This window comes from Bubalus kerabau, chromosome 1 (assembly GCF_029407905.1).
Source record: "Bubalus kerabau isolate K-KA32 ecotype Philippines breed swamp buffalo chromosome 1, PCC_UOA_SB_1v2, whole genome shotgun sequence".
Lineage (NCBI taxonomy): Eukaryota > Metazoa > Chordata > Mammalia > Artiodactyla > Bovidae > Bubalus > Bubalus kerabau.
Window position 1 is genome coordinate 37796132 of NC_073624.1, and position 259211 is coordinate 38055342.

The window sequence follows — 259211 nt, forward strand, 5'->3', positions numbered from 1 at the left end:
GTTTGCAGGACTAGATAAGATCATTAAGCCTCTCTGCCCTCCTAAAAAGTTTAATCTGAGTCCTCTACATAGCTATCTAAAAATTTTAGTTGAGAAAACATTTCCATAAAAGAAAAAGTTCTGCGGTGACACAATTGAAAGTGTACTTGAAGGCAGAGCAAGGATGCAGGCAGAAAGAAGGGTTGGGGAAGCCGTTGTTGTCCTGTTATTTATTTTTTTAATTTTTTATTATTATTATTATTTTATTTTACAATATTGTATTGGTTTTGCCATACATCAACACGCATCCACCACAGGTGTACACGTGTACCCCATCCTGAAGCCCCCTCCCACCTCCCTCCCCATACCATCCCTCTGGGTCATCCCAGTGCACCAGCCCCAAGCTTCCTGTATCCTGCATCGAACCTGGACTGGCGATTCTCTTAATTGAGACACAAGATGCCAATTGTTTTGAATTTCTCCTTAGAATTTAAGTATACATGAATAAAACATTTTGGCTTTCTTCTCTCATGGACTGGATAAAAATTGTCTGTTATTTTCACCTGAGGTTATTTGAGATTAAGATCTAAATATAAGCACATTTCTAGAGATACCTTCTATCAACTCTTCCCTGGAAGTACGTGCCATAAAGGAATTCAATAGTCAATCAGAACCCTAGTGAGTTGGCTTCTGAAATGGATGAAAGCAGCTGATAGAAGAAAGAGCTTAAACAGTAATCCTATTAAAATGTAAGTTAAATCAACTCACCCTCACTTAAGATCTTTCAGTGTCTTTCTATCTTACTCTGAGTAAAAGTAAGTCTTTATGATGACCCACAGGTCCTACAAGAGCAGGTTCCCTACTCTCTGACCTCAGTTCTTCAAGTCCTCTTACCTCCCTCATGTTGGGGCAGTGCTGCTGGCCTCGTCACTGTTCCTAGGTCTTCAGACGCGCTAGCAAATTGAGCACTTGCTTCTCTTGTTTTTCAGTTATCCTCCTGGCTTGCTCCCTCAACTCCTTCAGGTCTTTTCCTTTCCTTACCATTTTATTTAACAATAAGATACCCCTCCTGTTCACTAAGCTAATATCACTAAACACTGTTCAATTTACATTTATGATAACACTCAACACAATCTAATACTTTTATTTTACTTATCACTTAATGTCTATCTTCCACTTAGCCACAACTAGAAAGTTGGTTCCTTGTGGGCAAGGATTTTTAATGTTTTCCTATCTCTCCAGTGCTTAGAACAGTACCAGGTACATGGTATAAACTGAATGAATAAACTGCTGCTCCGGCATGACTGTCAACCATAGTGTTCTGAAGACCTAAAAGATGGACCAGCAAAATCATTACCATGGAAAGAACCCTGCAGTTACTGTTTTTTCCATCAGGAAGTCACTAGCAAAGTCAGATACAGTCTGAACCGTTTCCATCAACACAGAAGTTGGTATAAGGCACTATAATTAGGACTTCGATCACAACATTAATAATTAATTTACAGGCTGATTCAAATTGTTGTACAGTAGAAACCAACATAATATTGCAAAGCAATTATCCTTCAATTAAAAACAAAATTTTAAAAATAATTATATACAGTTTCCACTTGACATTAAATGACTATGAAACTGTGTTAAATTCTTTAATATAAAATTTGTACTTATTCATGATTGTACCTTTCTATTCTATCTGATAACAACAAAACACTCATTACTCATTACTACTGAGAAAGGGTTTTTGTTGCAAATCATTTCATTGCCTTCAGCCTTGTATTTAGACATCTTAGGGTCTTCAGTTCAGCTCAGTTCAATCGCTCAGTCGTGTCTGACTCTTTGCAACCGCATGGACCGCACCACAACAGGCCTCCCAGTCCATCACAAACTCCTGGAGTTTACTCAAAATTATGTCCATGGAGTTGGTGATGCCATCAAACTATCTCATCCTCTGTCATCCTTCTCCTACCTTCAACCTTTCCCAGCATCAGGGTCTTTTCAAATGAGTCGGCTCTTCGCATCAGGTGGTCAAAGTATTGGAGTTTCAGCTTCAACATCAGTCCTTCCAATGAATACTCAGGACTGATTTCCTTTAGGATGGACTGGTTGGATCTCCCTGCAGTCCAAGGGACTCTCAAGAGTCTTCTCCAACACCACACTTCAAAAGCATCAGTTCTTTGGCACTCAGCTTTCTTTACAGTCAAATTCTCATATCCATACATGACTACTGGAAAAACCATAGCCTTGACTAGACAGACCTTTGTTGGCAAGGTAGTGTCTCTGATTTTTAATATGCTGTCTAGGTTACTCATAACTTTTCTTCCAAGGAGTAAGCATCTTTTAATTTCATGGCTGCAGTCACCATCTGCAGTGATTTTGGAGACCCCCCCCACAAAAATGTCTGTCACTGTTTCCACTGTTTCACCATCTATTTTCCATGAAGTGATGGGACCAGAAGCCATGATCTTTGTTTTCTGAATGCTGAGCTTTAAGCCAACTTTGTTACTTTCCACTTTCACTTTCATTAAGAGGCTCTTCAGTTCTTCTTCACTTTCTGCCATAAGGGTGGTGTCATCTGCATATCTGAGGTTATTGATATTTCTCCCAGCAATCTTGATTCCAGCTTGTGCTTCATCCAGCCCAGTGTTTCTCATGATATACTCTGCATAGAAGTTAAATAAACAGGGTGACAATATACAGCCTTAATGTACTCCTTTCTTGATTTGGAACCAGTCTGTTGTTCCATGCCCAATTCTAACTGTTGCTTCCTGACCTGCAAACAGATCTCTCAAGAGGCAGGTCAGGTGGTCTGGTATTCCCATCTCTTTCAGAATTTTCCAGTTTATTGTGATCCACACAGTCAAAGGCTTTGGCATAGTCAATGAAGCAGAAATAGATGTTTTTCAAAATGTGGTCCACTGGAGAAGGGAATGGCAAACCACTTCAGTATTCCTGCCTTGAGAACCCCATGAACAGTATGAAAAGTGTCTTCACTTGGAGGTGACCAAATCAGCTGAAGAAATCATCACAATTAACAAAACTAAATTATTGGACTGGACTAAATTGAGACCATTCTTTAATGATCTTAATTTTTGGAAGGTTTATATTGCTCTTTCATTTTGTAATCATAAATGACTGTCATTGAAAAAAAAAATATATATATATACATGTAGATAAGAGTTTAAAAGAATAAGTTTATCTTTACCCTTCTCTTGAATTCCACAGCCCGCCCCAGAAGTTAATACATATAGCAGTCTAGTGTGTATTTTTCTATGCTTCTTTCTATGCATTTATACAAATATTCACATCCACAGTTTTAGTTTTAAAAGATTCAAAAAAAATATATATATATATATATATTTAATTCTCTCTCTCTCTTTCCTCCCTTCCTCCCTCTCTTCTTTTTCTTTCTCTCTCTCTTTCTTTCTTTCAAATGCTTTCTTTACCCTAACAATGTGTTTTGGGCATTTTTCCACATCAGTGCATACTGAGTTCAGCAATCACATGTCTAGGTTTATCCCACTGTCCTGGATTAACTATTAATAGTGCCCTTTTTCACTGTCAAAAGTAGCCTAATTTGGATGATAAATTATATGGTCTTAATATAAAGTTCCCTGGTTAATGAATTCATAGCAGTCCAGAAAACCATAATTTTTGTCATTACTACCCTATAAATGAACATTTAAATGTCACTCTGTATGGTATTATGAACAAGGTTGCAGTGAACACTCAAACACAGATATCTTAGTGCATGTATATGAATATTTCTATATGATAAATTGGAGAAGGCAATGGCACCCCACTCCAGTACTCTTGCCTGGAAAATCCCATGGACAGAGGAGCCTGGTAGGCTACAGTCCATGGGGTCGCTAAGAGTCAGACACGACTGAGCGACTTCCCTTTCACTTTTCACTTTCCTGCATTGGAGAAGGAAATGGCAACCCACTCCAGTGTTCTTGCCTGGAGAATCCCAGGGACGGGGGAGCCTGGTGGGCTGCCGTCTATGGGATCACACAGAGTCAGACACGACTGAAGTGACTCAGCAGTAGCAGCATATGATAAATTGTTTAAGTCCAATTGTGAGATTAAAGGACATATACATTTATTTTTTTTAATTGAGGTATAGCTGCTTTTGCTGTACAATGGAATTAATCAGCTACATGTCTACATTTTTAATATACTGTCAAAAAGTTTTCTAAAAATATACACTATTTTATACTTCAATCAACCCATGTCCCTATATGGTCACCAACAAACTCTGAATATTTGCCTATTTTGGCCAATTCAGTGAGCAATATATCATATCTCATTCATTATAGTCAATTACAGTTAAGGTTCAATTTTTTCAGGTTCTCTCATATTTTGCCAAATTTTCAATTGGGTTATTTTTTCTCTTATTAATTTGTAAGTATTCTTTTATATTAAGTCTGATATAAAATGTAAGTTGTAAATACATTCATTTGTTTCCCAGTAGCATGGATATAATTCTTGTTTCCTATAGCTATAACCAACAATACTTTGATTCTCAAAAGTGGTTAAAACACATATAACAAAACATACTGTTAAACTTTCTTATCTCCCAAAGTTAAAAGTTTATATATATATATATATATGTAAAATATATATGGTGTGATCACCCACCTAAAGCCAAACATCCTGGAATGTGAGGTCAAGTGCTCACTATGAACAAAGCTAGTGGAGGTGATGGAACTCCAGTTGAGCTATATCAAATCCTAAAAGATGATGCTGTGAGTGTGCCACACTCAATATGCCAGAAAATATGGAAAACTCAGCAGTGGCCACAGGACTGGAAAAGGTCAGTTTTCTTTCCAATCCCAAAGAAAGGCAATGCAAAAGAATGTTCAAACTACCATACAATTGCACTCATCTCACAAGTTAGTAAAGTAATGCTCAAACTTCACCAACCCAAGCTTCAACAGTCCCCTTGAACTTCCAGATATTCAAAAGATTTAGAAAAGGCAGAGGAACCAGAGATCAAATTGCCAACAACCGCTGGATCATAGAAAAAGCAAGAGAATTCCAGAAAAGCATCTACTTCTGCTTTACTGACTATGCCAAAGCCTTGGACTGTGTGGATCACAATAAACTGGAAAATTCCTAAAAAGATGGGAATATCAGACCACCTTACCTGCCTCCTGAGAAATCTGTATGCAGGTTAAGAAGCAACAGTTAGAACTAGACATGGAACAACATACTGGTTCCAAATCGAGAAAGGAGTACATCAAGGCTGTATATTGTCACCCTGTTTATTTAACTTATATGCAGAGTACATCATGCAAAATGCCAGACTACATGAATCAAGCTGGAATCAAGACTACAAGCTAGAATCAAGATTGCTGGGAGAAATATCAATAACCTCAGATATGCAGATGACACCACCCTTATGGCAGAAAGTGAAGAAAAACTAAAGCATCTCTTGATGAAAGTGAAAGAGGAGAGTGAAAAAGTTGGTTTATAACTCAACATTCAGAAAACTAAGATCATGGCATCTGGTCCCATCACTTCATAGCAAATAGATGAGGAAACAATGGAAACAGTGACAGACTTTATTTTTTGGGCTCCAAAATCACTGCAGATGGTGACTGCAGCCGTGAAATTAAAAGATGTTTGCTCCTTGAAAGAAAAGGTATGACCAACCTAGACAGTATATTAAAGAGCAGAGACATTATTTTACCAACCAAGGTCTATCTAGTCAAAGCTATGGTTTTTCTAGTGGTCATGTATGGATGTGAGAGTTGGACTATAAAGAAAGCTGAGCACTAAAGAATTGATGCTTTTGAAGTGTGGTGTTGGAGAAGACGCTTGAGAGTCCCTTGGACTGCAAAGAGATCAAACCAGTCAATCCTAAAGGAAATTGGCCTTGAATATTCATTGGAAGGACTGATGCTGAAGCTGAAACTCCAATACTTTGGCACCTGATGCAAAGAATTGACTCACTGGAAAAGACCCTGATGCTGGGAAAGATTGAAGGCAGGAGGAGAAGGGGACGACTGAGGATGAGATGGTTGGATGGCATCACTGACTTGACGGACATGAGTTTGAACACACTCCAGGAGTTGGTGATGGACAGGGAAGCCTGGCATGCTGCAGTCCATGGGGTTGCAAAGAGTTGGAGATGACTGAGCGACTGAACTGAACTCAACATAAAAGAATACTTAAATACACACACACACATATACACTTTATATATACCAATGAGCTTCCTAGTGGCTCAGATGTTAAAGAATCTACTTGCAATGCAGGTGACCCAGGTTCATTTTCTGGATCAGGAAGATCCTCTGGAGAGGGAATGGCTACCCACTCCTGGAGAATTCCTTGGGCAGAGGATCCTAGTGGGTTGCAAAGAGTTGGACAAGACTGAGTGACTGACTCTTTTCATATATATCCAACCATATACAAGTACCGTGAACTACGGACAGGTATGGTCTTCCACTGAAGATGTTGTGAGTTATTTTATTTATATACATTATTTATCCAAATTTCATATTAATTCCTTGTTTTTATAAAAAAATACTTATTTTTACAACTTTGAGTGCAACAAACACATACGTATTAAATGTAAATCACTCTAGCTTTTACATATAAAATCTCATCTCGTTAGAGGAAGCAAAACTTAATCAGATTCTCTTGCATTTTTCATGCTTTGACTACATCTCCTAATTTTATCTTCAACAAATTTCATCAGGGTTGAGTTAACCTTCATCTTTAGGTCACAATGGATTGCACTGTATATCATCCTAGCATAGAATTGACAACTGAAGTGTTACTAATCAATTTTCTCAATAATTTATAAAGAAATGGAGGGTTTCCTCACCTGGAGAAAATGTTTAATGATCTTCAGAGAAACAGAAAAATAAGCATGCATATAAATAACAAGGATTTATATAAATAAATGAATAAATAAGCAAACAAATAAATAAATACATATATATATAATATATGAATAAATACTCTTAAAATTTTGCAGGCAAAAGATTTCCCTCAAACATTTTCTCAAATGAATACACGCTGTTTGCATACTGGTTGTCAAATAATCTTTCATTTGTATTTGTATGAAAAAGCTATTTAATAAGGTATTGTCTTCTCTCTAAATAAACACACTGTTAATTAATTAACAAAAATTAAATATAAAAACAGATGTCAACAGTAGCAGGGCTTCTGATTAACATAATATTTAAACTTTATATATAACAGGCTTTTTGTTTTATCAGAATCCCACTGCAAGCAACAACAGGCATTAAATGTGGATTTCAGTATTTTTATCATACTCTGATTTATGTCTAACAAGGCCTTATCATTTCCACACACCACCCATTTTAACAAATGACACAAAGGGAAAGTCTGGGCTGTTCAAATGATACCACAACACAGCAACTGGGAACAATTGATCTCTCCCTATGTAGGGTCAGTTTAATCAGCTGTAGTAAATAGCTGAACTGGAACTTTGGGGCCTGATTTATCTCTGTATACAGGCACATTCTCTCAACTTCCAAATTATTAGATAAAAATTCTTTTTACAATAATTCTGTACCTCTGTCCACTTTAAAAATCACCTGCACCAATTTATGACATTTTTCATATTCTCCAGACTGTCCACAGGGTTTCACTAATGATGGTCTAAATGTGAGGAATAAACCTTGGTTTTCCTGCCATTTGACTCTGTGCAGTTGTTATAATTCCCTTGGCTCTGATTCAAATTATAATTGCTACATTAGATGAGATTGGAAGGGAAGTGTCTTGTTGGCTCATTCCTCCGAGTATTTCAAAGTATTGTCATCACAGCAGATCATTAATGGTCATCAAAGTTCAACTCTAAAGGGCTTGAGTGAAAATTTTTTAAAAGCAAGAGATCTCTTTTTCCATCCCTTAGCATATTGACACCTTAGTCACATCCAATCCCACCCGAACCCCAATTTGATAGAAGTCAGCTTGTGTTTTCTTCCAGATTTGATCATTATTTCCAGGACGCAGTTCTCATAAAATAAATCATTCACATAATTTAAAACTAGACGTTGATTTGCAAGTTTTTAATAGTCTGCAATTAAGGTGAAGATCTGGCATCTTTGATCTTCTCCATCACCACTTATTAATAGTTGTATATTGAAACTGGAATCAGTAGATTGAATAAGGTTTTTTCTTGTGCCATCTGCTGATACTCAATGAGGAAATGTTCTAATGCTGCCCTCCATTTCTGACAGTGAATGAGCCTGTGAATCATTTAAACAAATCAGCTCACTATTGCTGCCCACAGTGAATCCACGAGAGAGATCTGGAGCTGGAGAACACTGGATTAAATTTCAGTTCTACTACTTACTAATTATGTGACCTAGGCAAATTGTCTCTACTTGCCAAGTCTCATAAAATGAAGATCATAATACTTACTTCATTAAGTTGGTATGAGAATAAAATGTTAAAGGTTCAGCAGCATGCCTGACACTTTTTAAGCATTCAGAAAGGTGATTGTTATACCTTTTTTTTGGTGGATTATTTTATAATAAATGATGCTAATCCTTCATATTATTTAAAACCATGGTAGATTTTTAACTGTGGTACCAATTTGCATCTTTAAAATTAGGAAAATTTTAAAGTTGTCTAGGGTATCTTCTGAAATGAGTATCTTTACACATTACTAGTAAAAGTACATGTGGGTATATTCCTTCTGGAAAATAATCTGGTAAAGATATCAAAAAGTTTAAATATGTTCACATACTTCAGGTTGGTTATTTCCTTTCCTGTTCATCTATCCTAAGGTTCTAGTCATAAAGATGTTCACTGGAGAATTATTTATAATACAAAGGTCCGAAAATAAATTTACATGTTCACCAGTTATGAGTTATGGCTCAAAGATAGGAACAAAAAGGAGGTTAACTAAAGCTCCTGACATTATACATAAAATAAACGTAAGAAGATTCTGGGGGCTTCCCTGGTGGTCCAGTGGTTAAGAATTCACCTGCCAATCAATGCAGGAAACACCAGTTCGATCCCTGGTCAGGGAAGACCCCCATATGCCGTGGAACAACTAAGTCCACGAGCCACAAATACTGAACCCATACTCCAGAGCCCTCAAGCCACAACTACTGAGCCTGTACACCCTAAAGCACATGCTCCACCGAAAGACAGTGGCCCCCACTCTCTGCAGTCCATGCACAGCAATGAAGACCCAGTGCAACCAAAAATAAATAAACAATTTAAAAAAAAGAGAAGACTTTGGCAGGTAGAGAGAAGGTAGAGAGCTCAGGACCTGGGGAAAGACACTGAAGTGACTCCCCTGGATTTTCTTTTTGCTGGAGAAGCAGTCACCTGTAAGAGCCAATGAGCACAGACAAGGGGAAAAACAGCCCCAAAGTGAGTCAATTCTCTCTAACCAAAGGACTCGGAAAGGAGTAACCAAGGAAGATAGAGAACATTTAGACAATAACTTCCCCTACCCCAATCTACTCTTAGCCTAAGGGAGAGGGGTACCTCATTCCTGCTCCCTACTTGGTTTCCACCATGGGTGCTAAGCAGGGAGTGGTTTCCAAATGTCTCCACTGACACCACCCCAAAAGTGAGAGAAAAATGTACAGCCCACTCACAGCGCTGTCAGCAAAGGCTGGGAGGGGGTTAGAGATCTTGCTGGCCCGAAACAGGCCACCCTCTCCCTTAGAGGAGTCTGGAATTTCATTCTAGCCTGATAGTAGCACTGCTTCTCACTCACAGTGTCAGCAGAGATCACAGGGGGAGCCTGAACTTTGAACCTCACCTGGTGGTAACAAAGCAGCCCTGTATCTCCCCATATGTGTTAGACGTGCACTGCCACTCTCACTGTGGTAGCAAGGCACTCCGCCTTCAAAGCTGCGTGGTGGAGACCAGGTGGGGAGCAGCAATGAGCCACCCGTCTCCCTCTGGCCAGGGCCATGTCACTGGTGGCCTAGTGGGGAGCCTGACTCCTCTGCCTGCTTATCAGCTGTAGGACTGCTCCTGCCCACTCTGTCCCTCAGGTGTCAATAGAGACCAGGTGGGCACCCAGACTTCTAACAACACCTGGCATCGAGGGGGCAGCCTCCCACCAACTTCCCCTCTGGAAAAGTGTCAGAGAAAGTCTCCTAAACCAGAAGATTTAAATGAGATCCAGAGTTTCATAACACTGTAAATGTCTAGTATACAACTGAATATCACTCATCATACAAGAAGCAGCAAAATCTCATTGAAGGAGAAAAATCAATGTTCATCTGTTTAGATGCCAACACTGAAATAACATAGATGTTGCATAATCTGACAGAGACTTTCCAGCAGCCATCATAAAAATACTTTAACAATTGTGAACACGCTTGAAACAAATGAAAACAACAGAAAGCTGTAGTTTTTATAAGGATGATATAAATTAGAAACAAATAGAAATTTCAGGATTGAGGAATACAATAATCAAGAAAAGAAAAAAAATTAATGGATATGCCCAACAAGAGAATGAGGAGGACAGAGAAAATAATCAGTAAACTTAAAGACAGGGCAATATAAATAATCCAATCAGAACAGAGAGAAAATGGACTAGAAAAAAAAAAGTGGGGGGGTGGGGTGGGACAGAGCCTGTGGGACTATAACAAAAGGTCTAACGTTTGTGTCATTGGAGTTCCAGAAGGATGGGAGAAAGAAGCAGGGCTGAAAAAGCATCTTTAGATAGTGGCTGAAAATTTCCCAAATTTGGAACAATGCATACATATTGAAGACACTAAGCAAACTCTAAATGGAAACTCAAAAGAATTCTACAATAACACACATCATAGTCAAGCTTCTGAAAACCAAAGGCAAAGACAAAATTCTTAAGAGCAACAAGAGACAAATGATGTCTTACCTAAAAGGGAAAAACAATTAAACGACAGAGAATTTCTCATCAGAAGCCATGAGGGCTTGAAGAAAGTGACACAACATTTTTCAGGTGCTGAAAGTAAACATCCAGCCACCTAGAACTCTATATCCAGTGAAAGTATCCTTTGGTAATGAATAGGAAATCAACACATTATAAAACAAAGAGAATTTGTCATCAACAGATTTACTCTAAAAGAATGCCTAAAGGAAGTTCCTGAAACAGAAAGTAAATAAGAAAAGACGGAATCTTGAAATATCAGTGTATACTTTTGTGTTCTGTCTACACTTTCCCCATGAGTATGAATAATTTAACCAAAAAACTGTTAAAATGTTAATAATAAAAACTACAGCACTTATTTTTCTGTTATTAATTCTGTTAATAGCAAACTAATTTGTTTATTAAAGTACTCATTTGCACATTTTCTTCTATATTTTCTGTGTATTTATCTTCTGTCTCTTTAACGTGGCAATAGGAGTCTCATGACCAATATTCAATCCTTCATTTCTTTCTCATCTCTCATGCAGCATCTGCAAAGTCATTTGTACCTGATAAATAATTAAAATGTTGCTAAATTATTAGATAGCTGACTCTAGCACATTGAGATTTTAGAGATAGGAATAAACACAGTCAGTTAAGAATAGCAATTCAGGACTTCCTCGGTGGTCCAATGGTTAAGAATCCGCCTGTCAATACAGAGGACATGGGTTTGATCCCTGGTCTGAGAAGATCCCACATGCAGCGGAGCAACTAAGTCCATGCTCCAAAGCCTATGAGCAGCAACTAGAGAGCAGCCCCTGCTTGCAGCAAATAGAGAAGCCCAAAACAGCAATAAAGACTCAATGCAGCCAAAAATAAATTAAAAAAAGAATAGCAATTCAATATTAATCTGGGAGAAGGAAAAATTAGACTTAATCATAATGGTAAAAATCACTATTATTGAGCATTTACTTTATGTCAGGCATGGTTCCAAGAACTTTATGTTTTTAACTTCATTAAATCATCCCCCAAATCCTAAGAGATAAGTTCTATTGTTTCCTTCTTTTATAGATTATTAAACAGAGGGTTACAGAGTTTAAGCAACTTGCCCAAATTCATAAAGCTAATAAAATATCAGACAAAGATTTAAACCCAGGTTTGTTTGACTCTAGAGACTGAACTTTAAACCGTAAAGCTATATATCTTCAATTTACCAAAAATATACTGTCTTTGTGGAGTAGGAAATGGCAACCTATTCCAGTATTCTTGCCTGGAAAATTCCCTGGACAGAGGAGCTTGACGGGCTACAGCCCATGCAAAGAGCTGGACACGATCGAACATCCATGCATACATGCATGCTATCTCTGAAAATCATCCAGTTCAATCGATTCCCTCTTTCCTGGAATAAAGCTGATTAAAGATTTAGAGCAGTTGATGACTTACAAAACAAGGAGCATATTGTTCCTCCTTTTTGCAAATGAAAAACAAAGTATTTTGGAGAGATGCTTTTCCTGAGCTTCATTACTTTGGTGACTTTGGACCAGGAAAGACAACTCCAACCATTCCAATCTTTTACGTAAATTTAGCACCTCACAAGTCACACTGGTCCCTCCTAAAGAGTGACTCCAATATTAGCATTACAGCTCTGGAACTTCTCAGATCAGCATCAACTATACTTAAGAGTTCCACTCTGCTTTCTCTTTTTAAAAAATATTTATTTATTTGGCTGCACAAGGCTTCCCTTGTGACTCAGCTGGTAAAGAATCTACCTGCAATGCAGGAAACCTGGGTTCGATCCCTGGGTTGGGAAGATCCCCTGGCAAAGGGAAAAGCTACCCACTCAAAGTGTTCTGGGCCTGGAGAATTCCATGGGCTATATGGGGTCGCAAAGAATCAGACATGACTGAGCGACCTACAAAAAAAACCCCAGTTTTTAGTTGTGGTCCATGGGATCTTCAATCTTAATTGGGGCATGCGGAATCTTTCAGTTGCAGCATTCAAACTCTTGGTTGCAGCATGGGGGATCTAGTTCCCTGACCAAGGATGGAACCTGGGCCCCTGTATGGACAGCACCAGGGAAGTCCCAATTCTCCTTTCTCTTAATGGAGTCTTTTGCTTGGTGATTGAATTTAGATTCGAACACACAAGACTGTGTTCAGTCCTCTGGCCCTATATGCTAATACCTTTGATAAAAGACACTTCACTTGCCTGCCACCTCTCCTCCCTCTCTCTCTTTCTCTCTATCACACACACACATGCACACACAGCAGGGGAGGAGGGTCTGACAAAAAAAAGCAGGCTATGCCGATGGAAGCAAGCAACATGTACTTCCCTCCAGGTCACATTCCTAGAGATTCAGGCCTTATTTAACAGGCACAGATCTTAGATGGGCTTCCCAGGTGTTTTGGCAGGTAAACAGTCTACCTGCAATGCAGGAGATGCAAGAGACGTAGGTTCGATCCCTGGGTTGGGAAGATTGCCTGGAGGAGGACATGGCAACCTTCTCCAGTAATCTTGCCTGGAGAATCCCATGGACAGGGGAGCTTGACAGGCTACGGTCCATGGGGTCGCAAAGAGTCCGACATGACTGAAGTGACTGAGCACACATGCAAATCTTAGAAGAACCTGAGAGAATTTCCAGACCTCTGCCAAGGGAGTTCTAGGAAATCATGGAACAAAAAGGAGTCTTCAAAAATCCATGTCCATAACATTCTGCATAGTTATCTGAGAAAAAAAAATCTCCAGAGAATTTATTCTTAAACTTTTCTGTGTCATTCATTTCAAGGTCTGATAACATATTTTGCAGAAATGAATAGTCCAAAGGAAGGTAGTTTCCAATCAACAAAATCAAACCAAGACACTGGGTGGGGTGGGGGTGGAATAAAATGTAGGATTTGTTGACAGCGTTTGTTGGAGAAGGAAGAGGAGAAGGAGGAGACACAAGGAAGGAAAAGAGGGAGGAAAAAACTATTTAACCTGGTGAGGAAGACATGAATTTTTGTCAAAAATAATTTTATTGTTGAAATTTCATTAATTCCATTAATGTCTGTAGCACACTAGAATAGTCTCCCTTTCCCTTTTTTGCTCAATTATTTTTTTTCCAACTCTGAATCTCAACGCTTCCTTCAGACTTTAATGATCAGGGCTTTCCTTCACTATGATATACATTTACACTCTATATGTATGGCCTTTGCCTCTTCTTGCCTAAACTCTAGGCTGCACACTGCCTAGTCCATCCTCTCCCCCAAACCCACCACACTGTCCACCTGCTGAGCTTGGCTGCCTCTGGTGCAGCCCCTGTGGCTGCTCACACTCACACAATATCGAGTCCAAATCTGCCTGGCAGATAAGGCCTTCCATCTGGCTTTATCACATGCTTCCAACCAACCTTATTTTTCAGTTCTTTGCTTATTAATAAAGCTCTGATGGCAAGCAAGTGATGATGCCCATTGAGTCCCAGTGGCAAGCATGCATATCTTGCTATCAGGAAAGTTGTAAAGGAAACAGCAGAGGCAGCCCCTCCCCTGAGCAACTCAAAGCCAAATGAAAACAAAATTAACTCCAGCAATGAACTTAGGAGTTATGTTTAAGATGCACTTGCACTTATTCAGACACTTGCTACAGAGGATCTGAAGAAGAGCAGGAGCCAAAACACATAAAGCATTGATGAGGTGACATTAGAAGCATTTATATGTGCATGCCAAGTACAGGTAATACTGCTCATTAAGCTCTATAACTAAATGAATGGGGGATTGAGATTTTCCAAATATATCTTTATTCATTTACAAACTTCTTTTACTCAGGGCTGCACAAATTTACCCTCTTCTTTAAGGAACCTCTTATTTAAGGAACCTCTTCTTTAAGGAACAGGTTTGGGTAAACAGGAGGTTTTGATCATGCTGAACCCAGTTATTTGCTGTTACAGAGCTAGTCTGCAATTTCTAAATAGACTATCAACATAATGAGGTGGGAAGAGGCCAATTAAGCTGACATTGGCTTGAGCCTTGAGAGAACTCAGTCACCAAAGGCCTTGTCAGATCTGTTATTGAACGAGTCAGTCAAAGAAATTCTCTCTGATGAATGAAAATAGGCATTTTTTCACAACCATCACTACTTAAAAATGCAAATGCTGTGTGAAATATAGTACCTAAACTCAGCCGTGATTTAATACTACCTATCTCCATGGTGAGTGTTCAAAAGGATGAATCAATAGATCCTCCAGTAGAACATGCTTAGCTGCCTTTAAAAATCTAGGGGCTTTTTTTAACTATGTGAATTAAAATGAAAATTGAGAAATAAAAATTACAGCTTCTATCTCTGGAGGGTTAACAGTAAACCACCAAAGAATGTACTCATAGCCGACAAATTTTCATTGGTTTTTTTAAACATTATCTCTGATACAAAAATGAATAATTCAAGAAAGGAAATACAGACTTGTTTCATATTCAAATGTTGATATATGCTTGTGACATTAAGAAATTGACTATAGGTTTGACTTATTTTTCACTGATAATGAAATTTTTTAATCTTGTGACAATATAACTTATCATCTCCCATAAATATTAGACTCTTTGATTTCAGAGCTAAAGCAAGAAAGAATCTCTGCTTTTTATTTGCTTGGTTATTTTCTACATAACTTTAAACCAGTTTAAATATTTTTAAATTTTAAACATATTTTTAAAGATTTAAACTTTTTATTGTCATTTAGATTTTTTTAAAAAAACATTGTTTGAACATTATCTTCACATTATCTTATATTTATTTTTTAAAAGCAGGCATTTTCTTTTTTTTTTTTTTACATAATTGTATTAGTTTTGCCAAATAAAAGCAGGCATTTTCTACTCTTATAACATGAGCATATCTAAGTTACCAAAGAGAGTTGTTCGTATAACTTAGATGGCAATAGTGTTGACTGAATTTCATCTCTCTCATCACAGATTCTTCTGACAGGTCGTGTGGTTTTAATTTATAGTTTGCTCTGTCTGGACCAACAGATCACTATGACTTAAAAGTATGGATACATGGAAGTATTTTCTGGATGTTTCTAGGCATAATTACCAAGAGTAGTAGACAAAGCACATCAATCAGTAACATCACACAGTTTTAGTGACCATCTCTTGAGACACTGATCACATTCTTCTTGGTGTTGCTATTATTTTGGTTAAACAAAGGCAGATTGTGCCTCTTTCACCTTTCTATCCTCCACAGTGCCTAGCTATGTATACTGTAGATGCTCACTAAATATTTGTTAAATTTCTGGTCAAAGAAATAAATGACTAATGACTGAAGCCATATTTCTATCCAGAAAAGAGTGGAACAAACCCACCAATATGCCCTTCCTGCATGAAATGAAGAAAAAGATTCTGAAGGAAGTAGTTTTTGTCTCGAATGGCTAACCAAAGTCCTTATCAATTAACTTTATCTCAAAATCACAAACTGAAAACAGAAGAAAATGTGAGTGTGCCTCTTAAATTTCTTAGAAGCTTTCTATTGTCCTGATGAAGAATGAATGACTTATAAAGTTCAGAGGATTTTCAGAGTTAAGGGTCTTTGGAAGAGTCGTTTTGTTTAAGCATTGAAGTATATTCTCTAATCCCTTCTTTACACACACACACACACACACACACACACACTTTATCTGAAGAAGTCTGGGGGTACTTCCTAATTTCAGTTCAGTTCACTCAGTCGTGTCCAGCTCTTTGTGACCCCACGAACTGCAGCACACCAGGCTTCCCTATCCATCACCAACTCCCAAAGCTTGCTCAAACTCATGTCCATTGAGTCAGTGATGCCATTCAACCATCTCATCCTCTGTCATCCCCTTTTCCTCCTGCCTTCAATCTTTCCCAGCATCAGGGTCTTTTCCAATGAGTCAGTTCTTCGCATCAGGTGACCGAAGTATTGGAGCTTCAGCATCAGCAGCAGTCCTTCCAATGAATATTCAGGACTGATTTCCTTTAGGATTGACTGGTTTGATCTCCTTGAAGTCCAAGGGACTCTCAAGAGTCTTTTCCAGCACCACAGTTCAAAAGCTTCAATTCTTTGAAGCTCAGCTTTCTTTATAGTCCAACTTTCACATCCATACATGACTACTGGAAGAACCCTAGCTTTGACTAGAAGGACCTTTGTCGGCAAAGTAATGTCTCTGCTTTTTAATATGCTGTCTAGGTTGGTCATAGCTTTTCTTCCGAGGAGCAAGTGTCTTTTAATTTCATGGCTGCACTCACCATCTGCAGTGATTTTGGCACCCCCAAAGATAAAGTCTGTCAACATTTCCATTGTTTCCCATCTATTTGTCATGAAGTGATGGGACCGGATGCCATTATCTTAGTTTTCTCAATGTTGAGTTTTAAGCCAACTTTTTCACTCTCCTCTTTTACTTTCATCAAGAGGCTCTTCAGTTCTTTTTCGCTTTCTGCCTTAAGGGTGGTGTCATCTGCATATCTGAGGTTATTGATATTTCTCCCAGCAATCTTGGTTCCAGCTTGTGCTTCATGTAGTCTGGCATTTCGCATGATGTACTCTGCATCTAAGTTAAATAAGCAGGGTGACAATATACAGCCTTGACGTACTCCTTTCCCAATTTGGAACCAGTCTATTGTTCCATGTCCTAATTTCAGCCTAGCCTTTAAATGTTAATGCTTCTTAGGGTTTGGCCCAACTCTCTCCATACTCTTCATGTTCTCATTACAGCCCTCAGTGACCTGAGTGGTCAATGTCCTTCCAGCCTCATCCTCTACCATTCCCCTCTTCATAATATATACTCAGGGTTCATAGATATTCACAGCTCTCCAGTAAGCACATCCTATTCTGCATCTTTTCACCTTTGTCCATGTTATTCTCTCCTCCTGAATTGCCTTTTAACCTTCCCAGATTCACCTTTTTTCCATTTCCCCACTTTAATCTTCCTTAGCCTGCAATCTCCTTTTCATACTTTAAACATAGTTAAGGCATTATCATCATTCAACAGCATCCATCTACCCATCACTGCACTAACCACAGCATCCTCCTCTGGAGTCCTAGAGCATCCTGAGAACAACTCCGTAATCGTCTTTGCCATATTTTTGAAAGTGTCCATTTTATGTTCCTGTCTCACCCATTAGACCTTGATTTACTTGGATGAAGAGACTGCATCTTCTTCTTGGTATCTCCAGCATCTCATTTGATGCCAGCACCTCTGGATGTTCAGTAACTATGTGCTGAACTGAAGTGAAATAAACTAAACTGATGATGGGGAAAATTGACTTTCTCCTTCCTTTTTAAACATGCTTTTCCCTTTTAGAATTTGCTTCTTTAAGACTTAAGACCTTCCAGAAGAGGTAAGAATTTGATAAAATGTCCTCTAGAGGTTTGATATCTCTCTAAACCTAGTTTTTTGGTTTTTTTTTTTTATTCTCAAAACCATTTTGGACTAGTCAAATGATTCTTGGTATCAGTAACTGGAAAAAAAAAAAAGCTGTCCAATTTTTTAACACTAAACACTTGAGGAATGTATTGGAAAACACCAGAGAATATGGGCTGCGTGGGTGGACTCAGCACAGCCTTAGTACTCTGACTCCTGGGGAAGCTTCCTAGTAAGGGCACTCACTATCCTATCAGCTCTAGAGAAAATATTTCCGAGCTTTTAGTTAACTGAGTGGAACAAGGTGTCACATTGTTGCAGGAAAGGGCAGAATGCTACCACCAGATTTTTCAGGACCATCTTATGTGAAATGTGTGACGAGAATTCATCTTTGGAAAGCACACAGTTGGCTCTGCCATCGTGACATTTTGTTGTTGTTTTTTAATATTTTTAATTCATTATTTGGCTGTGTCAGGAATGTAGGATCTTTTGATGTGGCATGTGGACTCTCTGTGGCAGGGGGGCTCCAGAGCATACTGGCTTCAATAGTTGTGGAGTCGTGGTGTATGAGCTTAGTTGCTCTGAGGCATGTGGGATCTCAGTTCCATGACCAGGGACGGAACCCATGGTGAGGTCTCCTGCATTGCAAGGCAGATTCTTTACCACTGGGCTACCAAGGAAGTTCCTGCCATCAAGGCTTTTAGAACAACCCCAAATCCATTGCTGGTAACACCAAAGGAATTAATAAATGGTGGAGACTGTTTACCATTTACTTGATGGCTTTAGAGATTTCTGTTTTTGTTTAAAAATAAAAAGAAGAAAAGATAAAGAAGTGTAGGGAGAAGAAGAGTCCATTGCTGGCATCCCAGGTTTTTAAAAGTTGCATATGGTCTCACTGATGCAAATAAAATAATTCCAGGCAAGGCAGTGTTTTAGGCAGAGGCCAGTGTTGGTCTTCTGAGGCTTCTAGATAATCCATGCAAACCCAAATGAACCCATCCACAAGGTGGCTGGTAGACTGAGCACTGTGCCATGCATTCCAAGCAAGGAATGTAATGTCTAATGAAACTTGGCTCAAATATTTCCACATTGAATATTTTATTGGGTATGATATTCATACACACACTAATGAAAAATCTTCTCTTTCAGCTTTCCATTGACCTTTCCAGATAATATAATCTCTGAAAGATACTGATTTTTTTTTTTAATATGGTGGTAGAAAAGAGGCATTCTGCTTTCACTTCAAGCACCAATGTGTGTGTGTGTATGTGTGTGTGTTAGTTGTTTAGTTGTGTCCAACCTTTGTGACCCCATGGACTGTGGCCCGCCAGGCTCCTCTGTCCATGGAATTCTCCAGGCAAGAATGGCGATTCCCTTCTCCAGAGGATCTTCCTTCTCCAGAGGATCTTCCCGACCAAGGGATAGATCTCAAGTCTCCTGCATTGGCAGGCAGATTCTTTACCGTCTGAGCCACCAGGGAAGCCCATTACAAAACCAAAATTAACCTCCTCCCTAATTCAAAGAAAGAGCCCTAGACTAAGTACATATCCATAACTTGTCAAGACAACCAGTTTACAAAATCAGCTCATCTTTTTCTGAATTCTTTTCTTACTGTCAGCAGAAAGTGTAATGCACTGAGCTATATAAATACACTTCCACCAATGTGTTAATGAATTAATGACTTGAGAAATACATATTTAAACTTCATATGAGTGGGAGTGATTCCAGAGTTTGAAATATCTTATTGAAACATTTGGCTATAAAGTATAACAGAAAATATTTACTATGAGAACATATTTCTCATCATCTTGTGAATACTTTGGTATTAGACAGAAAGTCTAAAAATTTCTAATCTCTTTTGCTTTCACACAAAAACCTTCTGGTTAGCAGATCTTTTTAAGATAGCACAAAAAAAGCTTTCAATACACTTATGGCAAAAGTAAAACAGCTTATCTATTTCAAAAGATATTGGTGTAGTAACATATACATAAAACTTCTTTGTCTATTTCCAAAAATCAAAATTTTATGAAGGAAAACATTCAGGATCTTGAAAATTAATTAATGGGCTCATTATCAAAATTCCAAGGGTACAAATGTTCAATAGGGAAATATGTTCAAGATAGCTAAGAAGTAGCTTTCCAATAATGTTGATGATTCAAGATTATTGCCATATTTGCAATACTGGCAACAAAAGAAGACTTGCATATTTAATCCACTAGCTTTCATTTCTCCCTGAATACCAAGGAGATTAAAAGAGATTAAATTCATTAGCATCAGACTATGGTGTTAATGTTGAAGAATTTATTATCCCCTTTCCAGCATTGTGTTAGAAGTACTTACTTTCTTTCTTCTTAGATGTTCTAGGATTTAACCTCATGAGTGCCAGGAAGATTCAAGAGACTCTCAGTGTAAAATCACCAACCTCAGGCTTAGATCCCTGCAATAGGATTTGTTGTATGTTGTCCTGGGCACCGGCTGTGCTGACAGTTGCAGGGGCAATGTCTTCTATTTACCTAGGCGTGGTGAACTGCATTAGGTCTGAGTAAATAACAGCCAAGGTCTGTCTAATAGCCACTGCATTCAAAACATTTGTTGTATGAAGGTCTGTGCTTGACTGGCTCAGGTATGCTTATTACAACGGACTAAGAATACCAGACCACCTGACCTGCCTCTTGAGAAATCTGTATGCAGGTCAGGAAGCAACAGTTAGAACTGGACTCGGAACAGACTGGTTCCAAATGGGAAGAGGAGACGACAAGGCTGTATATTGTCACCCTACTTATTTAACTTCTATGCAGAATACATCATGAGAAACGTTGGACTGGAAGAAACACAAGCTGGAATCAAGATTGCTGGGAGAAATATCAATAACCTCAGATATGCAGATGACACCACCCTTATGGCAGAAAGTGAAGAGGAATTTAAAAGCCTCTTGATGAAAGTGAAAGAGGAGAGTGAAAAAGTTGGCTTAAAGCTCAACATTCCAAAAACGAAGATCATGGCATCCGATCCCATGGGAAATAGATGGGGAAACAGTGGAAACAGTGTCAGACTTTATTTTTGGGGGCTCCAAAATCACTGCAGATGGTGACTGCAGCCATGAAATTAAAAGATGCTTACTCCTTGGAAAGAAAGTTATGACCAACCTAGATAGCATATTCAAAAGCAGAGACATTACTTTGCCAACAAAGGTCTGTTCCTGTGGTCATGTATGGGTGTGAGAGTTGGACTGTGAAGAAGGCTGAGCACTGAAGAATTGATGCTTTTGAAGTGTGGTGTTGGAGAAGACTCTTGAGAGTCCCTTGGACTGCAGGGAGATCCAACCAGTCCATTCTGAAGGAGATCAGCCCTGGGATTTCTTTGGAAGGAATGATGCTAAAGCTGAAACTCCAGTACTTTGGCCACCTCATGCGAAGAGTTGACTCATTGGAAAAGACTCTGATGCTGGGAGGGATTGGGGGGCAGGAGGAGAAGGGGACGACAGAGGATGAGATGGCTGGATGGCATCACTGACTCAATGGACGTGAGTCTGAGTGAACTCCGGGACTTGGTGATGGACAGGGAGGCCTGGCGTGCTGCGATTCATGGGGTCGTGAAGAGTCGGATGCGACTGAGCGACTGAACTGAACTGAACTGAACTGAAGAAAAAAATTTAAATGGTGTCTGGTACAAAACCACGATGGCAATGGAAAGATCTGTAGTCTTTCTGTATTCTGAAGATCACTACCCACCTCCTGGACCATATTTTTTGTTCTAAGAAGGATGACCATGTTAAGATCAAAGTTCTAGGCCTATAAAATGGATAATGTAAAAGATGGTTTCCATGCCTGTCTATCGGTTCTCCTGTCTCCGAGAAATGATTTCATGACTGATTCTCTGACTCATTGCAGCTTTTTATTGTTCCCTCTAAAGAATTCTACCATAATGTACATTAAGTTTTCAGTATGTTTATGTTTTTCACAATTGCATTTCACAGATTCATTTTACATTTAAATTCTTATCATAGTTGCATCCCTTCACTGCTGGTGGACATTACATAGCACAGGCCTTTCATCACTCCACAGAATGCTCTTCTTTGAAGGGAGGTCCCATTCATTCTAAAGGAGGAGTTTTAATGACAAGGCTAATTCCAAAGCAAGGATTTAAAGACTTGCAAATGGCCGGTAAGAATCTAAAAAACATATCCTATTTGCAGTTAGGGCTGTAGAGATAGCAATTTGGTATCTATCTACTTTTTATGATAAAGAAAACACAAATATAAATTAGCCCTTTGTTTATTTAAGAAAAACAGTAGCTGTCTATAATTAAGGACCACGTTTTCATTTAAACCTGAAAAATCTAGATTTATAACTCCTTTATTAAAAATCCCAACTTTGGCTAACACCCCCTTTTTAAAAAAATTTCTTCACGTAACTGGCACAATTTTAGATTAGTTAGTTTCTGCCCAGTTTGCTGCAAATGTTCAAAAGCAGCAGTAACATCTTCTCTCTTAAAACAAAGGACTTGGTCCAGGTCTTTCATCAAATCTTTGAATCCATTTATCCAAATGTATCTGTCCATATTCTGGTCTCTAAATGCACTTGGTTCTAAGTCACTCATAGCTCTGACATATTTAATGTTTGCATATTAAATCATTCTGCTGTGCTGTTAAAAATACATCTTCAGTGAAATGAAACTGGATGATTTCTAATCTTTTATGTTCAAACTTTTTGTCTTAGAATTTTCCAAGGAAATTGGTATTATTTTCAATGGGAGTGCATGTCATGGTTTACGGGCCTGAAGATTTGGAGTTCTCTCTTAATGATTTCTGCAGGAATGACTGAGGCCTTTTGCTGGAAACGCAGTTGGTTTTGGGGACAGGAGAGAGAACAAGTCGGAGGTACCCACCGTCTGAAAGAGAAATACTAGCAGTGTGGTAAGAAGCAGACACTTTCTAGTTTTCTGTTGTTATTGAGCCGAAAGTGATATGAACTGATGAAAGCAGCAAATCTCGCTCAATGCAGCATGAACATGGGGATTCAAGAAATAAAAAGCGGGAGAAAGAAGGAGTCCTCCTAACAAGGTTGAAGCGTGATGAGATAATGTCACCATTTTCAAAAGAAGCTGAACTTCCAAAGAAACACACAGGCCCACCATGTTCTCATGGGATGTTTTGGGAAAGAAGGAAAAAGAAAAATGGCAATATTCTAGCAATGTTATATACTCAGGAGATTCAGCTGAACAGAAGGATGATGGAGAGAGTAGAGGTTTTCATATCTACCTTTATTAGCTTAAGAAATTTAACTTTTAGATTCATTATCCATGGTTATATATTTTCACCATAAATATAAATATACTTGTTATTATAAATTATAAATATTACATTATAAATATATAAATATATGAGAGATACTTCATTACATATTATAAATATACAAGAGATACATTCTCCCAGATGTACATCATACTCCTAATGGTGACTACTTCTGAGGAGTGATATAGTGGTGAGCTGGTTGGGGGAGGACTTCCACTTCTTAATTCGTATGCCATGCCTTGCTCAGTAGCTCAGTTGTGTCAGACTCTTTGCGACCCCATGGACTGTTGCCTGCCAGGCTCCTCTGTCCATAGAATTTCTCAGGCAATAATTCTGGAGTGGGTTACCATTTCCTACTTCAGAAAATCTTCCTGACCCAGAAACTGAACCCATGTCTCTTGCATCTCCTTCACTGGGAGGCATATTCTTTACCACTGTGCCACCTGAGAAGCCTTTTACTTTGTATAATTCTGTACTATTTGATTTTTTATGTGTGTGTATTATGTGCAGTCAAATGTATACCTGTTTCCCTTGTAATTCATACAAAAATGTATAATATACCCTATAATTTGGGAAAAAAAAAATCAACCTGCCCTGGTCATGCATGCTAAGAATTATTTTATGCTGAGCAAGACCCTTGTGGTAAGCTTAATAACTAAAACCTCTTTAATTTAGTTATGTAGTGAGTTTTTCTCTACCACAAATACTTCTAAAGTAAAATTCTAACATAATATGGACAGGTAACACATTGTTTCTAATGTTACCACCCCCTTTTTAAGGAATAAAAATGCAGCACGCCACTTGACTCAATCACCGCCTGCCAGGGGCTATGAGATCACAACACTGGGTTTACCAGTTTCCCCAGGAGCATGCCATGGGCAGGAACCTCAGGGACTTTTGCTTTTACTTTCCACGTTTCCATTTCCCAGTGGAACACAAGTGACAAAAAATACATTCAAGAGGGCACAGAGCCTAAAGGACTTACAACGTATCTTACCCAAAGTACAGCAAGAGCTGGGATTAGAACTGGCATGACCAATCACTTCTATCTTGGCACCCCCATCTAAACTCTAACACCCCCAAAAAATCATCATCATCACATCTTCCATTTTGGTGTCAGCCATACTGTGAGTCACTTCTTATACTTGTCATGTACATTGTGCCTAAAAGCAGGACTTCCTTGGCAGTCCAACGGTTAGGATGCGGGCACTTTCAGTGCCATGGGCCCCAGTTCAATCCCTGATCAGGGAACTAAGATCCTGCAAACACTGCAGTACAATCAACAAAAACAACACAAGTAATTCACCAAACTCTTATGGTTCACAAAATGTTGCAGATTAAATTCTCCTGGAAACAGACCCTAAAACAGAAGACTATGCATTGGGTGTTACAAGGTATGTTCTTGGGGTTAATATTTGTACAAATGTTAAGGAAGGAGGATCGGGCAGAGGGAGCAGTTGAGCTGTAATGAAGTCCCAACAGAGCCTCACTCAGTCCTACAGCTGGGATGGCCCTGCAAAGCTGTGCCGAGTTGAAGCAAGGTCCCTCTTGCCAACCAGTATTTAGATGTAGGCAGGGGCTACACTTGAATAAAGTGGCTGTTTCTGGCCCAGAGCAGTGACCAGAGAGGGCTACTCACTCAGCTGTGAGAAGTCAGCACTACATTCCCAGCCATGGAGGAGTGGATGCTCCCACCCTGAAGGGCGGATGGAGCAGTTCTCCACCAGGGCACTAAATACCTAAATATCAGCCTCTTTCTACCATAGAATGTTGGTACTTAACCTGCGAAACTGATAAATTGGCACTTATTAACTGAGATTTGTTCTGTCTGGCCCGTTTGTACATTCTTAATGTGACACCATGCATAAATATTCTCCAGTTCATTCATTAATTCATTTAACTTCATTCAATTCAAAACCTATAGGGTGAGTACCTGCAATATGCCAAGCACTGCTTAGATCTGGTGATAAGAACAGATAAGGCCAAGCACAGAAGAATTATAATCATGCTATAAAACCTTTACTGAGCGTTTGCCTTGGGGCAGGCTCTGTGCATCTGTGTTTAATTTTCTAACAACTTTGTAAATTAGTTTCTATTTTGATTTCTGTTTTGCTAGTTGAGGAGACTCAAACTTAGAGGAGTTTAGTAAACTTTTCCAAGGTCACTCAGCTATTAATAATAAGGTGTGGCACAGGGTTTGAGCCCAAGCAGAATAATTCCAGAGTCCCTCGTCTTTCCCTAAGGGAAACAGTAACACAGAAAGACAGTCTCAGTATGACATGATAAGAGCTGAATGGTAACAGAGGAAGACAATCTCTGGTATAAAGTGATACAAGCTGAGGAAAAATGTCAGGCAAGAGCATACAAGAGAAAGTGGTCCAGCCTGGAGAGGTGGAGACAACGTCCTGAAAGAAGATTTGAGTTAAGATTAAGATCATCAGGGCGAATAAGAGTTAAAGAGCTTTCTAGGCAGACAGATTACCACAAACAAAACAAAGAGGTATGGTGGAACTACAAGTAGTTCAAGGTTACTAGAGCAGAAACAGGCAAAGCAGGGAGTGCCTGGAGGTGAAATGGAGAAGGAGCTGGGGCCAGGTCAAGGTGAGCCTGCTGAGCTCCGCTCAAGAATGTCTGCTTAAGTTTAGAGGACAGAAAACCATTCAACAGCTTAAAATAAGGAAGGACAAGGTGGGGTCTGTGCTTCACAACATAGGGGAGCACAACATCTGTGCTCCTCATAGGGGAGGGCTTAGGGTGCATGCCATACTGAGAACTCAAGAATTAGCTGTGGAGGAGGGAGGCGAGAGAAAGCACAGATGGCTGGAAGCTGACTGATTGCTTGGTGGTTCTGCTGACTCACAGGATGAATCCAGAAGGAGCCTTTGGTGTGGAGGGGGAGGGGTGCACAGTGATGAGGAAGGCTAGAGGGCAGATGTTTCATGCAGGTTAGCACCGGTGATTAAGGGAGTTATGCAACATATATATATATGTCCCGTGGGCAGTTGTGAAATCATGCAACTTAGAAACGTAGATTACATCTTGAACTCCTGTTCTTTCTTTCTTTTTTTTACTTCCCTGGTGGCTCAGACGGTAAAGTGTCTGCCTACAATGCAGGAGACCTGGGTTCGATCCCTGGGTCAGGAAGATCCCCTGGAGAAGGAAATGACAACCCACTCCAGTATTCTTGCCTGGAAAATCTCATGGACAGAAGAGCCTGGTAGGCGACAGCCCATGGGGTCGCAAAGAGTTGGACACAACTGAGCAACTTCACTTTCTTTCTATTTCAAATCCTAAAAGATGATGCTGTTTAGTGCTGCACTCGGTATGTCAGCTGATTTGGAAAACTCAGCAGTGGCCACAGGACTGGAAAAAGGTCAGTCTGCATTCCAATCCCAAAGAAGGGCAATGCCAAAGAATGTCCAAACTACAGTACAACTGTGCTCATTTCTCATGTTAGCAAGGTACTGCTCAAAATCCTTCAGGCTAGGATTCAGCACTACATGAACCAAGAAATTCCACATGTACAACTTGGATTTAGAAAAGGCAGAGGAACCAGAGATCAAATTGCCAACATCCATTGCATCATAGAGAAACCAATAAAATTCCAGAAAAACATCTACCTCTGCTCATTGACTACACTAAAGCCTTTGACTATGTAGATCACAACAAGCTGTGGAAAATTCTTAAAGAGATGGGAATATCAGACCACATTACCTGCCTCTTGAGAAACCTATACGAAGGTCAAGAAGCAACAGTTAGAACTGGACATGGAACAAAAGACTGGTTCAAAATTGGGAAAGGAGTACATCAAGGCTGTATATTGTCACCCTGCTTATTTAACTTATATGCAGAGTATATCATGGGAAATGTTGGGCTGGATGAAGCACAAGCTGAAATCAAGATTGCCAGGAGAAATATCAACAACATCACAAATGTACATGATATCACTCTAATGGCAGAAAGAGAAGAAGAACTAAAGAGCCTCTTGATGAAGGTGAAAGAGGAGAGTGAAAAAGCTGGCTTAAAACTCAACATGCAAAAAACTAAAATCATGGCATCTGGTCCCATCACTTCATGGCAAATAGATGGGGGGAAAAGTGGAAACAGTGACAAGTTTTATCTTCTTGGGCTCCAAAATCACTGTGGATAGTGACTGCAGCCATGAAATTAAGACGCTTGCTCCTTTGAAGAAAACCTACAACAAACCTAGACAGCATATTAAAAAGCAGAGACATCACTTTGCTGACAAAGATCTGTTTAGTCAAAACTATGGTTTTTCCAGTAATCATGTATGGATATGAGAGCTGGACCATAAAGAAGGATGAGCACTGAAGAACTGATGTTTTCAAGCTGTGTGTTGGAGAAGACTCCTGAGAGCCCCTTGGACAGCAAGGAGATCAAACCAGTCAATCCTAAAGAAAATCAATTCTGGATATTCACTGGAAGGACTGATGCTGAAGCTAAAGCTCCAATATTTCGGCCATCTGATGTGAAGAGCTGACTCATTGGAAAAGAGCCTGATGCTGGGAAAGACTGCGGGCAGGAGGAGAAGTGGGTGACAGAGGATGAGATGGTTGGATGGCATCACCCACTCAATGGACATGAGTTTGAGCAACCTCCGGGAGATTCTGAAGGACGGGGAAGCCTGACATGCTACAATCCATGGGGTTGCAGAGAGTTGTACACAACTGAGTGACTGAACAACAACGCTCAGGTTCTTGATGTCTCATTGCAGAAAGCATTCAGTGAGACAAAGTGTTAGGTAAGAAATAGATTCATTTAGAGAGAAACACACTCTATAGACTGAGTGGGAGCCATCTCATAAGGCGAGAACAGCACCATGATGTTGGGTTGTCAGTTTTTATATGGCTGGGTAATTTCATAGGCTAATGAGTAGGAGGAATATTCCAGCTATTTTGGGCAAGAGCTAGGGGACCTCCAGGAATTGGGCCACCACCCACCTTTTGGCCTCTGATGCTTGGTTTTGGAACTGTCATGAAGCCTGTGGGTGTGTCATTTAGCTTACTGATGTGTTACAGTAAGCAATAAGCAAGCGTATACTGAGGCTCAAGGTCTAGTAGAAGTTGACTTGTCTGCCATCTTGGACCTATTTGGTTCTAATCAGCTTATGTTGTGTCCTTGGGCTATGTCATTCTTTTAAAGGTTGTGTATGGCTGCTACCCTGCTGCCCTCCTATTTCAGGTGGATATTCAAGTCTGAAGTGCAGATGAGAGGTAGGGGCTGGATGTAGTTGGGAGACATATTAGAAAGTCAGTGTAGTGAAAACTGCAGAGGGAGGGGACTTCCTCGGGCTTCCCAGGTGGTGCTGGTGGTAAAGAACCTACCTGCCAATGCAGGAGACATGAGACATAGGTTCGATCCCTGGGAAGAGCCCCTGGAAGAAGAAATGGCATCCCACTCCAGTATTCTTGCCTGGAGAATCCCATGGACAGAGGAGACTGGTGGGCTAGAGTCCACAGGGTCTCAAGAAGTCGGACACAACTGAAGCAACTTAGCACAAGCACGGGGGACTTTCTGGTGGTCCAGTGATTAAGACTCTGAGCTTCCGATGAAGGGGGTATGACCCCTTGAGGAACTAAAATCCCACATGGCAAAGCAGAACAAAACCTGCAGAGCTGAAATGACACCACGAACATTTTCTACACCGAGCATGGGGAAAAAAAGGATAGAAGTGGACTAAGGATCAAACCTTGGAGAAGGGCAAGCAGAGAAGAGTTTACAAAGGAGGACAAAGAAGTGGAGATGGCAGAGGAGTGCCCAGTGTCAGAGAGAGAGGGAGAGAATGCTTGGTTTGCAATAAAGAGAGTAGTTCCGGTGTCAAAGGCATGGTAAGTCAAGTACTGCAAAGTGTGTATGGAGTCTGGCAATATGCCAGTAACACTGACTTTTCCAAGAGTGCCTGTTGGAAGCAGAGATGGTAGAACTGAATTGAGTACCCCAAGTTGGAAAGGTGAATGGGAAGTAAAGGGTGGGGATAGTTACATGGTATTGAAAATTCATTCAAGTAGGATGAAGGGAAATGAGTGAAAGATGGGAACTACAGAGGCCCCAGTGTAAGAAGGTTGCCTTTTTTCTTAACATTTCCCAGATAACTAATATCTGTCAGACACTAGGAAGATATTTTATCTTGAGATCTGCTCCCCGCCTTCAAGGGACTCATAATCTAATGCAGGAGACAGAAACATGAACAGCCACAGTAAATTGTGAGGACAGTGGTGATAGAAGTATGATTGAAGAACCAGGGGAAGAGGGAAGACAAAGCCCCTGACTTTGCTTAGAGGTCAGGACGTCGGTGAATCAGCTGAAGCCCAGCAGATGATGAGCAGAAAACAGAACATCTGTGAGGCAGCAAGCATGAGTGCATGCTCAGTCATGTTCAACTCTTTTGCGACCCTATGGGCCACAGCCTGCCAGAGTCTTCTGACCATGTATTTCCCAGGCAAGAATACTGGAATGGTCTGCCATTTCCTCCTCCAGGGGGTCTTCCCAACCCAGGGATCGAATCCACGTCTCTTGCATCTCCTGCAATAGCCGGCAGATTCTTTACCTCTGTGCCACCTGGGGAAGGAAGGGACAGCATGGTACAATGTAAAAGAGGGCTACATTTGCTGAAATGAATGTTTGGTGTGGCTGACTGCAGGAGAATGGTGGAGGCAAGAGATGACACTAGGAAGGTAAGAGTGAGTTCCCATTACCGAGGGCTTTGCTGTGTTAAAGAATTTGAACCTTTTCTAAGTAATGATGGAGAATTGATGCTTTCAAAGTGTGGTGTTGGAGAAGACTCTTGAGAGTCCCTTAGGCTGCAAGGAGATCAAACTAGTCCATCCTAAAGGAAATCAGTCCTGAATATTCATTGAAAGGACTGATGCTGAAGCTGAAACTCCCAATTCTTTGGGGACCTGATGCAAAGAACTGACTCATTGGAAAAGATCCTGATGCTGGGAAAGAATGAAGGCAGGAAGAGAAGGGGACCACAGAAGATGAGAGGTTTGGATGCTATCACTGACTTGATGGACACAAGTTTGAGCAAGCTCCAGGAGTTGGTGATGGACAGGGAAGCCTGGCGTGCTGTGAAGTCCATGGGGTCTCAAAGAGTCGGACACGACTGAGGGACTGAACTGAGGATATATTTCTCCTTTTTTACAGCAACCTTCAGACTAATCCCATTATCTTAGGATGTTGTGGGAGCTGGTCTGGTAAGACCTTTCTATTGTTAGTAACCAACTGAAAAAGTATATAAGGCCTTGATAAGACTAGCAAGTGGGGCACTCTCTGCCCCCTTCTGATGTCTATGTCAGAAGCTTTCTCTGTTCCTTTTTCACGGTAATATAACTATGCTACACAAAAGCTCTAAGGAATCAAGCCTCATCTCTGGTCCCAAAGCTAAATTCTCTTCTTCGGAGGTCACAAATCTGACACCATTCACCATAAGCTATCACCATGAGAATACTTATGTGGGATCAGGGAGAAGAAATAGTAAACTATCATTCAAGATTTCTGAATTGGTGGCTGAAGAGGTATAGAGCCTGTAACAAGAAAGTTTTAACATTTATAAAATATAATGAGCTTAATTCGGAGATGCCTGTGTGATATCCAAAGAGCACAAATATCCAAGTACTGGGTGCAATGTGCATGTGTCCAGTGTGGGACCAGGGTGGAGTTCAGAGATAGATCTGCAACAAATGGTACTTATAGCAGGGGAATGAACAAAGAGAGAAGAGAAAGGGCTCCAGGCAGAACCCTGAAGAATCCACATGCAAGAGGTTGACGTGGGAATGTTTGCATCAGCTTTTGTGGGGGAAATGGGGGGAGAAAAGGCCAGGGACAGGTATAAAGTTTACTAAGTGGCACTGAGCCTGGTCTACAATGGAAAACTTTACTTTTGCAGGAGTTCTATCCACAGGGCCACATGAGTTTCTATAGCAACATAAGGTGACCCAAAAGAGTGAATGAACTGAACCCTGGTGGGGAGTCTGCTGGACACATCAGCCAGGAGAAAGCAACGTCAAGAGATTTGAGGGTCCTAATAAGTAAACGGAGGGGGCAATGGCAACCCACTCCAGTACTCTTGCCTAGAAAATCCCGTGGATGGAGGGGCTTGGTGGGCTGCAGTCCATAGGGTCGCTGGGAGTCGGACACGACTGAGCGACTTCACTTTCACTTTTCACTTTCATGCATTGGAGAAGGAAATGGCAACCCACTCCAGTGTTCTTGCCTGGAGAATCCCAGGGACGGGGGAGCCTGGTGGGCTGCCGTCTATGTGGTTGCACAGAGTCAGACATGACTGAAGCGATTTAGCAGCAGCAGCAGTGAGTAAACAGTTGAATCTAAGTTGCATAAAGAAGGACATCAAAACAGGAGAAATTGAGTATTCTTTGAATTCAATAGCCAATGCAGCGATAGTGTAAAATGAATTACTGCTCCACTGAATTATCATTTTTTAGCAAATTTAAAGTAAATTTTTTGCAACTCAGGAGAAAACAAAAGATGCTCTTTGGTCCCAGGTAAAGAAATAAGAACCCAGTGAAATTTTATAACTTTCTTACTTGTACCAGGAATAAGAATATAGAACTAATATTTTTTTGCTTTTTACTTAAAAAACTTTTTTTTTTTTTGCTGTTCTGGGTCTTCGTTGCTGCACATGAGATTTCTCTAGTTGCGGTGAGTGGAGGCTACTCTTCCTTGCAGTGTGCAGGCTTCTCACTGCGGTGGCTTCTCTTACTCTACAACATGGGCATATGGGATCAGCAGTCATGGTACATGGGCTTACGTCTCTCATGTGAGATCTTCCTGGACCAGGGATCGAACCCACGTCTCCTGCACTGGCAGGCAGATGCTCAACCACTGGACCATCAGGGAAGTCCAAGCTTATCTTCTTAGTGCCTTCTAAAGGAAAGCCTTGGGGTGGGGCTGGGATGCAAGAAGATCCATCTAATGAAATTCTTACATCCACTGCATACAGATCTTGATTTGTACCCCACACATTTATAATATCTCTAACTTCAAATGGTTGAGGAATGCAGTTGGTGAAAGAGTGGTATTTGTAACATCAAGATAAGAGAAACCAGAGACCCATGAGTTTCAGCAAGACAAAAATGAGTCATGTCCCTCTTTACTTCTGATAATTTGTTTGAAATTTCACAATTCTTTTTTTTTTCTTTTGGTTTCACAAGAAAGTGACATTGATGGAGGATCTGGAGTATCCCCAAATTGTAATTTGAATACTTATTTAGAACCCACCCATTAATTCTAATAACTATGTTACAACATGGAAAATGCTTACATTATCATGTTGAATTAAAAGGATAGGCAATCATCTGTAAGCTATAGTTGCAACTATGTAAACCATGTGGAACTGAAACATGAGTTGTGTAGACAGTGGAAATGTGAAGATTCTCCCCCTCTATTTTCTAATATGTAATTATTTTTTCAGCAGAAAAGAAAATCCATTTGTGCTTGGCACAGCTAAGAAATATGTAAAGCACACTCAATAGAATAGAATGGGCTTCCCCGATAGTTCAGTTGGTAAAGAATCCACCTGTAATGCAGGAGACTCTGGTTTGATTCCTGGGTCGAGAAGAACTGCTGGAGAAGGGATAGGTTACGCACTCCAGTATTCTTGGGCTTCCTTTGTGGCTCAGCTGGTAAAGAATCCACCTGCAATACGGGAGACCTAGGTTTGATCCCTGGGTTGGGAAGATCCCCTGGAGAAGGGAAAGGCTACCTACTCCAGTATTCTGGCCTGGAGAATTCCATAGACTGTATAGTCCATGAGGTTGCAAAAAGTCAGACACGACTGGGCAAATTTCGCTTTTTACACTTTTTGCTCACTTTTGCTTTTCATTCAATAGGTATGATTCTATTTCATGGGAGCCTATAAATCTTTTCCACTCTGAAGACCTTCAGCTCTGTATTTTGAAAACCAGGGCCTGAAGCTTTTCCCTCACTTGCTGGAACAGCTAAGCCTCTAGAGTCTTAAATCCTATGTTCCACATGCAGACCACAGCTGCATCTCTTTCTAGCTCCTATATGCCTGTCATTCCCATGATACTTATTTTTTCAACTTCATCAAAATCTCCAGTTCCTTAGAGTCTCAACCTGACATCTTCAAATCCCTGACTCATCATTTCCATCTAGAATAACTGATACAAAACCTCTTTACATATTTCCTTGTCTAAATTCCAAAGCACTTTTATTCTCCCCCACCCCCAGATGCACTGGGAGAACATCTCATCTTACAGACATACTAAGAGATTAAACCCTAATCAGGAGGCAACTTTGATCATTACTTAGAGATTAGTAACTGCCGATCTCATATCCATCTACCTTCCTTATATTAATAGAATCTAATTCTTTTCAGCATGACAACATGCGGCACCAAAGATTACACTTCTCAGATTCCCTTACAAATAGAGGTCACCAATGAGAGATGTGCAGTAGTCATCTGGGGAGAGGTCCCAGAAATACTCTTAAATGGAGGCAAACTCAGCTGGATGGTTTGTTTCCTTTTGTCCTTTCTCCCCTTTTCCTCTTCATGACTGAGATATACAATGACTGGAACTTCAGCAGCAATTTTAACACCATGAGGAAACCTTTAAAAAGTCTCTACATGCTAAAGATAATGGAACAGAAACCCAGCAAGAGCCTGAGGGCACTGACAATATTGAATAATTACTATATAGCCCTAGACTTCCTGCTTACAGACTTTTTTTAGTTTTTTTTTTTTTTTTTTTTGGTAAAGGAAAATAAACACTTGTCTTTTAAAAGTCATTATTATCACATAATTGCTACTAGTGATTTGGCAGTTCCTAATAGACACAAACTGCTTCATTCATTCATTTTCTACCATGAGCTTGCTAACTGCTTGTTCTGAGTTTAGCATTATTTAAGAAGTTTGGGTAAAAACATAAAAAGTATAATAGTTTTAGAGTACAAATAAATTCCCTATTTCTCTTATTTAAGGGAAGACAGATCTTAAAAATCAAGATGAACTTCATGGCAAACTATATTTTTCAAACACACTAAAAACTGTAGGCAAGAAGCACTGTGCATTATCAAAGACAGCAGAGGGGGTGAGTGGAATACAGTGACTGAGAAAGAAGATGATTAGGTGACTGTACTTGAAAGAAAGGAGAAGGTGGGGGTGATGGGATACAGTCACACCATTTCTTCTTAGGCAGGAAGGAAAATCATGAGCAATGGATCAGAACATGGAAGTCGCTCAGTCATGTCCAACTCTTGGCTATACAGTCCATAATTCTCCAGGCCAGGAAAGTGGAGTGGGTAGCCATTCCCTTCTCCAGGGGATCTTCCCAATCAAGGAATCGAACTAGGTCTCCCGTGCTGCAGGCAGATTCTTTACCAGCTGAGCCACCAGGGAAGCCCAAGAATATTGGAGTGGGTAGCCTATACCTTCTCCAGCGGGTCTTCCGGACCCAGGAATCAAACTGCAGTCTCCTGCATTGGAGGCAGATTCTTTACCGGCTGAGCCACCAGGGAAGGGAAATAAGAAGCATAATTTCAGGAGGTACTAAGGACCATAGTCTGGTTATATTCATTCTGCTGGGAGCCCTCAGATAAAACAGCCAGCCTATCTGTTCTGGAGTGTTCCCTCTTGCAAAACCACACATTTATAACATGCTTAGAAGTTGTGGGGTGAACTCCATATAACACTGTCAGTGCCACAGGATTTTTATTACTGTACTACACTAACCTTTCTTCATAAGGTTGCTATAAAATTAACAACTTTATATGCAATTAATATTTCACAGTCCTGGGACTTCCCTGGTGGTCCAGTGGTAAAGAATCCACCTTTCAATGCTGGGCATGTGGGTTCAATTCCAGGTCAGGGAACCAAGACCCCACAGGTTGCAGGGCAACTAAGCCTGTGTGCGAGAAGACTGTGTGCCTCAACAAAGAGCCCCCAGGCCACAGTGAAGATCCAGCACAGTCCAGAAAAATTTTTTCATAGCCCTCTGTCTTTATGTCCTAAAGTTGTCTGTTTAAGGCCTATGGGGTCTGTGCTGAACAAAATTGTTCTTCAGGGTGTACTTAATGGGGTCTTCCCTGACATGGTGGGAACTGCCTATGGCATCCTTGCTCAGCATGTGCGTCTTACTGTGCTTCTGTCCTGTTATGCTGTGCTGGCTAATATATCATGCTGTCACTAAAGATTTTGCTGTAATCTTTTACCAAACAATATCATAAGCCGAATGCACTCATGTTTCTCATGGTCACAATTCAGAAAGCTACACTGCTTTTACGTCATTCAAGTTACCTGTAGGCAATATTTAACCATCTGCATACCACTGATGTAAGACAGTACTAAAACTGACTACAGTAAAAACTGGTAAGAGTTCTACTTCCTCCTTTTCCCTCCAATACAGATCCTAACACGTTTCTAAGTCTTCAGTTAGAAAGACTTAGAAACATTTAGACCCTGCTCCTCAATTCTTTCTTTTCTCATGACTCAGTTCCTGTCCCTTCAAGTTTTTAATAATATTAAATGGTGTTTCTCAGATTTCTTCTACAGCCATTGAGTATTTCAGCATAAGGGCTAATCTTTCAGTAACTCAATGCGTTGAGTAAAGGCCTTAACCTGCACAAACACTTAACCTACTCTAAATTAACAACCTTACTTCTTTCTCTAAAACCTGGCTCTGTTTAAGGAAAAAGTATCATGGGTTAAGGGCTGGGCATGCAGGAGACCAGACTCCTGTGGAAGAGGCATCTTTGGGAAGGCTCTTGGGAGACGGGAGATTACAGCTTTGTACCCATTTTGAGTCCAAGGTAAGGAACAAAGTGCCATCACAGTGACTTTATCTCTTTTTTTGGGGGGGTGGGGGTGGGGGTGGGTCCTGACCTCGGAGCAAGTGGCAAAGATTAGGGTCCTTCTCTCTAACTGAAAGGCACTAAAGCCAATCATTTTCACCACGAGGAGTAATCACTTAGGTAATGGCATTCTCTTCAGAAGGCTTCCCGAGTGACTCAGCAGTAAAGAATCCGCCTGCAATACAGGAGACATGGGTTCAATCCCGGAGTCAGGAAGATGCCGTGGAGAAGGAAATGGCATCCTACTCCAGTATTTTTGCCTAGGAAATCCCATGGACAGAGAATCCTGGCAGGCTACAGTCCATGGGGTCACAAAAGAGCTGGACACAATAACAATTCTCTGCAGATGTCTGGCAAGAAGGGTCTTAAGTCCCCAGATAAGTTTACCAGCTTCAATATTAAATAGCATGGGAAAATGCTGTAAACAACATTTAAAGGCAAACTCTTCTGAGTTTGGATTACAACATTATACAATTGTATACTGTGTATTCCTATTCAAGTTCCTGCCACAGATGAACAGTTAACTATTCTATTGTAATGGAAGCCTGGACCAGCTGTGAGAGGAAAATTCACCACCTTCTACTACGAAGATTAGAGGCTGTTACTAGCAAGGCAAAAACCAGTTATTAAAGTTTTCTGGGTAAATAAAGACTTTGAGTTACTGGGGATGGGTAAGCAATTAGCTTCTCACAGGATACAAAGAGTGGATTGGAGAAGGTGGGCAGGAGCTTAAGTACAGTCCTAGTCATTCACCGGAGAAGGCAATGGCACCCCATTCCAGTACTTTTGCCTGGAAAATCCCATGGACAGAGGAGTCTGGTAGGCTGCAGTCCATGGGGTCACCAAGAGTCGGACACGACTGAGCGACTTCACTTTCACTTTTCATTTTCATGCATTGAAGAAGGAAATGGCAACCCACTCCAGTGTTCTTGCCTGGAGAATCCCAGGGATGGAGGAGCCTGGTGGGCTGCCGTCTATGGGGTCACACAGAGTCGGACACGACTGAAGCGACTTAGCAGCAGCAGCAGTCATTCACACCTAAACTTATTGTCTTGCCTTTCATCTTGCTAACTACTGACCCAAGACACCCCAGATGAAACACAAGGAGAGTCAATGTGTGTTCAGGATTTGCACAATGTGCTTCTATCCCTTAATGGCTATGGATCATGAGCAATTCACCTACTCTTTGGGGAACAATTTCTCATTGTGGAAAACTGTGATTAATACCTACTGTGTAGGGTTATTGGGATAGTTAGCAATGTGGGTGTGCGTGTGCTCAGTCACATCCGACTCTGAGTGACCCTTTGGATTGCAGCCCACTGGGATCCTCTGTCCATGGGATTTTTCAGGTAAGAATAATGGAATGGGTTGCCATTTCCTCCTCCAGGGGATCTTACTGACCTAGGGGTTAATCCATGACTCCTTGCACTGCAGTGTCTCTTGCACTGCAGGTGGATTCTTTACCACTGAGCCACTTGGGAAGCCCTAGTTAGCAATAATATATGAATACACAAAATGAAAGTCACTCAGTTGTGTCTGACTCTTTGTGACCACATGGACTATACATTCCATGGAGTCCTCCAGGCCAGAATACTGGAGTGGGTAGCCTTTCCTTTCTCCAGGGGATCTTCGCAACCCAGAGATTGAACCCAGGTCTCCCATATTGCAGGCAGATTCTTTACCAGCTGAGCCACAGGGAAGCCCTTAATTCACAAAGTATATGGCATATAGGCGCCTTTCAATACATGATAAACATTGCTATAAATATATAACAAACCTCCATGTTTTCCCCAACACACATACACACACACACACACACACACACATACACACACACCCCCCAAGGGTAGGGAGAGAAGAGGGCAATAATTCTATGCTGTTGCAAAAGGAGAAGCCTATTAAAACATATTTTTGTTACTTTATCATTTCAGGTTTAATAAAGAACTTACCTGAGCTATGGCTTTTATACTGAGTCAGCTTCCACTTAGATGGATATATTACTTTAATTTCCCAGAGAAGGGGCAAGAAATTTTCTTCAAGGGAAAGGAGTGGGAGACATTGCCCATCAGTCATCCCCTTCTGGAGAGACTGACAAAGTCTGAGTCTACCTGACCTCTTTTTCCAAGAGCTTTGGTAATCCAGCCCAGCGTGGAAAGAACTGGCAGTGGGAGATAGCATCGTCCCCCTCATTCCTGCTCACCAACCCCCATCACAGACACACATCATTCTCCAGAACGTGATCTGCCTTCCGAAGGCAGAGGAACACTGCAGAGGAACAGGGGAGAACTCCTTTCTTCAAGTACTACCCCTTTCTTCAACACCTGCCATTTTGCCATGACTCATAGCATCAGAGTGGCTGCAGATGCCTCTGCAGGCTGTACCCCCGTTCCCTCTGCTGCTGGGACTGCTATCTGCTGATGCTTCATAGTCGACCTCCTCCTCAGGAACTGCTCTCAGTCAAAGAGGGCTGCCCTGCTCTCCCTGGGCAGTCTGCATCCAGGGGCTACTTGAGGGAAGGGTACATGCAAAGGCCCAGCACCATCACCTCAATTCAGAAAGAAGACTTCAGCTCCTGAACTTCACTGGAGATCTGCTGAGGCCTCGGTGACAGCTGCATCACAGCCCAGGTCTGCCCCTCTCAGGGATGTTGACTCTTCCCTGTTCCCTCAGCCCTCACAGGACCTCCTCAGAGCTCTCACCAACTACATAACTGCCAGCATGCAAATCTCCATCTCAGACCCTAAGTAAGACCAGTCTACAAACGGCCTACAAATGGTCTACAGTCTGCAAATCAGTCTACAAACGGCCTTTGACAGTGAAGGATAGAATCTGGTAGGACCACCCTGCCGTTGAGGCTCCTGACAAGGAACTAATCCTGTGCCCAGGCACTCAGTGAGAACCTGGGACAGTGCAGAGAGGCATGCTCAGAGTACCTGCCCACCACAGGCTGGCTGGAAACTGCATTTACCAGACACACAGCCTAGGGGAGGAGATAAGCGCCTGGGGTCTAGAGCCAAATGCCTGGGTGGAGTCCTACCTCTTTGCCACTTGCTTGAGATACCCCACGCCCAAGGTAAGAGAAACCCAAGTAAGACAGTAGGTGTTGCAAGAGGGCATCAGAGGGCAAACACACTGAAACCATACTCACAGAAAACTAGTCAATCTAATCACACTAGGACCACAGCCTTGTCTAACTCAATGAAACTAAGCCATGCCCGTGGGGCAACCCAAGATGGGCGGGTCATGGTGGAGTGATCTGACAGAATGTGGTCCACTGGAGAAGGGAATGGCAAACCACTTCAGTATTCTTGCCTTGAGAACCTCATGAACAGTATGAAAAGGCAAAATGATAGGATACTGAAAGAGAAACTCCGCAGGTCAGTAGGTGCCCAATATGCTATTGGAGATTAGTGGAGAAATAACTCCACAAAGAATGAAGGGATAGAGCCAAAGCAAAAACAATACCCAGCTGTGGATGTGACTGGTGATAGAAGCAAGGTCTGATGCTGTAAAGAGCAATATTGCATAGAAACCTGGAATGTCAGGTCCATGAATCAAGGCAAATTGGAAGTGGTCAAACAAGAGATGGCAAGAGTGAATGTCGACATTCTAGGAATCAGCAAACTGAAATGGACTGGAATGGGTGAATTTAACTCAGATGACCATTATATCTACTACTGCGGGCAGGAATCCCTCAGAAGAAATGGAGTAGCCATCATGGTCAACAAGAGTCCGAAATGCAGTACTTGGATGCAGTCTCAAAAACAACAAAATGATCTCTGTTCATTTCCAAGGCAAACCATTCAATATCACAGTAATCCAAGTCTATGCCCCAACCAGTAATGCTGAAGAAGCTGAAGTTGAACGCATCTATGAAGACCTACAAGACCTTTTAGAACTAACACCCAAAAAAGATGTCCTTTTCATTATAGGGGTCTGGAATGCAAAAGTAGGAAGTCAAGAAACACCTGGAGTAACAGGCAAATTTGGCCTTGGAATGTGGAATGAAGCAGGGCAAAGACTAATAGAGTTTTGCCAAGAAAATGCACTGGTCATAACAAACACCCTCTTCCAACAACACAAGAGAAGACTCTGCACATGGACATCACCAGATGGTCAACACCGAAATCAGATTGATTATATTCTTTGCAGCCAAAGATGGAGAAGCTCTATACAGTCAGCAAAAACAAGACCGGGAGCTGACTGTGGCTCAGACCATGAACTCCTTATTGCCAAATTCAGACTTAAATTGAAGAAAGTAGGGAAAACCACTAGACCATTCAGGTATGACCTAAATCAAAGCCCTTATGATTATACAGTGGAAGTGAGAAATAGATTTAAGGGCCTAGATCTGATAGAGTGCCTGATGAACTATGGAATGAGGTTCGTGGCATTGTACAGGAGACAGGGATCAAGACAATCCCCATGGAAAAGAAATGCCAAAAAGCAAAATGGCTGTCTAGGGAGGCCTTTCAAATAGCTGTGAAAAGAAGAGAAGTGAAAGGCAAAGGAGAAAAGGAAAGATATAAACATCTGAATGCAGAGTTCCAAAGAATAGCAAGAAGAGATAAGAAAGCCTTCTTCAGTGATTAGTGCAAAGAAATAGAGGAAAACAACAGAATGGGAAAGACTAGGGATCTCTTCAAGAAAATCAGAGATACCAAAGGAACATTTCATGCAAAGATGGGCTCGATAAAGGACAGAAATGGTATGGACCTAACAGAAGCAGAAGATATTAAGAAGAGGTGGCAAGAATACACAGAAGAACTGTACAAAAAAGATCTTCACGACCCAGATAATCACGATGGTGTGATCACTGACCTAGAGCCAGACATCCGGGAATGTGAAGTCAAGTGGGCCTTAGAAAGCATCACTATGAACAAAGCTAGTGGAGGTGATAGAATTCCAGTTGAGCTATTCCAAATCCTGAAAGATGATGCTGTGAAAGTGCTGCACTCAATATGCCAGCAAATTTGGAAAACTCAGCAGTGGCCACAGGACTGGAAAAGGTCAGTTTTCATTCCAATCCCAAAGAAAGGCAATGCCAAAGAATGCTCAAACTACCGCACAATTGCACTCATCTCACACGCTAGTAAAGTAATGCTCAAAATTTTCCAAGTAGGCTTCAGCAATATGTGAACCGTGAACTTCCTGATGTTCAAGCTGGTTTTAGAAAAGGCAGAGGAACCAGAGATCAAATTGCCAATATCCGCTGGATCATGGAAAAAGCAACAGAGTTCCAGAAAAACATCTATTTCTGGTTTATTGACTATGCCAAAGCCTTTGACTGTGTGGATCACAATAAACTATGGAGAATTCTGAAAGAGATGGGAATACTGACCACCTGATCTGCCTCTTGAGAAATTTGTATGCAGGTGTGGAAGCAACAGTTAGAACTGGACATGGAACAACAGACTGGTTCCAAATAGGAAAAGGAGTTCGTCAAGGCTGTATATTGTCACCCTGCTTATTTAACTTATATGCAGAGTACATCATGAGAAACGCTGGACTGAAGAAACACAAGCTGGAATCAAGATTGCTGGGAGAAATATCAATAACCTCAGATATGCGGATGACACCACCCTTATGGCAGAAAATGAAGAGGAACTCAAAAGCCTCTTGATGAAAGTGAAAGTGGAGAGTGAAAAAGTTGGCTTAAAGCTCAACATTCAGAAAACGAAGATCATGGCATCTGGTTCCATCACTTTATAGGAAATAGATGGGGAAACAGTGGAAACAGTGTCAGACTTTATTTTTCTGGGCTCCAAAATCACTGCAGATGGTGACTGCAGCCATGAAATTAAAAGATGCTTACTCCTTGGAAAGAAAGTTATGACCAACCTAGATAGCATATTCAAAAGCAGAGACATTACTTTGCCAATAAAGGTTCGTCTAGTCAAGGCTATGGTTTTTCCTGTGGTCATGTATGGATGTGAGAGTTGGACTGTGAAGAAGGCTGAGCGCCGAAGAATTGATACTTTTGAACTGTGGTGTTGGAGAAGACTCTTGAGAGTCCCTTGGACTGCAAGGAGATCCAACCAGTCCATTCTGAAGGAAATCAGCCCTTGGATTTCTTTGGAAGGAATGATGCTAAAGCTGAAACTCCAGTACTTTGGCCACCTCATGCGAAGAGTTGACTCATTGGAAAAAAGACTCTGATGCTGGGAGGGATTGGGGGCAGGAGGAGAAGGGGACGACAGAGGATGAGATGGCTGGATGGCATCACTGACTCGATGGACGTGAGTCTGAGTGAACTCCGGGAGTTGGTGATGGACAGGGAGGCCTGGCGTGCTGCGATTCATGGGGTCACAAAGAGTCGGACACAACTGAGTGACTGATCTGATCTGATCTTGGTCATATGACCTTGAGAAAATTCCTTAATCTTTTGTGATTTAAATATATAATAGTACCTATAAATTGAACATATAACAGTATCTACCTCATACATATATATTTATTTATATTATACATAACTAACTGTGGTGCTGGAAAAGACTCTTGAGAGTCCCTTGGACAGCAAAGAGATCCAACCAGTCAATCCTAAAGGAAATCAGTCCTGAATATTCATTGGAAGGACTGATGCTGAAGCTAAAACTCCAATACTTTGGCCACCTGATGCAAAGAAATGACTCTTTGGAAAAGACTCTGATGCTGGGAAAGACTGAAGGCAGGAGGAGAAGGGGCAACAGAGGATGAGGTGGTTGGATGGCATCACTGACTCAATGGACATCAGTTTGAGCAAGCTCCAGGAATTGGTGAAGGACAGGGAAGCCTAGCATGCTACAGTCCAAGGGGTCACAAAGAGTCAGATATGACTTAGTGACTGAAAAAATACATATACAGATATAGACATATATACATACAAACATACATACGTCAAATAGCACCTACCTTACAAAGTTGTTTAGAAGGATTAGCTGAGCCAACATGTGTAAAGAGCTTAAGTTGGTCCTGGAACACAGTATATATTCAGTAACTGCTAGCTGTCATAAAATATTTGGATAATCCATGTGTATATCTCTGTTTAGGAACACCTAGATTATCAAAGCACTTGCACATTTCTATCTCCATCCTTCAAGACAGTAAGTTTCTTGAGAACAAAGATAATGTATTTAAAGTGTAATACTAATACACACATTCATACCTTTATACATGTCTGAAAGTGAAGTCGCTCGGTCGTGTCCCATTCTTTGCGACCCGTGGACTGTAGCCCACCAAGCTCCTCCATCCATGGGATTCTCCAGGCAAGAATACTGGAGTGGGTTGCCATTTCCTTCTCCAGGGTTATACATGTCTATGTATATGTAAATGCACATGTTTATATGCAGAGTATGTGTAAGTATCAAACTACCTAAAACTCTGCTTATTTGGCGGTTTTTGTTTGCCTGTTTTTAATTTTATTTTTGCTGCTCTGGGTCTTCATCACAGCATGTGGGCTCAGTAGTTAAAGCGCAGGGGCTTAGCTGGCCCTCAGCATCTGGATCTTAGTTCCCTGACCAGAGATTGAACCTGTGTCCCCAGCTTGGAGAGCAGATTCTTAACCACTGGACCACCAGAGAAGTTCAAAACTCTACTAGTTTTATGCTTTGGATACCACGGAGAGAGAATCTGAGATTGTAATGGCCCTGGGGGGAGTAACAGAAAGGAAAAAAGCACAGCTCCATCAAGCTCTCCAGGGGTCCACAGTGTCCTGCCAGGCTCTGATCCTTCACTTTGAGAAGACTTCTCTCCAGTGAATAAAGAATCAATTAGAGGACCACACCCTCGGGACAGCATCTTTGGTCTTGGCCTGAACAGCTCTCACCCACATCTGAAGATGTACCATGGAGACAAAGGGTTTTTCTGCTTAGTTGGTACCTGGAATTGTGGTGGTTAATAACCCTTTTGATTTGCAGGGTAGTAACTCTGACATGTTATATTCATGAAAAGATTGAAACAGAGATGATGATGCCTATGGGCATCAAAATTTAATCTTTCTTAATATTAAATTCACTTAGAAATACCCTGAAGTCAACAGGTTGGTGAGTGAGACAGAGTTCACAGAAAGTTCTTTAGCCAAAGAGTTTCTAAAAATGTTAATCCATTCAAAAAATAGGAAAACCCTATTACACATGGCATCCTTATTTGGTGACATTTTCTAACCAGTTAGGGAACCATTACAGTAGCATCTCAAAAATTCTAAGTTGGAGAAGATTGCAGAAGATAATGTAGTTTAACCTCTTTCCTAAATGAAAAAAAAAAAACTTGGAAAGATTACATGACTTGTTCAAGGTCACCCAGATTTTTTAAAATGTTTTATGAAGTTCTGAAGATCAAGCAAAAACCAGATAAATATTTAAACACTTAACCACCATGTGTCTCTTAAGTGATGCAACTGAAGGTGGAGCCATGGAGTCCAGGGGGAATCTGAGTTTATGTTGGTGCTGCAGCAGGCAAAAGCAAAACCCACTCCGGCTTTTGAAACAATGGTGGGACACCTGCCAAGCGCTGTGCACTGTGTGCCTCCGGACTACGCGTGCGTAGCAAGCAGAGGGCAATGATCAATTGCCAGTCATTGTCCACTTCAAACAATTCAGAATCCATGCAGAGGCTCGTCGAAAACTGGCTTAAGAAATAACAATGGTAGAAGTGTTGTTATCAAATACAAGGAACAATAACAATAATGAACATCAGCAGGATGCTTTACAGATGACGCAGTATTTTCAAACACAACTCTTTCCATCTTCAGGACGGAAAACCACCAGACAAGTAGCCTTGCTGCTGTTCTGTAAGGACCACGTAAACTTAGGACACTGGACTAAATACAGCGTATCAGTCAGCTCCAAGTAAAACTATATTAAATTGAATCAAACACATGCGGGGGAAAAAAGTAGCCTTGTCGTTACTATTACTACTACTACCTACAAACCAAGAGACTTAGGTTGGTTTGGAGAACTCCTGTCACTCGTCTGAGCCAGGACTCACGTGCAGTTGTCCCTCCAAGCCCTGGAAACATACCCCTATGCAAAGACGCTGATCCTAGACAGATTCATGCTCTCTGCTGAGCTCCTACATCACAAACAACTGAGAATGGAGGTTAAAAGTGGAGTCAGAAACATGAACCACTTACTTCATTACAGAAGATTCTCTCTCTGCCCAGAGCAAGGATATTCAGTATCTATAGGGCGTTTGGGGCTTCCCTGGTGGCACGGTGGATAAGAATCTGCCTGCCAATGCAGGGGACATGGGTTTGATCCCTGTTCAGGAAGATTCCACATGCTGCAGAACAACTAAGCCCGTGTGCCACAACTACTGAGCCCCTGGGCTGCAACTACTGAAGCCCACGCGCCTACAGCCTGTGCTGTACAACAAGAAAAGCCACCACAGTGAGAAGCCTGTGCACCACAGCTAGAGAGCAGCCCCCACTCACCACAACCGGAGAAAAGCCCCCGGCAGCAACGACGACCTAGTGCAGCCAAAAATATATAAGTAAGTAATGAATAAATATAGCAGCGTGTCATATAAAAAATATATATTTTTTGTAAAAACACTTAATTCTTAACTAAAAAATTTAAACAAAATGTGTGTGAAGGATCAAATTTGTGATTCTTCGGTGACTATCTGATTTAAGCCACTGAACTATTAATAGAGCACACTTAGTGTGGACCTGCGGAAATTTTGTGCTCTTGTACTTAATAAATTTCACCCTTTGTTTTCCATGAGACCAAAACCACTCAGACCCTTTCCTCAAGAGCTTTCCGGAACTAAGTGGTACACAGACTTCTTCAGGGCACGGAAATGAAGGGATTCAGAGGAAGGGGCAGTGCAACTGAATAAAGATCCTCTTAGAATTCCGAGTAGGAAAATGGAAGACTTCTGTCATCTGTAATTGCTTTCATGATTCAATCTCCCTGGGCCCTACCTAACCCCCTGAACATTCACTATTTTTACTGCCTGACCTAAGCACAGATGTATCTGAGGAAGCAGCCATAACAGCGTTGTTCAAGTGTTTTTTTAAATAACCTCATAAATGGAGGCTGCTGGGAACAAAGGGCTGCGATGAAGACCATTATGTTCACCTAAATGGTGCACTGAGCTGTATAAGGGCTAAACCGAAGAAAAACGATGGCTGTCACACGCCACAAGGGAAATGTGGTTAAATATTCTTTAATAATCTACTTCAGTTTTCTTGAACAAGTAAAGCCTTTCTCACTTCTTAAACTGCATTATTAGAGCCCAACCTAAAGTGAGGCTCAAACTTAAATTTGTTAATAGGATATACTCAGAGCTTGAATGTGTGTATATGATTTGGGAAAGCATATATTGGTTACTGCTAGGTGGATCTCACATTTGTTCCAGTTTGATTTGCGAGAAGCTATTCTTAAGTTGTCCTACTTATTAGCTATTCTGATCTCTAGGGTGCCCATTTATGGAATGCCAGAGGGGAGCATAGCACCAGGAGCAGATTTTTCTTAAAGCAAAGTGGGATATCTGCGTGAACTTTTTAAACAGAACTTTGAATGCACACCAATCTGGAACACATAATTATTTCATGCTGACTGACATCAAGAAGAAGTAAACATGTGACTATACACACAGATGTAATTACAAATTACAACCTGTGCTTCTCACTGCCATCTACTCAAAGACACTCTGCTGGATTTCTTAAAACGATGACTCCTTTGCTTTCTGGAGTTTAATGAAATTTTGACTATAACGTAATACTATGCCATTTCTTGGAGAAAGGCATGGCCACCCACTCCAGTATTCTTACCTGGAGAATCCCATGGACAGAGGAGCCTGGCGGCCTACAGTCCATGGGTTGCAAAGAGTTGGACACGACTAAAGTGACTGAGCATACATGCAAGCCATTTCTAGGCAATTTAGGATGCCTCGTGACATTGGTTAGAACCTGAACATTTTTAATGACATTAAAATATTTTCACAAACACACCCATTTTTTCTTCCCTTTTCTATTTAATTTTCCTGTTAAAATCAGGGAAATAGGAATAGTTTACAGTAACTCCTGAATTCCTTTTTAGAAGTGTGGCTACATATTGAAGCTCATTGTTTGATAAATATAGTTTGAAACATTTTTATGTAAATGAATGATAATCTACGTTTGTCAGAAAGAAACTCATTTGCCACTTTCCTGTCCATTAACTCCGGAGAAGGCAATGGCACCCCACTCCAGTACTCTTGCCTGGAAAACCCCATGGATGGAGGAGCCTGGTAGGCTGCAGTCCATGGGGTCGCTAAGAGTCAGACATGACTGAGCGACTTCACTTTCACTTTTCACTTTCATGCACTGGATAAGGAAATGGCAACCCACTCCAGTATTCTTGCCTGGAGAATCCTAGGGACGGGGGAGCCTGGTGGGCTACCATCTATGGGGTCACATAGAATCAGACACGACTGAAGTGACTTAGCAGCAGCAGTCCGTTAACTCAGCCTTATTGTTTTAGATTTTCCCTTTGCAGTTGGCATCTTTCCACCTAGAAAAATATCATATCATTTGTGAATCTGAAGTTTTCATTCATTTATAAAAATTTTAAATAAACTCAATTCTAGTATTGATCCCAGGTAAGCTATGGCACCCCACTCCAGTACTCTTGCCTGGAAAATCCCATGGACGGAGGAGCCTGGTGGGCTGCAGTCCATGGGGTCGCTAAGAGTTGGAGATGACTGAGTGACTTCACTTTCACTTTTCACTTCCATGCATTGGAGAAGGAAATGGCAACTCACTCCAGTGTTCTTGCCTGGAGAATCCCAGGGACGGGGGAGCCTGGTGGGCTGCCGTCTATGGGGTCGCACAGAGTCGGACATGACTGAAGCGACTTAGCAGCAGCAAGCTATTTTATTTAGAAAATACTTACGCTTTTGTTTTAGGTCTCCAAACTAGTCATTTATCCATGACAGAATTTGTTCTTCAATCAGTTGATAACTTAAAAATCTCCTCGAAAAGCTTTGCCCTGACCAAATGCCTGATATCTTCTTAAGAGGAAAATAAATCATTCCTCTAACAAATTACATTTCTTGGCATTTAATCAATCTCTTACTTAATCATGGTTTCCAACTGTATTCCAGGTACAGAAATGAAACTGTAGTTTCAATTTCAATAACCCTTCCAATGAATAGAGGCCATTTTGGAAATTCATCAAGAATGTCCTAGCATGGCACTACAAATGAGAAAACTTTTCTTACCTTTTTCCCATGTCCACTAATTCTTACACTTTAACACCCAAATTAAATTTTATCTCCCCTGTGAAGTCTTCCATGATTCATCCTATTCCTATTTGAGAATTAATTCATCCTGCTTGCATGAACAAAACCAAGTACATTTGAGAGTCAATGACTAGAAACACTTTGTTCTTAGACTCAAAGGAATAGAAAATTAATTGGATGGGCTCATAGAGAAATTTTGTGAGGACAGGAAGAGAGTTTTTGTTGAACAACCTCGACCACCTCATTTCACAGTGGCTCTGGAGTCAAACAAATCTAGGATGGGCTCAGCTAAAGGAATACAAATTTCATTACTTCTACAGATACAGAAACAGTGGAAACAGTGGCTGACTTTATTTTTCTGGGCTCCAAAATCACTGCAGATGGTGACTGCAGCCATGAAATTAAAAGATGCTTACTCCTTGGAAGGAAAGTTATGACCAACCCAGATAGCATATTCAAAAGCAGAGACATTACTTTGCCAACAAAGGTCCATCTAGTCAAGGCTATGGTTTTTCCTGTGGTCATGTATGGATGTGAGAGTTGGACTGTGAAGAAGGCTGAGTGCCGAAGAATTGATGCTTTTGAACTGTGGTGTTGACAAGACTCTTGAGGGTCCCTTGGACTGCAAGGAGATCCAACCAGCCCATCCTAAAGGAGATCAGTCCTGGCTGTTCATTGGAAGGACTGATGTTGAAGCTGAAACTCTAATACTTTGGCCACCTGATGCGAAGAGCTGATTCATTTGAAAAGACCCTGATGCTGGGAAAGATTGAGGGCAGGAGGAGAAGGGGACGATAGAGGATGAGATGGTTGGATGGCAGCACCGACTAGATGGACGTGGTTTGGGTGAACTCCGGGAGTTGGTGATGGACAGGGAGGCCTGGTGTGCTGTGGTTCATGGGGTCACAAAGAGTTGGACACGACTGAGCAACTGAACTGAACTGAACAGATACAGGACAATTCATATACTCTGTTCCTTCTTGAGTGAGCTTTGCTGGTTTGCATCTCTTTAGGAATGTGTCAATTTCATGTGTTGCTCATAATATACCCTTATCATCCATTAAATGTTGGGGGCTGATAAAAAACAAATTAAGGACAGACTCAATGAATGTGTAAGAACACAATATAATTTGTTGGATTTGTAGTAAGGTTCCCTTCTTCACTTGTGATATTGGTCATTAGTGTTTTCTTTCTTCTTTTTCTCAAGTCTCAGTTCAGTTCGGTTCAATCACTTAGTCATGTCTCACTCTTTGCAACCCCGTGGACAGAAGCACACGAGCTTCCCTGTCCATCACCGACTCCCGGAACTTACTCAAACTCACATCCATTGAGTCGGTGATGCCATCCAACCATCTCCTCCTCTGTCGTCCCCTTCTCCTCCCGCCTCCAATCTTTCTCAGCATCAGGGTCTTTTCCAATGAGTCAGTTCTTCGCATCAGGTGGCCAAAGTATTGGAGTTTCAGCTTCTGCATCAGTCCTTCCAATGAACACCCAGGACTGATCTCCTTTAGGATTGACGGGTTGGATCTCCTTGCAGTCCAAGAGACTCTTATTGGTCACAACACCCAACACTACAGTTCAAAAGCATCAATTCTTCAGCTCTCAGCTTTCTTTATAGTCCAAATCTCACATTCATACATGACTACTGGAAAAACCATAGCTTTGACTAGATAGACCTTTGTTGACAAAGTAATGTCTCTGCTTTTTAATACGCTATCTAGGTTGGTCATAGCTTTTCTTCCAAGGAGCAAGAGCCTTTAATTTCATGACTGTAGTCACCAGCTGCAGTGATTTTGGAGCCTGATGCTTTTGAACTATGGTGTTGGAGAAGACTCTTGAGAGTCCCTTGGACAGATGGACAGAGAGGCCTGGCGTGCTATAATTCATGGGGTCGCAAAGAGTCGGACATGATTGAGCAACTGAACTGAACTGAACTGAACTGAAAATAAAGTCTGTCACTGTTTCCACTGTTTTCCCACCTATTTGTCATGAAGTGATGGGACCGGATGCCATGATCTTAGTTTTCTGAATGTTGAGTTTTAAGCCAAATTTTTCACTCTCCTCTTTCACTTTCATCAAGAGGCTCTTTAGTTCTTCTTTGCTTTCTGCCATAAGGGTGATTTCATCTGCATATCTGAGGTTATTGATATTTCTCCTGACAATCTTGATTCCAGTTTGTGCTTCATTCAGCCTGGCATTTCGCATGATGTACTCTGCATATAAGTTAAATAAACCGGGTGACAATATACAGCCTTGACATACTCCTTTCTCGATTTGGAACCAGTCTGTTGTTCCATGTCTAGTTCTAACTGTTGCTTCTTGACCTGCATACATATTTCTCAAGAGGTAGGTCAGCTGGTCTGGTATTCCCATCTCTTTTAGAATTTTCCAGAGTTTGTTGTGATCCACACAGTCAAAGGCTTTGGCATAGTCACTGAAGCAGAAGTAGGTGTTTTTATGTAATTCTCTTGCTTTGTCGATGATCCAGCGGATGTTGGCAATTTCCTATGCCTTTCCTAAATCCAGCTTGAATATCTGGAAGTTAACGGTTCACATATTGCTGAAGCCTGGCTTGGAGAATTTTGAGCATTACTTTACTAGCGTGTGAGATGAGTGCAATTGTGCATTCGTTTGAGCATTCTTTGGCATTGCCTTTCTTTGGGATTGGAATGAAAACTGACCTTCTCCAGTCCTGTGGCCACTGCTGAGTTTTCCAAATTTGCTGGCATATTGAGTGCAGCACTTTCACAGCATCATCTTTCAGGATTTGGAATAGTTCAACTGGAATTCCATCACCTCCACTAGCTTTGTTCGTGGTGATGCTTCCTAAGGCCCACTTGACTTTGCATTTCAGGATGTCTGGTTCTAGGTGACTGATCACACCATCCTGGTTATCTGGTCATGAAGATCTTTTTTTGTATAGTTCTGCTATGTATGGCTACCACGTCTTCTTAATATCTTCTGCTTCTGTTAGGTCCATACCATTTCTGTCCTTTATTTTGCCCATCTTTCAAGAAATGTTCCCTTGTTGATCTAATATTCTTGAAGGGATCTCTAGTCTTTCCAAATCGATTATATAAACTTGAAAACATTTTATCTAGACTTCAGAAAGTCTGAAAAAACTTTATCTAAGCTTTCTCAAGTCTAGATAAAGTTTTTTCAAGTTTATTAATCTTTTCAAATAACCAGTTTTTAATTTAATTGATTTTCTCTATTGTCTTTCTGTTTACTTTTTCGCTGATTTCTACTGATCTCCATTATTCCCATCCTTCTACTTATTTTGAGTTAAATTTGTTTCTCTTTTTCTCGTTCTTTTTTTTTCCCTCTGAGATCCTTCTTTTGAGACCTTTCTTCATGTCTAAGCATTTAATGTTATAAATTTGTTTCTAAAACTACCTTGACTGCATCCCACAAGTTTTTATATGTTGTATGTTCATTTTCTCTCTGTTCAAAATATTTTCTAAACTTTCTTGTGATTTCTTCTTTTACCCATAGATTGAGAATATGTCGTTTGAGGATATTTGGGAATTTTCCAGATAACTTTGTAATTGATACATTGTGCAATTCCTGCTTGCTATCTGATGCTGAGTTTGAAGGCATGACTTATTTCACTCTCTAGTCTATGTTGATGACTTCCTAGTACCATTTGATCCCTGAAATGTGCCCCCGGCCAACCAGCTTTATGCCCCTCCCTCTTGCTCTTCTCTAGTCTCCATGGGGCTCATCTAGATGTGTCTGACTTCTTATCATTTACATAAATGTCACAGGAAATCAAATGTGGATCAATTAAAAGACTACCAAAGTGCAGTAAGGGTCTGGAAAAGATTAAATAATGCACAGAATAAATTTCTCAAGAAATATTCATTAACTGAGAAATAGGGCACTAAAAATGTATAATGGGGTTTTACTCAAACTTGAGAATTAACAGGGTTGATAAGATCAAAGTAATCAGGACTTTCATTAGTTAATAAGACCCTCCTTGGACATAATTCCACAATTCTAAATTCTTCCAAAATTATCTTCCCATTTTTACCTTTCATTTTTTAGTATAGATATCAAATGGTTCATGTGAATTATTCCATTTGATACCAGAGTCACAACAGAGAATATTATCAGTCTGCAAATACTGTTGGGAATCTCTTACACCTGGAGTATAATCCAGCCCTGGAAATATTAGATCAATGTCTCACCATGGATACTGAAAAATCTGGCCAAGGGACCTAAACTATAGATTGTAAGATTGTGCTGGTTTCCATTGCTATGACTAAGGTCAGTGCTCAGAGTCACAACAGAAAATATTGTCATTCTTCATCAATGATTATACTCACACCTGTGACTGGCAATTCCCCTAACTTCCAGATAATATCAATTTATTATTTACAATTACAACCAGTACAACCCAAACTACTTCCCAACTTTTCAAAACTTACATTCACGTTACAGATGTGAGAATTATAGCAAGGAGAGTGGGGTTTTTTTAATTTAAAAAACATATTATTTTTACAGATACATACTGAAATATCTGTCCATAAAATATCTTTATAAAAACATAAATTTAGCTTCTTGTTTATAAAAGAAAATATACTGAATATACTGGAAAAATTTTTCAATTAATCTCAAATGAAGAGTTGTTGTGCAGTCAATCAGTCATGTCTGACTCTTTGCAACCCCACTGGACTGCAGCATGCCAGGCTTCCCTGTCCTTCACCATCTCCCAGAGCTTGCTCAAACTGATGTCCATCAAGTCAGTGACACCATCCAACCATCTCACCCTCTGTCATTGCCTTCTTCTTCTGCCTTCAATCTTTCCCAACATCAGGGTCTTTTCCAGTGAATTGGCTCTTCACATCAGGTGGCTAAAGTATTGGAGCTTCAGCTTTAGCATCTACCCTTCCAGTGAATATTTAGAACTGACTTCCTTTAGGATTGACTGGTTTGGTCTTCTTGCTGTCCAAGGGACTCTCAAGAGTCTTCTCCGGCACCACAGTTTTAAGTCATCGATTCTTCAGCATTCAGTTTCTTTTTATTATCCAGCTCTCACATCCATACATGACTACTGGAAAAACCACAGCTTTGACTAGATGGACCCTTGTAGGCAAAGTAATGTCTCTGCTTTTTAATATACTGTCTAGGTTTGTCATTGCTTTTCTTTCAAGGAGCAAGAGTCTTTTAATTTCATGGCTTCAGTCACTGTCCACGGTGCTTTTGGAGCTCAAGAAAATTAAATCTGTCACTGTTTCCCCATTTATTTGTCATGAAGTGCTGGGACTGGATGCCATGATCTTCATTTTTTGAATGTTGAGTTTGAAGTCAGCTTTTTCACTTTCCTCTTCCGCCATCTTGCTTCTCATCTTTGGCTGCAAAGAATATAATCAATCTTATTTCGGTACTGACCATCTGGTGATGTCCATGTATACAGTCATCTCTTGTGTTGTTGGAAGAAGCTGTTTGCTATGACCAGCCCATTCTCTTTGCAAAATTCTGTTTTAGCCTGTGTCCTGCTTCATTTTATAGCCAAGTGCCTGTTATTCCAGATATCTCTTGACTTCCTATTTTGCATTCCAGTTCCCTATGATGAAAAGGACATCTTTTTTGGTGTGAGTTGTAGAAGGTCTTGCAGGTGTTCACTGAAGTATTCAACTTCAGCTTCTTCAGCATTAGCGGTTGGAGCATAGACGGATTACTGTGATACTGAATTGTTTGCCTTGGAAATGAACCCAGATCATTCTATCATTTTTAAGCCTGCACCCAAGTACTGCATTTTGACTCTTTTGTTGACTATAAAGGTTATGTGATAGTATTTGTTAATATATCTGTACATGTGGAAAAACTGTTTAAACATATAGGATATCATTTCCATATCCTCTTTGTATAAAGTCTCCAGACAGACATCTCATACAATGACGAACAAACTAATTCATAAAAACTCCTCAGAATTTGAGGAAAGTCATGATTTATCTTCATGGAAGCCAGGCCCTATAAAATATACCCTTTTTATGGCATCTGGAGCAAATCACCAAAAAATAAGGGAAATGTTTAAACAGGCAATTTAAAAACCTTGAGGATGTCCTTCATCCGATTATACGCAAAGCTGGGGCCTGTAATCCTCAGGGTGGTCCCCTCAGTGTTTCCTAACTCGTAATTCCCCTTCTGCTGCTGCTAAGTCACTTTAGTCGTGTTCGACTCTGTGTGACCCCATAGATGGCAGCCCACCAGGCTCCCTTGTCCCTAGGGTTCTCCAGGCAAAAACACTGGAGTGGGTTGCCATTTCCTTCTCCAATGCATGAAAGTGAAAAGTGAAAGTGAAGTTGCTCAGTCATGTCAGACTCTTAGCGACCCCATGGACTGCAGCCTACCAGGCTCCTCCGTCCATGGGGTTTTCCAGGCAAGAGTACTGGAGTGGGATGCCATTGCCTTCTAAGACAGCCTGTAAGAAGGAAAACTAGACCAGCCCTGATTAATAAGTTGCTTCTCTAAGCACAAATGGAAAGGGTAACTTCTGAGCTGAATTTTTTCTCTCTCTATTCAGAAATCACAGGACTTAATTCATTTATAAAAGTGATGTCTGTATTACTGTGTATTTATTAACACAAACACATCTCCAACTGTATTTACGGAGATTAAACTAGCATAGTTCACTATCTGCAAAATGTGTTGAAAAGAGCTACAAAGATGTCATGCTTCCATTAATACTTTTGTGGTAATTGATTTTTTAAATAGGCAAATTAAGCTGTGAGGCTGCTACAGGTCACCAATATAATTTGCCTTTTTGGATTAGCACTATGACACTATCTGGTCTCAGTAATGGAAAGAGGATTGATTACACTAATGCTAAAAGTTTTTGGATATAAGATTTTTTCATGTTTTATAATCACAAAATATGACCGAGAGATAAAATCAAGATTCCATTTTATAATCAAAATGACTTGGGAAACTTGGTCAAAACCAGAAAAAGTATGAGGCAAAGCAAAAGGAAAAAAGAAAACAAATGGAAGGCTAAAGACTGAGGTTTTATCACGTAGGAAGGAAAGAAAAAAAAAAAAAGATTAAAAAGACAGTCCTATAATCAAAACTCATACTTACTTATTATCAACATGTCAGAGAGACTGAATTAAAAAAAAAAAAATCTTGCCATCTGTCCCCACTCTGTGTGCTGCTGCTGCTCTGAGGGAAAATAAATACATTCTGGGTTGATCCCAAGAATACTGGGCTTACTATTAGTAACATCCTCACTAAAGTGCCTTAATCAACCCTTCTGCAGTCTAAAAATATAAACAAAAATTTGATGATGGATTGTGAATTGACCAGGAGCTTTGATCTCATGTCTACCATTTGGCTTTACTATTATTGTTTTTGCTTTGTTTGGTTTGGTCCCATTCTGCAACTCTTAAAAGCCAGAACTCCATTTCAATCTCAATAGCAACTAAGTAATTCTGAACACTATGCAATCCCAGATTTTAAAGTGAAACCTGAAGTATCACTTTGAACAAATGGCTGGGGAAGAAAACAACCATAAAGTTTGTTTTTGTTAGACAGTGACTGACAATGATATTATTGTCTACACATGTATGTCTGTAAATACTATTGTGTATCTCTTTCCCCTGGAGTATAATCTAGCCCTGGAAACAATAGATCAATGTGTCACCATGGATACTGAAAAATCTGGCCAAGAGACCTAAACTGTAGATTGTAAGATTGTGCTGGTATCTATTGCTGTGGCTGAAGTCAGAGCTCTGTCTTTCTCGTTAGGAAGAATATCCCAGGGAAGGTGCTCAGCGCTACTAGAGATCCCCATGCCTGTGGGTCCTGCTCTCACCCTTGACCTACCTTGGCTCCACAGGCTCTCCTGAGGTCTCAGTCATTTCAGTCGTGTCCAACTCTTTGCAACCCCATGGACTGTAGGCCGCCAAGGCTCCTCTGTCCATGGGATTCTCCAGGCAAGAATATGAATACTGGAGTGGGTTGTCATGCCCTTCTCCAGGGGATCTTACTGGCCCAGGGACTGAAACCACGGCTCTTGTGTCTCTTGCATTGCAGGCAGATTCTTTACCCACTGAGACACCTGGGAAGCCCCCAAAACAGAGTGTATAAATTGCATATAGAAACAGAGTATATATCTTTATACAATTCAACAATTTTCAGTGGCTAAAAAAATAACTACTGATACATGCAACTACTAGATGAATTTCATAGACATTATACTAAGAGAAAGAAGCCAGACACACACACTAAAAACAATGTGATTATATTTATGTAATTCCTAGATGAGGAAAATCTATTCCATTATGGAAAAGGTCAGAAAAACTGTTGCCTCGGGAAGGGGCAGACAACGGACTAGGAAGGAGTGTAGGGGTCATTTCTCAGGTGATGGAAAAGCTAGAGATGTAGGTTACACAGATGTAGACACTGGTTAAAACTCGTTGAGTTTTAACTTTATGGCTTTCACTGTATGCTTCTGATCTAAAAACTTAAAACAAATATTAATCAGCTTTTTTTCCCCCAGTGGTATAAATTAGCCATTCTGAGACTTGTTCCTGCATATTCTAGGCTTGAGCAAAATGCTAGGCTTTTGGAAATAATGGGACCCAGGTTTCTTGTTATCAAGGAATGGGATAACCAATACAGAAAGTAAGGAAATTAGAACTCAGCTGTGCAACAGAGCAGGGATTACCTACATATGGCTTTTGAACCCCTGACATGAGGCTAGACCAAATTCAGGACATGTTGTAAGTATCAAATACACACTCATTTAGGAAGACTTACTACAAGAAGGAAAAAATACAATAGCTCACTAATAACTTTTTATACTGTTTGTATGTTGAAATGGATACATTGTGTTAAATAGATATATTACTAAAATAGATTTCAATTGTTTCTTTTTTTACTTTTTTAATCACGGCAACTATAAAGTTTAAAATTATATATCTACCTATCTTTTTCCCTCTGAAATGGCCTGGAAATAACAGCATACCAGTAGCAATAAGCACATTTAACACTCAGATCTTGGTGTCATTCTCTAGTAAAAGGAAATATAGCTGCCTGGAGAAATGGCTGATTTCACAACTGAGGCAGAGTAAGTGTAAGATGAGCTCAGAACATCTTATTTCACAAAAAGTAAAGGATTATTCAAAAAATAATGGGGTATAAAACTTCCCTGGTGGTACAGTGGACAAGAATCTGCCTTGCAATGCAGTGGACAACAGTTCAGTCTCTGGTCCATAAAGATTCCACATGCTGTGGTGCAACTGAGCCTGTGTTCCGTAACTACTGAGCCCACACTCTAGGACCGACAGCCACAACTAATGCGCCCCTGTGCCACAACTACTGAGCCTGTGTACTGCAATTACTAAAGCACATGTACCTAGAGCCCAAGCTCTGCAACAAGAGAAGCAACCACAATGAGAAACCTGTACACCACAGCTGGGAAGTGGCCCCTGTTCTCCACAACTAGAGAGAGCCCATGCACAGTAACGAAGACCCAGCACAACCACAAATAAACAAATAAATAAAAAATAAAGGGGTACATAGAAGTGACACTAAAAAATTACTGGAGGTTCCCCCAGGCAAATCTAGGATAATCTGAGCATTAGAATGCATGACGATAGTAATAGATTATAACCAATTTAATAAAATAAGAATCTATGAGTCCATATCCAATGAAATAAATAAGAAGGGATCATGCTTCCTTATAGCAGAATATCAACTAATGAAGGAAAACAATAATGGAGACAAAAGATCATCAGTTCAGTTCAGTTAAGTCGCTCAGTCATGTCCGACTCTTTGCAACCCCATGAATTGCAACATCAATGGATACTAAAGCTAGTTGGGTAAAAGTTTTATGAGAAATGGCACTATTTACCATGCAGCCACAGCATCCCCTTTTGGGTTCCCTGGTGGCTCAGAGGTTAAAGCATCTGCCTGCATTGCAGGAGACCTGGCTTCGATCCCTGGGTCAGGAAGATCCCCTGGAGAAGGAAATGGCAACCCATTCCAGTATTCTTGCCTGGAGAATCCCATGGACAGAGGAGCCTGGTGGGCTACAGTCCACGGGGTCACAAAGAGTCGGACACGACTGAGCGACTTCACTTTCTTTCCCATATATAAATTACAAAAACTATATAGATATCTAGTTTAGAAGGATCATTCTTAAACTGAACACTGAAAAAATTACCAAGGTAAACCAGAATTAATTATGCAGTCTTGTTGCCTTTGAGTTTTTAAATATCACCGAGAGAGTAAAACTACCCCTCTACCCCAAATCTGATGAAGGAAAATTAACCTCGTCTAAGTGTGGTTTACGAATCACTATCAGTGTCATCTGAATTCTTTTTACAAAATCTTTATAAGATATAAGAGGCAGAAAGCCTTCACATCCCAAGGAAAATGGCAACAACAAGAGCAATTAAAAATATTATTTACAGAACTAATTAGCAAATTTAATAAGGATATAAGTGAGAAAAATATATGAAATTACACTGTCATTTTTATAGCTATATTTGTTATTGTCATTCTTTAAAATGATATAATTTTAACTAATATCAGATATCTTTTATAAACCTTGCACTGACACTTTTAAAACACTTCACGTAATTTTTATTTTTATTTTTTATTTTTCAGTGTTACAGCCCCATTTTATTTAGAAAATAGCAGGAGAATCCAAGACTCAAAGAGAAGAGAGTGGAGGAGTGCATAGGGAGGGAGAGAGAGAGAGAGAGAGGGCACGAGCGTGCGCGCGAGAGAGAGCGAGAGCATGTGCGCACACGGGAGAGAGAGTCGGAGAGAAAGCACTTTGGCTTCTCTTTTTATATGTTTTTTCCTCCACCTGGGCCTGCCCTATGCAAATTGGGCTTAGCCAGGAGTGCTGTTTGTTCTGTTTGCTCTGCCTGAAGTCTTCACTCTGGTCCTCGGACCTTCCTTGTCTTTTAGCCACCACCATTTTGGACTCCTTTTCCCTATTCTACCTACCTAACATTCCCCCCTCAAGAGATGGGAGGTCCGATTCTTTGGGAATAGGGGCGTCGAGGTCTTTCTGGCTACTTCCTGCTGAACTGGGGTGGTGAGGGGTATTGGGCCTCCCTCTTGCTAGTCTCAATCCTCAGAATCCTTATAGCGGTGTCCAAGGGTGTGTGATATTTTCCGTGGTCAGCTGTAGTTCGATATCTTTGTTGAACTGGCACGGCATGTTGTAGCTGGTTGACCCGGCTCTTCTTTTTCCATCCAAGGCAAAGCTGCTTCCATCAGTGTACCAGATTTCCTCAGGATTGGCCAGAGGATCTTCTAACAATCCCTCTTAGGGTTTTGTCCAGTGGTCCAGGGTTTCTTAACCGGAGGTCTTCTGGAATCTGAGACTGGGCCGCGTGAGCTTTCTGCTGAGTTCGTTTTTCGCTGTCCCGGTTTTCAGCACGATGGGCCTTCCCCTGCCCTGGGTTTCTTCGCCTTCCGCTTCTAGCGCGGGAGCTTCCCTGAGTTGGGCTCCTGCTGTGCTTGGCCTCTTCCACGCAGAGGTTGTTTCAGCCAGGTTATATCCGAGTCACGGCACCATAGATGTCACACAAGTGTATGTTCCTCGGTTCTTTGTCTCGTCACAACAAAGATTTGGGGCGATGGACATTAAAGCCCTCGGCGCGTCACAGCTCTCAGGTCTTGGACAAACCGTGCTACAGCTCTTAGGCAAATCAGTGTTACAGCTCCATTTTATTTAGAAGATAGCAGGAGAATCCAAGACTCAAAGAGAAGAGAGTGGAGGAGTGCATAGGGAGGGAGAGAGAGAGAGCGCATGTGCGAGAGAGCGAGAGCGTGTGCGCACGTGGGAGAGAGAGTCCCAAAAATGATATAATTTTAACTAATATCAGATATCTTTTATAAACCTTGCACTGACACTTTTAAAACACTTCACGTAATTTTTAAAACAAAAATAATTACAATGATAAAAAACTTCATAGTGACAGGTCAAAAACTAGAAAATTACCTATAACATAGATATTTTGGGGTTTCTTTTCTTTTTTTTGGCTATGCACTGTGGCTTATGGTATCTTAGTTCCCAAGCTAGAACTTCAACCCAGGCGCCAGCAGTGAAAGCACCAAGTCCTAAGTACTGGATAGCCAGGGAATTCCCCTAGATATTCTATTCTTAAACAGACTATATAACAAAAAAGCCAAGTTTATTGCCCAGCTAAATAATTTTGATTGTTAAAAAAACAATAGTGTCTTAACTACACATGTTCTGTAGTCAGAACAATTTAAATCAAGTAATGAGTAGGCACAAACCATGATGCTGTGCTGTGCTAAACTGCTTCAGTCATGTTCGACTCTTTGCCGCCCTATGGACTGTAGCCCACCAGGCTCCTCTGTCCATGGGATTCTCCAGGCAAGAATACTGGAGTGGGTTGCCATGCCCTCCTCCAGGGGATCTTTCCTACCTAGGGATCAAACTCATGGCTCTTGCATTGCAAGTAGATTCTTAACTGCTGAGACACAAGGGAAGCCCACAAACCAGGATATCTAGCCTCAAAATTAAAAATTCAATCATATGTCAACAGCTATATAAACAGAAGATAAGGTGACTTATTAATTTTTTTGTTTGATTATTTATAAGATAACATCTTGGGGTGTAGCCAAGATGGCAGAGTAGGAAGAGCCTTGAGCCCACCTCCTCTCGTGGCACACCAAAATCACAACTACTTACAGAGACCGTCTATGAGAATGACCTAAAGACTAGCAGAAGACTTTCCACAACTGAAGACAAAAAGAAGGAGCTACAACGAGCCCGACAGGCGTGGCCAAGGCGCGACACGCTCAGGAACAACAAACACCCCTAACGACCCTAAATGAAAGAATACCACAACTGCAGAGGTCTTCCCCAAAGAGGGAAGAGTCTGAGCCCCATGTCGGGCTCCCAGGCCCAGGGGTCTTGCACCAGGAAGATGAGCCCCCAGAACAACTGGCTTTGAAGACCAGTGGGGCCTTTAGGAAACAGGCTCTACTTTTAAAAGACCCAAAAAAGTTTCACATGCTTCAAGTACAAGCAAAGAGGCAGTAGTTTGAAAGTAGCTGGGGTTAGACCCACTTGCTGACCTCGGAGGGCCTGCCAGAGAGGGAGAAGGCAACTGGGATGCCTCCTGAGGAGAGAAATCTGAGAGCAGCCCATTCTGGAGTCCGATCTATCTTGATGACACCTGCACTGGCAGGCGCCGTTTTGGAATCTTCCCTCTGATCTAATTAGTATTGGCGCTTACCCTGCCAACCAGTGGGCCCACAGAACCAAGCAGCCAGCAGCCTGGGAACCCAGCTCTGTCTACCAGTGAGCCCACAGCCACAGCAGGAGACAGACCTCATATCTAACTGAGCCAAAGGCAAACCCATTGACCAGCATGCTCACAGAAATTGACCCCACACAACAGATGAGCCCTTGCAGCTCACAAAGAGGACGCCCCTGAAAGCTTATCATTATGGTGACCACAGGAAAGCATGCGAATGGGCCCCACGGGACATCTCCTACATAAAGCCACTCCTCCAGTATTAGGAGACATAACCACCCACCTAGAAATAAACACACAAAAATAAACACAAAGGATTAGACAAAATGAGGAGACAGAGGAATACATTCCAAATGAAGGATAAGACAAAAGCATCAGAAAAAGAACTAAACAAAGTGGAGATAAGAAATCTATCTGCTTGATTAATGATGGTTGTGATTAATGGTGCTCACCAAAGTCAGTAGAAGAATGGATGAACACAGTGTGAGAATTTAAACAAAGAGTTAGGAAACATAAAGTAGACCAAACAGAGCTGAAGATTACAATAACTGCAATAAAAAAATACACTAGAAGGAAGCAACAGTAGATACACGATACACAAGAATGGGTCAGCACACACACAGAACGGTGGAAAGCACCCAGGTGAGCCCCGTTTAAGAGCCCTCTGGAACAACCTCAAGCATACTAACATTCACGTTACAGGGGTCCCAGCGGTGGTGCGGTGGTAAGGAATCTGCCTGCCAATGCAGGAGACGCAAGAGGCATGGGTTCAACCCCTGGGCTGGGAAGGTCCTCTAGAATAGGAAATGGCAACTCATTCCAATATTCTTGTCTGGAAATTTCCACAGACAGAACATGGGAGGCTACAGTCCATAGCGTTGCAAACAATCAGACACAGCTGAGCGACTAAGCACAAATGAGGCAGAAAACATAACTGAATAAATAATAGATGAAAACTTCCCTAACTTGGAAACAGATATTCAGGTTCAAGAAGGAGAGAGTCCCCAACAAGATAAATCCAAAGAGGTCTAATCCAAGGCACATTAAAATTAAAATGACAAAAATTAAATATAGAGAATCTTAAAAGCAGCAAGAGAAAAGAAATCAGTTATATACAAGGAAATTCCCATAAGGCTATTGGCTGATTTTTCAACAGAAACTGCAAGCCAGAGAGAGCGGCAGGATAGCTTCAAAGCAATGAAAGGAAAAACCTAAAACCAACAATATTTTACCTGGCAAGGTTATTATTCAGATGTAAAGGAGAACTAAAGAATTTTATAGACAAGCAAAAGGTAAAAGAGTTCATCACTAAACTGTTCTTACATGAAATGTTTAAAAGGACTTTTCTAAGCAGAAAAGAAAAGGTTACAACTAGAAATATGGAAATTATGAAAGGAAAAAATCTCACCAGTACAGGTAAATATATAGTAAAGATAGCAAGTCAACCATGTACAGAGCTAGTACGAAGGTTCAAAAACAAAAATGTGTCTTAAATGACATTTCAGACTGGGATAAAATTAATATCTACAGAATATTCCACCCCAAAACAGCAGAATACACATTTTTTTAGAGTACATAGAACATTCCTCAGAATAGATGACATGGTAGCTACAAAAAAAGTTTCAAGAACTATAAGACTGCAATCATATCAAGCATCTTTTCCACCACAAAGGCATGAAACTAAAAATCAACTATAAGGAAAAAAGCTGCAAAAAACATAAACACATGGAGTATAAATAATATGCTTACTAAACAGCCAATAAGTAACTGACAAAATCAAGAGGAAACAAAAAATACTTGGAGAAAAATGAAAATGGATACAAAATGTGTGTGTGTGTGTGTGTGTTAGTTGCTTAGTCATGTCCAACTCTTTGCAACCCCATGGACTGTGGCCCATCAGGCTCCTCTGTCCATGGAATTCTCCGGCAAGGATACTGGAGTAGGTAGCCATTTTCTTCTCCAGGGGATCTTCCTGACCCAGGGATCGAACCAGATCTCCTGCATTGCAGGCAGATTCGTAACCGTACAAGCCACTATGGAATGGGGCAAAAACAGTTAAGTTTACAATGATACAAGCCTACTTCAGGAAACAAGAAAAAATCTCATATAAACAATCTAACCTTAAACCTAAAGGAATTAGAAAAAGAACAACAAACAAACCCCAAATTTAGTAGAAGGAAAGAAATCATAAAGATCAGAGCAGAAATAAATGAAATAAGAGACTGAAAAAACAATATAAAAAAATCAATGAAACTAAAACCTGGTTCTTTGAAAAATAACCAAAATTAATAAAATTTCAGTCAGACTCAATTAGAAAAAAAGTCAGAGAGCCCAAATAGATCAAATCAGAAATGAAAGAGAACTTATAGCTAACACCAGAGAAATACAAAGACTCATAGAGATTATTATAAACAATTACACACAATATACTGGACAACCTAGAAGAAATGGATAAATTCCTAGAAACATACAATCTTCCAAGACTGACTTAGGAAAAAAATAGAAAATATGAAAAGACCAATCACCAGCAACAAAACTGAATCAGTGATTAAAAAATAAAAACAAAAAAACTTCCCCCAAAATGTAAAGTTCAGGGCCAGATGGCTTTGCAGATGAGTTTACCAAGCATTTAAAGATGAGTTCATACCTTTCCTTCTCAAACTATTCCAAAAGAAACTGAAGATAAAGGAATATTTCCCAACTTATTCTGTGAGGCCAGTGTTACCCTGAGACCAAAACAAGAAAAGACACCACAGAAAGGAAAGTAGGCAAGAAAGAAAGAAAACTATAAGCCAGTATCACTGATGATCATAGAAGCAAAAATCCTCAACAAAATACTAGCAAAGAGAATTCAGAAGTACATTAAAATGATCATATACCATGATCAAGTGGGATTTATCCCAGGGGTACTAGGATGTACAATATCCCACAAATCAATCTATAAAAATCATATGATTATCTCAATGCATGCATGCTCAATCACTTCAGTTATGTCTGACTCTTTGCAACCCCATGGACTGTAGCCTCCCAGGCTCCCCCGTCCATGGGATTTTCTTAGTAAGAATCCTGGAGTGGGTTGCCATTTTCTTCTCCAGGGGATCTTCCTGACCCACGGATTGAACCTGTATCTCTTGCATTGCAGGCAGATTCTCTACTACGGAGCCATCAGGGACGCCCATGATTATCTCAACAGATGAAGAAAAGGCTTTGGAGAAGATTTAATAACCACTTTATGATTAAAAACTCTCAACAACGTGGGCACAGAAGGAACACACCTCAACATAATATAGGTCATCTACGACAAATCTACCACCACATTCAAAGATGAAAAGCTGAAAGCATTTCCTCTAAGATCAAGAAGTTGAAAGCATTTCCTCTAAGATCAAGAATAAGACAAAGACGTCTACTCTCACCAAGTTTATTCAACATAACATTGGAAGTCCTAGCCAAAACAATTATACAAGAAAAAGATATAAAGGCAATCCAAATTGGAAAGAAAGAAGTAAAACTGCCACTGTTTACAGATGACATGATACTATATACAGAAAATTCTCAAGATGCCACCAAAAAAACTAGAATTCATCAATGAATTCAGTAAAGTTGCAGGATATAAAATTAATATTCAGTGTTTCTATACAATGATAATGAACTACTAAAAAGAGAAATTAAGAAATCAATCTCAGGCTTCCAAGGTGGCTCAGTGGTAAAGAATTCGCCTGCCAATACAGGAGACACAGGTTCAATCCCTGATCCGGGAAGATTCCACATGCCACGAGGTAACTAAGCCCATTTGCCACAACTATTGACTCTGCGCTCTATAGCCCGGGAGCTGCAATTATTGGGCCTACATGCTGCAACTACTGAAGTCCGTATGCCCTAGGGCCCATGTGTTTTAGTCACTCAGTTGTGTCCAACTCTTTGTCACTCCACCAAGCTCCTGCGTCTATGGAATCCTCCAGGCAAGAATACTGGAATGGGCTGCCATTTCCTTCTCCCTATGGCCCATGCTCTGCAATAAAAGAGGCCATCATAATGAGAAGCCCACACACCACAAGCAGAGAGTAGCCTAGCCCCCACTCATCACAACTAGAGAAAAGCCCACAAAGCAGTGAAGACCCAGCACATACAAAAATAAATAACATTATAAAAAAGAAAATAATCTCATTTATTTACAATTTCATTGAAAAGAAATATACTTAGGAATAAATATACCTAGCAATAAATTTAACCAAGGAGGTAAAAGACTTGTACTCTGAAGACTATTAGACACTGATGAAAGTGATGAGAATACAAATGGAGAGATACACTGTGTTCATGGACTGGAGGAATTAATATTGTTAAAATTACTGTACTACCCAAGGTAACCTACAGAGTCAATATAATCCCAATGGCATTTTTCACAGAACTAGGATGAATAATTCTAAAATTTGTGTGGAAACACAAAAGATCTCTAATGGCCAAAGCAACCTTGAGGTCAAGAACGATGCTGGAGGCATCACAATCCTTGATTACACACTGATTTGTCTCCTCAGGCAAGCAAAATAAAAGCAAAGATAAACAAATGAGATAACATCAAACTAAAAACTTTTGCATAGTGAAAGAAACTGTCAATAAAATGAAAATGCAGCCTATTGAGTAGAAGAAGATATTTGCAACTGACTTATGTGATGATGGGTAATATCTGGAATATACAAAGAACTTACATAACTCAACATCAAACAAACCTACAACTTGATTCAAAAATGGGCAGAGGATCTGAATAGACATTTTCCCAAAAAGCACATGCAGATGGCCAATAAACACATGAAAAGATACTCAGTATCTCAAATTATCAGAGGAATGCAAATGAAAACCACAGCGAGATACCACCTTACACCTGTAAGAATGGCTATCATCAAAAAGATAACAAGTAAGTGTTGGTGAAGATATGGTGAAAAAGGAACCCTGTGCATTGTTGGTGGGACTAAAAATTGACTCCGACACTATGAAAACAGCATGGTTCTTCTTCAAAAAAAATTGAAGAGAGAACTACCATCTGATCAAGTACTTTCACTTCTAGGTATTTTTTACAAAACAAAAATATTTATACCAAAAGATATATGCACCCCAATGTTCATGGCAGAATTATTTAAAATAGCCAAAATATGGAAGCAACCTAAGTTTTTGTTGATGGATGAATGAATAAAGATGTGATTTACATATACAAACACACACACACACACACACACACATGCATACCAGAATATTACCCAGCCATTAAAAATGAAATCTTGCCATGAACAACAACATAAATGAATCTAGAGGGCATTTGGCTAATTGAAATCAATCAGACAGGCAAAGACAAATACTGTATGACCTCACTTATATGTAGATTCTAAAAACCAAAACAAACAAAATGAAATGAAAACAGGCTAATAGATCCTGAGAACAAACAGATGGTTGCTAGAACAGAGGTGCATAGAAGGTTGGGTGAAAAAGGTAAAGGAAATTAAAAGGCACAGACCTCTAGTTATGAAATTTATAACCCACAGGGATATTAACATACAACATAAGGACTATGATCAAGAATATTGTAGTAACTCTGAATTGGGACACAGGGTTACTAGACTTATTGTGGAGTTCATTTTGTAATATACATGCAAATGCCAAGTAACAATATAATATACCTGAAACTAACACAACATCTTAAATCAACTATATTTCAATATTTTTAAAAAGATAACTTCCTTTCAAAAAAATTTAGCTGCTTACAATAGAAGGCATACAGAATCTGTGTTCAAAATGAAATATAAAAACTTTCCGTCTGAAACTGTGGCAGGTTCAGACGTGAAGATGAAGGTGCCTGCTTTCCAGAGTTTTCTGAAAAAGCAAAAGAATGTCCATGGAATTGAAAGCCAAATATCCACTGTAATAGCTGACTTCAAGGGACTTACGAAGACAAAAGGAAGCTTCTTTATGAAAGGGTTAAGTGCTATCATCAGGAATGAGGGTCAGGCTATAGGAATACAATTTGAATAAATAAATGGCAAGAAAAACTGGCAGAGACTATGCATCTCTGAACTTCAAATTAACATCTGCCATAAGCATCAAAAGATTCCCAAATTCTTCACTGTCCAAAACCTCTTGGCTGTCATACCTCGTGGGGACTGTGAAGTAATATATGTCACAGATTCTGCAACCCAGAGAAGACCAAGAAACAGTGGATCATCCTGATCTTTAGGCAAATATGGCACCCTCTGAAAGAAGGGCATAATCAGATTTATTTGGTTGTCAAACCCTTCAGAGCTGCAAATGATTTACTGTGCTTTATTAAATTTACTTCTTGCATATTTTGAAAAGAAGAGAATAGTACACTCTGTGTGTGCATTTATGTGTTCACACACACTCACATCTGTGGAAAACACACATTCACATGCTGTGGAAAACAGCAAAGGTTGTTTGCTAAAGAAAGCATAAAAGACTTTTTAGCAAAATCAACTGAAGGCATCTAAGTGACTATTTTAAAAGTATGATCATCCTTTTAAAAATTGTTTTTAACAGTTTAAAACATTATAAAAGAGAAAGGAAATTCAAACCAAGTGGGGGAAAGATAATGTAAACAAGCCAACTCTGAGAACCATCAGAGTTCTCATGATTGTTTCAAATCTGCGATACGTTTCCTCAAAGCGAGGACAATGGACACACTAAATTATAAAGCTTTGTTACTGGAATAAGGAAATATTCTAATTCCTCAAAAAAGGGAAGGCTTTCCTTGATTTTAAATCAGAAAGATAGCCCTCATATAGAGCAAATGATGCTATATAATGTAATATAGTATAAAATATCTTCAACTGGATTTTTATAGCTAACATCAAATGACTGTCTAAAGCAGGGGTCCCCAAATCCCAGGCCACAGACTGGTACCCATCTGCACAGCAGGAGGTGAGCGAGAGAAGTGTCACCTGTATTTCCAGCTGCTCCTCATCACTCCCATTATTGCCTGAGCTCATTATATATCACAATGTAATAAGAATAGAAATAAAGTGCACAATAAATATAACGCACTTGCATCATCCCAAAACCATCAGCCTCCTCCCACACCTCCACATCCATGGAAAAATCACCTCCCACCAAACTGGTCCCTGGTACCAAAAAGGTTGGGATTGGTGGTCTCAAGCACTGCTGCTTCACGAAGGCACTTCTGGAAGGGTTAAGGCCTCCCTACTAAGCATTCTGCCCACCCATGCTCTGCAAATACCACTGTTCTCTGGAGAACACATATGATCATTACTGTATGCCTAAGTGAATATATTTTCCCACCTGATTCTATCCTGTCATATAAACATAGTCAACAGAATCAAATAACCACAAAATTCATTGATTCATTATCTGGATGGACACAGGAACAAAGGCTCGGAAAGTTGTCAAGGATTTTAGAGGATTCTTGGTCCAATGATAAATTACAGCAGCAAATGTCGCAAAAGGCGCCCCTGATGATCGGTATAGGACCTTGGCACACACACCATCGTGGACAGTTGGATCACTTGCTCATAAGGCCATCTGCTCATGGCTGCAGACAGTTGTTTTATTATGTTATGCTGAAAACTGGACTGTATTCCCACCAGCTTTTAAAGTCTGTCCTTCAGATCAAGTGAGCAGCCCTCAAATCTCAGAAGACACTTTGCTTTACCACTTCAATATTAACTTTCCTAAGCCAAACATCTTTAGCTTATGCTATTCATCTATTTCAAATGATGATGAGGATAATAAAATTACTTTCTTTTTTCTTTTGTTTTTGGCCATGCCATGAGTGGCATTCAGGATCTTAGTTCCATGACTAGGGATCGAATCTGAGACCCTATGCATTGAAAACAGAATCTTAGCCATTATAGGGACTGCCAAGGAAGTCCCTAAAATTACTTTAAAAGTCATGTAACACGTCAAATTTTTTTCAGTGCTTTGTATACATGTTCTCATTTTATCTTTATGATGTATCTCTGAACACTACAATAGGTATTTTAATCACGAGAAAACTAACCAGCCCCTAGATCATACCACTGGTTTATGGCAGAATGTAGACTAGAAGCTTGCTCTCTTCATTTTCTTCCTATCTCTGTTTTTAAATGAGTATTTATAAACTACAGTGAACACCTGCGCTAACCTCAGTGAATATTTAGGAGAAAGAAATTTTGAAGTCATTTTACTAATATTAAGAAAATAATCAGGAAGACACATTTATGGTAATTAAGGGTTTTTTCAGTAGTCATGTATGGATGTGAGCTATAAAGACGGCTGAGCACTAAAGAACTGACACTTTTAAACTGTGGTTCTAGAGAAGACTCCTGAGAGTTCCTTGGACAACAAGGAGATCAAACTAGTCAATCCTAAAGAAAATCAACCCTGAATATTCATTGGAAGGACACATGCTGAAGCTGAAGCTCCACTACTTTGGCCACGTGATGTGAAGAGCCAACTCATTGGAAAAGACCCTGATGCAGGGAGAGATTGAGGGCAGGAAGAGAAGGGGACAACAGAGGATGAGATGGTAGGATGCCATCACCGACTCTATAGACATAAGTTTGAGCAAACTCCGAGAGATAGTGAAGGACAGGGAAGCCTGGCGTGCTGCAGTCCATGAAGTCGCAAAGAGTCAGACACGACTTAGCAACTGAATAACAACAATACTTGCAAATTTACAATTTTTCCAAGTGTTGAGAATTTTTATATAGGTGCTTAAAACTTCTTGAAGAGATATTAAAAGTTTTCTTTTGTTTTTAGCTAAAATTTTGATAAAACTATAGGTCTAACTTCAAGTTCAGGTTTAAATTCTCTTATCCCCACTATATGATAATAAACTAATACAAACCTTCTGGCTTATCAAATAAATCTAGACATCTTAAAAGAACTTCAAAAAAAATGTGTGCAGGTTCTAGGCCTTTCTGTACTTCAGTCATTTCAGATACCATTTTCCCACTGTTTTTCCCTACATCCATCTTCAGCCATTCAATTACTGAGTTTGTGTGCAGCTTCTGATTTCTCTTTTGTGTTCCTAGCAAGAACTGTCAAAATTCAAACATTTACCCTGAAGCAGCAACAACAAAAACCCACTGAATACATAAAACTTCACCCATTGGGGTAAAATCCTTAAGGGTCTTAGAACTACATAAGGTACTCAATTAGATACACAGAAGCAGCGGTAGTTATTGGCATACAATTAATATATCAGCTTTAAAATGTGCCTCCAGGGGCACATTTCAACAAAGTCCAACTTAACTTTCACTGTGCCCAGGAAGTGCACAGTGAAAAGTCCGGTGGTGCGAGACCTCTCTGAGGATCAGCCTGCCCTCATCCATTGGATGTGGACATGTGCACCACTGCAAGAAATTTCTGGAGAGCAAGCTGACACTGTAGTGAGGGGACAGACAGAAGGGGAACGGAAGAGGCACTCCACTTCTCCAGGCAACAGAGCACACACCTCTGAAGATGTAATGAGCTGGGACTTGTGGCAGATTGTACTACTGGAAATATTAGCCTGATTGCACATTGTTTGAGTAGAATAGGTCTGCTCTTTAGTTTCTTTTTTCCTTCCCAAATGTGTCCAAATGTCAATTTAAGTCATTTTCCTAAGGAGCAAACTAACAACCAATGCTATATTGAAAACAAAAACTAGTCAAAATGGCCACAATCAGAGAGGAGCACATTAGGAAGATGTGCATGAAATTTAGATCAACCAGCCTCAGGATACTGACTCAGCCACCAGTCAGGCATATTTCCAGTGTTCAGCCTTGCAGGCAATCACCAGTGGTTGGGCAGCAGTAATTCAAGTTATCATGCTACCAAAATATGGAATTGGTTCCTTCACCTTGCATCTTCCTAGGATTCTTTATTAAGAATTCTAGCTTTTATTTTCCTTAAAGTTTTTTTTTTTTAATGTAGACTATTTTTAAAGTCCTTATTAAATATGTTAAAATATTGCTTCTGTTTAATATTTCGCTTTTTTGGGCCATGAAGCATGTGGGATCTTAGCTCCCTGACCAGGAATCGAACTTGCACCCCCTGCATTGGAAGGCAAAGTCTTAACCACTGGACTGCCAGAGAAGTCCCAAGAATCATAGCTTTTAAAATATCATTCCTGACTCCCCAGTCTTTGCTGTGCTTTCTTTCTAGAAGCCAATAGAATCATTGAAACAGAGCAGCCTTTAGAAGGAAAGAGTCTGCTTTTGTCCTAGGTTCTCCTACCTACAGGGAGAGGATTATTATTCCAGGCTCCTCATGTTTTTCCTTGCATCTAGAGAGACCTCAGTTCATGTAACATTTCTAGCCTCCTTACTCTTTTACCAATCTGTCTCAGAGAATGAACAGCAAATTACTGAATGATAAATTTGAGAAAAGTAAATAGGGCCTGCAAAAGCTCAGCCACTGTCAAGCTCTCCTTCCTTGGGGAATGGCTCCAGTAATGCACATATATGCACATCTTGTCCTCCATGTTGGAAGTTTTACAAGGGGAGGCCCCCACGGGAGGAGATGTGTCCATCTGGCCTGGCCCAGTAGATTGGTCTGCCTATTTCTGAGCTATAGCATTAAGAAGCATGCTGCACTTCTAACCCCACATTATCCCTCCCAGTCTTAATCAGTAATAAGTATGGTATTCTGAAGTATGGTATTCTGATCTCCATCTGTCTTTCTCTTTGTCTATCTCTTAAGTGGCTTGGAACTCAGGACCACTTTTTAACTGTGTTGACCTTGCAAAGGTATTTTACTACAGTCATTCTTATCTACTCATGTGAACATCTTGTGCCTCTTTGCAATGTTATTATTTTGACTACCTGGCAGAAATGTGAAGGTAAAGTCTAGCACAGAGCTTGTCATTCAATTAAAGTTTACTTTGCTTTTATTTTAATTTTATTTTAGTCATCACCCCATTGTCTTAATTCCATCTTCCCTTTAATGTCCTCCAATAAATTGGCTTATCTCTTATCATAGTCATCAACACTTTTTTTTATTAATATTGGTTTTTAATAAATGTTTGGCTGCAAAGTGTCACGTGAGTGTATGTTCCTCCGTTCTTTGTCTCGTCACAACAAAGATTTGGAGCGACGGACATTAAAGCCCTCGGCGGGTCACAGCTCTCGGGTCTTGGCCAAACCATGCTATAGCTCTTAGGCGAATCAGTGTTACAGCTCTATTTTATTTAGAAGATAGTAGGAGGGAGAGAGAGAGAGAGAGAGAAAGAAAAGAGCGCACGCACGCGGGAGAGAGGGTCCATGAGAAAGCGCTTTGGCTCCTCCTTTTATATGTTTTTTCCTCCACCTGGGCTTGCCCTATGCAAATTGGGCTTAGCCAGGAGTGCTGTTTGTTCTGCCTGAAGTTTTCATTCTGGTCCTCGGACCTTCCTTGTCTTTTAGCCACCGCCATTTTGGACTCCTTTTTACTATTCTACCTAACAAAAGGGTCTTCATTGTTGCACGTGGGCTTTCTCTAGTTCGAGCGAGGCAAGTGGGGCTACTCTGGTTACAGAACATGGGCTTCTCATTGCCATGGTATCTCTTGTTGTGGAATACAGGCTCTAGGTGTGCAGGCTTCCACAGTCGTGGCATGCAGGCCCAGTTGCTCTGTGACATGTGGGATCTTCCCAGACCAGGGACAGAACCCGTACATCAGCTCAGTTGGTAAAGAATCTGCCTGCAATGCAGGAGACTTAGGTTTAATCCCTGGGTCGGGAAGATCCCCTGGAGAAGGAAATGGCAACCCACTCCAGTATTCTTGCCTGGAGAATCCCACGGACAGAGGAGTCTGGCAGGCAACAGTCCATGGGGTCGTATGAGTTGGACATGACTTAGCAACTAAGTCACTACCACCCTATACTGGTGGGCAGATTGTTAACCACTTGACCACCAGTGAAGTCCTTCAGTGCTTTCTTATTAAACCTTTCTGTCTCTAGACACTGCCCTAAATCACCCTAAATGTGGTTCTTAAAGTGAACGAGCAGCATCCACATCTTTGGGAAATTTGGTAGAAAGGAAACTCTCAGGCCTCATCCCAGATCAACTGAGTCAGAAACTCCTGGGGTGAGACCTAGAGATTTGTGTTTTTATAAGCCCTCCGGGTAATTCTGATGCATGGTCAACATTGAGAAACAAAGGCCTAAGTCATTCAGTTTCTGTTCAGTTCCATGATTTGTCTCTGCCTAGATCCTTTTCTTTTTGTGCCTTAGTCTTTTTGTGATTACCAACAAGTTTGTTTGGTATCATTATCAATTGTTTCTTACCTGAAAGCCCTAATTACCAACCCCTCATCTCCATCCCAAAAGGGGTAAAAAAGAGTAACTATTTGGCCCTCAGATGGTTTAAAATTAGTATCCACAGGTCTCTTTTATACAGATTTTTTTTTTTTTTTTTTTTTGCCCACTCCAAATTATGATACGTAACTCACTGAAAATTTGGGCAACTCAATTTGTTTTAATTTAGTTTACCAAGTATCCATTTTCAAAGCCACTGGATAACATAAACCTACTCACAAATCTGCAAGTCTTTGCTCTGTGTTTTGTTTTTAATGTGTAAATAGGAAATCTCCTGCTAGAGGAAACTACAGGTAGCACTGAAAAATAAACTGGTTTTCACAGCACCAGTTTCCCAACAACCTGAATAGCACCAAGCAATTCAATTATCCTAAAATTGTCATCCAATTTGCTTCTCTGTGGGAGAGCTAGTATTCTTATGTCATGAAGACCAAGAAATTATTTGCTTTCTGGAATATGTGAATATTTTCCTTCCTATTACTGCTGAATTTCTGAAAGAATATCTGGGGGCAAGGGGGATGGGATGGGGATTGGGACCAGGGGTAAGGGGAGAAGAGAGAAAACAGGAGCTAAAGAAAAAAAAAATAAAAGATTTTTTAAAATTTCAAATGAGACCCAAACATCACTATTTAATGAATAAGCTTTAAAATTATCCTTTAGTAAATTTTAGTTAAGTCTAGGTATTTCAGATAATTAAATGGTTCAGATATTTATTAAGTTCCTTCCTACCATTCCTCAAATATTTATGCAAATTAATTTTCAATCAACAAAATCTGTAGACATTCATGGTCTATAATAAATTAGTGTTAATGAGCAACATTTTGGAGAAATATCATTCTTTCTTATGCCATTCATTTATGAGGCATTTCGAAAGGAACCAAGTCATTCACTTAAATTGTAATGAAAAAGCGTTTAGTATTTATTAGTGTGTAGGAGTCTTGTTCTCAAGGGAGTATTTCACAGCTATTATTCATTCAATCTCAGTTTCCCTAGGAGGGAGGGGAAGGGTGCCCAGTGAGCCAAAGTCCATGAGTTGAGTCATTGTTCAGCTCCATTCCAAAGGACTACTTAGTTTCAACCAAACCCCTGAGGTTCAAGTAAAGATTCTCTGGCTAAGGCTATTCTCTGTGATCTAGTCCCACTAGCAACAGCTCAGACATCACTTATCCATGGACAGAAAAACTTCCTGTGGAACAAATGACTTCCAGGATAAAGCAGACATTCCTAGAGTTGCATCTTCAGATTTCTTCTGAGATTCCCACAGTCCCCATAAGGGCCAGATCTTACACCTTAGTCTCAATATTACAAGATCTTTAATTTGGTTATGGTGAAGGAGAGAAGTCCTTTTTTCTGATTTCATCTTCATTGATTTCTATCTTTTCTCCTTGCTTTATTCTATAGAAATGACACCTTGGTCTCATTTCTTTCTTAAGTCTTCTTTCTAATCCTAACTGATCAAATTCCTTCTGGTTTCCCTTGCTTTACCAATCAATCTGGACTCCAGACAAGTGACTTCAACACTGCCTTCTTGAACACTCATTCCACTCCTTTTCTTGAATCTTTCATGTTAATTTCAGTCTCTGATCCTTTCAACTCCATCTCTTACACCTAAGCTACCAAACTTTTGGGAAAGACTCCAAAACCATTTCAAATATGGTCCAAAATAAAAAAACAATAAATAAATTATCCACCTTGAAGAATATTAATGTTAATATTAGTATTATTATTTTTTTTTAATGGAAAAGTCATTCTTAGCTCTTAACAAAACAGGCAGCAGGCTGGACTTGGTCCTCTGGTTGGCTGACCCATCTCAGGGCCATGACCACAGTCATGTGTTCCTCAGCCCTTTATTCCTCCCTCCCCATTGTGATACTGTTTCCTCTTAAAAGCTGTTTTTATGTTTGTTTTAAATGAAGGGTTGTGTGCCATGTTATTTCCTGCAGGTAGAGACTTCCTCTAGATGGGTCTTAGGAAAAAAAAAAAATATTAATACAGTCTTCCCATTTGCAGATAAGGAAGCTGAGGTCCAGTATGGATCTATCAAAGAGTTGAGTAGCACTAAAGCCAGAATTTGAAGATTCTTTGCACTAAGACTCTAGTAGAACTGTCACACAGCAGTCAATTGCTATAATGTGGCTTATAACATATACATTATATTTTTAAGCACAGAAACCAAGACACAAAATTTAATCAAGTTTCTTTTCAAACCTATGATCTGTATTATACTGGCTCCCCTTCATATAACCATGTTCTCTCATCAGTTGATGGCCAGTTACGATGCTTCCACTTAGCTTAGTCAGGCAGCCAGGGATTGGTGGAAGGGAAGCAATATTTACTATAGCAAAGATCTACAGATGTCGGTATAAGGTAGAAGTAAAAAGCTTCATATGAGTAAAGAAGATCTAGATAATCGCTATCATAATCTTTTACTGGCAGACAGAGTTAAAGTCCAGTACAGTAAGTCCCCAACACAAGAATGTTATAACTTTCAAGATGAGAATATGCATCTGGTTCCAGCAAGAAACCAAAACCTGTGCCATCAACATCAGGCATGAGGAAAGTTTCAGCTGGCCCTCCATCTCCTATTGCTGATGATCCTTCAGCTCTACCATCTCCCACCTCCTCTCTCCTCCAGTCAGTAGCTCTTCTTGCCTTTTCACTTGATGCCAACCCTTGAATGCCAGCTGTTATACTGGACTACTGCACTTTTCAAAGTACTGTACTGTACAACTAAAAATGTTTGATATTTTGTGCTTCTTTTTTATTATTTGTGTGAAAAGTATCATAAACCTATTACAGTACAATACTGAGTAGCCATTTGTATTAGTTGGGTACTAGGCTAACTTTGCTGGACTTACAAATTGGCCTTACAAACATACTCTCAGAATGAAATTCATTCGTATGTAGGGGACTTAATGGATTGTATTTTTTTAAAGTAAAATGAATTTACTACTAGTTAAAATATGTCAGGAGAGAATGAAATATTTTCCTGAAGCACCTTACCTGCCTCCTGAGAAATCTGTATGCAGGTCAGGAAGCAGCTGTTAGAACCAGACATGGAACAACAGACTGGTTCCAAATTGGGAAAGGAGTAAGTCAAGGCTGTATATTGTCACTGTGCTTATTTAACTTATATGCAGAGTACATAATGCAAAATGCTGGGCTGGATGAAACCCAAGCTGGAATCAAGACTGCTGGGAGAAATATCAATAACCTCAGATATGCAGATGACACCACCCTTATGGCAGAAAGCAAAAAGGAACTAAAGAGTTTTTTGATGAAAGTGAAAGAGGAGAGTGAAAAGCTGGCTTAAAACTCAACATTCAAAAAACAAAGATCAAGGCATCCAGTCCCATCACTTCATGGCAGACAGATGGAGAAACAATGGAAAAAGTGACAGACTTAATTTTCTTGGGCTCCAAAATCACTGCAATTGGTGACTGCAGTCATGAAATTAAAAGATGCTTGCTCCTTGGAAGAAAAGTTATGACAAACCTAAAAAGCAGAGACATTACTTTGCCAACAAATGTCCATCGAGTCAAAGCTATGGTTTTTCCAGTAGTCATATATGGATGTGAGAGTTGGACCATAAAGAAAGCTGAGCACCGAAACGTTGATGCTTTTAAAGTGTGGTGTTGGAGAAGAGTCTTGAGAGTCCCTTGGACTGCAAGGAGATCAAACCAGTCAATTCTCAAGGAAATCAACCCTGAATATTCATTGGAAGGACTGATGCTGAAGCTGAAGCTCCAATACTTTGGCCACCTGATGCAAAGAACTGACTTACTGGAAAAGACCCTGATCCTGGGAAAGACTGAAGACCGGAGGAAAAGGGGATGACAGAGGATGAGATAGTTGGATGGCATCACCGACTTGATAACATGAGTTTGAGTAGGCTCTGGGAGTTGGTGATGGACAGGGAAGCCTGGATGCTGCAGTCCATGGGATCACAAAGAGTCCCACTCCAGTACTCTTGCCTGGAGAATTCCATGGACAGAGGAGCCTGGTGAGCTATACAGTCCATGGGGTTGCAAAAGAGTTGGAGGTGACTTAGCGACTAAACAACAGCAACATTAATCTCATAGATTCTTCTGTAACCCCATTTCCTACTTGTTCAATTTTTAGATTTTGAGGAATGAATTCATCCCTATTTCATTCATGGTCTACATGTTTTCTCTTTAGCCATGGGCCAATTTGGCACTATTTATTTTAACTTTCATATTTTATATTATTTTGTTAGTGTCTATTCTAATGGATACTAATGGAAGAAGCATACAAAAAGCCTTAATTAAAAATGTTATTTTACTTTGTGAGGAAAACAAAGCATATCAACAAATTATATAAACAAAAATATTCAGCAAAGAAGTACCATTAGATATGACACCAACTCTGGTATGAACACAACCATGAATACATGTGTGATTCTGCCCTCATTCCAATTTATAATTTTCCCTTTTTGAAAGTCAATGATGTTAACCTTGCTTTATGCTTCTTTCATTATTGTGTTATAAAGTGACCCCTGAAGAATTTTGTTTCTTGAGACTGCATTTGATCATAAGCAGAATTTGGCCCTAATTAAAATAGGATTATCATGGGATACTATATCAAAGAACTGTGCTTCTGAGGTGGGTATTCTTTTACCTATTTTCCTTTAATAGATATAATGAAGGCCAGAACATATTACCCTTTTCAAATAACAACTCTTTGGAAAATATGTCTGGCCTTGGTAAACAGATTTTTATGTTCAAATGGAAGATTAAATGAGCCTTACTCTTTGGAAAATATGTCTGACTTTGGCAAACAGATTTTTGTGTTTGAATGGAAGATTAAATTAGCCTTAGCCATTTCTTAATGCATAGAGAAAACTCCTAGGAGAAACAAAGATGAATGTCCACAGAGTTTTGTTTTCTGAGGAAAATGACTCTTGTGTTTATATAGTTTGATTATTCAGTATACTGGGGTTAAATACAATAGGACATCTTGTAAAATAATTTTTGTAGTAATTTTATGGAGTAGACTAAACTGCCATTAAGAAAAGAACCCCTAAAGTATGTGGCTCCAAGAACAATGAAGTTTATTTGTCTCCCAGCTAACGGGGCAAGGTAAGTGCCCCAGCTTGGTGGGCAGCTCGGCGTCAGTCACTGGAGACCCAGGCTGGCAACAGTTCTGCCCTCAACAGCTGGTGTGTAGGGCTGTTCAGGTCTAGCTGGTCAAGTAGGGAAAAGAGAGGGAGCCTCTGGCCAGGGAGATCCACTTAAGCAGATAAGGCAAAAGTTCTTCAAACCACTTGTACTCACATTCCACTGGCAAGCATCCAGTCCCACGGCCACACCTGGCTCCATGGCAGACTGGAAAATCACGGCAGTCTCTCTATGTGGCCCGGAAGGAAGAGGGGGAAATCAGAAATAGTGGACAACTGCAGTCTCCACATACTCTAATTATGAAAAATTCACAAATCACCAACCACATGCATTGCAAAGGTCTCTAGAATGCTACCTAAAACAATAAAATGTAAGAAATCAACAGGTTCAGTTTTTTCTACTATGAAAATATTCAACAAGGTAAAAACTAAGGCAGGTCTCTTTGATTTTATGTCACCACATCAAAAAGATTTTTTTTTTTTTGTACCAAACACATAAAGGAAATACCCCACTTAAAATAAATCTTGTTCTAAAAGCTGGGAATTTGTTTTCTCATAGAAACAATGTTCTAAAAATGGCCAGGTTCCAAAATTATTTCAAAAGGGCTCATTTACCTCCTGCGGTACATCTGCAATGAAGGGTACTGGAACACAATACTGTACTGCAGCACTCAGGACGTGAGCCAGAAATAATTTTTTAAAATATTTTCAGTAAGGAAATTAAGTTTAATTAGAGAAGGATATGGTGGGGGGAGTGGGAAATGAATATTAATACTTTTAATATAAAGTCAAAGTGAACTCTCAGAAGTATTCTGGTGGTGGTTCTTTAATTTAAAAACACACCAAAAAGTGCAGTCCTCTTTCGAGGTTAATCATAAGCAAAATGAATATGCTTACCAGCCATGCATTACAGGTAGATTTTTGGAATAACACGGGAGGGAGAATATAATGAACAGGGGTGTACGAGGAAAGGAGTCTAAAGGTAACCAGGAAAGAGAATGGAAGGGAGGAAAAATCTCCTGTGCTCAAGCCTCTAGTGTACAAGGCGTGAATAAAGAGATGACCAGAAGGAAAGACACAGCTAGTGTGGAGGAAAGGAGCCAAGACGGACACAGGCATCCATCTAGGGGGAAGAATGGGAAGAATGAGGTTTGAGTTTTCCCTGATCCCATCTCCAGGACGTTGAATACTGCCTGCCATGAGGGTCTCAGACTGGTAGAGGCAGCATGCACATGACCACAAGGAGAGAAAGAATGTTCACGATCTAAGAGGGATTTAGGGAGTGACTGACTTCTATTTCATTTCACTCTAATTGGCACAAGGAAAATTTGTGGTTTAAAATTAAGAAAAGGAAAACATATCAAAACACAAATTAGAGGACTCCCCCCACCCCCACCCCAGTGGTTCAGTGGCTGAGAATCCACCTTCAAGTGCAGGGGATGTGGGTTCAATCCCTGGTCGGGGAACTAAAATCCCACATGCTACAACAAAGAGTTCAAATGACACAACTAAGCCCCTGTGCAAGATGGAAGAGGTCCTTGAGCCCCAACGAAGACCCAGCACAGCCAAAAAAAAGTCAACTAGAAGAATCTTGATAGCAGAAAAGATACACCTGAATGGGGCCCCTATGAAGGTAATTCTTTGCATCTTTCAAGTACACATATTTTTTTTTCCTTCTAGCTGTTTTATTTCAGTGCAACTTAATAGTTCCTTAATACAAGAGGACTTCTAAACATGCTTGATCTTGAGTAAAAAGGCAATTTTGAGCAGCTTGATCCAGGGTTAAGTCTTGTGCCTTAAATACAGTGGAAAGCTGTTCCCCACGAGCATGGCTGACTGCTCACAGCCCATTGATTGCAGAACTCACCAAGGGATGTGGTTTCTCTCGCTTGACAACCGCACGTACTATAATCAGAAAGACATGACATTGGGCTCCTCCAAAATTGCATTGAATTGCTTTCTGAGCAGTACTTGGTCTAACAGTGGCACTGGCCACAAAGAACCATCACCACGGGTATCACCAGCCCACCCAGCCTTTTTGAAGACTGAACATGAAACAGGGATTTCTTTAACTTCTGAAAATGAAAGCACCTTTTGAAAATAAATATAAATTCTCAAATTGGCTGCAAACTATTGAATCAAATGCTCTTTGTGGTTTCAGAGACTATTAAGATAACCCCAAACCTGTCAGCACAATTTCACTCACAAATTTCTCTTATCCCGGTTTATTGCTGCATTGACTATTTTGCAGAGGAATACAAGTTTATGACACAAGGAATAGAAATGGTGTGTAGCTTAATAAATACAAATGTTTGTCTGCATCCCATCTTGAGTCTTAACTCTGAGTCTAATTTGCTGCATTATTTTGAGCAGTCCCCAGACATCTCTAGCTCTGACTCCTCAACCAGTAATCGAAGGCATTGGATGAGATGAGCCTAAGACCTCATCCAGCTCAACTGACAGGCAGTAATTCAAGTTTTCTCAGCTTCAGTTTGGCCGTGACAATGGACTTGACTGCTTTACAGAGAGATTCAGCAATCGGTTCAGCCAAATCACCTGGCTTATCAATATTTTTCATTTGAAGTAATAAGTTCTGAGTGAGGATGTTTATCAGCAGAATGGACACAAAAAAACAACTATGTGAAGAAACTGTTCTGTCTCATGTTTGCCCACCTGATACTGGTGCTCCCTTCTGAATCATCACCAGGGCATTCCTCTCCCCGTTCCTAACAAAGAGGCTGGGTTTCTGGTCTCACACTTGACTCACCGTCCCACCATGAGATAAGAAGGGAAAGCATCTCACTAAAACATCAGGCTTTTGACCTGAAACTTCTGATGTCTATAGTAAGAGTAAGGAGAAAGGCCACCTTGAACTGGGGTCCCCTCTAGGTCAGATCACATTATTTGGTAAATATTCACTATCATCATCTCTGTTTATACATGCAGAGATGAAGGCCCAGACAGATAAACAGCCTGAAGTCAGCCCTATTAGCCCTATTCTAGATGCTAATCCATTCATTACGGGTTGCCTGGAGGCATCTACAGGGCTCTGTTCTCAAGAGTGGGGCAAGAGTAACCAGGAGGATGAAGAAGGGTTAAAAACTGACAACCAGCTTTAGAAGACTTCAATATACTTCATTCTCAAATAGTCTATGGCTTTTGCTAATTGTCCTTGCTCAGGCTCAGGACTCTGAAGGGAGTTCTGAAAAGTGCATTAATTTGCTTTTCATTTATCTAACAACAAGACTCATGCAAGCACCTCTTCTGTGTGTAATGACTACTGAATTGGCTGCTGGAGAGCAGGTCTGAAAGAAGAGAACACTCCAAGATGCTATCCACAACCTGGGAGGATTATATGCTGGTCCTAGAAACCTTTCAAACCTCCTTTAAACCTATGTTACTTCCTAATGCATCTTCTCTTCTGCCCATGTTACTTTCTGCCCATACTAAGAAATTAGGGTATCACCATAGTGTACTTTCTCTCAGTTTTAGAAACTTGAATTTTATTTATTCATGTGAATTCTTCACTATCTCTAAAATATATCCTAAGGACGTCCTTTGAGCACTCACAGTAAACTATTTATTACATGTAAAGCAGTTCCTACCCCAGATCACTACCTCTCTTTTCCAACTCCAGACTACTGGAAAGGCAGAAGTTAAAATGACCTGCCATGGGGTCTCTATCAGTTTCCTTCTTCTGCAGAGCACCCAGGTCTAGGGATTGATTGCCAAGGCCTGGAATTTTAGCTCCCATGTTTCATTCTGTCTTGCTTTTTTAAACTTAACTTGTTCCTAATAACTCCTTTATATTCCTTTATTTGTAGTTACATATAATGGCCAGAGAGGACTAGACTCCTTACCTACACAGACCCCCAGAGTTACAGTCATCATTATTCTTTTATTATATTACAGGAGAAGGGAAATTGACATGCTATTCATCTCTGATTAATTCCTGACACTTGGATCTAATAAACAGAATTTTTGTTTTAACCAACACTTCCCTAGGAAACAGCAGGCGCTAAAATTAAAACACAGAACCAAAAAACATCTCTGCCCTGAGGAAAATAAAAAGATCTCTTTTTGACTTACTCTCTGAAGCTGTCCAGGGCTGAATTGATTATCTACTTCCGTCTAGAATCACTAGAGTATTATGCAGTTTTTCCTGCAGCTTGACATGCTGTCACGACCCCGAATAGTACATGGATGTCACAGTTTTGAGGGCAGCAAGAAACACGAGGCTATTTCTTCATAAAGTATCCAGTCTTTGTCCATTTATTTGTTATAAAGCTCTGGTGGCCTGTATTCCTTTCAGGATGATGACTGTTTTGGAAACCAATGCTCAGAAATCAATATACAAATTGAATGCTAGGAATGAAGTCACAGAATAAGGTTAAAAAATAAATAAATAACAGAGTTATGTTCACTGAGTATTATGTTCCTGGTGCTAATGAAGCCTAACTCTTTTTTTTTTTTTTTTTTCTGTATTTCTTAATTGGATTTCTGAACTGTTCTTTGGGTCATTATTAGAAGCTGAAGCAAGCCTTCTATGTCTCTTCTCTTTCAATGGCACTAATCATTTTAATTTCTGATTCATATGCTCAGAATGTTAGAGCTAGATATGACATTCAAGGTAATTCTATAAGCCCTTGCTGTGAAAGGAATGCAGACCCACCTGTATATTTGGTCCACTTGGAATAAACACAGATGGAGGGTATTCAGAGAACACTGGAAGAGGAAAGGGGATTCCCATCAGGCAGCCAGCTCTATCAGTCAATGCTGAGGTCAAAGAACCTCTATCAGGCCACATTTCCACCACACAGAGGTGCAGGAAGGCAAATGGACATGTCCAGGGTCACAAAGCTAATTAAGCAGAAGAACTAGCACTCAGTGGGTTATTTACCGGGATGCTCTCTTATCTGTTAAAAGACATATAAGACCAGGAATGTCCTTGAAAATGCACATCATTGTCTTAGCCATAGTTCACTTGTGGGTTATATGCCTGATTTGCTTGTAAATTGACTTGGAAACATCAATCATTCTAAAATAGTAGGTTAATTTATTTTGCTGGGTGAGCAGTCCATGGTGAGAAAGCTTTGATGCTGCTGGGACTGCCCAGTCCTCACTCTCTACCCCTCAGCCTCAGCACACTTGGAGGACCAGGTGAAAGGGATCTGCCTAACCCAGACCTCAATTTACAATTCCAGTTTAATCTCTGCACCCTGAACCCATGCCAACTGTATGCTTCATTCTCTCAGCTCTTTTTAAGTTTTGCCTCACTCCTTAACCACATATCATACTAGGAAAAAGTGTAGATTTTGAAACCAGACTTCCTGGATCTGAATCTCAGCTGTGCCACATCTAATGACGAACTATGATTTGGCTTCCTAATCTATAAAATGGGTATGATAATAGTATATATGATATGGGTTGCTATATTTTAAAATTTATTATGTTAGAGGTATTTAGAACAGTGTTAAAAAGCCAAGATATCACTTTGTTGACAAAGTTCCATCTACTCAAAGCAATGGCTTTTCCAGTAGTCATGTGTGAATGTGAAAGCTGGACCATAAAGAAAACTGAGCGCTGAAGAACTGATGCTTTTGAACTGTGGTGCTGGAGAAGACTCTTGGAGTCCCTTGGACTGCAAAGAGATCAAACCAGTCAATCCTAAAGGAAATCAACCCTGAATATTCATTGGAAGGACTGATGCTGAAGCTAAAGCTCCAATACTTTGGCCACCTGATGCAAAGAATGGACTCATTTGAAAAGACCCTGATGCTGGGAAGATGGAGAACAGGAGGAGAAGGGAACAACAGAGGATGAGATGCCTGGATGGCACACCCACTCAACGGACATGAGTCTGAGCAAACTCCAGGAGCTGGCAATGGACAGGGAGGCCTGGGGTGCTACAGTCCATGGGGTCGCAAAGAGTCAAACACGACTGAGCGACTAAACTGAACTGAAAGTATATTCTCACCTATAAGCCTGCAGATAATAATAATAATAGCAACAACAACACTTACTTATCAAGCAGTAAATGCTTGATAAGTAAGTAAATGATATCAAGCAGTGTAAATGCTTTACACACATTACTCCAGTTAATCACTGTAACTCTTCACATGCTACCAATATTATCCTCTTCTCCCCTACCCTGTATTTTTTTGGCAGGTAAGAAAGCTAAGGTCTCAAATATAAGAAGCAGAGTCAGGACTTGTACCAAGATCTGTCTTGATATCCTCCCCATCTTTCTGAGAAAAGAGCTTTAGAGTTCTCTTACAGCTCTTTTATTTCAACAGACTGCCTTACCTCCCATGCAGGTCAGGAAGACTGGGATCCCCACCCAGGGTGATGAGCAGCAGCAGGAAGGGAAGGGTCTCTCCGGGAAAGTGTGAGGAATAAGACGATGACACCATTACTGTCTTAACCAGCCACCCCATTGTGTCACATGGTACCTATGTGGGCTATACTGCTAAGGGCACCCCAACTCCTTACTTATTTGAGAACCATATTGGGAAATATTCTGGTTCCAGCCAAGGTGGTACTATTCGTAATCTCAATGTCAGTAGTTCTTGGAGTCATTTATTTCTATCCCAGCCTGTAGGGTAAAGGGAACATCTCTTTCATTTCCTGATTAGGGAAAAAATTATGGTTTTACTCCGTTCCTTCAGAGCCTATAATAGCCAGTATCTTACACTCTTGCCCCATACTCATCTATTCATCCATGTCAAAAATGTACCTTCCATTAGTCTAAAATGGTGCCTTCCTGGAAGGCTTGGGGCTGAAGGGCCAGGGGAGGAAGAGAAGGGAAGTCTCTGAGTTTGCTAGAGGAACACCGTGAACTGCCTTGTAACCATTCCTGTACACCTGCCCACACCTGTATCTCCCGGGCGGCTCTGCATCTGCCTCCCTCACTCCCCCACAGGACCACAGAGCCTTTCCTCAGCACCTCCCAGGATAGCCTTGGGGTGCTCCTGTGAAATGCAGCCTTACAGCACAGCCTCTGTTTTTCTCAAAGACCGACCGTAGTACCCACACTGGGCTTGGCTCATGGAGCTAAACTTAGAAAGGGGAACAGCCTGGGATGGATAAATATTCAAATTATTGTACAATTGCGCTCATTTCATATGCTAGCGAGGTAATGCTCAAAATCTTTCAAGTTAGGCTTCAACAGCATGTGAACTGAGAACTTCCAGATGTACAAGCTGGATTTAGAAAAGGCAGAGGAACCAGAGATCAAATTGGCAACATCCGTTGAATCACAGAAAAAGCAAGAGAATTTCATAAAAATATCTACTTCTGCTTCATTGACTATGCTAAAGCCTTTGCTTGTGTGGATCATAACAGACTGTGGAAGATTCTTCAAGAGATGGGAATACCAGATCACCTGACCTGCCTCCTGAGAAATCTGGATGCAGGTCAAGAATCAACAGTTAGAAATGGACATGGAACAACAGACTGGTTCCAAATTGGGAAGGAGTATGTCAAGGCTGTATATTGTCACCCTGCTTATTTAACTTATATCCAGAGTACATCATAAGAAATGCTGGGCTGGATGAAGCACAAGCTGAATCAGGAGCGCAAGAGGAAATATCAACAACCTCAGATATGCAGATGATACCATCCTAATGGCAGAAAGTGAAGAGGAACTAAAGAGTCTTTTTTATAAAGGTGAAAGAAGAGAGTGAAAAGCTGGCTTCAAACTCAACATTCAAAAAACGAAGATCATGGCATCCAGTCCCATCACTTCATGGCAAATAGATGGAGAAACAGTGGAAACAGTAAGAGACTATTTTCTTGGGCTCCAAAATCACTGTTGACAGTGACTGCAGCCCTGAAATTAAAACGCTTCCTCCTTGGAAGAAAAGTTATGACAAATCTAGACAGTGTATTAAAAAGTAGAGACATCTTTTAGCCATCGAAAGTCCATCTAGTCAAAGCTACAGTTTTTTCCAGTAGTCATGTACAGGTGTGAGTTGGACCATAAGGAAGGCTTAATGCTGAAGAACGGATGCTTTCAAACTATGGTGCTGAGAAGACTCTTGAGAGTCCCTTGGACTGCATGGAGATCAAACTAGTCAGACCTAAAGGAAATCAATCCTCAATATTCACTGGAAGGACTGATGCTGAAGCTGAAGCTCTAATACTTTGTTCACCTGATGTGAAGAGCTGACTTATTGGAAAAGACCCTGATGCTGGGAAAGACTGAGGGCAGGAGGAGAAGGGGATGACAGAGGATGAGATGGTTGGATGGCATCACCGACTCAATGGACATGAGTGTGAGCAAACTCTAGGAGACAGGGAAGGACAGAGGAGTCTGCCATGCTGCAGTCCATGGGGTCACAAAGAGTGGGACACAATTTACTGACTGACAAATTAAAAATCTCCCCATGTCCACTATCATATTTAGCTGTCAAAGTATTATAGGGTGTCAGAGAAGCTGAAGTTGAATGTTTATTATATCAAGAGTGGTGGGGAAAAGGGATAAGAATCTGAAAAGGAACATATAACTGAATCACTTGGCTATATACCCAGAACTAACACAAGACTGCAAATCAACTATAATTAAAAAAAAAAAAAAAGAGAGCAGTGGAAAAGCTGTTTGAAGAAAGGCAAGTACAGCTCCAGTGGCCAGGGAAGATAGAAACTCTGGTGTGCAGCTCAGGGATTGATGGAAGAAAGATAAATAGGCAAGTACTGTTTCTAGGGGCAGTGGAAGAAAGAGGGAGCTTGGCAAGTGGGCCTCAGACATAAGCCTTAACCCAAGGTGCCCTTGTCCCATCCCAGCCTGTCTGGAGCTATCCTACATTCTCCTAACATCCTTTGCTCCTTCTTTGCTGGGCACTTCACCTCAGTCCCTGCAGCCTCCATCATCCACCCCTGCTTAGCACTACGTGCAAGTGAGGAGGGAGGGAGTTGGCTCTTCACAATTCTAAGTTGTGCTCTGAACATACCTTCCTTTAGAAACATGGTCACATGTGGTACTTGGCGTCTGAGGAACTTTTTAGTAGTATGCTTCAGTTGTTACAGGATCAGTAAGGGTTGGTGTGGGGCTCTGATTTGTTAGTGGGTACTGCTGGTACCCTTCTCAGATCCCTTTCTCGGGCTGTGTCAGTTACTAAATGCAGGTGCCTCCCTCTCAGAGAATCCTCTTTGCCCTTGGGGAATAGGAGGTGCCATGCCTTAGGTGTTACCACCAACCCACAGCCAATGAGTGACTGATAATAGGAGTGTAAAAGGCCAGTCTCTTTGTGCCAAGGGACCAACTCTGCAGCCCAGTTCCTGCTCTAGACTACCCCATAGGATCATGCTGGAGCTGGGCTCCTTCTGAAGCACAGAATCCCTGCCTCAGGCTCTACTTCCAGAGAACCTGATCTAATATACATGCTCATCTTGTGTTTACTAGAGGTTCTTTATTGTCACCATCGCCGTACATCTCTGGGGAAACCAGGGGTGAGAAGAGGAACAGCTTGACAGGACCCTAACCAAACTGCGACGTATAATCCAACTCAGTGTATAATATTCCAGTTGTCGATGGTCAGTTACTAAGTCGTGTCTGACTCTTTGCCACCCCATGGACTGCAGCATGCCAGGCTCCTCTGTCCTCCATTATCTCCCAGAGTTTGCTCAAATGCATGGCCATTAAGTTGGTGATGCCATCCAACCATCTCATCCTCTGCTGCTCCCTATTCCTGGGCCTACACCTAATATCTGCCCTTCTGCTAACATTAACAGTCCACCTTCTACCAAATTTGAAATGAAGATTTATTTTGTTCATACTCTAATTTTTCTCTTCTTACAGAATATGATTATACTTGTTAAAAGAATTGGATGTGCAGCATTTATTATTAATCAATACATGTTAGTTCTTTCAGATGTTGCTGAGTCTAAATTATTTTATACTAATTATTCTTACTATGATCATATAAATCTCACATTTTAAATTTATTGTTGGGCTGTTTCCTTTCCAGGAACTATAAACTCTATTATTGTCCATGACTGGGTCCTTGATAAGGAGGCTCTGGTTAAACCAGCAGTGTTATAAACAGATCAGATGTCCAATTTGCAATTAATAAAAATATACAATTGAATACATGAAGGCAAAGCAGAAGATAATTTAATCTTCCTGCTATAATTCAGAGTCATATGAGATCATCATTATAAACCCCAATTATAGCACTGGAGACATGGAGGGAGTTGGTGAGTGGCATTCAGGCTAAAAGAATGTCAGACAGTTCAGATTTTACTGCACATATTTACAAAGGTACAACTTCATAACATCAGGCACGGCATTCACTGTTTTCCCCCAATATCCTAATCCCAGTATAGGCTCTTGTTGAGCTAGTCTCAGCTGACTAAATCCACTCTTCTAGCCTATAATTAAAAAAATAAGAAAACTTTCATGGGATTATCCTCTCAAAAACTTCTACCTAAATAAGAAGCCAATCACATTTTAAATCCTATTTCTAAATATATTTGCATTTATTTCTTTTGATATACCCTGTTAAAATTTCCTTTTATAGTTTATGCTTTTTCTTTTTATACTGCATTTCACTGATTAATAAAATATATTATTTTATTAAATAATAATGTGCCCCATCATATTATTAGAGGGTCTTTTAAGGAGCTGTTTATGATTTGGTATCTAAATGTTTTATTATTTTTTAAACAAGAAACTATCATTAAATTAAAAATTCTTATAGATCTGAGAATTGTTGGTTGTTTCTAAAAAGGCCCTTTATGTTGGTCAAATAAATCACAATAATTATAGATCTTTGCTGTGTTTCAGTATGTGTACAAGATATTCATTAGGAATGGTAAAGAAAACCACATTTAATTGCTTTCTATACACATACTGAAGAGGAGGGATTTTTTTTTTTCCTTCTAAACTTGTCAGTAACCGTGGCTAAATGCAGGCTTGGTAAGTGTCTGAAAAACTCTAAATGATCCCATTTGCACAAATTTTAGTAGATGACCTCAGGCTTCTAGGTAGCCTTGATGTCACAAGACTGGAGTTGTAACTCCAGCTATTACGTCTGTGTTTCAGGCAAGAATAGTGCTTGAGTCAGCCGTGCTTATAAATGAGGACACACAAATGAGTTTTCCTGGAAGGCCCATACAACACCTTCCGTCCACAGGGCCAAAACTTAGTAACCCCTATCTGCAAGGAAGGCTGTGAGAGAGAGCTCACTGAGCACAAAATCAGGTTTCTATTTCTAAGAAAGGAGTGGAGAAAGAGAATGGGATAGGCAACTAGCATTACTTGCCTCTTTTCTTCTTTTAGAACCGCTTTTCTCAGATGGACTGTGAGCTCACAGAAGGCTGAGATTATGTCATGTCAATCTATGTAAGCTCAGAACCTAGCACAATACCATATTTATTATGCTTTTGTTATGTTTATTATTTAAGGAAATGGAACCCTCTGCTCGTAATGCATTAGAAAGATGATCCAAGGCAAATATAACATGAGCAGGTGACATGAGTTTACTGCATTTATACTGTCATTCATTCATATCACTGTTATTTCAACTCGTATTAATTGAGCTCCCAGTCTGAGCCAGGCCTGTGTCATGCACGGGGGATACATGGACAAATACAAGATAGCCCCTGGCTTTAAGAAGAGGGTTGGGGAGCGAGGTTGGGGAGTAGAGGGAGGCTCCACTGGTAAACAAGCAATTTCAGGGTCACATGGTAAGAGAACCTAGGAGTGGTCCTGAGCCACTGGTTGAGATTAGGCAGCTGTAAACTACTCTGGGTAAAACACAGAGTGTGGAACGAAGGAGGGGAAAAGAAGGAAAAACAGTGGAGTTAGATAATAATGGAATGTCTAAGTTAAAGTCCACAATTCACTCCTTCCAGCACACATACCTTCTTCGTGACAAAAATGTTTGTTTCTCCCTTGGGACTTCCTCCAGACACGTGGCTCTTAATGGATCTGACCCACTGACAAGCTTCTTCTGGCCTAAGCCATAGACACGACTGTGTTTCATGGGCCTTATCTGAGCACAGTACAACTGTCTTCCCAGCATCCCATCTTACAAGGTGGTGCTCTGGTGGACCAGTTTGGGAAATGCTGGCCTAGATACATATTTCTCTAGCTTAGCCATATGATTCCATAGACACAATAAAAAGAGTTGCCAGGGATTTCCAGAGAAAGGAATTTATTTCCATGAACTGCACATGTGAACTTAGTGTGTTAACACCTTGGGTTTCAGTTATATGGGTCACCAAAAGGAAAGAGGTTTTATTAATGAGGTATCATTTTAACAACCACACAGTCAAAAAAGTTATTCAGATGACAGTTTTACTAGTAATGAAGACAGTATCTTTTCTTTCTGCAAATAACTCAATTCAGTTCATGACATATATGGCTAGAAATGTATCTACATCAATTCCTACTTTCTTTGCCTAGCCCAGAGAAAGAGCTGTCTTTCTAACCATGAAGCAGAAGTCATAAAAGAGAGATCTGAAGATTCTATTCTGTGGCCTTGAAGATGGAGAAAGAGACCATAAGCCAAGAGATGGAGAAACTAGAAGAGGCAACTAAGTGGACTCTCCCCTAGAGCCTCCAGGACAAACAACAGCCCACATTTTGATTTGGGGATTTCTGATCTCTGGAGCTATAATAACACATTCTTATAGCCTCTAAGTTTGCGGTTAACTTGTTTACAGATAGCAGCAGGAAACTAATAACACATACAACGTAACTCTAGGTGCTGTTGACTAGTTCATTTGCACTGATTCAGGAAAGAGGAGACATATGTCTCTCTCCCTTGGGATTCTCCTCTTTTCTGAATTCACCCTCTCAGATTCTTCTCTTGCATATAAAATCTGACTGTGTCACAGGGCTTTAAGTGCATGAATACTCACTTATTCGAGTTAGGTTACTTTCAGGGAATATAATTAGAGACCAGAAATAAGGGTTGTTTACAAATCCTGCCAAGGACATTTGGTGTGATCTCAGGAAGGCTTAACAGGGATGTGATTTACAGCTAAGAAAGCTCAAAACAAATTATACTATACGCTGAACAAAGAATGAATTAACCACATGGGGCTAAGGTAGGGAAGAGATTTGTCTCGATTTATCCAGGCTGGACAGTGGTAAGTTCACTGGCATCTGTAGCCACCAAGAAGGCAACACATGGGCATGAGGACAGCTCAACAGGTTCCTGGCCTAGTAAGTGCTTCTCTTAAACAGTGGACACAGTTACTCAATCATCATAAATTTCATCTTGATTTACATGCTGGTCGTATGAAAGGTGGTTGTCATGGGTCAGTCAACTTGTTCACCTCTGGACAAATGATAAAATCGAGGTCAGCACCCTTCTGGTGATCAACAGAAATAAGATTAAGGTCCTTCTACTTGGTAAGATCTGGAGCCCAGGTTCAACGATAACCCCACCCCATACTGTTATCACTCACCCCTGTTTCAGGACCTCCATAAAAGAAGGACAACTATTCCAGCAAAACAAGGGAGGCAGGTTCTACAAAAGAAGGAGGGGTCCACACTGGCAAATGCCACATGGGGGCTGAATTTTTCCATCACATTTGGCAATCGGGCAGTGACTGATGTTATTCAGCGGAGTGAAAGGTTGACAAGCGAATGAAAGCTTAAGAAATGTTAACATTAAGGCTGGAAAACTTCTCTGAGAAGAGGATCCCATGCCCTCCATCTTTTAAAAAGTTCCCCTGGGTTTTACACTTGAATCATAGAGAACTCTTCTTGTCCCCAAATCCTCCAACTGTTGATGAGCCAAATTTGAGTCTTACCATCTCTCTCCTCAGTTCACCTCCGAAGCAGAGGAACTAATGAGCTGTGCAAGAGCTAAAGGTCAAAAAAACAAGAGGAAGAAACAAAAAGTCTACCAACCCAAACTCCAAACAAGTCAAGCCCTGAGTAAGGTGAGCGGTCACAAGCTGTGCTTCAAATGTAATCATTCCGGTTTCAATTATTAAAAAACCAACAAAAAAACGAGTGTCTGGAGAATCAAAAGGGGCACTTTATCTTCGGAATGCTTCCTTGCGTCTCATTCATCATCTATCCTCATACCATCTCCCTCCAAACTGAAAGCCCTTCCTGAGTTGTGAGCTTGTGTGACTACAAGTCTGAACCAAAGACCGAATTTTGTCCGGTGACTAGAGTAACCGCATGCCACAGAAAAGAGGTGGAACAGTGAAGACGAAACATACATGTGCGTTTCCAAATAAAAACACCGCTCTCCTTCCTTGACGATGTGCTCTATTCAAAGGTAGACGTGTGTAGGGGCTGGGGTAGGGTGGGGGAGCGGTTTTCTGAATCTGAGCCCAGCTCTTTCTAAACTTGGTTACTCACGTCTGATTCATTCGCTGTGTTTTTCGTCTCCTGTCTCTGTCATTGCCTGCTGCTGAGAAGGGGGTCGCTGAATCACTGCCACTGCAGATGAAAAGCAATTCAGACCCTCAGTCCTGGGGGGATGGAAGGGCCCTTTTTTTTTTTTTCCTTTCTTTTTTTCTAACAGAGTCTGCAGAAAAAGCCTCCTACTTTCCGGGGTGACCGAGGAGGGCAGTTTTACAAGTCTCACCCCTGGGCGATGGAAGATTTTGCTCCGTGAGAGTCAGCGAGGCACCGTGTCTGGCTCTCGGGCCCACCGGGCCTCGGTGGGCGGGGGTGCGTCGCGGGCCGGGTGGCGCGGGGGCCGAGCCGGCGAAGGGGGCGGGGGCCCGAGCGGCCGGGCCGCGCTCCCCGCCGCTTTAAAAGATCCCACAATGCAGCGCTGGCGTCCCAGTTCCGTTACACTGTCTCTCCCGGCGCCGGCGAACCGGCGAGGCGCGGGAGGGGCAGCCGGGGAGCGGCGGCTGTAACCCGAGCGCCCGGCCGAGGGGGGCGCCCCCGCGCCGCCGCTCTCGCGGGCTCAGCCCGCGGCCCGGCGAAGGGGCGGAGCCGCCTGCCGCCCGGCCCGGCCCGGCCCCCAGCCCGGCCCCCCGCCCAGAGGCACCGGCTGCGGGAGCCAGCCGGCCGCCGAGTCCGCCGCCCGCGTTCGTCCGGCGCCCCTCACCGCGCCCGGCGCCCAGCTGCTCGCCGATCCTCACCGGCCGGCCCGCTCGCGGTCATCTGCGCGGCGCTGGGAGCAGCTCCCGCCGGCGGCGCCGCGGCTACCCGCGCGCTCGCACGCCCCGGCACTCCGCCCGGGGCGTCCGCGCTCACCTAGCGCCGGCCCGTAGGTGCGCGGAGAGGGCGCGCCGCGAAGCCGGGGCCTCCCGCCGGTGCGGGGCGGGCGGCCGGCGGAGCGCCGGGGACCGAGGCGCGCGGAGCTGCGCGGCCGGGGACCGGCGCTGGGCGGCCGCTGGGCTCCGGCCGCCGCCGCGTCCCCAGCGCCCCAGCTGGCCCCGCGGGGCGGCCTGCGGGGGCGGCGCAGTTGCGAAACTGAGTAAGTATTAACTTTACTGGGCGGCCGCAATCTCTGGGCAGCGTCCGGGGACCCCTCCCTCCTCCTCCCGGAGCCTTTGGGCTCTCCCTTCCCCGCCCCTCTCTCTGCACCTCGGGTTTCCTCGCCGGATCACCTCCAGCCCCGCCGCCGCCGCGGGCTCCGGCTTCCTGCGGTTCACCTTTTGCCTGCTGTCTCCCCCTTTGCGCGTTCTCTCCGCCGCAGACCCGCGCCTTGACCAAGACAACGAGGTGGTTCCCAGCCTCTCTGTTTCCTCCCAGTGTCCTTGGCCGGGGAGTTTAGAGGCCACTTTTGTTGGGAAGGGAAACGTATGTCTGGCTTCTTTAATATTTTTCTCTCTGAATGGAAATCGGATGCTCGCTTGCCCAGCGTCGGCTTGGTGAAAGCTTCTTTCTTTCCTCTAAAACGATGATTGGTTTACAGGTTTTTAAATGTTGTTTGAACAATTAACCATCCTCTGTTCCTATTCCCGCTTTCCTCCAACCCGTCTGGGGAGGGGAGTCCAGATGAGGGGACTTTCAAAGTAATTCCGGTTTTCAACTAGAAACTTTGAGAGGATTCGTCGCGGAAAGCTTAGTAAGATTGAACCTGAAGGGACGTGAGCTTTGAATGTGAGGTCCACGGGTGGCACAGTGTCTTACAACCCGAGAACCTGGACTCCTAATCGAGTGTTGCGTTGTTATTTTAGCATCCTAGAGCCGCCTGGGGTTGCTAGACCACTACTTTCTCAGCATCAAACGGCATCTTGAGCAGTGCAAGCGTCGGATGTAATTGTCAACTGATCTTTAGGCTTTCAAACGGGAAGTAGATGCAGGGCACGTTTCATAGCTGACTTAAACCCGTCAGGTTAGCGCAGTCAATACATGGAAGCATTGCATTTTTGGGTTTTGTTTTTGTTTTTAACCCTCCAGCCTGGTGACAGCGAGGACGAACATTTATGGGTTTTCCAGTATAATGTGGCTCAGCAGTTCTTCGTCAGATCTGTTTTGTCTGCAGGAAGCCCCTTTAAATATGTATAGATCTCTAATTTTGTGTCGATTGGATTAACTACCCATTCTGGTAGGAGGCCCCAGGTAGTCTTTTATTTTTGCTATTTATTTTCTTTTTTCTTAAGTCTGTCTCATGTCTGGTCTGCCAAGAGTTGGCAGTCATGTTGTGAAGGAACAGAAAAATGGGAAGCTTTCTTGATGGATTTTCAGCATCCCATCCTTTGCCTGGGCGAGGCAGCAGTGAATGCCAGCTAGCCCTCTGCGGGGAAGTGCTGAATGGACCCGAGAATCAGGAGGCAGGACAGAGAAGAGCTCTGTAGTTTTGGAGGGTGGTCTGTGTGAGATGTTATCTTCTCTCTGGCATATTAATTGGACTTTTAATCATGTTTATCCCCATGGGGAACTGTCCCCAAACCATAAACATTACGTGTGACCATCCCCCACTTAAAGACCAAATGTGATTTGATGGTTATTCTTTTGGAGGATCAGACCCAACAAAAATAAAATTTGTAATGTAGATGGTAAAAACCTTCCAAAAATCTCCCTGTCCTCATTTTCTCTTCTTTTAAGAGTCTCAAACTGGTGCTCTCAATAAGAGACAGTTGGCAGTAATGCTTTGAATTCTTTCCAGGTTCATTGATGATGCCTAATTTGGGGGCTTCAGTAGCTAAAGGGGGACATCTGAGAGGGAGTAAATCATGAGACTGTGCAGAGAGGAAAGGCATTTCAGTTTGCTGAAGTGTCAGCATGCTGCAGGGAAAAGCAATTAAAAAGAAGGGAAAATGTTTAGATTGCTTCAAGGGTACATGTTTCCTGAATTTGGCGTTTGATTGAGATATTTGGGAATTGCAGATTTTAGATTATAAGGTTGTGGTATCATTTCCTTTGCCTAAAATTTTTTTTTTATTAAGGTTTCGATTTTTTAATGTGAATCTCAATGCTTGGCCTTTGTAGCCTCTGTGCTGGGTGGCTTGTGTTAATTTTTGACTTGAATGCCTTGGCCATTTTGAGCTGTGATAAGGGTTTGAGAGTTTCTTACTCATTAATTGGTCTATCTTATGTTGATATAGGTAATGACTTGAGAGTAAAAATATTGTTCATCATTGAATATTACTGCTCTTTTCATTATGGTTGATTCCTGGAATAATGACTTTGCTTGTTTGTTGTACGGCATTAAGGTCCCAGATATCTTGCTAGTGTTTAAAACATTGCAAAAATCTTTGCAGGTAGAAATGGAGCGGGGATGAGAGTGAGACAGGAAAGCACTGTGCAGCAGGACTCTGAGGATATGGATTTTAAAACTATCGTATCACCTGTTTACTTTCCTAGAATGCTAGCTTGCTCCAACCCTAAATAGATTTCAAAATTCAGAGTGCAGAGGTAGTTTCCAAGAGCTCCCTATAGTGGAAAGAATGCTTATCCCATAGCCAGCCAGCCAGACTCAGGTGGTAAGTGTAACTTTGTTACTTCAGCTGAGTAAGCTTGGCCCAGCTGCTTCCACATCTGTGAGCTACAGTTTGCTTTCTGTAAAATGGGGATATCATTAGTAAAAGAGATGCCTGACACATCTTAACCAATAAATGGCAGCATCTGCAACAAAAACCAAGCTCAGGATTACTCCACTTTTCAGACTGTTCCTCCTCCGTTTTTCATCTCATCTACCTAATGAGTGGCTCAGGCTGGAGTCATCTTCCACTAGATCTTTTGTTCTGTCACCCCCACCTAGCCAGTTTGTCACAAAGTCCTGTCTACTTTTTCTGGCATAATCTCTTTGAAACCTGATTTTCAGTCTCCATTGGGCTCCCATCTTAGTTCAAGCCACCGTCCTCATTCCCCACTGCAGAGATCTGCCACTCAGGCTCTGCCCTCCTTCTAGCCCTTCTTCCCACCAGCAGCCAGAAAGGGAAAAAAGAAGTCACTTGCTGTTTAAAGTCTTCAGAGCTCTTCTTGGGGTAAAATATAAAATCTGCAAGGTCACGTGTGGCTTGGCAGCGTCCCCCATCATCGTCTCTGGTCAGCCACAGGATCCAACTCTACAGCCAGCTCAGCTAGGGCTGCCGCTGGTGGTCTGTTTCAGGATCACCCCCTCGAGGAATTTCGTATCCTCTATGCTGGTTCTGATATCCTCTATAAAGGTCTTCTCTGAGAAGGCCACTCTTAAAGTCATGCAACTTAGAACCCCTTTATTGTCTCCCTCATAGAGTCAGCTTTTCCTTCTTAATGCTTACCACAATTTATAATTATTATTTGTCTCATGTTTCTCTCATGCCTTTGAGAGCAGAAATAATGCCTGGTTTATTCACTAGTCTATAGATACCAGTGCTTCTTGTGTGTATAGTAAATGCTTAATAAATATTATTGTAATGAATAAGATAGTAATACAAGTTGTGATTAAATGTTTAATAAATATTATTGTAATGAATAAGATAGTAATACAAGTTGTGATTTGTATATTGATTGCCTTCTTTATCACTGTTAAACCTACTTCTCCTAACACAAAAGCCAGGCTTGGTTATCTCCTACATTCCTTCTTTGCTGGTTTTATGTGTACGGTGAAATAACCTTTGCACATATCAGGTAAAATGAATACATTGAGGCTCTGTGGAAAATTCTAAATAAACTGAGACACCATTTAATTAGTGTTACTCTTGTGATTTTCTGTAGATAATCCTTTTTTCTAAGTACATCATTAAAGGGATTAGGTTGTTTTTTTTTTTTCTTTCAGTAATCCTGTGCTGAGAAAAAACCTTACCATGTCATATTACTTTGCATGTCATGTGATATAACATGTTAGTCAGCAGCTGTGGATTACATGGTGATCGAATTCAAAGGAAGGAAGGACAAATTGGTAGAAAAAGGAGAGTTATAGACTTGAAGATGGCCAATACTGTCCAGCTGTTGCTGTAACTTGTATAAATAACTAGGTATTGCTTGGCCATTTAGTTAAGGTAGAGAGGTAGTTGCTTAAAAATGGGAGCCACCTAGAGGTGTGGAAGTTCTTTTTCCCCCTCTCTAAAGCATTCCTTATTCTAGCCAAAAAAGTCTCATGACTTTCCAAGGCCAAGGAAGGCTTAAAGCTTTGAGTGTTTTTGTCATGTGGTTGCTCTTTACAAAATATTCACTTGATGCACTATGACTCTGAAGTATTTATGTCTTTATTAATGTTTCTGGCCTCTACTTCTTGCATAATCACCCACATGTTCTTTTGACTTTAGTTTTTTAGGACTTTGATTTCCTTTTAGAACTTACCCCCTCACACCCTCAGCATGTAGTAATTCCAGTTCTTTCCCAATTTTGTATCTGGTAGGTCACCAAGTATACAGGGAACTTAGGAGTTGATTGTAGGATTTATTTCTTTGCACTCAAACTCTAGTTTTCCCCCAAATGTTCTGTGTCTTTGTGGTTTGGACCCTGAGTTTTTGCCACCTAAAAGCTGGATGCCCTCAGGTGGGGAGAGTAGAACAAAGGAGATTAAAGCATTTTGAACCTCCTGTTATGTGCCAAGCTCTGGGCTAGGTGCTCTTACGGAAGAGAAGTGGGTAGTTTACCTGGTTAACATCATGAAAAGATATCTTCAGCTTTTCATACATGGGCTTCACTCAAGGAGATTGTTCTTGTCGTTCCCTCATTTTCCCATCTTTTATTTTCTAGTCAGGAAGGCATGACAAGTAGAAATGCCCTCTCTAGCCAGATCCTTTTCCTCACCTTGATCCTTATTTAGACCTGCTTTTCCTTGTATAAAAATACTGGGAGTGGGACTGAAGAGGGGTGCATGCTGTGACATGCTTTTGTGGGAAGGCTCTGTGCCCCAGGATGCTCGCACCCTGTGTGTGTGTGTGTGTGTGTGTGTGTGTGTGTGTGTGTGTGTGTCTGTCTGTCTGTCGTGTGCACACTATCATGTCTGACTCTTTGCGACCACATGGATTGGTAGCCTGCCAGGCTCCTCTGTCCATGAGATTTTTCAGGCAAGAATACCCGAGTGGGTTGCCATTCCCTTCCTCAGGGGATCTTCCTGACCCAGGGATCGAACCTGTGAATCCTGCATTAGCAGAGGATTTTTTACCATTCGCACCACTTGACCTCCAGCCACCCTGTGCTGGAGAAGAAAGTTACTGTTGAAGCCCTTGTATATACATATTTACTAGCTACTCTGCATGACCTTGGAGCCCAGAAAAGGTCATGCAGAGTAGCCAGTAAACATGACTTTATTTTTCTGGGCTCCAAAATCACTGCAGATGGTGATTGCAGCAAAGAAATTAAAAGATGCTTACTCCTTGGAAGGAAAGTTCTGACCAATCTAGACAGCATATTAAAAAAAGCAGAGACATTACTTTGCCAACAAAGGTCCATCTAGTCAAGGCTATGGTTTTTCCAGTGGTCATGTACGGATGTGAGAGTTGGACTATAAAGAAAGCTGAGTGCCAAAGAACTGATGCTTTTGAACTGTGGTGTTGGAGAAGACGCTTGAGAGTCCCTTGGACTGCAAGGAGATCCAACCAGTCCATCCTAAAGGAGATCAGTCCTGGGTGTTCATTGGAAGGACTGATGTTGAAGCTGAAACTCCAGTACTTTGGCCACCTGATGTGAAGAGCTGACTCATTGGAAAAGACCCTGATGCTGGGAAAGATTGGGGGCAGGAGGAGAAGGGGATGACAGAGGAAGAGATGGTTGGATGGCATCACTGACTCAATGGACATGGGTTTGGGTGAACTCCGGGAGTTGGTGATGGACCGGGAGGCCTGGCGTGCTGCGTTTCATGGGGTCGCAAAGAGTCGGACACGACTGAGCGACTGAACTGAACTGAACTGCATGACCTTGAAGTTGCCGAAAGCGTTTTAGCACCAATAGCATTTATTACCTATTTATTTCACAGCCTTGCTATGGATTTAGAAGACTTATTTTTGGCAATTTTATTTTTTTTGGTCACATTCAGATATATCACAGATTTCACTGCATTTAACTCCAGTGCTGTCCAAGTTTTATGCATGAAGAAAGGCATTTTCTCATTCAGAAGTATATGTTTTATTCTTTGTTTTGATAAGAAATCAGATAAAAATACAGGTTTTAACAAGAGAGTTTTGATAGTTTTCCATGAGGTTTTATTCATGTGGGCAATATATTTTGTCACTCTCATTTACTGTCATTGGCTTCTGAGTGCTAAATCATGTTCATCTTTTAATAATAGTAATTTTCATATTGGAAAATCAAAAATAACTTAAGATTACGTTATTCTTCTAAATATAAGTTTATACATTGAAAAAGTTAGGGGGACTTCCCTGATGGGCATGGTTAATGCACCTTCCAGTACAAAAGAGTTTGATCCGTGGTTGGGGAACTAAGTAAGATGCCATAGGGCAGCTCCTCGTGTTATATTCTACTGAGTAATAACATACAATGCATATTGGAAAGAGTACCACTTCAGTTAAAAGCCAGGCTGGACCTGGGTAGCCTTAGAAAAGTTATGATTCTGGCCCAGCCTCATGTCTCCCAGTCTTTAAATGGGGCTACTGATTTGCCACTCAGGGCTGGTTTGGAATAAAAGAGATGTCTGTGTGTATGTGGAAATGAAAGTATGTGAAGTGTCTCAGTGAGGAGTTGGCGCCTTTCCCCTCACCCAGTTCTACTGAACTGTGTCTGAACTGGAGGTCTGGACAGGCCTCAGGGCTCTTTGGAGAGGCCTAGTTCTAAGTCCTCTGCAGCCTCTCCAGATCCATGGTCAGGGAGCACCTGAGTTAGAGAGAACACTGTCAGTGTCAGTCATCCAGGGTGGGAGTAGAAAGTTTGCTAGTTGACATGGGCGGCCCTCCCCACCCCCACAGTCTGGAGGCAGCCATCCCCACAGCCTTCTCCACTGGTAACCCTTCCACTCATTGAATTTCTTTTTCTTTTCTTTCTTTTTTTTAAAAAAACATTTATTTATTTGGCTGTGCCAGGTCTTAGTTGTGGCATGTGGGATCTAGTTCCCTGACCTGGGATTGAACTCCGGCCCCTGTATTGGGAGCGCAGAGTCTTAGCCACTGGACCACCAGGGAAGTCCCTCATTAAATTTCTATCTCACTTTTCCTTGACTCCTTATCCTCAGCCTGGAAAGAACATGCCCAAGTCTCTCTTGACTTTCCTGCTCCTTCTGTCTCCTTTCACAGCCTACTTCTTACAGGAGTTGTCTGTGTTTACTACTTCTGCTACATCACCTGCCAAGTCACTCTCCAAAGGTGCCATTTCTTAGAAGCATTTTTTGCCACAGGCACCAATATCCTAGTTGCCAGAATCAATGGGAGCTTTTCAATATGAAAACCCCAATACGACCAAAGTTCTCTGTAGCATGTTTACACTATTGACCTCTCTCTCTTTGCTTTGAAACTTCTCCTTGGCTTCCTTGTCAATGCTCTTTCTTTGTTCATTCATTTATTCATTCGTTCAAAAATAAACTGCATACCCTTCCATGTGTGGGGCTGTACTAGAGCACAAAACACACGGACTCCAGTTCTCATGAAAAGTGTGCTCTGCTAGGGGGGGTTAGATAATAAATGAATGAGTAATTGTACACTCATTTTACAATGATAAATGTTTTGGAGGAAAAAATATAGGAGGGTGGAGGAATTGAGAATACTAGGGTGGGAGCAGAGATGTAATCTGGTATTGGATGGGCAAGAAGTCCTCACTGAGGAGAGCACATTTGAGTAGAGACAGTAATGAAGTGAAGGTGCCAACCCTGTAGCTGTCTGGAGGAAGATACTCTCCAGGTTGAGGGAACAGTGAGTGCAGAGACCCTGGAGCAGGCACATATGGGGTGTGCCCATCAGAGTAGCCAGACCAGTTGTAGGAGATGAAGGAAAAGAGGTAGTGGGGACCCCTGTACTAGGGCTTTATTGGCCGTAACACAGATTTTGGTTTTTACTCTTGGGTAAGAAGACAGTTGACAGTCTTGAACAGAGGAATGAATGAATTGGAGAGTAACATGGAGTAGTCGGCAAGAACATGAACTCTGGGGCTGGCTGGCTGGGTTGAAATCCCAGCCCTGCACGTACTGGCTCTGTGCCCTTGGAGTAGTCTGATAACTTCTGCGCCTCACTGGTAGAGTTGGATTAGGAATGACACCTATCTCCCAGTGTTCTGAGTATTCAGTGAGTTCATGCTTGTAAAGAACAGAGCATGGCAGATTGTAAACACTGTAAAGGGTTAGTCGCTTAGTCGTGTCCGACTCTTTGTGACCCCGTGGATTTTATCCTCTGTCCATGGATTTCTCCAGACAAGAATACTGGAGTAGGTAGCCATTCCCTTCTCCAGGGCATCATCCCAACCCAGGGATTGAACCCCCAGGTCTCTTGCATTGCAGGCAGATTCTTTACCATCTGAGTCACCAGGGAAGCCCCAAATATTACAAAAGTACTTGTTAAATAAAATAGTAATGTTGAAAAGGTTCACTTTGCTCTCTTGTAAAAAGGGCTTGTCAAGGGAAATTAAGAACAGAAGCAGGACACAACTAGAGTCCGTAAACTGCAACAAAAGATCCCACACAGCCAAATAAATGAGTAGATAAATATTCTTTAAAAAAGAATAGAAGCAGGAAGTCAAAATGTGGAAACAGCCTAAGTGCTCATCAATGGATGAATGGATAAAGGAAATGTGGTGTCCATATACAGTGAAATATTATTCTGCCAGGAAAAAGAAGGAGATTCCATCATTTGCCACAACATGGATGGACCTTGAGGACATTATGCTAAGTGAAATAAGTTAGAGTGAGACAAATACTATATGATCTTGGTCTCACTTATATGTGCAGTCTTTTACAATTGCACAAATAAGGGGTGGGAATGTGGGGGCATGAAATGGGTGAAGGGAGTCACACGGTACAAAAACAGTTATAAGTCCTGAGGGAAGTCATATACAGCATGGTGACTTAATAAAAAGGAGAGAAAAAGAATGGAAGCAGGAAGAGCAGTGGGGAAATTACTGCAGTAATTCACGCAAGGGATGGAGTAGTAAGGTGCTAGTGGTATAAATGGAGAGAAGGGTCACACAGTGGTGTGTTTGGAAATGGGGTTGACCCGTTGGCTGGAGGGGAGGGTGAGATCTGCTTTTCCTTCCATCTTTGATCTTTCAGACTAAACATTCTTTGCTTTTTCCTCTCCTTTTTGACCAGAAGCTCCCAAACATGGGTACCATTTGGAGATACATGGGGCATCTTTTGGTTGTCACAGAGTCCAGGTTATAGGTATTTCTGATGTGTAGTGGGCAGAACCTGGGCCACGTGGTGAAGACATGTCCCTTGTATTTTGTTAGTAGCCTCCTGGTTGAGAAGGACTGCTTGAGACCTCCTTCCTACCTTCCCTCCCTGCCCCCCACACCTATGATTTCTTAAACTCCAGTTCTATGTGGACAGCAGGGGGCCTCTGAGCCACCTGGAATATTTTTTTCAAAATGCTGTTTGTTTCTGTACTGTGACTTGCAGACCCCTCTCCATAAAACACACAGCAGTCCCTCGGGATCAGCCTGCCGCTTGACTTCTTCCTTGATGCTTGACCTGGGTTTGTGGTAGCATCATCCACCTTGTTCCTAATCTTGCCTTTCCTGTACCGCCTCACCTTGCCTAATTCATCTAGTCCTGAGCGCCCTTCTGAATAGCTCAGGAAATCGTTTCCATTTCTCCATCATTCACTACCCTAATTTAGCACCTCTCATTTGGACTGCTGCCACGCCACTGGTCTCCCTGCCTGAGACCCATTTTCTGCATATCACCAGAGCTTTTGGATACATGGATCTCACTGACTTGCTAAAAACTCCACTCCGTCACTGCCTGCAGGCTTGAGTTCGAACTCTTTTGCAGCCCACAGGACCTGTGAAATCCGCCGCTGGTCTCCCACCCTGTGGCTGCCCTCCAGCTTTCCCCTGTCATCTGGACGAGCCAGGCTGTAGCAGAACTGAATTAACACGCTGTTTCATGCATTGATGCTGAAACATCTAAACGTGCTGTTTGATCACATGAAAAAAATGGTTCAACCTTTCCCTTCCCTTCCCTACCAAAATACCCTTCAACCTGGCTAACCTCTGTTACTGAAGGAGGTGCTCACTCCCTCAGGAGTCCGTCTTGCCTTCCTTCTCTACCACATGCATGTATATTTCTCTCCTTCCTTTGCATTGTAATTTCAGAGGCTCTCTACTTCAAACAGTTGAGCTTCTGAGGGGCTCTTCTTAAGCTCATTTGTTCACAGGTTCAAAGTGACTAAGAAGACTCTAAGCTTGCAGTCTCCTGATCCGGTTCAAGGAGTGTAAGTTGGCTCTTTGAAGCTTTATAGCCCGCTCTGCCCTTGCTGCTGGATGTTCTGTGTGGCATCTCTTTCTGAAGTAGAGCAGCTTTGTCCATATTAAAAATCTCTTGAGGCAGGTGGCTCCTCCATGGTCTCTTTGGAGCCCTGGGGAGCCCTTTAGTAGCTCTTGGAGTCCAGGGTCACTCATCACCTCCTGATTTCAAGAGCCTCAATGGGTTCAGCCCTGTGTGCTCAGCCTTTCTGTTCTAGAGCCATTCCCTGGCCTCCTGAACTAACATTGGGCCAAGTTTCCACCTTTGGTTCTGATCATCCTGTTGTGTTCAAGATGGAGAAGCTTCTGAAATTCTTTGGTTAATTATGACTGCTAGGTTATAACAGGTATAAATTAACTTTTTTCACCCTCACCCCGTTCATCCTTTGCTCTTCAGGCTTCTTCCCAATCTTCATTCCATATGCAAAAGGGGGAAAAATATTTTTTACCCTACTCAGCTATTTTTATTAGCTCTCCTTTTGTGTTTGTCGTATTTTCATCTTTTTTATTAGCACTTTAAATGTGTTGTACTTTTTACATTATCAGATATGATGGGATTAATAGTATTTGTAAAATTATTTAAAGTGTATTTTAAAGACAGCAAGCATCTTTGTTCACAGACAGCAGGCACAAAGGCACCCACCCAGGCCGAGTCTTCAGAGCTTGGCTCTGGGGCCGGTATTTGTTCCCATCTGTACAGTTGTGATTTGAAAGCTCAGGGGGAGTTGGGGTTTGTTTCATGTTACCTTTCCTACTAGACTACAGTTTCCAGAATGCAAGATCTGTATTTATGTAATGCTCCACCAACTGTAAACTTTGATGGGAGGAACTTGTTTGATTCTCATTAGATCCTTAGGACTTCGATCAACACACTAACTACTAACAACAACGCTATTAGTTGTTGGATGAGTTCTAGCTAACATTTATCCCCTCAAGAGGAACCATGATACACTGCCTCTTAAGTATTTAGCTGTGCAGACTAAACGAAGAGTTGGAATAAAGCTGACTGAATCATTCATTTTATATGGATGACTGAGATGATAACTGAAATCTAGGTTTGTAGGAATGAAGGTTTTCTTTGGCTTCTGGAAACACTTCAACAAATAATAAGCACTTACTGTGTTCAGAAGGAAGGTTCTGTGGAGGTTGCAAGGAAGGGTAATGTGGGTCTGTAGTATGGGGAAGCTTATTATGAACAATGAGGGTATGGTAAGTGATTACATGTGGCAGAATATGCTGTAAGATAAATATTATAAATACATAAAGGAGAGCAGGAGAGTGCCTAAGTGACGGAAAGGGTAAAGGTATTCACTACAGCAGTATCTGTAATAATAAACATTGGAAACATCTCAATGGTTGGTCGCAGGGCACTGATGCAGGCACCAGAGAGACTGTCACACAGCCATTAAAAGTGTTTATGAAGCATTTATAGTAACTGGGGTAAGTGCATATGCTTTTTGTTACTGAAATGACAGAAGATAAAGTTTTACATACAGTGTGATCATAATTTAACAATGGAAAAAGAAGCACCAGGAAGAAAACACCAAAATATAAACATTTTGTCTGACTTCAAGCATATTATATGTGTGTATGTATGTTTGTACATGTACAGTTGTGTATACATATGTATACATATCATAAATTAAGCTTCATTGAATGTTCACTCATGAACATACTCATGCAACAAGTGCCCAGATGAAGAAATAGGATGTTACTCTCATTCCCACAAACCCCCTTGTGCTCCTGACTCCTAATGGCATTCTGTAGTTCTGAGTATTTTTTGTTCCTTTTATAAATGGAATCGGACAACATGTACTCTTTAGTGTCTGGTTTCTCACACTCAACATTGTGTGATTCATCCACATTGTGTATGATTGTAGATCGTTTATTCTTATTATTAGGGATGACTGTTTAAAATGATTTATTTATTATTTCTGGTTTTGCTGGGCTTCACTGCTGCGTGTGGGCTTTCAGTAGTGGCGGAGAACAGGGTTCCTTCTCTTGCTGCAGAGCCAGGCGCTAGTGCCTGGGCTTCAGTGGCTTCCGCCTGCAGGTTCTAGAGCCCAGGCTCAGTAGTTGCTCCACAGCACGGGGGACCTTCCCGGCTCAGGGATCGAGCCCGTGTCCCCTGCATTAGCAGGCAGGTTCTTACCCACGGTACCACCAGGGAAGTCCTTTATGGATGACTTCTAATCTTACACTTTCATCTTTTTTCTAGGTTTTCCAGAATTTTCTATAATGAGCATGTATCTTACAATCAGAAAAGGCATTTTTTATTTAAAGAGCAAAGGCAATTTATTTGTAAAGTGCTGTGTAGACTCAGTTGGTCAATTAGATTAAACCACAGGACGTGTGAAGCGAAGTCGAGAAGGTAGGTTGAGGCTGTCCTGAAAACATGTGGTACAGTACAATGTGAACTCAGCGTTAGGAGACCCAGATTCTGTTTGGTCATTTAGTGATCATGGGACTGTGGACACATCCTTGAATTCCTTTAACCCTCAGTTTGCTCATCTATCAGTCATCTGGGTGTGATGATATCTTCCTTAGAAACCTGGTATGGGGATTAATTGAGATAACAATGATGAGTCTGTGAAGTGGTCTGCCGGATGGTGAGATCCTTCATTTAAAATTTGGAGTTAGCCACAGACTTTGTGCGCCCAGTGCAGGGGGCCCAGGTTCAATCCCTGGTCAGGGAATTGGATCCCACATGCCACAGCTAAAGATTCTGCATGCCACAACTAAGACTCAGTGCAGCCCAATAAACAAATAAACATTAAAAATAAATGGGTAAAATTTGGAGTTAGAAAGGGCAGATGCTCAGGGAGGGAACTCCTGTCCAGTTGCCATTCGTTTTCTCTATGAAGTAAGGTGGGGGTTATTCACAAGTGAAAGTACATAGCTTTGAGGTGGGGGTCTGAGCACAGCAGAGAAGCTTTGGAGCAGGCAGTACAAGTCCTCAGTGAGCTGGGGATTCCAGGGAAAATAGAGGGAGAGTTCAGCCCTGTTGAGGGCCCAGCTATGGTGCGAGCATAAATGGGCAGGCAGTGTATGAGTTTTTCTTCTAGATGCTGCATTTGTATGTCTTACTTGGGCTAATATTCAACCAATTCTTCCTGATCATACAAGTGGAGTAGGTAGAAAAGAGAAGGAGGGAGAAAGCCCACCTGACACATAAGAAGGGCCATGACCAGTCCACAAAGAGAGCACTTTCTGATTATAATGTGAATCCCATAAAGTCCATGGTGATTTGGACTTCAGGTTCTTTCTCCATGGTATTTACATTAAAAGGGAAGGCTAAGATTTTAGTCTCGCCCACAACACAGGCAGGGAGCTTCTATTAATATGGGTGTGCCTCAGGAATATTGCGGGTTTAGTTCCAGACCACTGCAGTAAAGCAAAGTCATATGCATTTTTTGGTTTTCCAGTGCATTTAAGGTTGTGTTTACACTATACCATAGTCTATTAAGTATGCAATAGCATATGTCTAAAGTGACAAATGTACATAATTTTAAAATATTTTATTGCTAAAAAGTTAAGTATCATATGCACCCTCAACAAGTCATATCTTTTTGCTAGTAGAGGGTCTTACTTTATTGTTGATGGCTGCTGACTGCTCAGCGTGATGATTATTGAGGTTAAGGTAGCTGTGGCAATTTCTTAAAATAAGACAACAGTGGAGTTTGCTTCATTCATTGACTGTTCCTTTCACAAATGAATTTTCTGTAATATGCAGTGCTGTTTGTTAGCATTTTACCCATAGCAGAGCTTCTTTCAAAATTGGGGTCATCCCTCTTAAACCCTGCCACTGCTTGGTCAACTAAGTTGATATACTAATCTAAATTCTTTGTTGTCATTTCAACAGTCTTCACCAGGAGTAGATTGAGATTTAATTTCAAGAAGCCACTTTCTTTGCTTGTCCTTAAGAAGCAACTCCTCACCCATTCAAGTTTGGTCATGAGATTGCAACAATTCAGTTACAGCTCTGGTTGCTTCCCTGGTGGCTCAGACAGTAAAGTGTCTGTCTACAGTGTGGGAGACCCGGGTTCGAGCCCTGGGTTGGGAAGATCCCCTGGAGAAGGAGATGGCAATCCACTCCAGGACTATTGCCTGGAAAATCCCATGGAGGAGGCTGGTAGACTACAGTCTATGGGGACGCAAAGAGACAGGACTGAGCGACTTCACTTTCTTTGGGCTCCACTTCTAATTTTAGTTCTCTTGCTGTTTCTACCACATCTGCAGTTATTTCCTTCACTGGAATTTTGAATCCTTCAAAGTCATTTATGAGGATTGGAACCAACTGCTTCCAGACTCCTGTTTTGAATGGATGTTTTGACCTCTTCCCATGAATCATGAATGTTCATAATGGCATCCAGAATTGTGATTCCTTTCCAGAAGGTTTTCAGTTTATTTTTTCCAGTTTCATCAGAGAAATCACTACCTGTGGGTGCCATAGCCATATGAAATGTATTTCTTAAATCATAGGACTTGAAAACCAAAATTAGTCCTTGATCCATGGGCTGCAGAATGGATGTTGTGTTAGCAGTCTTGAAAACAACATTAATCTCATTACACATCTTCATCAGAGGTCTTAGGTGACCATGTGCACTATCAGTGAATGGTAATATTTTTAAAGTAATCTTCCCCACCCCCCAAGCTCAAGAATAGGCTGAAAATATTTAGCAGACCATGTTGTAAACAGATGTGCTATCATCCAAGCTTTGTTGTTCCCTTTATAGAGCACAGGCAGAGTGGATTTAGTGTTAATTCTGAAGGGTCCTAGGATTTTCACAACACTAAAGAGCACTGGCTTCAGTATAAAGTCACCAGCTGCATTAGCCCCTAACAAAATAGTCAGCTTGTCCTTCAAAGCTTTGAAGCCAGGCATTGACTTCTCCTCTCTAGCTATGAAATTCCTAGGTGGCATCTTTTTCTAACAGAAGGCTGCTTCGTCCACACTGAAAGTCTGCTGTTTAGTGTATTCACTTTCATGAATTATCTGAGCTAGATCTTCTGGATTACTTGCTGCAGCTTCTACCTCAGCGCTTGCTGCTTCACCTTGTACTTTTGTGTCACAGAGACACCTTCCCTTAAGCCTCATGAACCAGCCTCTGCTAGCTTCACACTTTTCTTCTGCAGATTCCTCACCTGTGTCAGCCTTTACTGAATTGAAGAGAGTGAGGGCCTTGACCTGGAATAGGCTTTGACTTAAGGGAATGTTGTGGCTGGCTTGATCTTCTAAGCAGACTTAAAACTTCATATCAGCAATAAGGCTGTTTCTCTTTCTTATTTCTCTGTTCACTGGAGTAGCACTTTTAATTTCGTTCAAGAACTTTTCCTTTGCCTTCACAACTTGGCTTACTCTTTGGCCCAAGAGGCCTAGTTTTTGACCTGCCTCTGCTTTCAACATGCCTTCTTTACTGAGCTTAATCATTTCTAGCTTTGGACTTAAAGTGAGTGACGTGCAGTTCTTCCTTTCTTATAAACACATCAGGGCCACTGTATACTTATTAACTGGCTTAATTTTAATGTTGTTGTGTCTCAGGAAATAGGGAGGGCCACGGGGAGAGAGGAGGAGGGCGTGGCAGCCCAAGCCAGTATTCTTGCCTGGAGAATCCCCATTGACAGAGGAACCTGGAGGGCTACAGTTCATAGGGTTGCACAAAGTCGGACACGACTGAGCAACTTAGCACGCACTCAAGGAGAGAGAGAAAAACAGGAAAAAGGCCAGTGGGTGTAGCAGTCAGAACACACACATTTAGCCATTAAGTTCTCCTAAGAGCAGCGTTCATGTTGCCACCAAGTAATTACAGTAGTAACATCAGAGGTCACTAATCACAGATCACTGTGGTGAAAATGTTTGAAATATTGTGGAAACTACATAAAAATGACATAGAAACAATGCTATGCAAAATGCTGTTGGAAAAATGGTGCCCATAGGCTTACTCAAGACAGGATTGCCCCATGCCTTCAATTTGTGAAAAATGCACGATCTCTGTAGCTCAGTGAAGTGAAGGGCAAGAAGATGAAGTGTGCCCGTATTATGTTTTCTAGCTCTGAGAGTCCTCAAATTAAGCAATTTTAATTATTTGAGATCTTTTCAAATACAATAGGGCTTCAAAGGCCAGCCTGGAACCCTGTTCATGGGTAGTATTGTTTCTGTGGGCACGTGCTAAGTCACTTCAGTCATATCCAGTTCTTTGCGACTCTATGGACTGTAGCCTGCCAGGCTCCTCTGTCCATGGGATTCTCCAGGCAAGAATACTGAAGTGGGTTGCCATGCCCTCCTTTAGGGGATCTTACGACCCAGGGGTGGAACCTGCATCTCTGACATCTCCTGCATTGTCAGGCGGGTTCTTTACCATTAGCACCACCTGGGATTTCTATGGGAGTGGTACTGGGGTCTGGTAAAAACTGCTGGGGATGCAATCTAGCTTGTCAGCCTCTTCCAAGGAAAGCAGTGGCTGAGCAGCTCACCCTGAACCCGTTGTAGAGCTTAGGGGTGGGTGTGTGTATGTGTGTGTGTGTCTGTGTGTGTGTGTGTCTGTGTGTGTGTGTGTCTGTGTGTGTGTGTCTGTGTCTATGTGTGTACGTGCGTGCATGCACGCATACACACTGAGTCACTCAGTCACTCAGTCCTGTCTGTTTGCGACCCTACAGACTGTAGTCTGCCAGGCTCCTCTGTCCATGGCATTTCCCAGGCAAGAATAATGAAGTGGGCTGCCATTTCCTTCTCCAGAGTATCTTCCCAACCCAGGGATCAAACCCAGGTCTCCTATTTTGGCAGGCGGATTCTTTGCCACTGCCCCACCTAGTAAACATGGAAGATTAGCTATTTATAGGTAAACAAGGTTTAGTTCACTTCAGTCACGTCACTCATTTGTGTCCTACTGTTTGCGACACCAGGCCATCCCTGTCCATCACCAACTCCCAGAGTCTACTCAAACTCATGTCCATTGAGTCGGTGATGCCATCCAAACATCTTATCCCCTGTCATCCCCTTCTCCTCCCGCCTTCAATCTTTCCCAGCATCAGGGTCTCTTCCAGTGAGTCAGTTCTTTGCATCAGGTGGCCAAAGTATTGTAGTTTCAGCTTCGCAACATCAGTCCTTCCAATGAATATAAACGAGGTTGGTAGTTTGTAAAGCACCTTTACTCATTTTTGATCCCTTCACACAGCATCTGTTGAGGGCCTGTAGGCTGGATATGCAAAAGTGAAAAAGAACCAGTCTTATCTTTGAGCTCCTTTTTATCTGGGCTGGGCCTTTGAAGAAGTCATTTTTGGAATGTGATAATGATCAAGTGGAGATGTGGGATCCTGGGGGAGGGGTTGGAAGTGAGTACTGCTGGAAAGGTGGTCCTTAGTCTGTCTGAGGAGCTCAGGGGAGTTTTAAAAGGAAAGTTCACTCTCTGAGTGAACTGAGACTTGAGGATGAAAAGGCTTTTTCTCCCGTGTCTTCCATACAGATAAAATAGCAGGTACAAAGGTACAGTGTGGGAGGGAGAACGTGGCCTGCTGGAGAGCTGCAGCTAGTCTTGGTGTCACTAAGGTTAGATGGGTATCGTGGCGTGGGATGGCAGGAGCTCAGCATAGGGGTCATCGATCCTCCCTGGGGGAAAGGATATCACCTTGTCCTGAAATTTGTTTAGTTTTTTGTTGATGACAGTGTTGGTTGTGAGAAACACAATTTTTCCAACTCTGTCCTGCGTTAAGAGTTCTACCTCTTCAGATTTTACATTGGGAAAAATATTGAGGTTGTTTCAGAATTAGCCAGGATTCTGCGCCCTCCAGTTCAGTGTGTTGAGGTCACCTTTTATTCAGCCGACAGACATTCATGAAGCATACGTGAAGTCCAAGGAATTCTCTTTGCTGTGGATGGTAATACAGAGACAGGAAATGGCTTCTGCCTTTCAGGAAGCTTACAGTTAACAAAACAAACTTGAACTTTCAAAAGCCTCCTTATGGAAATAAAGATAATAGCAAAAGCAAAGAGGAAGGGCTTGTTCCTTACAACCATGGAAAGCAGAGAAATCTATTTAGAAGACAGTTCACTCTGATCATGGACTGAAGGACCAAAAGAAATGTGACAGGTGGACAGTGGTGTGAAGGTGGGCCCAGGGCTGGAAAGAGGAGCTTGGTGCGTAGGTAGGTAGAGTACCCTTGGGACGTAGCACAGTGTCTGGAGTCACTCAGTCTGGGGGTGTTGGGAGTAAAGAGAAACAAGGCTGAAAATGTGGCTGAGCCCCAACAGTGAGTATCTTACCTGCTGCACTGAGGAATTTGGACTTTATTCCAAGCTTTTTGAACAAGTTTTCTATGGGTCTTCTCTCCATCCCAGGCCGTCACCGTCTCTAGTCTCCTATCTGCTGTGTAGAAAACAGTACACCTTGGGATTTCCCTGATGGTCCAGTGGTTGACTCCCGGGGCTTCCACTACAGAGGAAGGAGAAGTGAAAGTGTTAGTCACTAAGCTGTGTCCGACTTTCTGCTACCCCACAGACTGTAGCCGCCAGGCTCCTCTATCCATGGGATTTTCCAGGCAAGAATACTGGAGTGGGTTGCCAAGCCCTCCTCCAAGGGATCTTCCCAACCCAGGGATCGAACCCAGGTCTCCCGCATCATAGGCAGATTCTTTACAGTCTGAGCCACCAGGGAAACCCCCCACTACAGGGGACATGGATTCAATCACTGGTCAGGGAACTAAGATCCCACATGCTGCAGGCTGTGGCCAAAAGAGAGAAAAAAAAGAAAAACCAGTTCACCTTATCCTGACACCACATGACAGGGACGCTCCTGGTTTTGCACAGATGACCAGGAAAATTGTGGTTTTTAGTTTAGAATCTTAAGGATGTTTCCCTGGTTAAAGCTTAATCCCTCAGTGTTGATTCTCTTCACTTCAGATTTTTTTCAGAACACAATTCAGTTTTTCTTTTTCTGTTTTTTTTCGCCCATGACACACTGTCAGTCCCTTTAAGGGTCTTGGATCTGGCAGTCATGTGTCTCTTGGGGGATGTGATCTGCATCTCCCCTGTGACTGTGGCCTGTTTTTCTCTTTTTTAAATAAAAAATTATTTATTTATTCTTGGCTGCGCTGGGTCTTCGTTTCAGCGCAGGCTTTCTCTGGTTGTTGCAAGCAGAGGCTGCTCTTCATTGTGGTGCGTGGGCTTCTCATTGCAGTGGCTGATCTCAGGCACTAGGCAAGACGGCTCCGTAGTTGTGGTGCACAGGCTTCGTTGGTCCATGACATGTGGAATCTTCCCAGACCAGGGATTGATCCTGTGTCTCCTGCATTGGCAGGTGGATTCTTACCCACTGTGATCCACTGTACCACCAGGGAAGTCCCACAATTCAGTTTTTCAATCATTTTTGTGTTCATTATATAATTTGACTGTTAACAGTTACTGGAAATAGATCAGATAATGTACAGTCAGATAAGTCACTTCCAAAAGCCTAAATGAGTAGCCCAAGATGGTTCAGCTAGGAGAATTTGAGGACGGATTAGAAATAGCAACGTCAGGACCCTCTTTGGTCCAGGGTTCCTTCCATGAAGTCCTTATGCCATGGCTTTCCATTCTTTCTGCTGATAAATTTCCATTCTGACTGCTGATAAATGCATGCCTGCCCTGTTATGACATCGACAAGATGTTTGCATGGGTTCATCCCTGTTGGGTGTGACTTAAGTATTTTGAAATGGCTGAGATTATGGGTTACATCCATAATCATTACACAGATAGAAACTGACTGGCTTATATGGGAGTTTGCCCATAGCCGTCTTATTATTTTTTCTCTAAGGAACAGCCTAACTTCTTAGTAAGCATTTATCATTCAACTGATAATTTTTTTTCTGGAAATAACACAAATCATTGGAATTTTTATTCTTAACCTCATACATTTAGCAGGAAAATTGTTTTTCTGTCTTTCAGATATTTAGCAAGCTAAGACAGTTAAGTATGTACTACCTTTGTGAATCATTTTTAAGCAATAGGACTTGCCAAGTTAAGTACACAACTTAAAATACTTGTAAGGAAAAAAAAACTTGCTCTTTAAATATGCTCTTTGATTTTGTCCAGAGCAATAGAGTTGGCCTTTGAAAGTCACTACTGAGAACAACTAGGTTGTGAGGCAGCTGTAAATAAGGGAGAAGATACTGGTTTGTATAATTAAGAACCACAGACATCGAGTACTAACCTGTAGGATTCCTATAGAGGGGTGGTGGTGTTGACCCTGGGAGAGGCTTGGGAGGTTGTTTTACCATATTCTCTTTTTGAAGAGCAGCCCCTGGAGAATAGACGTGAGAGGTTGCATAGTGGTTGATGAGGGACTCAGATTTGCCACCCTTCTCTGTTCAAATCCTCAAGTGCTCTCTGTTACCATTAGGGTCAGGCCTCACTCCCCCACCTGACCTGGCCCTTCTTGTCTCTGAAGGAAGTGTGGGAGAGGGAGGCATTTCCTTGTCTGATAACAAAGGCACCCAAGAGAGAATAGATAAAAGTAAGTACTTGTTTATCAGCGCTGAGTGAATGCAATTTGATGGCATTATATTAATGACAATAAGATTTAGGCCTGTCTCGGAAACGAAGATGGAACTCCTCTAACATACTAATTTAAAAAATAAAATAGACTCTAATCAAGTATGCAGAGGCTCCTGAGCTTCCAATAGAGAGAGCCGATCTGGAACACTTTGTAAAATTCTAAGGTCAAATCAAGTTATTTTTAAGCTCCTAAATGACTGGGGCAATGCCTAAATATAATACCCATATATATATCTGGAAGCCAGACTGGCCAGCCTCTCCTGTTTAGCAAGAATACCGGCAGTGGCGGTCACAAAACCTCTAAGCTCCTTCATTCCTATCTTTATTTATTTAATATTACATTAATTATACACTACTATGTATATAATTTATTAATAATGATATTAATTGTGTTAATAGATAATAAATATTGTTTCACTTGCAGTCCAGAATATTTTAGATTTTAGACAGAAACCTGCATATGTACATGTATTTTGGTGGGGAGCCAATTCGAAAGCCATGGGATGAGAACCTTAAAAAACAGGCACATGGATAAAATTCATATCCAGGAAAGAGGCAGGGCAACAACTAGGCCAGCGTCCTTCAGTTTCAAAGTATAGTCAATAAAGTTACAAGAGTATTGCACATAATGGTGGTGCCTTACAGTTTTCAGGTCGATCTCACATCTTTTAAATTATTTGATTATCACAGCAAACGTGCCTGAATGGTAGGCTTAAACATCACTCAAATTCTCCATGTCAAGTTCAATCATAGACTACATCATCTGATATAACAGGTATCCAGAACATTCTTCCATAGTCACACTGGTCTTGGTGTGTCTTGGCCAACTTCTAGGTGTCTTTTTTGAGAGAGTCAGTACATGAGGGTGTCTACAAAAGAAGCCTGAAGCAGCAGGGCTTCTCTGTTCTCTTAGAACCTCACAATCAGGTTAAAAGCAAGTTTCAACTCAGCTACTACACACGCAGTTGACTTTTAAGCTTTGAGCTTTGTGTCTTTAGGTGTTTTGGTATACCTTTCGAGAAATGCTTACTCAAAACAGAAAACAACATGGCAGAGAAGGTTCTTGGTCTTTAAGTTACCATCAGAAATTTAGGCTTTACTAGTAAGATCATCTGCCTCTTGAGAAACCTATATGCAGGTCAGGAAGCAACAGTTAGAACTGGACATGGAACAACAGACTGGTTCCAAATAGGAAAAGGAGTATGTCAAGGCTGTATATTGTCACCCTGCTTATTTAATGTATATGCAGAGTATATCATGAGAAACGCTGGACTGGAAGAAGCACAAGGTGGAATCAAGATTGCCGGGAGAAATATCAATAACCTGAGATATGCAGATGACACCATCCTTATGGCAGAAAGTGAAGAGGAACTAAAAAGCCTCTTGATGAAAGTGAAAGAGGAGAGTGAAAAAGTGGGCTTAAAGCTCAACATTCAGAAAACGAAGATCATGGCACGTAGTCCCATCACTTCATGGGAAATAGATGGGGAAACAGTGGAAACAGTGTCACACTTTATTTTGGGGGGTTCCAAAATCACTGCAGATGGTGACTGCAGCCGTGAAATTAAAAGATGCTTACTCCTTGGAAGGAAAGTTATGACCAACCTAGATAGCATATTCAAAAGCAGAGACATTACTTTGCCAACAAAGGTCCCTCTAGTCAAGGCTGTGGTTTTTCCTGTGGTCATGTATGGATGTGAGAGTTGTACTGTGAAGAAAGCTAAGCACTGAGAATTGCTGCTTTTGAACTGTGGTGTTGGAGAAGACTCTTGAGAGTCCCTTGGACTGCAAGGAGATCCAACCAGTCCATCCTAAAGGAGATCAGTCCTGGGTGTTCATTGGAAGGAATGATGCTAAAGCTGAAACTCCAATATTTTGGCCACCTCATGCGAAGAGTTGACTCATTGGAAAAGACACTGATGCTGGGAGGGATTGGGGCAGGAGGAGAAGGGGACGACAGAGAATGAGATGGCTGGATGGCATCACCGACTCGATGGACATGAGTTTGAGTGAACTCCGGGAGTTGGTGATGGACAGGGAGGCCTGACGTGCTGTGATTCATGGAGTCACAAAGAGTTGGACATGACTGAGTGACTGAACTGAACTGAGATGATCTTAGCCTGTTCATTCAAGGGTAGAAGTGTCTCTGAAACACTTTAGCAAGCTCACTTACTAGAATTATCTAATTTCACCAATGTGATCCTGTTTCTAACACTCATCATGCTAATTAACAAGCAGCTGATTCCACCAAAGAAAATCCACCCAGTCAGGTAATGATCTAAGTGTCCCCAAAGCATTTGTCTGTTGTAACGCCCTCTCAAGTGTGCTCCTCTCCTTGGACAATGCACTCCTTCTCCCATCAGCCTCAGCACTGTCACAGACTAGCACAGGCTGTTTCTGCTGAAAATCTTCCAAAAGTATATTACAGATGTTGAAACTCATCTCAGCTGTTGGCGATATCTTGGAAGATTACATTATTATTTGTGTACTCTATTTAATAAAAAAGAGAGGTGTGCTTATTAGCGGTCACATTAGTTTGATTAGAGAATAGTCTCAACAAAATGTGAAAAGTGGGTTTTGCCCAAACTAAGGTAGCATGGGTAGTACATGTGTATATTATCTGCTTAATGTCTGTTTGCATTATAACAACTTTAGACAGCCTAAAGAGTGAGTGAGTCTCAGGTGTAATTTTCTAAGAAAAAAATATGAGCTAAAGATTTAAACATTTCTAACTGAGGTAAAGCTAAGGTTTTGACACCCACTCATACGTACAAACACTTTAAACAAGCTACAGCCTGGTGAATGCTATGTGCAAATATTTACATATTCGAGTATGTGGTAGATGCAGTTTGGTAGTTAAACTTGATATACATGATTTGGGGAGAGAGGTTGGATGCATTACCTGTAGAATAGATGTGAGTCAATGGCATGTGTATATATATTTTTTCTAAGTCTTAATATAAATTTAACCTATATGTCACTATATTCTATTGCTATCCCCCAAAGGAAAAATATATTGAATTTTCCACTCTACTTACCAACATGTGGCAGTAGTTACCACAGTTGGTAGTAGATGAAGAACAATGGCTAGATAAGCTTGAGCTGGAAGCTGGTGAAGAAGAGAGTCAGCTGCAGGGAGCATTCACACTGGCCCGGGCAGGAAGGTAAATTAGAGAGAAAGACTGAGAGAAGCGCCCTCCCAAACGTGAAGGAGACAGCCTCATGAACAAAGAGCTAGCCAGCTGCATTGAGGCTGAAGTTGGAAGCCAAGTAGAGTAAGGACTTGACTTCTGGCGATGAGGAGAGCCTTTGTGATCGTCTCCAGAAGAGTGAGGTAGCACTGAACTGAGGAGTCTGAGGAAATGTAGGTCGATTTTTAAATGATGAGAGTCGTTTGATGTATAATGTATCTGAGCACTTGTAATGTGCCAGGTCCTAAGCACTTTATATGCATTAATTCATTTAAATCTCACAACCACCTCAGAGAGTCTCTGCTTTTTTCCTCACCTTTTAATTTATGCAAAAATTGATGCACAGAATAATTTGCCCAAACTCACAGGGGTAGAAGAGTGGGGCAGAAGAGCTCAGGTTCTAACTCAGGCATGGCTCCACCGCTCTGGACTTCAGCTGCCATTTCATCCTGAAGCTTCACTGTGGATGAGAGAGGCTGGTGCTCATGTATTCTTTGTCCTGAGTTGAGTGGTGGCGACACAGAAACAGCGCCTTGAGGAAATCTCACAAGGCTTGAGGATGGTTCAACAGCACAGGTAGTTCCCACTGCTGAGGTGGAGTCGGGACTCAGGGAGGCAGGGGCCAGCTTTCATTGTGGGAGGTGGGAGAGGAGAATCAGGGAAGGCCTGTTGGAGAAGACCCTTAAACTGAGGCTCACAGTGGCAAACTTCAGAGTGTAGATTTAAAACATCACATGTAAGAAACTGGATTTCATCCTTAGGTCTCCTTCTTTATGTTTTTATCAAATTTTCTAAGTACCCTTCTCTCATGGGTAAAAACTGATTGAAGCAAACATGCCACGTCTTTAAAAGCCTGCAGTGAGTTTGTCCTAATGAGGTTCTGAACCCACGAATGTGGACATTTTGTTGTTGTTTGGTTTGGCTAGGTGCGTTGGTGTGCTCTATTACTCATAATTACATGTGACTTTCTCTCTAGAGAAAGAAAAACCAAAGACTTCCCTCGCATGTTCTATTTTAAGAAAAAAGCACATACATATATGCAGTAAAGTGGTCAGTTTTTTTGGTTAAAAAGATGGAGTAACCATTATGCTTTCTGTGGAGTCTTTACTCTTCTTCTGTAATCATTTCTGTGCTTTCACTAAAAGCACCTTACAAGAAATAAAATTGTTGCCTAGATGAAGAGAATGGGGAAATTAGCACAAAATAGTTCTGGAAATCTCTCCAGCCCTTCTGAGTGAATGTCCCTCTGGGCCACAGGTGCCTGCTTTCCACTATGTGGTTATGTGATGCAGCTGAATTTATTGTTTCTTATTTATGTAATAGTTTTGTATTCTAGTCTTTAAAAGCAAGCAAATTATAACTTTTTGAAACCCAATAAATTCCATAAAACAGAGTTGTTGGTTTTTTGGGTTTTTTTTTTTGTATTTTTTTACTTATCCAAAAGTTGTTTTATTCCAGTGGCTCACTCTTGGTTTTGCTTGAGGGTTTATTGACCTAAATAATAGTAAGAACCATGAACTAAGTGGTTATCATATGTTCAGGGCTGTGGTAGGTTCTTCACTCACATTTTTGTTTATTTTCACAATTCTACGAGGTAAATTTACTCATTTAACAAATGAGAAAATAGCCTTGGAGAAATTTCTTAAAGGACAGAAAGTTAAGTGCCCACTGGGGAATCTGGTCGGCTAGAATGAGGCTGGCATATGGAGAAGCAGCAGAGCTGGGGAGGAGCCTGCACTGAGCAAAGAATGCTGCCTGGGGTTATGCTGGGGGCTCTGAGCGCCCGGTGCCCTGGTCTTGCATGAGTGAGCCTTCTCGTCCGTGGGGGTGCGTGTTTATTTACAAGCCCTTTATGGCAGAGTTTGCACTCATTGCAGCAGGCAGGGAGATGGCATGAAGGGAAAAGTGGCTTTGGTGTAAAGATGAGTGGTGAGGACTGTGGCAAATTAGAGAGCTCAGAATTACCTAAGTGTGGGGCGGGGGAGAGGGGGCAGTCCATGCTCAGCTCCAGCTGATCACTGCCCTTAGGACACATGGGTGGACCAGGGTTTGACAAATCTTCAAGTTTTGTTTTTTTTTTTTTTTTTTTTTTCAGAGAAGTCGTATGTTTGGAATTTTGGGGTAATTTCCATCCTTAAAAAAAAATAAAACCACTTACTTTGGTCAAACAAAACAAAATCCCAGATAACAGAAGGTGAGTTTGTGCTCTGAAAACTTTAACAGTGTCCCCATGTTAGCTGGTGGGAGTGGGGTTGGGGCAGCGCTAAAGTCCTAGGTTTGTGGGAGAGGACTTCTTGGCTACCTGAGGATCCTCTGCCAGGGGATGGAAATATCGGACTGTTGGGATAGTCTCATTTCAAGAATAATTAAAATCAAGCTAGTTTTTGTTTTTAATTCATGGAATGAGATTTTAATTCAGTGATTTTTTTTTTTAAGATAAATTCCTTTAAAACTTTCATCTTAAGAATGAAGGATATCAAACTGCCAGCCTTAACAAACAATATATTAAATATAATATTGGGGAGTGTGAAAGGACATTATTAGTATATTATCCTGTAAATTTAGATTTTGTCCAGTAGAAAATAAGCAATAGATGAGTGCTTTTTATGGGTTTATAGGCAGCATAAGGAAATACTGAGGCAATTGTTTTATTAAAAAAGGAAAGACATATATTGTTAGGGTGAATTCTCTCCTGATCTGCTGGGTCAGGCCTGCTTCACTTGTCTTATTTTGGCATAGAAGATGAACTTTTGTCCTTAATGATAAATTATATGGTCATCCTACATAACATTAATGTGTTCTTTAGTTGCTGATCTCTTTCGCATGGAGGTGGAATGAGGCAGGCATGCTGGATGGCCATGCTGCTTCTTGTAAAATTAATCATTGAAACAAAGGCGTGTTCACCTCAGAGTGACTCTCAGCCTTTCCTGAAGGATCTTGCTGTTACTGTCAGGGTTTTACTTGTCTGCACCACTTAAAGGGTGATTGATGATTTCTACCTTATAGTTTTCAAAGGCATCCTTCTTGTTAACTTTAACCTACTCTCCTAATTTCACGTCTGTATCAAATTTAACTTGTGGTATGTGATGGAAGCATAGCAATCCCTATGTCAAGGGTCTATATTAAAACTTCTTTATAGTCATCCTTAAATGGCACTGAGGTAAAGATAATAAAACTCTGATTTTATTGATAGAAAAGCACATTTCTAGGCAAACATCTTATATAATATTGGAGATATTGGGTGCTACTTTCTGGATATATCAGTTGTTTTCAGAAATTATTTTTATAGTGAATTATATGCTGAATTAAATGATAGTCCACATCTTTTTCAACTTGGGATTAATCTTATAGGTATGTTAATCAAGTTTGAATGGAAAAGTCTGAGGACATAGATAAAAATCTAAAACTGACAGATTGAGAATTCAGAATGATTAAATGACTTAAAACAATGAAACACTAAAAGACTAAATTTAATGGGTCAGAATATGAATCTCTGCATTTAGATTCAAAATAATAACAGTTACGCAAGTACAGTAATGAGGAAACAACACAGCTGGTATGAAAAAGACCTAATGGTTTTAGTGTAACAAGTTTCAGTTCAGTTTAGTTCAGTCGCTCAATCGTGTCCGACTCTTTGCAACCCCATGAATCGCAGCACGCCAGGCCTCCCTGTCCATCACCAACTCCCGGAGTTCATTCAGACTCACGTCCATCCAGTCAGTGATGCCATCCAGCCATCTCATCCTCTGTCGTCCCCTTCTCTTCCTGCCCCCAATCCCTCCCAGCATCAGAGTCTTTTCCAATGAGTCAACTCTTCGCATGAGGTGGCCAAAGTACTGGACTTTCAGCTTTAGCATCATTCCTTCCAAAGAAATCCCAGGACTGATCTCCTTCAGAATGGACTGGTTGGATCTCCTTGCAGTCCAAGGGACTCTCAAGAGTCTTCTCCAACACCACACTTCAAAAGTATCAATTCTCCGGTGCTCAGCCTTCTTCACAGTCCAACTCTCACATCCATACATGACCACAGGAAAAACCATAGCCTTGACTAGAGGGACCTTTGTTGGCAAAGTAATGTCTCTGCTTTTGAATATGCTATCTAGGTTGGTCATAACTTGCCTTCCAAGGAGTAAGCATCTTTTAATTTCATGGCTGCAGTCACCATCTGCAGTGATTTTGGAGCCCAAAAAAATAAAGTGTGACACTGTTTCCACTGTTTCCCCATCTATTTCCCATGAAGTGATGGGACTGGATGCCATGATCTTCGTTTTCTGAGTGTTGAGCTTTAAGCCAACTTTTTCACTCTCCACTTTCACTTTCATCAAGAGGCTTTTGAGTTCCTCTTCACTTTCTGCCATAAGGGTGGTGTCATCTGCATATCTCAGGTTATTGATATTTCTCCCTGCAATCTTGATTCCAGCTTGTGTTTCTTCCAGTCCAGCGTTTCTCATGATGTACTCTGCATATAAGTTAAATAAGCAGGGTGACAATATACAGCCTTGACGTACTCCTTTTCCTATTTGGAACCAGTCTGTTGTTCCATGTCCAGTTCTAACTGTTGCTTCCTGACCTGCATATAGGTTTCTCAAGAGGCAGGTCAGGTGGTCTGGTATTCCCATCTCTTTCAGAATTTTCCACAAGCTAATAGGAAATACCGGTTTTTAAGAAGTTAGCCCAAACTTTCATTTCTGGTGGTATTTGAGACTGTATACTCTATTCTTCCACCACAAACTAAAAATAAAAATGTTAGATAAATTTTGTAAATATGGCTATAAAATTGTTGAGAAAGAAACATTGGACTGAAAGTGAAAATGAGAGCCCAGAGAGGTGAGTGGACATCCAGTGTGAGAGCGCGTGCCAAATCCAGCAAATATATGCTTTGATTTCCTTGGTCTCCTGTTGCTTTGGAAACAGGAGACAAAGCCCAGAGTCTGTGCTAGGGGAAAATGTTTGATATAAGATGTCTCCACAGAAATCTGGGACCACCTCCCCTGAAGGCTACTTCCATAGTGCAGTGTTGAACAAGAAACACAGCTTTCCCTCTGACCTCCTCCCAGCCCCTTAGCAACTCGAAGGAAAACTGCCTATCTAATATTTAATAACAAGTAACCAGTATCCATGCAGGTTTACAGTCCTAATTTGGATCTATCCAGGCGAGCCCCCAAAGGGGGAAATATATACAGTTGTAAACAGTGGTTCCAGCATAGTAGCTCAAAGGCAGAAGCAGGCACAGGGTCTTTCTGGAGTAATCTTTCTTCAACCTAGGCTTCAAAGAGTTCAAAAAAATGTAACCACAAGAAAACTTAACTCACAGTCAAAAACTATAAAACAGACAAGTAAAGCCAAGTGTCAGCAATAGAACCAGCCACAATAGTAGGAACAGAATTAGACATGTGGTGATTCTAGATACAATTGTCAGACAGAGAACGTAAACTAGCTTTGTACTGAAGAAATGAGAAGGTTAAAAATGTGAGTAAATAGCAAATGAATGGAACCATGACAGAGGAGGTCTGAAAACTAAATAGAGCTTTGGGAAATTAAATATATAATTGGAATTTAAAAATCAAACAGGCTTAATGGTAAATTTGACATAGGCAAAGAGAGCTAACCAACTGGAAGGCAGTTCTGAGCCTTTTGTCACCCATAGTAAGGCACTCATTTACTGACACGTGTAGACACACAGATACATGTGTATAATTTAAGCCAATGTTTTGATAAACTGATCGTATATCCTCCTAAGGGTAGTGTTCTTTGCTGTTTTCCTTTCTAATTTGCACTTTTTCATTAAAAAAAAAAAAAGTTGGGTTTTATCTCAGAAATTTTGCGAACCACAATGGTCATTACCACAGTTTTGAGGAAAACTGATTTTAATAAAGTTGAAAACAGATATTGTTATGGCCACCACTGTTCACAGCACTTTACGTGGCCCACCACAGAACACCTGGAAGAAAACAAAACGTCAGTTGTGTAAAACATAACTGTGATGTAGTTTACACATGAACTCCTGTAGAATGGAGTAATGCTGAGGATGATGAGCAGCCAGGACAGCGTGGCACCTCTCAGTCAGAAGGGATGCTGCCCAGAAACAGCTAGCCCCAGCCCACACCTGTGCGTGTCGGCCCCTTTCCCAGCTTTGAAAATGAATGGATCACTGATTCGAATATCAACATAATGTTGAGTGGAAAAAGCAGATTGCAAAGATCATATGCGGTCTAATTCTATTTAGATGAAGTCAGAGATTTGAGCACACTGAACAGTAGATTTTAGGGATACAATAGTTTAGGGATGCAGAGGTGTGATTTGACTATTTTTAAAAGGCAAGAATAAACACAGAATTTAGGAGAGTTATTGCCTGCTGGTGGAGGATAAAGGGAGTGTGTAAAAAAGAGTCAAAAGGAGCTTCAGAGGTTTTAGTCATTTACTTTTTCTTTGTAAAATTGGTTATGGGCACACAAAAGTTTGCTCCCTTGAAATTCTTTGTTGTTGTTCAGTTACTGAGTCATGTCTGACTCTGACCCCATGGACTGCAGCGTGCCAGGCTTCCCTGTCCTTCACTACCTCCTTAAGTTTGCTCAGATTCATGTCCCTTGAGTCAGTGATGCCATCGAACCATCTCATTCTTTATGTTTTGTACCTATTTAACATTGAATGAAAATAGTTTAACTCGAAAAAGCCAAGGAGGGATCAGCACAGGTAATAAATCTTCCGTGCAAATCAGGCCATTTGAGAGCCAAGTTTTCTGAACATTAACAAGCTGGAATGTGTCCAGAGGAAAACATCCAGGGTGGTGATACAGACCTGCTTGTGAGCCTTTCATGTTTCAGATGCAGGTCACGTGGATTCTGAGCATGGGGTTTTGCTTTCCCCTGGTCTGTTGCCTGGTAGGAGTAGGAGCGAACTTTCAGGTAAACGCTGAGGGTAACGTGCCTTTGCTGCACTGTACAGAAAGATGTTCTAAAAAACCCCCACAGTTGTTCTGTGATTTGCTAAAGGCTTTTTTTTTTTTTTCTGTCAAATGCTATAACTGTGGGCCTATGGCATGTTGTAATAGTATACCAGCCAACAGCTCAGAAATGGGGGATCTTTTGTTGCTGGCTTCAGACAAGTCCTCTGCTGTCCATAGCTCCCCGGGCATCTCTAGATTTGGATTGTGCCCGTCACAGGGGCACGCACACTGGGTAATTTCATCTAGTGCTTTTGGGGGGAAGGGCACTCTCCGTCCTGTGATTGCTCTTTGGCTGTGCAGGGAGCCAGTATGACCAGGGCCTCAGCTAGATGTAAACATGGAGGGCTGGGCAGAGGGTGGCCTCCGTCTAGGTAGTGATTTCATGAGGTGAAGGAGTGAATTAGCGATTATTGGGTATCTGCAGTGTGCCAGCTGTTTTTGGGCATGACTTTGAACACTTCATTTTTTTTAAAGCAGTTTTAGATTTACAGTAAGATCAGGGGGCAGGTACAGAGATTTCGTGTTTACCCCCACCCCCTCATACACATAGCTTACCCCATCACCAACATCCCCCTACCAGAGTGGCACATTTGTTATAGCTGACTAGCCTACAGTAACATGTCTTTGTGGTCGAAAGCCCATAGTTTACATTACTGCTGGCTTTTGGTATTGTACATTCCATGTGTTTGGACAAATGTATCCTAATGACATACAAATAATGATATGTATCCACCATTATAACCTCATGCTGAGTATTTTCAGTACCCTGAAAATCCTCTGTGCTCTGCCCATTCATCTCACCCTCTCCCTTAACCACTGGCAACCCCTAGTCTTTTTACTGTCTCCATGGTTTTGCCTATTCCTAAGTGTCATATCTTTGGAATTACAGTGTGCAGCCTCTTCAGATTGGCTCTTTCACTTAGTAACAGGCATTTATGTTTCCTCTATGTCTCTTCAGGGCTTGTTAGCTCATTTCTTTTTAATGCTAAGTAATATTCCTTTGTCTGGATGTGGCACAGTTTATTTATCCATTCATCTATTGGAGGGCATCTTGGGTACTTTAAAGTTTTGGCAGTTATGAATAAAGCTGCTGCAAATACCCGTGTGCAGGTGTTGTGTACACGTAGTTTATAACTCCTCTGGGTCAGTACCAAGGAGAACAGTTGCAGAATTGTATGGGAAGAGTATGTTTAGTTTTACAAGAAAACCACCGGACCACCCTCCAAAGTGACCGCGTCATTTTGCATTCCCACCAGCAGCAAATGAGTTCCTGTTGCTCCACAGTCTCACCAGCATCCGGTGGTGTCTGTTCCAGATTTGGGCCATTCTAATAGGCATATAGTGGATCTCATTGTGTTCATTTGCATTTCCCTGATGACATACAGTGTAGAACCGAAGTCTCCAACCTTTTTGGCACCAGGGACTGGTTTTGTGGAAGATAGTTTTTCCACAGACTGGGACAGGCGTCAGGGGGGATGCTTTCCAGATGATTCTCGTAAGGAGTGGGCAACCTAGATCCCTCACATGCATAGTTCACCATAAGATTCGAGCTCCTATGAGAATGTAATGCCATGCAGAACCATAGGAGGCAGAGCTCAGGTGGTAATGCATGTGATGGGGATTGGCTGTAAATACAGATGAAGCTTTGCTTGCTCAGTTCAGTTCAGTCACTCAGTTGTGTCTGACTCTTTGCGACCCCATGGACTGCAGCACGCCAGGCTTCCCTGTCCATCACCAACTCCCAGAGCCTACTCAAACTCACGTCCATCGAGTCAGTGATACCATCCAACCATCTCATCTTCTGTCATCCCCTTCTCCTCCTGCCCTCAATCTTTCCCAGCATCAGGGTCTTTTCCAATGAGTCAGTTCTTTGCATCAGATGGGCAAACTATTGGCGTTTCAGCTTCCGCATCAGTCCTTCCAATGAATACTCAGGATTGATCTCCTTTAGGAATGACTGGTTGGATCTCCTTGCTGTCTGAAGGACTCTCAAGAGTCTTCTCCAATACCACAGTTCAAAAGCATCAGTTCTTCAGTGCTCAGCTTTCTTTATAGTCCAATTCTCACATCCATACATGACTACTGGAAAAACCATAGGCTTGACTAGATGGACCTTTGTTGGCAAAATAATGTCTCTGCTTCTTAATATGCTGTCTAGCATATAACTTTTCTTCCAAGGAGCAAGCGTCTTTTAATTTCATGGCTGCAGTCTCCATCTGCAATGATTTTGGAGCCCCCAAAAATAAAGTCTCTCACTGTTTCCATTGTTTCCCTATCTATTTGCCATGAAGTGATGGGACCAGATGCCATGATCTTAATCTTTTGAATGTTTAGCCTTAAGCCAACTTTTTCACTCTTCTCTTTCACTTTCATCAAGAGGCTCTTTGGTTCTTCTTCACTTTCTACCCACCACTTACCTCCTGCTGTGCAACTCAGTTCCTAACAGATGATGATCTGGTACCAGTCTAGGGATTGGGGACCCCTGGTGTAGAGCATCTTTTCATATATTGGTTATTAATTTTCACATAAAAACATTCTGTTTCAATGGGGAGAAAATGGTGGTCTTACCCCATCTTACTGATGTGGAAGTTAGGGAGGGATGGCTGAAATCAGTCATTTGGGGGAGAGAAGGCCTTCTAGTCAGGAGAGCCACTCCGTGCCAGAGGCTGTGTTTGGGGGACTTCAGAGCACGGACTGCAGTAGCAGGACTGGGCATGTGTGCTGACTGCTGTTTGCTAGCAGAGGGTTGGGGGGTGTTGTACATGGTGGCAGGGGGCTGGGTTGTAAGCTGTCTAACCACCCCATGTCTGTTACCTCATCAGAAAATCAGGGATTAGGAAAGGAAATGGCAACCCACTCCAGTATTCTTGCCTGGGGAATCCCATGGACAGCGGAGCCTGGTGGGCTACAGTCCATGGCATCGTGAAGAGTTGGACACAACTTAGCAACTGAACAACAGCATACAATCAGCCAGATTGTGATTTGGGGAAATAGTTCTGGATGGAAATGTGGCATAAAATGGAGAGAGAAGTGACCTAGCAATATGGAATATAGAGCTTTGTAAGAAATTAAAATTTGTGTATAGAATAGTAGTTGCAGATATTCAAACAAAAAAGTCTGTGGCTAAAAGAAAATGAGAGATTCTTATGAATTAATGAAAGTAAATGAAATAATATGCATAAAGTACTTAGAACAGTGGCTTGACACAGAAAAGGTTGTAAACTGTTGAGAGAAATACCAGAAGAAGCAGACAGTTCTCCTGGTTTCTGGCATGTAGCGAGCCTGCCCTCAGTCTGAAAGGGCTGAAATACTTCCATCTAGTCTGGTTTCCCCAGCATCCCAATCTGGGTTCTCCCTGCATCAGGAACGTGGGCGTGGCCTTGATGATTGACATGCATCAGGTCCTCCTCCTCCAGGATCCTGTGGGCTTCCAATGCCAGAGGGATGTTGCGAGTGAACAGACACTCAGCTGCACTCATTCCCCAGAGCTGGCCCTGCAGATGAGACCCTGAGGCCCAGGGAGGTTCTGACTGTTCCAAAATCACTTCAGCCGAGCTGGGGAAGGGTGTGGGCTGTGCTGCCTCTAGGACGTGCAGAGGACAAGGCCAGTTTCCTCTTTGGAGCCCTGAATTCATACAGTGCATGTGACCTTGCGCTTCTTGGGTCAGCAGGGCCATCGGGACTCCTGGATTCCACGTGCCCTTTGGGGCCTTTTGAGATGCAGACTGTGCACAGTATGCCAGGGCAGCTTGCCTTTTAGGGGAGCCCCTCTGCCCTCCTAACCCAGTTTCTTTCTAAAATGTGTGGAGATGAGATACCCATTGGCTTATTCTCTGAGTTCCCCTTGTGTCTGACCTGTGGTCAATGGCTTCTCACAACTCTGATGAAGTTCTCTGCAGCTTGCTGCTGCTTCTGTTGGCTTTAATAATTTCCCCTTCTTTATCCTCTTTCCCCACTTGTAGCCCTTGTGTGTTTCTGCCATTTTCCCACACCTGGGAGTTCATCACTACACAGCAAGCTGCTATGAACTGGAACAAGGTCTGAGTTGAATCCATCATAGGTGCTATGATCTGTGCAGTCTCCCCTCTCAGCTTTCTTTTGATTAGCCTGGAGCCACAGTGGACGTTATTGACACAGCATTGTAGTCAACACCATGTGCTGTCAGCAAGGGGGGAGAGTACATCAGAAGTGGACCACAAATGTGGGAGATGGTAATTCCGAAAACGATCTAAGGATATCCCTTCTTTAAGACATTCAGGCAAGAAATGATAAGGTTTCAGAAATAGACGAAGTGTAATCCACATAAGTTCCTGGCATAAGTAGTGTTTAAACGTACTCTTTTTAAAGATACTCTTTTCTTCAGCATGCTGCTGCTGCTGCTAAGTCGCTTCAGTCGTGTCCGACTCTGTGCGACCCCATAAACGGCAGCCTATCAGGCTCCACCGTCCCTGGGATACTCCAGGCAAGAACACTGGAGTAGGTTGCCATTTCCTTCTCCAATGCATGAAAGTGAAAAGTGAAAGTGAGGTCGCTCAGTCGGTCCAATTCCTAGCTTCAGAAATCAGATCAGTCGCTCAGTCGTGTTCGACTCTTTGCCACCCCATGAATCGCACCACGCCAGGCACCTTGTGCATCACCAATTCCCGGAGTTCACTCAGACTCACGTCCATCGAGTCAGTGATGCCATCCAGCCATTTCATCCTCTGTCATCCCCTTCTCCTCCTGCCCCCAATCCCTCCCAGCATCAGAGTCTTTTCCAGTGAGTCAACTCTTCGCATGAGGTGGCCAAAGTACTGGAGTTTCAGCTTTAGCATCATTCCTTCCAAAGAAATCCCAGGACTGATCTCCTTCAGAATGGACTGGTTGGATCTCCTTGCAGTCCAAGGGACTCTCAAGAGTCTTCTCCAACACCACAGTTCAAAAGCATCAATTCTTTGGCACTCAGCCTTCTTCACAGTCCAACTCTCACATCCATACATGACCACTGGAAAAACCATAGCCTTGACTAGACGAACCTTTGTTGGCAGAGTAATGTCTCTCCTTTTGAATATGCTGTCTAGGTTGGTCATAACTTGCCTTCCAAGGAGTAAGCGTCTTTTAATTCCATGGCTGCAGTCACCATCTGCAGTGATTTTGGAGCCCAGAAAAATTAAGTCTGACACTGTTTCTACTGTTTCCCATCTACTTCCCATGAAGTGATGGGACCGGATGCCATGATCTTCGTTTTCTGAGTGTTGAGCTTTAAGCCCACTTTTTCACTCTCCACTTTCACTTTCATCAAGAGGCTTTTGAGTTCCTCTTCACTTTCTGCCATAAGGGTGGTGTCATCTGCATATCTGAGGTTACTGAGATTTCTCCCTGCAATCTTGATTCCAGCTTGTGTTTCTTCCAGTCCAGCGTTTCTCATGATGTACTCTGCATATAAGTTAAATAAACAGAGTGACAATATACAGCCTTGACGAACTCCTTTTCCTCTTTGGAACCAGTCTGTTCTTCCATGTCCAGTTCTAACTGTTGCTTCCTGACCTGCTTGAGAAATACAGATTTCTCAAGAGGCAGATCAGGTGGTCTGGTATTCCCATCTCTTTCAGAATTCTCCATAGTTTATTGTGATCCACACAGTCAAAGGCTTTGGCATAGTCAATAAACCAGAAATAGATGTTTTTCTGGAACTCTCTTGCTTTTTCCATGATCCAGCGGATGTTGGCAATTTGATCTCTGGTTCCTCTGCCTTTTCTAAAACCAGCTTGAACATCAGGAAGTTCACGGTTCACATATTGCTGAAGCCTGGCTTGGAGAATCTTGAGCATTACTTTACTAGCGTGTGAGATGAGTGCAATTGTGTGGTAGTTTGAGCATTCTTTGGCATTGCCTTTCTTTGGGATTGGAATGAAAACTGACCTTTTCCAGTCCTGTGGCCACTGCTGAGTTTTCCAAATTTGTTGACATACTGAGTGCAGCACTTTCACAGCATCATCTTTCAGGATTTGCAACAGCTCAACTGGAATTCTATCATTTCCACTAGCTTTGTTTGTAGTGATGCTTTCTAAGGCCCACTTGACTTCACATTCCCGGATGTCTGGCTCTAGGTCAGTGATCACACCATCGTGATTATCTGGGTCGTGAAGATCTTTTTTGTACAGTTCTTCTGTGTATTCTTGCCACCTCTTCTTAATATCTTCTGCTTCTGTTAGGTCCATACCATTTCTGTGGTTTATCGAGCCCATCTTTGCATGAAACGTTCCCTTGGTATCTCTGATTTTCTTGAAGAGATCTCTAGTCTTTCCCATTCTGTTGTTTTCCTCTATTTCTTTGCATTGATCGCTGAAGAAGGCTTTCTTATCTCTCCTTGCTATTCTTTGGAACTCTGCATTCAGATGCTTATATCTTTCCTTTTCTCCTTTGCTTTTCGCTTCTCTTCTTTTCACAGCTCTTTGTAAGGCCTCCCCAGACAGCCATTTTGCTTTTTTGCATTTCTTTTCCACGGGGATGGTCTTGATCCCTGTCTCCTGTACAATGCCACGAACCTCATTCCATAGTTCATCAGGCACTCTATCAGATCTAGGCCCTTAAATCTATTTCTCACTTCCACTGTATAATCATAAGGGTTTTGATTTAGGTCATACCTGAATGGTCTAGTGGTTTTCCCTACTTTCTTCAATTTAAGTCTGAATTTGGCAATAAGGAGTTCATGGTCTGAGCCACAGTCAGCTCCTGGTCTTGTTTTTGCTGAATGTCTAGAGCTTCTCCATCTTTGGCTGCAAAGAATATAATCAGTCTGATTTCGGTGTTGACTATCTAGTGATGTCCATGTATACAGTCTTCTCTTGTGTTGTTGGAAGAGGGTGTTTGTTATGACCAGTGCATTTTCTTGGCAAAACTCTATTAGTCTTTGCCCTGCTTCATTCCGTATTCCAAGGCCAAATTTGCCTGTTACTCCAGGTGTTTCTTGACTTCCTACTTTTGCATTCCAGACCCCTATAATGAAAAGGACATCTTTTTTGGGTGTTAGTTCTAAAAGGTCTTGTAGGTCTTCCTAGAACCGTTCAACTTCAGCTTCTTCAGTGTTACTGGTTGGGGCATAGACTTGGATTACTGTGATATTGAATGGTTTGCCTTGGAAACGAACAGAGATCATTCTGTCGTTTCTGAGATTGCATCCAAGTACTGCGTTATGGACTCTTGTTGACCATGATGGCCACTCCATTTCTTCTGAGGGATGCCTGCCCGCAGTAGTAGATATAATGGTCATCTGAGTTAAATTCACCCATTCCAGTCCATTTCAGTTCGCTGATTCCTAGAATGTCGACATTCACTCTTGCCATCTCTTGTTTGACCACTTCCAATTTGCCTTGATTCATGGACCTGACATTCCAGGTTCCTAAGCAATATTGCTCTTTACAGCATCGGACCTTGCTTCTATCACCAGTCACATCCACAGCTGGGTATTCTTTTTGCTTTGGCTCCATCCCTTCATTCTTTCTGGAGTTATTTCTCCACTGATCTCCAGTAGCATATTGGGCACCTACTGACCTGGGCAGTTTCTCTTTCAGTATCCTGTCATTTTGCCTTTTCATACTGTTCATGGGGTTCTCAAGGCAAGAATACTGAAGTGGTTTGCCATTCCCTTCTCCAGTGGACCACATTCTGTCAGAACTCTCCACCATGACCCGCCCATCTTGGGTTGCCCCACGGGCATGGCTTAGTTTCACTGAGTTAGACAAGGCTGTGGTCCTAGTGTGATTAGATTGACTAGTTTTCTGTGAGTATGGTTTCAGTGTGTTTGCCCTCTGATGCCCTCTTGCAACAACTACCATCTTACTTGGGTAAGAGCATTGGGTAAGGGCATTCCTAGCTTAATGTAGCCTTATTGCTTATACTTTTCTTTGTTTTGAAATGACATTTATTCAAGATTAACGTAATTTTGAAATAGTGCAATTTAGGAAATTAGGTAATTGTTTAAAGTGTACTTGAAGATGCCAACATACTATAGTAATTTTCAATTTTAGTAGTAGAATATTCTTTGCTCTTTTTATTTTTGTTTTTTTTTTTAAACACAGGCTAAAAATTTTCTACCTTCCCTTATTTTAAATGAAGAATGAAAATCATTGTCACTTGAAATTAATTCACAGTATTTAAAAAAGAAATCCCTCATGTTTAGTCACTAAGTCATGTCTGACTCTTTCCAGCCCCATAGACTGTAGCCTGCCAGGCTCTTCTGTCCATGGGATTCTACAGGCAAGAATACTGGTATGGGGTTGCCATTTTCTCTTCCAGGAGATCTTATCAAATCCACATCTCTTGTGGCTCCTGCATTGGCAGGCAAATTCTTTACCACTGAACCACCTAGGTAGGGGCTTTTTAAAATTAGTTCTCTTGAGACCGTTAGGGAAAACAATGGGAGAAAGTTTAAAACATCCATGCAAACAAGCTTCTAGTCAGAACGGTCAGGTCTTTAAAAACAACCTTGGGATTTTTCCTGTTGTCTGGTAGCAGTATTGAACAGATGGTTAGTTGATAACAATCCAGCTGAATAATGAAATCTGATAAGCTAGGAAGAGGTTAACTAGATCAATCTGTAGTATTTAGGAAAATTTAGGAAAATTTTCAGGGTGATTGGGGAGCGGCAGTTGAAATCAGTATTTGAGCTTTCACTTATATTAATGCAAAAATAAAGCCACAAGTTTGTTAGTTAAAAATTGTTTTCTTTCAGTTAAAAAAATTCCCCTCCTCCAGTCTCCCCCACCAGTCCTTCCTTGTAGGGAGAAAAGGAAAAGAGAAATTTGTCAGCTGGCTGCCTGCATTGCCACCTCAGGAAATAGCATGTCAAATTCCTGCTTTATCTAGACCCTCCTCCTGGCCTGCCCTTCATCTTCGTTTGTTGAGTGTGCTAGATTTGGTGCTAGGTGCTGAGCCTATAAGGAAGAAACGAGACAGAATTCATGATGCAGGAGGGGCGTGGGTCTGACGAAATAACACAACAGACTGTGGAAACTGCCAAAGAATCTTTTCATTGTGTTCAGAGAAATTGTTATCTGCTGATAACAATTCACAACTTTATCAGGTGTTGGTTTTTTTTTTTAAACCTTTGTAGTTTACTTCATTTAAATTAAAGGCCAGTTAATTTCTTGTGAGTTTGTGCCAGTCTTGGAGGAGTATAGGGGTTCAGAAGGGTATAGCAATTCCACCTAAATTCTTCTGAAAATCACTGTGCCTTCCAGAGCCTTGCACTTTCTGAGCAGTGGCAAAGACAGCTTTCTGGTATGTCCTTTGCTGAAGGAGCCTGTTTCTGCTTCCTTTTCTATTCTTCAGGTCATTTTCCTACCTAACATTTCTCTCCCATTTGTTTCCTCTTAAAACGTTAATCCAACCACGTGTTCTGCCCTAATCACTGGGCCACACCAGTCATCCTATGGTTCTTTTCTCAGTGCTCCCTTGATGGAGTTCTTTCTTGTGTCTCGGTGGTCACATTCTTCTGGTAAGTGTTCTATAGGGAAACACAGCTTCTATTAGCAGGGTTATGTTTGTCCTTTCATCTGGATGCATTTAACAGTGTTCTTGGTTTGGGGCCAACTCAAGCTAGAGTAAAGGATCTTCAGTAAAGACACCTAGATAATTTGAGACTACTTTCTACAAACTCTGCAGTTGATCTTCTGAAAATAACTCTTCAACAGTACATGAGTTGTGAACTTCCAGATGTTCAACCTGAATTTAGAAAAGGCAGAGGAACCAGAGATTAAATTGCCAACATCCTTTGTGGGTGTGCCTTAGTCACTCAGTCCTATCTGACTCTTTGCGACCCCATGGATCATTGAAAAAGCAAGAGTTCCAGAAAAACATCTACTTCTGCTTTATTGACTTCACCAAAGCCTTTGTGTGGATCACAACAAACTGTGGAAAATTCTTCAAGAGATGGGAATACCAGACCACCTTACCTGCCTCCTGAGAAATCTGTATACAGGTCAAGAAGCAACAGTTAGAACTGGACATGGAACAGTGGACTGCTTCCATATTGGGGAAGGAGTATATCAAGGCTGTATATTGTCACCCTGCTTATTTAACTTATATGCAGAGTACATCATGAGAAATGCCAGGCTGGATGAAGCACAAGCTGGAATCAAGATTGCTGGGAGAAATATCAATAATCTCAGACATGCAGATGACACCACCCTCATGACAGAAAGCAAAGAAGAACTAAAGAGCCTCTTGATGAAAGTGAAAGAAGAGAGTGAAAAAGTTGGCTTAAAACTCAACATTCAAAAAACTAAGCTTGTTGCATCTGGTCTCATCACTTCATGGCAAATAGATGGGGGAACAGTGGATACAGTGAGAGACTATATTTTTGGGCTCCAAAATCACTGCAGATGGTGACTACACCCATGAAATTAAAAGATGCTTGCTCCTTGGAAAAAAAGATACAACCAACCTAGATAGCATATTAAAAAGCAGAGACATTACTTTCCCAACAAAGGTCCATCTAGTCAAAGCTATGGTTTTTCCAGTAGTCATGTATGGATGTGAGAGTTAGACTGTAAAGAAAGCTAAGTGCCAAAGAATTGATGCTTTTGAACTGTGGTGTTGGAGAAGACTCTTGAGGGTCCCTTGGACTGCAAGGAGATCCAACCAGTCAATCATAAAGGAAATCAGTCCTGAATATTCACTGGAAAGACTGATGCTGAAGCTGAAGCTTCAACATTTTGGCCACCTTATACAAAGAACTGATTCATTGGAAAAGACCCTGATGCTGGGAAAGATTGAAGGCAGGAGGAGAAGGAGACAAAAGAGGAAGAGATGGTTGGATGGCATCAAAGACTCAATGGACATGAGTTTGAGCAAGTTTCGGGAGTTGGTGATGGACAGGGAAGCCTGGCGTGCTACAGCCCATGGGGTCACAAAGAGTCAGACACAGCTGAGCAAACTGAGCTATTACTTGGGCTTCCAGGTGGCTCAAGTGGTAAAGAATCCACCTGCCAATGCAGGAGCCACAGGATACATGGGTTCAACCATTTAAAAGACATTAACTGGGTCCAAATCAAATTGTCTAATCTTTGTGAACCTCATCTTTGTCATCTAGGGACTTCAAACATCTTAATATGAAAAAGCTAAGAAAATTTACAGCAATAATACAAGTAGAAAGACTTATTTCACAAAAACTCCCTGAATAGCTCCTAGGATATGAACTCTACTGTAGGCTTTTTTTACAAGTCTCTTTAATGCTTCCAAAACATTTATTTGGTGGTATTATTACTACATATTGGGTTGGCCAACACAATATTAGTTACATCTCACAAAACTGCACAGTTGATAGAATGAAATTCATTTGTTTTCTTTTTCTTTTTTTTTTTTTTTTTTTACCATCTGAGCCACCAGGGAAGCCCCAGGAATACTGGAGTGGGTTGCTAGTCCCTTCTCTAGGGGATCTTCCCAACCCAGGGACTGAACCTGGGTCTCCTGCATTACATACAGGCAGATTCTTTACCATCTGAGCCACCAGGAAAGCCCCTTAAATTTCTGCTGTATTTTAAATATAGTAAGGAGTTAGTAAATGTTTAATAAAATTGAATAATTATTTTTATTGTTACTGCCATTGCCCTCTGCTTTACAAACTAATATAGCTGATAGCTTCATAATGGATTCATTTCCATAGAAAATCTCCATCACTGTTTATGTAGTCATGTTATTGTTTTAATATTTCCTATGGAATATGTAGAACCCAAGATACATTCCTTACTACCTTTGCATGTTGCTCTTAGCAGAGCTGATGATTCAAAGATGTGGGACATCTGTGAGCTTTGGTATCAAAAAAGGAAAAAGAAACTGAATGTTCCTACCTTTCTTTTATTAGAAAAAATTAGGAATTTAGGAGAATTTCTGATTTTTGTATTTGTGGTTTTATTTTGTGAAAACAAAGGGATAGCACTTAGGAGAATGTGCCATCACATTTTATTTACAGTTGAATATTTACATTTGAATGTTAGATGGCTTTCTCTTTTCAGTAAGAAGGAATGCGCTTTTTGAACTTTCTGGCATCTTGGAGAGTAGAGAGTAGCTTCCTTTAGGCTTTTGCTTATATCACCTGTGAGACTTGAATAGGCAGTGATAAGCTCTTTTCTGATTTCTACAGTAATAAAAATGCCCCTGCTGTCCATTTATTATCCATCCTGGTGGACCTAGTTTGGGGGAAGAGAATATATCCAACAATTAATCACCAGTTGTGCAGAGACATCTATTAATACAAGCAAATGAAGTGCCTGCCTTCTTGGGGAAAAAAAAAATTTTTTTTTCTTTTTTTTTTTTGCATTTTCTGCATTCTAATGGGAAAAAAAGGCAACACCTCTTAGAAACTGGAATTTACTTTGCTCATGAGTTATCCTTAATCATCCTGTTTTGCTTGGACTCAGTATATAGGAATTGCAACATCCTGATGCGTGCATGCATAGTCACTTAATTATGTCTGACTCTTTGCGACCCCATGGGCTATAGCCCACCACTCTCCTCTGTCTGTGGCATTATCCTGGCAAGAATACTGGAGTGGCTTGACATTTACTACTCCAGGCAATCTTCCTGATCCAGGGGTTGCATCTCGTGTGACTTCTGCATTGACAGGCAGATTCTTTACCCTAAACCACCTGAAAAGCCCATAATATCCTGATACTGTGTTTATTTCTCAAGAGGCAGGTCAGGTGGTCTGGTATTCCCATCTCTTTCAGAATTTTCCACAGTTTATTGTGATCCACACAATAAACTGTGTGTGGATTTGACTATGCCAAAGCCCTATAAACAATAAGACTTTGGCATAGTCAATAAACCAGAAATAGATGTTTTTCTAGAACTCTCTTGCTTTTTTGATGATCCAGCAGATGTTGGCAATTTGATCTCTGGTTCCTCTGCCTTTTCTAAAACCAGCTTGAACATCTGGAAGTTCATGGTTCATGTATTGCTGAAGCCTGGCTTGGAGAATTTTGAGCATTACTTTACTAGCATGTGAGATGAGTGCAATTGTGCGGTACTTTGAGCATTCTTTGGCATTGCCTTTCTTTGGGATTGGAGTGAAAACTGACCTTTTCCAGTTCTGTGGCCACTGCTGAGTTTTCCATTCTGAAGGAGATCAGCCCTGGATTTCTTTGGAACGAAAGATGCTAAAGCTGAAACTCCAGTCCTTTGGCCACGTCATGCGAAGAGTTGACTCATTGGAAAAGACTGATGCTGGGAGGGATTGGGGGCAGGAGGAGAAGGGGACGTCAGAGGATGAGATGGCTGGATGGCATCACTGACTCGATGGACGTGAGTCTGAGTGAACTCTGGGAGTTGGTGATGGACAGGGAGGCCTGGCGTGCTGTGATTCATAGGGTCCCAAAGAGTCGGACACGACTGAGCAACTGAACTGAACTGAACTGACTGTGTTCATTTACATCAACAACTTCTGTTTGCATTCTTACGAGCTAATTTAAATAAAGGCTGCTTGGGGGACAGTATCTATTGCTGCATAACAAGTTGCCAGAAACTTAGGGACTTAAGCATTTTATCTCACCTAGTTTCTTTGTATTAGGAAGTCAGGGAAGTCCTAGGGGGGCAGCTGGGCTTCAGGATGTTTCATGAGGTTGCAGCCCAGATTTCTTCCTGTGCTGTAAGTGGTTCACAGGAAGGCTTGACTGGAATTGGAAGATCTTCTGCCAAGATGGTTTCTTCACAAGCCTGGCAAACTTGATCTGATTTTTGTCAGGAAGCCAGTCATGTACAGATGTGAGAGTTGGACCATAAAGAAGGCTGAGCACAGAAGAACTGATGCTTTCGAACTCTGGTCCTGGAGAGGACTCTTAAGAATCCCTTGGACTGCAAGGAGGTCATACCGGTCAATCCTAAAGGAAATCAACCCTGAATGTTCATTGGAAGGACTGATACAGAAGCTGAAGCTTCAATACTTTGGCCATCTGATGCGAAGAGCTGACTCACTGGAAAAGACCCTCATGCTGGGAGAGATAGAAGGCAAAAGGAGAAGGGAGCAGCAGAGGATGAGATGGTTAGATAACATCTGGACTCAATGGACATGAATCTGAGCAAACTCTGGGAGACAGTGAAGGACAGGGAAGCCTGGCGTGCTGCAGTCCATGGGGTCACAGAGTTGGACACTACTTGACATATGGCAAAACCAATACAATATTGTAAAGTTAAAAAATAAAATAAAAACCAAAAAAACAAATGTCAATTTTAGAAACTACTTTTCAAGTACCCACTTCCCAATTCCAAAAGACTTGCTTAAAAGCAAAGCTAAAAAGAGTGATGAGGTTTTAAAGAAAAGAAGATGGATGGGGAAAGAAATTTTGAATTAGATCAATAAGAATCCCTTTGCCAGCCAAACTACATATAGCTAGCTTCTAAATCCAAGGTGGAAATCAGGGTGATTAGTCTGTTTTGCCTCTTCTCATGTAGCTCTGAATTCACCACCCAGTTCTCTTCCAGCCCTCTCTCCCAGCAGGGTGGACCCTTCCTTGCTTTTTGGACAATGTCACAATCCATGGACATGCTCTTTTACCAAAGGGGTGTTAGCTTCAAATCTATGTCTGTCTTGTAGCTTCTTGAGGAGGTAGGTAGGTCTTGTTGAAGCCAGAAGGCTCTAACCCATCTGATAGAAGATGATGAAGCAGGAATTCTATGGTATCTAGTTGGCTTAATGCCTGTTCATTTTCATTAGAAAATATTTTAATGTGAGTGCTACTCTTTTCTTTAAAACTTAGAAGCATGCACTAATGCACCTCTGCACTTGGAGCTGTAACACCACGGAAAAAAGTAACCTGAAAATGAAGGGCACTTTTACAACAGCTATTGACTTATATGAAGTACTCGACTAGTAACCAGATTTGGAAGCAATGCCTCCACGCAGGGGTGTAGAAGCTGAACAGGGAGAACCCAGTGCTCTCTGGAAGAGGGAAGTTTGGACTAATTTTCCAAGGCTGTGTTTGGAATGTGTATATTTCTGATAGCTTGCCTCAGATTTGGGGTCCACCAGATAGTTCTATACTGTTTCTAATTTGATACTTTGTTTTATGTCATAGCTAAGACTTTAAGGACTATCAACTTTTGGGGGGTGGTATTTCCTATTCATAATAAAAGTAGTTGGGTGTTTTGGTATATTTTTAAAAAGTATCATTAGTGGAACATGGTCTTGTTACTAAAGTCAACCTTGCTATAAATAAACGCAGAAACGTCTGCAAAAGGCATAGTCTGAATGTGGCAGACATAAGAATTGCGTCAATTCCCATCTTGTGGCCAAGATTTCTTTCTTTGGCTTTCTTTATAACTAATGTCATGGCAGAGTTTCACATTCTCACAATATTAGGCAAGTGAATGGTCAAAAGAACTGGTGCCAAGCCACCCTGTTTCTTAGGTTAGACAGTGGCTGTCATTTGTACTCACCAAGGAAGAATCTTAGGTTAGCCAGTGGCTGTCGTTTGTACTCAGCAAGGAAGAATGCGGCATGTTTTTGTTTTTATTTTTTAAAGACCGAAAACCCCAAGTTCTCCCCTTCCGCTTCATTTTTAGACCCTGGCTTTAGGCAATTTTCCAAATGTCTAACTGCTAAACTGCTTTCAAGAAATTACTGTGGTATTTCAGAGAACTTTGGTCAGGAGAAAAAGAAGGCACAACATCTTTCCTAGAACACCATGGGCCCATCAAATGACCTTTTAGAGAAACAACGAAAATTCCTCTTTCAAAGGCGCACTAGTTGAAACCAAACCAATCTACCCCACAAGCATTGCAGTCAGATGACCAGAGGGGAGTGCCCACAAGGGGAGGAAAAACTCTTTTTGGAAAAACCATTTGAAGCTAAAAGCTGGTGTATTTTTCTCTTTGATTAAAAGTTAAAATGGGAATGATTTAGCATGTCTAAGTTAAAAGTTGGCCAGGATTCTAAGAACACTGTGGACCTTTTTAGGTGCCTGCATAGCTCCTCCTAGAATACCTGTCTGGTGCGCCGCCCTTCCTTGAGACTACCTCACGCTGCTCCCAGTTGTGGACTCCAGCCCGAGAAGGTGAGTCAGCCCTTCCAGTGGCTTTTTAAAGAATAATTCTCAAAGTTTTGAGAGACTTTCAGAGCTTGTGTTCACTAACAAATCATTTGTAAACCCTTTATTTAAATAAGTACAAAGCGTGGTTAGCAATAGTATCTTTTGTCTCACTGCCTTATAAATTCTAGATTCAAACTTGGAGTCTGAGGCAAAATTTTGCAAACTGGTGTATCACCATTCTTGGGCTTCCTGAGCACTATACTATTAATGCTTTAAACTTGGCAATTTCTTTTAAAACAGAGAAGTAATTTCTAACAGTCAAAGATTAGAAGATCTTGGTAAGTCTGAAATATATCCTATAGTCTGAGTTTCCATCTGAATGTAATAGTATCAATAATTGGCTTCATTAAATAACGGGGCACAAAAGCCCCTGAGGTGGGAATATAGAACTATTTTCCACTTGCTTTTTGTATGTTCAATGTGTATGGTCTCTTGTCTCTTGAACATTAAGGTGACTTATTGGTCTCAAGAGGGGAAATAATTTGACCTTGTTTGTAGTCAGTGAATCACTTACAAATAAACTGTTCACATGTTACAGGTGAATAAACTCTTTAAGGGCACCAGCCAGCATGCTGTCATATAAATTCCTCAGTCCCTCATTTACAAAAGTTATGTGCTTGCATTTTTGCCTAGATGATGAGTTTTGAAGGTCTCCTATAAATTAATTTCCCCTTAGAGCCTTCTAGTAATTGCTAGGCTGTGGAAGGAGTGGATTTCTAAGACCACAAGTTCACATCCGCATCGGTTCAGTTCTCTTGTGGACTCTACTGCTTTGCTCTGGCATTAGCAAAAACCATGACTAGAAGGCTCCAAGAGTTGAGAATGAAGGATAGTCTGGTTGTAATAAGGTAAATTCATTATATTCATGTGAGCACTGAAAAATCCTAGTTGAGCCCTGCAATTTGTAATATAGTCAAAAGAAAAAAACCAAGAGACACAGATGTGAAGAACAGACTTTTGGACTCTGTGGGAGAAGGCAAGGGTGGGATGATTGAGAGAATAGCATTGAAACATGTATATTATCATATGTGAAATAGATTGCCAGTCCAGGTTCGATGCATGAGACAGGGTACTCAGGGCTGGTGCACTGGGATGACCCTGAGGGATGGGATGGGGAGGGAGGTGGGAGGGAGGGTCAGGATGGGGAACACATGTACACCCATGGCTGATTCATGTGAATGTATGGCAAAACCACCACAATATTGTAAAGTAATTAGCCTCCAATTAAAATTTAAGAAAATAAAAATAAAGCATATGCAGTGGGCATGATCAAAAACATAAAAAAGAAAAAATAATAAAGAAAAAAAGCATAAGGAAGAATTGTATTGTATTATGTAGCTCCATTGACTAACGTTCTCTCCATGATTGTATCATCACTTAAATTTTAGTTTTAGCTCCTATTACTGATGAAACTGTTCTACAGGTCTTTCTCTTACACATTCATTATTTTCTATACAGGAGGATTGATGTTTAAGTTACACCATGAAGGAACTGTGCTTCAGGTTTAACTTTTAAGGATTGTATACATTTGGATTTGAATGCTTCAATTATTTTGTTTCTCTTGGAACACTCGTACTTATTTACTAATACAAATAGGACAGCAATGTCTGAGTTGCTTGGAGTTTACTGCTGAAGAGTTTTCATTTTTCACTGTTTCTTCTCAAATGCTCAGTAACATCTTTGATTCTTGACTTCAAGAGCAAAGAGACCCCTTTAGCATTTAGCATACTGCTCTGTTTTTCTTTTTTAAATAAAGCTTTGTTTGAACTAACAAAACTTTTTTGCCCATGCCGAATACTGAGCCAGCTTACTCACATGAACAGCATTTGTGAGTTCCCTAGCCTTCTCAAATGAAGCATGTCATTTTAGTCATGTTAACTTTGATGAGCAGCAAAACCAACTTTGAAATTCTTAGTATTGCTTTATTGTAAAACTACCTCTTTTTTTTTTAATGCAGCGACTTTAAATTTTTACTGACTTAAAAATCAGAATAACTCTACTAAATCACATTTCTCCATCACAATGCAATTTCTCCTAAGCCATTATTCTCTTAGAGAATGAGGATAGAGAATAATTCACAGTGTTATTTATCAAAAGGCATCTTTGTTAGTTTTATAAAGTTGAGGCTGTGTGAGAGCTAACTATAAAATAAAGTCCATGTTTTGTGTAAAAGATTAGGTAAAACCAAGTTTAGATTTTACAGATTGCTTATTTATGCTTCTCTTTCTGTTCTAAATAGCACTGTAGTATTCCCCCACCCTCCTTCCCTGGTGCTTTCCTGTAAAAAGCATTAGTGAGGGGAAAATAATGGTAAACAAGGCTTAGCTCTATAATCTTCTTTCAAAACTGCCTTGCAAGTAATTTCCCATAGTTTCTGTAATGCAGCATATGGTGGTAATACGCCCTGTGCCTCTGGTAATGGGGAGCAGTTTCAGAGTACTCTCGGCATTTTATATTTGAAGCTTTGTATGTACCTTTTCAGGTTAGGTGTCCTATCCCCTGTAGATTTAATGGAATTTATTTCTTTATGCTTGTTCTTAGTTTTAAGGGTTTAGATGGGGGCATTTTTGTTAAAACTTGTAAAGAGGTGTTTTTTGTTGTTATAGATTGATCCAAACAGGCTTCAGGAGGCTTGAAATGGTCTTGTGGAGAAAGCAACTTGATAGAAGAAGGGGGAATATTTTCTGTAATTTAAGTTGTCATAGTAACCTGCATCAAGGCCTGGAATCCAGGCCTGAAGAATTTCAGTGACAATAAACATTCCAGTTGCATTCATCATCATCTTTTTTTTCTAGGAGAAAGGAGCCATCTATTGTGACCTAATTATTTCATTTCTGTTTTTAGAAAACGGTTAGCAGTTTGCATTTTTTAGCACTTTTGAAATTTCCCTGGTAGGGTAAAAATGAAAAATGTAGCTGTTTGTATTAGAAGTTGATATTTTTCTGATAATGTATCTCAAGCTATTTCAGATGGCAAGACAGATTCAGTATAATGGTTACTTAATGAAATATGAAAGAAACAGGATTTGCTGAGGGTTTGAAGAGATTGCCACACACATTTATTAATGTGCAAGTCTTAAACAGTATTAGAATCTGGTTTTCATGAAGCTGTGATTTTGGGATGTTATGAATTTCCTAATATCAGATTGTTAATATTTTATGGCATCTTGAACTGTGGTCTTAAACATGAATATATGTTAATAAAGAGGATAAAGGTCATTTTTATTAGCAGAATAGGTTTACTTTGAGAAATTTGTATCTAGATATTATGTTTAGATCTGTTATCTTTTACAAGGAACAGCACGATATTTCTAAAGAGAAAGTTTTTTTTAGGGTTTGCTTCTTTCTTGCCTTCTGCAAGATACTCATTGCTAACCAAGATTATTTGGAGTTAAAAGTGTTCTGAAGCAAGAAATTTTAGAAATAGTGAGGTAAGGACATGTGTTCCATTCAATTTAGGAAACATGGAAAATAAATTGGAAGTTTATGGCTAGTCTCATTTCACAAATATATACACAACGAGCAGTGATGGGATGTAACTGTAGTTATCTAAATGAAAAGCTTTTGTATATACTCCTCCACATATGTTTGAGAATTTTAAATGGATGATTTTTTAAAAAACATAAATCAGTAAAATTGGAATTTTAAAACATAGAAAGGTAGATTGAGAAAACCTAGTCAATAATTTACTGGGAAAATGTGAAGCAAAATAAAATCACCCCCTATCTCACTGTTGAGAGATATTTCAGCTCTTTCTGTTGTCTGGGAAGTAGCTATAATTTTATAAACAAAATTGGAATCAAGCTGTTAATAGCCAAAATACCAATAATGGTGAAACACAGGATTTTTTTCTCCTATTAGAATAAGCAACAAACTAGCTGTCAACACTACTGCCTAAAATATCTTTGAAATACCTAATCAGTATATTAAGAAAAAAGAGCAAGAGAGAAAACGGTTGGAAAGGAGGATAAAATTATTTGTAGATAATGAAAAAAAATCACAAAGACAATCAACTAAAACCAATAGACTGTAGTAAGGTTCCAATGCAAATAATGGAAATATCATGATCTATATAGTAATAATAACCTGTTCCAAAATGTGAGAAAAAAGGAACCCATTCATAGTAGCAAAAAAATTTGTGCTGAGGATTAAACTTTGTGAGAACTGCAAGTAGCATGTAGGAAGGAAACCATTAACCTTCTTTCAGGATGCAGAGACTCCCTATGGAAGACAATTCATTTTCCATCCAATAATTATTTTCCATCTCTTTACATAGATTTGTAAGTTTAATATAATCTAATCAAAATATCAGCAGGAATTTTTTTACAGGTCAGTGATTCTGAATTTCATATTTATAAAATAAATAAGAGCCAAGAAATATTTATACAAAGAATAATAAAGGCGAACTCAGTTCGGTTCAGTCGCTCAGTTGTGTCCGACTCTTTGCAACACCATGAACTGCAGCATGCCAGGCCTCCCTGTCCATCACCAACTGCCAGAGTCTACCCAAACTCATGTCCATTGAGTCAGTGATGCCATCCAACCATCTCATCCTCTGTCATCCCCTTCTCCTCCTGCCCTCAATCTTTCCCAGCATCAGGGTCTTTTCAAATGAGTCAGCTCTTTGCATCAGGTGGCCAAAGTATTGGAGTTTCAGCTTCAACATCAGTCCTTCCAATGAACACTCAGGACTGATCTCCTTTAGGATGGACTGGTTGGATCTCCTTGCAGTCCAAGGGACTCTCAAGAGTCTTCTCCAACACCACAGTTCAAAAGTATCAATTCTTCTGCACTCAGCTTTCTTTACAGTCCAACTCTCACATCCATACATGACTACTGGATAAACCATACCCTTGACTAGACGGACCTTTGTGGACAAAGTAATGTCTCTGCTTTTTAATAGTGATTCAAAAATAGCATGATGTCAAAAATAGCATAAAGTAGAACAATACTTAAAACAGAATAGACAGCCTAGAAGAATGTTATATTGATTAAAAATAACAACTAACAAATATAAAAATGTAGTAATAAATACACTAGAAAAGAATATTCAGAAATAACTGACTTGGGGCTTTTAGGGAAAGATAAACTAAAATACAGATGTAAAGATTTAAAAAGAGAATGATTTATAGATGTAGTTACATTAAAAAAATTAAAATTTGCATATGTCAACTCATAAAAAGTATTCTCTCTCTATGTGCATGTCTGTGTGAATATTATTACATATGTATTTTTAGAATTAATACCCGTATGTAAAGAACTCCTTCAAGTCAGTAAGAAAATAAATGCCCAGTTAAAAATTAGTACGTAGGAACTTCCCTGGTGGTCCAGTAGTTAGGAATTCGCCTGCCAGTGCAGGGGACATGTGTTTGGGTTCGATCCTGGTCTGGGAACTAAGATCCCACATGCCGCTGGGCAGCTAGGCTGCGCACCACAGATGCTGAGCCCAGTACTGCAGCCAAGAGCTCGTGCGCCAAAACGAGGACCCAGCGCTGCCAAAAATAAATAAGTAAATATTTTTGAAAAAATTAGTTTGTAGCTGTTTTTAGTTTTTTAAGAAACCTCCATACTGTTCTCCATAGTCACTATACAGTGTTCATTCCCACAAACAGTGTAGGAGGGTTCCCTTTTCTCCACATCCTCTCAAACATTTACTATAGACTTTCTGATGCTGGCCATACAGACTGGTGTGAGGCAATATCTCATTGTAGTTTTGATTTGCATTTCTCTAATAATCAGCAGTGTAGAGCATCTTTTCTTGTGCCTCTTGACCCCTGTATATCTTTGGAGTTTGAGATTGACATGTAGACATTACTATATTTAAAATAAATAACCAACAAGAACCTCTTGTATAACTCTGCTCAATATTCTGTAACAACTTAAAGAAAACTTAGGTTGTATTAAATAGTTCCTAGTGGAAAGTTTAAACAAAAATATAAACATGTGTAGACCTACAGGTTTGTTCAACTTTAATATCATGTGGTATGAGTGACCTGCATGCAAAATGTAACATAAGCAGACGTATATAATTCCTAATGTTGACACTGGGAGAAATAAGACAGAGCACACTGCTCATGTAATGCAACTAGAAGACAGACTACTCTGTGGCCAGTACTAGAATCTTTTTGTCTACCTATCTACCTGTTTATCTGTAGATAGTTTATTACAGGTTCTCTAAAACAAATATATTTGTATTCAGAAATTTGAAAATAGATTGTTTTTTTTTAAAGTTTGACCATGACTGTGACCATGTCTGAGATTCATCCTATGCCTTATTGAAAATTTTACTATAAAGGCATATTTCTTGAGATGGACTATACACAGAATCAAGTATTGAAGGGATCATCAGTCTCTGGGCAGGGCTGAACAGACTGCATTCCCAGGCTGCAATTCATATTAGACTGTGGCATGTACCTGTGTATCTGGGATTGTGCTTTCCCGAAGTGGGACCCAGCATCCCTGAAAATGATCAAGAGCAGTGGGTCCCTATGTTTAAATCTTCTCGCTTTCCTTCCCCCTTTCCCCGTGCCTGTGGTATCAAGTGTCACAGCGGTCTAAATGTTCCAGGATTGATTGCCAGTGACATTGAATCAAACTTAATAAAATCTTTATAGATTGAGAAAATTAGGGTGTTTATTTTAATTTCATAGATACTTTTATTTATGATTTATTTCGGCCCCATTTCCCCATTGACTCCACTTTGTTTACAATGATTATACCTGAACAAGAAATTTAAGGAATTTTTAGGAAATATACATATTCTAATCTAGTCTTCATAAACAATATTGTCCTAACCAGTCTCCCTTCTGTCCCCAGTTCCTTCTTTTCACAGAGATGCTGTACCTCTCAATGCTGAAGTATTACCTTGTTAATTTACTTGTGCTATCTTTCCTGAATATGACTCTTAATGATGACCTTATATTTTCCAGTAATGCTTATAAATTTGAGGGCACCAGAGCCCCTTTGTGACTAAGGATTAACTTCTATATTGAAAGAAATTGCTAACTTAAAGTAATTCAGTAAGTACAAAATGTATAGAAAGGGATAAAATGCAAAATAAGATTACCTCCTTTCATTTTTCATCTATTAACTAAAAGTAACCACTGTTAACAGTTTCTTGGGTATCTTTGTATGCAAGGAACACGTATTTGTATCTTTCTTTAAATTATGTAACAGTTACTGCATCTGTGCACGCGCACACATGAGTGTTTGTGTGTATTACACAAGATTCTTTACAAGTTGACTCCTGTTATAACCAGAATAATCTTAAAGGCAAATATGATTATCAGATTACATGTTGAATATTACAATCAATATTTATTGCTGGTTTGCATTCTTCCATTTGGCTGAGTTTGTGAAAATGAGATTAGTGTGTAATTATGTGAGATTGTCTGCATCTCCTCCTGAATGCACCAGTGACTTTTCTCTTAGTAGAGTCGTTGTCTACGACCTTGTTTCTGTCCCAGTGAATTGAGACAGTGCCTCCATCTACCTGAATGCACCATTCAGTCTAGGTGCCATTCAGTTCAAAGTGTGACTGGAATCCTCTACTGCAGTTTTCTCATTTGATGTTGGGTAAGAATAAGTTATATCTACTACTGTGGGCAGGAATCCTTTAGAAGAAATGGAGTGGCCATCATGGTCAGTAGAAGAGTCTGAAATGCAGTACGTGGATGCAATCTCAAAAACAACAGAATGATCTCTGTTCATTTCCAAGGAAAACCATTCAATATTACGGTAATCCAAGCCTATGCCCCAACCAGTAACGCTGAAGAAGCTAAAGTTGAACGGTTCTATGAAGACCTACAAGACCTTTTACAACTAACACCCAAAAAAGATGTCCTTTTCATTATAGGGGACTGGAATGCAAAAGTAGAAAGTCAAGAAACACCTGGAATAACAGGCAAATTTGGCCTTGGAGTACGGAATGAAGCAGGGCAAAGACTAATAGAGTTTTGCCAAGAAAACACACTGGTCATAGCAAACACCCTCTTCCAACAACACAAGAGAAGACTCTGCACATGGACATCACCAGATGGTCAACACCGAAATCAGATTGATTATATTCTTTGCAGCCAAAGATGGAGAAGCTCTATACAGTCAGCAAAAACAAGACCAGGAGCTGACTGTGGCTCAGATCATGAGCTCTTTATTGCCAAATTCAGACTTAAATTGAAGAAAGTAGGGAAAACCACTAGACCATTCAGGTATGACCTAAATCAAATCCCTTATGATTATACAGTGGAAGTGAGAAATAGATTTAAGGGACTAGATCTGAGAGAGTGCCTGATGAACTATGGAATGAGGTTCGTGACATTGTACAGGAGACAGGGATCAAGACCATCCCCATGGAAAAGAAATGCAAAAAAGCAAAATGGCTGTCTGAGGAGGCCTTATAAATAGCTGTGAAAAGAGAAGCAAAAAGCAAAGGAGAAAAGGAAAGTTATAAGCATCTGAATGCAGAGTTCCAAAGAATAGCAAGGAGAGATAAGAAAGCCTTTCTCAGCGATCAATGCAAAGAAATAGAGGGAAACAACAGAATGGGAAAGACTAGAGATCTCTTCAAGAAAATTAGAGATACCAAGGGAACATACAAAGATGGGCTTGATAAAGGACAGAAATGGTATGGACCTAACAGAAGCAGAAGATATTAAGAAGAGATGGCAAGAATACACAGAAGAACTGTACAAAAAAGATCTTCACAACTAAGATAAGCACCTAGAGCCAGACATCCTGGAATGTGAAGTCAAGTGGGCTTTAGAAAGCATCACTACGAACAAAACTAGTGGAGGTGATGGAATTCCAGTTGAGCTATTCCAAATCCTGAAAGATGATGCTGTGAAAGTGCTGCACTCAATATGCCAGCAAATTTGGAAGACTCAGCAGTGGCCACAGGACTAGAAAAGGTCAGTTTTCATTCCAATCCCAAAGAAAGGCAATGCCAAAGAATGCTCAAACTACTGCACAATTGTACTCATCTCACACGCTAGTAAAGTAATGCTCAAGATTCTCCAAGCCAGGCTTCAGCAATATGTGAACTGTGAACTTCCAGATGTTCAAGCTGGTTTTAGAAAAGGCAGAGGAACCAGAGATCAAATTGCCAACCACTGCTGGATCATGGAAAAAGCAAGAGAGTTCCAGAAAAACATCGATTTCTGCTTTATTGACTATGCCAAAGCCTTTGACTGTGTGGATCACAATAAACTGTGGAAAATTCTGAAAGAGATGGGAATACCAGACCACCTGACCTGCCTCTTGAGAAACCTGTATGCAGGTCAGAAAGCAACTGTTAGAACTGGACATGGAACAACAGACTGGTTCCAAATAGGGAAAGGAGTATGTCAAGGCTGTATATTGTCATCCTGCTTATTTAACTTATATGCAGAGTACATCATGAGAAACGCTGGGCTGGAAGAGGCACAAGCTGGAATCAAGATTCCTGGGAGAAATATCAATAACCTCAGATATGTAGATGACACTACCCTTATGGCAGAAAGTGAAGAGGAACTAAAAAGCCTCTTGATGAAAATGAAAGAGGAGAGTGAAAAAGTTGGCTTAAAGCTCAACATTCAGAAAACTAAAGTCATGGCATCTGGTCCCATCACTTCATGGCAAACAGATGGGGAAACAGTGTCAGACTTTATTTGGCGGAGCTCCAAAATCACTGCAGGTGGTGATGCAGTCATGAAATTAAAAGATGCTTACTCCTTGGAAGGAAAGTTATGACCAACCTAAATAACATATTAAAAAGCAGAGACATTACTTTGCCAACAAAGGTCCGTCTAGTCAAGGCTATGGTTTTTCCAGTGGTCATGTATGGATGTGAGAGTTGGACTGTGAAGAAAGCTGAGCACCTAAGAATTGATGCTTTTGAACTGTGGTGTTGGAGACGACTCTTGAGAGTCCCTTGGACTGCAAGGAGATCCAACCAGTCCATCCTAAAGGAGACCAGTCCTGGGTGTTCATTGGAAGCACTGATGCTAAAGCTGAAACTCCCAATACTTTGGCCACCTCGTGCGAAGAGCTGACTCATTGGAAAAGACCCTGATGCTGGGAGGGATTGGGGGCAGGAGGAGAAGGGGACAACAGAGGATGAGATGGCTGCATGGCATCACCAACACTATGGACATGAGTTTGAATGAACTCTGGCAGTTGGTGATGGACAGGGAAGCCTCACGTGCTGTGATTCATGAGGTTGCAGAGTCGGACACGACTGAGCAAGTGAACTGAAGAGTAAGTTACATATGTAAAGGACTTTGTATGTGAAAAATTCAATGAATGATAACGGTCATCATTTTTATCAAAATAGTGCTGTTCTCTCCAAATGCTTCAGTCTCGTTTCAGACAAAGGCTAGATATATTTTTATGTAAGTAGATTTTCTTTCTTTTATGCTTAAGGAGACTATATAATTGTTCAAACCTGACACTTTAGAGAGTGAAAGTGAAGTGAAAGTGTTAGTCACTCAGTCGTGTCTGACTCTTTGTGATCTATAGACTCTAACCTGCTGGGCTCCTCTGTCCATGGAATTCTCCAGGCAAGAATACAGGAGTGGGTAGCCATTCCCTTCTCTAGGGTTTCTTCCTGACCCAGAGATCGAACCCTGGTCTCCTGCATTGTAGACACATTCTTTACTCTCTGAACCATGGTTTTATTGATAATTATGCTGGGATACCAATGCAAACTCTGGCTATTGCAGGCAAACCTGGATGACTGGTCACCCCAAGTGTATATACGTCCCTAGTACCTGATTTGTGGTGCAGGCTCAAAGAACTTGGGCCATTGTCCATTGAGGGAGATGGGGGTACATGGGACAAGTGAGGTTGGTTTTATCTTTCAGGGTTTATCGGAAATCATTAAACCGTTAAATTGAGGTTAACAATAACTGTCTTACATGGTGGCTGTAAAGATGAAGTGAAACCGTGATCTTATAAAGCATGAGTGTACATCTGGTCATTGCATACCTCTTAAATCCCCTCTCCATCTCTGTAGATTACTTTAGTGGCTCTGGTGGCTAAGTTTTGTGCATAGATGTTTCTGCTGTGCTATGTACTCACCTCTCATACTTGCTTTCTGTATCTTTTGCCCGGACATTGTAGGTGGTAATCGTAACTAACTGCACACGTGGTTCTACAGTTTACGTGGGAGTTTAGTCTTGTTGTTCAGTTGCCAAGTCGTGTCCTACTCTTTGTGACCCAGCGGACTGCAGCATACCAGGCCTCTCTGTCCCTCACTATCTCTTGGAGTTTGCCCAAGTTCAAGCACTTTTTGACCCTGAAAGGCATGAGTTGTAGTATCCAGTAACCACACCCACTTTCCCTGTGAAGTCACTGTGGTATGCTTTTTGTGTGTGTGTGCTTACTATCTTTTGGATGAATCATAATCTAAATAGGGGAATTTTTTTTTCTGGTAAATATCTGATAAGTGTGAATGTTTATATGCATTTAATAGACTTTGTGTGAATCAAAGGCACTTGTTTTAAATGTCGGTTGTAAAGATGTATTTCTTCCCTGGGAAAAAAAATCTACTAGCTGAACCTTAAATTGATAGGATAATTGGTAGTATATATACAAAATTTGATTTTCTTTTTTTAAATATTTATTTATTTATTTGGCTGTATCGGGTCTTGGTTGTGGCACGCGGAATCTTAGTTGCGATGTGCTGACTTCTCTAGCTGCAGCACATGGGCTCTCTGAGTGCAGTGAAAGGGCTGAGTTGCCCCTTGGTATGTGGGATCTCAGTTCCCCCTCCAGCGATCAAACCTGTGTTTCCTACATTCATGGTGAATTCTTAATCACTGAATCACCAGGGAAGTCCCAGCGCAAAACTGGAGGAAATAGTAGACTTCCAAGTTTGGATCTTTTTTAAAATGATCGGAGCCTTTCACCATTATCTTCCATCGCTGTTCTCTTCATCAGCAATTCTGTTGGACATGGTATGGCCCAGTCTTTTGACTCACAGAGAGTTTACGAGGGGCTAGATAGGTGAGTGGTTATGGTCATGTTATAAATTATGCATTGGTGAAATGAAAGGGAGAATGGATACGTGTATATGTATAGCTGAGTCCCTTAGCTGTTCTCATGAAACTGTCACAACATTATTAATCAACTCTGATAATAATGGTGTTAGTCACTCAGTTGTGTCCGACTCTTTGTGACCCCATGGACTGTACCCGCCAGGCTTCTCTATCCATAGAATTCTCCAGGCAAGAATACAGGAGTGAGTGGCCATTTCCTTCTCCAGGGGATCCTCCCAACCCATGGATCAAACCCAGGTCTCCTGTATTGCAGGCAAATTCTTTACCATCTGAACCACTGACCATACCCCAATATAAAAAATTTTAAAAAGAAAAATAGTGGAATGAAGGAGGTGCTATGGGGGCCCATGGGGGAGCACTGCAGCTGCAGAGGTTAAGGGTAACTGTGTCTGGAGGTCATTTGAGCCGACTGTTTAAAGGTGAGTTGGTCTGCAGGGAGGCAGGAGAAGGCGTTTTTGAATAACCTGGGAAATAGCATATACAGAACCTAGAAAGGCACATAAGGAGCATGATGTGTTTGGGTATAAACAAGTACATGTTGGTCTGAAGATGAATATGGATGAGAAGCAGATGACTGATTTTTAAAAACAGTATTCTTTTTCTAGTTTGATAGAAACAAGCTTTCCTTTTAGGGGCTCTGGGCTTTATGGTAATTGAATGGATCAAAATGATATATAAGTAAATAATATTGATGGTTTGGAGTAACCTAAACTTCAGATATCTCTGTAAGGAAAAAATGGGTATGGGGAACTGGGAATAGAAGGGAGACTGGTTAGGATCAAACCTGTTTATGAAGACTAGATTAGTCAGGTGTTTCCCAGATGAGCAGTATTATTTTTAATAGTGGTAGTTACTTTTCTCAGCCCTTGCTTCGTCTTCACCTCCTATCCCTCAAGCACTCAAGTAAAATAAATGTGATGACATGATTAATTAACTAATAAATGGAGACTAGCCCATGAACTTCCATTTAAATCTAGTGTCTTTAAATCTTTTGTTTCATATGTGTAAGAATAGTAGGCCTTTAGGAGATCATCAGATCAGATCAGATCAGTCGCTCAGTCGTGTCCAACTCTTTGCGACCCCATGAATCGCAGCACGCCAGGCCTCCCTGTCCATCGCCAACTCCCAGAGTTCACTCAGACTCATGTCCATGGAGTCAGTGATGCCATCCAGCCATCTCATCCTCTGTTGTCCCCTTCTCCTCTTGCCCCCAATCCCTCCCAGCATCAGAGATTTTCCAGCGCGTGAACTCTTCTCATGAGGTGGCCAAAGTACTGGAGTTTCAGCTTTAGCATCATTCCTTCCAAAGAAATCCCAGGGCTGATCTCCTTCAGAATGGACTGGTTGGATCTCCTTGCAGTCCAAGGGACTCTCAAGAGTCTTCTCCAACACCACAGTTCAAAAGCATCATTTCTTCGGCGCTCAGCCTTCTTCACGGTCCAACTCTCACATCCATACATGACCACTGGAAAAACCATAGCCTTGACTAGACGGACCTTTGTTGGCAAAGTAATGTCTCTGCTTTTGAATATGCTATCTAGGTTGGTCATAACTTTCCTTCCAAGGAGTAAGCGCCTTTTAATTTCATGGCTGCAGTCACCATCTGTAGTGATTTTGGAGCCCAGAAAAATTAAGTCTGACACTGTTTCCACTGTTTCCCCATCTATTTCCCATGAAGTGATGGGACCGGATGCCATGATCTTCATTTTCTGAATGTTGAGCTTTAAGCCAACTTTTTCACTCTCCTCTTTCACTTTCATCAAGAGGCTTTTTAGTTCCTCTTCACTTTCTGCCATAAGGGTGGTGTCATCTGCATATCTGAGGTTATTGATATTTCTCCCAGCAATCTTGATTCCAGCTTGTGTTTCTTCCAGTCTAGCATTTCTCATGATGTACTCTGCATAGAAGTTAAATAAACAGGGTGACAATATACAGCCTTGATGTACTCCTTTTCCTATTTGGAACCAGTCTGTTGTTCCATGTCCAGTTCTAACTGTTGCTTAATTTCTCAAGAGGCAGGTCAGGTGGTCTGGTATTCCCATCTCTTTCAGAATTTCCCAGTTTATTGGGATCCACACAGTTTATTATTTATCATTTTATTAGGCGATAGAGTATTTATTAGTTCAGGGTTTGATCTCTGGTTGCTGGCTGCCTAGATTCAGGTCTTGGCTTTTCCCCTATTGAGGTATGTGATCTTGGGCAAGTTTTATAACTTCTCTGTGCCGTGGTTTCCTCTTCTAAAAAGTAGGGACAATAATAGTACTAGTCTCTTAATATTATTATGAGAATTAAATTTTTATATCCAGAGCACTTAAAATATTGCGTGGCATATGGTAAATATTTAATAAATGTTAATACTTTAACAAAAGCTGTCAGGCATTTAATATTTTTAAAGTGAGAAAACGAAATCTCCACTTCTTCCCCAAATAGCATTATCACTGGCAATGATTGCTTGAGTGTTGGCTGTGTAAACTGTAGTTATTTATTCTTCTTTCAGTGGCTGTAAACAGCTTCTTGTATTTCTGAAGATGAAGGAATAGAAGTCATCTTCCCATCTGGCCTCATGTCTGTATATCACCTTTGACACCTAAAAGTAACTGTGCTCATATGAGACTGAGTTGGATTTTTAAAAATTGGTGGAGATGGTGATTAACATCTTGATTTGTTTTTTTCTTAGGCCTTCAGTATCCATGATCTTTAATGTCATGTGAGTTTGTCCATCTTCCTGGTTTGTCCCTCCACCCAAATTTATAGAATCAAAATAAAGGAAACTGTATCTCCAAAATTTAAAAAAAAAGATGAGATTTCCATGCAGCCAGTAGCCTGTTATCCACTGGGTGTGTGTTGGCATGGACTCGTCCTCAGGGAGCTTGGCAGTTCTGCCCAGTAATGAGGGCAGAGTTCTCCTTGTGTGGTGTGCCCAGGGACCACCCTCCCAGCTTCCAGATTTGTTCCCAACAACCCAAGTCTGTTTTATAAATCCATGGTAAGATGTGGCTTTTCTAGCAATAGCCAGTTTTCATACAACACTTCTAAGTAGATGAGTCTAGTTTGACACTCACAGCAAACAAAGGAGAGAAATAGTCTTATCAGTATTCTACAGAAGGAGAAATAAGAATCCATGGGTTTAAAGGTGTTCAGGGTTAGACAGTGAAATAAGCAGTGAGCCCCCAGGTCTGCTGACTCTTCAAATCCTCTGTCCTTCCATTTTCTTGATATCCAGTCGAATTCACTCAGGCTCAGTAAAATCATGTAATAGTCCCAGGTGTCAAAGCCAATCCTATTAATTAGAAATCATAATCATGGGGTTAGAATTTCAAGTAATACTATTATATTTGGTACTGTTTTTAACTGTTGAAAGCTGCTTTTTATAATCAAAGAACCTAGTTTCCTTTTAGCAGTATTGTTCATTCACATATAACATAAGAATTTTCTAACCAGCTTTAAATTTTTAAAAGTCCTTTTTTATTTTATGTATATACATGTATATAGATATATATACTCTTTGTCTTTAAGTGAATTTCATGTTGACTGAAGTTTGTTCTCTTTCACTGTAACTGGTATTGAGCAGGCCTAGATTAAGACTCTGAAATTCTTAGAAAAGTGTAACTACCAGTTCTTATCCTATACTGATAGGTAGGTGAGTGGTCCCAGGAAGGGTGAAATGGTTCTGGTTTTGTAACCATTATTTTCCTAAGCCTCATTCTGAGTAAAAGGCACATTTCTGTATTGCGTGGACAAACCACAGACCCGTAGTGTTGGCTTGAGGTATATAAGAGGGTGGCCCTGGCCGTCCGCTGCTTCGTGGAGCTGTGTTCGTGTTCCTGGCATGAGCTGCCAGTGCCCCTGCTCAGCAGATGCAGCCATGGCCGCCGGTGCCATAGGTCCAGTGACTTGCTGAGTGCCAGCTTAGTTACCACTGCAGCAGATTTGGCAGAGGCCTGCCTAGTCCAAGATCACATTCACTGACCAGTCACTAATGAGCTCTGAAAGACTCAAACTCCTTCAGTAATACTCATAGCAGCTATTTTTAAAGTCATTACTACATGCCAGGTTGCATTTAAGTCTTCATAGTTATTGTAACCTAGCTCTGACAAATGTAAGGATTATTATTCCCATTTTGGAGAAAGAAATGGCAACCTACTCCAGTATTCTTGCCTGGAAAATCCCATGGAGAGAGGAACCTGGTGGGCTATAGTCCATTTGGTCACAAAAGAGTCAGGCACGACTTAGTGACGAAACAGCAACAATTCCCATTTTAGAGCCAAGGAAGCTAGTAATTTGTCTAAGGTAATATACCTAATGAGTGGAGAGGTCAGCATTTGAACCCAGGGCTGTCTGAGCACTACAATGTGTCCCTAACTAGCAGCTTCCACAGGAGAGATGGTGAAATATATCACATGTATTTGCTGCCTGTCCATGTGTGTGCTCAATCATGTCCTACTCTTTGTGGCCCCATGGACTGTAACCCACCAGGCTCCTCTCCATGGACTTCAACACACCAGTGGGTGTGCTGAAATTGGGCTGATTTGCTTTGGGGAAGTAATATAGTAAATAATTGTTGTATTTTATCAGAAGAACAAACATGCAGTATTTTTCTATAGACATCTTGGTTGAAGTAGACAATTAAATTTCAGTTCAGTTGCTCAGTCATGTCCGACTCTTTGTGACACCATGGACTGCAGCACGCCAGGCCTCCCTGTCCATCACCAACTCCCGGAGCCTGCTCACACTCATGTCCATTGAGTCGGTGATGCCATCCAACCATCTCATCCTCTGTCATCACCTTCTCCTCCTGCCTTCAATCTTTCCCAGTATCAGGGTCTTTTCTAATGAATCAGTTCTTCGAATCAGGTGGCTAAAGTATTGGAGCTTCAGCATCAGTCCTTCCAATGAATATTCAGGATTGATTTTCTTTACAATTGACTGGTTTGATCTCTTTGCAGTCCAAGGGACTCTCAAGAGTCTTCTCCAACACCACAGTTCAAAAGCATCAATTCTTCGGTGCTCAGCTTTCACATCCATACATGACTACTGGAAAAGCCATAGCTTTGACTAGATGGACCTTTGTTGGCAAAATAATGTCTCTGCTTTTTAATATGCTGTCTAGGTTGGTCATAGCTTTTCTTCCAAGGAGCAAATGTCTTTTAATTTCATGGTGGCAGTCACCATCTGCAGTGATTTTGGAGCCCAAAAAAATAAAGTCTGTCACTGTTTCCCCATCTATTTCCCATGAAGTGATGGGACAGGATGCCATGATCTTAGTTTTTCGAATGTTGAGTTTCAAGCCAACTTTTTCACTCTCCTCTTTCACTTTCATCAAGAAGCTCTTCAGTTCCTCTTCAACAATTAAATTTAATACAGGTTAAATTCCACTTTAAATAATATAAAATGATCTCCATGTCAAAAAAAAAATTTAAGACAAGTTGATTACTGATTTATGTATATTTATTTGAAATTTTTCTCATAGATATTTGAAATAAAAGAATAAATTTTGACAATGCTCATGGAGTTTTTAATGAAATTAGATTTTTTTTTTTTTTTTACAATCAGCAGAAACTGGCTGTGGAATTCTTATTAAATTTTAATCGTAGATCAAAATACTAATCCTATAAGAATTGAATTTAAAGTTGTGTTACGGTGAAAACTGTGGAAATTATTAGGATTACAGCTTTTAGTTAGTCAGTCCTTTTTCCTTTTGACCGTAGCTACTACTTCAACTGAAGATAGTAGTTTGTTTGTTTTTTTTAATTCCACAAATGATCAGATAGACATTCCAGTGTCTCTCCTGCCCCTCTCCCCTTTTAAAGTTTTTTAAAATTAATTAAATTTTTTTTTGGCTGCTGGGTCTTCATTGCTGCACACAGGCTTTCTCTAGCTGTAGCGAGCTGGGGCTGTTCTTTAGTTGCGCTGGGCAGCCTTCTCACTGTCATGGCTTCTCTTGTTGCAGAGCTCTGGTTCTAGGCACACAGGCTTCAGCAGTTGCAGTTCAGACTAGAACACAGACTCAGTGGGCTCGGTAGCTGTGGCACATGGACTTAGTTGCTCCAAGGCATGTGGGATCTTCCTGATCCAGGGATCAAACCCATGTTCCCTGCCTTGGCAGGTGGATTCTTAACCACTGGACCACCTGGAAAGCCCCTCTTCCGACTCCTTGATATAAAGGGGCTGCTCCCACTGCAGGATTATTGAAGAGCATCTTGGCACAGGATTCAGTGTCAGAATTCTTGAGCCAAAGATCAGTAACACCTACAATATTCAATTGTCATTCCTGCTGCTTAGTGTTCAAATTTCTAGAAAATTCATTCTTTTCTCCTCTGAAATCTGAGATATAAACTGAAAAATAGAAAACAGAAAACATATCAAAATATGTTTTTATAGGTAGGCAGTTCAATCAACAAAGAGATTGAGGGTGAGATTTAATCCAAATTAATGTGTAATATGGGGCTTCCCCTAGCTCAGCTGGTAAAGAATCCGCCAGCAATGCAGGAGACCCTGGTTTGATTCTTGGGTCGGGAAGTTCCCCTGAAGAAGATCATGGCAACCCACTCCAGTATTCTTGGGCTTACCTGATGGCTCAGATGGTAAAGTATCCACCTGCAATGCGGGAGACCTGGGTTTGATCCCTGGGTTGAGAAGATTCTCCTGGAAGACTGTGTAAGGTCATGGAAAATTGCTTGTCTTTTGTGGGTGTCTTTTAAACTAAGTAACTTTAAGTACTTTAAGTTACTTATCTCAATTTGCAAAGAAATGAAATAACTGGTTAGTAGTATTTCTTCAGTCACTCTGCTTGTTCTCAGTAATACCATTTCTATTTCTTCTTTATTGATAAGGTTCTAGCTATTCATACTTTTAAAACAGAAGATAATACTTCTCTGTAAGACTGTGACCACAGACCCCACTAACTCTAATGGTTACTTTGAAGTGCTGGTGGCCAGTTGAAGTTTATAATTTGTTACCAAATTACTATTATCTTTATTTTTATCCTGTATTTTGCCTGTCAGGCAGGCATACTGTCCAAAATTGTAGAGTCAAAACCTTCAACTGAAGAGTTTGTTTAACTAGAGACAGGAAGAGCCTATTTACCCTTGAAACACATGGGAAATTCATTCATTTTCTTTTGTTTTAAACTCTTAAAAGTCTGGAAGTTATTACAGGCTATTTGGGGGTTTGGTTGGTTGGTTGATTGGTATTTTTTGTTTTGTTTTTGGATTTTGCGACACTCTTTTTCTGATGTCTAACCAGTGCTTTTTCCTTTCTTGATTTATAGTGTTCCTTTAGATAAAGAATTAGCTTCTCACTAATTTTAACATCTCTCAATAACCTTGGACCATAGCTTATGTGTCCAGGATTTTTCATGTAACATTACTTTAATTAATCTGCATATTCTTGTTGCCTATTCTACAGTCGCAATTTGGGGTTTGATGGGTGGCACAGCGTGGGTGGGTAGAGACAAAGGAGGACTTTTTTTTTTTTTTTTTTTTTTTGAGTAAAGCACTGTTTATTACCTTTAGAAGACTATCCAACCTCAAAAACACAATCACCAAACCCTGGGAAGTGGATTCTGTGTGATTTTGTTCCTTAGCTGGTATGTCAGTAAGACTTACAGGGGAGCACAGAGATGAACATGCACAAGGCAACGAGAGGATTCTGGGTATTCTGAAACAAACAAGGCGATCAGTGAAAACCAATTTTAAAAGACTGGCATCACCGATCTTGCGTGGTGCATTGAGAATGGTACCTCCTTTCTTGGCATGGTCAGGTTTAAAGCAAGGCTTGAAGTTTGGGATTTCTGATCATTGACTTCAGAGTTGCTTACTTGACTTAAAGTTTGCTCTCCTGATTCCTGTATCTTGGTATTTTCACTGGTAAGTCTTGCTCTTCTTCCATCAGGACAAATACTTCTTTATTACACTTATGTGACTGGATTGCAAATGTCAGAGTCCAGAGGCTGCAGAGTAGAACATGGGGACCAGTTCAAACACACAGGAGTACCAAGCGGCTCAGGGCTTTTTTAATGTATTAATATTTTATCGAGGTAGAAGTGACATATAACATATTCGTTTTGGGTGTAGAACATAAGGATTTGATATTGTGAAACAGTCACTGCAGTAAGTTAACACCATCCCCTTACCAGATGTGTTTTTTCTTAAAATGAGGACTTTTTCTTTTTGTGTGTGGGGGTTTTTTTTTCCCTTGCAATGAGAGTTATGATTTCTCTCAGCAACTTTCAAATACAGTATTACTAACTATAGTCACCATGTGTGTGTGTATTGGTCACTCAGTTGTGTCTGATTCTTTGTGACCCCATGAATTGTAGCCCTCCAGGCTCCTCTGTCCATGGGATTCTCTAGGCAAGAACACTGGATTGGGTTTCTGTGACCTTCTCCAGAGGATCTTCCCGATCCAGGGACCAAACCTGGGTCTCCTGCAATGCAGGCAGATTCTTTACCATCTGAGCCACCAATTATATCCCCATGCTTACTTATTTTGTAACTGGAAGCTTGTACCTTTTGACTCCCGTAAGCCAATTTGCCCACCCCCTCCATCACCTCCTGCCTCTGGGAACCACCACTCTGAGGTTGTCTCAGAGCTTCAGATTTGAGTCTCTGCATCATACAGCAAATTTCTACTGACTATCTAAGATATATATTTTTGAGTTAGCATGTTTTTTCTTTTTTGGCTAAATATCCAGAAGTGGAATTGCTGGATTGTATATACTTAATATTTTTAATTTGCTAAGGGACCTCTGTTCTCCACCAAGTTCATTCACATTTCCACCTACAGTGCCCCAGAGTTCCTTTTTCTCCATATCCTTTCCAACCCTTGTTATTTGTTGTCCTTTTATAATATTCATTCTGACAAGTGTCAGGCGGTACCTCATTGTGATTTCAATTTGTATTTTCCTAATGATTAGTGCTGTTGAGCATCTTTTCACATGCCTGTCAGCCATCTGCATATTTTCTTTGGCAAAATGCTTATTCAGGTCCTCTGCCCATTTTTTAATCTGGTTGCTTGGCTTTGGGGGTTTTTTGTTTATTTTTGATATTGAGCTGTATGAATTCTTTATATATTTTGGTTATCAACACCTAATTGAACATAGAGTTTGCAAATATTTTCTCACATTCAACATGTTGCCTTTTAATTTTCTTGAGTTTCATTTGCTGTGCAGGAACTTTTTAGTTTGATGTAATCTCAAACTTGTTTATTTTTGTTATTATTGCTTCTGGTTTTTGGAGTCAGATTCAAAAAATCTTATCAAAACTACCATCAGGGAACTTACTGCCTGTCTTTTCTTCTAGGGATTTTTTGTCTTCACGTCTTCCATTAAAGTCTTTAATCCACTTTTAGTTAATTTTTGTATATAATGTAAAATAGTAACCTAGTTTTATTCTTTTGCATGTGTCTGTCCAGTTTCCCCAAAACTTTTTTGAAGAGCCTGTCCTCTTTCCATTATATCTTCTTGGTTCCTTCATCATAAATGAATTGACCATATATGCAAGGATTTATTTCTGGGCTTTCCCTTCTGTTTCATTGACCTATGTATCTGTTTTTAGTCCAGTAACACACTGTTTTGATTATTATAGCTTTATAGTATCGTTTGAAATCAGGAAGTGTGACACCTCCAGCTTTGTTCTTTATCAAGAATGCTTTGACTATTTAGGGTGTTCTGTGATTCCATACAAATTTTAGGATTGTGTAATTCTATTTCTATGAAAAATACCATTGAGATTTTGATAAGGATTGCATTGAATCTATAAACCACTGCTGCTGCTAAGTCGCTTCAGTCGTGTCCGATTCTGTGCGACCCCGTAGACGGCAGCCCACCAGGCTCCCCCGTCCCTGGGATTCTCCAGGCAAGAACACTGGAGTGGGTTGCCATTTCCTTCTCCAATGCATGAAAGTGAAAAGTGAAAGTGAAGTCGCTCAGTCGTGTCCGACTCTTAGCCACCCCATGGACTGCAGACCACCAGGCTCCTCAGTCCATGGGATTTTCCAGACAAGAGTACTGGAGTGGGGTGCCATTGCCTTCTCCAATAAATCACTAGTAGTATGGAAATTTTAACAGTACTAATTCTTCCAACCCAGGAGCACAGAATATCTTTTCATTTAGTGTGTCTTCTTCATATTTCACCAATGTCATATTACTGCCTTGGCAAAATTTATTTCTATTTTATTTTGATGTAGTTGTAATTGGATTGTTTTCTTAATTTATCATTTTGAAGGACACTGAGTTATTATTCTTTTAAAGAAATGTTTGGATTAGTTTTTAAAATGCACTACTTAGATTTTAATACCACATTTTAAATTGTGATCTTTTAGATAATTCTCTCATGAAAGAGAATTTAATTTTCTGGATATCTTTTGTTTGATAGTGACTTTTAAATTGTGTCTCTAGGGGTTATAGTTTAAAAGTTAAAACTATGGCATTTGTCTAAGATGTAATAGGAAAAGTATAAAAATAAAAATCATTTGATATATATCACAAGTATATTCATGTGGTAAAAGACTGAATATTACTTTATATGGAAAAGAAGTAAGTTAAGGATCTCAAATCCATATCCTGGATTATCTAGATGAGCTCTCATGCAGTCATATCTATCCTTGCAAGAGGCAGAGGGAATTTTTGAGGCCAAAGATGATGAGTCAGTGGGAGGCAGAGACAATAGTGATGTGGTCACAAGCCAAGGAATGCCTGAGCCACTGGAGGTTTGAAGAAGGATTCTTAGAACTTCTCTTAGTACCTTGGGAGGGACCTGGCTCTGCTGATACTTTGATTTTGGTTCAAAATCAAAACTGATTTTGGACTTCTGATCTGTAGAATTGTAAGAGAAAATTCTTTATCACTTTGTGCATGGACTGAATGTTTGTTTTCCCCTAAAATTCATGTGTTGTGGTCTTACCCCATTGTGATGGTATTTGAAGGTGAGACCTTCAGGAGGTAATCAGGCTTAGATGAGGTCATGAGGATAGAGCTCCTATGATGGATTTCATGCCCGTATAAGAAGAGACCAGAGAGCTAGTTCTCTTTCTCTCCATCATATGAGGATACAACAAGAAGGTGGCTGTCTATAAGCCAGAAAGTGGGCTCTCATTAGACAGCAGATCTGCTGGCATCTTGATCTTGAACCTCTCAGCTTCTCAGATCTGTGAGAGATAACTGTTGTTTAAGTTATCAAGTCTATATATTTTGTTCCAGCAGCCTGAACTATGATATTTAGTAATGACGCAGATACAATTAAAAAATGTAGATATAAGGTAAATCATAGGAGAAAATATTTTACAAAGAGAATGGCAACTATTTTTTTTTTTGAGAATGAAAATTACTTTTTAAAAGAGTATTGTATTTAGTGATAGTGAGGAGATAATAAGACAAGCATTTTCATACACTTCAAAATGGAGCAAGATTATAAAGCTATTAGAAACTGTTTTCAAAGAGTATTTAAGGTCAAAATATGACTACCACATAATCCTAAGTAAACACAGAATTTTTTTTTTAACATTATGAACCAAATATTAGGTATCTAGTTAATCTATTCCGTAGGAAAAGAAATGTGAGGTAAAAAGCAACGTATAGAGCAAATCTGCCTTTATTTAATCCTTACTTTCCCACTTCTTAGCTGTGCAGTCTGGGCAAAGTACTGCAGATTTCTGGGCTTCTGTTTCCGTCTATGAAAAGCATGATAAAACAACCTATGCACCTTATAGAGGACTAAATGTGGTGGTATTTTCTCAGTGCTCAAAACAATGACTAGCATACTCTTAAGTGTGCAATGTAGTGTTTTCCTTTGTGTATAATACAGATTGGAATAAAAATTTTTTAATCTAGGATGGCTCTTTACCTGATTACTTCAAAATTCATTTCCTTCTTCCTGCATTTGAAACACAGATACTGAAGAAAGGCTCCACTTCCACAATAGCAGACCTGCCCCACAGCAGAATACAAACATAACTGATAGAAACTATTAAAAAAATAAAAAAGTCCCTGGGTATTGCCCCACAGGTATGTACCAAGTGAAGAAAGATTTAATCAAGAAAATCTGCTCACACATGGTAAGAACAACCAATATGGCAGTCGAGTCATGACCTACTCCTACGCTATTGCCCTCAGCTCAGCATTACAATATCTCCACTCTCAACTGGTGTGGCTGAGAAGACAGGCTTCCTCTCCTTTCATCTCCCATGAACGGATACCATGTCTTACCAGGAGGGTAGGCTGCCAGCATTTCTCACCTCCTCCAATGTCAAGTTACAGAGGCTGGATTCCTGGTAAGTGCAGCCAAGAGGTCAGGAGCTCCCTTCCTTCACCCAGCCCCTACTGATAGAATGAAGACGTCATTGCAGGTGTGCAGGCCTAGAACACTAGGGCCCCAGGTGCCCTCACTGCATCTTGCTTGATGGTCAGAAGTTCCACACTGGGAGAGGCAAGCCAAGGACACCAGAGCTACTGCCTGCACTCAGCTCTCGGAGCAGGGCCTCAGAGATTTTGCCTAGGGGAAGAGACAGTCCATAAGAACAGAGAGCTTCAAAGCTCTTTCCACAGGAACTGATTTTATTTGAAACAAGAGTGTGGGGAAGTTCAAGTTTCAGGATACTCTCAGAAACAATGGAAATCTCTAAGCAAATGAAAGAAGGCTGGTAGAACCTCTTAGTAAACAAAATGCTAAACCATAGGCCAGTTTCACAAAAGAGAACCTAGGAAAGAGCTAAGAAAAGCCTTCCTGAAGTCAGAACAAACCTCAAAGACTAGCTGAAAAAACTGCCACTGCCCACACTGAATTGCATCAGACTATGAAACAATTTGGACTGCAAGGAGATCCAACTAGTCCGTCCTAAAGATCAGTCCTGGGTGTTCATTGGAAGGACTGATACTGAAGTTGAAACTCTAATACTTTGGCCACCTCATGCGAAGAGTTGACTCATTGGAAAAGACCCTGATGCTGGGAGGGATTGGGGGCAGGAGGAGAAGGGGACGACAGAGGATGAGATGGCTGGATGGCATCACTGACTCGATGGACCTGAGTTTGAGTGAACTCCGGGAGTTGGTGATGGACAGGGAGGCCTGGCGTGCTACAATTCATGGGGTCGCAGAGTTGGACACGACTGAGCGACTGAACTGAACTGAACTGATTAAACAATTTATGCCCCATAGCATTGTTTGCAACAATAGAGCAATAAGTCAGCAATTCTTTAAGCCCAAAACCTAGGCAGATGCCTTAAGTGGGGGCAGGGTGGGGATGCAGATAACTGGTAACAGAAACTGCTTGTGAGAGGACTCAGATGTTGAATTTAACAGAAAAAGACCTCAAAGCAGCTGTTGTAAAGATGTTCAGATAAGCAAAGGAAACTATGCTTAATGAAGTAAAGGAAGCCATGATGACAGCCTCTCATCACATTGAGAGAATAAAGAAATTATCAATATAGAAACTGTAAAAGAGAGCCAAATAGAAATTCTAAAGTACAATGAAAAGTACAGTAACCAAAATGAAAAATTCACTAGAGGGGCTCAGCAGTTGGTTTGCACTGGCTAAAGAAACTAATGAACTCAAAGATGGATTGACAGGAGGCCATGCAATACAAAAAAAAGAATAAAAAATGAAGAAAAATGGACAGCACCTCAAAGAATGGTACCACTAGGGCTACTGACATAGGTGTAATGGGAGTACTAGAAGGAGAGAAGAAAGAGAAAAGAGCAAGGAAAAAAATGGAATAAATAATAGCTGAAAATATCCCAAATTTGATGAGAAACATTAATCTATGCATCCAGAACTTGATGAACTCCAAAAAGGATAAACAAAAAGAGATTCATACTCAGGCACATCATAAAATGCAGAAAAACAAAGAGAAAATCTATTATAAAAGCAGCAAAAAGAAAAAACAACCAGTCACTTAGAATGGAATCCCAATAAAATTAATAGCTGACTTCTCATCAGAAACAATGGGGGTCAGAAGGATGATAAAGAAAAAATTGTCAATTAACAGTCTTCTGTCCTATAAAACTGTCTTTCAGAAATAAAATCAAAATGACATTTCCAGATTAACAAAATTCAAGAGAATTTTTGCTTACAGATTCACCTTGCAAGTAATCCTAAAGGAAATTCTTTTTTTAAAAAATAGTAATGACATGGGATTTATACTCAACAAACAAGTATACAATACAGTATTGCTAACTATACACACACTGTTACATATTGCATCACTAGATCTTTTTCATTTTGCTTGACTGAAATTTTATACCTATTAAACAGCAACTCCCCATCGTCCCACACCCCATCTCCTGGCAGCCACCATTCTACTTTCTGCTTCTATCTGACTGCTTTGCATTCCTCATATAAGGAGAATCTTGCAGAATTTGTCCTTCTGTGACTGCCTCATTTCACTTAATAATGTGCTCCAGCTTCATCTATGTTGTAGCTATGACAGGATTTCTTTTCTTTTTGTGATAGAATATTTGGTTGCATGTATATACTACATTTTCTTTATACATCCATCCATTGACGGACATTTAGATTATTTCCAACTCTTAGCTCCTGTGAATAATGTTGCAGTGGACGTAGGTGTATAAATATCTCTTTGGGATCCTGATTTCCAGTTATTTTGGAGAAATACTCAGAAGTGGGATTGCTGGTTCATATGGCAATTCTATCTTTAATTTTTGAAGGAAGTTCCATACTGTTTGAAAGAGCCTGCACCATCTCATGATCGTGCACCTGCCAACAGAATACAAAGGTTGCAGTTTCTCCACATCTTCACCAGCACTTTGTTTTGTTTTAGTAATCACTGTCCTGACAGGTGTGAGCTGATGTTTTACTGTGTTTTTTGATATTTGTTTCCTTGAGGATTAGTGATGAGCATCTGTGGATGGTATGTTTGTCACCTTTGGAAAAATATTATCTATTCAAAATTTTTTGCCCAGTTTTAACTTAGGTTATTTGGTTGTTTTTGTTTCTGTTTGCTCATTTTTGCTGAGTTGTAAGAGCTCCTTGTAAATTATGGACATTAATATCTTATCACAAATGTTTTGCAAGTATTGCAAATGTTTTCCCATTTTGTAGGTTGCCTTTTCACTTTGTTAACTTCTTCCTTTATTGTACAGAGCTTTTTAGTTTTATGTCCTCCCACTTGTCTATTTTTGCTTTTGTTGCCTGTGATTTTGGTGCCATATCCAAGAAATTATTGCCAAGCCTAATGTCAGGAAGCTTCCAGTATGTTACCCTCTTGAGAATTTTACAGTTTCAGGTCTTATATTTAAGTCTTTAATCCATTTTGAGTTGATTTTTGTGTGTTTTGTGAGATGAGAGTCCAATTTCATTTATTTACTTGTGGATATATTATTATATGTTTTTAAATCACAAAGTGTGATGCCACCAGCTTTATTCTTCTTTCTCAAGATTTTTTTGTGAGTGGGGGACTACTTGTGGTTATTTGCAGTTCCGTATGAATTTTAAATTTGTTTTCTCCATTTCTGTAAAAAATGTCATTGAGATTTTGATAGGGATTGCATTGAACCTATAGATTACTTTTGATAGATTGGACATTTTAACAGTACTAAACTATCAGTACCTGAGCATGGAGTGTCTTTCCGTTTGTGTGCTCTGTGGTTTCTTTCATCCAAGTCTTGCTTTCAGTTTACAGGTCTTCCACCTGCTTGGTTAACTTAATTCCTAAGTATTTCATTCTTTAATGCAATCGTAAATGGGATTGTTTTCTTAATTACTTTCAATGGATGTTTTGTTATTAGTGTGTAGATATCTGATTTTTGTGTGTTGGTTTTGTATCCTGCTTCACTGAATTTGTTAGTTGTAACATTTTTCGTGTGTGGATGCTTGTTTTCTACATATAAGGTAGTAACATCTGCAAACAGATAATTTTACTTCTTTCTTCCTTATTTGGATGCCTTTTATTTCTTTTTCTTGCCTAATTGCTCTGGCTAGGAATTCCAGTACTATGTTCAGTAGAAGTGGCAGGAGTGAGAATTCTTGCCTTATTCTCAATCATAGAACAAAAGCTTTCAACTTTTTACTTTTGAGGATGATAATAGATGGTGGCTTTTCACATGTGGCCTTTATAAGTTGAGTTAATTTTCTGTACTCCTAGTCTGTTGAGAGTATTTATTATGAAAAGGCATTGAATTTTGTCAGATGCTTTTTTACATTGATGAGATCATGTGATTTTTATCCTTCACTCGGATATGTGGGATGTCATATTAATTGGTTTTTGTATTTTGAATCATCCTTGTATCCCAGAGGTAGATTGCACTTGGTCATAGTATATGATCCTTTTAATGTGTTTTTTAATTTGGATTGCCTGTGTATTATTTAGGATTTTTGCATCGATATTCTTCAGGATGTTGACCTATAATTTTCTTATACTATGCTTGTCTGGCTTTGGTATCAGAGTAATTCTGGCCTCAAAATAAGTTTGGATATGTTCCCTCCTCTTCAGTTTTTAAGGAGTTTGAGAAGAAGAGTTTGAGAAGGAGTGGCATTAATTCAGTTTTTAAAAATTTCTGCTCTTTATTAGTTCCCTCCTTCTGCTAAATTTGCACGTAGTTTACTTTTCTTTTTCTGGTTCCTTAAGGCATAGAGTTAGGTTGTTTATTTGAGGGTTTTTTTTTTTCCTTTTAATATAGATGTTTATTACTGTAAACAATCCCCTTAGTACTGAGTTTGTTGGTCCATAAATTTTGATTTACTGTGTTTTCTATTTTGTCTCAAGATATTTTCTAATTTCCCTTTTGCTTTTTGACCCACTGGTTGTTCAAGAACATTCCATTTAACTTCTGCATATTTCTGGATTTTCCTGTTTTGCTTCTACCGTTGATCTCTAATTTCATTTCAGTGTGGTTATAAAAGATACATGTTAAGATTTCAGCCTTAAATTTGATAAAATTTTTTGGTTATTTAACATTTGATCTATCCTGGACAGTGTTTTATGTACACTTGAGAAGAATACATATTCTACTGTTGTTGGGTGGAATGTTCTGTGTGTATATATGTCTTTAGGTCCATCTGGTCTATGGTGTTGTCCAAATCCTTTGTTTCCTAATCTATTCTGAATGATCCACCCATTGTTTAAAGTGGGGTATGGCTGTTCCCTGTATTACTGTATTGCTGTCTGTGTTTCCTTTCAGTTCTGTCAGTGTTTGCTTCATATATTTAGACATTATGATTTTGAGTGCATATATATTTATAATTGTTGTGTCTTCCTGGGGAATTTTACCCATTATCATCATCTCATGACACTGACTCTAAAAATATTGGCAGATGATTGGACATGTATTTGATTAATGTCAAATATGTAAAACCCTTGTCATGTTTTATTATTTACTGCCTAACCCACATTTGCAATTAACCAGCCAATTACCATTCTCAATTATAGTAGATAAGAGACTTCTGCTATGAAGCTCTGGCCTTGGAGCTAAGAACTTCCTGGAGACTGGGTTTGAAAGTTGTTAAGTCATTAATAAAATTAAACATATTAAGCATCTGTTGTGTGTTTGGCCTGTCAATATGTAGCTAGTCATTGATACCATGACAATGACTTTGGTCACTCAGGGAGAGGGTTTAAATGAGTGGCATAGAGGATAGAGCCAGAAATTCACTAGTTAACATCAGCCTGAAAATGAACAGCCCACAGTGATGACTAGTGGGGAATGACCAGATGGATAGAAGAAGCTATGAAAAGTAGGATATAAAAAATCAGGAAAGAGTGTTTGCAAAAGAATGATCAGCAGCATCAATGCTGTAGAAGCACCAAAGAAGATACAAGAGTAACTTGAGTGTGAAGATAAGGGCCACCAAGCAGGAGATTCTTGGGAAACTTGTTGGGAATGTTTCATTGGTAAATGGAGGACAGGTTAGAATGAATTCTGTGAGATGAATGGAAATGAATTATAATTGTAAAACTTGAACCATGTATAAATTTAATATTTTGCATATTTGAAAATATGTTTCACTCATAACTTCATTGTCTTTTCCCATATTCTGTGGGATTATAGGTGATTTTATTATCTGGAGCCTTCCTTCAGTTTTTGGAATTTTCTATAATGAACATATTTTGCCTTTGTAGTTGAGAAAGAAAGTGTCTAAAAGATATAATGTATCTAGAATGTTTCCAAAAGATACAACAATGTGCAATAGCCTTATCTATCAATATGTTGGAATACAAAAAAATGTTTTCTAAACAAGTATTTCACGAATTGCTAAAAATTTCTGGGCTACAAAAGATCCTTTTCTTTGGAATTTCCTTTAATTTTACATGGAATAAGAAAAATTGTGTTTTGGAAAGTTCTGAAGCCTTGGATAATCATAAGGGTCTCTGCTGAATTGTCTTTTGGCTTCTGTAATCCACACACATGGAATTATTAACCTATTCTAACCCTTGAATTTTACTTCTCCTTGTAGCTATAGTAGAGTGACAGCAAATTGAGAGAATAGGGCCCTCACTTAGCTAATGAGATTGAAAAAACGAGATTGAAACTTTTGATCATCACCTCCTTTCTTGTATTATATAGGAGGTGTGGTGAGTGGGAAAGGGTTTACCTACCATGTGCTTAGTGCAAGACACTATGATGAAGTCAGGGTCTCTTTCTCTCCAATTTGTTGGTAAATATATATATATATCGGAGAAGGCAATGGCACCCCACTCCAGTACTTTTGCCTGGAAAATCCCGTGGACAGGGGAGCCTGGTGGGCTGCAGTCCATGGGGTCGCTAGAGTCGGACACGACTGAGCGACTTCACTTTCACTTTTCACTTTCATGCATTGGAGAAGGAAATGGCAACCCACTCCAGTGTTCTTGCCTGGAGAATCCCAGGGACGGGAAGCCTGGTGGGCTGCCGTCTATGGGGTCGCACAGAGTCGGACACGACTGAAGCGACTTAGCAGCAGCAGCAGCATATATATATATATATATATATATATATATATATATATATATATATATAGACCCTGAAGGAGCCCTGGCTAATTTCCTTTTTCCTGAAAGCTAGATTTGGTAGATAAAATGTAGCTTTGACATGCAAAACTAGATTTAAAAAGTAATATAAATCTTTACGGCAGCCTTTAGTTGAAAATGCCCAGGATTGGTTCTCTTTATAATACAGAGTAGAAAGTCTTGAAGTCTCTTTCATCCAGTTCTCTCCATTCTCCCTCACTAGTATGGTAGCCACTCAACAAATCTTCTGCCAAGAAACTGCATCCCAGTGTCCATCCGTCACTGCTTAGCTCAACTCTGTTCATCGTGGCAGCCTCAGGCTGTTTTCACTTCTGTTCTCCAGGACCTACGTTTCTGCATTAAGGAGCAAGGTGGTGGCAGGGGGCGGGTGAGTCCATCCTCATATGGTTTGGCTAGGGAGAGAAGAATGTTGCAAACGTGTATTTTTTTAAATTGTATCCTTATAACAAATACACAAGTGCTTTTTTCTCTTTGTTTTTGTTTTTTATCTCTCTGGGGAAGGGTGACATCTGGTGGCTGAAACAATAAGCCCCAATTCAAGAGATATAAAGCTTGAGGTAAATCATTTCTGCTGAAATTGTGTGCATATGTTCATGTTTTGTCTTTGTGTGTGTGTGTGTGTGTGTGCAATGTCCCATGTACTCATTCCAAGTAAACCGGTGTCTTTGCCACCATGTTTAAATGCTGCCTCTTTTGTTACTCCTCACCTATGTTCTTTATTCATGCTTGGCCTTAATTCAAGATCCAAAATATTTCCTTAACGCAATGTTTCTTAACAAGACTGTCTTCTTGATAATCTTTTATGTAATTAAAACCTAAAACTTTTCTGTTAGTTTTAAGTTCTTAATTGTTAGTGATCATTCTAGTAGAAAAACAGTTTTACCTAATGGTTAAGAAATATCCACCTGAAATTATGCTGTATGATTTATACTTCTAGCTTTATTTATCTTTGAATCAACTCTCTATCCAGTATTTAATTGGGTTGCTTCGTCAGAGATACTTATCCTTGACTTGTTTAGTCCATCAGTAAATGGCAACCAGAATGTCAGTTTTGTTTTCAGGTGGTTTTCATTGGTTTGGTTATTTTGCCTCACTTTGTTTAAAAAAGGAAAAAAAAAGTTGGGGGGAGGATTTAGGGCAACAAATGCATATTACTAAAAATATATAAATTATTTTAAAATAAAAATGTGGCAAAAGAGATAAAGGTATCTTTCTCTTAGAGTACAGATTGCACTATTATATCCCTAAATTTTCTCAAAACTGAGTTTAATTCATTTGTTTTTTAATAAGCAGTTGATAAATGTTATAGTGATCAATATAGTTACAGTTAATGATAAAATAATTCTTGGTAGTTTTTCCCCATGATCAAAAGAATGCTTTATATTCACAAGAAAATGCAGTTTTGTTCAGGAGCCATGGTTTTCAGAATTTAGACCTACATTGTTTTTCATGCCTTATAATCCTAAGTAGTGGGATTTGAAGAAGCAGAAGTGAATCCATTCCACATAATTATGCTTGCTTTGAAAGAACTTTCTGTGAGGCGAGGCTCTATAGGATGACTTTTTAAAGCCTCTTGTCTGGAGAAGATGGATTTTATAATCCAGTATTGAATTTTTGTCTATCACACACAGAATTATCAGCCTGTTTTGTTCAGCAGAACTGTTACTCACCCCACAGGCATTTCTGCCGAGGTGTTTGGGGCTTCCCTGGTGGCTCAGACAGTAAAGAATCTGACTGCAATGTGGGAGACCTGGGTTTGATTCCTGGGTCAGGAAGATCCCCTGGAAGAGGAAATGGCAACCCACTCCAGTAATTTTGCCTGGAGAATTCCATGGACAGAGGATCCTGGCAAAGAGTTAGACCCAACTGAGCAACTAGCACTTGGTGTGATACAGTAATTCCCATGTTACTCTAAATATAGTGGAAAAGTGTATTCTAGTGGATAATATTTAACCTCTTTTGTAAATCAAATAGGTATCTTTGAATTTCTCTTTTTTCCCCAGAATTAGATTTTTATAAATAAGCAACTTCAAAGTAACATCTAAAACAGTTAAGACTCAAAAAGAGTTTTTTTAACATATAGTATACCAACAACTGGTTTTCAAGGTCAATTGTGTATCACAAAATATCAAAACTATGGCGCAAAGAAAGCAATTAAGTCAAAAGCCAGACTGTGCTTAATTACTACATTTCTTGAACCATACCACTATTCTATTGATAATCTGGGCTTCCCTGATAGCTCAGTTGGTAAAGAATCCACCCGCAATGCAGGAGACCCTGGTTTGATTCCTGGGTTAGAAAGATCCACTGTAGAAGGGATAGGCTACCCACTCCAGTATTCTTGGGCTTCCCTGGTGGCTCAGCTGGTAAGGAATCTGCCCACCATGCAAGAGACCTGGGTTCAATCCAGGGGTTGGGAAGATCCCTGGAGAAGGGAAAGGCTACCCACTCTATTCTGGCCTGGAAAATTCATGGACTGTGTAGTCCATGGGGTTGGGAAGAGTTGGACACAACTGAGCAACTTTCACTTTCACTTTTATTGATAATCTAAGACATCTTAATCTCTCAGATATATATGATATACTATTTTAATATATTAGTTTCTAGAGAAACAGTACTTCAATGTCATATAGTAATAAAGCAATATAGAGACTGTGTAACTGTTACAGAAAAAAATGTACTAATTACTCAATATCTGCAAATATGTTTTACAGAGTATCAGTACCATGTAGATGATGTGTAAAGTACAAAAAAATATACTATAGCATATATAGAAACATACATCCAGTTACTGTGTTACAGAATTTTAAAATGAAGCATGGTAATATTTTAATCACTATTGTTTCCTATCCTTATCAAAAATATTCACTGTTGAAACATTATTAGAAAATAATAATGTAAATATAAAGAGGGGGGGAAAGTAGTTTATTTGCTACCACACCTCTTATGGCTACACTTCACATCATCAAGGTTATTTATCTTCCTTTTTATCATCTAGTCAGAGGTCTACAAACTGTTTCTGTAGAGGGCCAGGCAGTAAATATTTTAGGCTTTCCTGGCCATGTGGTAGAACCGCTCAGTTCCCACACTGTAGCACATGGCAGCCATAAACAGTAGTAGGTAATTTAATGAACGTGACTCTGTTTCAAAAAAACTTTATTTACAGAAACAAGCAGCAGGCCATACATAGCTTACTGATAATCCCTTGCAATATGGTCATAGAGATAGCAAGTTGAAGCTGTATAAATATCTGACTTCTGACCGGCTTGGCTGCTGCTGCTTTCAGCGTCAGTAAAGAGTCTTTACAGTGATATAATGCCTGACAAAACAATGCAGTAGGCTTTCCCAAACAGTGGATTTACTTGCAGACTTTTTTCCTTCTATATTTTGAGGTATTTGGAAGTTTATGATATTTTGCCACTCCATAAATGAAGCATTTGACAATGGCAGGATCGCTTTCATATGATTTTGCCAGCATTATAATCTCCCTACGTAGCTCTGGTGTAGGTTTGGGGAGTTTCATTGTGCCAGATTTCTGGGTTACTTTGATTTTAGCAACTGCTAAACCTTTAAAATGTCAACACTGCAGGGTGCTAGATTTGGTTAGGTTTTTTCCTTTTCAGTTGTATCCCTTACTCGAGCTTTCAGAGTGTGCTTTGGCTCTGTTACACTTGGGATCCATGCTTCCTCATCAAGGTGCTGTGAAGTTAATATAGAGTTCTTGAGCTGGATTACCCACATTTTCTTAAACCTCTGTCATTGTGCTTAGTAGAGGTGTGCATGTGTGCTAAGTTGTGTCTGACTCTGTGTGACCCTATGGACTGTAGCCCACCAGGTTCCTCTGTCCATGGGATTTTTCCGGGCAAGAATACTGGAGATGGCGACCATTTCCTTCTCCAGGGGATCTTCCTGACTCAGGAATCAAACCCTTGTCTCCTGTATTGGCAGTCAGGTTCTTTACCACTGAGCTACCAGGGAAGCTTAATAGAGATAAAGACCAGATTTGAACCAGGCTGAGGGAAGGGTACAGTTTGGTAGCAGTGGGGCCAGGACAGCAGAAAGGCATAGCAGTTACAAAGTTATGAATGCCTGAGATAATAAAGGTTTTGAACTATTGGCAGTGAAAATGTCAATCAATTGATTGAGAAATTTCGAAATAAAGTATTGGAAAACAAATGTCTGAGTCTAAAGGTGCTTTTTAAGTCTGGATAATCAGAGATGGGGTAGGAGAGCTTGAGAGAAGAGGGTTTACTAGAGTAAAAATTTACGTGTAAAATTACAGCTGTCCCCATCATTATTAAAAATATTTCTCATTTAAAGAAATTCAACCTGTATTTTACTTATAAATATGTTCCAGATAAATGTACCAAAATATCTTGTTTCTCATCATCATATGCTATTTTAATGCAGTATATATTTGTGTGTGTTTAGTTTAAATTTATATGCATGATACAGCAGCCTACAGCACATAAAGGAAACCTCCCATACCCCAGGAGAGCAAGTAACTAAATTATGACCTTGGGAAACTTGAAAATTTTATATCTGGAAAACTTTTGGATTAGGAATTTTTCCACTGAGCTTGCTTCACTGAAAATATCTTTCCTCTCAGATAGTTTGTAGCACTTTCTTTTAGCTCACTTCATCCATTTTTTTGTGTGTGATGATTTACTAATTTATTTTCACATATAAAACTTCTAAATGTCTTTTGGAAAAACGTATGGAAATATTTTGCTTGCTGTTGCTGCATTTTTCCTAAAAGGAAGTGGGAGAAATTTGAGTCATTCATATACAACAATTCTGCTGTGTCTGTATGCTTTTAGATTCACAGCAGGTTGTTCAAAACCATCTAGGTAAGGAACTTTGGAATGTTTATTCAAAACAAACTTCTGGCACTGTTTGTATAGAGAAGTATATCCCAAAGTCAAGTTCGAGAACTCATGGGAAATCATCAGGGCTTAGTCAAAGGTTCCCTTGGGATAGTGAATTTTTAGAAAGAAGGACGATAACAAAAAAGAATTTGGAAATTGCTACACTGGTATGAAGCAAAGAATTTTGAAAATATTTTCTGGCAGTTTTTATATTATATTTACCTGTTTTTAATTGATAAAACATGAATTTTTAATCCATAGAAATCTCCAAATCTATTAAAAGGGGCTACATAGATTTCATTAGTATGTGCAAGGCCAGTTTCTTTACCACTCTTTGATTATTTAAAACAGGATTAGTAATAGGAATATCAGCTGAGAAATTCTGATGATGTTTGAAATGCCAAGATTGTCTACATAATTAAATGGCATATGTACACACTTTGGCTGTATTCCAAACCCAGGGATTACGTGCCTACATTAATCCCATGTGTCTACAAAAGCTGCTAGGGTAAACATCTGGAATCTTTTACTACCAGAACTAAAATATTAAACCTAGTCAGTCAAAAGAGCTTCTTACCCACAGATGTCCTACAGAGAGCAATTTTTGTGTGTGATCTTATTTTAAAGCAAATGTGTTAGAAACTAAATATATCAGATGCTTCAGCCGCCCTTGAAACGTGACTTTTTCTTTAAGGTAAAAATAAGGACAGGTTAAATGTTGCTGAAGGGTTCAGTTCAACCCCAAATATTCCATAATGAGACAGACAGGATCAGTTGGAGATCAAATTCTTACTAAAACTGTGTGGCTCAGTTCCCAGGCGGCTACAGAATCTATTGGAACTCCTTTGATCAAAAGAATTTGGTATCTACTCACATAAATACTGAAGCTCTAAGTAAAACTTGTGATCTTTCAGGTTGCAACAGAAAAACCACAAATTATTTATATCATTTTTTGGTTTTACAACATAAAACAACAAGAATGGTGAGCTTTCCCATACTTTTTCAACTGTGTTCCTAAAGTATGCTTTTAGTAAGTTATTATCTCTTTCATCCTAAAGCATATTAAAATTTTCCAGAACAGAAATGGTTTCTCTAGAAAAATCACATTATCCAGATTCTTATTTTAGAGGGAAAATTAATAACATGAAGGGTTGTTGGTTTTCTTACGATAGATATAATATGAAAGTGAGTATTCCCATTCTCACAAAAATAAACTTAAAGAGTCATTAAGTATTGTTTTGTTTAAGCATATTTCTTTGTGGAGGTGAAATCTGGTTCTTTGCCTTTAATATACAAACCTGCCTGGCCCATGAGGTGTTTGCAACTCTCCAGGTAAAGATTAACCACAAAGACTAGAGTCAGACTCAGTTCCAGTCCCAGCTCCAGGTACTAGCTGTATTGTATCAAGTTAATTAACCTTTTGGAATGCAGAGTTCCAAAGAATAGCAAGGAGAGATAAGAAAGCCTTCTTCAGTGATCAATGCAAAGAAACAGAGGAAAACAATAAAATGGGAAAGTCTAGAGATCTCTTCAAGAAAATTAGAGATACCAAGGGAACATTTCATGCAAACATGGGCTCAATAAAAGACAGAAATGGTATGGACCTGACAGAAGCAGAAGATATTAAGAAAAGGTGCAAGAATACACAGAAGAACTGTACAAAAAAGATCTTCACGACCCAGTTAATCACGATGGTATGATCACTCACCTAGAGCCAGACATCCTGGAATGTGAAATCAAGTGAGCCTTAGGAAGCATCACTACGAACAAAGCTAGTGGAGGTGATGGAATTCCAGTGGAGCTATTTCAAATCCTGAAAGATGATGCTGTGAAAGTGCTGAACTCAATATGTCAGCAAATTTGGAAACCTCAGCAGTGGCCACAGGACTGAAAAAGGTCAGTTTTCATTCCAATCCCAAAGAAAGGCAATGCCAAAGAACGCTCAAACGAATGCACAATTGCACTCATCTCACACGCTAGTAAAGTAATGCTCAAAATTCTCCAAGCCAGGCTTCAACAATACGTGAACCGTGAACTTCCTGATGTTCAAGCTGGTTTTAGAAAAGGCAGAGGAACCAGAGATCAAATTGCCAACCACTGCTGGATCATTGAAAAAGCAAGAGAGTTCCAGAAAAACATCGATTTCTGCTTTATTGACTATGCCAAAGACTTTGTGTGGATCACGATAAACTGTGGAAAGTTCTGAAAGAGATGGGAATACCAGACCACCTGACCTGCCTCTTGAGAAATTTGTATGCAGGTCAGGAAGCAACAGTTAGAACTGGACATGGAACAGCAGACTGGTTCCAAATAGGAAAAGGAGTACATCAAGGCTGTACGTTGTCACCCTGCTTATTTAACTTCTATGCAGAGTACATCATGAGAAACGCTGGGCTGGAAGAAGCACAAGCTGCAATTAAGATTGCCGGGAGAAATATCAATAACCTCAGATATGCAGATGCCACCACCCTTATGGCAGAAAGTGAAGAAGAACTAAAGGGCCTTTTGATGAAAGTGAAAGAGGAGAGTGAAAAAGTTGGCTTAAAGCTCAACAGTCAGAAAACTAAGATCATGGCGTCCAGTCCCAGCACTTCATGGGAAATAGATGGGGAAACAGTGGAAACAGTGTCAGACTTTATTTTTGGGGGCTCCAAAATCACTGCAGATGGTGATTGCAGCCATGAAATTAAAAGACACTCCTTGGAAGAAAAGTTATGACCAACCTATACAGCGTATTAAAAAGCAGAGACATTACTTTGCCAACAAAGGTCCGTCTAGTCAAGGCTATGGTTTTTCCAGTGGTCATGTATGGATGTGAGAATTGGACTGTGAAGAAAGCTGAGCACCGAAGAATTGATGCTTTTGAACTGTGGTGTTGGAGAAGACTCTTGAGAGTCCCTTGGACTGCAGGGAGATCCAACCAGTCCATCTTAAAGGAGATCAGTCCTGGGTGTTCATTAGAAGGACTGATGTTGAAGCTGAAACTCCAATCCTTTGGCCACCTCATGTGAAGAGCTGACTCATTTCAAAAGACCCTGATGCTGGGAAAGATTGAGGGTAGGAGGAGAAGGGGACGACAGAGGATGAGATGGTTGGATGGCATCACCAACTCAATGGACATGGGTTTGGGTAGGCTCCAGGAATTGGTGATGGACAGGGAGGCCTGGCATGCTGCGGTTCTTGGGGTTGCAAAGAGTTGGACACGACTGACTGACTGAACTGAACTGAATTTACCTTTCAAAGCCTCTACATTCTTACTTGTAAAATGAGCATGATAATAGCATTTCCTTAGTGCTTCTACGTTCACAAGTGTCCTGGCATAGAGGAAGCTCTTGCCATCTGCTGGTGCCTCCTTACTACCACCACCTCATTAAGCAGGACCAGAAGGTACCTGGGGCTCACCTGGTGAGGTAGATAGGAAGGAAGAAGATGTTCCAAGCAGAGAATATTATACATGGTGGGACACAGAGATTTGGTTGCCTCACAAAAGGAAAGTGTAGAGGAAGGGGCTGGAGTGACATGGGCAATGGTAGGAATGTGGACTTTATCCTAAACATCAGTGAGGAACATTCATGGATTTGAGCATAAGAGGCCCAGATGTATATTAAGAGTGAATGAATGAAGGATTCAATGAGGAAATGAACTAGGTTGCTTTTGGATACATTTTTTCTGAGAAAAAGCTAAAAAACAAAGAGGTTGTCATGGTATCTGCGTTTTTTTTATTTGGCTGCACTGCGCAGCCGCAGGGTCTTAGTTACCTGACCAGGGATCAAACACAGGGTAGTGTGCACATAGTCTTAACCACTGAACCACCAGGGGAGTCTAGTCTGTGCTAGTTATGCTGAGTTTGAACACTTATGATTAGAGGAGTGAGGCATAGATGGCTTTATATATTCATCTTTTCAGTATTTTCTATTTTTTCCCTCCTTCAATGAACATTTCTGTTTTTGTTAAAGAAATGTTAAATGTATGAAAAAAGCTCTTTTTCAACCCAGGTGATTTATTCTTAGCCAACTATGAAAATAGGAGTGGACTGTCGTCATTAAACCATACAACTTATTAAGCAAGAGTAAAACTGGCAGACAGTCATGCCCACCCAAGAAGGATCATTGCTTTGGTACAGCCTAGAGAAGTTCATTAACCTTACCTCTGGGAGTTAATAATTTTTATCAGTGGTATTGAACAATTGGGAAAATGCCCATTAAAGTTTTTAGGGAAACGCTGGAGTTATCTTCATGAATCTCAAAGATAGGATGAAGTTCATAGCGACTAAAACACATAGAAATTAAAACCAAACTGTTTCAATACAGAGAAGTTACCTGAAAAGGTAAGAACAGTCTACAACAGACCAATTAGAACAACTCTGTAGCTTCTTGGTGAATCTGCTGTATGGTTTTTAGTTAGATGGACTCTTAAAACAGTTCTTAATCCAGTATCACAAATTTTAATGGGTATATTAAATAGAAAAGATGTAATAAATAATTTGCTGTATTTGGACCATGTCTCACCCTTATTTGACTTCACCTCCCTTTCCCGTCTGCTTTTTAATAAAGTCGCAGGAAGTTTTGCAAAATTTTCTGAATTTGAAGTGCAGACAGTAAATGCTAGAGGACCTGGAGTTACTTCGCCTATCAGAAAAAAATCATGAGTAATCTTCTAAGAAAATTGTTTGATCACTCCCACTCAAAAGTTTTATTTTTTGAAGTAGTAAGTGTGATGAAAATCCTAGGTAAGCATGGGGCCATTCCTTCCTGCCTCCGTGGACACATCTCCCATCCCCCTGCTCAGCCCTTGGCCACTGTATTCGTGGAAGCTGAGTATCCTGTCCTTGTGGTGTCGCAGCTGGAAAACAGAACCCCTGACCCGGATGATCTCCAGGTTCTTTCAAGTGCAAGAGGTCCACATCCTTTTAAATGTGTGTAATTGCTGCTAAAGAACTACCATAGTAAGGAAGATGGGTGTGCATGCGTACTCAGTGCATCTGACTCTTTGTGACCCCTTGGACTGTAGCTCATCAGGCTCCTCTGTCCATGAGATTTCCAAGGCAAGAATACTGGAGTGAGTAGCCACTTCCTTCTCCAAAGGATCTTCCCGACCCAGGGATCGAAACTGAGGCCCTGACTCAGCAGGTGGATTCTTTACCACAGAGCCACCTGGGAAGCCCAAGGTAGGTGGGAGACTGCCCTAAAACAAAAGGTGGAGAAGCAGTTGTGCCTGGTGATGTAGCGTGTATGTTTCAGTGAATTCTGAACATCACTCTGGAGTAGAGCATATTAAAACACTAGTTAGGAGATAATGAAAAACAGTAGCCTAGCACTGTTGAGCCACCAGGGAAGCCCCTGTTTTCCTCAGAGTTTGTTAAATTCTCTTCTTTTAATTGGCAGCAAGGAAAAATAGGAAGCAAACAAGGGTCAGAAACCGTTTCAGCCTCTCAATTTAATTTGGAGAAGACCAGAATGTTCAGAAAGTTGGTGTTGATTTGTATAACTACATTTAACTTGGGTTATGTCAGGAATCTTCCAAGGTTTCTGTGGTTTCCATTCTATTTCTTCCTTCTTGTTTCTGTACCCACATTTTGACGAGTTAGAAACAACTGGCTTAATGAATTTTTAGTTCATTGGTGATAGAAACCATCTGAATATTCTTTGTAAATCATACCTCTATGATTGCAGTGCATGTTGGGGAAATCTATGACTCGCTGTATAGATTCATCTCAAACCTTTTGACAAGGACTTCTCTTTTCTGAAGTGGAAAATTGTAACTGGGGAATAAATAAAAAATTATTTAGCAAAGATTAATGAATGTCTTATTTTTTTATGAGACAACCAGCAGTCAGGTTAGCATTGAAATGATAAGCTTAGCACAGTAAATGTAGGTAATTATTTTCAAAAGCGAATCTGTTTCATAGCATCGACAGCCTTTGTATGGCCAGTGGACCTCCATGACTACTTCAGTGGGCTTCTCTACAACTTGTGGTGGTTGGCAGGGGTGGGAGGGAGGGGGAGGTGTGCATGGACGTGTTTATGAACACAGATTGAGAGAAGGAAACTGGATGCAGGGAAAGAGCTTCAGAAGAGTGGTTGTGTCCTAAAATCAAAAGCTACCTCTAAAGGTCACCACTTTCCCAAGAGTCAGAGACTAAAGGAAAGTAATGGCCCAGCCAACCTCAATGTAAATTAAACCAAGCCCAGCTCAATTCTTGACCTGAACTTTGAGTGCCTGTGATGTGTGTATACTTAAGATCTCACTTTCTCTTTGGGATATTGTCTTTCTACCCTACATGTCTCCACTGTCACTTAACACACCAAGCCTGTGATTGTCTGTAAACAAGCCATACATAGTATTATATATGTGCTTGAGATGAACTCATGCCACATAATAAAAGTTTGCTCTCTGAATAATGTCTTCTCTACTGTTTTAGAGTGAAGCGTTGTTTCAGGATCAGAGTCTCAAAGGAGAACTTCCTAAGCCCTTTTGGAAAGAGACCATTTTAAAAAAAGCAATGAAGACCACAAAGACAAATAAGCTAAAATATGTGGGTTTGACAGTTTCCTGAAAGCATTTACATTCTCCATTAATTTTGAGCACCCCAGACCCTGCATAATTACTTGTGTGTTTTTTATACTTTTTGTTTAGAACTCCAGCTTCTGAGGCATGTTGGAGGGCCCAAAACTATAGAACTAGATATTTGGTTTTTAAATATGTCTTCAGCATACATTTTCATCATTGTTACCCAGGGCATGTTAGGGGAAAAAAAAAAAAATTACTTGTATAACCTACTCTTTAATTCCCAAAATTAATTTGGGAAAATGATTCAAAATGCTTTCTTCTTCAAAAGTTTTGGTTTTGTTTTTTTTTTAAGCCCGTTTAAAAGGGAACATATTTAATTTGCTTCATTTCCAAGCAGATATAATTAGTGCTCAGCGAAGCCTCAGCTCCCAGCACACAGAACTAGGACATTGCTTTGTCTCTTGTTGGTTTTATTGAATTTGACTTTAATGTCTTCACACTGAATTTATTGGCCTGATAAATTACTCCTTTGTTTTCAGAGACAAACCTTTCCTATCACTCAGGTCTCTGTCAGTTTTTTCTACTTAGAGATTTGTGGAACATTCACAGATGTTCATTCTTCCTATATGATTGTAGAACTTTTTTTCCATAGAAAATATTTATATTCTTCAAGTGTGTTTTGAGTTCTTTTCTTTTAAAAACTACGTTAATGGCACTTGCAGTGTGAGATACTGGAATCACAGGACTGGGAGGAACATCTTAGGATTTCCTCGTCACTGAGCTGGAAACAGGATCCAAGGCTGTGGGTTACCTGTGAGGCTCCTCTGCCAGTGAAATTGAGCCTACTGCTGAGGATCAGGCTCCAAAGGTCAGGAAGGGGACTTTCACAGCATTTTCCAGAAGAATTAGCTTTGCTAAGTAGACAGGTCAATCTCCATTCCTTGGTTTTGTAGGCAGATGTACAGTGGCCTTTTGATTCATCTGCTTGTAGTTCCCTTGTGATAAATTGGGGGAGATGATAGGGGCCTGAATGGTGAGTTTTATGGTACATTCTATTAGGGCTGGCAGTGAGAGAACTGAAGATTAGAAACCTGAGTTCTTATTAACTTAACTCTTGAGCAGTTTAGTTAACCAGCTGTTCTGGTGTGTTTTGTTTTGTTTTTGGTGGTAGGAAGTGGTGTTAATAAAATCATCATGATAACTGCCTTGCCTAACTTTATAAATGATCTAACACTTATCAACACTATTTGAATCTTTCAGGGTAAAAAAAGTATTATCTTGAGGTTTAGTGATTCCCACACTGTGGTCAATCGTGTAAAACATCATGGTCTGTAAACAGCAGTAGTAATTAATGATTTCCATGTCATCTGCTCCCAATTTTTCTGATAGTTTGATTTCATGTCAGTGTTCTTAGCCTGTTACCTTCAAAGGAATCTTCCTGTGACCTGAGAGTTGAACGGGTGCCTTTTGCTTTTACTTGCTGTTTAGTTCTTGAGTGGATTTATTTAGATAAAGATTATACGTGCTCAGTTGTGTCTGTTTGCACCCCTACAGTCTGTAGCCCGCCAGGCTCCTCTGTCAATGGGATTTTCCAGGCAAGAACACTGGAGTAGGTTGCCATTTTCCTTCTTTCCTTCAGGGTATCTTCCTGACCCAGGGATTGAGTCCATGTCTCCTGCATCTCCTGCATTGGCAGGTGGATTCTTTACCACTAAACCACCTGGGAAAAAATTATAACTACTGGCTTAATTTAGAGAAATCAACTAATTTGCCTAGATTTGCTTCCCTGGTGGCGCAGAGGTTAAAGTGCCTGCAATGTGGGAGACCTGGGTTCAATCCCTGGGTCAGGAAGATCCCCTGGAGAAGGAAATGGCAACCCACTCCAGTATTCTTGCCTGGAGAATCCCATGGACAGAGGAGCTTGGTGGGCTACAGTCCACGGGCCACAAAGAGTCGGACACGACTGAGCGACTTCACTTTCACTTTTCACTTTAATGAGTATAAAAAGAAAAAGAATGTTTGTTATTTGTGTCTTTTCTGTATAATCACATGTTGCTGAATGTCTGATCCCAATGGTACCATGATTAACAAAGAGCATGGGAGTCACATTGTATATTTAAAATAATTTTATTTCCTTGACTTTGATTATTCTCTCCACAAATTTGTGTTGGATTCATTTAAACAGTGGCCTTTTTGTTTTGTTTTTAGTAATAGTCACATTGTTTTTGTGTTTTTAGTTAATTTTGAATAACAACTTTAAACATAATAGTATTCTTACTTTTTTTTTCAGCATTAAATGACATTTATTGTTCCATACATCTTGAGACTCAAAAAGGAATGCTAAATAGACAAGCAAAACTCTAAAACAATGAAGAGAGAGCTCACTTCTTTCCTAAGTGATTGGTACAGAAAACATGTGGTCATACGAAAGGAAAGGGGAAATGACAGAAAGGAAAGCTCTCCAGCTTAAGGTCTATACAAGTAAGGGATATTTTCAAGCCAAAGATGGAATATTTAAAGACAGTACTTTTTATTTTTATATCAAATAACCCTATTTATGAATAGTATTCTTATTTTTAAAAAGGAATTTAGCACATTGTTTCTCTCCATAATGTAAGATTTATGGTTCAGTAGCTAAGCACAAATGATTGGATTTGAATCAAAAAAAAAAAAAAATTAGCAGTTTCATTCTCTTTAATCATTTTGTCACTATTAGGTAAATTTTGAACAGTGGGAAAATTTTCAAAGGGAGTCCAAATTTAGACTTCTGCTAGTGCTTCAGCACCTACTAGTGCTGCAGACACCTCTTGACAGTGAAAGCATCTGTCCTGTGTTACAATGCACATAGCCTTAGTCCCACCCCACCCCCTCCCCCCACCCCACCCCGGCCATCTGAGAGTACACTCCTTAGGTCTTGAATCAGTCCTTGATTCCCCATTTATTAATGAGGGAACTGCTGACTCTTTATTGGGCTTTGACTTTTTATTGTTTTCTGAGCACCAAATATATAGAACTAAGAAGTGTATTTTATTTCATTTTTTAGACCATGATTAGCATAGTTTTATTCTGTATGATTTTTTTCATAGTCTAAAATTTAATAATCTGTCTTCTCTCCTGAATATATTGTTATCCATCACATTGAACACAAGTCGTGAGATTTTTTTACATTAGTTTTTCATATATACAACTTTTAGAGTATTTCATTGTTTAATTTATTCCTTAGAGGTTCATACAGTTGCTTCTTTGGGAATTCAGAATAATATTGTGGATTTGTAGAAATTTAGGCAATCAGAAATGCATAAATCTCCTGGCTTTGACATTGGATGATTATATAATTTGAACAGTTATCTACTGGGTAATTCATTAATTAATGAGCGTGCAGTGTGTTTACAGGATTAATAGTTTTGAAGAAGGGGGTATCCTGATTTATAGTTAAGCTATAAACAAAGAGAGTATGTATATATGTGTACATGGGAACTTGTGTGAATGTATGTGCATATGTATAATATAAACACATGTATACATACATAAATATATACACATACATACATGCATTGTATGAATTCTCCAGGCAAGAATACTGGAGTGGGTTGCCATTTCCTTCTACAGGAGACCTTCCCGACCCAGGGATTGATCCCAGATCTCCCACATTGCAGGCAGACTCTTTACCAACTTAGCCACCGGGGAAGCCATCATACACATATACATGTGTTAAAATATAAATTGCTAGATCTAAAATACTGATTGTCTAGGTCAGTCTTAAAGTGAAAGCATAGGACAACCCAATATAAATTTTACAGTAATTCTAAAGAGAAGCTGTTTAAGGGATAATTAGCATATACATGACTGAGTTTTATAGCTTTATGTCTCCTCTCTGATACTTGGATGTGTTGAATCTGTCTTCTCAGCATGAGGTACAAATTTGCCCTTTTGTTGGATGCTCTACAGAAATATTTATTGCTCTTACAAATTCAAAATACCTAAAACATAATTAACTTTTCATTTATGGCAGAATCACAGTAAGATAATGAATTGCTAGTTATTGTGGATGTTTTGGCATTTTTAGAATCTAGTTTTAAAAATGAGATGAGGTATATGTTAATTCTATCCTGACATAATATAATTATAAGTCAAAAAAGTCTGTTTATCTTTTCCCTACCTAAAGAAGCTAAGCACAGAAATTTAAGAACTTGCTGACTGAGAAAACAAATAATGTATTTGAAGGAACAGTTGGGTAAAGAGCATGTGTTGTATTCATTCTGTATATTTCCAGGCTATGAAATGGGAAAGGATATTAACCACAGCCTGTATATGGGTTTATTTATCGCCATAATCTTAAGTTATTCAGATAGACAGTTCATAAACCAGAATCTGAAAATGGCTTGAGAAGTCTGTGCTGTTTACTTTTATCAATTCCTTTGTTTTGATTTTGTTAGATTCCTTACATTCTTTTTCTTAAAAACCCTCTTAGTTTGTAGGGTGGTGCTTGCGTTTCTTCTTGACTTGGTGACATTTGGCCTATTTTGATTAATTTGTTTTTAGAGAAGGAGAAGCTTTGCTTAAGTGATAAGGTATTGAGAAAGAGCTGTGTCAGGAGAATGTTATACTACATTGATTTTTTTTTTGCCATTTCTGAACATTAGACATTTTTTGCAATTATCTTTCTATCTACTCTTTTCATAAGTGTGATTTACTTGCACATTTTGTTTCACTAATTCTTTTAAAACTAATATTTCTAAAATTATTTAAATGAAATGTTTTATTTGGGAGTTCCCTGGTGGCCTAGTGGTTAAGATTCTGGGCTTTGACTGCATGGACCAGATTCAATCCATGATTAGGGAATTGAGATCCTGCAAGCCACATGACACACCCCTGCCCCATAAAATATATATATATATATATATTTATATATATATATAATCATATGGAAGCCACGAATTGTAGGTTAAAACAATAGTATTCCTTCTCTAGGTATTGACTTGGGATATATTTAAGAACTTTACAATATGGTGTAATCTTCATAGTAGCATCTTTAATGATAAGATTTAACATTTATTCCAGAGTTTAAATCCATAATGCAAGGTTTTACTGACCTTGAAATGCTTGAATGCCAGTTTTGTCACCTCTGGGTTCACACTGACTCTTCCTCACTAGTCCTGTGCTTTCTTCCCCCTCAGTTAATGGTAAACGGTAAATTCTTCCATGTGCAGTTAGCACAACAAATGCATGGTGCATCCTGCATGCGTCAGCCACTGTGCTGGAGTGTTCAGGAGGTAGAATGAGAGTCAGAGGAGTTAGCAGATAAACACTTTGAGAGTTGCCATGGTAAAACCAAAACAGCGCTTTAGAAGTGCAGGAGAGAGTAGCCACCTCCAGATCGGAACAGGGGCCAAAAGACTAGGGAATGATGCCCCGAAGGAGGTTGCAGTGAACTTGAAGGATGTACAGGAATCAGAAATGTTTTCCAGTGAAGGAGAACAGTGGATGCAGGGTAAAGATGCTTGAGAGAATGATATATTCAAAGAACTGAAATATCTTAGAGCTGGGAGAGTTGCAACGTAATTAAGTGATGGTCCATCAATGACCAGAGGGCAGCGGAGGGCTATCAAAGGACTCTGAGCAGGAATATAGAATCAAATTTGTGTTTAAGAAAGATCTTCTGTAGCAATAATGTATAAAATGAATGTGTAGAGAGAGATGAGAGGGAGGGCAGAGGGATCAGTTGGCAGGCCATCACAGGCTAGAGCAACTCCACTCCAAGCCAGGTGGCCTCGTTTGTAATAACCAAAAATTGTAAACAACCACGCTGTCCATCAAGAGAAGATAGATGAATAAACTGTGGTTTATTTGTACAATGGGAAATCCTACTGCAGTGTGAAAGAACGAAGTACCTGCTATGAACAGCAATGTGGATGAAGCCCAGAAAAACATACCGTTACCAAAGAAACCAGGCACCACTTTGTAAGATAGACCTCATTTATGCAGAATCCAAAACCAGGCAAAACTAGTCTGTGATGAGAGGCCCCTTCAGGGAGGGGTCAGGATTAGGAGAAGGCGTCTTCTTGATCTTGGAAGTGACCTAGTGTGTTTGCTGTGTGAAAATTCATCACACTTAATTGCTGAATTTTTCTGTAGTATGTTTTACTCTAATTAAAATGTTTCTTCAAAAATCAGCTTTTCTCAACTGCTAGGCACGTACATTACCCCAGGACCACTCCCAACCCCCTTCTATCTAGTGAAAGTGAAAATGTTAGTTATCCAGTTGTGTCAGACTCTGGGACCCCATGGACTGTAGCCCGCCAGGCTCCTCTGTCCATGGAATTCTCCAGGAATTCTTCAATTTGTGTTTCTTACAAACTGAATATTTATGACAGCCCTTCATCAAGTAAGTCTGTTGGCATTATTTTTCCAACAGCATCGGTGTCACATTTTGGTAATTCTCACAGTATTTTAAACTTTCATACTATTATTGTATTTGTTATGGTGGTCAGTGATTTTTGATGTTGCTGTTGCAAAAAGACTCAGATGGTGGTTAAAGTATTCTTTAAGGAAGGTATGTATGTACATTGTTTTTTTAGACAAAATGCTATCACACACTTAATAGACTTTGGCATAACTTTTATATGCAATGGGAAAGCATAAAATAATTTGTGAGCCTCACTTTCTTGCTATAATCATTTTATTGCAGTGGTCTAGAACCAAACCTTCTATATCTCCAAACTATGCCTGTACTTTTAAATATCACCAAAAGATGTACCTATTTTTGCACATCATCTAGGGATTTCATTACTTAATCAACTTATATTTTCCTCAGGAATAAGCAAATACATAGAATAAGCAAAATAATTTTTGGCTCTTAAGGTTAAACTACCTTTTCAAATTGTTTGAATGGATACTTTAAAAATTTTCTTTCTGTGATTTGATATAGTTCTAGTTTAACAAAGATGCTTAGAGATCACGCCTGTTTAATTTTGCCAAATATAATATCTGCCTTCCATACTTTTAAAGCATTTTGTACTTTTATCAGCTGGTCCCAGGAGAAGAAGCCTGGAAAGGCCAGGGAGCCATGGGTAGCATGAGACAGTGACCACTTGTTTGGTATGAAGGGGTGTTGTAAGAGTGATGGAAATGAAGACCAACATACAGAAGCAAACAAATCAGTCTAGGTCAGGGCCTCCAATAGCCGCTACCACCATCCTCTTTGTGAGCCAGTTCCTGATGGCAGTGGAGAGCCATTGGAGGAATCTGAGCAGGAGTATGAAGTCAAATTTGCATTTAAGAAAGACAGTTGTTACCCTTGCTCTACTGTGTTAATTAAATCTTAAATTTGAAGTTGTAAAGTTTTATAGTCTAATAACCACTTTGACAGTCAGTCAAAGAAAGGTGCTCACCTTTTCCTTAATTTTATATACTTATTTTATCACTATTTCCTCCTCAGATTATTTTATTTTCGCCTTGAAATGTTCATATACTAATTTAGCTTTGAAATACATACCTGAAAAGGAGCATATTTGATATATAGTGGTGGTGATGGTGGTTTAGTCACTAAGTTGTCTGACTCTAGCAACCCCATGGACTGTAGTCCACCAGGTTCCTCTGTCCATGGGAATTTCCAGGCAAGAATATTGAAGTGAGTTGCCATTTCCTTCTAGGGGATCTTCCTGACCCAGGGATCCAACCCCCATCTCCTGCATTGCAAGTGGATTCTTTACCACTGAACCAGAAGGGAAGCCCATGTTCAGTATATAAAATCTGGCTATTTAAGTCACCATTGTAACTGTGTAAAACTTCCCTGGAGGCTCAGAGGGTAAAGCATCTGCCTGCAATGCGGGAGACCTGGGTTCAGTCCCTGGGTGGGGAAGATTCCCTGGAGAAGGAAATGGCAACCCACTCCGGTATTCTTGCCTGGAAAAACCCCATGGACGGAGAAGCCTGGTGGGCCATGGAGTCTCAAAGAGTCGGACACGACTGAGCGACTTCACTTTGTAACTGTTAGGCAAAAAGTGTTTTGTCGAAAAGTTTATGCACTTAATTCTTCATAGCTGTAAAAATGGGCTTGTTTGAAAAAAAAAATGGGCTTGTTTGTCAGAATTAATGGATTCGATGTTTATGATATTAAGAGTGAGAAATCTATAGATGAAAAATACATTTACTTTTATCTTATATTAAGTAAAACTGTGGGTTTCATTGCACAATGTCATTAATGCTAAATTCAGAAAACAGATTCCCTTTACCTGAATGGAGGCTATAAAGTATTGAACATGATTTAATATCATGTAAATGGATGAAAACCAACAATGAAGTAGCCCATATCTATTTGGGTATGGAGAAGAAAAATAATTCTGCCTTGCACATTGGCTTATTGTAGTGGAAAGAAAATAGACTCCAGAAGTCTGAAAGCATTTGGATTCAGACACAAGCTCTGTCCTTGCTTTACTGAGACAAGGATGACTGGCAGGAACCTCAAGGATCATGAATTCCTTACTAAGTCTGATTGGATCAATGAACATCAGTTCCGTGCTTCTTCTCAGTTCTGTGGCAGTAATTAGGCTAAGTATGTTATTCACCCTAGCAGTATGAGTGGCCCTAGTGGTAAAGAACTCGCTTGCCAGTGCAGGAGACATAAGAGATGCAGGTTTGATCTCTGGGTCGGGAAGATCCCCTGGAGAAAAAAATGGCAACCCACACCAGTTTTCTTGCCTGGAGAATCTCATGGACAGAAGAGCCTGACAAGCTACAGTCCATAGGTCGCAGATAGTTGGACACAGCTGAAGCGACTTAGCACACATACACTCAAGTCATTCAGCCTAGTGACATTAGAATTAATAGCTCCCATGGTCCTATCTGCCTGATTACTTTGTCTTCTGAGCCAGAACTGATGATTACAAATGTCCTGGCAAGCTTTACTAGTAACTTTATTTCATCAGTATGAATAAATTTTTTTGTCTTTCAAAATACTTACTTTCAAGTAGAAACTGGGAAGACAATCACATGTAAAATAGTTAAGTAAAAAACCTTGATGTATACACTCATTTGGTCATCAAAATATAAAAAGTTGAAAATAATATTGTATTCCATACTTTGAAAACAGCAATATTTTATTCCAGTGACAAACCCAAAGCAGATCCCAACTAAGAGTTAAAGCTCTTTTATTCATACAAGCAGCCCTTAGACAGGAATCATACACATTTTTATCCAGAATGGTCTCACCTCCCCATCCTTATCTTTTTATTGTGTTACTTTTATGGAAATTATTCCATATGTTTATGTGCTTTCCATAAATAAATTTTTGTTCAGAATGCCACTAAGCAACCACAATCAACCTCAGACAGAATCTAAATCATTCTTATAGAAGCAGAAATAGTCCAATAAGGGGTCTCAGGTTAATTGAGAGGCATGGGTGGGTTACTAATCGACATGGAATGATTTGTCATTTGATCAGCACAGTGACATTACTGAAGGCACTTTGAAAATTGGGCCCACCCAATAAATAACTCTTGGGATGCAAACCTCATGGTCCTAGAATCCTTTCTCAAAGTATGAATGAAGCACAAAGACTCACCAGGAGAAGGATGAGTAAAGGCCCTGTCTTGCCATGGGTCGGGTGTTGACCACAGACAGTTATGTCCTTGTACAGCCCGTGGGAACACAACGTGTCCTGGCATGGCCGTCCCCCACACCTGTCCCCCAGGGCTCACGGGAGGTGGGTGTAGTGGGAGGTGGGTGTGGTGCAGAAGAAACTGACTTATTTGGATGAGGGGCACACAGCACCCCCTGGAGGGACAGAGTCGGGGAATTGATCCTTAACCGCTGAGCCACTGCGGCCTCCAAATCGCCATCCTGGGTTCATCGACCTGTCTCTGCTCTTTCCTCCTGGGCCTCCTCGCACTGGGAGTGGGAGGGCTGGGTGTCTTCCTCCTGCTACTCATTGTTGTAGAACTGAATGGTGGCTCACATTGGGAAACTGGCTGACACCTTCTCCCCGGGACTCTGCAGATACTTTTGACACTTAGAAATGGGTAGCTGAAGTCTTTCAGGATGCTGAAACCTCAAGGCCCCTTCAAACCAAAGGTTTGTTGTTCACCCCCTGGCTCAGGCTCACTTCCAGTTTTGGTGGGTTCAGCATCCTGAGGGGTCAGGATCCAGGGTCTTCATGCAAACGGCTCTCGGGCCCGCACAGGGGCAGTGGTCCCCAGGCACCATCCCTGGCGCAGTGACAAACACAGCCCCGTGCCTCCCGGGCTCTGACAGCCTCCTCAAATGGATCTCCTGGTGACCTCTGAGCTTGCACCCCTCCAGCAGCAGCAGTGATTGGCCATGCCTTTAACTGCCCAGGTGAGCACACTCCAGTATAAATAAATTTTTTAGTAGTTATGAGTATTATCAGATAAGGATCTGCCACATGCTGGCTTAGTGACTCTGGCCTAGTTACTGATTCCTCTATGCCTCCGTTTCCTCATTTGTTTCATAATAATTCATGCCACATAGATGAGTATCAAAAGGATTAAATAAAATTTTATATACACGTTTATTACATATATGATACATGTAAATATATACACACAGCTTTGCATCTCTCACATAGTAAGAGTTCAGTAAGTGTTAGCTGTTTATTATTGTTGTTGCTAGATTAAGTAACAAAGACATGCTTTCATTTGAAGTGTTTGGTTTACAATTGAGGTACCTTGATATATATATATACACTTTGGTATCTATTTAAGGAGAAATAGCATGAATCTGGGCTTCCCCAGTATCTCAGCTGGTAAAAAATCCACCTGCAATGCAGGAGACCCCGGTTTGATTCCTGGGTTGGGACGTTCCCCTGGAGGAAGGGCATGGCAACCCACTCCAGTATTCTTGCCTGGAGAATCCCCATTGTCAGAGGAGCCTGGCAGGCTACAGTCCATGGGGTCACAAAAAGTCAGACACAGCTGAGCGACTAAGCACAGCACACAGCACAAATCTATTTGTACTTCAATCTGTCTTTTAAAATCTCACCATGTTTTCAGTGACTGTTTTAGTAGAAATACATTGTTCCATTATTGCTCACTGCCGGTTTTCTAATAAACTTAAAGCAGAGCCATGAAATAGCATATGTAATAAAAAGCATGATTTAACTGATGCCAGAATTCAGGGTTTTCATATTAAGACTTGGAGAGTGTGATATCTTTCCTGGTCCTGAGAGCTCCAACAGAAAGTAAACCATCACAGAAAGTGGCTCTACACACATGCCTGAAGCTACCGCTAAAGTGTCACAGGCTAGACTGGGACATCTACAGAAGGTATAACTGTAAAACAGATGACTTTTTATTTTTTATATTTTATTTTTAATTGGAGGATAATTACTTTTCCGTATTGTGATGGTTTCTGCTGTACATCAACATTTAACAGCCACAGGCATACACTTGTCACTTCCCTCTTAAACCTCCCCCCACCTCCCACCCGCTCCCACCCCTCTAAGTTGTCGTAGAACACTGGCTCTGGGTTCCCTGCATCATACAGCAAATTCCCATTGGCTGTCTCTTTTACATAGGGCAGTTGGAGAAGGCGATGGCACCCCACTCCAGTACTCTTGCCTGGCAAATCCCATGGATGGAGGAGCCTGGTAGGTTGCAGTCCATGGGGTCCCGAAGAGTTGGACACAACTGAGCGACTTCCCTTTCACTTTTCATTTTCATGCATTGGAGAAGGAAATGGCAAACCCACTCCAGTGTTCTTGCCTGGAGAATCCCAGGGATGGGGGAGCCTGGTGGGCTGCGTCTGTGAGGTCACACAGAGTCGGACACGACTGAAGCGACTTAGCAGCAGCAGTGCATATGTTTCAATATGTTGATTCTTTACTGTCTGAGCCACCAGTCCTAGCTATTGTAAATAGCACTGCAATGAACAACGTTGGGGTGGGTACATTTTTTTTTTCAATTACAGTTTCCTGAGGGTGTATGCCCAGTGGTGGAATTGCTAGGTCATATGGTAGTTTTATTCCTATTTTTTTCAAAGGAATCTCCATACTGTTTTCCATAGTGGCTGTATCAATTTGCATTCCCACCAACAGTGCCAGAGGGTTCCCTTTTCTGTATACCCTCTACAGCATTTGTTGTTTGTAAACTTTTTTTTTTTTTAACTTTACAATATTGTATTAGTTTTGCCAAATATCAAAATGAATCCACCACAGGTATACCTGTGTTCCCCATCCTGAACCCTCTTCCCTCCTCCCTCCCCATACCCTCCCTCTGGGTCGTCCCAGTGCACCAGCCCCAAGCATCCAGTATCGTGCATCAAACCCGGACTGGTGACTCGTTTCATACATGATATTACACATGTTTCAATGCCATTCTCCCAAATCTTCCCACCCTCTCCCTCTCCCACAGATTCCATAAGACTGATCTATACATCAGTGTCTCTTTTGCTGTCTCGTACACAGGGTTATTGTTACCATCTTTCTAAATTCCATATATATGCGTTAGTATACTGTATTGGTGTTTTTCTTTCTGGCTTACTTCACTCTGTATAATAGGCTCCAGTTTCATCCACCTCATTAGAACTGATTCAAATGAATTCTTTTTAATGGCTGAGTAATACTCCATTGTATATATGTACCACAGCTTTCTTATCCATTCATCTGCTGATGGGCATCTGGGTTGCTTCCATGTCCTTGCTATTATAAACAGTGCTGCGATGAACATTGGGGTACACGTGTCTCTTTCCCTTCTGGTTTCCTCAGTGTGTATGCCCAGCAGTAGGATTGCTGGATCATAAGGCAGTTCTATTTCCAGTTTTTAAAGGAATCTCCACACTGTTCTCCATAGTGGCTGTACTAGTTTGCATTCCCACCAACAGTGTAAGAGGGTTATGGCCATTCTGACCAGTGTGAGATGATACCTCATTGTATTTTTGATTTACATTTCTCTAATGAGCGGTGTTCAGCATCTTTTCACATGTCTGTTAGCCATCTCAAAACAGATGACTTTATGTTCCTCTTTTTCAATAATACAGCAGCACAAAGTGGAACCCAATGGTGTATTATTTTTGTACTTTTAGATTTTTTATCCAGTAAAATCAAGTTGTAAGGTCACGCACTATTCCACCTTCCATGAACATTTAAGAAAATTGGCAAAAAGAAGCAACATACAGTTTTTTCATGCTAATTTTCTTATGTCAGTGGCAACCCCCATTTTATGGTCCAACTGTTTTCATTAGAGTTCTTAACAGGAGCAGCTCCCTCAACATCTTCTATATTGGGCACTTAATTTATCTCAATATGTGTTATTTAATTATTTAATTTCAGTTTTCAGAATAATCTAAATTGATATTACTCTGGAGATTGGCTAATGTCTATCCATGTGACCTTGACCAAATGATAAAGTTTGGCCAGACCTCAGCCTTCTGTGTTCAGTGAACTGATTATACTAGTTCTTGGACAGCAGATTGCTAGCTCTGAAAAGCAAGATACCTGTGCATCTGGTTTCAGTGAACTCTCTAAAGTGAGTGCCCTTATATGTCTGGAGAAAGCACTATCATGTGGCCATCCCTCCCTGGCATGTCTAGGTGTAAGGAATCCACAGCTTCCTTGAGACCTCACCCTGTAGAGCCAGATTCTATTTTTGAGTGACATTGGAAGGCTTGTGACTTAAAAGGGAAAATATGGCAAGGCTGGAACAACAGAAAAAAAGAAGAAAGATGCATGTGTTGAGGTTAGTAGCATTCGTGCAGAATGGTGGCATTCCAGATGAAGCTGACTCAGGCTTACTACCACTTGTAAGATTTCAGCCATCAGGAATTGGCTTACAGTCAGGGCTGTAGAGGGTCTTAGAGGCCCCCAAGACTGAATTGTTCATTTTTGTGTGTTGGTCTTGGTTCATTTCCATCATTTTGATGACATGCCTTCAGACTAACCAAGTGGCCTTTGTCTCATGCCCCTGTAGCTCCCTGGCTTCTCCTGTGATCTCTTTCAAGATGCGAATTTCCAGGTTAAATTCCAAAACAGAACACTTCCCTTATGAGTATTCTGTTAGCCAGAAGTCAAAGACTTCAAGCTAATAAACATGTCTTTGTGTTTCCATGGGGTATTAGAATGATTTTACAAATGGTAACCATTTTGAGAGGATTAGGGGATAAATTACTTTTTGGTGATGTCAGTATATTAGACTGATAAAAGGAGTTATTTAGAAGAGCTTGCTTTTGAGATGAACTTTGGTTACTGGAAAAACATCTGTTCTCTAAAATGGATAATTAAAGATTTTGCTTTTTCTTGAATTATAATTATTACATAAAAATCCTGTGTTTCTTATTCAGAGCTTCAATTCACAGGTCGAAATCTACCCAAATTGTTAGTTCATATATAAGTACTGTCCTGGCAAAGTACTGTACTCCTAAAAGATTTTCGATAACTGCTCTATGACCTGTTGGTTTACACCTCTCGGTGTGGGAGAAGTCTCAATTTCAAAATCATAGATATGGGTTTAACCTTATATTTGATTCAGAAAAATATAGTTGTCAATAAGATATCTGGAAATGAGCTTTCAATAAGAAACTTCAAATTTCATGCTAAAGAAAAAACTGAGGTTGCTAGATATGTTTATTTAAAATTTTTAATTTTTAAAAAAGATAGTTCTTAGTAGAAGGATCAGTATTTTCATACCAATGACTTTTTTTTTTAAGGCATTCTATTTCTCACAAATGTCACTTGAGAAGTTATGCATCTTGGTTGAAGTGATATATTCAGGATTTGAATCTCAGTATGCTATCACCCTGATCAATGTTCCCTTGAAAAAAGTGGCTTATTCCAGGAAGTAGTTTTTAATAGTGTGAATTTAAGGAAATGCCGGAAATATCTAAGAAGCTTTGCTTTATTTTTAAAGCAAGAGTTAAAAATCATCACAAACAGGCAAGCATATTTTATTTAGGGACTCTGTAAAATAAATGTCAACATAATTTTCTAAAACTGGAGGAATAATTTGTTGGCACTGAAAAATAAATGTGATGAAACACTTATTTTGCTGAAATGCACATTTATTTATCATAGGTTCTCTGAACTAAAACTGTAGTCTCTTAGCACGGTTTATTAATAGTTAATTTGCCTCCTCTTTCTCCTGGAATGGCAGATTTGTGCCTGCTGTCCCATTGTTGTTTGTTACTAGAAGTAAATTTCCAAGAGATGACAGATGAGATTTCTTAGTGTAATTTAGGACATTTTAAGAGCATTTATTTGGGTACTGCTGCTGCTAAGTCGCTTCAGTCGTGTCCTACCCTGTGTGACCCCATAGACGGCAGCCCACCAGGCTCCCTGTCCCTGGGATTCTCCAGGCAAGAACACTGGAGTGTGTTGCCATTTCCTTCTCCAATGCAGGAAAGTGAAAAGTGAAAGTGAAGTCGCTCAGTCGTGTCCGACTCCTAGCGACCTCACGGACTGCAGCCCACCAGGCTCCTCCGTCCATGGGACCCTCCAGGCAAGAGTACTGGAGTGGGGTGCCATTGCCTTCTACAGTGAATCCTTTTAAAGAGACTAGCCTTATTCATTTCTTGGTTTCTTTATTCACCCCAGTTGTGAATATGTGCCCCCAAATTACTAGGTTCATGACCTCAAGAGAGTTAGTTATTTAAGCTTTCTGAGACTCAGTTTTTTCACCTTTAAAAGAAGATGAGTGATACCGAACTCAGTGAGGAATAAATGAGGCATGATACACTGGGCTTGGCAGATAGTTAATACTCACACCACTCCTTGCCATGGTTGCAGAGTGGTCACATGCCCATGTCATGTTTGGGAAGTATTAGCTCATTGCATGTGTTTGAATGCTGTGACCTGAGGATGATGAGTACTAGAGGAAAGAGTATGGGTTTATTGGATTTAATAGTTAATACACACGTAGTACTTGCATTATAAACTTTTAAAAACATACTATTAAAGAAAAATTCTATGGTTTAGACAGATGTCTGAAAAGAAACAATATAAAGCCCATCTTTAGAAGAGATAACTTTGTTGTGGCAATGAAGACTTTTTTTATATAAGCAAAAGAGAAAGCAAGGGTTCTATTAAATTTTCTCATTTGTCCTTTATTGTTCCTACAAGTAAAACTTCCAACAGTGTATCCATCACCTCTTCTAAGTGCCTCAAAATACATTAAAGAGTGGGCAGAAATCTTATTCTTATACATAGGCATATTTTCTAAAAGCTAGTAGTTTGCATCCTATAGTATAAAATAAAGACTTTTTATAGGCATTGTGGCCACTTTCACTGCTCACCTTCCCCCCATCCCCCATGCTAAGTCACTGAGTAAGTTTAACAGAGTTTGACTAGTTTCTCTACCATGGGGTATCAGAACCTTTGTCTCCCAGAGATGACATGTTATGAGAAGTTTCCCAAAATTACTGAACTGGAAGACTTTATTTCCCATGGTGTGTCTCTCAGGACTGCCATTCTCAAGAATTAATTTTCAGTGCAGTTCAGTCGATCTGTTGCTGCTGCTAAGTCGCTTCATTTGTGTCCGACTCTGTACTACCCCATAGACAGCAGCCCACCAGGCTCCCCCATCCCTGGGATTCTCCAGGCAAGAATACTGGAGTGGGTTGCCATTTCCTTCTCCAGTGCATGAAAGTGAAAAGTGAAAGTGAAGTCGCTCAGTCGTGTTCGACTCCTAGTGACCCCATGGACTGCAGCCTACCTGGCTCCTCCATCCGTGGGATTTTCCAGGCAAGAGTACTGGAGTAGGTTGCCATGTTCTGTCGCTCATTCGTGTCCAACTCTTTGTGACCCTGTGGACCACAGCACACCAGGCTTCCCTGTCCATCGCCAACTCCTGGAGCCTACTCAAAACTCCCAACTCCAACTCCAACTCCTACTCAACTGTCCATCACATCAGTGATGCCATCCAACAATCTCATCCTCTGTCGTCCCCTTTTCCTCCTGCCTTCAATCTTTCCCAGCATCAGGGCTTTTTCAGCATGTTCTTCGCATCAGGTAGCCAAAGAATTGAAGTTTCAGCTTCAGCATCAGTCCTTCCAATGAATATTTAGGACTGATTTCCTTTAGGATTTGACTGGTTGGATCTCCTTGTAGTCCAAGGGACTCTCAAGAGTCTTCTCGAACACCACAGTTCAAAAGCATCAATTCTTCAGCGCTCAGCTTTCTCCAACTCTCATATCCATATATGACCACTGGAAAAACCATAGCTTTCACTAAGGGACCTTTGTTGGTTAAGTAATGTCTCTGCTGCTTTTTTTTTTTTTTTTTTTTAATTGGGGGCTAATTACTTTACAATATTGTAGTGGTTTTGCCATACTCTGCTTTTTATTATGCTGTTTAGAGTGGTCATAGCTTTTCTTCCAAGGAGCAAGCGTCTTTTAATTTCATGGCTGCAGTCACCATCTGCAATGATTTTGGAGCCCCCCAAAAATAAAGTCTGTCACTGTTTCCATTATTTCCCCATCTGTTTGCCATGAAGTAATGGGACCAGATGCCATGATCTTCGTTTTCTGAGTGTTGAGTTTTAAGCCAACTTTTTCACTCTCTTCTTTCACTTTCGTCAAGAAGCTCTTTGGTTCTTCTTTGCTTTCTGCCATAAGAGTGGTGTCATCTGTGTATCTGAGGTTAGTGATATTTCTCTCGGCAATCTTGATTCCAGCTTGTGCTTCATCCAGAATTCATTTTGGGAGACGCTTATTTATGTTACTAAGGTCATCTTCCTTAACTCCACTCTTGACCTCGTGTACCGTTTTATAACAACCCACTTTCTGTGACACCATTTACAGAACTGCGTTATAGTGAAAAAATGGGTTTGATTAAAGTAACCTTTGACTGGCGTCTGAGGCAGCTTTCCAAAGACTCTTACCTCTATCTGCCAAATCTGGCTTCCCATCACCTTCCTTTCCTCTAGTGTGTTTTCACTGTCTCTCTCTCCTCTCACATTATGCTTCATCCTGTCGTGCTCTCCAGGCTGGTTTTCTCTTCAGTTCTTTTCCTGTTTCTGCAGACAGCAGGTACCCATAGACACTTTTTACATCAGTAATATTTGAACATTAAGAAGTTATTACTTTTTTAGTTGGTAGCAGTTATTCTATACAGTTTCATTGAATTCTCACATCAAATTAGTTTTAGAATGAGCCAATATGAACTCTTTTAGTTTTTTTTTTTTTTTTAACCAATTTTTTACACAAAGGAGAATTTTAGTATCTGGTTATTAATAGTTCTTATAAGTGCTATTCAGAATATATATTGTGTTCATTGTGCTGAATCTCTTTCTCTGTGATGCAGAAAGAGCTAGCAGCCAGCATCAGTGTTTGACTTAACTAAAGTAACTAGTTTGATCATGAAAATTTTATTATAACCCAGTTTATCTGTATACTATTTTTACACAGAATTCTTTGATATGCAGTAATGTCAGATCTTGAACAAAGCTAACAACAAAAGAAATGTTAAAGTTGGCAGTAAGCTAGTGTATGCTTGTATGCAGTGTCCAGGGAGTGATGAGATTTGCTCAACAGTTTGATGGTTGCTATCACAAGGAAGTTATATCATTTAGAGATAAGCCATCAGTTCTCGTCATTTGCAAGAGCCAGACAGGAAGGCCTGGCGTGCTGTGATTCATGGGGTCTCAAAGAGTTGGACACGACTGAGCGACTGAACTGAACTGAACTTGGTCACAACAGTTTCATTTGCTGATAGTATATCACCTTGTTTTATGTGTTTTTCCATTAAGGACACTTTGTTTAATATATGCCATTGATTCACCAACATTGAATTCACAGTCAGCAGCACTGCAATGCATGCCTGAACAAAGCTTACCTAACAATGTGTATTTTTCTCTAGGTCACATCAGAGCCTTTGTGCCCTTAGGAACCCTAGACAGCACTTCAGCACAGTGTGTGGGGACTTTTTTAAACAGTGAAGTCACCAACAGAAACTACAAAAATGCCAAATATGATCCTATATATAGACTGAGAAAAGGACTTTGTTGACAGAATGAAAGCTGAAATAAGACAGCACTGATTTTGGCCAACCCCAGTGGGGAACGCATAAGCCAGGCAACTCCAATTTTTCACCTCTTTATACATGTCTGTGAGTGACCATGAAAGTACCACACGTGTGGATTTGGGGGTTACAAATAAATTTTAGTGAGTGGGTGAATTCACAAATAAGGAATCCACAAGTAATGAGGATTGAATGTAATTGTTTATTAAAAGCACTGGTCTTGGGGTAATATGTCTCCACGAATTTAGGAGCTTAATTCCAGTAGACATTTTTTAAATTGAAGTATAGTTGATGTACAATGCTGTGTTAGTTTCAGGAGCACAGCAAAGTGATTCAGTGGTGGTGGTTTTTTTGTTTTTTTGTTTTTTTTTTTCAGATTATATTTCATTATAGATCTAGGTGGTGCTAGTGGAAAAGAACCTATCTGCCAATGCAGGACGCATAAGAGACACAAGTTGGATCCCTGGGTTGGGAAGATCCCCTGGAGGAGGGCATGGCAACCCACTCCAGTATTCTTGCCTGGAGAATCATGGACAGAGGAGCCTGCTGGGCTACAGTCCACAGGGTCGCACTGAAACGACTTAGCACACACTCATAGGTCATTACAAAATACTGAATATAATACCTTGTTCTATACAGTAAATCCTTGTTGCTTATCTATTTTATTTATAGAAGTTTGTATCTGTTAATCCTATATTCCTAATTTCTCCCTCCCTCCCTCCCTTCTTTGGTAACTATAAGTTTGTTTTCTGTGTCTGTAAGTCAGTTCCTATTTTGTATGTAGATTTATTTGTATTATTTTTTAGATTCCACATATAAGTGATGCCATACAATTATTTGTCTTTGTCTGACTTCACTAAGAATAATATTTTCTAGGTCCATCTATGTTGCTGCAAATGGCAATATTTCATTCTTTTGTTATGGCTGAGTAATACGCTATTGTATATATGTATATCACATCTTCTTAAGCCAGTTGTCTGTTGATGGGCATTTGGGTTGTTCCTATGTATTGGTTATTATCAACACTGCTGCTGTGAACATTTGGGGGTATGAACATACAAAGAAAACATATGTATCTTTTCAAATTAGAGTGTTCATTTTTTTCCAGATATATACCCAGGAGTGGAGTGGTAGCTCTAGTTTTTTATGGACTCTCTATTATTTTCCATAGTAACTGTACCAATTTACATTCCCAACAGTGTTAGACTTCCCTGGTGGCTCAGATGGTAAAGAGCCTGCCTGTAGTGCAGGAGACCCAGTTCGAGCCCTGGTCAGGAAGATCCCCTGGGGAAGAGAATGGCCACCCACTCCAGTAATCTTGCCTGGAGAATTCCGTGGACAAAGAAGCCTGGCAAGCTACAGTCCATGGGCTCGCAAAAGAGTCGGACACAACTGAGACTAACACTACTACTACAGCTACTCCACCAGCAGTGTGTGAGGTTCCCTGTTTTCCACACACTCTCCAGCATTTACTATTGATAGAATGTTTGATGATAGCTATTCTGACCTGTGTGAGCTGATACCCTGTTGTGATTTTGATTTGCATTTCTCTAATAATCAGCAGTGTCGAGCATCTTTTTGCTTGCCTGTTGGCCAGCTGTTTGTCTTCTTTGGAGAAATGTCTGTTTAGGTCTTCTGCCCATTTTCTGATTGGGTTCATATTTCTTATATTGAGTTGTACAAGCTATTTGTACATTTTGGAAGTTAACCCCTTGTCTATTTCATCGTTTGCAAGTATTTTCCACCAATCTGTAGGTTGTCTTTTTGTTCTGTTGATGATTTCCTTTGCTGTGCAGAAATTTTAAAGTTTGATTGTTGTTCAGTCACTAAGTCACATCCTACTCATAACACCCCAGGGACTGTAGCCTACCAGGCTCCTCTGTCCATGGGGTTTTTCCAGGCAAGAATACTGAAGTAAGGTTGCCGTTGCCGTTTCTTTCTCCAGCGGTATCTTCCCAGACCAGGGATCGAACCCACAGCTCCTGCATTGGCAGGCAAGTTTTTTACGAGTGAGCCACCAACCTAGCCCTTTAAGTTTGATTAGGTCCCACTTATTTCTGCTTTTATTTCTTTTGCCTTGGCAGACTGATCTACGAAAACATTGCTACAGTTTGTCCCAGAGAATGTTTTGCTTATGTTCTCTCCTAGGAATTTAATGGTGTCATGTCTTAAATTTATAATTAAACCATTTTGAATGTACTTTTGTATATGGTGTAAGGGAATGTTCTAATTTATTTGATTTATATGTAGCTGTCTGGCTTTCCCAACACTACTTGTTGAAGAGACTGTCTTTTCTCCATTGTATATTCTTGCCTTCTTTGTCATAGATTAGTTGACTCTGAGTGCATGGGTCCAATCAACTTTTAAGATAATAAATGCTTCTTAGCTGAAAGAATACTTGCTTCCCAGTTGCAAGTTACTGAATAAACCTAGTTCTTCATTATAAAAATTATTAAAATAATAGTGGTTTGAATATACAAACCTCACAATGAAAACAATAACAACTCTGCAGTAGAACCTTACTTCTACCTACATCACTGTTTCCATGGAAAAAATGTATTCCAGATTCCAATTAAGATGCTATGGTCCTTCTGCTTCCTGAGTTTTTAGTTCCAATGATGACCAATCCACCACACGCACCTACAGTGTAGGACTTCCATTTTCCCCTCTAGTCTAGTTCTGGGAGCAGAGCTTAAGAGTTGGACTCAGAGGGTATAAAGGAAAGAACAGGGTTGCAGCTTTTAAAAGAGAGTACCTGGGGCTTCTGCTTGGAAGATATTTTTCAAATGACTCTCATGAGTAACCCTGATCATAAGGAAAGGAAGGGATGATTGTCAATATAGCTCCAAACTTGACAAAAGCAAAGTGATCCTCCTGCAATAGAATTTTGGACCATATGGTTCTTTGATCTGATCCATAAGGGTGTTTCCTACCCTTCTTAAGAACCTGAAAGATATTATTAGCAGTGTTAAAAACGCAGATGCTGATCTTCGCAATGATGAGCTGTGGTAGGACGTCTCTGATCAAGAGGATAAATACCCTGAAGTTTATATTAATTAAGCAGTATTATTTATGCTCTGTGTTTTCCCACAACATTACTATACTCTGTGATATTTAACAGATGTATATGTCTTATGTTCATTTGTATTCAGTTAATGATTAAAAATTCAAGGTGAAAAGATAATAATGCAGAAAGGAAAATATGTGATGGTATACTAAAACCTTTATGGAACTTAATAATGAACCTCAGAGGTTTCTTTTAAACAACAGGCTTCCTGGGGTGGGAGAGGAGGACTTTTAATGAGATCTGCTGTCTTTCTTGTTAGTTTTCCCAAGTTTAATCTTTTAAAAATAAGTATTTACTTTTATAATGTTTAAAATTTTAATACTTTAAAGTTTTATTTCCATTTACAATTATTGCAAAATATTGGCTATATTCCCAATGTTGTACAATACATCCTTGAGCCTATCTTATGTCCAATAGTTTGTACCAACCACTCCCCTACTCTATATTGTCCCCCACATCTAGTAACCACTAGTGTGTTCTCTGTGTGTCTCCTTTTTTTTTTTTCGTATTCACTAGTTTATTGTATTTTTTTTTTTAGATTCCACATGTAAGTGATATATAGTATGTGTCTTTCTCTGGCTTACTTCACTTAGCATAGCGAGTTTGTCCATGTTGCTGCAAAAGGCAGAATTTCATTATTTTTAATGGCTGAGTAGTTTCCATTGGATATATACACCACATCTTCTTTATTCATTTATCTGTTGATGGACACTTAGATTGCTTCCATATCTTGGCTATTGTAAATAATGCTGCTACATACATTGGGGTGCATGTATCTTTTCAAATTAGCATTTTTTGTTTTTTCAGATATATATCCAGAAGTGGAATTGCTGGGTCATATAGTAGTTCTATGTTTAGTTTTTTTGAGACACCTCCATACTGTTTTTCCACAGTAGCTGCACCAGTTTACATTCCCACCAACAGTGCGTGAGGGTTCCCTTTTCTCTGCATCCTGGCCAACATTTGTCATTTGTGTTCTCTCTAATGATAGCCATTCGGACAGGTGTGAGGTGGTATCTTCTTGTGATTTTTGATTAGCATTTTCCTGATGATTAGTGATGTTGAGCATCTTTTCATGTGCCTATTGGACATCTCCATTTCCTCTTTGGAAAAATGTCTATTCAATTCTTCTGCCTATTTTTTTAAATTGAAGTGTTTGTTTTTTTAATGTTGAGTTGTATGAACTATTTATATATGTTGGGTAGTAATCTTTTACCAGCCATATTATTTGCAAATATTTTCTCTCATTCAGTAAGTTGTCTTTTTGTTTTGTTAATGGTTTCCTTTGCTGGGCAAAAGCTTTTAATTAGGTCCAAGTTTAATCTTTAAATGAAACATAAGGGACTATGTATTAAATATGTTTTATTTCAGCTTTAAAAATTCAGCTGTTTTTTATTTCTAATAAAATAATTTAAATATATTAATGTAATACAATATATTAGTGTTTGACTACTTTTCATCTTAATTTATCCCAAAAACAAATAATGCCTATTCTACTTTTAGGAAATAAGAGTGCCTACCAGAAAAGGAAATCAATCTTATTTAAGTCAGAACTCTTAGGTTTCCTTTCTATAAGTGGTCTCTAAATAGATTAGGAATAGTAGCATATAAACCTCTTGTTTGAAATCTGGTATGTACACCAGCCTATATAATGTTCCAGGAAGTCTAGCTGCAAAGGAACTTTTCAGGCTTTATCTACTGGAATTCTTACATTTCCTTGGCTTTGGAACTCTATTTCCCCAGAAATTTTAACATCTTACATTACTTTGTAAATGAGGGAACACAGTTATAGGAATCAGCTTGTTGCAGGCAAATGGCCCTTTCTCTGGGCAGAAAGAGGATTTGTGAAGCCACCTTGGCTGCAGTGGAGTCAGAGAGCTGAAGCAGCATACTGGGAACCTCATGTCTTTCTTCCCCTTCTTTTCAGGATGACAGAAAATATTTTGTACCTTCTCTAGAAAAAGTAATTACTTTTATTCTCCATTTCACATGTGTTCTGACTCTGCCCAGGTGACCAGGTGACCTAGAACTGTCTTAGGTCCTATAAGAGAATGTGCAAGGACTAAGTTAATATTTTGTAGGAAAAGTTTTATTGTTTTTTAAATAAGTTTTTTGATAAGTAATTAATCCTGAAATGCCAGTGCCATTGTAAACCATTAAACAAATTTAAATCTTTTCTTTAATTAAATCAATCTTTTTTACATGTCATAAACTTTAACATTCTTTTTTAAAAACAGCAAAGAAATAGGAAGATGACAATGGGCAAACAAATTGTAGACTGACTAAGGATTTTTATTAAACACAGGAACAGTTGAGTTTTTAAAAACCCACAGAAAAAAGAATTGCATGTGATTGATTTTTAGTAGGATAGTGATTTGACCGTATGAGAATGCAAAATTTTCTGTTTCACTTTATTTATGCAGCTAAATAAAATATCAAACACTGGGGAAGCACAACAAGTAAAACAAAAGATTGAGGTTTACATTATTGGAATAACTCTTTAGTTTAAGGCAATTATCTAACTCTTGTTAAATAAATAGGAAGAGGACAATTAGCTCATACACGGGAAGGTTCTGTCAAAGAAGGATTACATAGCCTTAGGAAGATATCTTTACAAATGTTGGCAAGGCCGCAGAAGCTGGTTCAATTATTTATGATTTCTAAAATGACCAGAAAAAAAACTTTTTTCTTTTTTTTAACCTCAGAAATTAGCCTGATAAAATTTTTTTTTTAATTAATAGTTTGTAAGTTGAGCCAAAAGGCTTAGGCAAGTAAATATGATTTCTTTTAGTCAATGGAGAGTGATGTTATGAGTACTATTCTAATCGTGAAGATGGTAGTACCATGAGATGTCATGAAAGGTGGCCATGGTCATATTTACACTGCTCCATTCAGTTCAGTTCTATGACTAAGTAAGCCCATGGTCATTAATGGTGTTAGGACTATGCTGTATTAAAATTTGTTTTGGTAACATTTACTTATTAGAAGAAATGTTAAGATTTGTTTTCTTAACAGTGTTTTTTCCTCTTTTTAGCTGACTACACAGTCTCTGCCTTTTCCGTGTTTTCGTGGCCAGAGACATGACCTGACAGCTTGATGACCAGTCTCAGGGCCCTCGGGTGACTGGCTGGGGCACCATGGAACTTAAAGTATGGGTGGACGGAGTTCAGAGGATTGTTTGTGGGGTCACCGAGGTCACAACTTGCCAGGAGGTTGTCATAGCCTTAGCCCAAGCAATAGGTAAGTGAATTCTTGGGGTGTCTGAGCTAGACAGTTTATACCTATGCTCTCTGTTTCTGTTTGTTTGTTTTAAGTACAGGAGTCATGTGGGTTTTGTTCATCTGGTTCCATGATCATCTCTCAGGTGCACTTTTACTGACTGCTGTCCCCCACGCCCCGCTCAGGTCAATCTGTGAAGACACTTTTCTCTGCCTCTCCTAGATTTCACTTATCTTGAGTCTAGAGTCTACACTGTCTTTTCTTCTCCTGATGTTTATCCTAAACGACAATTTCTGGAACTGAAAATGTTTTCTTGAGCCAAAACATGGATTTCAAGTTCCCAGACCCTTCATTAGGGAAAATCCAATTTACTTATTATTCTGAATACTTTTAGAAAAGAAAATACAACAAATTAAATGGCATTTCTTCCTGTAAAAAGTACAGGAAGATAACATGCACTTTTTAAATTTTACACAGGGAAGGTGAAGTTGTCAAATCCGTGCTTGCTGGCTCCATCTTATTCACTTACCGTGCTGCAACTTTTATTCTTATTTATTCTCAATTCATCTTTATCATATTTTATGCATATGTTTTAGTTTCTGTAATTCCTTTTGGAACATGATGAGCGCATAAACACCTATACCAGTAAAGCCAGTGATGTGGGCTGAAGTTTGTATTTGCATCTTAAATCCATCACTTAGCAAACATGTAGAGTTGACCCTTGAACAGCACAGGTTTTAACTGTGAGGTCCACTTACATGTGGTTTTTTCCCCAGTAGTAAATCCTGCTCTACTACACAATTCAGGGTTAGTTGAATCCATGCATGTGGAGGATCTGCAGATAGAGGGGGCCAGCTGACTGTAAGTTACATGCAGATTTTCAGCTGCGTGAAGAGCTGGTGCCCCAACCCCTGCATTGTGCACCGTGCTAGGTGTCATGCTAGTTTTTATTGGAAGCGTGTCGAGCCAGCTCAGGCTGAAGACAAGTCGCTGTTACTGTGGCACCTTTGCGTCTGGTAGAGGTGACTGTAGCCCAGCATTGTGGCAGATGCACTGTTAGAAGCTGTCAGTGTCCCTATGCAAAGACAGAGGCTTTCCTTTAATGCTGACGCCTTTTGATTTTTCCTGAAACACTGTATGTGAAGTGAAGTTGCTCAGTCGTGTCCGACCCTTAGCGACCCCATGGACTGCAGCCCACCAGGCTCCTCTGTCCATGGGGTTTTCCAGGCAAGAGTACTGGAGAGGGGTGCCATCGCCTTCTCCGAAACACTGTATAGCACACTCATATATTAAAACAATGCTGAGAGTGCTGGCTTTCACATCCCTTGAAATTTTCTTACATTTGACACTACTGTTATGTTTGCAGACATAAATTTAGTTATTAGAGAGGAGGAAATTAAGGCATTTAATTTTATCTCATATTCTTTACAACTTAGTCATCGCCCCCTTTAAAAAACTAATTTAAAAACATAATTTATTTGGAATAAATGTTTAGTATTGTTGGTTTATTATCTTTCTTAGTGAAAACTAGAATTAGCAAGTATCAAATCTAAGTTTCTTTTGTTATATTTGAGAATCAAGCCATGGACAGTGGTTAAAAAACAACAAGACGGAGAAGGCAATGGCAACCCACTCCAGTACTCTTGCCTGGGAAGTCCCATGGACGGAGGAGCCTAGTAGGCTACAGTCCATGAGGTCGCGAAGAGTCGGACATGACTAAGTGACTTCACTTTCACTTTTCACTTTCATGCACTGGAGAGGGAAATGGCAACCCACTCCAGTATTCTTGCCTGGAGAATCCCAGGGACAGGAGCCCGGTGGGCTGCCATCTCGGGGGTCGCACAGAGTCGGACACGACTGACATGACTTAGCAGCAGCAGCAGCAGCAGCGGTTTTTAGAAAAGTCAGAGTAGTTGAAGACTATAATAAGCTGCCTTTGTTCAATTGGTAACCATGTTCTCTACACAGAATTTCAAGGCGAAACTGTCCAGATGTACCAGGTGTGTGTTTATCCGTTTGGACTAAAAAGGATACTTGTTTGTGGATAAGCTAAAAAGAAGCTTTAACTGAACCTGTCCCCTAATTTTGCTTTCTCAGTAACTCAGTCCAGAACTATTTTGAAAAGCTGACAACTTGAGTACAAGAGGCTTTATGACATTTTTCCATACCTGGCTAAGCAACTCTTTTTCTGATTCATAAATACTTCATTGAATTTAGAATTCACCTGAGAGATGATTCAACTGTTGATCCCCACCTCTGTTGTACCATGAGATTTTCTCAGCCTCATGTTCAGCATGCTTCTGATGCATGCTTCTGATGCACACTTAGATATTTATCTCCCTTGTCATGAGAGTTATTGATACTCCAAGTCTAAACATTAAATGAAAATGTTCCTGTATTTTGACCTTATTTCTACTATAAAAAAATAATAGAGGACTCATTAATTAGGGAAATTTATGCCATAACAAGCACCTGGAGAAATCTCTGTGGCTTCACATAGTAAAAGTTTAGTTACACTAATAGCAGCATATGGACTGAGCAAAACTGCAGATGTTTCTAAAAAATTTACAGTGAAGCAACCTATAGGATAGCTTCTTGGGTTTAAGTCCACTTATTTGCCTCATATAGGGGCACTATACATATGATTAGGGATTATTGAGTTTTTCTGGATAGCTAAAATTGCTTTCAGGAAACCATCAAGATATAAAAACATGTACACAGTTGACAATCTGCAAATATATATAACAGCTAACAGTTTCTGACTCAATGTTGTTAATACTGATCAATCAAATTAAGTTAGAAAAGACCTTAAGACAAACCATAATTTGATAAAAGATTTATTTAAAATATTTATTTGGCTGCATCGGCTCTTGGTTGCTGCAGGCAGGATCTTTCTTTGCAGCATGCAGGCTCCAAGTTCGAGGCTTCAGTAGTTGGAATGCATGGGCTTAGTTGCCCTGCAGCATGTGGGCTTCTAGTTCCCTGACCAGGGATCGAACCCATGGCGCTTGCATTGGAAGGCAAACTCCCAACCACTACACCACCAGAGAAGTCCCTTGATAAAAGATTTTAAATGTTATCTACTAGTATAGATGAAAATCCTTTCTGCTCTGATATTTGACAGGTTATATTTGGGTGGTAGAAATCGAACACTTTCTAAAATTATAAGACAGTAACTAAAAGTGAAACCACGATGACACACTTAATTGGCGTGAAGTGATTAAACTGCCCGGCAGGAGTGCACTGTGTTTGGTCACTGTACACCCTGGGCTTTCTGAAACATTCCCAATTGTAAATACTCAACCTTGGTTTTCCCATAAACTATCCCAGAAATGCCATTATTTCAGAATTCAAACTGCTTCTTAAAACTGTACATGAAACAGAAAACCTTTGACAACTCATCTGTCTCAAGTTATAGTTGAGAAAATGCATTTGCTTTGATAAAATCACAAACAAAAAATATGAAAAGAAGATACTTCTCCCCTCAAGTGGCTTAGAACTTAAAGTACAGCTTACAAAAGATTAGAGAGGAAGAGAAGAGGAAGAAATCAAGGAGACTAAGGGAAAGGTTTTCTGATTCATACTGCTTTGTTGCCTAGTGCCAGTGAAAGTACTGAAGATTCAGAGTTTTTCTCTGTTCCCACTTCTTGTCCTCCTATCTTTTTCATTTGGGGCCAGTGAAAGTGAAAGTCGCTCAGCCATGTCTGACTCTTTGCGATCCCTTGGCCTATACAGGCCATGGGATTCTCCAGGCCAGAATACTGGAGTGGGTAGCCTTTCCCTTCTCCAGGGGATCTTCCCAACCCAGGGGTTGAACCCAGGTCTCCCGCATTGCAGGCAGATTCTTTACCAGATGAGCCACAAGGGAAGCTCTTGTGGGCCAGAGCTAGCATTTAATAGAAACAAATTGACTGGAGCTGGGGGCCCAAGGTGGCGTGGACTGTTCTAAGAAGCCACGTTTCTTAGAGTTTGCCCCAACAGAATCAGTTCTCAAACAAACACATTTTATACTGAACTCTGGTTTTACTATTTGTTAATATTTCTTTCTCTTCTCTGAAAGTTCCTTCAAAGTGTGGAGGTCCTGCTTGTTCTTATACCATTGCTTTTCCTGAAGCAGGTGCTCGATAAAAGAGTTTCTAGAACAGTGGTGCCCCCTAGACCTTTCTGCAAGGATGGTGATGTTCTGTGCCTGTATGTCCAGTGCGGTAGCCTTGAGCCACATGCAGCTATTATGTACTTGAAGTGTGGCTAGTGTAACTGAGGAATTGAATGTTTAATTAAAGTTTAAATGTGGCTAGTGGCTACTAGCTATTGTAGTAATATGACTAATTGCTATCTAGACTAAAAATGTCAAAACCCAAGCTTTGTGTTCCATCTATTGCCTATCCTCATATTTCTTCCTTCTCAGCTCCACAAATGAGGATGCTTGCTTTTTTTTTCCCAAATAAAAAATTTTAATTGTAATATTAAAGGAGAAGCTAAAGGAGGAGCAAGGGGAAGAAAGAAAAACAGGAAGAAGTAAATACAAAATGTGCATCAGCAGGCAGGGCCTCCTGCACCCCATCCCACCTCAGCCTGCAGGCCGAGCCCCAAAGGCCAGCAAGGGGCTCTCTGTAGGACCCTGGACAAGGTCTCACAGACCTGCCTCACGACCTCTACTTCTTCCTCCACCTTGCGGGTCCTGCCTTCACTGTGGTGGGGCCAAAGGAGCCCAAGGGCCTCCTCAGTTCAGTTCAGTTCAGTTCAGTCACTCAGTCATGTCCGACTCTGCGACCCCATGAACCACAGCACGCCAGGCCTCCCTGTCCATCACCAGCTCCCGGAGCCTACCCAAACCCATGTCCATTGATTCAGTGATGCCATCCAACCATCTCGTCCTCTGTCGTCCCCTTCTCCTCCTGCCTTCAATCTTTCCCAGTATCAGGGTGTTTTCAAATGAGTCAGCTTTTCACATCAGGTGGCCAAAGTATTGGAGTTTCAGCTTCAACATCAGTCCTTCCAGTGAACACCCAGGACTGATTTCCTTTAGGATGGACTGGTTGGATCTCCTTGCAGTCCAAGGGACTCTCAAGAGTCTTCTCCAATACCACAGTTCAAAAGCATCAATTCTTCAGTGCTCAGCTTTCTTTATCGTCCAACTCTCACATCCATACTTGACTACTGAAAAAGCCATAGCCTTGACTAGACAGACCTTTGTTGACAAAGTAATATCTCTGCTTTTTAATGTGCTGTCTGGGTTGGTCATAACTTTCCTTCCAAGGAGTAAGCGTCTTTTAAGTTCATGGCTGCAGTCACCATCTGCAGTGATTTTGGAGCCCAGAATAATAAAGTCAGCCACTGTTTCCACTGTTTTCCCATCTATTTGCCATGAAGTGATGGGACTGGATGCCATGATCTTAGTTTTCTGAATGTTGAGCTTTAAGCCAGCTTTTTCACTCTCCTCTTTCACTTTCATCAAGAGGCTCTTTAGTTCTTCTTCACTTTCTGCCATAAGGGTGGTATCATCTGCATATCTGAGGTTATTGATATTTCTCCCGGCAATCTTGATTCCAGCTTGTGCTTCCTCCAGCCCAGTGTTTCTCATGATGTACTCTGCATATAAGTTAAATAAGCAGGGTGACAACGTACAGCCTTGACGTACTCCTTTTCCTATTTTGAACCAGTCTGTTGTTCCATGTCCAATTCTAACTGTTGCTTCCTGACCTGCATACAGGTTTCTCAAGAGGCAGGTCAGGTGGTCTGGTATTCCCATCTCTTTAAGAACTTTCCACAGTTTATTGTGATCCACACAGTCAAAGGCTTTGGCATAGTCAATAAAGCAGAAATATATGTTTTTCTGGAATTCTCTTGCTTTTTCGATGATCCAGCGAATATTGGCAATTTGATCTCTGGTTCCTCTGCTTTTTCTAAAACCAGCTTGAACAAATGGAAGTTCACAGTTCACATATTGCTGAGGTCAAAATGACCCCACTTGCACCTCAAAGATGAGGGGCTGAGTCCAGAATTGCAGACCAGTAACACTTTCTTTTAATTGATTAGATCTAAAATCTTTGTATTATCTTTGATTATTTTCTAATACCTTACAACTAATCCATCAACAAGTCCTGCCCACACTACCTTCAGTGTATATCCAGGATCGTGTTGCTCCTCCCCATAGCCACTAACACTGGATATAAGCTGCCATCATGACTCACTCAGATTTTTGCGGTGGCCTTCCAGCTCATTTCCCTGTGTCATTCTTATCCCCTCCAGCCTATTCTCAACAGATTTATTTTAAAGTAATACTTTGAAAATGCACATTATCATCAGTGTTCTGCTCAAAACCCCTTAATAGTCACCACTCACTCAGAAAATTTTAAAGTCCATGCACTGGTTTTCAGGGCCCTAGATGAATCCCTGCTCTACCCACAGTCTCACTCACTGTTGATTGCTTTCCTCTTAAACATATCAGAGACATTTCTGCCTTAGTCTTTGTATCTCTTCTTCTCTTTGCTGAGAATACTGTGCACGCAGATATCTTCCAAATTCACTTCCTTGGCTCACTGCTTAAATGTCATCTTTTTAAAAATATTTTTTAATAATTTTATTTACTTATTTATTTTTGGCTAGCACTGAGTCTTTTTCTTTTAACTTTTTATTCTGTTTTGGAATATAGCTCAGTTGGTAAAGAATCCACCTGCAGTGCAGGAGACCCTGGTTCAATCCCTGGGTTGGGAAGATCCCCTAGAGAAGGGAAAGGCTACCCACTCCAGTATTCTGGCCTGGAGAATTCCATGGACTGTATAGTCCATGGGATTGCAAAGAGTCGGACACAACTGAGCGACTTTCACTTTCGCAGCTGATTAGCAATGTTGTGATAGTTTCAGGTGAACAGCAAAGGGACTCAGCCAAACATATACATGTATCCATTCTCCCCCAAGCTCCCCTCCCATCCAGGCTGGCACATAACATTGAGCAGAGTTCCCTGTGCTATACAGTAGGTTCTTGTTGGTTATTCATTTTAAATATAAAGATTCCACATATAAGGGTTGTCATAGGATATTTCTCCTTCTCTGACTTCTTTCAATATGACAATCTCTAGTATATCCTGTTGCTGCAAGTGGCATTATTTCATTTTAATGGCTGAGTAATATTCCATTATATACACGTACCACATCTTCCTTATCCATTCCTCTGTCAGTGGACATTTAGGTTGCTTCCTTGTCTTGGCTAATGTAAACAGTGCCGCAGTGAACACTGGGGTGCATGTATCCTTTTAGATCATGTTTTTCTCCAGATATATGCCCAGGAGTGGGAGTGCAAGGTTATATGGTAGCTCTAGGTAGCTCTATGTTTAGTTTTTTAAGGAACCGCCATACTTTTCTCCATATTGTCAGTACCAATTTACATACCCACCAACAGGGTGGGAGGGTTCCCTTTCTACAACCTCTCCATCATTTATTATTTGTGGATTTTTTGATGATTGTTATTCTGACTGGTGTGAAGTGATATCTCCTTGTAGTTTTGATTTGCATTTCCCTAATCATTAGCCATATCAAACATCTTTCATGTACCTATTGGCCATTGGTATGTGTTCTTTGGAGAAATGTCTGTTTAGATCTTCTGCCCACTTGTTGACTGGGTTGTTTGTTTTGATGCTGATGTTTGTAAATTTTGGAGACTAATCCCTTGTTGGTCACATCATGTGCAAATATATTCTTCCAATCTGTGGGTTGCTCTTCATTTTGTTTCTGTTTCATTTGCTATGCAAAAGCTTCAAAGTAGGTCTCTTAAATGCCATCTTATCTCAGAGCCCCTCCCTGACTGCCCATCCATGCACACCTGCGCACACATATCCACACACACGTGCATACTCCCCATCTGCTGTACTCTATTTTTCTCTATTGTACCCCGAAACATTACCTATAGGCCACAATCCATTATCCACATTTTTGAAACCTAAAAAATTCTGAAACCCTAAAGTTTAATCCTAGTTAGTTTGTTAGCCATACCTGTATACCTTGAACTCATTTGGGAGTAAAAACTGATCGGATTTGATATGAAGCTGAGGCTGTTTTTAATCTATATTTATTAAATTTGGCATGAAATTGCTATATTTTACTTAAGAATTTTCAATATGTTTGACTGTGGACTTGCAGGAAAGCACTCTGCTACCTTTCTGTCATCCAAAAAATTCTTAATTTTTAGCATATCTGACCTTAAAGCTGTTGGATAACGGACAGTAGACCTACATTCATTCATCCATGTGCTGTGTATTGCCTGCCACTGTTTGCTTATTCCTTATTGCCATAGCTTAAAACCGTGTCTGGCATGTAGTAGACACTCACACATACTTGAGAATAAATGAACGAATTTTTTAAAGGCTCTGTGAACTTGGTTGAAATTGGTGCAGGCCGAACTGTACAGTACGACTGAACTTGGTGACCACCTAATGTCCTATTCATCTGTAAGATTCTATGATCCTTTAGAAGGTAAAGAAAATAATGTATCATCACATTTAACTCTTAATTTCATATATAAATGATCAATTTTAGAAAATTATGAATTGGTTAATTTTGTATCTGCTTACAAAGTGGCACTATCTATTGTAGACTGTTTTGAAGTTTAGCAAAACACAAGGACGGTAAAAGAATCGCTCATGACCTTGCTTCCTAGAAGTAAACATTACAAGCAGTGCTTTCTATGTACCTACAGATGAGCTTTAAAAAAAAAGATTTCACTCTCCATAAAGCTTCATAGTTAAAGTCTCACTTTTCACTATTGAATTGGGAATTAAATTTTCCACATCATTTAATCCTCACAACAGTCTTATGAGAAGAGCCCTGTTTGACCCCTGTTTTGGAGGTGATGGAGCAAGGCACAGAGATCTTAAATGACTTGCCCAAGCTCCAGTAGCTGGTAAGGAGCATCCTGGGATTCAAACCAGAAGTCTGGTTCAAGAACCCCACTGTTAACTACTGTTATACTGCATTATTTATATCCTCTATAATCCCAGTGGACAACTGTTAGAAAATATAGTTACCGACTGAATTACATTGAAGCGAAAACTAAAAATCCTTAGTAGTAAAATATATGGCTTTTTTATAACCAGGATCATCTTTTACAGTTTTTATATTTATAGCAATAGTATAGTGTATCAGCCATAATTCTAAGTATCTTCTATATTTTCCACATCCCTAAAAGATTTTAACGAATGTGAACACATGTAATTCACAACATGCATCAGTCAGGATGGGTAAGATTACACTGCATTAATAAACAGTCCCCCAAAACTTAGTGGTTTATATTGATGTGTTAGCTGTTATTTTGGTTAATACTATTTATGTAAAGTAACCAACACAAAGCCTAGCATATAGGGGACATACTCAATGTTAATCATTATGAAATCAATAAATGTTCATTATTTTTAATGGTAGCAAATTTGTAATAAAACCCTAAGTAAGCCCTAAATTAATATGCAGTAATTCTGTGATTATGTGATAGTCTCATCAACACACTGGAAAGATATACTGTGAATGAATAACAATGTGTTGAATGCACAGCTAGCTGCCAGGTTATACTGTGTCATGTCATCATAAGAAATACTCTATGGTAAGTTATCTTAATAGCTACATGCAGGACCTATAGAAAATGACTGACAGATTTGCAGAATACTTGCATATCACTAGAAAATTTATATAATATATAATATATATATATATATATGTATGTATGTATATAATCCGTCTTCCAGTGCAGGAGACTCAGGTTTGATTCCTGGGTCAGGAAGATCCCTCTGTGAAGCAACCCACTCCAGTTTTCTTGCCTGGGAAATCCCATGGGGGTGCCATTCCCTTCTCCAGAGAGTCTTCCCAACCCAGGGATTGAACCCAGGTCTCCGGCATTGCAGGCAGATTCTGTACCACCTGAGCCACCAGGGAAGAGACCATATGTGTATATGTGTGTGTGTGTGTGTGTGTGTGTGTGTGTATTTATATATATGATACAATGTAAGTTCTGTTACAGAGCAATGTTTATTGTAAGAATTCTAAACCATTACGGAATGAATTAATTAGGTTCACTAACTAATTTCAAAATGTTTATAACTCAAGGGGCAAAGTATTGTCAGAAAAACTGAGTCAGACAGCATAGATTTTTCACTACAGATATAGAATAAGTCCGATGTTAACTGAAATTACTTATAATATGTCCAGAAACAGGAGGATATGTTAGCATTAAATTCATAAGAAATCAGTACTAGGTCTCTGTCATGTTCTTTTGAAGAACATACGTTATTCATCTTTGGAGTAAGGAGAATTTGATACTAGAGAAAAAATAAAATGTCAGTTAAAACTAAAATTTCTGCAGAGCATTTATAATCAGGGTGTTTAATTGAATATATTCTCATGGCCTGACACTATTTCTGATAAATGTCTGTTCAGTGTATATTTGTTGAATAAATAATAAGATGTGACACTTTTAAATGATTTTACTTTTTGTCTCTAAGAAATTTCCTAAAATTGTTTCTAAAACAATAGTTGCTACTCTTTTTAAATGGTTGAAATAAGGGCATAATGCTTCTGGATGACTCATATTTGAATATTTGAGTATATATTTGGGTATATATTTCTAAAACTTCATATTACTTCATAGTCGTGTATTCCGCTTTAAATTAGGTGAAAAGTCATCTGTTACCTCCTTTTAATGATGTCACTTATACAGTGAGATTCCCCTAATGCACTAAAATCTTTGTGATTTTCCTCATTATATGAAGTTAATGATTCTTGGGATTATACTCAATTGCTTCAACTCTTCTAAAGTGTAGCCAGTATTTTATTTATCATTACAGATTATAGCATTCAGACCCAGGTAGCCAAAAGCTTTAAACTACAAATGCCACAGATAGATAGATATTCCTTTTTATTTGTCTTAGGCTACATTGAGATAGTATACAAGGCAGAACTAAATGTATCCATTTAATAAACTGCACTAAAAGGAGTTCTGCAGGAAGAATTGGAATCTGTCTAAATGAAGTATTCAGATTCTGTAAGACCTTGCCAAGAATAGGTATTAAAAACAATAATTATGGGATTTAACTCTTACATAAAATATCTAAAACCCAATTTCTATAATAAAATCAAAGTATTAATTCATTTACCTCTTAAAAAGCTTTTTTATGTTGCTGGATGTACTTTTTTTGCCTAATTGCACTAAATATGCATTATTTAAGAGAAAGGAAAAGCTGGCAGTAAAAGTAATATTAAATAATCTACCAAGGTATTCTCATGGAGTAGCAGTACCATTAAGCATTGGAAGAATCAGCTTTATATAGAATTATGACTCAGTTACAGGCCTTAAAATTTTTAATTTTGTTCATACAGTGTAATTATTCAGTTTTCTTTTTAAAGACACTTCATGGCCTGGTAGGATTAGAGAACATTCTACTGGTCTTGTCTAACCCTTCATATAGACTGGTGAGGACATGGGGTCCAGGTGGCAGGAGAGAGATCCTAAATAAAAGTTGCTGACAGACACCAGAGCCAGGAACACAAAGTGCTGTGATCTTTGAAGCAGTGTATATATGTGGAACGAGTTTAACCTTGAAGATTGGTCATGTGGTTTTTCTGCGGGTAATTACAGTCATTTTTAACCTGAAAATGTTAAGAACATTTTTATTCCAGAAAGCCAAATCCAGGGTGCAAAGACATTTCAGTCTCCTTGTTTGCCCAGGTATTTCGATAATAGTAACAACTAATGACGCTAGTGATAAAGAATCTGCCTGCCAGTGCAGGAGGCACAGAGACGTGGGTTCGATCCCTGGGTTGGGAAGGTCCCCTGGAGTAGGAAATGCAACCTGCTCCAGTATTCTTGCCTGGAAAATCCCATGGATAGAGGAACCTGGCGGGCTGCGGTCCATGGGGTCGCAAAGAGTTGGACATACACACCGACTGTCAGAACCGGTGAGGTGCTACTGCCCTCCCCATCGTAGAAGTGACAGAATGCTGCTCATCCATTCAGTAATCTACCCAAGATTAAAACTCCAGTCTGTTTGCTTTCAAATCTTCCAGGTTTTCAGCTGCATCCAAAATTCAGGTTTCCTTAAAGAAGATCATACACATATACTTAGAGCAATGTCATTTTTCAGCTTTTGAATTGCATATGTGGATGTTCATATGTGACAGATCCAGATTTCCATTTATTGGACCAGTAGTTGAGGAAATACTGCTCCTGGTCCAGAAGTTCATGAAATTAAAAAAGAAGACACAGAAAATAAATCTGTAGCTGTATATGCCAGTATTATCATTGCTAGATGGCAGGGTGAGGTTTTCTGATAATAATATTAACTATTAATGGATACTTTTTAAAATTGAGATATCATTGATATATAGGGGCTTCCCTGGTGGCTCAGGGAGACCTGGGTTCGATCCCTGGGTTGGGAAGATTCCCCTGGAGAAAGGAATGGCTACCCACTCCAGTAGTCTGGCCTGGAGAATTCCATGGACAGAGGAGCCTGGCAGGCTACAGTTGATGGGGTTGTAAAGAGTCAGACACAACTGTGCAACTTTCACTTTCATTGATATATAACATTAGTTTCAGATGTCTAATGGACATTTTTCACAAATTAATATCCATCTGACCCACACATCTTAAATGGAAATATTTAGGAAGTGTATTCAAACTAGTGACATAAAGTCTTCTGAATCTTTATCTTCCATAATTACTGTTATATTCAGTATATTTTAGTATAAATATAATTTTATTCTATTTTTGCTCTTTAATAGTATCATTTTGCCTTGTTAATTTTTTTTTAAAGACTCTTTGAAGTTATTATTTATCAAAAGTGAACAGGACTTCTCTTCAGGTCCCACTTTTTATATGAAATTGTTTTGAAGGGTTGTTTTCATTGAGGTGATTTTTTTTTTATTTGCCACAGGTGTACAGGAAGGTGGGGGCAGAGGAAAGGCCTGTCCAATGCCTGTTAGCTGAGTAGCAGGCCCTCCATTGGCTCCATGTCTCCCTTCAGGAAGAGAAACAGGGGCCCCAAGCTTCCCAAGTCCTGATGTGCAGGGAAATTAGCGGGATTCACCAAGTAGACATTTGCTCGAGTTCTGAAGTCCTTCCTGGTTCCTGGAACCAGGTCCTGGCTTCCAGCAGGACTCGCTAGTGATCTCCTTAGTTTCAACAGGAGGTCTTGCCCCAAACGAGGTCGGGGCAGTCAGACAGGAAGATAGGTTAAGATTCTCATTGAGGTTTAAAGTATAAAGATGATTTTCTAAAGCAAGTCTGAAGGGTATATGCAATTCACATCCCATATTTTATGTGTTACATATCTTAAGGAGTTGGGTATCTTCGAGTGAAGTTTTAAAGGCATCATAGACTGGAATGTGATACTTATTGAAAAAACACAATTATCCAATAGGTCCTCTGTTTGGAGGCATTATTTTAGCTATTACATATCTCATCTTGAAAATTTATTTTTGTCTTTTTTATCTAGGTCGAACTGGAAGGTACACACTTATAGAGAAATGGAGAGATACTGAAAGGCACTTAGCACCTCATGAAAATCCTATCATATCCTTAAACAAATGGGGGCAGTATGCTAGCGATGTACAGCTGATCTTACGTCGCACAGGGCCGTCTCTCAGTGAGCGACCCACGTCGGATAGTGTGGCTCGAATTCCTGAAAGAACTTTGTACAGGCAGAGTTTGCCCCCCTTAGCTAAACTGAGGCCTCAGATTGACAAAACAATCAAAAGGAGAGAACCTAAAAGGAAATCATTAACATTTACAGGAGGTGCCAAAGGATTAATGGACATTTTTGGAAAAGGTAAAGAAACTGAATTTAAGCAAAAGGTGCTGAATAACTGCAAAACAACCGCAGATGAGTTGAAGAAGCTGATCCGTTTGCAGACCGAGAAGCTCCAATCCATTGAGAAAGAGCTAGAATCAAATGAAATAGAAATACGATTTTGGGAGCAAAAATATAATTCTAACCTTGAAGAGGAAATTGTCCGCCTGGAGCAAAAGATCAAAAGAAATGATGTAGAAATTGAAGAGGAAGAGTTTTGGGAAAATGAATTACAGATTGAACAGGAAAATGAAAAACAGCTGAAAGATCAACTTCAAGAAATAAGACAGAAAATAACAGAATGTGAAAGCAAGTTAAAGGACTATTTGGCTCAAATTCAGACTATGGAAAGTGGTCTTGAAGCAGAAAAATTGCAACGGGAAGTCCAAGAGGCACAAGTAAATGAAGAAGAGGTTAAAGGCAAGATCGGTAAGGTCAGAGGGGAAATTGACATTCAAGGCCAGCAGAGTTTAAGGCTGGAAAATGGTATTAAAGCTGTGGAAAGATCTCTTGGCCAAGCCACAAAACGATTACAGGTAAGAACCTTTTTATAAAAAGAATGTTTTTTTTTTAATCTGTTTAAAAGAATATCTTTTGGCATCTTCTTTAATGATTATTCATTTTCCCTTACATTTAGAGTTAGAAAGCTACCTTGGTTTATAAGTTTCTTAGAATTTCTGTGACTTATGACAATGCTAAGAAAGGAGACTAAACCAAAGATGAGAGCTGGAGCCACAGGTCCTTTTCCATGGAAGCAGCTTTCTAACTGTGGTAGTGGAAGCACTAGGTAATTGGAGACAGGAGATGAGAACCTCAGAGCAGGTGTGGGTGCTAATGAGGAGGTAGTGAATCTGACCTCCTCCTTGTAACGGTAGGGAAACCAAAGCTAAAGGGATCACGGAGAAGTGGTTCACAAAGGCTGTGTGGCTAGCTGTCTGCGTATCTAATCGCCTCTCCTTTGTTGCTAACCACGTCTTCTCTCCTCTCCAGAGGGCAGGTTCCTCCCTGACTTTTTCCCATCTCTAAACCGCATACAGGAACATTTGTATTTTACACTCAGACCATGATCACTCAGCTTATATTTCTTGGATGCCTATTCTTGGAAAGACAGTGTGGTGGTAAATGTTATGGGAGTTGCAAAGAGGTATCAGTTTCTAACAGCTGAAATGAGACACAATTGATTATAAAATGGTTACTTAACATTTTTTTAAAGATTTTTTTGGGGGGGATGTGGACCATTTTTAAAGTCCTTTTTGAGTTTGTTACAGTATTGCTTCTGTTTTATTTATTTATTTATTTTTAGTGTTTTGGTCAGGAGGCATACCAGGGACAGAAACCACACTTAACCACTGCAGTGCCAGGGAAGTCCCTGGCCACTTACATTTAAACTGAAGTTAAATAATATTCAATAAAGCTGTTTAAAAATATTAAATAAAGTTAAATTTCTGTTTTAGTCATATTTGGCTTCTTTTCAAGTGCTCAGTAGCACATATGTTCAGGGGCTCATTTTTTGGACAGTGCTGGCTTAGAAGCTCTGTAATCATGGATCAGAGAGTGAACCGTGAGGCTTCAGGGCACAATGGTTAGAAATTCAGACTGTGTGTAGTAACAGCATCTCCAAATAGCGCCCGTGCACATTGGAGTTTGAGAAGAGATGCTTTAGAGGAGGAACAGTTCCACAAGCAGAGAAAGCTGAGGTTTCAGGAAGAACTGATAGGATTTCCTGTCTCTGCAATTCATTACGGTAAGAGGTAGAACTACCACCGAAATTTGGAAAATCAGGAATTTCTCAGTAATAGAAGGTTGTTAACCTATGATTGGTCAGTATTGTACTGTTCTGTTCAGTTGCTCAGTTGTGTTCGACTTTTTTGCAACCCCATGGGCTGCAGCATGCCAGGCTTCCCTGTCCTTCACCATCTCCCGGAGTTTGCTCAAACTCACATCCATTGAGTCTGTGATGCCATACAACCTTCTCATCCTCTGTCAACCCTTTATTTAGACACTTAAGGGTACATTTGGAAATGATATTACCTTGATATTACATACTAATTTATGAAAATTGTTATTAGTAAACCCCACTTCCTGTGAAAAGTATCTGAGAATCAAATTACTCAGATATCTCCAAGTACCCCCTACACTCAAAGTAGCAAAAAACAACCATTCCTTTCTCTTTTCTCTTCCCTACCCTTACTGGTCCTTCAGACTCACCCAGCTTAGATGAGGCCCTGCTGCTTTTCCTTAACAGTGCCCTAAGAGAGAAAGAGAAGAAAGTCCATTTGAATAACAGAATGCCTCTCCTTGCTTTTGGAGCTTTCTGGCCATACAAGCTTGGTCTTCTTACTTTAGAGCTCTTCAGTTCACAGACCTGCTTGTCAAGGATTTAAAAACCCCATAGTGGAAATCTTGCTTTCCTTGTGCTCTAACATAAATCTCAGTAAAGCATTTCATGAAAACTTAAAAACAGTTTTAAAAAAAACAAGGAGCCCAAATCTCATGAACCAAATGACTATTAATTTTGCTGTATATTATCAAGTAGATGGGCTTCCCTTGTGGCTCAGTCAGTAAAGAGTCTGCCTGCAATGTGGAGACCTGGGTTCAATACCTGGGTCAGGAAGATCCCCTGGAGAAGGAAATGGCAACCCATTCCAGTATTCTTGCCTTGAGAATTCCATGGACAGAGGAGCCTGATGGGCTACACACCATGGGGTCACAAAGAGTCAGACACAACTGATTGACTAACACTTATTATGAAGTAGATAATGGGGAAGTATAGTTATGAAGAGCTTAGCAAGATTGCTGTAAACACTGGGATAGATGGAATCCAGTATTTTATTCATGAAAGTCTGTAGACACAGATTTATTTCATCAGCTCCTAGTGTACTCCTAGCAGAGGAAGGCATGACATTTAAAAGCACAAACTGAAGAAGCTGTTGTCTTTTATTTGCCTATTTTTTGGCCCATGCCACAGAGTGAGCTTGACCTCCTCGGCCCAGTATGTCAATATAAACCGGGTTTGTTACAAGCACTCTTGTGAAAGTGAGCATCCCACATTTAAGCCTGTAGCAGGTAGACAGTGACCAGGATGTCTGTGGCTGGCCAATAGTGAATCCTCAAATTTTAGAAAAAATTTAACTTCCGTCTAGGACAAAGAACAAGAATTGGAGCAGTTGACCAAAGAGCTGCGGCAAGTCAACCTCCAGCAGTTTATCCAGCAGACAGGGACGAAAGTCACCGTTCTGCCAGCGGAACCCATTGAAGTGGAGGCCTTGCATGCAGACATAGAAAGGGGTAAGATTTGAGAAACTATTTTTTCAAAACTTGATGTTCACTGTTAACTTTGAATAAACTGCTTACATTTGGTTGCAACATTCTCCTACTACTCAAAGCTGATTCTTGGGTCACTTAAAGAAAATTTTTTCTGGGAGGAATCAATAATATTTATGTTATTTATTTACTTAGATGGGTAGATATCCTATCATTAATTTTAAACTGTTTCCTTGCAAACTTTTCCTGAAATATGTGTGAGCCATGGTCTATTAAATTGAGTGGTAACTTCTCTCTGTTCCTAAGGCCCCTTCTTCCTCTCCTAAAAGTCTTTGTTATTAATTTGTGCTGGTATTTAAAAGACAGTTCTAAATCTGCCTATGCATATGATATGAACAACCCAGAAAGAGAGGCACAGCACTCACCTTTTTCAAAAGATCATGAACTCCTCAGATGACTGGAAACTATTTTATCAACTGAGAGGGTCAAGCAGACTCAGCCTGTCCTCTCACCTAGAACCTATGGGGGCGCAGTCATTACTCTGTATCACTTGGTTCTTGAGAACAGGGAGAGTTCTGATTTCTCATATCCAGGTCACTGGTGCAAACATCAAATGACTTTCTCTGTTTCTTGTTTAGAGGCACCATTCCAGTCTGGGTCCCTGAAGCGGCCTGGCTCCTCTCGGCAGCTCCCCAGTAACCTGCGTATTCTACAGAATCCTATCTCATCTGGTTTTAACCCTGAAGGCATATATGTATAACACTACCTGTCTTCAGGGTGGAGATCCAGTAAAGGTACCAAGGACGGTGAAGATTATTCCTCCTTTGATTTTGTGCCAATGATGAACAGAGGATCTATTTCACAAGCCACCGTATCTTTTTTCTGTCCTAAGTTGCATACCACTTGGAGCCATACCCTGTGCACTGATGCTAAAGAACAAAGAAACTGTGTTTTCACACATCCACAGTGTTGACGTTTTTGTCCAGCAGCTGTAATGCCAAGCCTTCATTTTTATTTGTAGCATTTTGAGAGCATTAGGAAAGTATTATACAGTGTGCATACATAAATAAAACCGTGACTTAAGAGTGAAGAGAAATATGTGACTGACTTAGTTTATTTATTCCATGTAATCAATTAATGAGTGAATGTTGATGTTTTAATATTTTTTATTAATACTTATCCTGTGACTGAATTACATTACATACCGTGTGATAATGACTTTGTGTGCATGTCGCCAGACTCCACGCATTGCTGATTTACAGCTCCACGAGTGTCATAGGATGCTCTGCCATCGTGAACCCATCCTAGCCACTGCTTAATTAGGTGAGAGAATTCAGGTTTTCTTTTTAATCTGAAGTTTAATCTTTCCTTTACAGTATTTCCAGCATAGGAATGACCGCATACAAAAATGGAAATATTTTCATGAAGTAAATTTTATATATATATGTTTAAAATGTTTGCAGTGCTTCAGACACTGTTGAATAAAAATATACTTGTTGAATATCTCTCCAAACAGGCATGGGGTTTCCCATAACATGATGTGTTTTGTTTCTGCCCTGCCTTTTATTTTAGTCTCATGGATCCTCAGAGTTGCCATAATAGACACATTAGAGATGTCTGAGTATATTTTCAGGAAGGTTGCTTTAAGTGATATATTTTTTAAAATAACCCACTTTGTATGTATGGTCTATTGCTGAAAGCACCCTGGATAAGTTATTGCTTGCACATAATTTACTGTATATATTATAAACGGTTGCAATTTCTCCAGTCATTTAGACAGAAAGTAGATTGGAGTTAGGTACTTTTTACTAAGGTAATAAAGTTAAATTCAGTGTTTGTTTTCATTAATTTTCAGTTCGACTTTTACAGGACATGAAGCTCCCTTTGTGCATATATTTTCTTATTTATAAAACCAAAAATGAGTCAACACCCCTCCCATGAGTACTGACCTAACTGAGATGCACCAGATTATCTGGATGGATGTGGTCAGATACCTAGCCATTTTTACATTCCCTCTGATCAGAATTTGGTACAATATAATTTAGACTTTATTCTAAAATTTAAAATAGTTTTTAATTCTGAGGAAAACATATTGTCTGTATTATTGACATGCAACAGAATAACAGTGGGTTAGTATATTAATGCCATGGTAACAATAAAAAGATGTAAGTTATACGCTATGCATGAGGGCAACTTTGGATGTTTTAAACATATTTGACTTATTTTTGGTTTAATGAATGCTAAGAATGCTGCTATATTTAGGTTTCCAGTGAAAATTTTTAAGAATGGCTATGACAATATATAGAAGCTTCTGAACTGAAAGTAATAATGCATAGTTGCCTTTTCTAGTCCAGCTAAATGGCAGACCTCAACTAAAGATATTTTCTTTGGGTTCTTAGAATTATCAAGTTGACCTTGCCATTATACTGTTTTTCAAAAAAAACTTGATAAATCAATGATTCTTACCTAAATAACCACAACCTATACACATTTGCTCTCAGTTTGTAATAGTTATTTCATATCTATATATATTTAAAAATTAGAATTAAAAAATCAAAATAATTTGTAGATTTTCTGATAATAATGGTTTATGTATGCCCGATATATGCCTTATTTTTAAAAGGTTCCATTCTATACTGGGTCATTTTGTTATTGTTGTTCAGAGAATTGAGATCTTATTCACAAAGAAAAACAATTTTTATAAATTGATTACCTTCTATTTAAATCAAAACGTTAAACTGAAGACATATTAGACTTTGCAATTTTTCATTGCAAAGATGCCTGGGCATACCAAGAAAAACACAAAGTCAGGGTCCAACTTAATTGTTGTCAATTATTATCAGCATTAACCTAATAACTTTAAAGAAAGGCTGGCCGGATCCTGACAGTTCATCTGAATTTTCAAGCTGCCAAATAATCTTCACAGACCTAATTACAGATAGAAATACTATTTCCTAGATAAGAAGATTATATAAATGTGAATTTGATTAATACAATGAGCAACTGTACTTTTTAATCAGTTATATAACTTCTGGAAGTACATCTCTAAGAAATCTTTTCTAAGCCTTTTTTTAAAATAGAGGAAAAAAAACTCATCTCCCTAGAACATCTTAAAAATATCTTAGTCTATTTCTGATCATTTTTATCTATTGTAAATATAATGAGTTAGATTAAGTACCACATCTTTGGATATATTTCAGAGAGGGGAAGTGGGCACTGGTATGCAAAAATGCTAAATAGAAAATTTTGCATCTGGGGGAATATTCAGTTTCTGAATACTAAATTAGATTATAAGTTTTTTTTAATTATTATTACACTGAAAGTTGTTTTATTGTGATTTTCTACAGGTATTAAATACATTAGAAGATTTTTTTTTCCTTACCAAGGGATAATTTAAAATAGTATTAGTACATTTGACCCTTTGGAGTGTTTGTCATCCTCAGAGAATGATCTGTAGTGGGTTGCCTCAGTCCTTTTTTTTCTGATGAAATATTTTGGTTAGCTTTTTTTTTTTTTCCCCTGATGCATGGGGAATTTATATGTGAGATTTCGGTTGGTGTTAATAGGAGTTACCCAATTAATTAATTCCCTCAGCCATCACTGAGCTAGTCATCAGTTTCTGTAGTTCAAATTAACTGTAGATGAGAGCTAAAACAAGACTAAGATAGTAAAAACATAGAACTTACGGTGTGAAATGTGAATATTAACAATGTGTAAGAAGAACAAAAAAGCACTCGCTTCCAGAACATAAATACATGTTGTACCTGCACTAAAAGAATATTTTCTTTGTGAATAAGAGCAAAGTGGCCTTTCAAGAAAAGAAACGTCATTTAAATCCACTTCTGTGAACACCTTTCCAAGTTAGAACTATAATAACAGATTGAGGAAATAACATGGAAAAGGAAAAAGAAACTCTTGACTTCAGGTGTGCAAAGGGCATGAGCAGATGGACCGTTCCCTGTGTACATTGCCTTTGAAAAATTGGGCCTTAATTTATATGTAAATAACAGTGCTGTGTTCACATCCCTCTCCTACCTAAAGTTGTCTTTATTAGTCCATATTGTATTAAAATTTAGCTCGTTCAGTCTTACTTTTATATTATGTCAGTTTTGGTTTTTAAGTTGCATGTTTATGCTGTTTGCTGCAGTGTTTTTCAGTTTGGGTTGAAGGCCATCAGCTGTATGGAGAAGACAAAACAATCACTATTGATTCAGTATTGCTGCTTTACGTTTCCAGAATAAGCTTTCGATGCCAGGACAGTGACTGCTTGAAAGCTGCAGGAGCTCTATTCCAGTGCATTTTATATATTTTTAGAAACCAAATAAATGCAGATAACTATTTAGTATACTAATTATATTAAACCAGCAGAAATATAAAGGCAATAAAGTATATACATATATATATATGGGGGGAGGGGAAAGGTTAAAAAAATAGGTTTACAGCCAGACACAGTGATAAGCCCTAAATGTATTTCTCAATCTGTCTTTCTTTATTGACCCGAAGAGGATTTGAGTTGCTGCAGCTTTAAACAGAAAATTGCCATGTTCACCTACTATGAACCCATAAGTATGCTTTTAGTACTGCTTTGCTTATGTACAAGTAAAATACCTGTAATCTGTATTATATGTAATTATTTCTTTTCTTTTGACTGTCATTTCAAAATGTATATTTTCTGATTATTATCATGAGCTGTAAAACAAAGGATCAATATCTGATATTCTCCCAAATAATAAATTTTCAGGATTCACTGGGGCATTACAATTTCTGGCTTGTTTCTTTAATATTTTAAAATATAATTTTATTTCCTTTAAAAAAAATGCCCAAGAGAAAAGGTCTGCCTAGCAGTGACACAGAGTTACATTTTTCTAAAAGTAATGTTAATTATTATATGTAAGGCATTACCTCTTGCTGCCAAGACAGCTGCTTCATCTAAGTGAAACTGAATTAAACTAATATGCCTCGCTTTTATTTCAAAAGTAAAAGAAAAATTATTTATTACTGTAGCTCTGTATTCCCAAATCTCTTTAAAACCACCAGGGAAAGGAAGAGAAAGAACAATTCAGGACTTCCCACCTGGCATGACGGGCACAATAGGAGATGTGTTCCACCATCCCGGAACTTTACGTAACTCATAAGTAGTTCACAGGGCCCTTGAATTTAGTCCTTCCAGATACTGAGGTACTTTCCTGTATCCCATGATAAAATTGCGTAATCAGTTATACAATAACCAGCTTCTACACTTGAACCACCTGATTTTTTTGACTGCGCTGCTTGACATGGGGGATCTTAGGTTACCCATGCGTCCTACTCAGTCATGTCTGATCTGTGCATGCGTGTGCTCAGTCTTGTCTGACTCCTGGTTTAGCAAAGAGCCTTAACCACTGGACTGCCAGGAAAGTCCCTAATCGCTTATTAATGTGAAAGTAACATCTGTGTGTGTGTGTGTGCTCGGTCGTGTTCAACTCTTTGTGGCCCCATGGACTGTAGGGCTCCTCCATCCATGGGATTCTGCAGGCAAGAATACTGGAGTGGGTTGCCATTTCCTCCTCCAGGAGATCTTCCTGACCCAGGGATTCAACCTGCATCTGTTGCATCTCCTGCATTGGCAGGCAGATTCCTACTAGTGCCACCTGGGAAGTAATATGGAAGTATATAAATGATCTTTATATTTTTTATAAGTAGAAGTTAGATCTTGATCATGAAATTATACATATGAATAATAGTATGTTATAAAAGCAAAGAGAAATGAGAAGTAGTAATTCAAAGTGTAAATTATTCTATGTCTTAGTTGGAGGGCTTTTAGAATTTTAATTTCCATCCTGTCTTCCTTACCTGCTGTCCACTCCACGTGTTTGTGCTGCCTCCCTAAGGAAGGACCAGCAGAGTTCAGTAAAACGGACATGAACATGCTGGGCACATGCATGCTTTCTACAGACATTCAGAGAGCCTCTGCTGTTGGCCAGACACTGGACTGAAGTTAATATGATCTGTTTTGCACCTCAAGGAGGTTTATAGTCTAATGACCATCACTGAAGGAGGGCTTCACCCCAACCCAGGTTGTTGGCAAGCCCCAGAGGGGAGGATATAAACTGGAGAGGGCCACCCACACAGAATGATGAAAAGGCTGGAAAGGCTAAGAGAGAAGATAGGAATCCATCCTGAAGGGCCTGGGTTGCCCTGGAAGTTTAGACTTTATCCTTAGGGCCACGAAGGAGTCTTAAGCATGGAAATGAAGTGATCGGATTAGCATATTAGATCTTTCTGACTGGCATCATGGAGAACTGCCAGAAGGGTCAAGACTAGAGGTGAGAAGGACCACTTAGGAGCTCTGTGGGTGTCCGGGAAGGCTGTTAGGGTGTAGTCAGTAACAAGTTTTATTGAGCATCTACTGTGCATCAAGAGAAGAGAAACAAACAGATCATGAACATCTGAAGTGGTAGCAAAGGATATGATGTTTAAATGGTGGAGGAGGGAAAAAGGAATCCAAGAAACCCCAGGTGTTTGACAGCGGTTTGCGTCCTTAAATGAAAGGGTGGAAATGGTACTGTGGGTCTCAGTGATGAGTAGTCCAGGTACTCTGTTCTGTTTGCTGAAGGGAAAAGCTGGGGACAGGAGGCAGGGAAGGGAGAGAATAAAGACACAGAGAATATATATTTGAGAGATGGGCCTTCAGGGAGCCCCTCCCAGTACACATCCCCTGCAGCCTTTCCTGTGACAATGATGAGGTTTGGGGGAAAGCTCCTTGCAGCACCAAATTTAACCACCCCAGTCTCTTCCTCTGGAATGGTGAAGGCCTGTTTTCCCACATTTATACTTCACTTTCTGTGCTACATTCACCACTTTGATTCATCTGCTATGAGAACATGCCCAAGATGATGGCAAGGTCTGACTGGTCTAGAATGAAAAGAAGTGAAGAGACGATGGACAATACAAACTCACCTCTGTTTATGCCAAGTCAATATTTACAAGTTTCTTGCAACTGCTGGTGAAAAATAAGTGAATTGGGATTTTATTGTGTAGTCGCCATGTCGTGTCCAGCTCTTGGCAACCCCAGGGATTCCAGCACACCAGCCTTCCCTGTCCCTTCACCATTTCCTGGCATTTGCTCAAACTCGTCCATTGAATCAGTGATGCCATCCAACCATCTGATCCTCTGTCTCCCTCTTCTGCCTTCAGTTTTTCCCAGCATCAGGGTGTTTCCCAATCAATCAGTTCTTTGCATCAGGTGGCCAAAGTATTGGCGCTTCTGCATCAGTCCTTCCAGACTATTCAGGGTTGATCTCCTTTAGGATTGACTGGTTTGGTCTCTGCTGTCCAAGGGACAGTCAAGAGTCTTCTCCAGCACCACAGTTCAAAAGCATCAATTCTTTGGTGCTCTGCCTTCTTTATGGTCCAGCACTAACATCCGTACATGGCTACTGGAAAGACCATACATAGCCTTGACTAGACAGACGTTTGTCGGGAAAGTGATGTCTGCTTTTTAACACACTGTCTAGGTTTGTCATAGCTTCCTGCCAAGAAGCAATCGTCTTCTGATTTCATGGCTGCAGTCAGCATCCACACTGATTTTAGAGCCCAAGGAGAGGAAATCTGTCACTGCTTCCACCTTTTCCCCTTTTTATTTGCCGCTAAGTGATGGGACCAGATGCCATGATCTTAATTCTTTTAATATTGAGTTTTAAGCTGGCTTTTTCACTCTCCTTCACCCTCATCAAGAGGCTCTTTAGTTCCTCTTTGCTTTCTGCCATTAGAGTGGCATCATCTGCATATCTGAGGTTGTTGATATTTCTCCCGGCAATCTTGATTCCAGTTTGTAGTTCATCCAGCCCAGCATTTTGCATAATGTGCTCTGTGTATAGGTTAAAGATACAGGTTGACTGACAATAAACAGCCTTATCATACTCCTTTCTCAATCCTGAACCAGTCAGTTGTTTGATACAGGGTTCTAATTGTTGCTTCTTGACCCACATACAAGTTTCTCAGGAGACAGGTAAGATGGTCTGGTATTCCCACCTCTTTAAGAGTTTTCCACAGTTTGCTTTGATCCACACAGTCAAAGGCTTTAGCATAGTCAATGAAACAGAGGTAGATGTTTTTCTGGAATTCTCTTGCTTTCTCTATGATCCAGTGGATGTTGGCAATTTGATCTATGATTCCTCTGCCTTTTCTAAATCCAGCTTGAACACCTGGAAGTTCTTGATTCACATAATGCTGAAGCCTAGCTTGGAGGATTTTGAATATAACCTTATTATAAGAGATCTCTAGTCTAACCTTACATGGGAGATAAGTGCAATTGTCTGGTGTTTCAAGCATTCTTTAATACTACCCTTCCTGGGAATTGGGATGAGGACTGACCTTTTCAATCCTGTGGCCACTGCTGGGTTTTCCAAATTTGCTGACATATTGAGTGCAACACTTTAATATCATCATCTTTTAGGGTTTGAAATAGCTCTGCTGGAATTCCATCACCTCCACTAGCTTTATTGACAGGAATGCTTCCTAATGCCCCCTTGACTTCACACTCCCGAATGTCTGGCTCTGAGTGAGACACTACAGCACCATGGTTATCCATCATTAAGATCTTTTTTGTACTAGTTCTTCTGTGTGTTCTTGCCATCTCTTCTTGATCTCTTATATTAGGTCTTTACCATCTCTGTTTTTTATTGTGCCCGTCTTTAGATGAAATGTTCCTTTGATATTTCCAATTTCCTTGAAGAGATCTCTCATCTTACCCTTTCTGTTGTTTTCCTTGTTTCCTTGGAATTCCTAGTAATAAATGCTGCTTTTAAATAATAAAGCAAATCATAGACACTTTAAGAACACAATGAGCTATATGCTGTACAGCCACAAACAGCACACAGGAGGCTGGGCAGAGCAGGGGTGAGTAGTATATACCGGGAATGCCCCACTCCGCCCAGAGGGGCACTCACAGCACTGCCTGACTGCTTCCATACTATCCCCACCAAACACAGCTTGCACCAGAACCCGCAAGGACTAGACCCACCTGGGCCACCTCGACAGGTTAAAAAGGTCTCCTTTTTATTGAGCCTAAATAGATCTCCTTGCTGTTTCCAACTTTCCCTAAGACCCAGACAGAAAAAACAATTTTTCACCAATGTGACAGCACTTCAGGTACTTGAGGGCTTTGCAGGAGGGTAGCGAATCCTCCTGCCAACCCACCATCACCTGTAGGAGGGCTTTGCAGGAGGGTAGCGAATCCTGCCAACCCACCATCACCTGTAGGAGGGCTTTGCAGGAGTGGTAGTGAATCCACCTGCCAACCCACCATCACCGGTAGGAGGGCTTTGCAGGAGGGCAGCGAATCCACCTGCCAACCCACCATCACCTGTAGGAGGGCTTTGCAGGAGGGTAGCGAATCCTCCTGCCAACCCACCATCACCTGTAGGAGGGCTTTGCAGGAGTGGTAGCGAATCCACCTGCCAACCCACCATCACCTGTAGGAGGGCTTTGCAGGAGGGTAGCGAATCCTCCTGCCAACCCACCATCACCGGTAGGAGACGCGGGTCTGATTCTCGGGTCAGAAAGATCCCCAGAGAAAGAAATGTCAACTCACTCCAGTATCTTTGTCCTATGGACAGAGGAGCCTGGCAGGCTACAGGTCATAGGTTTGCAAAGAGTCAGACATGACTGAGCAACTGAGCACACACACATCTTTGAAGGCATCTCTTACGCCCTCAAGTGTTCTCTTTCCCAAAGTTTAAATAGTATATTTTCCAGTCTCCACACTTGAATGTGCCAAAGAGGACTGAGCACAAAACTCCCTCTGTGATCTGACCAGGTCAACATGGAGGAACTTGATTCACTGTTATGCAGCCTAAAACTCAACTGGGTGGGTGGTTAGGTTTTGATGAACCTTGTCTCATTATTGAATCATGGAGCTGAAAGTTGGCTAAAATCCTGGTTTTGGGTTTTTTGGTTTTTTTACATTTTCTGCTGCTAGCCAAGTCTTTCCTGATTTGTATGTGTGTGGAATTGAATCTGGGGAAGCATGTGCAGAATCTTAATTTATCAGAATACTTATCATCCCTAAACACTCTGAAAGTAATAAATCCCAGAAGGAATATGTGGACTTTAGTCAAATTCATAACAAGTTTACTTTTTTGAAGGGCAGAACACTGCTGGAGCACACCAGAGGTGAGCAGAAAGCAGGAACAAGCTCCATCAAAGAGCACAGGCTCTGGAAGAACTAGTAGGCTTTCATCAGTCATGTTTGTTTGTGTGTTTTTTTTTTTTTTTTTTTTGAAGGCTAATTGTTTTACAATATTGCATTTGTTTCTGCCATACATCAACATGAATTAGCCATAGGTAATATGGACATATTACATAGACAAATGTCCCCTCCCCCTTGAACCTCCTTTCCACTTCCCACCCCATCCCACCCCTCTAGGTTGTCACAGAGCACCAGTTTTACTTCCCTGAGTCATACAGCAAATTCCCACTGGCTGTCTATTTTACATATGGTAGTATACATGTTTCCATGCCACTGTCTTCATTTGCCCCACCCTCTCCTTCCTCCCCCTCCACACCCTCCGTGTCCATACGTCTCTTCTTTATGTCTGCATCTCCACTGCTGCCTTAAAATAGGTTCTTCAGTACCGTCTTTCTAGATTCCATACGTCAGTTCAGTCGCTCAGTCATGTCCAACTCTTCGCAACTTCATGGACTGCAGCATGCCAGGCTTCTCTGACCTTCACCAACTCCTGGAGCTTGCTCAAGTTCATGTCCATTGAGTCAGTGATGCCATCCAACTGTCTCATCCTCTGTCTTCCCCTTCTCCTCCTGCCTTCAATCTTTCCCAGCATCAGGATCTTTTCCAATGAGTCAGTTCTTCGCATCAGGTGGCCAAAGTATTGGAGTTTCAGCATCAACATCAGTCTTTCCAATGTATACTCAGGACTGATTTCCTTCAGGATTGACTCGTTTGATCTCCTTGCAGTCCAAGGGACTCTCAAGAGTCTTCTCTTCTTCACTCAGTCTTCTGAATGTGGAGTTTTAAGCCAGCTTTTTCACTTTCCTCTTTCACTTTCATCAAGAGGCTCTTTAGTTCTTCTTCACTTTCTGCCATAAGGGTGGTATCACCTATATATCTGAGGTTATTGATATTTCTCCCAGCAATCTTGATTCCAGCTTGTACTTCATCCACCCCAGCATTTCACATGATGTACTCTGCATATAAATTAAATAAGCAGAGTGACAATATACAGCCTTAATGTGCTCCTTTCCCGATTTGGAACCAGTCTGTTGTTCCATGTCCAGTTCTAACGGTTGCTTCTTGAACTGCATACAGATTTCTCAGGAGGCAGGTAAAGTGGTCTGGTTTTCCCATGTCTTTAAGACTTTTCCACAGTTTGTTGTGATCCACACATTCAAAGGCTTTGGCATGGACAGTAAAGCAGAAGTAGATGTTTTTCTGGAACCCTCTTGCTTTTTCTGTGATCCAGCGGATGTTGGCAATTTTACCTCTGGTTCCTCTGCCTTTTCTAAAACCAGCTTGAACATCTGGAAGGTCACAGTTCACATACTGTTGAAGCCTGGCTTGGAAAATTTTGAGCATTACTTTGCTAGCGTCTGAGATGAGTGCAATTGTGCAGTAGTTTGAGCATTCTTTGGCATTGCCTTTCTTTAGGATTGGAATGCAAATATATTATGTCTAATAAAGCCCATGATAAAAACCCCAGGTGGACGTAAATGAAAAATCTATAGACTCTGCGGACCAAGGACAGTTATGGAGAGATTGTCCGAGTGATGGTACAGCAAAAATGTCAGGACCTGGCATTTGGCTTAAGATCAGGTTGACCCATAAAATTAACCATCAGAGTATGTGTGTATATTTAGGTTATAATACATATAATATCAGCCAAATAAAACCCTTTCTTCTTACTGAATACCACTGTGTACAAGCTCTCCAGTATGGGTCTCCAGTAAACCATTGGAATCAGTATTGCTATTAGACCATATTTCTCTTGCCAAGAGCTCTGGCATCAAATAAATGTATAGGATTTAAAGAAAACAGTGGATCAACCCTTTGCACAGTCCTCCCTAAGCAAACCCTCGTGAAATTTCATGTCAAGCAACCAAATGGACGTTTAGGCAAACTCTGGAAAACCTGTTTGCTAGAAGCAGTTCATATCTAACCATAAGTCTCTTGTTTCCTTGTCTATTTCTTATTTTATGATGTAAGCGAATGAAGAGAGAATGCTTCTGAACCAGATTTTCACTACTTTTCATTTCTTCTTGCCTCAAAGTTATATCCTTGATTCTTCCAAATCAGCAAACATTGGCATGCCCTTCAGGTCCATTCAGGGCACTTGTATGCTGATGGACATCATTCTGGAATTCTGCCACTTTGAGATATCTGTCATGGGGGTGGGATCCACCGGCAAAGGAGCTACTGAGAGGATGGTGAGTCTAGATTTGTACTTTTCCTGCTGAGATGCTGGTAGAATCTGCATTGACATATCCACACATGACATATCAAGGCAAACAGATGGGGAAAAAATGGGAACAGTGAATGGGAACATTTTCTTGGGATCCAAATCACTGTGGACAGTGACTGCAGCCATGAAATTAAAAGATGCTTGCTCCTTTCCTGAAGAAAAGCTATGACAAACCTAGACAGTGTATTAAAAAGCAGGGACATTACTTTGCTGGCAAAGGTACGTATAGTCAAAGCTATGATTTTTCCAGTAGTCGTGTACAGATGTGAGAGTTGGACAATAAAGAAGGCTGAGTGCTGAAGAATTGATGATTTTAAACTGTGGTGTTGGAGAAGACTCTTGAGAGTCCCTTGAACAGCAAGGAGATCAAACCAGTCAATCCTAAAGGAAATCAGTCCTGAATATTCATTGGAAGGACTGATGCTGAAGCTGAAGCTCCAATACTTTGGCCACCTGATGCAAAGAGCCGACTCATTGAAGAAGAGCCGACTCCGAAAAAGACCATGATGCTGGGAAAGACTAAGGGCAGGAGAAGGGGGCAACAAAAGATGAGATGATTGGATGGCATCATCAAGTCAACGGACATGAGTTTGAGCAAACTCCAGGAGATGGTGAAGGTCAGGGAAGCCTAGCATGCTGCAGTTTATGGGGTCACAAAGAGTCAGACACAACTGAGAGACTAAACAACAACAACATCCAGTCAGCATTTGAATATGCAGGTCTGCAGCTTGAGCAGGAAACAAAGCTGAAGATGGACTTACAGAAACTATCTACACAAAGACAACAGTTGAAAATGCAAGAAAACACCCCCTCATAAAAAAAGTACAAATATATTTCTAATGAAAGAAGGGGTAAGATTTCTTAGGGAGAAGTATACATATTTGCTCTTCCATATGATCAGAGGACCAGCAGTCTCGGGGACAGCCAGGAGTTGTCTAGAAATGTAGTCTAACCACACTCCAGACTTCATGAGTTACAATTTGTATGTTAATGCCAATAACATGATATTCACATGTATGCTCACCTTGGAGGAGTCCTGGAATTCACCCAGGAGAGGGCCAAGGGCAGGAGTTGAGGAACCATCTGCATTTATGAAGCTGATGGACACAACAGACTTGAAAGAGAGACAGAGGAATCAGAAGCTGAAAACATTAAGAGAAAAGTCATCGTCTAAGGGCAGATGATAGAACACCAGTGTAAACAAATTGCACCTGGGATACAAGATGATAGGACAAATTTTTAAAATTAATTTTATTGGAGTGTAGTTGCTTTCCAATGCTGTGCTATTTTCTACTGTACAGCAAAGTGAACCAGTTATACGTGCACATATGTCCTCTTTTTTTTTTTTTTTTTTTTTTTAATTTCCTTGCCATCTAGGTCACCCAGAGCACTGAGTAAAGTTCGGAGCTGTACGGTCTGTTCTCATTAGTTATCTATTTTATACATAGTATCAATAGTGCTTATATGTCAGTCCCAACTATGAGGATAAATTTAACCAATGCCTTTTAGTTTTTAGTGTCTTTTGTCTGTAGCAACTCCAGATTTTCTAAAGAATACTAAGAGTATCCTCTTTGCTCTTCTGGCCTCCATGCTCAGTTAGTGTTAGTCATTCAGTCATGTCTGACTCTTTGAGACCCCATGGACTGTAGCCCACCAGGCTCCTCTGTCCATAGGATTCTCCAGGCAAAAATGCAGGCTCAGAAGGGATGAAAATATCACCAAGTATCCAAATATCTGAGCCCTTCTTACCTCTTAAGATGGCAAATTGCTTTTTGTATGCAGGTGAATTAGGTTGCTGCTGCTCCTGCTGTTAAGTCGCTTCAGTCGTGTCCGACTCTGTGTGACCCCACAGATGCCAGCCCACCAGGCTCCCCCATCCCTGGGATTCTCCAGGCAAGAACACTGGAGTGGGTTGCCATTTCCTTCTCCAATGCATGAAAGTGAAAAGTGAAGTTGCTCAGTCGTGTCCGACTCCTAGCGACCCCATGGACTGCAACCTACCAGGCTCCTCTGTCCATGGGATTTTCCAAGCAAGAGCACTGCAGTGGGGTGCCATCACCTTCTCCAGTGAATTAGGGTAGGTGCAGTGAATTTTGAGAAGGGAGTAAACTGCCCTACAAATAATCTTGATGATTTAAAGCTAACCGGCCAACCCAGATGTCCATTGACAGATGAATGGATAAAGAAGATGTGGTACATAGACACAATGGAATATTACTCAGCCATACAAGAATGATTTGAGTCAGTTGTAGTGAGGTGGATGAACCTAGAACATGTATTACAGAGTGATGTAAAACAAAGAAGTTTTGTCAGAAAGACAAAAATGTTGTATATTAACGCATATCTATGGACTCTAGAAAAGTGGTACTGCTGAACCTATGTGCAGGGAAGGACTGGAGATGCAGATGTGGAGAATGGACTTGTGGACACAGCGAGGGGAGGGGGGGAGATGAATGGAGAGTAGCACTGACCACTATCATGTGTAAAATCACATGTAAAACAGCCACTGGGAAGTTGCTAAATAATACAGGGAGCTCCACCTGGTACTCTGTGATGACTGATTTATGTTGTATGACAGAAACCAACACATTGGTTGGTGTTGCACGCAATTTTCCTCCACTTAAAAAATAAAAATTAAAAAAAACTGAGATGCTTGACATTTTAAGATACATGATATGCTGACAAGTATTTGGAAAAGATTAAGGAATTGTTTTAAAAATACCTTCAAAATAATGAAGTATTTCATACATGAAAAAAAAAAACGTGATTTGAACTCCAAGTTACTGCATCCCTTATAAAGTATTTTTTAATCATTAAAAAAATAAATAAATAAAGCTAGCAGGACAACAAAAGGCAATAGACTGGATTGGGCCTGAGAAGTTAGGGTTGAATAGGGAGGAATAACCAACACCTGGAGGAAAACAGGATCAGCCAAGATGGAGAGGACGTGAGGGCTGTGGGCTCTAGGGACATCTGCACAGGCTTCCGCAGGGCAGGGGATGCGCCAGACTGAGCGTGGCTGAAGCAGGAGGCTCGTGTGGCTCATGTGGAGGTGGGGAGAGCAGAGCTGTGGGTTCAGTCTGCTGCCTTCCAGGGCTTCTCCCCCAGGGCGGGCTAAGGACCAGGCCCCTCACCTCTTCTCTTCAACTATATAGCTCCCGGGCTCCTTGTGCTATCCAGCGGAAGGGAAGGAAAATACCAAAAACTGACCGATATAGCATATAATTATGAAAAAGAACAAATCTGATATTTATTTAACTTTTAGTGTTGCTAAGAAATTCATGCTGTTTCATTTCATTTACCCTCTATGCCACCAGGGGCTTCCCAGGTGGCACTAGTGGTAAAGAACTTGCCTGCAAATACAGGAGACCTAAGAGATAACAGGTATGATCCTTGGGTCAGGAAGATCCCCTGAGGAAGGAAATGGCAACCCACTCCAGTGTTCTTGCCTGGAGAATCCCATGGACAGAGGAGCCTGGTGGGCTATAATCCATAAGGTCACACAGAGTTGGACACGACTGAAGTGACTTAGCACACACTATTGCCACCAGAGTTGCTTTTATTTTTTTTTTCTGATAGACTTTATTGGAAGCAGTTTCTCACAGGTTAACAGTCATTAACTCCTAACACCTAGGATGAGGACCCCGTCTCCCCACTCAGTGTGGCTGGACAGACCCTCCTCTGGCCAAACTTGACCATTCCCAAATCCTCACTGCAGGGTGTCCTTGGATATCAGGCTGTCCACTGTGCTTAAAGAGTGACCCTGCAGGAAGAGGGCCCTCTGTCTCCAAGTCTCCAATCCTCATACCTGCCTTCCTGGCTGTAGATAAAAAAGTTTACCTAACATACTTCCTTTCTTCTCACCCCATCAATTAGGTTCATATGCTAATAGCATCCTTTACTTCCAATCACAGAAGTTATAATTAGATACTGGTTTGTCTGATTATGTGATATCTCTCTCCTATACATCATTCGGGCTTCTCTGGTGGCTCAGCAGTAAAGAATCTGCCTGCAAGGTAGGAGACGCAAGAGACTAGGGTTTGATCCCTGGGTCAGGAAGATCCCCTGGAAAAGGAAATGGCAACCCACTCCATTATTCTTGCCTGGGACATCCCATGGACAGAGGAACCTGATGGGCTAGGGTCCGTGGGGTCATAGAGAGTCTGACACAACTAAGCACACACACAGACCATTTAATGTCCGTCTTACTATCCTGTGAGCACCACTAGGGCAGGGACCACGACCAGCACCAGTCACAGCCACTGCCATTTGATATGCAGTCAGTATTAAAGAAACAGAGGAAAACAATAGAATGGGAAAGACTAGAGATGTCTTCAAGAAAATTAGAGATATCAAGGGAACATTTCATGCAAAGATGGGCACGATAAAGGACAGAAATGGTGTGGACCTAACAGAAGCTATTAAGAAGAGGTGGCAACAATACACAGAAGAGCTATATAAAAAAGATCTTAATGACCCAGATAACCATGATGTGTGATCACTCACCTAGAGCCAGACATCCTGGAGTGCAAAATTAAGTAGGCCTCAGGAAGCATCACTATGAACAAAGCTAGTGGAGGTGATGGAATTCCAGCTGAGCTATTTCAAATCCTAAAAGATGATGCTGTGAAAGTGCTGCACGCAATATGCCAGCAACTTTGGAAAATTCAGCAGTGGCCACAGGACTGGAAAAGGTCAGTTTTCATTCCAATCCTAAAGAAAGGCAATACCAAAGAGTGTTCAAAGTACTGCACAATTTCACTCATTTCACAAGCTAGCAAAATAATGCTGAAAATTCTCCAAGCTAGGTTTCAACAGTACGTGAACCGTGAACTTCCAGATGTTCAAGCTGGATTTAGAAAAGACAGAGGAACCAGAGGTCAAATTGCCAACATCCTTTGGATCATAGAAAAAGTGAGAGAATTCCAGAAGAACATCTACTTCTGCTTCATTGACTGCGCTAAAGCCTTTTGCTGTGTTGATCACAACAAACTGTGGAAAACTCTTAAAGAGATGGGAATACCAGACCACCTTATCTTATCTCCTAAGAAATCTGTATGCAGGTCAAGAAGCAACAGTTAGAACTGGATGTGGAACAACAGACTGGTTCCAAATCAGGAAAAGAGTACATCAAGGCTGTATATTGTCACTCTGCTTATTTAACTTATATGCAGAATACATCATGAGAAATGACAGCTGGATGAAGTACAAGCTGGAATCAAGATTGCCGGGAGAAACATCAATAACCTCAGATATGCAGATGACACCACTCTTATGACAGAAAGTAAAGAGGAACTAAAGAGCCTCATGATGAAAGTGAAAGAGGAGAGTGAAAAGCTGACTTAAAACTCAACATTCAAAAAACTAAGATCACAGCATCTGGTCCCATCACTTCAAGGCAAATAGATGGGGAAACAATAGAAACAGTGACAGACCTTATTTTATTGGGCTCCAAAATCACTGCAGATGGTGACTGCAGCCATGAAACTAAAAGATGCTTGCTCCTTGGAAAAAAGTTATGACCAACCTAGATAGCACATTAAAAAGCAGAGACATTACTTTGCCAACAAAGGTCTGTCTAGTCAAACCTATGATTTTTTCAGTAGTCATATATGGATGTGAGAGTTGGACCATAAAGAAGGCTGAGAGCCAAAGAACTGATGCTTTTGAAGTGTGGTATTGGAGAAGACTCTCAAGAGTCCCTTGGACTGCAAGGAGATCAAACAAGTCCATCCTAAAGGAAATATGTACTGGATATTCATTGGAAGAACTGATGCTGAAGCTGAAGCTCCAATACTTTGGTCACCTGATCCAAAGACTCAAGTCATTATAAAAGACCCTGATGCTGGGAAAGATTGAAGGCAGGAGAAGGGGACAACAGAGGACAGGATGGTTGGATGGCATCACCAACTCAACAGACATGAGTTTGAGCAAGCTCCAGGAGATGGTAAAGGACAGGGAAGCCTGGCGTCCTGCAGTCCATGGGTTCGCAAAGAGTTGGACATGACCGAGTGAATGAGCAACAACAACAATTTTAATGGAATGAAAAGAATGAATTTCACCTTGCATATGAGAAGATGAAGACGTATTAGCCATGTCATATCACTAACAAGTGAGAGCCAGAAATGTGGATCTGTTCTCACTGACTCCACCACCTACCTATCGTCCATGCCAGGAGCCTCCTCACCTTCATCTAGACTTCAGTCTCCTGGTGGTCACACTGGTGCTGGACCAGGTGGTAAGGGGGATGCAGGTACAGAGGTGGCTCCAGACTGGTCCTTTCTCAGTTGCCCTTCCTCTGCTTGTTCACCCATGGTCAGTATATACTTTATGAATACTAACTTGGCATCTACCCTAAGAAGTCTGTCTGTTTGCAGAAGGTCTTAGCATCTGGCCCAGCAGCCTTAACCCTCATGTAGAAGATTGTATTGAGGAATCCAAACTCGTAACCTCTCACCTATCCTGCACCTTCATCTATATCATGGACCTGTCAACTAGGGGACGGAAGGGAGCACAGTTGAGAACTGTGTTTTATTCAGTGGACTTTCTGAGGACTAAAGCCCAAGAGGCGGCCTCAGATAGTTCTGAGGGACTGCTCCGAAGAGGTAAGGGAGGAGCCAGGATGTATAGTTTTTGCAACAAAAGCTCAGGCAGTTAGAACATCAAAAGATTACTGTTAATTAAAGAAAACCAGATACCTCTCTGTGTGGGAAGCTGCAAGAGCTTGAGCTCACTGAAATCACTTCTTCGATATGCACCTTAACTAGCTGGGGCCAAACTCCTGGTTTTTTCCATTCTGAATCCCCGGGGTACACAGCTGTGGACGGCTGCAGTGGCTGATGGCTTGATTTTCTGATATGGCAGACAACATTCTTCAACCGCAGACTCCAGGACACACACACTCGGGTTAACATATGGTACTTGTATTTTTTCCAATGGGCAGGATCACCTCTCATTCCTAATGCAGCAATTCCGTCTGTGTCCCAGATACCTGGGTTATGTAACCTGAGGCTAGTCCTTGATCCACGAAGCCAAGCTCGCGGTCCATTCCCAAAGCCCAGGCGTCCTTTGCCTCAATTTTCTTTCTCCTGCCCAGAACTACATTCCTCAACATGTCCACTCTATCTGCTACATCTGCTCACCTCCCTCTTTCTGTCTTCCATGCCCACAGCTCCCTCTTATTAAAATATTTCTTGGGAGTTTGAGATTAGCAGATACAAATTATTACATATAGGGTGGATAAACAACAAAGTCCTACTGCAGAGCACAGGGAACTATATATTCAATATCCTGCGGTAAACCGTAGCAGAAAAAAATATAGAGAAAATGTATATAACTTAATCACTTTGTTGTACAGCAGAAATTAACATTGTAAATCCTCTATATTTCAATAAATAAAATGTTTCTTCAAAACTCCATTAGGCTTAATATCCCTAAGAAAAATAGGATAAACACATTCTTGCCTAAATGGAAATTAGTTTAACTAACTTTTTTCACTGTATAATGTCATTGAAGCAAATTCTCAAAGTTTGAATGACTTGAAGTACTTTTCAATGATCCTTTTACTTGTTTGTTCTATTTATCACAACTCAGAGAAAAAGGCATTCTCTACAGACTTTCCTCTACCTCTGTTGACCATTTATTGGATTTTTTAAAAAGCCTGTCTTTCTCCAAACCAGCCTGTAGCACCGAGAACGTGTGAAGAAAGAGTGAGGACGTTTGCCCGCGTGGAGTACGAAGGTCAAGCCGGAAGTGATTCACTTGCCCCTGGAGCGTGATTATGAATCAAAGCCTGATTTAAGTCTTCCACCTTCCCAGGGGATGCAGCGAGCTACAGCCACGCTCTCCCTGCCTGGTCGCCGGCGCCCTCTGCAGGAGGACTCTGTCTTGGCTTCACTGTAGCCAAAGCTCCCTCAAAGTTAAGTTCCTGCAGTCTTTACAAAGCCGGAAGCCTGATCTTGTGACACTGTTACCTGCTAATTGCGGCCCCCGCCCCCGCCCCGCCAATTCCCATCTGTTTAAAACTGGGGATTAGTTTCCATGCTACTAAATTTCACTAAAAAATTTCTGTCTAAACAGAAACTCTGGTGTGTGGCCGACTTTCAAATCTGGGTGGAAATTCTGACATGGATATCCATGTTCTGATTTTATTTTTAAAATCCCTTGGCATATAAAAATAATTACCTCCTTGTTTTCCCTTTGTTCTAGATCTTTAACCTAAGTCTGTATTTCGTTTGATCTTCCATATTGAAGAGAAAGTATTTGGAGCAGGCTGAGCTGATGAGTACAAAGGGTTATGGTGAGAGAAATTAGGCTCTAAGCCTCATCTGCAATTTACTGTGATGCCTTGAAAAGCCATCTCACTCCTGTGGGCTGTGGTGTTATCTTCTGTAAAATTAAAGGACATACCAGCATTATTCCCCAAGATTTCTTCCAGCTCTGAGAATTAGTCACCTTGTGCTTACTCCTGGGTCATTCTTCTCTGTCAATATTTATCACTTTTTAAAAAGTCCTATAAAATCATTTCTATCCCCTACCTTGTGTTTTGTGCTATTTAATGGTCATATTTACGAGTCTGTTGCATTTGTTGTACTCTCTTAAACAGAGGTCAATGATCATACATGTAAATTTCTCAAGAAAAAGCGATGACATAGGCATTTTGATCATGTTTTTAAATTTTCTTTGTCCATCCTCTTTCCAATTATGTATTACATAGATATTTCTTTACTCTGTAGATTCTTTAGTATCCAGCATCAGACTCTGAAGGGATAATAGTTAATGATCTTTTATCAACCAACAATAAAAACATTTACTGAGCACCTACTATGAGTCAGATATTCTGCCAGGTCCTATGAATACAAAGACAGACTAACCCTGGACTCTGTGCTACTGCTAAGTCACTTCAGTCGTGTCCGACTCTGTGCGACCCCATAGATGGCAGCCCACCAGGCTTCCCCATCCCTGGGATTCTCCAGGCAAGAACACTGGAGTGGGTTGCCATTTCCTTCCCAGTAAACTAAGGCTAAGAGGAAATGTTCCTGTACTGTTTAGAAGTTAATGTGTTGCTGCCTGCTCCTCATTATTCTTGCTTTATCCCCAATCTGATTTCAAAGATATGCCACTGGATCTCCAGTCCCTAATGTGGACAGATAATCTGAGGCAGAGGAATACGATCTTCATACATAAAATATGGCTTCTCTTATATACATGTGGCAAATGAAAATTCTTACATGATTGTCTCAGCTTCTCGATCTGTAAAATGTAGTTTTGTGTGTGGATTTATGGCAGGTGGTAAGACTACACAATTCTAAGATTCATTCTAATTCTAATAGATCTGTGGTTTGGACTTATAGGTCAGTATGCTGCTGCTGCTGCTGCTGCTAAGTCGCTTCAGTCATGTCCGACTCTGTGCGACCCCATAGACGGCAGCCCACCAGGCTCCCCCGCCCCTGGGATTCTCCAGGCAAGAACACTGGAGTGGGTTGCCATTTCCTTCTCCAATGCATGAAAGTGAAAAGTGAAAGTGAAGTCGCTCAGTCATGTCCAACTCTTAGCGACCCCATGGACTGCAGCTTACCAGGCTCCTCCGTCCATGGGGTTTTCCAGGCAAGAGTACTGGAGTGGGGTGCCATCGCATTCTCCATAGGTCAATATACAGTGCTTTTAATAATTGATAAGAGACAAGACTTTACTTCTTCATAAAGTAGCATGCTTAATAAACTAGAAGAAATGAAGCCAAATCCATAAACTCTTTTCTTGTAGGAAAATCAAATGCATATCTACAGAGGTGGACTAATTGGTCAAGATCACAATACCAGTGGAATAAAATCTTCATTAAAATAGAGGCACGTGCATTCAAAACCAAATCTCATATCAGGCTGATTGTGAAGATCATTATCATCTTTTTTTAAAAAAAGTAGAGATGAACAAAGTTGAAAGACTCCATGGCCAAAATACCTGAAGTACAAGAGAAGTTCAAGGAAGTCCTTCTGGCGGAGAGAAAACGATACCAGTTGGAAATATGGATCTACCCAAAGGAGTAAAGGGACCTGCATGGAACAAATTTCATTTGCTCATATTCCAGCTTCTACCAGATGAAAGGCAGCAAATGAAGAAATGGTAGAAACAGATCAAAGGTCTGGTAAACACATAAGCTGATCATTTGCAGAAGGAACAGCTGATAACTACATCCAGGGAAGAAAAGAAGGGAAAAAATTCTTGGAGGAGGAAAAGACAGAAGAGAAGAAATAATTTTAAAATCCTAATGGGCTAATGCCAATTAGGGTTGGACATCAAGAAAAAAATCAAACTACATTCAAGATATGCTTGAAGAGGGTGGGAAACCAAGCTATGCCTTTAAGAGATTTTTTGTTTAAACTGAGGAAGCTAAAATTTCATTACGAGACTAGTAAAAAATTTAAAACTGGCCTTATACTGTTTCTTAATAATTTTGTGGCTGCTGCTCTGATTTCCAAACCAGATGGGTCTTGGAAGGCAGGAATTCTGCCTGCTACCTCCAGACTCCCTCACTCTCAGCACAAGCCTGGGACTCACAGAACAAGAGCAATGATTGCTGTGATTGAATCCTCAATACATTAATTGCATAACTTTTCAACTAAAATTTGGTCCAGATACCAGGCCTATTTAGTCACACCTTGAAAGTTTAAGCTGAAGGAGCACTACGACTAGTCTCTTCTTAAATATTATGAATTTGAAAATTTTAACTTAAGTTTGCCTCTTGTCACATAATTATGCTGAGGAGTCAGAAAATCTTTTCTGGTTTCTTTACAGCAAATATCTTTCTAGTCTTTTAGACAGAGATTCCCCAGCCTCCAGGATCTACTGCCTGATGATCTGAAGTGGAGCTGATGTAATAATGATACAAATAAAGTGCACAATAAATGTAATGCTCTTGGATCATCCCGAAACCATCCCCTCACCCCCATTTCGAGGAAAAATTGTCTTCCACGAAACCGGTCCCTGGTGTAAAAAGGTTGTGTGTGTGTTAGTCAGGCAGTAGTGTCCAACTCTTTGCGACCCCACGGACTATAGCCTGCCAGGCTCCTCTGTCCTTGGGATTCTCCAGGCAAGAATACTAGAATGGGTTGCATTTCCTTCTCCAGGGGATCTTCCTGACCCAGGTCTCCTGCATTTCAGGCAGACTACTGTCTAAAGGTTGGGAACTGCCATTTTAGAATATGCCCCATTAGATGTAGTAAACATGCCTTCACAACTCGTACAATAATTACCTTTATTCTCACCTCAAAAGGATAGCACTGAAAGAAACCCTCCCTCCCCCAGGTAGGACCCAACCATGAGGCTTCAGTCACAGAATGTCACTTCAGCTGCCCCTGCTTGCAAGTAACTATCGACTGGTGATTTTACACGAGGAAAAGTGCCTCCATATTCTCCCAAAGACCCTGAATTACACATTCCCATTCAGGACTGATGAAGTACGAACATGCAAAATAGATTTGGAATGTACATTTGTGGAACCGATGAAACTTACACAAAGCCAGATCCATGGGCCTTCAATCTGTACAGGGCCCTGAAATTGAGGGGCCCTCCCTGTGCTTGGATTAATGCTCTGCTGTAACTGTCATGAAATTCTTGATAATTTTATTTTTGACTTTGTGATTTGTAAGTGAAATCAAATGGGACAGTGGAGCGAGCACGTGAGCAGAAGAGATACACAAGACATGCGTGTCCATCATTCCTTGGCCCCTCATCTGCAAACGGCATTCTCCATGTCCCATGAGCACAGAAGCCCAGTGGGCCCACAATGCCAAGGAGTTCAGCAACATGCAAGGCTAGTACAACGTAAGTGTCTACATTGATGATCGAGTCAGTGGGAGCACTGAGAGACATTCTTTTCTTTGGAACCATAACTCACTTTCAATGCAAATAGAAGTCAGTGGTGTTTTAAGAAACACAAAATGACTGAGAAACCCTATCATATTCTTTCCCCCTCCAGTTATCTATCCAAGCATTTATGCTGTATGTTTTGACATAGAAGAAAAGGGGAAAACATTGGGAAACTCACAGTCCCTTTTCCTTTCCATCCTTACATACTTGTCAGTGAGCCAAAGGTAGAGAATGTTGGTTGAATGTGTGTGAATCAAGAAGTAAAATTTTAAAAAATAGTTGAAGTACTTTTGTTTAGCATTACCATTGTTCTGGGAAGAACAAAATGCATACGTGTGTATTAGCTACAAAATACGAATTGTGTAGTTTCAATAATTTCACAGTGTGAGTTACATTTGTGTTTAATAGAATTATATTTATTCTTATATTTGCACTTTTCTGTTCTTAAGGATTTGCACAGAGTGAAGTAGGCAAAACTTGTCCAGGGCCTGTAACACTTTAAGTGTTGTCAGAGCTCATGTGGGGCACAAGATAAGGGGCATAATATATTGCACAATATAAGAATGAAAGGCAAAATTCATTCAAGTAATAAAATTTTAATTTTTACATTATTTACATAAAATAGCCAATAAAATCACCATAAGAAGTTAAGGGAGAGGTTGAAGTAGAAAATAAAAAAGATCTTAATATATATTTTAGTACTTTTAATGGTATTCTTGTCCTATTTTTTAAACAAATGATCCCACATTTTCCTTTAGCGGTGGGCTTTGCTAATGAAAGCAGGGGGCTTTCATCAGGTGTGCAGCCCTGAAATGGAAAAAGCAGAAAATGATGATGAGACCATCAAATTTGAAGTAATGACAGGAAAACATTTATAGGACTTTTTCTTCAAACAATTACAAATAAGTGTTATAGCTACTCATTCTCAGAGAATGATACACTTTTAAAAGTTCTCAATTATCTGCATCAGTTAAACACAGCACCTTTATTTCCCGTGCATCTGGCAGTGGGCTACTGGAGATGCCTGCAGTAACAAGTTGTACACTAGGGGGCAGCAGCTACCCTTCATCAACCTTCTGGGGCTCCAAAGCGGCAGGATTAGGAGTCCTTGAAGAGACCGGCAGAAAGTCTACCTAAGAAGTTTGCTGTTTATTTTAATTTGCCTTGTTGTATTGTTTTTGAAAGTATATGGACCTCTTACCCCAAGGACTTAAAGTGTTTCTTTGCTAGAAAAGAAATAAGTAGTAAACATATTTTATTTGCTCACCCTCTGTGACTCATTTCTAAAGTGACAAAGTAAGACAGTCTGAAAGATGGATTTAAACCGTTTCTCTGTAAAACCTGGTAGCCATTGGTCATTTTTATCTCCCATGCATTTGATCAAAGGGAACAATTCATTTCACTGAGGCCACTTAGCAGCTGTCAGGTGACAATTTTGTAAGTCACGAAGGGTGTGCAGATTTCAGAGAGGACTGCCAAGGATTAGTAACCATTACAAAGTCCACACTCAGTCACTCAACTCGGCTTGAATCACTGAAGAATCAGAGTGTCCCAAACAGAAACAAAAATCTACAAGTCCATATTTTTAAAGGAAATAATTTACAAAACTGACTTTATTTGTTCAGCTATGGAAAGCTATCCAGTTACCATAAAGTGGGCATAGCCTTGCCCTACAGATGAGTTGGCTCAATCATAGCAGTATCATATTCAATTGCTCCAAAAAGATTTCCCAAATAAAAATTTTGTAAAAACTAGATTTAAAGTTCAGTGAAACAATATAATAAGAATCATTGCTGGGTGTTCCAGACTCTTTGGAAAGATTTTGTAAAAAAAAAAATTATGTATGTATATATCTCAGGTTATCACCAACGTCCAGGGAGGCGCTTCTCAACTAAGGCAGTTCTACCCACGAGGGGCATTGGGAGTTCTGCAGGGTATTCCTGGTGGCATCAGTGATTAGAGGCACTACCACCATGTTACACAGTGGAGGGCAGGGATGGTTAACCTCCTACAATGTACAGGGGAACTGCAAACAGTGAAAAAGTATCACCATGTGTGCCTCACAGCTTTTAATACCCTGCCTTAAATTTACCAGGGCATCCCTGGTGGCTTAGATAGTAAAGACTCTACCTGCAAGGAGACCCAGCTTCAATCCCTGGTTTGGGAAGATCCCCTGGAGAAGGAAATGGCAACCCACTCCAGTACTCCTGCCTGGAAAATTCCATGGACAGAGGAACTTGGTGGGCTATGGTCCATGGGATCGCAAAGAATTGGACATGACTGAAGTGACTAACACTTAAATTGACCAGTGGAAAACTTGTGAATAATCTTTTGATCCTGGAAATGAAGTCTATTTTATGTATAAGGCACGAATCATTTCTAGTGTGTTTTTAATAAAATTGAGCGTTCCAAGAATATAACCACCAGGTTCATCAAGGGAAACTTGTGTTTTATTTTTTCCAAACAGTCGTGAACTATCTCTGAAGATCATGTCACCAGCAGCATCTCCACTTGTGGTACTGAGTTATCAGTAAAATACATTGGCAACAGTTTGTGTCAGTAACTTTTGATTTATGGTAATTCTATGTGTACATTTAAATACAGTGAGTTCCCTACGTATGAACCTTCAAATTGTAAACTTTCAAAGATGTACACATATTATAAACCTATTTTCCTAGGCTAAATTTGTTGGACTTATGATCAAATTGGACCTATGAATATGTTCTTGGTATGGAACCTGTTAGTATGTAAGACACTTACTGCCTCTCGGTCTTCATTCATGATGTCAAATACAAGAGAATCAACTTGAAGATTTTTCTACATCTCTTAAATTCCACATATTATCAGTGTAAGCATCTGACTGCATTGTGTTTTATAGTAGAGTTATATCTATGTGTTTTCATATATATTAATATATTTTTCCAGTTATTTCTTCTTTATATTATAGGGAAAATAATATATATTTTTAGATTTTGTGTATTATAAATTATATTTTCTATGGATTTTGTTTCAGGGTAGTAAGGGAAGATACCAAAATATTTGTTATATAAAGGGGGCTTTGGGTCTTATAGGTTTGAGATCCAAGGTTCTAAGGGTGTAGCTACCTCACCATCCCTACCCCCGTCCCACCATACTCTTGATGTTTGCACAGAAGGGAATAGTAAGTAATACAAAATGGTTAGTAGCTAGTCCATGAACAAATTTTTCTTCTGATTAATAGTTTTTTTTAAACAGTTATAAATTGAGCATTCTCATACTATATGGGTATAAATATAGAATTGTGAAAAGTACATATTAATTAATGTCATTCATTAAGTATTATTCAGTGCCTACTAGGTGTAAGACATTTTATGGTTAAACAGATAAGTGTCTAAATAGCAACAAAAGCATTGTTACCGTAAAGAAAATCTCATTCTGGGAAAACGAAACAAAATAAAAAATATGGATTTAATATAAAGCTATGTACTATACATGACAAAATAATTGACTGGGTGAAATTTTTATCTGGATATTTTGGAAGCATTTAATTTGTGAAAAAAGTGAAAGCATTAGTTGCTCAGTTGTGTCTGATTCTTTGTGTCACTATAGACTGTAGCCTGCTAGGCTCCTCTGTCCATGGAATTCTCCAGGCAAGAATACTGGAGTAGTTTGCCATTCCCTTCTCTAGAGGATCTTCCCCACCCAGGGACTGAACCCAGGTCTCCTGCATTGCTGGCAGACTCTTTCCATCTGAGCCACCAGGGAAGCCCTATTGACTGCATGAAATTTTCGTCTGGATATTTTGGAAGCATTTAATTAGAATCCTATCCGTATCAGGCAGGTTAGGTCACAATAAACCAAAAGCAGAGTAGATATGCAAGAAAAATAAGATGAAAGTAAGATTTCACATTAGGGGAATAAAGCAATTTTTAAGAAAACAACTCAGTAATAAAATGATACAGTATTTTTGACACAAATATAAATTTCTTAGAGTCAGAATTACATGACTGTAAAATTAGTCTAGTTTTTGAAGTTTTTTTATATGACTATTTGGAATCAAATTCTTTATAGTAAATTTAGTGATAGAAAGAAGTAGTCTTCAGCAATTATTAGGGACAAATTAAATGTTACTACGGAAATTTGTTTTTCTTTCCTCTGACTGGTTGCTAAAATCAGGTATGGACTAGCAAAGGGCAAAACAAGCCTGGGGAGGGTGGCTGTGTGACTAGAGCAAGTTGCTTAATCTCTCAGTGCCTGGGTTTCCTTATCTGTTAGCACCTACCTCATAAATTTCATAAATTAGTACATGCTATGTACTTAGCACAGTACCCACCAGTATATATAGTAAGAGGCACATAGCAAATAGCCACTGTCATATCCCTTTTCCACACCAGAAATACAAAGACTGTTCATGGGAACAATCACCTAACTCAGGAAGGGTCTTCCTTTTTTTTTTTTTTTTTTAAGCATTAACTATTCTACAAGGATACAGGGCATTACACATTCTATTTTTTTAAGCTTTTTACTTTATATTGGAAAACACCCAATTAACAACATTGTGATAGTTTCACCTGAACAGCAAAGGGACTTAACCATACATAAACATGTATCCAGTCTTCCCCAAACTCTCCTCCACTCAGACTGAGAAAAGACCATCTTGACCTGACTAGACTCACGTGACTTCCTTAGCAGTTCAGGGTTCCAGACATGAGATCTGTCTGGATGCAATTAAGGGCAGTTGACAGCCTGGGACTCCTGGGATGTTCTGACTAAGCACATATTCAGTTTTGTGCTGCTTAGAAACATGGAAGGTCTGTGTGGACTTTAAATACAGGAGTTTGTTACCCAGCAACAGACAGAAGTTCTTGAAGAAATTCTGAGTTATCTCACATCTCATTCATGAAGCAGCTTCCTGTTCAGTGGCTATTGACTCTGACCACAGTGAACCCAAGATCTCATGGTCCTCTGATCCAGAAAAACCCTCACATGAGAACTGATTAGATGGTGAGACACAAAGAAAACTAGTTTTACAACCTACAGAATGGCTGAAGGTCTGTCTCATTGTCTGAGGAGCAGGAAGGGCAGGGCCACTGCCTCTCACTGCCCCCCAACAGGGGCAAGTGTGGGAATGAGCTGCAGAGCCTCTGCTGCTCTGTAGCCCCAGAAAGGGCCAACCTAGCTGGGGCATGCTGATCCTTCATCCCAAGCAGAGACCGTATCTGTCTCCCTGCCTTCACGGCTTTCCATAGCATGGCCAGGGGACTCACCCAGAAAGCAAGGACAATACAGCAAGTCTAAGATGACGTCCTTTAACTCTTATAGCTATTTTTAGCTCATTAAAATCATCCTTTTTACAGGCAAGGAAACATAGATTTAAAGAAGTAACACCTAAGGTCATAAAGCAGATAAGTGAGACTAAAACCAGGCTGTCTCACTTCAGAGTCCATGCTCTTGACCTCTGTGCTAGACTGCCTCCTAAGAACCAACTACAGCTAACATTTGTTTAGCAACTGAACATTCATGAACCTCCAAACCCTCAAGGATCTTATACCATCACTGTTTCTTTACATCGGTAAGGAAATGGACAGAAGGATGTGTAAGCAATTCTCCAAAGTTTATGCAATTAGACAGTGGAGCCAGGATCTGCACCCCAGGCGTTTTGAACCTCAGCAGAATTTACAACTGGAATGCTCAAATGGAACAGGGTGAGCTATGCTGAGCGCCCAGCTTAAGGGGAAAGAGTGCTAAGGCCAAGACCTTCGCCTATTTTTGCCTTTGCTTTGCCTGTCCAGACAACACTTTTACATGGATAGAATTACCCGATGATAACCTGTATCCTGGTTACTGCATTTGTACAGTCTAGATATAGTATAGTGATATGTAGGATTTGTATAACCTGGGAATGTCTTGTCTATTGAAGATGAGTATTGCAGCGCACACCTTGAGATTTAAGCAATATTCTTAAAGTAATAATAGGTCAGGAGTATTCCACTCCACATGGAAATCCTTCCAGCTTTAGTGAACAAGTACTGTCTGTCTACACCAAAGTCTTTGACTGTGTGGTTCACAATAAACTGTGGAAAATTCTGAAAGAGATGGGAATACCAGACCACCTGACCTGCCTCTTGAGAAACCTGTATGCAGGTCAGGAAGCAACAGTTAGAACTGGACATGGAACAACAGACTGGTTCCAAATAAGAAAGGGAGTACATCAAGGCTATATATTGTCACCCTGCTTATTTAACTTATATGCAGAGCACATCATGAGAAACGCTGGGATGAAGCACAAGCTGGACTCAAGATTGCCAGGAGAAATACCAATAACCTCAGATATGCAGATGACACCACCCTTATGGCAGAAAGTGAACAGGAACTAAAGAGCCTCTTGATGAAAGTGAAAGAGGAGAGTGAAAAAGTTGGCTTAAAGCTCAACATTCAGAAAACTAAGATTACAGCATCCGGTCCCAACACTTCATGGCAAATAGTTGGGAAAACAGTGGAAATAGTGGATGACTTTATTTTGGGGGCTCCAAAATCACTGCAGATGGTGACTGCAGCAATGATATTAAAAGATGCTTACTCCTTGGAAGGAAAGTTATGACCAAACTATACAGCATATTAAAAAGCAAAGACATTACTTTGCCAACAAAGGTCCGTCTAGTCAAGGCTATGGTTTTTCCAGTAGTCATATATGGATGTGAGAGTTGGACTATAAAGACAGCTGAGTGCTAAAGAATTGATGCTTTTGAACTGTGGTGTTGGAGAAGACTCTTGAGAGTCCCTTGGACTGCAAGGAGATCCAACCAGTCCATCCTAAAGGAGACCAGTCCTAAATATTCATTGGAAGGACTGATGTTTAAGCTGAAACTCCAATCCTTTGGCCACCTGATGTGAAGAGGTGACTCATTTGAAAAGACCCTAATGCTGGGAAAGATTGAAGGTGGGAGGAGAAGGGGACGACAGAGGATGAGATGGCTGGATGGCATCACTGACTCAATGGACATGAGTTTGAGTAAACTCTGGAAGTTAGTGATGGACAGGGAGGTGTTCTGCAGTCCGTGGGGTCACAAAGAGTCAGACACGACTGAGCAACTGAACTGAACTGAACTGAACTCTCTGTCTAAGATGCTAAGACTCAGAAAGAGATCACAAGATGAGAATCTTCCATCACCCTTGAGGACAAAAGCTCTCTAAATTTTCAAGCTCTCATTCCACTACTGTGATCTAATAAACTACTGCTTACTGTGGATTTCAGAAAATCTGACAGGGAAGAGTAGTTAAATCTATAGGGGATTGCTGAGCATGAGAAAGGAAATAGAAATAACAATCTTGGTTACAGTTGAAGCCCCCAAGCTGGTCTTGAGCCTCTGTAGTGCCTGTCTCATAACACTGCCCGGCATCACCAGTAGGTTTTGTGAGCTCAGCGATGTCTGCAATCACAAGGATCTTAGCATCTAAATGTAAAAGAGAGTTACAGAGATCAGTAACCTCATACCCGTTTCACCACATTTCCCCTCCCTCCCTGGGAAAACTATGTTTTTCAGCTGTAAAACATATCAAGTGTTTCACCAGTTTATCTCTTTAGGCTCAGTTGTAAAGTTTATTTAATGTTATCTCAAGTAACATGGGTGCTCAGGTGTGTCTGTCTCTTTTGCAACCCCATGGACTGTAGCCCACCAGGCTCCACTGTCCATGGGATTTTCCAGGCAAGCATACTGGTGTGGGTTGCCATTTCCTCCTCCAGGGGAATCTTCCTGACCCAGGGATCAAACTCATGCCTCCTATGGCTCCTGCATTGTCAGGCAGATTCTTTATCACTGAGTCACCTAGGAAGCCCTAGCTAATTTATCAATTATCAATTTATAATAAATGTAGAATATACTATTCTCACAAGATAAAACTTTCTCAAAAATATTTTCAGCCCATGAAGTAAAAAGTAATGCAATGCTTTTCTCAACTACATAATAATCAATACTGCCAAATTTTACCTATTTCCAATATTAGAGATATTAAACTTTTAGAAGGTCCATTCATTTTATGGGTGAATGGATGCATTAACTAATTTTTAAAATATTTACTTAATGCCAGGCATGGTATTAGGCACTGGGGCTATCCAGATTAATTAAGCAAAACCCAATAGCCTACCTGGTCAATATAATCAGTATAACTTCATGAGCAGCAACAAGAAAAGTAAGTCCATTGGAAGTATTCTAAGTGAGGACATTTGAGGAAAATTCCAAAATAGAATTTAGGAGACATTGTCTTTGTCCTATTCTGGCGCGATTACTTTGTTGTCTGTGAGCCAGAGAGCACACATTCTCCCACTGTGAGAAGAAAGGGGTGACAAGCACTTCAAACCAACTACGTGTTTTTTGGGCAGAACCCATCAATGGTAAGACAAAACATTTGCAGTTTATTGTAAACCTAGATCCAAACTGAAGGAAAAAGATGCCTGAAATATAACCTTGAATTCTTGATAACAGTGCTTTGGAGCTTGACAGATGTAAAGATGAGCAATTCAGGAGTTTCTTGGCAGTCCAGTGGTTAGGATTCCACACTTTCATTGCCAAGGGAA

At 40.4% G+C, this 259211-nt stretch overlaps 1 protein-coding gene across 5 annotated transcripts; it reads left to right on the forward strand.

Moving 5' to 3' along the window:
* The first annotated feature begins 118564 nt into the window (after nt 1-118564).
* On the forward strand, nt 118565-231095 carry RASSF8 (Ras association domain family member 8). 5 transcript variants are annotated; one of them, XM_055572279.1, is made up of 7 exons: nt 118600-119183; nt 120703-120801; nt 141488-141584; nt 209058-209263; nt 222717-223606; nt 226214-226358; nt 226973-231095. In XM_055572279.1, exons 4-7 carry the CDS (start codon nt 209161-209163, stop codon nt 227092-227094), a joined length of 1260 nt encoding a protein of 419 aa, XP_055428254.1. In that variant the 5' UTR covers nt 118600-119183; nt 120703-120801; nt 141488-141584; nt 209058-209160; the 3' UTR covers nt 227095-231095. The 5 variants fall into 5 exon arrangements, with proteins under 5 accessions (XP_055428264.1, XP_055428254.1, XP_055428243.1 ...); XM_055572289.1 differs by lacking the exon at nt 120703-120801 and having other exon boundaries at nt 118565-118691; XM_055572268.1 differs by lacking the exon at nt 120703-120801.
* The last annotated feature ends 28116 nt before the right edge of the window (nt 231096-259211 follow it).

Coding starts and splice junctions, on each gene's coding strand:
- RASSF8 (XM_055572289.1), top strand. CDS start 209,161: ATGGAACTTAAAGTATGGGTGGACGGAGTTCAGAGGATTGTTTGTGGG. Junction 223,607..226,213: donor AAGCCACAAAACGATTACAG/GTAAGAACCTTT, acceptor ACTTCCGTCTAG/GACAAAGAACAAGAATTGGA. Junction 226,359..226,972: donor GCATGCAGACATAGAAAGGG/GTAAGATTTGAG, acceptor TTTCTTGTTTAG/AGGCACCATTCCAGTCTGGG.